This window comes from Caloenas nicobarica, chromosome 8 (genome assembly GCF_036013445.1).
Source record: "Caloenas nicobarica isolate bCalNic1 chromosome 8, bCalNic1.hap1, whole genome shotgun sequence".
In the NCBI taxonomy this organism is placed as follows: domain Eukaryota; kingdom Metazoa; phylum Chordata; class Aves; order Columbiformes; family Columbidae; genus Caloenas; species Caloenas nicobarica.
The window spans coordinates 13,228,768-13,468,532 of NC_088252.1; the positions used below are offsets into that span (position 1 = coordinate 13,228,768).

Genomic DNA, 239,765 nt, shown 5'->3' on the forward strand with positions numbered 1-239,765 from the left:
GATATCCTGGACTTCTCCGGAGGACACAGAGCAGAGCACATCACCATACTGGTTGCTTCTGAGGGCCTGAGTCTGCTTCTCACGTCATCAGCATGTAAGTCAGAAGTGGCTTCGGGTATATGAAAGCGGCAAAAAAGAGGTCATGTTGCATGACGCGTTGAGTCAGTTCAGTCAGACTGTTGGGAACGGCCTCTCTAGATGAAATGGCAGTAGAGCTACTTCTTGATAGAAAGGGATGATCAGAGTGGAACTGGTGAGATAATGTCTGCAACAATACCAGACAGGGAGGCCCCTAAAGCATTCCTGTGTGTGCACTTCCTTGTATGAGGGAATTAAATTCTTAAAAGTATGGATGTTTTTGTCATTATCAGTAATAAGAACATCATGATTACAAAGAAGCAGCACTAGCACCAATTACCAATTTAGCCTGTTCCTCTGTAATAAACGAGAGATACTTGATTTACAAACAAGCGAAAAAGAATTTTGCATCTATTCCCAAAACCACAATACCAACAGGATATTGTGAACAACAAGAGGAAACTCTCTGTTGAACTTGTACAGAAGGACAGTTGACTGAATAGTAATCTCAAACATGATATCTGTGTGTAAATCTGTTTTTTTCTATCCTAATTACGCAAGAACTATGAAGCTGGTTTGAAAACAGTCATTAGGTGGATAAGTTTATTCTGATGAATACAGGAAATTTTTCTTTTTGTTCTTTACAAGGTGTCTGTTTCCTCCCTCCAGACTGGCTTCTATACCATCCCTGATTTGACTTGATACATTAATGCATTTCTGCGGACAGAGAAGAGACTATTTTTGACCACAAAACTGTGATGGAGTTGGCAAAAACAGAGCTACCTTGAAAATGGAATGAGAGATCAGCAGTTAATCAGTAAGACTGGTGTCCAAAAGGATGAAAAGTATGAAATCAACATATATTGAAAATTAGGCTGTAGTTAAAGGAATATTTTCTCAAGCAGTGAGGGGCTGATTTTAACTCACGTCAGTTCCTTAGTACAATTACTGTACATGTCTGTAAATAAACTGTCACTGGTGCAGGCTATTTTAATCAGCAACCACATAGAAATAAATGCTCATCTTAAGTGAGGTTTGAGGAGACCGATTTAAATATCTTGTTGCCCAGAGTGAAGGCAGAGACTTAATTCTGGATATTTAATTCAGACAGCTAAACTGTGCTGCCAACACTGTGTACAAGTATGTAAACTTTTGGTTTCCCATGCTAACATACTGAAAGTGAGAAATGATAGTGCTGAAATCTGGAACCTGGCGTCAAACTAATGAGCTGTCACAGCACACCTGCATTAAAAATTGAAGTTTAAAGTATTGCATTAAAAAGGATGAACTCTGAGAGGCTGTGTAAAGGTTGTGTAATGATTAGATATTTATGCATCTATTGATACTCAGATCTAGTTTTATTTAATAAATAGTAAAAGCAGCAATTTTCTAATCGCTATTTTAAGAAATGTGGGCAGCTATTTTCTATGACTGTGTTGCACAACTGCATCTAGAGATTTTTACGTTACATCAGTTCCAGGCAGGGCAAGGAATAAAGAAATGGATAATCTCTTCAGAATTTTTCATATGCCTTGTACAGAAAATAGTGGATCAAGTGTTTTAAACAAAGGAAGAAAAGTTTGATTTCTTGCCGAGAGATTGAAACCTCTGGATCTCTTACCAAGTGAGTTTATTTTCCTGCCAACAAACAGCTTCCTCACCTTAAACAGCTTCTTCTTGTCTGCAGAACTTAGAGCAGTGAGGGAAATGGGTTCTGCAGAATGGCCATGCTGTAAGAACCCGCTCTGGTTAGCGCAGGGCCGATTCACATTCAAATTTGGGTATGGACCAGAAAACACACACAGTTCCAGGTGTGGGCTGTCCTCAGATGGTTCCTAACCAAATTTTACTTTTTTTTCTCTAAGTTCATAAAAGGTGCTGGTTTTGTGCATGTTGATCTCTTACTGCACAGAAATTATTTAACGGCCTTTGCTAGTGAATAAAATATGACCCTGATTTTCAAGATTCCGTATATTTTGTTCTTTTCAAAAAACGTTAGGATTTACCTGATTTAAGAAACTGAACTCCTTTGGAGTGAACTGAATGCATCAGTTCTGAAACTTGGCGTCCCTCGAAACTGGTAAGTTAGTTGTGACTGTGGTGCAGTTTACACTGTATCCTTAGTGTTTCTACTAGTGATTTCAGAGCAGTCTCTAAGCAGATGTGGAGCACAAATTCTGAGATATTTTGCAAATCTTTTTTCACTGAGAAAGAAAAGATGAAGATGTTTGGTAAAGTCTGAAGACAAAGGCTGGCCATGGATACCATACAACAAGGTTTTTAGTTTTATTATGCTAATAATAAAGAACAGACGTGTAATGAAATTATATTCTATGTAGCAATAGAGGATAAATCCTGCGCACCTCTTCAGCCTTTTGTCCCGTTTATATTTATGCAAGGCTAATTAATTGAGGGATAAATCAGCTACAGGTACCTGTTCAGTCCTTAGTTTAGAACTAAAATAGAGGGAAAGTTTTTAATTTGAGAATTATAAATCAAAACAATTATGGTAGTTTTTACTTGTGAGGGGAGGAAGTTGTAATTAGTGAGCTGTATTAGCAAACATTTTTCAGTTTTTGTCTGGATGGACACAGGGAATTTGTTAGTCTGAGATCCATGGAACAGCCTCTGCTCCAGACTATAAAGTGTTGTTCCGAAATGACCATGATCTTGACATTATCTGAAATATATAAACATTTTAAAATCAGTTTAAAACAGGATATACAGGGGGTTAAGTCTTCATTTTAATCAAGAATGGCAGCAAATGCATTAATTGTGTTTTGTTCCTGCAGTCTTCCGGTAAGGAAATAAATAGACTCATTCTGTAAAAGCTATTATTTTAAATGAACAATGATTTATTTTTGTTTTACAATAGTATGAGAGGAAATGCTGTTTAAATATTTTTTTTCCTTGCAAATACATTCTAGTTTATAGTAAACCAAGCGAACAATCCTCTATTAATTTGTTTTTTATATAGCTAGCAGACTGCAATTAATGCTTCTACCAGCAGAACTGATAAAGAAGAGAATGAAGAGATAAAGTTTCAGACTTTGACATATATCTTTGGGTCACCCAGGTAATATTGGACTGTATTGGAAAATATTTGGACTGTTCAGAAGAAATGAATTTCTTTTCCAACAATAACTGAAAAACACTTATGTAGCCTATAACCATAAAGCTAGAACTACACCACTAGCTTAACCCTGCATACTAAGCTAACTGCAATGAAATTTTGTGTACTCATCTCTAGAGCGATGGTTTACTTACCAGTTTCTCAGTTGCTAAGTGTACGATTTAAAGATTATCGCATGGCCCTTTCCATATCCTGTTTCTAGTGAAAACATAAATGGTTTTGTCAAGGGGCTTTTATTTCATTAAAGAAGCAAAGTGATGGGGAGGGAGCCACAGAAGGAGACACTTGAACAGCTTGAGGGCACAGTGTATGTGCTTAGTAGAACTCAATTAAAAAAATCTTATTTACAAGAGTCTCTGTGGTCACAGATGCTTATCTGTGAAATTCTAAGTGATACCCTAAAGATTTTTTGAAGACTGTTTTGCTGCTTCAAGTTCAGACAGCAGCGTTTTTATTTACTTTGTGCTTAATGTCAGCCCTTTTTAGAGCAAGAAGAAGTCATGAAAGAGAAAGTTAGGAAAAAAAATCAGCTATATGATAGGAAATGTCTTTAGGATTGCACATACACTTATGAAAAAACATAGTTCCTCTTTTCTTACTTGAGCAACAGCCATGAGCTCTAGTGAAGGAAAACTTCAGACTTCCAGATGCCAAAAGGATTTATTCTGAAATAAGTTGTTTAAAAACAAAATAAGAAGTGCACTGAACCCAGCACTACTTGACTCAAACTGCACACAGACTTAGAAAACTAATATGAAAGAATGAATTCTTTAATTAATAGGGATCTTAATCAGATAATTGTCTCTAGAAACTGATTTATTATGTATTATTTGACCCAAAAGAAGTGGAAATCAAATGTCTAGGAAACAGCAGAGTGTGAATGTCACAACGGGATTTTATCTTTGTGTGTATTACAGGAACCAAGTTAGAAAACAAGATTATTTCCCCCCCCCACCCCCCACCCCCGTTTACAATTCTAGCATTAAAACTGGGCAAAGTTTCGGTATCATTAACAATGGAGATCATATTTGACAATTCAGGACATTTAATTGTTGGGAATTTATTGCCTGGGTTTCGATTTTAAATGAGTCCTGCTGCATTTTTCCTGCTGCTAACCTCTGCTATTGAAGAACAACTCCAATAACAGAGGATGTACTCAGAAAAGAAAAAACTGCAGCTGAAGAATTATGGCTAAATTAATTTTGGGAATTAAACTTTCTCTTTTCAGGAATACATAATACATCTCACATATAATTTTAGCTGGTTGTTATATTTACATATAATTTTCACGTAGTGTGTAATAAATACTTGTATCTTTCAGCTGGCAGACCATATAGTCACCGAAGTCTTTAAAGCAGACCTACTGGGTCTTTTTTTTAAGTGAATGTGCTGAAAGAAACCAAAAGCTTCCTCTTGCTCAAGTGCAATGCTATTAACACACAAAACAGCAAACAAGAGCAAGAGAGTTCTTTTCAGGGAAAGCTGAGGCTTATCCATGGGGTCTGACTGAAAAGTTTGCAAATAACCTCCTGCCCAGCGTGCCTTACGAGTTGAATCCTTCTGCTCATTTTTTGCCTTTCATTTGGGCAACTTTCAGCAGCCTCCTAACCTGCAGGTAATTTCCACAGGTCCCCATTAGGTTCCTGTAGAAACACCGTTATTAGTGTGGGTCTGAGCCTTTGTTGTGCTGTAAGCAAAGCCTTCTGTTCTTGCAGCTCTCCTGCCTGCCCTTGCCCACCCTCCCCACGCTCTGCTCCAGAGCTGCGGCTCCAGAAAGGTCAGTGCTTCCCCAGCAGCTCCTCCTCCACACGGGCTGCAGCCAAAGTCAGGGAAAGGGCAGTCTACATCATTTGGAAAATATATACTTGTAGAACCTATGCATAAGCCAGAAACAAACTAGTAAAAGAAACACAAATCTTTCTCCCATCATTAAGTCTTCAGTGTTATTTTTCCACCTGCGTGTTAATCGCAGGATAAGAAATCTGCCTCAAATGTAATTAAAATGGAAATATGATGATAACAATAGTAGAATACTCACAGCTTTGTAAATAAATGCAAGAAATTCAAATTGCACAAAGATACAAACTTTTTCAAAGTTAATGGCTGAGTATTGCAAATTAGGTTTTGTGTCCTTCCACTATAGAAGTGGCACTAATCACAAAACCTGAATTCCCATTGGCTTCCCCCTAAATCCAGAATTTCTTAGGTCTGTTTAACAATTAATTACTAACTGTTCCTTATGCCACATAAAAAAATTCCTCCTCTCATCTAAATACAGAGTTTCCAATTTGTGGCTTGTCTCCCAGTTTACTCAAGACTATGTATATGTAGATCAGCATATGTCGATAGAGATGAACTGGGCTTGTATCTTGGTCATTTTAATTCTTGATTAAGTGAAGAGGCCTAGTTTAATATAAAAACTTGAAATCAAGCCTCCTTCTAAGAATATTTTAAATTACAAAATGCATATTTATGAGACATACACTATAGCTGCCCTACTTAGACTTCAATGTGGGTATTGGCATAATGACTTAGGATACTAACAAAAAAATCTGCTCTGACTGAGATCCTCTCAACCACTTGACAGTTACCAAAGGGGAGGGAACAGGTATAATCGTATTTCATGGTCAAATTTAAGGCAGACATGTAGTATTTATTTGAACACTGTTTTGGGCAATATATAATGGATTTGAGAAATTTGCTGTATAGCATACATTGTGCTAGGTATATTAATTCATTGCCTGCTGTCCTTTGAAACAGCTTATGCAAAGAACCACTTCCTCTTCAGTGACTTCAATGTTTTAAATGTGATTAACTCTCTATTTTTTTGCTATAGTTCACAGGGCAACAGCGGTCATTCCTCTAAAGTATTGGTTAATAACCTTTAATAACCTTCTTAATAACCTTTTTTCTATGTGCCAAATTTCAGTAGTCCAACTTGACATGAAGTGCAAAGACAGTAGCTTTACAGCAGCCTTAACACTATAGGAGTCTTCAGTGTGTTTAAATGCTAAGAACGCAGCACTAGTCTTCATAGAAATGTGAAGTACAGTTCCTTCATCAGCTTCATAAATCATCTTCCACACAGGGTAACCCCATTGTGATTTCTGCCAGAAATCACAACCAGATTTGCTCCTGAGAATGAGTGTAAGTACTTTGTTTTATTCATATTATGGAATTATTAAAAAAACAAACAACCAACCAAAAAACCACCAACCCCCACGAAACACAAACACACACAAACAAACAAAAAACCCCAAAACCTGTTTCTGGGGCCCCAAATTTATTAACAAATAGATGTCTTAGATATAATTGTACCTTTGGACTGAATGTTAGAATGTGCAATTATGATTGCACATATCTATGCAGATGAGCTTTTATTATAAACAGACTTATCTTTCTTCTGTTAGCAAACACTTCAGTAAATAAATAAAAAATGAAGATTGATGATACTATACTAACAAAGCACCCATTCCAATTAGAGCAGCAGAGAACTGCAATAAAAGGGATATAGAACATTTCAGTCTCTCTTTTATTACTCAGGGGTTTTTTTGTACTTTAATATTTTATTTTCTCATAGGCTCTATGATTATAACAGACTACATTTTGACATGGTGTTCTTTCGTGTTTTCAGTGGACTGAACCTTGTTCCTCTTAAATACTTCCATTCCTGTATGGGCACAGGGGAACAGCATGGGGAGAACGCACAGCAGTTTCTTATTATGTGAGCACTTAAGTGTGGATTTTTGTTGTTTTTATCTGCAGTATCAATCTGAAAAGAACTTTCCCTGAGCCACCGTGTATTTAAAAACTTGTATTTTACAATCATCTGGTAGTAACCACTGTTGCCCTTAAAGTATATTGAGATCAGTTAAATGTACTGGTTTAAGTACAGTTGTCTTTCACAGGATTGCATCTGGCAGTAGGATGTACAGTGAACATTTTTAGGTTGTATTATGATTAGGGAGCAATGGAAAGGGAGGCCTGTTGTGTATGCTTGTTCAAATGTAAGAGAAATCGGAAAATACAATTTTAAAATAATTTAAAACCTTTATTGGTTGCACTTCTGCAAAAAATGTGCCACTAGGAATGAAACCTAGAGGAGCCTCCAGAATCAAAAGAAATAGACATACGGATCCTGTGTAGCTCTGATCCTCTTTTATATTATTCCTATGGTATTTGTTTATAAAACTGTATTATAGTCTACAAAGTTTATCAACTGCTCTTTCAAAACCACAGATAGTTAAAAATCAACAAAAATCAGTTGTAAAGAGGTTACAATTTAGTTTAAAATTATTTAGTAATTTGCTGTAAGGGTAATATAATCTTTAAAAAATGCTGTAAAAAAGTCAGACCAAAAATAGAGTAATGGTGGAATTCCCACACATTCAGACTAGAAAAAAAATGCTGACTGTCATTTTCCATTTTCAAAAGTTCTTTTTTTCCCAACTTCCTCTTTCAAAATCATATAAATAAACAAATGGACTGCGTAACAAAAAGTCAATGTTATCTCAATTCGTGAGTCTTGTGACTTTGTGTGGGCATTCCACGATTGTCCTTACTATAGAGACCCTCCCTACGAATGCGTCTGTCAAGAACAGAGGGAAAAAACACTGAGCATCTTCAACATAATTTGTGGTTAACGAGAGATGAAGGTGTTTAGCCTTTTAACAAATCTAGCTCTCCTGGAGTGGCAGAAATATTCACCAAGAGTGAGTAAATGACTACAGATGAATGCATTAGTCAAGAGCTGTTCCTGTATACCAGCTGGTTAAATATTTTATTATTTCAGTTTGATGCCACCATCACCAAAGCGTATGTATGAATACACACTATTTGGATTAGGAAGTAAAATGAAACATACCCAAAACAAGTAGGCTACAATATATTTTTCAACAGTTAAGGGAGAACTACATGGCAATGGTTTATATAATACAGTGAACTTTCTGCTAGGCAGTACATAAATGCTAGCTTGCTGTAATTTTTTTTTTTTAGCTAATGTATGCTCAGAAGCACTAATAATAGGCCTTATGAGTCAGAAGCATTCATTAAGTAAACCACCAGAGTTTTAGAAACATAACAGTTGAGATCTAGTCTGTTTGAAGTGAACAAGTAAATTAATATGTTTTAAAAAATAGTGACCCTTCTAAAACCACTATGATAATATGCTTCTAAATATTTAAGATCCTTTATTCTGTGCAAAACCAGCATGTTAATTTCTGGATTAGCAAAAATGTCTTTCAAGGGCAAACTTGAACCCATGTTCTAGGTTTTGAAATGCATTTGGAATGCTTGACTCTCTGATGATGGTCCCAGGGGAAAATGGGTTCATCCCACCCGTGTTTGTTCACCGCAGAAGGCACAGTTTAGGCATAGCATTTGGTTTGCAATGAAGCGCTGCTTTTTACTTTAGTTATCCAGCTGGCTTGATAAGGGTACAATTAAAAAAAAATGATTTGTTCAAGTTCACTAAGGGAATCAGTGTCTTGACTGGGAAAACTGAAAATACTGGTTCCCATCACAGAATGATTTCTCAGTAGAATTTAAATAAATTAGAGGGGCAACCTATTGTATTTCACAGTCATCTGCACAAGCTACCAGCAACATATAGACTAAATTTACATCAGTAGGGAAATGTAGATGCAGAAGATGAATGAAAACAAATTAACACTTTCATGTGATAGATATATAAACAGACGTACTAGATATAGAACAGGAAAAGTTAAATGAAAATTTGTCTTCCAAAGCTATTTGTTTCTGTAGGCATGATTTTTAGGGGAAACGTTTGTCTGTATAATGAGTCCTTCCTGCTTGTCTTTAGTCATTTATTAACCAGCCTATATGAACTGTAATTCTAGGATTTTTCTAATTTACAGGTGTTAAAAGTTCTTTTTTTTCCCCCTTTTCTTAATTATCTTTTCCTTTTTCCATTTTTTAACAACCTAGAAATATGTCAGTGCTGTCATGAGACCATTGTGTTGGTATGATACCACTGCTTTTATCAACAAGATTAGATTACTGCAACAGACATTTGCCCGTTGCATGGATTGATTACCAATAAGAGTAATAAGTTGTCATCTGCTATGGTAACAGAAGGCAATGACATCTGCACATTGGCTCATAATCAGCATCACAAAATTTGGTGGTAAAGAAGTAGCGAAACGTAGCATTTTCTAATGTAGCTGCGGGGCAGGACATGGTGCTCCAGCAGGAACAGAGACTCCTGCAGTTGCTTCCTACCTTCTTCCTTCCAAATCCTACCTCGCTTCTCCAGGCCTTTCCTTCCCTCCAACACGATTTTTTCAACAGTTCTCTGTCTTTATAGACTCTTCATTTCAGCCTCAGTCTCCTGGCTCAGCCAGTGCTGGCTTTCTCCTTGGCTTGCTGCCCGAGTCCCCTGCTGAACTCAGGATGTGGTTCTGCCGATCTCGATGTGGGCTGCCGCTGAAAGGGGCAGTCCCGTTCCTCCCGCTCTCTGCCCTGGGAGCCGTCAGGGAACTAAACTTGGATTATATGATTCATTTTCTTTCAGTTCAGCTCTGAATCAGGTCATCATGGGGTAAAATGGACGCCAATGCTAAAAATCACAACCAGGGTTGGAGGGGACAGTGGAACAGGGAGAGGAGGGACCACCTCTTTCAGCAGCACTTGGCAATTAATGTGAGTTTCATCATTAGACTTCATTTTTGGCCCCAAGTTCCTCAACCTGCCTTTCCTGTTTGTCTTGCCCCTCTAGCCTCTCTTCCTAACGGGTTCCCATTTGCCCCTGTCCTGTCTGCTCCCTTCCCAGAGTTACCATCAACTGACGCCAGCCATCTCGCCCAGCTCCTTTTTCTGCCTCAGTCCTTGGATTATACTTCACTGGTCTCCTGTAGACAGACCTCGTCAGTAACAGTGCCTGAGGTCCCTCACTCAGTTGCTGTTTCCAAAGTATTAGTGCAAAATGGGAGAAAAATGCTTCAGCAATTAAGACAGATACCTTATTTCTATAAAGTCTTCTCAAACCAACTTTAATTAAGAAGCTCTTTTACTTGTCCGTGAAAAAATTTTGGAACTTAACTCTGACTGCATATATTGTAAAATGGATAACGATCCTAATAGTGATGAAGTGAATTTCCTACAAATTGAGCTCTCCTCACTTTGAGCCCTTTGTATTAAAAAAAAGCAGTGAAATAGTTTTCAACAATAGTTAGAGGCTCTTTTTCCTACTGTAAACAAATGCTGAATAACTGGGCAAAAGTCTCCTCTACGTAACGCAAGTCAACTCCCATTGACTTAACAGGAGTTGTCATGCTATATGTGAGTAGAATCGTGTCTCTGTGAATAAAGGAGTGTTTTTCAAGAGTGAGGGGGCTCTGCACAATGAATGCATTTTTACCAGCCCTTTCTGATTCATTGGCAAACTACCAAACACAAGAACTGTTTCTGTAGTCTTTCTACTCTCACAATGACAGACATTTTCTTTTTCATTTTTAGTGGGAAGTCTTTTGTATTTTTTTTTCTCATGAAAATGTGTGTATTATGCTTCTTGGTATTTTGTACAATGAAGTAGAAAGTATTTCTCAGTCATAATATTTTTGAAGTTGTTCCTTCCTGAGTTTGTCATGTGTTTTCTAATTCCGGTTTAAAACTTAGCTGAGGATAAAGAAGCAGATTTGGGTCTAACTTACGTGTACGTCTCTTGCAAATCAAAAGCTGCCTTGAAATGAGTCTGGGCAGACCCCTGTGGAAGTTACAGCAGCCCCAGGGAGCCATCCAAGTGATGCCAAAATTGTGTCTCGCTGTGGCCCACCCTAGACCCAAACTAGAAAAGAAGGGGGTGGCTTTCTAGTCATCAGGAATCCTTTAATAGGCCAAAGTGAAATTCCCTTTGGTAACACAAAATAAATTTAGCTTGTGCTAAAGGACTACAGTCTGTACTGTAAACTGTAGCAATCTTGCTCCCTGACATATTTTATTTTCTTCGCAGAGTTGCCCATGACAATTTCTAAAAAGAACATAGCAGGTATCTTTATACAATTAATACTTTAGAAATTTGGAATTTTTTGTGTTCTATGGTTTACCTTTTTATCATCATCATACATTATTTTCTTGATAGCGAGTCAAGGTGGTTTTCTTCCTCTTGTGCTTTGGAAAACACATATTACCGATTACACCATTACAAAGATCAGCCGTGTAGATAAAACTGCCTTCCTAGAGAAACAGGAAATTTTAAACTGAGGACCACTCCTAGTCTGTGAGGCAATGAGTCCAAACTGTAACAGTAGATGAGATACAGCGAGCCCAAACCTGACAGTCATCAGACATCCATACTCAGAACCACCAGTGTCACTCATTCATTTCTCTCTGTGGAATCCAACTAAGTATTTCTGTAACCATCTGACCAAAAATGGGCAAAATCCCTGTGGACAGCAGAGACAGTTGGACAGTGTCTGCAAGTACAGGATGGTGCTTCTGACCCAGAATGTTGCATCGCAGTGTTGTCTGATAGTTAGCAAAGTCTTGCTGCTTATCTGCACACAACTGGATTTCTTCCAAAGCTGAATTAAAACTTGTCTTTAAAACGTTTATCTAATCTCATGTTTAAAACCCAAGCAAAGGTGCACTGCTATCTCTCCCGATAGAAACTATTTAAATATTTAACTGCCCTTATGTCAACATCAAGTTTGTCTAGCTACAGCTTCCAGCAAATAGATACTATTGCCTTTGTCAGCGAGGTTGAAAAGGTTGTACTATCAAGATCTCTTTTCTATATTTAAGTACCTATTCAAAGTAATCCTGTCTCTTGTCATTTTTTTTCTTTCAGAAGCTGAATAAGCTGAAATGTGGAAGCTTTGTATTGTGAGTTAGTTGTTTTCTGCTCCCTGGATTACCTTTCAGTACTCTTTGATCTATCACTTATATTTCTATTTTCCTGCTAGTGTAAATATCAGAAGTGGGTGCAGGTTTTTTTGTAATGTTTCTTCACCAATGTGCGCAGAGAGATCTTCTTTCTAGCAGACAAGTTTTTATCCATGCTAGACTGCATTAATTGCTTTTGCCACAGCATTACCTGTGCTTTGCTGAACAAATGAGCACACCGATCTTTCTATCCTTTCTAAACTCTATCAGCAAAGACTTTATAAAACCACCTACACTGCTCACACACCTTCAGCTTAGGAATCAGCATCCTGAAGGATGCTGCAAGAAACACATCAACTCTTTGATGTCTTGCCACTGACAATTACATTTTGAAATGTCAGTGAGCCAGTTTTCAGTCCAGTTATTTCTGTATAAATCAGGTGGCTTGCATCAAAATGTCTTGTGGTGCTAAATCAGTAGCTTGGAGAAATCCAAGTTTAAAATGGAAGTGCAATTAGTTTTTATCAGCTGGACACTTAATTATTTTTAAAAATTGAGATGTTTGTTCCTACTCATGGCTCTGAGTGCACGAATAGGCCTTAGTTGCCTTGACCAGTCTGACTTGGCCCTTGCCCGCATTGCTCCGGACCTGGCAGTGCCAGAGGTGGGCTGGGCTCCAGCCCTGGCTGTGCCTGGCCACGGCCCTCCTGGTCCGCACCCCAACACCAGGGCTGATGTCCCAGCCTGGGCTCCGAGCTGGGCTCTTGTCTGCCCCCGCAGCAGCCCCAGGCCTGCCCCGTTCCCGGGCTGGGCGGTGGGGTGTGCCCTGCCTGGGAGGCCACGTCCTGGGGCACCCACCCCTGGGAGCCACTGACCTGTGCTGTGTCTGGCGCTGCCTTCACACAAGACAACGTAGGTGGGAAGGGCTGTAGGCTGGCAAACACTGCGCCGTGAAGGCAGCTAATTGTAGAGCAGATCTTGCTGTCGCCATTCGTTACTTTTTATTAACAACAACTGGAATATGGGTGGACCTTTCCATTATTTCACCCGGGATCAGTGCCTGGCTAACGGGTTTGTTTGTCCATGAGCCAAGAGACTTTGATTTTCAGTGGTGATGAGGATCCACCACTCCATCCAAGTCAGCCTGGGCTGCATGGGACCGCTGATGTTTAAAACGATCAATAGTTATTACAGTCAAACTGAGCCTCTGAACTCACTGGAGCGGAGCACAAAAAGATTCCTGTGTTTTATGACGAGCACACGGAACAGTTTCAGTGGTTGCTGGATAATACCAGTTCCTCTAATACTTTGGTTTACATTTTCTTTAATGTTTTAAAAATATGGATGTATTTAAATGTTGAAATCTCCTGGCATAATGTATGGTATGGTTATTCCTTAGAGGCAATCTGATTTTTTTAATCTGTATTCACTCCCCCAGTCTTTGTATCCAGTAAACTTTGATGTTATTGAATCAGTATGGCGCCCCATGCAAAAAGGTGGCTGTAGGCACATTTGCTGACATATTGCTCCTTAAGAGTGCAGCATACCTGTTGGAATAAACTGGGAAAAATAATTCAGCAAAGCAGTTGTAAGAACGGAATGACATTCAGTCTTTTGCTTGGTGACATTTAGAAGAAAAAAAAAGAAAAATGGTGATGGCTTACTTTTGGCCTGAAAAGGAATATATGAGCTGATTGGTGTGACACAGAGTAAGTAGTGAGCGGTGTTATTTTCTGTGGTTGTTTTACAGCAAATAGAATGATGTAGATGATGTACTGTAACAGAAGAGGCTATTGGAATCAGACATTCAGCAGGCAAATACGTTTATTCTATTTTATGCTTCACATTTACTGCTTTCTGGCATTAATAACACTGCAAACATCATAAAGATTTAAACTAACCATGGTGATAAATACTTAATTCCTCTGGTTCAATACATTTATTACATCGTTGCTCTTACATTTTTAACATGCAGTCTGTATTAGCTTTTTCACTCGGCTTCGGTCGCTGGCTTATTGACTGTTTTAAGAACGCCTTTGATGTAGTAGCTCTCCTGTTCCAGTTGAGTTTTTGCAAAATCTCTAATTGACATTCCATTATTTACGCTGGTTGAGCAATATATGAGGGCGAGCAGGTCGGAGCGGGCCCACAGCAGGGCGCTGGGCTGGCGGCGCGCACCGGGCACCGCTCCGTGGAAAGAGGGAGCTTAAGGAGTTAAGCTCCTGATCCACGCCAGAGTAAATGGAGTCTGTTCCGCTGCTGTCAGATGAGAGATGGAGAATGCTTTTTTTGTGCTATTCTTACTTTGACCTTTAGTGTGGTAGCAAAGGAGTTTTTGAGGTCTTGCGCTCAAAGAAGTTGCATTATCAATACACCTTCTATCGCATTTTTACACGTTGTGTGTTCTTTTACCAAGGGTTTCAGGATGGTGGCACAATTAAAGGAAGTTCTGAGATGGGAATTGCACTTGTTAACCTTTCCCTATTCTGGCATTTTTTAATACAGTTGTGCTTCAGTCACAGCTCCTGCAGAGCGGCGTGTCTCCCCCCACGCAGGCACGGCCAGGTACCGGTTCAATTCTCTGCATAAACAACGGCGTCACAAATAACCGGTTGCCGAGCTCGGAAGGGAAAAGCAGCACCGCTTCAGCACGGGCAGCCTGCCCACAGGAACCCGCGGGCCCTCCGGGCCGGCTGCGGCGCGACCCCGGCCGGAGCGGCCCGCGGGCCGGCGGAAGGCAGCGGGGCGGGGGGGGGGGGGCCGCAGGTGCCATTTAGGGCGCGATCCGCAGCGCGGCACGTCTCTCTGTCCAGAGATGGCCATGTCTCGCCGCCGCCGGCCGTAGCCGCCCGCTGCCGGCACGAAGCGGCTCAGGACCGCCGTCGGGGCGCCAGCGCCGCCCCCACCTCCGCCCTGTCCCCCCGCCCCGCCCCGCGGAGTGAGACCGGCGGGTCCCGCCGCCCCCGCGCGCCCCCGGCCCCCAACCGCCGCCGCACGCGGACCCGGCGCGGGCGCGAGGCAGGGCCGCGTGCCAGCGCGCAGCCGGGGCGCCGGCCGCCAGGGGGCAGGCGCGCGGCGGGCAGGGATTGGCTGGCGAGGGCGGAACGATGCCGGTGAGTCCCGCCCCGCGGCGCGGCGGTGGGGAGGGCCGGTCCTGGGAGGCTGGGCCCCCGCCCGCTCTCCCGCCGGGCGCCGCGGCGGCAGTTACTTAGCGGTTGGGAGCGGGCGCTCGCTGCGGCTTTCTCTGCCTGGGAGGCTCTGCCGCCGGGGTGCGCGACGCAGCCGCTTCTCGCCTCGCCATGTCCAAGGAAGCGAAGAAGCCCTTCCGCCAGAGCATGGCCGAGTGGCGGCAGTTCGTCTACAACCCCAACAGCGGAGAGTTCCTGGGGCGCACGGCTAAGAGCTGGGGTAAGCGCTGCCGGGGGAGGCGGGGGGCCGCCCCGGGCCGCCGGCGAAGGCGGGGGGCGGCACGAGGCCGAGCGCGGGGGGGCGGCAGCCGGAGGGCCTCCGCGGAGATGCGGGGCCGCCCCGGGCAGGTGAGGCGTCTCGCGAGGGCGCGGCGCACGCGCCTCGGTAACCGTTACAACCGCCGCCCGCCGGTCTAAAAATAGCGCCGGCCGTGACAGCGGGGGGGAGGGGGGCGGGGGCGCCTCCCGTAGCAGGTGGGGGTCGGGGGAGGAAGGGGAGTTTCTGCGAGCGCGTCCCGAGCTGACTCACCCTCCCGCCTCAGTACGCAAATGCAGCAAATTGGGCCCACAGGCTCCTCCTCCGCCTGGTCCGCGGAGGGACGGGGGGGCGGCGGGGGGACTCCGGGGCCGCCTCGGTGCGGCTGTGACGGGCTTCCGCCGTGGAGGTGTGGGGCCGGCTCCCGCGCCGCGCCTATCGCTCCCAGGCGATGGCAGCCCGCGTGCGTATCGGTGCCTCCAGCCCTCACCACCCCCCGCGCTCCGGCACGGCAGGAGATCGAGAATGAATGAGCGCGATTCGCCTCTGTACTTCCAAACGGTAGCTGCGGATCGGACACGGAAAGCAATAGCCAACCAACCAAACAAACCAAAACAGCCAAAAAACCTCCCCCACAAAACCTAAAGCCAACCAAAAAGTTTATGAGCACCAGTTCCGGATAGTCTACAAAAGAACGATCGTTGCATGTCATTGCACGTCATCGTGCTAAATTTGCTCCAACATAGGGCTTTTGGATCTTCTATTTTTCTTAAATGATGCTTTTAAATGAAGGTTCTCCAGTAGAGCTTGTGAAGGCAGTGTTTGTTTTCCTACTTTCAGGTAGTCTTCCCATTGCTTTCCTCTGAGCTGGAAAGCATGTTATCATAATCTTGTTGCTTCCAATAAAAATATTTGGATTTTCTGAGTATGTTTTCTCATATTAAACAGTTGTATAAATGCTTAATATTAGAATGTTTCTTCAGTCCTCATGGGACATATTTACTGACTTCAGAAAATGCAGCGTCTCCTCCCAAAACTTGGATGTAGTTGGAATACTTAATAGTTGTGCTTACAAAACCAACAAGAATCTCAGCGTGGCGTAAAGGAACAGGCCAATATATCCTTGGCCTTGACACAATCTCAATGAATACTAATGTTGAAATAGTGAGGAGGAGCCTTGAGCAGACTGTGCATGGGCGGTGCTTTCTTTGCGGTGCCAGTGTCTCCTGTCTGTCAAGAGAGGGCCCTAGCTCTGACTTGAGTTCTCCATTCAGATGGAAATAAGAGCTCGTGAGCTACTCTGCCAGTTGAATAGCAAGGGAGAGGAAATTTCCACTATGCTGTTGTCTAGTGATCTTTCTGTACAAGCAGGTTTCCTGAAGTGCGTGGGCTGGATGAACGGGTGTGTGGATTGCAGAAGTCTGACGGGGTCACCAATCCGACAAGTGCAAAGACTGTGGGCACTGTTAGAAATAGCTTGTAACTTTTTAAAGAAAGTGAAGTTGAAACAATGCTCTCTGTTTAAACTTATCATATTAGGATAAGTCACTTGCAATGTTGTTAGTCTGTGCTAGTCCAAGGCCAATAGATAACACTTGAAATTGATACGACTTAGTTAGCAATCGAGTTTCTACAGACAGCTCCCTTGACAAAATATGTTTTTCCATATTGAGAAAGTATGCATAGGCTTAGATAGCAGTTTGAATAATTTTACTTCATTAATAAATGTTTTTTTAAGTCATTCAGGTGATTGGTATGTGGTTAGTGCCATATACCTTTTCCTTAGCTTGGACATTAAGAGGTGACTGTTCAGCAACACTATACATTGTCAGTTTATTTTTTCATTAGTATTTATTTGTCCTGGCGTTTCATGATTAACACCTTGTGCTTCTTTAATTACGTATATTAAATAAATTATAGTCTTTGGCTGTTTTAGGGGGTGGTGTGTGCTTTCAGTGTGGTTTTTGTTTTCTAATTGCAGAACACTGATTGCCTAGCTCTGTTGGCACAGAAGAATACACAGGGTTTGGTCCCACTTCTGTCCCTGTGGTACTGATGAGGGCTTAGAGCAGGCTCACTGGCTGTTGCAACTTGCTTGTTGTCGGTCTCTCCTCTGAAAGGCAAGGTACGAGAAGAGAGCTCTGGTTGCCAGCAATGTGGTGTCTCCAGGGGCAGCCTGATAAGAATTCAGTTGGCTCTGATTCTTCTGTGCATATTTCTCATCTCAAGACAGCTTCCGCACAGAAATAAGAAAGAAGCAGTAAAGAAACCGTTAAATAATTATGCACAGTACTTGCATGTTTTGCCCTGTCTGAGGCAGTTCTGGTGGCTTATGTAAATTGTAACTGCAAGGCAGGGATTCTCTGTGAGTCTGAGTGCTATAGCATTGGAGTGCTCATCTTTATCTGCTATTTCTACACCAGGATTTGTAAAAAGGTCAAACACAAGCAGCTCCTATACTAATTTGTCATGTACAGGGGCATGTTCGCTGTTAGAGCTTGGTGAAGTGTTGCCTTTTACAGTTTGGCAAAAACCCTCTACTGAGTCTCCTCTTGCTGTAAAAAATGAGAGATTTGTACTTTACTTTTGCAGACTTGAGGGATAATTCAATATGAATCCTTCAAAAAAAAGAAAACCAAAACCCTTACAGTTTTAGTTATCTGGCATAATCATTTGTTGTATTAAAGAGACAGAAGATACTGGAAAAAACTGTTGATGATTGGAGTTGATGGTGTTCTCAGCAGCAAAATATGGGGAGCGCTAATAGTCCTAGCTGAGGTGATGGGAAGGAGGATCAGCCTTGGGGTTCCACACAGGGTGTACTCAGTAGGGCAAAAAAAGGAGAACCTGGCAGACTGCCATGTGAGGCCTTCCTTTAAGTACAATGGAGATCAGCATCTGTCTCTGTAATGGCAAGGTGCTGTGCCCGCCTAGAACTATAGCAAGAACTGAGTGAGATCATCGGGAAAGTATGGTAATAGGATGCTCACTATACACTCAGATGTGTGCATAATCTTACAATACAGACAGTAAACTCTTTTTACACAAGGTTACAGCAAAATAATTTGTGCAAAAAAAAATAGGCAATATACTACCTAGCAGCACTTCATTTATGGTCACACTAGATATCATGTCAAGCCTATTTAAGCCTTTCTGTAAAGCTAGTTTTGTCAAGGTGTTCGAAGTAGAGGTGGCATTGTCTTGAAGTACATGGAAATTCGGACCTACTGAATTCTTTTGAATTCTTAGCTGTGTCCTTCAGTCCAACAAACCATAAAGACAGCATTTCATTTTCATTGTTGCAGGTATAATAGTTACTTCCATGTCTATTTTGAGAGTGTTTTTATTGATATTTGTATATATCTACCTGTGTATTACATATAGGTAGAACTGCCAATCCAGTTTATGCCAGATTGGCATACTTTTTATCACTTCTGCCATGGAAAGTTTGGAAAGCTTGTATTCGTCATGGAAATGATGGCCAGGTATGTGATACCTTGCATTCACCAGAGTCAGAAATTCTAATTTACATAAGGGAGAGGTGTTTTGATATGTGCAAATGAACTCCAGTTAGCCATGGCACCAACATGTTGGTTTAGAAGTAGCAGTTTTTTGCTTTTCAAAGTGGTTAGGATATTAAGGGGATTTGGTACTGCGATGACCTGAATTTAAACAAACAAAACCAAAACAACAAACAGACAAAAATAAACAATAAAAACAGACAAAAAGTCCAAACCAACCAACTGGGAAAACTGTAATGCAGAATTTTGGTTTTGACGTTTTTCCTTGTGTGACACCTTTTGGTGTCAAAGGCTGAGGGGCTCAAAGAGTTTAGTGTAGCAAGATGTTCTGCACTGATTGAATTCAGTTGCATGTTAGGTGTGGCAGCTGTACTTTCCTTGCAGTAAATGTGGAGAATAGATTTCCAGTGTTACTTGGGTACATCTTGTTTCCTGACAAGAAATCCAGCATTATGTGAAGTTATTTTGGCAGAGCTTCTTGACAGGTTATGGCTTGTTCACTGCAATTATCTTAGGATAATTAATACTAATAGACTCACGAAGAACAGCTTAAGCAGTTTGGGGCCGTTGGATCTTGCAGTGGGGGTTTTCGTTGTTTGTTTTTCCCTCGTTTTCATGTGGGAAAGTAGCACAAATGGGGCAATTTAGTCGAGTGGTCAGCGTTCTGCAGTGCATATACGAGCTGTATTAGAATAAAGATTAAAGATAACCTGTGTATGTGTGTGTGCAGGCTTTGCTGGACTCGGAGAGGTTAGTGGCGTTTCAGGGCTGCGCATAGAAAGTCTGTCCAGCCTTGTTACTGCCGCAGCCCCGCCGGGTATGATGTTGCTGGGAGGGGACTGGTTGACACTGCAGTCTCCACCAGGGAGTCGATGACTGTGTTTTAGACATTGGGGTCCCTCTCATTTTCCCTGGTATGGACACTCCCTCTGGGCGCGAGGGTTCCCCAGGGACTGCCTATGCGTAGCAGTTCTGTCCTGCTGCAGCTCTTAGCAGGGGAGGGGGACCCCAGCAGCCCCCTTCCTCGCTCGAGTAGAGAGGCTGGGTGGGTGGGTAGGTACCATGGCCTCGGCTGAGGGGGCAGGGGAGCAGAGCTGCAGCAGGCATGGCTCAGCTCTTCAGGGGGCTTCAAAATGGGCTCCAAGGCCAGGAGTGCAGATGTTGCAGTGGTATTGGCCCAAAGCAGTACTACGCTTAGGGCTGTGTCTGCTTAGACATGCACCACCATGGCGCTGTTATGCCCATCAGTAATAAACTAGTGGCCAGGGATTTTTTATATATATACATATATATACACAATTTTTTTTAACCTGGTGAAGGTAGTCATAATCTTTCGGAAATGAAAATACAGATGTATTCTGAAACAGCTCAACGGAAAAGTTTTCCCTGACTTTTCTTGCTTTTATGCTAATTACCACAGAAGATGCTTGTCTTATCTTAAATGCCAAACTTTTTTTCTGTTCCATTGGAACTGATTGATGAATGTCTTGGTCACTTGGTGGAAAGCGTACTTTTTAGACAAATTGATGAAAGTGTATTCAGTAATTGATTACTTGTAGAGATCAAAATGAGAACTGACCAAAGATTTTGCAAGGGAGTTTTTTTTGTTTGATTGGGTTTGTGATACTCAAAATACATTGGGTATTAATCAAAAGATAATTGCTCTGTTTTGGACCCAGTTAAAGCAATTGTAAGCTTATAGGTAAAGTGCCAAATACAGATGCAACTTCCATAATAGCTTTTGTTGATTAAGATTTCCACTATTTGTTTTTATATGCCCTTTTCAGCTTCTAAATAGCCTTAGAAATAGTTCATAACAGATGCCTAGCTGTCTTGTTCACTATAGAGTAAGCTTGTTCATGTGTTTATGTACTTTGCTGCTTAACTTCTAAACACTGTGTTGTATCGTACATCTCAGTGGTTCCCAAATGTATTTTAAGTAGCTGATCACTTTCGGATAATTGCAGATTGGTAAGTAAACTTCTCAACATGTAAAACTGAAAACTAAAATCAACCCAAAATTCAGTAGCATTCAGCTGATTGCTGCAGAAAACATATGGTAAAGATAATTTGGGAACCACATCATTATTTTAATAGAGGTACATTGAATTCTTTCAGGAGAAGCAATACAGGTGCTTACATCTTTAGCAGTCACAGAATACTGGGGGTTGCAGTACACTAGAAAATATTTCAGTGCAAAATGCAAGCATAGTTTCTGGGACAGGAGCCAGGGATTAGGCTTCCTTCTGTCATCTTCAGTGGACAGCAATCATCACTGGGGTTCAGTCATTTTTGTGTTTCATTTTTCCTTTTCTATGGAAGGGTTAAAAATACTGCACATTGTTCTCTCATGTAACCAGGCGTCAGTGGTAGAATGTTGTGTAATGGTTTTGATGTGCTTTTCTTGACGTGAGTTATATCTCTTTGACTTCCTGATAGCAGCCTTGTAGCTAGAATATTTTATAAAAATTGGATTTGTGTCATCGTTTGTTTATGCTTTTGAATTAGAAAGGTTTTGAAGATGGCTGTCTGTGCAAGTGTCTGAATTCCTCCGTACTTGTATAGCTCCCATTCTTTTTGACAATGTATATGCATGTGTCCTTAAGTGTCAGCTGCTCAAAGTTCACACACTGCAGCTGATCGGAGCCTCTATCATCTCTAGTGTGAGATTTTCAACTTTGGCCTGTCTGTTACCTTTTCTTTCCAGTAAAGGACTGATCTATGTATCTGGAGTGCATGTCTGTGTATGCATAATGAAAAAGGGGGTGGGGGGAGACCAGGGGAAGAATAAAAACAGTCACAGTAAGTTTTCAAGCTATTAAGTAGTGTTCTCACTTAGCAATCTGTTGCAGCAAAGTGATGGCGAGGTCCAGTGTTGTCACAGGCTGTTTCTTCAGGTCTGGAGGAGCTCTTCCTCAAGGAATTGGCAAGTTGAAGCCAGTAACATCTGTGTAATTGGCGAATTCCAGGAATGTTGCTGGGTCCCGGGGATAGGCTAGTAAAGCGGATGGATGTGTTAGGCAAAGATTTTTGATAAGTCTGAATAGAAGGCTTGATTTGTTTTCAAAAATATGCAGCAGAGGCATTTTCACCTTGAGAAGTCTCTTGTAACAAGATGTACATGTGAATGAATGCTCTGTGTGGAGTTTTCTCGAATGTCAACTATGTTATTAAAGAACCAATTGCTTCCTACCAGTTCTGCATCCAGTGTAATAATTTTATCTTTTCACTCGGTTCTTTTATCTTCCCTGCAACCTCTTCATTTCCATAGACAAAACTGGTACACCCCTAAACAAGTGAAACTATTTTTTTTTTCTAATGGACTGCTTAGTCATCTTTATCAGCTTTCCTGTGTAGCCCAAACAGTGGTTTTTAATGCTTCTCTCTTAAAAATAGAGATGCCAAAATACCTTGTAAATTTTAAGAGCCAGAAAGTACGAAGAAAATGTTTTTCCATGCATTATTCTGCACTGTGCAGTATGTATGTGTGCTAAAGGCATATCGATTTATAACTACAATTAGGAATGGCAAGGAATTAGAGGTGGAGACCAAAACCAAAGATGGTATTGCTTGTTTCCCATTTTGATTTTCAAAATGAGTAATTGAATTAGCTGAAATCAAAATAGTAACTTTAGCTTTTTCTTTACAGGTTTGATCTTCCTATTCTATCTGGTATTTTATGGCTTCCTAGCAGCACTCTTCACATTCACAATGTGGGTTATGCTTCAAACACTGAGCAGTGATATACCAAAATATCGTGACCGGATTTCTAGTCCAGGTAACAGTGTATTTATTTTTTCATAAACCTCTGTCGGGTTTAACAGCAAAGTTTCATTTGAGAGTTTGTTTGAAGCATGAAGTGCATATGGAAAACTGGTTATTATTCAGTTACTTACAGGTTTCAAAGGTGAAACTTGATGTGAGACACATTACATACATTTATAGCATAAATTCAGTCAGTAGCTTTTTGTGTGTATGTGCTAACTTCTGCTGCTTTTTCTCTAAGCTCTTTTCAGTTGAATTTGTCATGTATGTAGACAGCAATTTCACCTGCACATCCACACAGCTTGCTGTTGTAGAAGTGGGATTGTAGTTTAATAAAATTGCTTTAAAGATACTACAAACCAGTTCTCTTGGAAGGCCACCTGTGCTTAGTATTTGATACTTGGAAGAAAGTACAGGAGGGCTGTACTACGAGGGTGATCTGTTTAAGAGCAGGTCTATGACATGAAGGTGTTTCCAGAGTTTTCGTTATAGTATTAGATAGCTTTCAACTGACATGGAATGTCTGTGGGTTCCAGAGGTTGTTGACCTATTATATGGGGATCCACTGAAGAGACAAGGTTCCATTTTATGATGATGCTAAGTCCACGTAACATGTAGCTGCCACTAAAAGTGCTTCCTGGCACTACTGCTTCCTTTGTATACTTGCCTATGCAGTCCCACTGTTGACTGGTTCAAGGAGCTATATATGACAGAAGAAAAAAACTGCATAAATAAAAATGAATAATCAAGTGGTTGGTTTTTTTTTCCTCTCCTTTTTAAAAAAATTTTTTTAGAATTTTTTTTTTTAGATTTGTTGAAATATATAGCAAAAATCTGACATATTTTCTTATATCTCAATATTGGAAAAAGATGATGAATTTTCACTCTGAAAGATTTAAGATGCTTCTGCATACTTTAGGTACACCAAAGAGATTAGTGTTTTCTAGTTACTGGTTCTGGAGAATGTGCAAGGATTTGATTTGTATATGCAGCTTAGATGGTTGGGCCACACAAAAATTTGATATCTCAAATTTTATAATAACTTGGCTTAGGGACCAAATTTATGTTTAAACCACAACAAAATTAAATGGCTATGCAATATTAAAATTTTCGTGGAAGTTAGACAACATAACTTTTAAAAATACTTTTTCCTTTTTTTGATCTCCAGACTCTTAAAATTAACCAGCATCTTTCAGCTGCATCAACACTCAAGATAATACAGTAATCTAGTTATCTTTGTGTCAGCAAGTTGCAATTGGGCCAATGTGATAAATCCTCTGGATTCTGGAAATAATTTGTTTTGATGTAGTGTTCAGGCCTTCTCTAACAGGTGTCCTCTTCATATAAGGGATTCTTGAGGATTTATGCTGTTTTTTCAAGTTAAGAATGGGTTGAATGCTGGAAGAAATAATAATAATAATAAAGACCTGCTTAGTTAAAAAAAAAAATAATAAAAAAGGAGGTGGCTTAGTTGACTGTTTCTCCTCATTTCCTTTGTGGTGGTCAGAACCTTGGTAGTGGATGGAGCTGGGAGTAGCTGAGACTTAATACTGGACTTCAGTGACATTTTTTCTTTTGTGCCTCTTGCAGTTCAGGGTATTAATTTTCCTTTGGTTTGAAATGTCATAACGGATGCTTGTTTAAAAAAGTATGTATGCCACAATTAGTTTTTAATTTAAGAACTCATATAGCATTTCTGACTGAATTAAAGACATCGTTCTTAAAATATTATTCATACATATAAGTTAATAAAGTTGCCTATTTCTGTTTTAATGTTTCTGTTTAACTCTGTCGTTTTTCACTTGCAGTGAAACATGTCATGTTCCTGGCTGTAAAACCTTAAATTATAAAAAAAATTCTACACACAAAACCTGGATGGCGTAGGTCAAAGGTTTTACTCTTGTGTTACACATACTTGGAACTTTCATAGTTGATTTTTTTTGTAATTGATATTTGACTTGCATTGTACACTGGGATATAATGATGTCAATCAAATCCAGATGATTTAAACCCCTCTTTAAAAAAATCCCACTTGGAATTATAGGATAATGTGATCTCTGTTACAATCCTAGATGTGATCTTATGTTGAGGCTTCTAATTCTGTTGCTCTAGAAGAGCCCACATCCTGCATCTCTTACAGTCTATGTATCAGTCCTTCCAAGAGCTTTTTCTCTAAAATTTACACCATAGTCTCTAGGCAGACGGTGATCCACTGGAACTGGAGCAGTCCCTTCCTCTTAGGATATTTTTGAAGTTTCCCTGAAGCAATAAATCTCTTCAAATTATTGTTTCATTCATTGATGACTAGTTTAGTTACTTCGTCATATTCCTTTGAAAAACAGCATCTAAGTCCTTCATTTATGGTATAATTCTATAGATAATAACAATCTCTTCTGCCCCAAGATTCCTTAGTGTGTAAAGCCCCTTTCAGCCCTGCTACTAATTATCTTATATTTTGTTGAATCCCAGTTCAGTGTGGAGGCCAGAAGATGACTGTAATGGTGCAAAGTAATTTGCAGCCAAAAATGGTATTTGTAGTTTTATATGGACTCTCAGTCATTAAGGCGTTTAGTTGGGGCTTGCCTGGAAAGAATTTAACTGCTGCTAATGCAGAAAGGAGAATTTATGATTTGGAATCCTACAAAAATGTAGAGTAAAAAAAGCATTAAATTATGTCTCTATACCTTTGTTATTTCCCAATTTAAAGTGTTTGTAATAATTTCTGCCTTCAGATGAGAAACTTGGTCATCTATAGGTGAATCTTTAGTAGACCTGGGCTCCTTAATTGCACTTTATGTATGCTTTCCAGAAGCTTACTGTGATTAACTACAGGAATCTATTAAGAATCCAACATTATGACAACTTACCTGACTTTAGCTGCCCACTGTAGTCTTATCTTCATAAATTTTTACTTTGTATAAAGAGGGCCTAATTTTATTTTTTAATTTTGGGAGATGAGTTTTGTTTTCTGCCTTCAATTTTATTCATTTGGGAATCTAGTTTTAGTGGGTTTTGCCAGACGATAGGAAACTACAATGCATCATCCTAGGCTGATACAATTATTAACAGTTGCCACTGTAATTGCATCTTCTCCTCTTATGCCAAATTTGGTGTTGATCAAACCATTTTAACATTCTAATTTAGAAGAAAACTAATCTGATTTTTAAAAAGGTGTTTGTTGTTGTTTTTCTTTTTTCTTTTTTTTTTTTTTCTTCCAAGGAACTGCAGCGTCAGTTCTCAGCTGTACTTGAAGAGACAGATGCATAGACACTCATCTGTGAATCACAACTGCAGGGTTTTTATCTGGTCTAATTATTTAAATTAAATAAGAGTTACATTAAGGTACTGTGAATAAAGCAATCAATCATACACCTTTTTCTGAACAAATTTAATTTCTTCTGCCGTATCTGGTGGTGTAGTGCTGTTTCATCTGCTGCTGAAGCTGTGATGAGTAGTAGTAGCATTAGCTGTCTGTGTTAGTGGCAGCTCCTGATGGTACAAGGCTGTGTGTATTACAGCCAAAGTACCTTTTGCTTTCATCTGTTACAAACAAATCCCTAAGATACAACTCTGTACCTTTCTTTACCCATATCCTGGGAAGAAGGACAGTTGACCTTTATCAAGGGTCCAAATTCCATATCAGTGTCTGTTTTTCATCCTTCAACACAAAGATTAATACAATCATAGCTTCACTCTATGTTGCCTAAAGTTTTGAAGCGCAGCTCTAGCTGGAGGTTTTCTGGGTATAGTTTGGGGTATTTTTTCAATTATTTTTTAAGTTTAAGTTGTTGAATATGGAAAATGGGAAGTAAATCAGTAAAATACTTTCATTGAAAGTGATTGGGGTGCTGATTTTGCTATTCTTAATCAGTTTGGTTTGGTTTGTGAACTGCAGTTGTATGTTGGATTGAATTCAAGTATTAATTCATGTCATGTTGATTTTGATAACTGACTTCAAACACAAACTGCCTTCCAGTACTGTAGAATATAGGGGTAACATCGATGTTTCTTTACAGATTGGTATTTATGGATATGTTTTTTGACTAGGTTAGAGTGGTGTCAGGAAGAGAAGTTCGTTTAGGTCTTTACTTGCACTTTTTCTTTTTAAGGACTTATGATATCACCAAAGCCGGACAGTGCACTGGAATTTTCCTTCAACAGGAGCGATGCCCAGTCTTATGCAGAATATGTTTCTACACTTAGAAAATTTCTTGAATGTAAGTAAGTTACTTAAAACTGCCCAAGTAATTCAGGAGTCTTAATGCTGAGTGCATTAGTTTCCTTCTTTGCTTGTAGTTACCAGTTGCTAATGAAAACTGATGCAAGTTCAGGCTTGCTCTAGACATGTGTGTTATTAAAGTATATACTTTACAGGAAAAGGTGAGTATCAATACTTGTATTGGACAGGGAGCCTGAGTATGAGGTATGATGGAGTACACAATGGAGAGTTTTGGGTCCGAGTCCAATGTTTTGTTGTTGAAATGCTACAAGATGTAGAAATTATATATGCCAAAAGAATTCAGTGTAAAATTACATAGGTCACGTATTTGGAGGCTAAGTTTATCAAGACTTAACTGATCAGGGTTTCATCTAAATGACTTGGTAACTCAGCGAGAATTATTTGGTCTTAAGAACTTAAGCATTTTCCTGTTCAAAAAATGAGGCACACAAACATTAAATTAATTGCAGCTTATTATTTTCACCCTGATACACAGTAGTTAGGGGCAGAAATATTAAAGCACTGAATTTAGAACGTGGAGTAAAGGTAACACAGGACAAGACTGAAGGATGGCAAAATCACTGGTTTAAGTCATACATTATTTTATATATGTGCCTGTATGTATACTTAATCTAGAAATACAGATGTCAATTTAAAATATTAGTAAGTTTAACTCCTCAAAAGTTGTAAGTCAGAATTGAGGAGGTGCTGTAAAATCTCAGCTGTGTGCGTGGGTTGCTTTGTTAGCTACACAAGCTGTACTTGAATTTATCTGGATTCGTAGCTTTGGTGCCTACTAAAAGCTTCTATGAGCAGGCTTTTCTTTCAGAGCTGTGCCCAGGGTTCCTGGGAGGAATACTGCATTTCATGATTACCCGCCTCTCCTGCAGTTCAGTGGGTTTTGGACTCTGGCATTGAGCATGAACTTTAATTAATTACCCTTTTTCCATTTCCCTTTGTTTATGCTTAGCTGAGGGCGGGACATAAGGGAGGGGAACAAAACCACAGGACATGTTAAATAGGAATAGATAATCTGTGTACTTGAGAAGCATGAGAAAGTGAGAAACAACTTGTAATGTTAGTGTAATACCAGTTATACTGCCTGATGCAAATGTAGAGACAATTTAATACTAGTCGTTGAAATTCTTCGAAGTTTTCCTGTGTGTTCATAAAAAAACATGTGGAAAGGGAAAACTGGTTTGGTTTCCAAGTAAAAACTTGATTGTTTATATTTTAACACATTATTAATATAGAATACATAATTAGTTTATGTACAGAAATTAATGTAGTTGTGGTTATTGATGCAATTTGAAAAGCAGGACAATATTATTTCTTTTTTAATACTCTTTATTCTTCCATTCAAGTACAGTGCCACTTTGAAAAAGTGGTTTAAGGTGGATATGAGAGAAATACTGGTCTGAGAATAGTCCTTTGAGAAAACTCCTATACAAGTTAACAACTGTAAATTAGACATCTATATAGACTTATGCAGTTTTTGACTACTTGTATGCTTTATACCATTGATTTACAAGCTATTTGTGTTTCATAGCATACGATGATTCAAAGCAATCCCAGAACATAAACTGTACACCAGGAAGGATTTTTGATCAGAATGATGTTGCTGTTAAAAAGGCATGTCGTTTTAACCTCTCTGAGCTTGGACAGTGCTCTGGAAAGGAAGATAAGACCTTTGGATACTCTAAAGGAACTCCCTGCGTGCTTGTGAAAATGAACAGAGTATGTGCTTACTTATTTTTTTAATTCTTAGTATAAGTGTTCCCAGCTACTACTTTATGAAATATGACTGTAGAAAAGGACTGAAATACCTGTTCAGTTTGCTTCTCAAGACATTTGCATTTCTGGAATAGTGTAATTAACCAAAATGTCTAACAATTCACGTGGTTCAGAGGGTAAAATGAAGTGAGCTTTTTGAGCATTCTAATGCTTAGGAAAATTGGCTTTGATTACTCGCATCAAAATATCTGAAAACCCTGTTTTAAGGAGTACGCCGCTCTTCGGTTTTGCTTACTATTCTGTGTAACAGATTCTAAAACACTGTGCAGGTAAAGCGTGTTTTACTTCATGTGTGCATTCCAGAAATGTAATTAGAATGTCATGCATTCGGTAATTCCTAAACTGCGTAAGGTGATGAAAACTTTACAGAATGAATAAGTATTTGACTTCTCAGTGATGTTACACATTATTTGAACTACAAACTGGTTTGACTCATTAATGTTACATGCGGAATGTAAAATAAGAAAAGAGTCCTTTCTGTGGCTGTTGTAACTATTTGAGCTTTGACTTAACAATGCTTTAAATATTAGTGGTTTCATATAAATATTCAAATATTCAAATATTTATGGTTTCATATAAAAACGACACTAGATAGATTTGCTCCCTATATGAGCTCTGTCTTACTTAAGTGGGGGAAAAGTTCAAATTCAGTGTGTAAAACTGGAAGGGGGAAGAAAGCCTATAAATGTTTTACCTTTCTCTCCTTCAGATAATTGGATTAAAGCCTGAAGGAGAACCACATATACAGTGTGCATCTAAGGTCAGTTCTGAATGTAAGAAATAAGTGTGTAGTTAATTTGCCTTGTGATTAGGATGAAAAGTGAAGTAATATACTGTATCAGAACGTTTATTTCACTCTCTTCCTTTCTTGTTAGACTTTTTACTTTTTTTTTTCCTTGTTTTCATCTACTGTATGTCTAGTTTAGTGTTAGTGTATTTAATTTTTCAGTATACTTATAATTTTTTATTGCTGTTCTTTCATCTTTTGATGTATTTGAGCTACCTGACTTGCCTTAGACTCAAGGAAAATGCATACATGTAATTTTTGGTCATGTTTATTTATTTATTGAGTTGTGTTTTGTTTTCCCATTTCATAACCTATATTTTTATTTTTTTCTCCATGCTGCAACTGCACCTTAGACAATTTTATAAATGATGGGTAAGACACAGTGTGGAAACTAATGTTACTGTGCAAGTAAAAATTGCCTTCAAATCAAGTATAAACTACTTACAATAACAGCTAATCTATGCATATTTGTTGTGTACCGGTAGATTTAAACAGAGCGTTTTATGGCAACTGTAACAATTACTTTGACCTCTGCATATTTTTCCTAGACTGCTTGGGGAGCAGCGGAAGCCTTGATAAGTCAGTTGCTTAAGCAAGGGATGGAGTCTTGGTTTTTAGTTTGAGGTGACTGATAAAAATGTAGGCTGGGAAATTTCAGTAATTAACAAGACAAATACTGTAAGAGATCCTGCCTTCATCCTGGGTACCTGTGGTAGGCATAAATTTTAATACTTGATTTTTTAGAAGTCTTTGAGAGTTTTGCTCGCTCCATGACAGTCTGTTGCAAGTAAGGGTGATACCTTCTCTTATTTGAGACTCATTTATTTGTGTCCATGCTTAAAAAAATGTTGTTCTGTTGGAGAAATTATTTGTTTCTTTAGAATAAAGCAATTAAGTTCCTTCTACTTTTCCTAGTACTCTTTCTTCTTTGACTTCTCTAGTTTATCATTTTTTGTATTGTGGTGTCCCAAACCGGACAGAAGCTTGCCTCTGGCTGCAGATTGTTAATGACAGATTTTTTCCCTCTGTCATCACATTAGAAGTAATAATGTCTCTAGAGGTGAATTTGCCATTCGTCTTTATTTTAATCGTTTTACTACTTAGGTCTTTTGGCTGTTTCCCAGTGCGTATTTCTATATGTGATTTCTTGAGGTTCAGAGCTTTCAATTTCTTATTGTTCTTTTTGGCTCCCCCTCTGTAATTTTTCATGATCATTTTAATGGGATCAAGTTCTCTGAAGTGTTTTGAATTACTGCCGGCTTGGTGCCATCAGTGAATGAACTGAGTCATTATTGAAAACACTGAATAGGGTCCAGGACAGTCATCTTCATTTCTACCTGAATGCCTTGTGAGGTGTTGAGAACTAATGTTGAAGTGATTTATAAAATACTGATGGTAGTCCTATTTTATGATGATTGTATTTCTTCAGCTTTCTTATGTGGATGCTTTATGAGAGTGGTCAAAGCTATCCTTAGCAAATCACAGATGATGCTTTTTCTTGCCCTTTTAGGTAATTTTGCTAGAAGAAGAATGTTTGATAATAACTTGGTGGATCATAGTGTGGTTTTTTGCTATTTTTTTACCCTTTGAGATACTTAAATTGTATTGTATGTTATGGTATGTATTTTCTTGCATCCTCTTTAAGTACACAGTACTGCTTTTTACCATATCCAGTTAGAATTTGTCTGATCTGCACAAGTATGGTGTTCTTAAATGTTAAGATGATTAATCTTAGTAGTTTTTCAGTGACTTCCAGGGAAGATATTTGTCAGGCTTTGCACTTTAAATGCATCTATTTTGTCTTAAGTTAGCCTATTCTTGCCCTACCTCATACTGATTTACCTGTTTAGGAAAGCTTAAGTATTGGTAACAGTTAATTCTTCTCTGTTGACAACGAAGCAGCAGCAGCAACAATTTTCATTTTCTCCTTTTGTCTATGCTTCATTCTTACAGAACTTCTTTCTGTTATGCCCCTTGCTTATTGAAACTCATACTTTCAAGGATTACGCTGTTCTTTGTGTCAGCTTATGAGGCCTTGTCTCCAATTCCATTTTTATTTCTTTGAATCTTTAGGATATGCGTGCTCTGTAATGGTCTCTTCCTCTTCTGTAGTGGATAAGGTGAATGCTTACCTGGCTTTTCTGAATCTTATTGATGCAAGGATGTGAATTGTGACCCTCTCGTGTGCACACTGGAAAGGTGCAGAAGGATAGCCAATAGGCTTTTGCGTGTTTTGCAGACAAATTTATCATCTGCCACCATATTGGAATGTTCCCTAAATAGTAGCTCATAACAGAAGTTGAAGTGTAGTGGTCATTTGTACTTCTCTATTACTTCTCTTATTCAGGGTGTTTACCTGGTTTTTAACTGACATGTTCTGTTGCATGGGGTTTTTTTGTTTGTTTGCTTTTTCTTCTTTGTTGCTATCAGCAATTGTGGATTGAAAGAATTCAGGGTGTACTGCAAAGTTTAATCCAGGTGACACACATTTCTGAAAATAAACCCTGTGCTGGATATTAGCTTTGTAGAATACATGAGCATATTTGTGTAGTTCGTAGCACAAATGCAACTCACTAGTAATTTTAGATTTTATATGAGAAGTATTTCATCTTTGTCACTCGGATGCTAATTTTGCTTAAAAGGTGATATAATTGCACAGAGCAGAAATCCGATCATGTTCACTTCATTATAGAGCAGACCTTTTTTAATCCTGTAGATTTGCTGTCTACCAATTTTTCTTTCCCCTTCGTCTGTGTTTTTAAATATTTGTTGTTCTCGATAGTTAGAATTTTACATATATTGAGAGCAATTTGGATAAATGTCTGCCTGGACTTAACACAATCTGACTTTTAAATAGAGGTGGTTTTTTTGTTTTTTTTTTTTAAATTAGAGGACAAGTCTCTCAAATACAAAATAAGTTTAATAGCTTCTGTCTGCGCATCCTTCCAGTCTTTGCCACCTGGAACGTCATTTAAGTTTTTCACTTGGAAATTTATATTCTTCAAGCATTCTACTGTGAGGTGATTCTTCTTTCTCCCTGCACATGTTCTATGGGCTTTTTTTTAAATGGAGAAATTTTAGATAGATGTGTGATTTCAAAGTCAGCATGCTTAATAGTTGGGGATGCTTTCCCCTTTGCCCTCACATGGCGGTAACTGTCATCACTGAAGTTTCTGTGGATTAGGGAAGTGTTTGCAGTGTCAGACACTAGTTACAGCTGGTTCTTCCTCACGCACCCTGGAGGAACTGACCTGTCTTGAGGATCTTCACAAAGAGAAACAAGCCAAAAAAGGTTTGTGTTTCCAAGAAGTTTGAAGATCAACATTTTAGGTATTTAGTTTGGGGCTGAAGGTGCACAATTTCATGTGTGCTGGAACATCTTGCAGCAGTGTTCTTTCAAGTTAAAACTGCCATTACTGAAAACTGTAGATGTAGATTTGATGTGTGATTTTTTTTTTTTTTTTTTGAGCCACAGAAAAGAAAAATAGCCTTAATTCAAAAATACTAATTCAAAAAAATATTTCTGCTGACGTGACTTTTTATTAGGTATTGCTTTCTAGTTTGCAAGGATGAAGAATGGCTGTATGAATGACAGTACGTGCCTTGCTGTTGTCAACTTACTCAGCATCTGAGTTACCTCGCTTTTTATGGCAGAAATCTGAGATGTTTTACAGTTTCTACTAATGGATACTGCTCTTTATCTTGTGCAAGGATACCATTTCTTCTTTTCAAATGGTTACAGCCAGTCTTGCCCAAGTTATTTCCTTGGGCCTTTGTAGACTGTTTTAACATCTGCAAAATTATTCTTTCTGAGAAACGGTCTTAATGAAGACCCAGTAAGTGAGGTGGAAGTCTGTCTGTCCAGCTAAGTGGTTTGATTTTTAGATTTGCTGACCACCTGCAAATCTTTGTGGAAATTGTAAATGGTAAACAGAAAAAGTGATGCTCACAGGCTGATTCTTGAAGCTCTTCAGCAAGTGCAGTTTGTTTAGGTGTAGCTTGTTTTAAAAAGTTGTGTAGGCATGTTAATTGGGATTAATTAATTATTAAAGAAAACCCCAGACCCTACAGCAGTTGCATGACACAGGCAGTTGCATGTCCCAGAATCTCTCTGCTGTTGCATTGATAGCCTAATGCATATATATTTATGACTGCGTGCATGACTTCTGTTTAGTTGCTCCAGAAAACTCTACTCCTATTTATCTTTCCTATGTTATTCTGGTTTTTTTAACCATTATTTCAGAAATATATTTGAAATATGAGTATTTTCAGCTGCACGAGCTTTGAGTAAAATAAAGAATATCGGTGAAAAGCAACACATTTCTACTTAGTAATTAAATTTTCTAGCTCGAGGTCCAAAATACTTAATAAACATATATTGAAAAACTGCAATAATTTAGACTGCAGAGGAACAAGAATGTGGCCATTCCTAAACAACATATTGTATGTTCTTTTGAGGGGGTGAGGAGAAGGTATTCTCGGGCTGTGGTTTATTCTTTAGTATGTTTTGATCTTTGTGTTCCATTTTTGCTTAGTTCTGTTACTGCAATTGGCTTCTGAACTTTGTAGTGTATCTTTTTCAAATTGCAGCTGTTGTGTATGGTAGTATAGAAAAAACAACAAAAGCTACTAATAAACTTTGAACTTGTGAGTTACACCAAGCCAGCAGTGATGTTCTGAAGATACACTTACCATTTTGGGGAGAGTGTTTTAGTGACATTTCCCTTTAGCATGGTGGTATGTTTACCTTATTGCAGAAAGTTATGCTAAATGTGGGCATTTCCTTCTGTTTTGAACTTGTGGTAATTTTCCATACTTTGAGATATACAATCCTGAGGAATATTGTGTATAGGGAGGTGAGTCTGTGTATCGCTATGCTGACAGCCTGTGTCTGGGACAACTCAATCATGTATACATATTTTGTATATCTTACAGATTGGGTGTCTCCTTAGTCAGAATTTTGTCAGCAACTTTGTAGGTAGCTGCTTCTTATTACAAGACTTGGGATTATAGGGCAAAGTCTAGCGATATGGCACGCATATGTATATTGTTCCTCTAAGGTGCGGATGGCACACAGAAACTCTAGTAACATCACCGTTTTAAATTTGGGTTTCCCTTTAGGTAGCCTGTATTCCAAGGCTAGCTGAACAAATGTTGTGAACGGTACACCACTGCAGGCAGGGGCTATAGTTCCTTGTGAAGGGTTGTATTGTTCCGAATTTGAGAGGCTTAAAAACCTGGCTTTAAACAGAAATTCATCTTTAACTTAAAGATGTGCTGTTGCTTCACCAACTATACAGGCTTGCTTGTGGATACATGGGATTTTAGCTTATATAGAAGAGATTTTTTTTGGTGGTTGTTAAATTATTCATTGCAATTGAATATCCTCTTCCCCCCTCTCCTTTGACTAGTAAGGGAAATGTGAAGCCAAGCTGTCTTGACTTGATTACTAATTTAAATACTATTGGTAATAATCTTTACTGTAGCAGATGTGTGTAGCATGTAACTGTTTGTCAAAAATAAATCTGTTTTGGAAGGTATTCTGTAAGTTTGTAGCTCAGTTGCCTTTTTTTAGGGATCTTGCACTTTATCGTTGGGTTGTAATTCTAATTTTGTATTCAGTTTTATCAAGCAGGTGTTAACTTTTAATTTTGTTGCTATCTCCAATCACAGGAAGAAGGCAGGGTTGAGATAAATTATTTTCCTCCTGAAGGCCTGATTGACTTAATGTACTTTCCATACTATGGGAAAAGCTTGCATGTAAGTATGCTTTTATGATGGTCTTCATTTTGAAAATGGTTTGTTTCTGTTTGCAGTTCCTAATATCAGATTGATTTTGAAGTTTGAACTTTGTAATGAAGTACTCATGAGGAGTATTACACTGCAGAAATTTCACAGTGCTTGATGAGATTAGAGATGTGCTTTACTAGACATAAGGAAATAAACTGGGCATTGTCGTAATGAAGAAGAGGCCGTATGCTAGCAGTATTAAGGGCACCTGCTACTTTTTGGTTGCTGATATCTTTTGGAATTTTTTGAATGCAGGGAAAGGGAGGAAAAGTAAACTGGTTCTTTGGATTACAATACAGTTTGTAATAGTTAATCCTGGGGGTTTATGTATAGTTTAATTCATGACAGTGTTGTTGATTATATTCCTTTGTGGCTCTATGGTCATGTTTTCTATTTGTTCTATTTTATGAAGAAGCACTTCAAGTTTTTATAGCAGATAGATATAGGGGTTTTTACCTTTTTTTCTTTGTTTTTCTTTTCTTGCGCCATCTATCCTCATTGTATTCTAACATAAATGTTATCTAATTGAAGAACACTTAAGTTTTGGTGTTCTTTTTTTTAAAAAGCTCATTACTTTATGGACACAGAATATGTAGAGTTAAAACTCCAATCTATTTTCAAACTCGAATTTAATATTTTTTTTTGCATCAACTTGTGATAACTACACAGGGAAAATCTGTACCTTCTATCAAATATAAAATCACATTGCCTCTCATTGACCAAGTTATTTAGTCTAATAAACATCTTCACTGTTCACCACTGAAGATAGAAGTACTTTTTAAACATATAAATGTATAAGATCTATAGTATACTGCAGTGGTGGTTTGTAATTTCCCCAGAGTGATTTTTGTACTAAATTATTTGTTTCTCAGTTTTTTTTCCATACTTACTTGCAGCAGTTCGCATAACCTTTTTTTATCCTTTCAAGGCTTTTACTAATGAGGAAGGAGTTTGTTGTTCTTCAACATTTGGTTTCATGTTTCCTATGGGTAGTTTTGTGTTTTCCATTTTGTTGCAGACTTTTTGAATTGGTAAACCGTCCATTTTCTTAGACATATAAAATTAGAGAAAGGCTCAACCTGTGCCTCCAACAGGCAGAGTCAGTACGTACTCTATCCCCTTCTTGGAATGAAAGAATAGGTCAAGAGAGCACTGCTTCCCTAAGAAATGCAGGGTACAGCATCAGTAGACCTGGAGATGTCAGGAGGTAGTTTGTACCAAAGACGGGATTAAGAACTTTCCTGACAAATTTCCTGTCTTGCTGCTGTACTGACAGAAAAGGAAGGATTATTGGATTAATGAAATCAGGCAAAACTCAGTGCTATTCCTTGCTTGACGTGGGTGGTTAAGAAAAAGCCTCACTTCTTTAGTTTTTGGTTCAATGTCCTTTCATGTTCACTTTGTTGTGTGGAATAGGGGCTGTGGTTTGAAGAATTCTTGCTTATGTGATGCTCAGTTCTCATAACATTAGTATATTGTGAAAAAGAGTTGTGAGAGGCTGAGGTATTTGACTAGTTCTCAAGAGACTGGATTGATTTCTTGGCTATACAACAGAATTTTTATATTACAGCAGTGTGGAATTGTTGAATTACTTTATTCTGTAAAGGAGTTAAGAGGGCTCAACTAATCTTGCTGCTCTTGTGCTAAAACAGGAGCCATAAAAGTACTAATATCTACAGTTTCACGGGCCAGAATGGTTATTTGCTTGTTGCTGCTCAGTACAATGCACCCAACTCTCTTAACTTGGGGAATGTTACCTTTTTTAGGTCATCTGTAGTGCTTAATGAGGATGCTGATTCTCTTCTCCCCTCCCCTCAGATGTTATATTGAGAAAAAGTCCGTTCTGGTATCATGTGTCTTCAAAGACAGAAGTTTGTTTACCTATTTGGAAAATGATGGCAATGACACGACTTCTTTGAGGAAACACAGGATTTTTATTTCTGATTTTTAGAAAACTCAAATGTGGTAGCACCCTAACAACTGGAGAATTTTGAGGGTGCCTGACCTAGCTGCATTCATCCCTCCTGGTTTGAAGTTTATAGGCGCACAGGAGAATTTCTGATCTAGGAAAATCACCATCTAAGGAAAGTAGTTACTTCAGTCTAGTTCTTACCAGTACTCTACATTAAAGATTTTAGCACATCAGCTTTCATGCCATCATTCTTTGTAAATGAGACTTTAAGTATTCTGTAGTGCTTTCTTTGGCAGAGAAGTAGAGAAGGTAGCCTAAAAATAACAGAATTGTATTAAGGAGTCTCTTAATGAGAAAAAAGCATCTAGCCCAAAATTTTGTTCAATTAAAATTTAAGGCTTATACTTACATAATACTGTTGTTTTCATATTTAGTCCACTGGCTAATATGAATTTTCACCAAGAAAATAAGTAATTTTGGTTAATTGGCAGTCAGCAGTATTAACCTAAAAACTGTAAAAAAATTACAGAAATACTTTATGAATACTGGATGAAATGCTGCTTTAGCAGGGTGTAATAAATAAGCTCTTATTTAATTCATAGGCGCTGTACAAGAGAATTCAAGTTCCTAATTGAATTGGACTTGAGAAATAATATTGGGTTGACAAAAGGAAAATTAATTCTGCATTCATTCTTAAATTTTAATTTTTGTTACAGGGAATAGAGTCAAGAATTGTAATTGTTCCACCAAATATGATTCACCAGGATACTGTCAGAATGTTCAAGGAAAGGTTTCTGTATAAAGCTATCAACCAGATAACATATTTTAGAATAGATTGTTGCTGAACAAGTAAATGGGATAGGTGGAAGGGAAGCTAGTTTACTAGTATTTGTTGAATAATGCTTTTTGGCAAAAACCCACTTAAATTAGCAGTTTAAAAACCAGAACAAAACAAACAGAAGAGACAATGGAGTGGATAGGAAAGAAGAATATAATTTCAGAGTCTGTTTCAAGCAGAGATTTCTAGAAGAATTGGACCCAATATAATAGAAAGGGCTAAAGTCATGTGCCTCTTGAAGATACTGTGTGTGACTTTAATTATGTTGCATGTATTAGTTAAGAAATAGTATGGAGAATGCATACCTGACTATCTGACTTGGGAAAAAAAGAAAGTCTTACCTGAGTCAGATGGGGCTTTGGAAGTTGGGGTTCTTAATTAGCTTTTTTCTTAACTGTTCTGATGGATGAAATGTTAATTTAAATGCTAACTTACTCTGATATCTCAAACATTTTCCTCATCTTTCTGTTTACTAGGCTCACTATTTACAGCCTCTAGTGGCTGTTCAACTAGCAATTAACTCCAACAGTACCAAAGAAGAAATAGCAATTGAGTGTAAGATCCTGGGCTCACCTAATTTAAAAAATGAAGATGATCGTGACAAGTTTCTGGGACGAATTGCCTTCAAAGTTCAGATGACTGAATAGCAGGAGTAAAACATTCTCCTCAAAGTAAATATTGTGTTGTCTGTTTTGTATCAGCTGGACCTGCCATTCTAGGATATGAGACCACCTTGGAGGATGTTAAGGTGGTTTATGGCGTTCAGGGTAGCATAATAATATGCTTCCAAATCGTATGTTTAAAATCCCTCAAGATAAATGCCTATCCTGCTTCTGCCTGCCCCGTTGGAACAGTGTACAGACTATAGTTATGTCATAGGGACCTGTAAATAGCTGTTTTCAAACACATTATAATGGTGACCTTTGTCCTGCTCTAAAATGTGGTTTTATCCCCCAAGTGAGTGTCTCAAGCTTAATGTGCTGTGCTATGTAAATATTGTATTGATTTAACACTGGTTTAACTGTCATATCTCAATGCTGACACAGTTATAGGGATAAATAATAAATGGTACCTGATTGACATAGTGATTCTTTTGTAAGAGTAAACACCTCCAACGTAAATTGTGTGTATGGGAGTGGGTGGGTGGATGGATGGCTGTGTGGAGATGCCTTAAATTGTAGACTGGATGGCGTGGGAGAATTCAAATGGATTTTAAGACTTAGTATGGATTTCTGAAAGTAAGTTCTCAACTAGTACTTTCTTGTGCTTGTCACTGTGCAAGTATTGTGTACATGTAATACTTGGTATAAAGTTTGGTATTCTAGCTGAGGAATTGAATCTTTCTTCGTGTTGTTAATTGCTTGCAATACGTGGAGCACAAATAAAATCTAAACAATATTTTAAAAAAATTAGTTCAGAAATATCAATATACAACAATTTAAATTGTTTAGGGTTGTGTAACTGAGCTGCTTGAAAGAAACAGCCTCACTTATTGTGTGAATAGGCTTTCGTTTTCCAATTAAAACATCTCCTGGAGAACCTGTTAAAAAAAAAAAAAAAAAAGATAAAAGGATTGTCCTGATTAAACATTCCTGTTTAATTTATATAATCTGTTTCATTGCATCATTTTAACATGCTTCATGTCTTTGTCTGCTCTTTCATCTTGGATATTCTGTGTATTTTCTTATCATCCATGTAGAAAATTGGTGTCATCAACTGCTTTATAGAAATATCCTATTGACTTGGAGTGGATTACTTGCAGTTTAAGTATTTTTATTAATCCAGTTGCTAAAATGACTACAAGTAGACTGGTTTATATGTGACTGCTACTTGCATTAAACCAAGTTGGCCCATTGTATTGGGTTATAACTTCTGCAGTCCTGCTGACATGGAGTTTATATTGCTCTTCGCCAGGATTTTTGTTTGGTTTGGGTTTTTTTTGTTTGGTTGTTTTGGTTTTTGTTTTTAGCGCATGATCCACATTCTGGTATCTTCTCAATATTAAAGACCACAGCAAATCAGCATTTGTGTAAATACACATTGTTCTGCTCGTTAGGCCTAAATTTGTTAGTTAACATGCTTTTGTGCCTAATTCTTATATTGTTTTTTAATATTTTATTTAAACAAGTTAATCGAATGATTACTAAAATTCAAGATCCAGTCTTAATGCCCTTAATGCCCCTTAATGCTTTGAAAATATTTGAGGCCAGTCTAAGCCACATCAGTGCAAAATTTCAACAAGCATGCAAGCTCACACTGGTGCACAGTTGGAGGAAGCTGCTCCTAATGGGACTTAAACAGTGTGTTGAACCTCATTAAAAATAGATTTATACTGATCTGCTACCACTCAGCATGCTTTTTTGTTGTTGTCTACAAAAGAAAAATTGTTGTTCCTTACAATATGCAATGGGTACTTTTGTAATAATAGCATGCATTAATACTGAATAAGAATATTCTTTCAAAATATTCCATTACTAATGTTTTAAATCATGCACTTTTAGAGCTGGGATACCTGGGTTCTTGAAGATACGACTAATTGCTTCTCTGTATCTTAATACTGCCTGAAAGTATTTTAATAGTCCTGAGGGAACTTAAAGTGTAGATGTTGCATCTGAAAATGAAAAGGACTAGCTTCATGTAAAAAAATTTCACGTTTGTGTTCACTTAGGAATAGTAAGAAGTTCTGGAGAAACACTTCAGTTTTCAAATGAGCTGATTTTTGCAACGATTTCTCTTTCGACTTATCTATATAGACAAAGCATGAAATGGCAACTCTTCACCAGCACTTTTCAGACAGGTAGAACTCAATAAACTCCTGTTCTCCTTAGATTTTGTAGAAGTGTGGTTTTTTTAATTTAATCACATAGGGATTTTCAGTTGCGGGGGGGGGCAGGGAGAAAACTTGAAAGGGTTTAGCTATCAAAATTAGCATGCAAAATGTATGCGGGTAATGAGTCTGGTGTTAAACTATTGAATTAAACTGAACTCTTTCCTTGTTTTTATTTCTGTGTCTTAAGCATTTCAGTAAGTAAATGATCTAGCAGTTATTTATAAATAGGTGTATTGACTATTAGGACGTGATAAAATTATTTTCTTTATGTGAAATTTACAGTAAAGGTTCCTTGGACTTAATTTTAAATTATGATTAAAGATTAAATTTACTAGCTCTTTACCAGAAACCTGAAATGTTTTAACTTTTATACTGGTAAATACTTCATTTGTCTTATTAATTTGTCTTATTGGATAACTTTTAGTGCCTTTGAGTTTGGAACAAGGACTTTTAAACATTGTGGAATTACCAGAGGTTGCAGATGTTGCTTCATACCACCATGAAAACCTACTCATATCCAATTCAGCTGAGGTACCTCCTTCTCTTTGCCAGAGCCCCTGCCCCGCTGCCACCCCACACATGAACATACACACAGGGTTAATAGGACTGTTAAGACAAAATTAGCTGAAGGGTTTATTTACACTGATCATGCAGTATGTAAGGTGGTCCCTTGAGATCAGGTGACATTTAGCACTGACCTGCAATTGCTTACTGCTGGGCACCATGCTGCTTCTAGGACAGTAGTAATAAAAACAAAGGCAGCCTTTCCTTTTGTACTGAAATGTCTTCGGTAGCACCCAAGCAGTACAGAGAGAAAGAAAAAGTCTGAATGCAAGTGTAAAGTAAAAGGAAGAGTTGTAGACTAAAGGAGTTGTGAATCTGTACAAAGACAAGAGCTGGAGGGTTGTGGTTTGTTTTTTTATCCTCTGCACCCTGCCTCCCTCTCAGTATGGGATTTGGAAAGGAAAAATATGTTTCTCTGCACCAAGCCCTGCTGACTGGTTTCCTACAGTGTTTTAAATGCAATATTCTCAGAAACCTGGCACTGAACCTGAAATTTTCCTATTTCAGGATTTTTTTTCTGCCTCTCTGTGAAGCTTATTCATCATAACTTTTGGATTATATGAGGCAAATAGAGCTTGAAGCTGACCATGAAGTTTTGCATACTTAAACATACAGAGAGTACACTTTGGTTGTCTTACAAAATGAGATGGGTTTCCTGTGATGGAGAAAAATATCTTAATTTATAATTTAAAGCTGAACTGAAAAATACTAAATTTATCTACTAAGAGTATGTGGGCAGCTCTGAGTATAGATTTCCAAACTTCAAAATAATTGAAGCTTCAATCTTAAGTTTATCTTCTTGCAATTATTCAGAGGTGTGACTTCCCTACTAGTGAAACATTGATCTTCTTGCTAGTTAGGCACTTGATTAAAACATGTTAGCATTCATGCTGAATCTACCGTAAAATTACTGAACCCTGGTAATGAATTTATGTTAATATGTTTCTAGTCAGTATACTTGAAAACTAGTGCTTTTTCTCTTATAGAAGAAATCGTTCTGTTTAAATACCATCTACCATGAAAAATCTTTAATTTATATGTATAGGGGTTTTTTTGGCATTGTATTAATAGAACACTGAAGGCATAAGTGTGTTGAGAAACAACAGTTCAGTTTTGCCCGTAGGTCAGATCTAGCTATGTACCTGTTGAGAGTAGAAGAAACTTCACCTACAACAGGTAGAACTCTAGTCTCCCTTTGCTACTGGTTGTTGCAAACTTGGAAGTGCTCTGAGGCCACTGTGCTTTCTACCTGTTCCTTTTGAAGAATATCCCTCTTTATTGGAAGCTTTACTTGTATTAGCTATGCTGGGGGGATAAAGAGTTGAAGTAACTTTTAACCTCAGCTGTTTCACATAATGAGTCTTTATCCTGATGGTTGTTTGGTTACAGGTGTTGGGCTACATGCCAAGAAATGTGACTCCTCTTTTACCTTAGAACTTACCTGACTATGAAGTGAATGTTGCTTTAGACAAAGATCCTGTTGTAGAGACTTGATTTTACAGTAGTTCAGTTGCCATTCTGTTAAAATACATGCAGTAAATGTCATTGTCTTGTTAGTACAGAGTTCCTCTATAGGATACTTTCTACAGTTTTTCTTCCTGTCTAAATGAGAGGGAGGAAAATCAGAGGAAAGATAAGCTGAAGATGCAGGTTATTGCGATTTGAAGCCTGTTAGTTTGGTGACTGTGATTCTTAATGCAAAATCAGTGCAACAGTAGAGTGATCAGAAGCTTGCATATCACTGTGTAGTTTGTTTGGATCAAACAGCTCTAATAATTCATGACTAAAAGTAAAACTTTTTTTGTCTCGGGCAAGCAACTAAAGAGGCCAATAGTGGGAATTTCAAAGTTACGTTCGCTAGCGTGCACTTAAATCTTTTTATGTGATGCAACTCTGAACAGTGAGTATTGCAGGTAGCTGTGGAAGCAGCGCCTCATTTTGATTTTGCGTTAACTGAAGGGAACTGCTAAGAGTTTAATCTGCGTTAGGCAACAGTTCCTTAAAAGGGCTGATAGGTATCAAAGTATTTGAAACAAAAAATGTAATCCCATGGTCAATTTTAGAAAGTATATTTACGTGTGTGTAGTATGTGTTAGAGAGGATTATAATCTCTTGAATTGGCTTTACAGCTGTATGGAATAAAAATGTGTCCTTCCAGTACCTAAATATTTTGTGACTTGTGAGCATATTAATGCTACTTCTATTTTTCTGACACAAGAGAGCCCCTACAGTGGTAACTCCTCCAGGGTTTATTGTCCCTAACAAGGTATCTCTTAAACCTGCTGTGGCTGTAGATTCTAACTTCAGAAACTGCCACTTCACTCCTAATTACAAATGGGAGAGGTGCACTTACTTAACACCTTAAGTAGTTTAATGGCTGTTACTTAGTACCAAGTTGTTTGAACTTTTTAAGTGTTCTTGTGAATGAGAAGAAGCATAATGCATCAGAGCTTGGGTGAGTTTTAGTGTAAGGAATGGTTTTTGGTTAACTCCTGACTTCTTTTTGTTCCTTTTGGCTTTTAGGGAGAGGTTAGCTTAGAATTAGTAAAGAATCTGTAATTCTCTGTTTCTCTCGAAATGTGTTTGGGTTTAGAAGTTGCTTAATTTAAACATTACTTATAAGTGGTAGTAAATTTCAGCCCGATTTGTTTAAATGTTCATTTAAAACCAATCCACAGATAAGAGTAGACTAAGATTTGTAACCTTAAGAAAAGTTGCACAAGTGGCTCTGCCTTCTTTTGAGGTAGTAGGTGTAGTAGCAGCTCATTATTTTGTCCTCTGGTTCCCTACAAATCCCTGAGCAAACTGCTCAATAATGCATTGAGCTATTCAGTTAAAGCGAACTATAGCCACAGGTGTAAAGTTAGGAGCTTTGTGAGACTTTTCCCCTGGTCCCCCACCCTCAGCATTTCAGGTGACTAAAGCCCAGCATAATGAGCCCATAAAGTACAGAGAACATCAGCTGCTAAAGAAAGTGAAATGAAATTGTTGATCCAAATCAGATTCTTGACTTGGTAAGAAAACAAGAGAAAACAAATCTACCTCTGAAAAGGTAAAGCTGAATTCAGATAAATTTCTCCAGGTGGTTGGGAGCATCTTGGTTACTTCACTTAATGTTTTATGTATATGTCTTTTCAGTGAACGGTGCATGGATGTACATGTTGCATGCTGAGAGCAAGTACTGTCTCCTGATACTGAACTGGAGGAGTTTGTGGTCGTGTTGACAAGACTTGCAGGTTCATTGTAGCGTGGTCTCATCGTTAGGCTTTCGACCCTTGTGCTGTGGAAGAGAAAGGAGGTTGTGTGGCAGAAGAATGTAAGTTTTGAAAGAGGGGAAATGTTCCTATAGGTAGTTCCCTCAGTCTAGATTGGTAGCTCTGTATGCTTGCGGACTGAGGAGACCTTTTTCCGAAAGGTAACACAGTAGCTCTTAACAAAAGGAGGGAGGATGTGATGTGGACTGGTTGGGAACTGGGTGGGGACAGGGAAGGTTTGTAATGCTTCTGTGGGTTGGGTAGTAACTTCCCTGTTGGGTATGAGAAGCTTCTTGAAGCTGTTAAGAGACTGTTGGGAAGGTCTGAAGTGAATTATATGCAAACCAATAGCATTATGGATAGGAGAAAAGTTTAAAAGGTAAAATATAACCTGGTGGTGTTTTGTTTTTTTTTAAGAACTATATGATCAAATATTAGGCTCTTTAATAGCCTTTTTGTGTAATGTACCAGGTAGTTTAGAAAATGATATAGAAAAAAAATATAGGAAAACTTGAGACAACTTATAAGACAAAAGGAATATATTTTTCACAGTGTAAATTCCAGCCAGAACAGGACAGATCTAGACTTCTATCACTTAAACAATTTTCAAATGAAAGATGACAGTGAAGCTGATAGGCATAGAAAGGTTTGCAGTGAGGTTCGAGGTGATGTGTTAACCTACAGGTGAAGTCTGGAACACTTCTTAATTTTATTGGTTATCTTAAAGGATACAAAACCAGAACACAGTGAAGAACAACCTTCATTACATAAAACCCCTTTAATGTGACACAGAAGTAATTGACCCCAAATCAAGAGTATGCCAAAATGCCTGTAGTTTTAAGGGTTTACTTGTAGTACTAATATCCTCACTTAAAGCCAAGGCATTTCAGAAAAATAGTCTTAATAGAAGAAAGATCATTAGGGGCACTGTAATAGTAAGGTACAAATTATACTGGAATGGCAGGGCAGGAGTGATAACTATGTATTAAAGAAACAAGGACTTAATTATTTCTGCATGGGAAAAGTGCTATAGGGTTAAATTAGTCATCAGTTACCAGGATTGTATGGTATCAAGTACAGGAGATTTTAATATCAAAATAATAATCTAGGTCTGTATAGATTTTTAACCTGAGAGAGCACTATTCCATTAATGTGGGATATAGAATGACCAAAGAAGACAGAGGAGGTGATAAAACCTCTAGGTCAGAATAGGGAGTTGTTTTGACCAGTGACACACAAACCACACATACTGGTATACAAGTCAGATGATGGTGTGTACTGTGTTTGCTTCAGCCATGCTGAAAACTTTCTTGATGTCTTAATAACAGCACGAGGGGAGGACAAAAAAAACCCAAAACCTTTCCAGGATTGTTCTGAAAAGAAGGTGCTCTGTAGATCTTGAACTTAGTTTGCGGTGACAAGCATCTGAGGGCACACTCAAATAACTGTGGTCGACACCTTAACCAGAGTACAAATTTGAAAGGTACACACTGTGGAATGTGTCTTGTAACTTTTAAAATCACTGTTTCTGAGTCCTGTTTCTCATGTGGGAGAAGGAAGATGAAGGGATAATCATCCCAGTTTTTTCTTGCTGCTTCCCCTCCTGTTCAAAGATAAGTTCTGATGAATAGTGGGAATACTTCTATTTGCTATCTTCTTGCCTTTAGTAGTTGTGTTTAGCTCCCCAGCTAATAGGTGTGGTCATGGATCTGGATGCTCCTAATGGTTTGACAAATATCTTGAAAATCAAAGTCTGTTTTTCTTTGCCACCTGTATTTTAGTGGATCAATGTATTTTTCTAAAGACTTGCTTCCTGCTGCAGTGTAACACAGTCAAGCAGAAAGCTGCTGCAGTGGATCTCGTGTTTCCAAGTGCCCCAATACGTTAAAGTAGGTCGAAAATTGCATAAGATGCCATTACTGGAAACTGCTGTAGGCTGACTTGCATATAGAACCTCAGCTGTGCAACTAGCAAATGCACTCTGACAAACAGAAATGCAGCCATGACTTAAAACACAGCAAGATAGCTCTCTGAAATCTCCCTAGGACATGAATGGCTGTTGGAATCATGAGATGTCTTTGCCCCTTGAGTTCATGTTCCTGCTGTCTGCTGAGCTGGGGTCGCCTGCCTGCACTTGTCAGAGGTTTCGCATTGTTTGTGTCTGCAGGGAGCTCAGGCACAAGGCTCCTTAACTCGTTCTGGATCACAAAATATGTATTCTGTATTTTGCTGCTTACCAAGCTCCTCCTAAGAACAAACATACATAGCACAGTGAAAATCATGCAAAGTTAAAAACATATAATAGCTCTTCTGCTGACTGAAGAGCTGCTGGTGGTTAGTAATGAGCAATGGCAGTTTGTGGAGACAAGTGCAGAAGTCTCTGCAGTTTGTGCACATGGGAGCAGCCATTGCTCTTCAGTCGAACACTGATGTGCCCTGTGGAGCACTGAGCAGAGCCCGGTGCTTGTGTTTGCCCTCCTTTGAAGCACTGTTTAATACCTTCAGCACAGAGGGGAAACACATGCCTAGGTATCCAATTTATTTAGTATTTTACCTTCTTTATAGAGTTACAAAAACTCGGAGTAGGAAAAAAATAATTCTGGAAATAGGTACTGTTGCCTTCAAGAGCTCATCGGTGTGTATTCTTTTTGTGGCGTGTGTCCGTCCTGTACCCATGAAGCTGGGCTGCCTTGGTTAGCCGTGGCTCTTGGCCCACTCTGTTCCCGTGCCCTTGTACCTCTTCACCACATCGGGCAGCACTGAGAACAGAGTGTGGGCTACTTACCTTCAGGGGTTGTATGTTTTAAGAGTCTGAGCACTGGTGAGGGCAGTCTTCTGGTTTGGTGGTTTTTTTCTTTTTTGTTTGTTTGGTTTTTTTTTCTTCTTACGACTGATATTTTCATATCTTTTTCTAACACAAGTTTAACTGGTTGAATAGAAACAAAAAACCCCTCCCAATTTGTGGGATTATATCCATTAGCAATCAGAACGGGCATATTTGGCTGTAATTATTTTAATGCAGTATATTTGCTTTAACTGTGAACAGTTTATTAGTTGTAAAATATACCATTTGATGGATGCGTTTTTCCAAAAATTTGAAATAGGTGTACTCCTCTGAATGAATTAATGAGACCTATGTCTGAGTCTGGCAAGAATTCTTTGGACTCTGCAATTATTTATGAAAAATCTGTGGCAACCAGTACTGCTTTATTTCCCACAACTGTTGCAGGTCTGGTGATATACCCCTATTGTTGTCATGCCAATCACACATTTCCTATATTTAATTAGATAAATAGATGGCTCAGTAGCAGTCAGGAACACACACAATCACACAGTTACACGGGCTGGAAGGGTCCTCAGTTAAGGTACAAACCTGATCAGGTGTCTGCCGGGGGAAAAGCTTCTGCCGGTCATTTGCTGCTCAAAGACCAACAGATCTGATAAATGCTCTGATATAGCTGACTCAGTCATTTGGCGATGGCCCTAGACAGGATAGATCTATCCCATTCAATCTTAATTTAATAGTCTTGCTATACTGCCTGACGTCAGAAAACTGTAGGTAGGATCTCGGCAGAACATGAATAAAGTTTGTAAGCCTAGAATGTTTCCAACTTGCCTTTAGTCATGCTGATGAGATTATGATAAAATATCAAAGGTGAGAAGGTTCCAAAGTAATAACAACAATGAAAATCCTGGGCTTTCCAGGGGCTTACATCAGAAGGGCTAGCCTGACTGCCAACAGCTGTACTCATCTACATCTCATACAAAGTTATCTTGTTAGAGATACGTGTAGCAGCTTCTTCTAGAATTTGGTTAATTTACTAGTAATAATGTTTAATTACTTTGTTATGGTAATGTGAAATGTTATCTTAGTGTTAAGATGATTAGAACTAAAAATAATAAAAAAAAAGAGGTCTCCCTCAAAGGCTGTTTTGCAAGCACTGGATCTTTTCCCATCTTGAAGTTTTTGTCTGCAGATTCTCCAGAGCTGCTTGTATTTTTTGAGTCTGCAATGTATTTAAAACAGTTAAGGTTTTTCACTTTGAGGTTCACTGCCTATTAGATCTAAGTGTTTAGCTGAATCACTTATTTTTTTCCCCAATTAATACCATGTAGATTTGACACATTTCATATTAATGTATTCTGTCATAATTATTCTGTATTACTCTGAATTTTGAAGTAACGATCCTTCTTCCTCATGGTGAGAGGCCCTGAATTTCATAAATACTGTCAGGGAGTCCATATAGGGACCAGTCCCAGGCACTGCTGCAGAAGGCTTTCAAAGGAGAATAGGTTAAAGCATCTATTGGAAACCCTGGATTTTGACCACTTTTTGTTAATTGTTTTAAAATAAAAATAGAGTCTTCCTCCCCATCAGTGCCAGCTGAAATCACCTGGTGAAAGACACACCTGACAAGTCATCTTGCACTGATCTCTGTGTGAGGGGGGATCTGCTGTTGCAGGCTGCTGTGAACCAGCAGGTTTAAGGGGTTCGGTGGGGTGACAAGGTGTTTCCAGTCAAGCTTTGCTAATTCCAAATTCTTCAAAAATATAGAATGTTTGTAAAATGGTTGATTTAGCTTTTATTTGCCTTCTGGTTCGGAGTCTGTTTAAATCCCATATAAGGAGGGTTCTATGCAAGTAAGACTTGTTACTGCAGAGCTGAGTCACAATTGTGCTCAGCTGTGGCAGTGCTGGCGCTCCCCCCAGGCAGCCTCGCCGGCACTTCGAGAGACGAGAGACCGCGCTGCAGCCTCCTCCGCTGCTCCTTTGTCTTCACTCTGAAAAATGTAAAAAAATACATGTTAAACCCACCGTTGGCTGGAAACACCCGGTGCAATGTAATGGCACCTGACCCTCTCTTAACGCTTCCAAAGTTGGCTTTTCGCGCTCATTTCCCAGAAAGCACTGTCGCATTTTGAGTTTTTGCTCTGCCCGGCCGGGCTGGGACAACGAGCCACCTTGGTCACCCGGAGGGGCTGAGCAGGTCCAGCCTGTGTGTGTCTGGTAGAGCTGTAAAGAGGAGGAGGCGGTCAGTCCGTGGTTCCAGGCGCTGCGTTTCCACCGTATTCTCTGCGGGTGTGGGGGAAGACGTGCAAAGCAAGTGATAACGCAGGCACGAAAACTCGAAATGTGACTGTGCTTTCTGGGAAATGAGCGCAAAAAGCCAACTTCGGAAGGCTTGAGAGACGGTCAGGTGCCGTTACATTGCACCGGGTGTTTGCAGTGTGATGCAGATGTCCTGCCTGCCGTAGGTCAGCAGCCTGTTCTGCCTTTGTGTCTGTTTATGGTCCCAGTCAGTCTGCAGAGCTCTGGGGCAGCGGGCGCTGTGAAGAGCAGACTGAGCTGGTGAGCACGTACCACTGAAACACCCGCAAAGCACGGAGAACCAAAGACACGATATACCCTAAAGAAAGGGATGCAGCTTTTGGAGAGGAGAATAATATGGTTGGCGTGGTCGTAAGTTGTTCTGTGACAGTAGATTTAAAGCACAAGAACTGTCCGTTAACAAAATACATGAACATGCAAACCCCTCTTTTTCTGATACTTAACTAAGGAGTGGCCTTAAAACATGCTGGCAACAGTGGAAGCTCCACTTTTATTATTACAACCCTTACCTTTATCCCAGAGCAGCTTTCTGTAGGGTACAACATGGGCAATTGCAGTGTGTGAGGTGGCTGTGGTGAGTTCGCACCCGGCCTCACCTTCCAGGAACTTGTTCTTGTCCGTGCCCTCAGCCTAGTCCTGTTACAGAGAGCTCCGAGTGCTGTCTAATCTCATTCTGGAAGGCCAGAGGCTTAAATTTTATGCAGGTAAATGCTACGACATTTTCCCATCATTTGTGTGGTTTACTCATTTGAAATGTTTTTTAATTCCTACGTGTGCCAAGAAATCTGTCTTTGTGGTGCTTATTTATTAAAAATAACTTGTTTATGCCAGCAGCGGCTGGAAAGATGTAGCCTGCTGGTTTTTACGTACTATGGTGTTAAACAGGAATTTTATTTAATATTTGAAAAATAATGTACAATTAATGCTGATAGATTAATTATGTGTAATATTTGTGTATTGCCATTGCTGCATAACCTGGACTTTAATGTCATGATGATGAAAACCTGGGTTAGCACAGGTCATTTGAACCAAAGGAGTATTGGTCTCATGGTTTCATGTATTGTAAAACAGTGGTGCTTAGATAATTTTGCCATTTTGTAGCTCTGTCTGCTGCCTTATGCTGGAACAATATGAACCCTTCTGCTTGCCAGGGCTTCTTCCTTTGGATGTCATCTCATTGTTGCAGGTTTTTATGTCACTGCCTGCTCAGCCATGCCAGGGACAATGGTTTTCAGTTGTGGTTCATGGATCTGTGAGTTCTCTGCATGACTGGTGAGGGATTCTCGCAGTGTCCAAGATCAAGCCTGCAATCCGTTGTCTGGGTGGCAGCTGTTAGGAACTCGCAGGCAGGAATGCAGACCCTTCAGCAACTTGGTTTTTTCGGTATGACAGACTTGTCTTAGCCATTGTGACAGAAGCACTCTTTATCCTGTGAAATATGTAGGAATGGTTTGTGTTTTGTTACCCTTGAACGGTGGTTTCAGCAAGGGGACAGTCCCAGTGGTTTTTGAGGTTTTTGAGCCCTTGAAATGATCTACAGTAGGAACAATGGAATAGCAATTTGGTACTAAGTAGGAGCGGAGGAGCAGGGACGCGCAGCTCCGGCGCAGGGCAGGCGCGCAGCAGCGCAGCTCAGCCGTGCTCGGGAGCAACCCGCACGAGTCACACGCAGACGGGGCGTCACTCGTGACAGTGGACTTCCACAATGAAGTATTGTGCAGATTTATCTCCTATCCTACACTTGGGCTTGAGACAAAGTTTAATGAATAATAAACCTACACAAATTTTGTGGTTTTCTGGTTTCCCTGAATGTTTTGAGGTCTTTTTGCTTTCTAAGAGAATGTCTGTAATTCAGCAAAATAGAATTTTAAAGGCTATTTTTTTAACCAAGGAAAAGATTTCTTGTTGTCTTAATGTTTCTGGTGTTATTCTTAGCACAGAGCACCTCAATGCTGCAGCAGTTACCATTGCTTGATTTCTTTTTTTAGAAAACATACACAGTTATGTGAAGAAAAATATAGACGTTTGTATGATGCTGTCATACTGGAGAGTCAAAGAAATTCTAACCAAAAGCATTTGTAATTTCAGAGGGAGCTATTTTCAGACTTCTCTGTTCTTAAGAGAACCATGTCAAGAACTTCTTCCTTAGAAGAAAAATAGTAACAGGGCTGTATGCTTTATCATTTTCTCAGTCTCTATGTTGGGTTCCTGGGGAGGAGATCCCCAGGTGGAAACACAGCACAAAGAAACAAAGCAACTTAAACCAAAACCCTGTCCTTTTAAATTCTTTAGAGGAGAGTATTTATTCCAACCAGTTTCAGCATAGTTCAATATTGCAGAATCCTTCTGGTAGCAATTTATGTAGCACTGACACAAAAGGAGGTACAGATTTTTAACTTTTATTTTTTTTTTTAAATAAGCAATGTCCTTATTACTGAGATAAAGACTGTAGCCTCTCATTCCTTCAGTTGTGTTTCTTGCCCATAAAAAAACCACTTAATGAGGTTTTAGACAGTTATCTGGGGCTAACTAGAATGTGCCCAATCTATTAATGAAAACGCCTTCCCAAATACGCCAATGCATTTTAAATGAAAGGGGTCTGTGCTAGAGTTTCTATTTATTACACAAGAAATAATTTACAGTTCTCCAGGTGGTTTCCTATTGTCTTTTAACCTTTGCTTACAGCTGGTTTGAGATGAAAAATATTTAGTCATGTGTCTTCTGTGCATGTGGGGAAAAACAAGCACTGTGAAATTACTTGGTATTTTTATATTTCATAGAGTTGGAAAACCAACACAGATGATGAAGAGGGACTGTATTTAATGCTTCCATAGTTCTTATTGTTTGGATTCTTGCTACCGAAACATGGGAAGGAGGTTGGAAGGCTGTAAGTTCAGAGCTCATCGGTGTTTGCACGGTGTCCACAGGCCAGGGGGGTTAGCACAGGACAGCAGGGAGGCACAGAGGAGACCCCGTGAGCTCCCTCCTCACAGACTTGACTGCTCAGTAGAAGGACATCACACTTCTAAGGAAATGGAATGAGAAAGCCTGTGTAAAACATGCGTTCGATTCAATGTGACATCATTCTGAGGCCTTCTCTTAGGTGTAGTCTGAGTGCATGTCTTGCTGAGATAGAGACAATAAGATTCCTAAACATTTTGTGAGTTATTGTGTCAAAATGTAACCAGTTCAGAAGTCCAGCATCTTTCCCTGGATAATGCTGTAGTAACTTTCTCAGAGTGGCAAACTAACAAATGAGGCTGCAATTGCTAGATTTTTATATTTATTTTCAAAACACCAAAGGATGCAATATTTCCTGGACATTAAATCAAAAAGTAGGAGAGTCTGTTGTTCGATTTTTTTATGAGGTACATATACCATCAACATTAACCCTCAGCAACTTTTTTTCCACAGTGTTTTTTGCAAAAACAAGCCCAATCCTGTTGCCTTGAAATTCTTTTATTCAGTTCTTCTACAGTTACGTTTTACATGCCTGTTCACAGACAGCTGGATGTTTTTCTCCCAAGCGGACATAGTTTTCACTTCAGTCAGAGCTGTTTGCTCCCCACCCCCGTTTTGCAATGTACAATTCACACTTGCAGCATTTTCAGTAAACATAGGATCAATTGAGTATACAGAAATAGCTTCTTCTATAAAATTTCCATTAAAAAAATAACAAGTTTTTATTTACAAAGTGTTTGCTACTTCAAAGTAATATTTCCTATTGGTTCAAATATACTATTTGCGAATGCCAGTGTTCCTATTAGGAAGGTAAAACTTTGTATATATATTTTTCTTTATACCTTTGTCAGTGTTTAACGCACATATAATACTACCACATTCTTTTTTACACTACTCCTAGCCATGTACAATGTGGTAGTAGAAATTAACACTATTTGATCAGGACAAAAAAAATCAGCGTAGCTTAATAGCAGTCTTTCTGCAAAAATAAAACTTTAGTTTATAATTTAAAGGTATCTGGAAAGCAATCTATGGAGAACTCAGGAATATGCAGGAAGTTGTTTAAAAGATGAATGGGCAACTTTGACGTTCCCAAAGACATGGGAGTTAAGCAGAAGGGAGAAAAATTTCTGCCAAAGTGTTTGTGTGACACTTTATGCCAATACATATGTTGGGGGAGGGGAGAATAAGAGTGGATTAAAAAATTAATTAAAACTTCAAATCCCATATAGTTAGCATCCTCATAAAATGGATTTGTCAGTGCTTATTTTCTTCCCACCTACCACATTTACAAACCCTCCTTTGAGTTCAGCATTGAACGAGGTCATAAAAATAGCTTTCTCCATGTTCTTTAAAAAAAAAAAAAAAGTCTCCATTAATTTAAAAGTTAATGGACCTTCAAGTGGTTCCTGCATTTTAAATAGAAAAAGGAAGTGTCTCCACAACTTGCTTCCATGCAGAATATAGATTTTTAAAAGTGCTACTGTGGCGGGGGGACAGATGGACGGATGGAGCTGCCGTCTTATCGCACACTGCACGTTGCGGTGGCTCTGTAACGTGGGTTGTGCACGTCAGCGTTAGCTCAGTGCTAGGGGGTCGAGCTATTGCCAGAGCAGAAAGAAGTGCCAGCGGATGTGCAGCGGGTACAAACGGTGCCGGCGCCTGCCGGCACTTACTGCAGACAGCGCGGGGGATACGATACGCACAAGGGCTGGGGCCGGGGTCCCAGGGTGCTATTTGCAGCCAGGAGCTGAGGAATGAGGATGAACTCATACTCAAGTTCTTACAGGTTAGTTCAAACTAGGATTAATTTTTTCACAGTAGGTGCTTGTGAGATGCAGTGTCGTAACATTTGCATATATTCTCTGAAGTATTTTTCATATATACAGCCTGGCTTTAGAGACCAGGGAATGTGCCAGAAACTTGTGTGATGGGTTGTGATTCAGCTGGTGTTTTTTGAGGGAAATTCTGGGAGATCCACTTAATCTCTCATTAGTGTAACCAAAGCTACTAATTGTTAAATTTACGTTAGGGATTTAACAAAACCATCAGAAAAAATGGAGACCAATTTTGTGGACTTACTTTTTTCTGGTCAATGTTTTAACATTTGTGGCTGTTCAGAATAATTGTATGTGACCTAAAAATGTCAATGGGAAGGGCTATGGATATGTGGTGATTTTTTCCTCTAGAACTGCCTCGGTCTTATGGGTGGTGCCATTGCTGCTTCATGGAAGGCATAAGAACCAGACAGTGCTAGGGATTCATTTCTGTTTCAGCCTGGATAATAAGAATAGGCTAAAAAGAAGTCACACTTAGAGACCTATTTTGTCTCAGAAAAAGATTCCTATATACTGCATAGATGAATTTGATTTATATATACAACTGAAGTTTTACATAGCTGCATCCTGCTGTCCCCTGGTGTTGATATATCTAAACTGCCTAGGCCTGGAGAGCACTGAGTGTTTAAGAATGGCATTTAGAGGAGTCAGCAGATGAAATAGTTGCCACTTATTCTAGCCAATACTAAGAGCTGCACATCTGGGCTGCTGGGAGGTTGCTGCATCTGCTTGGAATTATGGCCTTCTTACAGAGACACAGAGCCTGCTGCTCTTATTGGAGAAAGGAAAAAAATTAAGTTATTCATTTGCTCCATATTGTTCCTAAGTGGGGGGCTTTCTCCCGGGATTTGGATGGTTAGATGTTTCTTCTGCACAATTTTGTACAAGGATTTGTTGTGTCCTGCAGCTTAGGTGGATATCCTAAATGTTGGATTCTTGGGTACTGTCAAAAAAGATGTAAGCAGAAAGAAAACATTTTGGTTTTGCCTGATCTTTGGGGTAGGCCAGACAAGGTGTGAGCATTAAAGATGTATAATGAATATGCACTCTCTGAGCAGCTGCGATAAACAGCGCCTTCAGTCGTTACTGTCAGACTGCTTTTATGAGCATTTCCTCACCTAACTGTCAGCACCAGCTGATTCGGGAACTTGGTTAAGTCTAAGGAATGAGAGTTTCAGGAATTTTCACGGTATCAGGATTTGGTTATATGAACACCTGCCAGCAAAAAAAAAATAAGTATTTAGAGCTGTTAACATGCTTGCAAGAGTAGATGTGTGATAATCAGAAATTACAAATGATTTATTAGCATATTGCCTCTAGACATAAGTCAGAATTCAAGAAGTAGCATCTTTTAAAAAAAAACCAAACTCCACAAACAGACCAACAGTCCTTAGCCTCCTCCCTGGTCATCAGTAATGCTGCAACAGGCACCGTTTCCCAGGGCTGAAGGTTTAGACACCTTCAGCTGTACAATATACCAGGCCTTGGAGTAACTCAACTGCAGCATTTATTTCTATAAAACTAATTAAGCTTGTAGTAAAGCAGAAGGATGTCACCTCGAAGTATGACTATTACTAGAACTTTTTAAATAAAAACTTTAAAAAGCTCATATAGCCTTTTCTCAGCTGCTTTATATCTGGTTATTTAAAATACTTATGTCCCTGAGAGAGTCTTGTAATGAAAAGATATAAACTAGGTGGGTTGGTCAGAAAATAGCTTGTTTTGTTTGTTTACTATATACCATAGCCTGTGGTTACTAGCTTTGTTTTTAAATGAATCCAACCCCCAAATGTCTTTAACTGACCGAAAGGAAAGTCTTCTCAATAAACTGCCTGGATTATTTTCAGCTGAACAGAGCCAGTTAATTATAAAAATTAGTATTTCCCAGTGTTCAAATGTGATTAAGTTTCAGCTGTGTGCTTGAATTAAAACGGTGGATATGGTCAGAAGAATGAGCACTTGACGTTTAAAACCTTACCTGTAGAACGCTAAATTCAAGCATTTTATGTATGAACTTGTGGTTGGTTGGTTTGGTCGTCTTCTTAAAAATTAAAATGTGGTTATTAGGCCTTTTTACATACTGTTACTTCAGGCTGACTTAGCTGATCAGCACAAGTCTTTCTGTGGGTATTCTGTGTACTCAGGAATTTCCAGCAGCTCAAAAGGATTTGGAGCATTTTTAAGCTATAGTTCAAACTAACCAAAACCCTCAGCCAAAATAGAACTATCTACAGTGTGGCATGTACTAGGTTTAATGAAGTTGGTTAAAATCCTGCCTTCAGTTAAACTGGTATTAGTTTTTAAATATATACACTTTCTTAGATTGGGTGGATTATTGCCATTAATTCCAGTGTTGAAATGAGAAGACTGGCACACCTTAATACAATTTTAAAAACCAAAATCCACAAACATTATGTCAGATTTCCACAAAATAGAAAAATGCTGTCTCCCACTCAGATTTTTTTTTTGTCTAGTTTGTGGTGCTGATGAGTTTTTTCCAAGTCAAATTTAGATTTTTCAAGCGCTATAAAGTAAGTCCAGAAATAAAGCTGTTTACTGCAATCTATGTAGAGCATTTACATGCTCAGAAACATGACATGCATGTAAATGTGAACTTTGTCTTATAAGAAGAGATACCATCTAGTACCGGTTGCTACTTGTTTCATACCAATGGATGTTGAGTGTTGCACGAGACAGGAGGGGCTGATGGTAACTGAATAGAAAATGGGAAAACCAGTCATGCTGCTGACCGTTTAATTCCAGCAAGTACCTGCTGCTGGCTCCCAGAGGGAGAGCAGCCCTCCCACACACCTGCCATTAGCTTAGGGGGAGCTGTGTGGTTGCTTAATATTCTCAATCCCTTTGTTGCTCATAGTTGGTGAGAGCTCAATTCAGATGCAACAGCTGCATTTTGTGAGGTCTTACATGTACCTGTTGGTTTTGTGTTTTGGTTGGTGGTTTTTTTTTAATATGTCAGCTAAGATCAACAAGAGTGATTGAAAGGCTTGCCTGAGATCATACACAAGTGACTATGGCTGGTTAAGGTGTAAAATTCTCCTGGTTCCCATAATTTAGTGTAACCACAAGACCACAGTGCTTTAGTTGCAGTTCATTCTTAACTGGAACTTGGCACAAAGAATCCCAAGGAAATAATTTCCTTTTGAAGTATCTTTGAAATGTTCTAACTTGTTTTGTCCTTTGTATTCAACTTCATAGTTTCAGAAAAATAATTTTTAAAGAGTTAGTTCAACTGTCTAAATAAATGTTATGTGCTCCTAGATTATTATTTATGTTAAAAGATGATAGTTTGAAGTTTGCCAACAAGCAAGTAGTTGTGTAATCTGCTGCTTTGAAGGACATGGATATCAATGGAAGGAAGATATCACTGAATATCTCCCTCCTGTAAAGCAGAAGGTACACTGACTGCTAATAAAAAGCATTTTTCTTTTTACATAGATCTTGAGTGGGAAATGTGAAGAAAGTATAAAGTTAAATGTGCCCCTAATGTGGTGGGGAGGGGGAAATAATAACTTTAGAAAATGTTCCCCTCTTTAAGAGTTCCTTACGATCCTGCATGTATCAGGTATCTTTGATCTGCCTTCTCCAATAAATGCTGACCAAAAGTTTTTAAGAAAACAATGGGTTTTTAAGAATAAAAGCAATTATCTGTTTGAATGAAATGTCATTTATGAAGCTGACAATTCCATAGTAGTATGCCTGCGGTATCTGTTACCTTCTCCTCCTCTTATTTCACAAGTAAGCCACGTCAATCAAGTGCATTGACTCAGCAAGCATATTATTTATTATTTTGTATTTGTAAAGCTTTTCTTCCTGTAGAGGTAGTGTTACAGATTTGGTTGAAGTGAGGTGGTGTAAATCCCTTAGACTGGTGTTGCCTGTGAGCTGTGAGCACAGGACAGTCTTAACAGTCTTGCCCAGAGGGTGAGTAACACGGTAGGCATGTAAGAATTCTTTTAATTTGTGCATTTGCAACTTGTTTGTGTAAGATAGGTCTACTTGCTCAGTCAAGAGCTGTACCTAAATAATGGTGCTGCCCTGTCTCTCAAATGCAGGAGTTCCAACTATCTGTAAAAAGTTTCTAAATTTTTAATGCAAACACGCAGGCGTGCTTGTACGCTCCTCACGGTTTTACCTGTCCTATCTGCAGCCAGGCGTGTGCCAACTCCTGTGCGACAGCCAGGGAGCTTTTCAGCTGGAGCCTCAGTTTACCTCATTAGCTCAGGCTTGCTGCCTGAGTGCAGGTTTGTCTGTACAACAGCACGTGGACTTACCCCACGCTGCGCTGGAGTAACGGCCACAGGACCCCCAGGGATACATTGCTCAAGCAAATGTATTACATGCTGCCTGATCTCATACCTAAATAACAGAGCCAACATCATGGAGCTCTGAGAGCGAACACACTGGTACTCAGCAGCAGGTCAACTATTTACATGCAGTATAAAAACTAAAAAGAAGTATCACTATTTTAAACTAGATTTACCTAATTAAAAATAGTTAACTTCGAGACTAGGTATTTACTTCAAGACTAGTTAAAATACTGAATGTTAGAACACCATGGGAAGAGTACAGTGTATTTTGCTTTGGTTTTGGTTTTTTTTGTTTTTTTTTCAAAGGTCTTTATGATTGGATGTGACGTTAACTACAGAACACGGAACCTCCTGTTGCAAGTCTAATTTAACGCTTCAAATGGGATTCACGTTGTGTGGTTTTCACCACAAATTATTTTAAGAAGTGGTTTGATACTACTATTTTTCAAAGGCACATCAAGGTGAGTGCCACAGGGGATCATTTTAAGCAAGTTAGTTTATCATAATCCAAGCTGACAAGAATGCAAAACATGAAATTATGGGTTGTTGAAATTTAATTTTTTTCGTAAGAACCTCAACCTATGACTTTGAGAGTTATGTGACCTGCCCACCCTAAATTTGAAAATGCTGCTTGAAAACATGCTGCCTGAGATCCTTAACATAAAGGCCTTCTTAAAAAAAACACAACACATGCTATAAAATCAAAGGGATTACAGAGTTAGAACAGTAAAGGAGGAGCTATACTGGATACACTATAATATAGAAATACAATTTTTGAACTTTTTTTCCTTGAAAAAAGCTGGTGCAGAGAATACTGCTGTTTTTATCCTGACAGTTTAATAATGGCTAAGTATAATCATTTATAATAAATTAGATCTGCAGTATAAATGAACTTATGAACCTTTCAAGAGACATACCTAGTGTTTTAGAGTATCTAAAATGGATTTAAACTATTTCAAGATTCATTTAATCACTTGCAATTTATATTACTTTAAGAATCTTCTATACAGCAAGTTGAACAGAAAAAAGCAAACATTCTAACAGCCCCTTTTCCCTAGAACAATTTTCATATAAGATAGTTTTAAATAGCTATTTTAGCACATTCACGTGTGCTCTCTCCCCCTTTTTCTAAAGGTAGCACAGCCAAAAGACAATGCAAGAATTGGCATTTGTTGACTGACTCTGTTTTCTTCACCATCTGGTAAAGATAAGGGGAAGACAGACTTGAGACAGAATGTCCCAAAATGGAAAATGTGAACTTGATGTTTACTTTGCCCAGTCTCCAGGGACTTTGTTCTTTTCCTTGGTTATAGCTGATAGAAACCCACTTTGCACTGTGTCTGCATGTCGCTCTGTGTTCAGTTACAAAAAGTTTTCAGTTTCAGCTGTGGATGAATCTGCTTTGAAGCTTCCATTTTGCTTTACTGAACACAGTGGAAACCAAGGCAAGAAACTTAAGTAAAATCCGAACAGGAACTCCTGTTCAGAATATTTATGAGCAGCATTTTGTATATTCCATTTTCTACTGTCCTTATTCTGGGGAGGAAGAATCCTCATCTTCATCCTCTTCATCTTCATCATTGAATGAGCATGGAGTTTCTCCCCGTGACTCAGAGTAGCGTGATGCTGCGCTGCTGGACTGTTGACTGCTAGGGGCAAGAATCTGCCCGATTGCTAAGGCCACTTCAGCATCCAAACACAACCCTGGATTCTCACTATCAAAACAACAGAAATGTCGAAGTTTAGAGGATTTCTCAGGAAGTTTTAAGCTTTCTTTTTGGCCTCAGCTTTTCCTTTAGTTACATAAATGCTACTAACAAGGAAAAATCCAAAAGCTTCACATTTAACACAGCTAATAGTTATGAAAACTGCTAAAATATTGGAAAGTTGCATAAAGGTTATTGCGTGGCTTTTTTTTTTTTGGTACTAGTAGAATTGCTCAAGCTGAAGAAAGCTTAAAGAATAAAACCATCACACTTTTGTCAATACATGGAAATGTTTGGAATATTAAATTAAGCTATTAAATGCCATGAGGAAGAATCCGTTCCAGAATAACCCCTCCTTCCATTTTTTTAAGGTACATGTAACCTCCAAGCAACATATGGTTGTTGAGGGATTTTTTTTGATTGGGTTTTTGGTGGTGGTGGTTGGTTGCTGGTTAGTTTTTAATTTAAAATTATTATTAGACTCTGTGGACTAAACATCTTTCATGAAAGCTTAAGCAGTAGTGCATTTAGACACTGAACAGTCTTTTGTAGTCTTCCAAAGTATTATACTGTCAGGCTTTTTCCACATGTAATTACCTATTTGTAGTTCATGCCCAGGCCGGAATTTAAGGTTAATCAGAAAAACTCTTTTAATAAGAAAGGCTTGGAAGTGATTCTATTCTTTTGAAACACAGATACAAAATAGCTAGTGTGTTCAAAATTCAAAGCATATTGATTTGACCTTTCAAATATAATTATCAAGGAAGACAGAATAAGAGACTTTTTAAAAATCAAAAATCAACAATAATAGAAAACATCTCATTTCCTGCATGTAAACAGTATGAAATAGTGATGTTACTGAAAGTACCACAAGCATATGTTGCTTTCTTTGAATAAAAAAAAAATTTTATTTACCTTGATTTAGCATCCGAAGTGCCTCCTGCTACCTCTAACTGTGAAACTGCTTGTGCTGAACTTGAAAGTAACCCTTGGTTAATCCATGAAAATCCTGCAGACATATCTAGAAGACACCATAATTGTATTTACGATAGTTACTTCATTTTTTCTTCCTTCTACAATCTTAAACTTTGCATTCTCTTGACAGCGTACTGCCTAGCACAGGGACTGTTTTAAGGAGGTTGTCACAGCCACGTAAATTGGCTCTTTGTCCATGGGGATTCACAGGGTACTTTGTTTTGTGCTGTGGAGACTTGTTAGCAGAAGCTTTGGAACACAGCACAAACCACTAATAACTGGCAGCTTTAGGGTGATCTGTGAGGCTGGAATAGACAAGAATAGTTGAATATGGACATAGCTGGATGGCTTTCATTAAGATTGCCCTAAATGCAGGTTTGTTTTTACAGAGAACATGTTCTGACAGTCTCCAGTCTTCACAGGAGGAGGCCAAACCGTGTGGAATATCTGTGTTGTACTTACGTTAATGAAGTGGATTAGAGAGGTATCAGTGTTGTTTCCTGGTCTTTTGAAGGAATGTACCTGTATGCACATGCTTAATATTCCAGAAGAATAACAAGTCACTGCTAGTAATCTTGCATTTTATTAACATTTTGGGATAATAGGTTTTTTTTTTGAAGAGCAAGGTAAAGTATGGATTTTATGCATAAGGCAGAAAGAAGGTTCATAGATGCATATCCCTGCTTTATACTTTAGTTGCCCTACATTTCTAAATTTTATTTTCCAGTGGGCTCTGAGGAGCCAGGGAAAAGAGGAAGTTTGTGAAAGATGGGGAGTTTAAGAAGCCATTTGCTGTCTGGAAAGGAATGTCAAAATAGAAGTCTGCCTACAATGAGAAGCCTTACTACTTCTAGCAGAGCAGATAAATTACTAACAGCTACACGTAGGAACCAGGGACAACAGCTTGGAAAAAACTTCCAAAGGTGGTACAGTCCAATCTAAGAGTGGCATCCTTGTTATGAACTAGACATTTCTTTCAGTAGATAGACTTGGTAGAGATTTGTACTTTACATGAGAAGGCTGTAAAGGAATACCTGCACTAGCCTTGAGTCATTAATGCACAAGTAGAAGTGCTGCACAGGATTACTGATGATAGCTGAACGAGCTCATTCATTCAATTGATACTCTTATCTCTTCAGTTCTAACTCCAGCCCACTTTCCAGTCCAGGCTTATTATGCAGGTACATCACAGAGCACTTCTTCATGCAGGGACGAATAACAAGTGGTGTAATCTGGAGGTCCTAAACTGCATCACTTTCTCTGCCCACTGCCCTAGTGGGATACACACAAGTGGGATGGTGTTACCGCAACTATTAGTGCCCCAGAACTTTTATTTCCTGCTTTTTCTCATCTGTAGTCTCCTTTCTAGGAGTGAAGACTCAGCTGACGAAGGCAGGACTTGGTTTTGCATTAAATACCGGACATACAGATGCATGGCTTAAAAGGCACAGGATGTTACTTTGGATATGGTTCTACAAGAGTTTATGCTTATCGCAATCAGTTCCATATTTCTTTTTGTCCTCCTCTACACTTGAACTATTCCAGTTTGAGTCCTTAGCTAGATAGTTCTACACGCTAAATTGTCAGAAACTCATCTGCCAGATAAAAAGCCTGCAGTTTTGTACCCTGAACCAGCTCATTAAGAGGGCAGAGGAAAGTAACTGTGTCAAAATGAAGAAATGGGTAGCAATGTGTAATTAGGAGTATGACCCTGGGATGCCATCTTAATCTGGTGCTTAGAAATAACATTGCTCTTTCCATGGTAAGAGCTGGCAAGTCTTGTGGTTGCAGTGCAGTCTGTTGTATGTCTATCATTTTTTCTGAATTACTGATTTAGCTAAAGCAACACTTTAAGGTTAACTTTTACTATAAGTTATAGTTAAGCTGCTGTGTTCTCCTGCTCCCTTTTGGGAAACAAGATCAAATCATGTCAGTTTTAGAAGTCTGCATCAATTATGAGAGTCAAGCAACAGAAAAACGTGTTACAAACATCATTTAAGATAGATATAATATTTTTGTTTATGGTGTTAATATGAAATACTAAGGTATTTAAAATGTACTAATTTCAGTGAATGTAACTAAATTCTGATTTATATCCAGCAGTGTTTTGACATCATAAATGTTAAGCAACTGTTTCATTCTTAATTCCCTCACATAGTAAAATCAAGAATACAAACCAACATGTTCAGCTTCCTGATTACTTAACTATATTTTTCTTACCAGAACAAAATATCATTTTTAATATAAACCCTGCATTTAAAATATCCTGAAGATTAAATGTTGCCAACAGAAGAGAGTTAACTTTAGGAAAATTTTTTAAAAATTAAGTCAAATATTTGAAGTTTCCAACCTCCCTGTGTGAAAGACACAGTTTTATACTACTGTAATTTAAACAAGACCAAAGCCTAGTTAGTAGAGAAGTCAGGGCAACAGCTTTGTTCCCACTTCCCTCAAAAATGAAGGTCTGTATTCAGTAATCCATTGGGTAACACTTCCTTTACAAATGAAGCCCCTCCAGAAACTTGAAAAATCTTGGGCTAATTTTAAGCTTTGTGTCGAGCAAGAAGGATGCAGTCTGACAATAACTAAAGCAAGTGATTATAAATTTTAGCAGCTCTAGTCCAATGATGCAACACTGAGGGAGATCTAGGTTTGAATCTATTTAAGTGTGACCTGGTTAAACAATGAGCATAGGGGAGGTAGAAGCCTCTGCATGGGACATCCATTTTGGAACTCTTTGGAGCCTCTTGCGTTATACAGAGCAGCTCAGTTCTCAGATGGCACCTGCTGGCCCTGTGTTTTATCCAACCATCTTTGTTTTACATGTGAAGTCAGTGCGGAAATTACACTGGAGAGCTCACCACCCACAGACTGAGAGTACACTGAGCGCGTGTCTACACAGACACAGATGTGGAGAATTCCTAGCAGAGCTCACCCTACCTCAGGCAAAGTAACATGTGAATGCAGCTGGGTCACCTGTGGATTACACTCAACCAGTTCAAGATGCTCTTTTTCTTTCCTTTTCTTCCCTAACTTGGGAAGAGCTGCCTTCTTCCAGTTTGCTCCTCCACACATCTGCAGTTATTAAAAATTAATACTAACCCATGAAAATCTGTTCTTAGTGTCAATTTAGTTATTTAAGAAATAATTTCTTCATAAAGCAGCTCCCTCAGAAGTTTGTTGTTATAAATCAGTGTTAATTAAGTTTACACGACAACCGTGATAGTTCTTCCAAAACTAACTGTAAAATAACTCATTTTTGTACCAACCCTACTAGCGCTCATACATTTCAAATGTTACACACCTATGTAAGTTAGTATCATTAAATTTGTTCTGTTAACTAATGTTATGGATTTGATCAGGAACAATATTTAAAAGTCTCCTCTAACTTACCTGTGATGTAGCCTTCTAAAGCTTTTGGCACCAGTGATTTTGCAGTTCTTAGGTCCTCAGCTGAACATTTGCCTGCCTCAAGCCCAAAGGACATTCCCATCCTCTTCAGCACCTCACTGTCATCGTGAATCTCAAAAGTGTTGTCGAAATTAAAGAGGTATTCGAATCTGCATGTAAAAAGTCAAAGTGAGATGGTTTTGAAAAGAGCACAACTATGCTTTTTTTGCCTATTTTTCTTTTTTTTTTTTTTTTTGGTATGCACTGAGGTTATTGTCTAGATTATTCGTTATCTGTGAAAAGTCCTCAAGCAAAAAAAAAATCAACTGCTTTTCCTCTTCTGTTTGTGTGACTGGCATGCCTACAGGGTTTAAAATGGCACTTTCTCAATTAAAGTAACTTCACCACTGCAGGAAGAAAGTCTAAAATTTTCTACCTCATTTAACAGATTCAAAGGGGAAGAGGGAGGCCTTACTAAACAGTAACCTTCTCTTGTACTAAATCCAATACTTTTAAAGGTTACCTGCAGCCCTGTCACCAAAATAACTATTTTGTTTTTCCTTCTTTTACATTCCACTTTCTGTTCTAATGTGCATCACTCCTCCTGTGAACTGACCTATTTACCTTGGTAGAACTTGGCTTTTTTGCATGCAGCTAGCAATGCAGTCTGTTCAGAGTCCTGTATGTTCGTGACCTACCGTTCCTGCTGCAGGACTCTCAAAATGTGTTTCATTGCATATAAAAATTGAAATAGTGACATAAACTTAATATAGCTTTACCAAGGCATCTAGACTGGCCTTATGCTATGATCACAGGCCATTCAAAGCCAGGACAGCACTAGTCTAGGGATTACAATATAAAGCCAGTTCTCAGTACCTCATTGACCTCTACTGACAAAACCTCTATCTCTGGAAAAGCAACCCATCCATGAAGTACGATCTTTAAAAGATAACTCACTGGTGGGGCTTCCATTAGCTCTCCAAGGTCATGTCACGTGGATTTTCTTGATAGGCTTTTTTAATACTGATTTTTTTTTTATACCTGATCCAGTAAGTTTGGAAAAGTTACTTCTTTTGTACCTATAGAGAAAATTTTCATCTAGAAATCTACATGCTTTGTACTAGGTGTAATTGTCAACAATGAATTTAATCTAGATTTTCTGCTCTTGCAGGTACTACTTTCTCTGAGGGTACAAGGGTCTACTTCCTACACATTTCTTCTAATGTACAGCATTGTATCTCCAATGGCAAAATCATCTGCATTTCCTGTTAGAACAGAGATGTTCTAATTTCTGATACATCTATTGCGTCTGAATGTGTGTTTAAAACTAGGTATTCTGTTTCCTTTACTTTTCTTTCTTAAGACCTACAACATTTATATAGAAGCACCATATACACTAAATTAATTTTTTCTGTTCAGGTTCCTCATCTTTTCAACATAATTTTTAACTTCTTCATTTTTCTCTGAAGACTGTACTTTTCTTTACTCCAACTTCAGAAATGTCATTCCCAGTATGCTGCTTGGCACTCTCTGCCTTCTCAAACTCTAAACAAAACTTGCCCAATAACCTCTTTGTTTCACACATGAGAAATTTCATTCTGTTTTGGCTGAATAAAGCCTGTTCTTGCATAGGAAAAAACTTAGAAGACACAAACTTATGTTCCTCATGACGCTAAATCCCTCTGATATGTACCTTTTTTTTTTCCAAGCAAGTATTTTGTTTTGGAAGATCCTCTGTAAATATAATTTTGAGTGGCTGTAAGCTTATCTGTTCACGAGACTTTCTAACATCACCTGCTGTTGCATCACAGATACTGACCAATCAATGGTTTATATAACTGTTTTTTAGAAGAAAGGCAAATGGAAGCCCATTACAACAGTGAGTTATTAACTGAGGTTGAAAGCAACTGAAGGGCAAGCACTCCAGTTGACCAGTGATGGGATTAGGCAGTGCAAATACTCTCCAACATACTAGAGAATCTGAATTCTCCAAACTGAGTAACCACTTTTGCCAGCTGCCTTATTTAGCAGATGCATGTACCAGTGGTTTAAACACTAGCAGTTCCTGGCACTGTTTATCTGCATGCTGCTGCTGCCACTAATCAGTTGCACAAGTAATAACCGCAGTGGAAAGCTTGTTTAATTTGGGTTGTACACTTAATGATCTCCAGATGACAGTAATACTGAAGCTCAGTTATATAAACTGAAATATCAACAACTTAAATAATTTTGGTGTGCTTATTTCTAGTAGTAGTGTTTTCTTACAATTTGAGATCGTAGAAGCATGTTACACTTCTCTAGATCCCAAATGCCAGTTTAATCTCTGACAACTTCAAAGCAGCAGTTCTGAGGTTTCAGTATGAAATTGTCCAACTTCTTAAATACTTCAAACCTAAATATAGAGCACTGTTTAAAAATGCAGTAAAAACTATATAGGATGCCAATAGAAGAAGAGTATAGTTAAGCCGAATCAATACTGATCCTAAAGTTCCCAACTTGCTGAACTGCAGTGCTGATGGGAATGTTCAAAAGTTTTGTCACAGAATGTATTTGAATTCAGTCTAATTTGCTACAAAAATTCAACTTTTAATAGTATTGCTTTTTTCCATGTTGGTGCTTAGCTTACTGCAGAGTGTCTATTTTTGCTGTATGCTAATTGACCTGAACTCCAGTATGGGATTTGTATGCCACAGAGTGAAATCTGTATAATCTACAGCATTAAAGCAAAGCCAGCTATTTTCAGCTAATAAACTAGTTGTGATCCGATAAACAGTTAACATAACAGTGCCTCATACTTTTAGCCATATTTTCACAGGATGAAGAACGCAAGCACCCAGAAGTACCTAAGTGGAAGATTAAGATAAGAGTGCAATTATAGCAATTTGCTTGCAAAGACAAGATTTCAAATTTCTAAATAATATCCTTCCTTTCTTTCCTTCTAAGAGCTAGGTACAACCTTTTTGCTATTAAAAGACACTTTCAAAGTTGTTATCACCTCTAGGATGTTACTTTTGTGTCACATGAATCACCTTGTATTTCTGAGTAAATACATTTATGGCATATGAGGAATAAGAATTCAGAAGCACTGGCACACGGCTTTATTAAAAGTTAGTGCTGTCCTAGTATCTAACTTGATTCAGTTATTTCTTCTGTGCAGTAAATGCTCTTTGAAATGTCAGTCTCAAGTACCTTTTACAACAGTGGAAGGCAGCCTGTTTTAACTAGTGGCTGTAAAGCAATTTTGATAAACTTATTCCTATTACTACTGCAGTTGCATTAAACATCAAAAAAACCAAAACCAACACCCACCTGAAGTCACAGTAGCAAAATTAAACACATAATTACTTTTAGTAAACTAGAGAAACTTATCTCATTTGTTCAAAGAAAAATTCCAGGCCACAAAAGAAATAGAATTCTAAAAATTGGTTCCATAAATACTCACTTATCACTTGATATGCTGCAGTCTATAACTGTTCTTTTGCTAGTGTTGACTATTAAGAAAGGCAGCTGTATTGTTGAGTTCAAAGCTGGAGGGCCTTGATTTTGTTGTTCGTTTTGCTGATTTCTTTGTACCAAATTTTTGAATGCTATTTGCTGTAGAAAGAAAGAACGATTACTGACAATAAAAGACACCAATGTTTCGAGCAAGTGGAACTTCATAACTCTTATTTACCAACTCTCAATACCTCCAGTAATTTTCTGTCAAAAAGTAAGTTGTGGCCTGACTTCCTCTTTGCACTAGTGAAGCTCACCAGAAACAGGAGTTAAACACAAACTTAAAAGAAATTTTCCATTAAGAACTACTTAGAGAAGGTAACTCTGCAGGGACTTGGAGTCAACGAAAGGGACTCATGAGTTAGTTGCTCCCATTCCTACTAACATTGACCAAGCTTCAGCAGACACCCACAGCACCTGGTGGCATGCAGATGCAGCATGCTATTTGACAATAGGTAAAAATGAACCAGAAAGTGAGGGTAAGAGGTCCCCCTACTAGAATCTAGAAAGGTCACCAGTGTGAAACCTTTCTCCCTAGTATATCACAGCTGCTAAACAAATCTAGAAAGAACTTCAGAAGTTCTAACATGTCGAATTTGCACTTGATGATTTCTATTATAAAAATAATTAAAATTCAATATACCTGCAGCAGCAGTTCTTGTAGTTGGGCTCGCTTCTGTTTTATCCTTTCAATCCGCTTCTGTTTTTCTATCTTAAAAAATAAATGTAAATGCATCAAGATAATTACCTAGTTACCTTGTATGTTCCACTGTGCCAAACTGCACAGGCTTTAGAGCTACACCAGTGTGCTAGCACCAGTACAGAACTCCATGCTTGCTTTGTAAATGGTGGTGAATTCCGTGGCATGGTAAGTAAATAGAACAAGTCTTTTTGGCCCTACCGATTTGCCATATATTTTATTATTTTTCAAACAGACTAATTGCATATTCACGTGAGTTTCTCCATAAAACAGGTCTGGCAAACTGTAATTTATTCCTTTGTCAGAAATTTTAACTTCAGTGAAGAAGCAATTAGTACAAGAGACTGTATTATTTGCTCGCCGATTCCTCTTTTGTATTGTGCGCTGAGTGCTGATTAGCACCAAACTAAACAGTTGCTTGAGGGGCTGCTTTGGGTTGTGTGGTTGGTGTTGGTTTTGTGGATGTTTTTTTGTTTGTGTGGGGTTTTTGTTTGGTTTGTTTTTCCCCCTTCCTGCCCTCCACTCTTTGGAATGTTGCATGTCCCTTCCACTGTTCTCCTAGCTGTAAGCTACCAGACATAAATGTGTGGAGACTGGGCTCAGGATCAGCACCTGCATCTTTCCAGTGACCTCCACTTTTTGTTTGGACTATTCATTGAGACTCAAACTTACAAGATTTCAGCAACAAAAAGGGGGTAGACGCAACATTTTGTACATGAGCACAGAATCAGTTCTTGCAACAGTGTTGTTAATGCCAGTTTAGGGGGCAAAGCTGTCTTCAACCTAAGTCTGCAGTGTCTGGGACAGCAACAGTACTGTCAGTAGGTGCCTACTGACACTGCAGATGCAACCAACCAACAGGATTTTAAATAATGTTCTGGGGCAACACTAAAGAATTGGACAGTAGTCCTAATGTTTAAAAGGTATTTTTTCCTCATCATCCTCCTGGTGCCAGCACTGTATCAGTGTTAAAATTTTAAAAATCAGTTTTAAAATTTTAAACTCTTATAATTCCCCTTTCATTCAACCACTGAAACTAAATGATGCAGTCTTTTAAAACTTAGCTGGCCTAAACCCCCCTATTTTATTTACAATGTGGCTTTGTGGTGGTTCCCCCCACACACACACACTTCAATGTTTAAAATGCTTCCTTCAGAGCACAGTAGATGACTTTTTTTGCTGGGCCAAATATGTAACTCTTAAAACCAATAAACAGTACAGATATAATTTAGACATGGCTTCTACATAACAAGGTTTTTGTACTGATTTCTCATTTTTGTACTGGTAATCTTACTATAGAATTACACTGTAAGAAGAGTTGGTACTTTATACAGCTTTAAAAGCAAAATGAATTTTGATTTTGAAACCATGAAAATGCAGCTTTATTTTCTATTCTCTTCTATTACGTCATATGAAGCAACATTTTAAAGAAATATGCCTGGCTTCCATTTTGTGCATATGTAATTTAAGCCTGAAACAGTGAACTGCCTATGATCATTGTCGATGACACAATGAAATTCAAGTTCCGTATTTGTAACAATAACCTATACTGAAGACAATGCATTCACATGAATGCATATGAAATTTATCCATAATTTTTTAAAAAAAAGAATCCTGGAGTATCGTGATTGAACATATGCTTACTCCTTGGGTGGATGTATTTTCGAAGTTGCTGTAATGGACAAGGATAGTAAAAGCTTTTTTTTACCACATCTAGAAAGAGAATTGATGTAAATGAACCTGCACAAAAAAATTATTCTGTGCTTGAGAGGCCTCCCACCCACCTTTTGAGATATTTACTGTCACGATTATCACAAATGTAATACATATTAAGATGTATTTACAGTCATTACAGCACTCTGCAGTAAATACAGTAACTTGTGCTTTTTATTTATAGAGCATTTGGCCTGAAGGACAAACATTTGTGCACATAAATTCTGGCATCCCTGCAAAAACACAGTAACTCTTAGCCTGCTGGAAAAACAATGGAAATAACCAATGAGTTAAACTTCATTTTCCCCTGCCAGTTCATAACTATTATTTGACATCCTAGCAGGAATTATTTTTCAATTTAATTTCCTTTGAATGGCATTTCCAAGTACAGATGTAAATAGAAAATTGGTCTGCTTTCAAATGTATACCATTTTGTAAGCATAACTGCAACCATAAATTATTTTGATTTTCTTCTGGTTAATTCAGGCTACTACAGACTTTAATCTTAAAAATAATCCCTGAATTGATGAATGTCCATTTTGGAAGGTAAACAGGCTTTTTTTTAACTTCATGTAATGTATGCTAAATAGAACTGAACTAAGCATATATAAACATATCCTTTCAGTTTATTCAAATATCAAAAGTTGTATTTTCATAGTATGCAAGAATCAAAACCAATCAGGTTCAAATTGAGAAAAAACCCTGTTCTGAAGTAGAGCAGCCCCAGTACCACAACCTGTGACCTGTACAGAATTTCCCACCTACTTCACTTTACCTCTAGATTCTGACATTCCTGAGCAGAGTTTGTAGGAAGGCCGATCCATCTGATTTCCTTCTTCTCCTTTGAAATTATGTTCATTGCCATCAGGACATTAAGGGCATCATAAACTCTCCGTCTAATATTTTTCTGATCATAAGCCTGCTAAGAAAACAACGGAGCATTAATTACCACAAAAGAATTCAAAGAGGAAAAAAACCCCACAGAGCACATCCTTCATAGATATGTAGAAGATAAAAAGCCAAAGTTGCGGTTCAAGTCGGTGGCGTTAAACATTGTGCCCTCACCTGTGCTGCTACCTGGGCACCACCTGAACATATCTGGTTGCACATGGAAGCTTTGGGTCTGCCTGAAGCCTCGGTACAGCAAATTCCCTCCATGGCACGTCTGTTACAGTTGAAAAGCCTGACAAGACCACATATGGTGGGTACAAGAGTAGCCTTTTTTAAAAGATAATTATTTTCACAGACTTCTCTATTTTGTGTATAATTTAGAGGGAGTTCAATTCTTCATTTTAATTCTATATTTTTAAATTTCAAAGAGTAAGTCTTTATATCTGGGTAGTACTTAAGTAAGTGAAGGGAAGTATGGAGTGTGGCAGGACAGCGCAGAAACCGGAGGGACAGAATTCCATGATAAACCAGACAATTTTGTAATGGTATAACAAATTTCAACACATATTTGCTTACCGAATCTGTAGCTGGGTGGCTATTAGAATTTGTGAATTCTGATACCAGCTCATCAGCAACTTCATTGTATGAAGTCGTTCCTTTGCGTTGAACTTTTTCACATACTTTCATTGAAAAATGCCTCAGACCTTTCCCATTTTTATCTCCTTTTTTGCTTCTCTTACTGGAAGGAGAAAAGCAATTATTTTAATACACTGAATGTTAATAAACTACTTTGTTCCACAGCAAAATGTCTACCTTTTGCAACAAGAATCAGGACTCGTGACACTATGTACTACCTAAATGAAAAATAAAACCATTCTGCTTTTTTGAATCAGTTTCTTGATTTTTACAAGTTGGTAAAACAGTACACTGGAGCCCCTTCCCCTTTGCTACTGGGCAGATGCTTAAAAAACCCTGGATTTTTAATTGATCTCTAGGTAGTTTCACAAAAGAGCAACCAAAAAAAAGAGGTGGAAATCTCACAGGGTGTTTCTGTGCCTGGAAGCCAGATTTCCAGGGAACTCTCATGTTTGTGCTTCAAACAGAAAGACTCAGACATCCCTATTTACAACACAGCAGAAGGTACCTTAATTCTCCTAACCACCAAGTTTAATATCTGTGTCATCATATAGTTAAGACTGAGAGTAAGTACATATTCACTAGTTTTTATGGTGCCAGAGTTAATAACTGGCAAGTGTCAGGGTTATTTTCCATTCACTTTCTTCCTCCAGAAAAGCAAGAGCTTAGATAATGGCAATGGAAAAAACCAGGAACAATTTCTTTTATCACACAAGCTAGAATTGGATGCATACTTCAACAGAAGCCTTTAAAAAGCTTAGCTCTGTGGGTTTTTTGGTTTTGGGTTTTTTGTTTGTTGTTTGTGGTTTTTTTGTTTGTTTGTTTTTTAAAATTACTGTTTTACAAGTTGGTTTGATAACATATTTCAGGGAGATCGATAATGTTACAGAAAAAGGCCTAGTTCTGTCAACAAGCTAAGGAAAACATTAAAATACAAAAATGCTTTTCAAAATTTTGAATGTATTTAAGAAAACTGAACACTGGAAAGAAAGACAGAAGAAAAGTAAGAGTGGAAAGGAGCACCAGAAGATCTAAAAGAAACACCACCATTTCTAATTCCTACGTAGTTATTCAATGTGAGTAACTCCTCATAGGTAAACAAATAAAACCACCTTGAATGCATTCAAAGAAATTTTGGAAGCAAAGGAAAAGAACATCTGTTTACAAGTATTTGTCACACAGAAAAGCAGAACAATCCTGTTTCTGAAGATGTATTTGTTTTTCACAGCTCCCACTCATCTGTAACAGCAAATGCATTTTTCGGGAAGTAATAAAGAGTAATAAATTATAACTACAAGGAATAACATACAAGATAGCTTTTATGTAGAGGAGTGAAAACTGCTGAAAGTGGGAACTGGAGGCCCATCTCTCTGAAGGGCAGATCTGAAGAAGTAAAACAGGTATGACCATTCAATAATACTCACCTTTCTGAAAAGTCTGATTCTATAAATTCTCGAGTCCGCTTTCTGTCTCTAAGAAAAGACAATTCAAACTTAGATTAAAATAACATTATATATCCAGACCAAAAAAAAAGAATGTATTTGGGGCATAGCTGGGTACTAATGCTTGCTGTTACATGTTTACCGAAAGGAGAAAATAGCGTGCACACACAGCTTGACAAACTTGCAGAGAAGGTGGTTCAAACTTTGGAGGTTATCTGAACTCACTGCCAGACAAGTTCTATTCTCAATTTTACCATGCTTTGCATGTGTGATTTTAGGGAAGTCATTTCATCTGGAACTATAGAAAGTGCTGATGTGAGCTAAATAACCAAATCCCATCAAAAAGGAGGAATTTTTCAAAGGAGCTCAGCATCTATTTAAAATTCCTCCATGTGGAAGAAAAATGCCTTTAAACAGCACATAAGATATATCCTATGTTTTCAGGACGTTGAATGTTTTCCTGTCTTTAAACAAAAACCACTAAACACGTTCACATTAGAGCTGATGCATACAGAGCTGAAGAGAGATACTCTGAAGAAGCAGTTGACATGAACTTCACATAGGAGTAGCAGTCACCAGTCATTGCTGGGTTCTGTATTGGTCTGTTTATTAGCTGCAGCAAGCAGACTTCAGAAGTTGCATTCCAAACTTGTCTTTTATTCTTGCAGTCAATACAATGTACATTGCTTGAGAGCCATCGGTAAATTACTTCACGTTGTTACCCTGCAGTTTCAAAACCAGGGTTCACAGCAGATACTTATGCAGCTAAAAACCTGACGTTATGAAGGGAGCTGAACAAAACCGATGGATTTGTCGATCTGTGCCGTGCAAGCGGCATATGTTTGCTTGGGCAATTGGCAGCTCTCGGCAGCAGCAGGGGATCTGTGACTCTGTCCATGGTCCTTACCGGCTCGAGCTGCACCGCGGGGGTCTGAACACAGCTGCAGGGGCTGTCCCAGCAGTGAGGGGACAGCTGGCTGTCCCCGCTCAGCATGCCAGGCTGGCACAGGTTGTATGGAGCCCTGTGAATGAACATGCTCTTGTCTCGTTTGATTTTGGAAACAATGTGGAATCGGCGAAGACGAGTAAATGACGGGTGAAGCAAGGAGTATGGACTTGCAGTCCTCTGGAACTGTTTTCAGCAAGGGTTTGCCGCTTCAGTTCAGCAATATCACAGACCCTTCCTCACCTCTGATCTTCAGATGATAATATGAGCTATTGTATAGACTTCTGCAGGGATCAACACTGATCAGCCAGTCTGGAGAACATCTTGCTCCTTTTTATCAGCAAAACAAGTTAGTCTCATTGGAAATACTTTGCCTAGAGTTTTGCCAGTATACAAACAGAGAGATGGTGCTTCTCCTTGATGGGTGGTTGATGCAGTGCAACTACACTTCTCTCCAGGAATCTCCATCACCTGGGTTTGGATGAAGCTTAAGAAGGCGAATGGGCTTTGATTCTCTGGTGTAGCAAGATGTGAACAGACACTATAGCTTTTGCCTCCTCTGGGCACTGAAAGAACTTCTGCCTGGCCTCCACATTTCACAAAATTTGCAGAAACAAGGTAATATTTGACATCTCCTTTTTCAAATAAAATCAGAACTAAGTGGATTCAAAAGGTATTTGAGGAGATAAACACATAATCAGCAAAAAAACCTACTCTATGGTGGGAATATAGTGACTGGGAAGTACAAGCCTATGACAGTCCTTGCTTACAGCACAGAATGAAGAAAGTCAAGGTATAAACATTATACTCCCATTTCTGCCATTTCCTATATGCTCCATTTTCCCATCTCTAAAGCTAGAGGTACTAATGACATTGATCACCTTTTTAGAAAAATTCACACAGATACAGAAACAAATTACTTTTTAATTTTCAGAGGCAAAGCACTACATCTGTCTTGAGATAGCTCAGCAGTACTGGTATTAAAAAAAATAATGAAATACTGTAAAGACCAGATTTCCTTAGAAGAGATCAAGATAGTCATGTTACCCTGGAGTACCTCAGAACCCCATGAAAACTTGTTGCTACTGTAAAATACAATAATAAAAATACAACATTTATTACATTTTAAATTTTCCATAAGAGATTTATTCTTAAATGCCTCTTGAAATGTTTTTGACAGTCTCTACCCTGTTGGCACCCACTGATATGCTCAACAGCAAAGCTACTTGGATATACCATGAGCTTATGCAAAAAAATAAAGGCTGCTTTTAACAGGACTCATGAATTTGTGACTCTCCATTTTCACAAAAAACCAGTTACTGCCATCAAACAAAATTAAAACAGATAGTGAAGTGACTGGTGCTTGTACTTCTGCGTTCACGTGCTCCAGACATCAAAAATGCATAACAGGCTAGAGAGCATACTCCTTTTAGTTGTGCAAGAACTGGAAGCTGTAAGCCAACATATAGATACAACAGTGTAAATAAGGGAAAAAAATCAGAACAGATCCTCATCTTTAAATAAAACAAAAATCTTACCCTGGGACCCAGCCAGAAGCTTCCGTTATGTGTGTCTGTGTGACCATTGTTGAAGTTGGGTTATACGGGCTCCCAATCAGAACACTCCCTGAATTGGTCAGTCTTTGTGATGTGCTTATGATCTATGAAATTTAGAAATAAAAACCACAGCTCTCTTAAGAAAACAGAAGTTACCACAGCCCAAAATTCATATTAAGCATGATACTGAGAAAAAAATAACAGTTCTGTACCAGATGCAAGTTGCAGTCAAAATACACACAAGAGATGTCATCAGAAGATCTTCATACATTAAAGTAAGTACAATGCTGTGAATTTTTCTACTTTTTGTACCATATTACTGTATTATTCATAGGGACAAGATCTAGAAAAACAGAAATAATTACTAGGTATGGCAGATAGGATCTGTTTCTGTATCCATCTAATTGTTTCTTTGAGAGAGTAGGGTCTAAGCAATTTCTTGATCACTATAATCAATAAAGCCTGCTTTCCAATAGATTTGTCTCTTGCAGTTGTCTGTCTTTGGCACCAAAGGCAAAATACTCCCTACGTTTCTAGCATTCACAAGATCTCAAGGCATTCCGGCAAACTAATAGTACAACATTGTACCTAGGGAGTTAAATGTAAAGTCTGCACATTACAGACAGAATTTACATTTATTCAAACCTGGTGAAATTCTATGGATGGTTGTTACCACTAAGACATTTGGTCTCAACTTTAAATCACATCTAAGTTCATTCTTTAAAGTAGGTCCCCTGAGGAACTTAGTATTTAAAAATGAAACAGTATTAATTAGTTAATCATTAAAATAAAACACAAGTTAAATTATTTTGATTTCAGTATAGCAAGATTCAAACCAAAGCTTCTTGGACAATGCTTTTAACTCATGTACGTTATTTTGCCCCCTTTTTTATTTTTTTTTTAACATTGTTTCACTTTACTCCATTCGTTAGTGACATTTTGAGTACCTACTGTATTAGACTTCATAGTTTCTTCTACAATTTAACACCCAACACCCATGTAAGTATAGGGTAGATACTTCATTTGGTATCCATCGATATTGTATAAACAAGTAGAAAAAATGCTGTCTGAAGAATTTCCCATTGCCTTAGCTCTGCTGAGCATTATTTCACATCCCTCCCGAAACCACACTCTGATGACATGTATGTATTTTTATCTTAAAGACATAAATTTATCTTATTTATTTTTGCAGCTGGATAGCCTAACAGAAACAAGTGAAAACGGAAATTTAGGAAAACCAAAACACAGGTACAAGTTAGATATTTTCTGGTTGATACTGAAGAAGAAAAAGATCCCTGGCTGGTTGCTCTACACACACCATGCAGGCACAGGAAAGGTATCGACTTCCATCAACTTACTGCTACATTGGCTAAAAGTCAGAAACATTTTGTGACAGAATGATTAATTTTTAAAAGCTTAAGTTCAGCACTGATGTATGTGAGAATCAGTAATGCGATATTTCAATTAAACATCAATCCAGCAACTTTTTATATCCATTCCTTGCAACACTATACATAACATTTATTTGCAATATGCATACGATTCTGCCAGCATATGGTAGACACATGTCAGGGAGAAAAGATTTTAAACATTTTGCATGCTGAAACGGTATTTCGCCATATTCCTCCCTCCCTGAGGTTTCACAGTGCTCTAAATCACACATTAAAAGAGTATTTTGTGTTCAATCTCATAATTTTCTTGTGACAACCATAGTAACAAACCGAGGTGGCACAATCAGTTGGGGTGTTTCCGGAGCAGCCTGTCCCATGTCCTCTGTCCCCTGGTGCCACCTAGTGGGGTCAGGCCCGGCCGCCGCTCCCCAGACCGACCCCTGCACCCGCACAGCAGCCCCTGCTGTCACAGCTGCACGTTCGGGGCTGCAGGGACACAGATGTCACGGCTGAACAAATCAGTGGGCTTTTTTGTGTCACTTTTACATTTACTATCGAATGTTTGCTTTCACTAGAAGTCTTACACTGAGTGTTCACAAAGGACTAATTCCATCTTAACAGCAAACATTTTTCACAGAATCACAGAATGTTAGGGATTGGAAGGGACCTCGAAAGATCATCTAGTCCAATTCCCCTGCCAGGGCAGGAACACCCAGGTGAGGTTACACAGGAAGGCGTCCAGGCAGGTTTTGAATGTCTCCAGAGAAGGAGACTCCACAACCTCCCTGGGCAGCCTGTTCCAGTGTCTGTCACCCTCACTGAGAAGTTTCTTCTCAAATTTAAGTGGAACCTCTTGTGTTCCAGCTTGAACCCATTACCCCTTGTCTTACTGTTGGCTGTCACCGAGAAGAGCCTGGCTCCATCCTTGTGACACCCACCCTTTATATATTTATAAACATTGATGGGGTCACCCCTCAGTCTCCTCTTCTCCAAGCTAAAGAGCCCCAGCTCCCTCAGCCTTTCCTCATAAGGGAGATGCTCCACTCCCTTCATCATCTTTGTGGCCCTGCGCTGGACTCTCTCCAGCAGTTCCCTGTCCTTCTTGAACTGAGGGGCCCAGAACTGGACACAATATTCCAGATGAGGTCTCACCAGTGTGCCCGAAGTAATCACATAAATGCAGTGCATAGCATAGACCAGAAAAATAAAACCTCATCCTAATTTAGCAAATAGAGCAGCTGTAGGATGTGTTAAATCCTTGTAATTAAGCAGGAACATTTTATCAGTAATACTTAATGCTGTCAAATTTACACCTACAGACTGAATCTAAAGCAACTGTAACAAACACCCGTGCACAGGAGCAGCTGGGGCAGCTGGGGCAGCAAGCGGCAAGTTCCCAGCACTGCTCACAACTTTATCGGGTGTGCCTATCGCATCAGCAGGAAGTGCCACAGCTAGTTACAACTTAGCATTAGCAAAGTTACAAAACTTACCATTTGGGGTCCAACATTCACATTGACTGGTCCTAGGGTTTTTGGCAAAATCTTAGTTGGGGAGTTGGTGCTGGAAACTGGTAATGTGATTATTGAAATATTACCTAAAAAGAGCAGTAAAAAGAGAGTTTTAAATTACTGCCTTAGTAACCTATGAATAACGCTTTGGCTAATTCTCACATAATTTCAACATTTTGGAATCAGGTTAGCTTTTATCTTGTGCAAACAACACTCTCACATAACAGCCTCCTGACTTTTTAGCAGACATCACAAGGACACCTCACAAAACTACACCTTCATTAGTTTACCTTTAAAATTACATGTTAGTATTTTATTTCCAGAAACAATTTCTTCTTGCCTAAGACAAAGAAAAAGAACACACGGCCTGCCATAACTCAGCATTAAAAATTAAAATTAGTCAGCATACGAATCCTACTTATATCTTCAGAGTCTTAACCATTCCTCATCTGACTATCCCGAAGTATTCTACAAACACCAGTGAAGTAAGCGTATCACAGCCCATCACTGAGCAGATGGACTAAATGACATCTTTACAGCTTTAGCTAAAGTAACTGAGCAGGACACTGGACATCAAGATAAAGGCAGCCATCCCAGCATGTTCTCATCCCAAGATGTTCACCATTTTTGTGATCCTGGATTGCTTACTGATCTAACTCACCCTCTGAGAGCCTCACGAATGCTGCTCCTCATCCTCTATTCCACATCTTATCTTGTGGCTTTGACTATTCAGACTTAATGTCTTAATCAAAACTGTCACACAGCACTACCACTAGCCCACGAGTGTTCAAAGTGGTGCACCCAAGCCACTCAAAGTGGTGAACACACTGATCTATGGACAGTGTGGCAGCAGCAGCTCCTGTTTCTATGACACTTTCAAAGCAAGAGAGCTGGGAATCAATCAGTCAAATGCCTCCGCCCATTTATTCAAAATGGGGAATAACAGTGGTGGGTCTGGAGGCAGAATCTGGAGGCAAATATAAGGAAGAGCCACCACTGCCTCACAGTGCAGTCATCTTGGGCCTAGCTGTGCTCATGAGCCGTCAGGACAAGGACTGGCTCCTGAAGAGCTGCTGATGCTCTCCAACACTAGCCGACAGAAACCGGAGGCATCTGAGGTGACAGGTTCCTTCAGAAGAGCCCAGAGTTCACCCCTGCCCTGCTCTCCTACCACAGGACCTGGCCAACACCCAGCCCAGCCCAGATGGCCCCAGGCTGACTCAGGGGTGTCTGACATCTCTGTTCCCTGGTCTTTTCCCATATAACCTGTTCTTCTCCACTGCCCACTTTTCTCTTCTCAGGTGGTCCTGAACTGTGGTGTTTTTTTATTTTAGTACACCTATATTATGCCATGAGGTAACTGGAAAATCAAATTCAGTGTAATGTCTCTGTAATACAAAGCAAAAGCAATGCAATTGAGAAAAAAAGAATACTTAAAGGATCTTCTGTAACTACAGAAGTAGAAAAGATGTAGACATATGCAAAGAGATATGAGAAATATTTACAAGTTGAGACAAGGATGTTCTAACATTCTGTGCAAATTCCTTTGGCATCTGAGTAACACTAGTACTTAACATTAATTTTTCAAAAGGCAGATCTGTATCTGAGAACATCTTCAGAAGAAGCTTGCTGCTTCTTTATTAAATAAATTGAATAATTTATTCAGTTACCTAACTCATCCAGAAAAAAAGAACTTATAACATCTAAAAACTGGTAACCCACCTCCCCCAATAAATCCTCGCTCTATTAGGAAACACTTTTTGCAAGGTAGTGCCAGAGTGCACAAGACAACAGTAATTCGTGATTTACATACACTGTGTTCACGTTTTGAGCTCAAAATAGCTCTCAAAACTGGCCAGTTACTTGTCAATTTTACTTCTGCCACAGGATTTTGCCCAGGATTTTCTAAACTGTGCTGGCGTATTCTCATCAAAACCTAGTCTCCCCTGTCATTGCAGGCTGTTGTCATCAGTGATGTTCCTGTCACTTCCCAGTACTGCTGTAGAATTTTTCCTCTTTTCTGCTGCACCTGCAACTTTTGACCCCCTTTTCTCTGAGATCAGCTCTCAAGCTATCTCTTTGTCCCTTTTCTTACCAGAGAAAAGAAAGAAATTACTTTCTCTGGTGCCAACAACATAAGGTCACAGGCAGTGAAATTCAGATATGTCAGCACTTGGCTTACAGTTCTCTTACCAGAGAGCCACCTCACCGAGTCGTCCCCAGCGACACCTCCTGGCCCGAGGCAGCGTCACACCACGTTTCTCAGTGCCAGATGGAGACGTGTCAGACCGACTGTGCCGCACACTTAGCACTGCTGCTGCACAGTCAAGTGTACGTGTCTGCCCACTGTCCCACAACAATTGCTGTGCACACTGTTTGTTCCTTTCTCAACACATGACATGTAGATTGTAATCTATTTGCACTGGGCAACAGTTTTTAACATAGATATGTATTTGTATAGACATGCACACACACGCACACTCTGAAAACTGTAGCTTAAGAATACAATACCCATGGCCAAAGCCACACACAACCGCCAGATTCATTGTAGCAGCCCTGGAAAAAACACTAATTAAGAGCTACTGCTGCACTGTGCCTTCATTTAAAAGGCTTCCTAGATAAATGTACACAGTCACCAATAGGGCAACTTCAGTAAATACAAGGTTGTTCAAATTACTTGATCTTGTTTTTAAAAAGACAGTCACTTCCATATGGTATGTTTAAAAGTCTTTCTGGCTACAGTTACTGTCAGTAAAGGAGATCCTCATATTCTAATCCCTACACAAATCTCCATTTGGCAGCAGCAGTGTCAAAACAATCTTAAGAGTTGATTAAGTTTTCAAATAAACACTTCCCTGCCCTCGTCCTTCCTTTTAAATTTCTTTATGGGTAAATACACATATGTGAATGTGTCAACTTTTAAGCACAGATAGGATGGAAAGGGACCTGTTTCTTTTTGAGTGAGGTCTCTCTCATCCATTGTGGACAGAAGAGCAACCATTTTTTTCCACAATAAGAGGCCATTTTGTTTGTTTGTCAACAGTTGAAAAAATTGTAAACAAAAAGTTTTATCAATTACAAATAAAACATTCCCTCTCTCCTGTTTGTTTCTTTTCAAAAATAGTGTCATAGTCCAGATACTCATGTGACCTCAACTGCTCCAAATATTGAATGGTGGAAACACCACCTTCCCATTTCTCTTCACAGCAAACATGACAGTTGGTTCTATTAGTTGCTGCAAAAAGTTAATGCATTTCCAAACAGCTCACATCGGCACCCCAATCTGAAGAGACACATTTTGCGGTCAGAGTCACCGCCCTCCTTGAAACAGAGAAGTCCAACTTCCAAGAGCATCCCATCCTGCAGCCCTCGCCCCAGGGCAGCCGGGTCCGAGGGACACAGCTGTCACGGACAGACCTGGTGCTGGCCAGGACCCGTCCCAGCGCAATGAGAACATCACCACAAACCCAACTACAACTGGCTCAGAGAGCGGGCACTTGTTTGCTCAGACGACTAGCTGTATGTTACACCAATTTTTTGAGGTTAGTGCACCTTTGTTTGCTGAAGAACTAGTAATTTCTAATGTTTTGATGGCAAGGTAGTATTACAAAACAGCAAGCACCAACAGGAACAATCTCTTCAAGTCTTATTTATAAAACAGCATAGAAAAAGCAGGAGGAGGAAGTAGATGTCACATTGTTAGTAGATCACCTAAAAAATATTCAACAGATTTCTGTGTTCAAAAAGCAGTGTTCAAACTAATTATTTATACTTTATCATACAGCAGTTGTAAAGGCTTTAAACATGATCAGATTCCAAGTCTTAATAACACCCATAATTTGGGGACAAAAAAAGATTACACTATTTCACTGAAAACCAGCAGTGTGTACAGTGATAAGCTGAGCACAATGAGACCCGTCAGCCTCCTAGTCACGGTAATCTTACTGCATGGATGAAAAAGGTCAGCAGAGATGGATCAGACTAGAATGATTTGTATAATAATACTCAATTCTTATATAATGTTTCTCAGCAGTACTTTTAAAGCACAAAGGAGGTCAGCGTCATTATTCCCATTTTACCAATGGAAAATTGAGCACATGGGAAAGAAACCCGCTTACAGCTCTCAGAGAGAGGCTTTGACTGCAATATATATAAAACTGCCACAAACTGAGCATGCTCTTCACTGATGCAAATTCAAAATAAAAATCTGTCAGTGGACATATATATGTTTCTCTTAGAACAAAATCACTTTTCTTCTACATGAATTATTTTTCCATCCCTCAGTCACCACTGTTGTTGCTTCTCATGGAGAAAAAACAGCGATGCTCTTCTTTCATATTTAGAAAAAAATGAACACTACATAACTAATATTCTTTCTGGCATTTGCAAAAATAGTTGTACTTGCACACAGAGAGAAGAATTCAATTTAAATGATGTTCAGCTTCAGGCAGTCACAAAACAAAGTTATTCATGTTCATGTACTTGTATGCTTACATGCACACAGTAACTAACCATCTTTACAAGACTAACTTTAAATTGTTAACTTCACACAGACAGCATGGACTCCTATACAAATATGAAGCTAAAGAAGTTTTAGCGACTTTTTTTGTTCTTGTATAACCAAATCTGTTAGGTCTGCAGCTTAGTTGCAAAGATATTCAGAAAAAATGTAAATTGGGGAATCTATAGAATCTGTCACAGCTGGTTTGAAGGAAACCATGGCTGATGGGAAGCACAGACCAACCAGCTGGGGTCATACAAAATGTGTACGTCAATAAAACAAGTCTTTCGATTTTTAGACAAAACACCAGGGAAGTGTTGGTAATTCGGATTTCATATTCAGAGCTCTGAAAGATAGTCCACATTTTTTAAAGTGTATCAACGAACAGCCATTTTAAATAAAACAGCCTACACGTGATGGTAATGGATGGTAAAAAACCCAGTTCAGAGTTGTGAAATACCAGAAGTCCACTAGGATATTTTGCAATAACATGTGATGTTTCCTCTGGCTCTTCTATTACACTAAAACATGAATTGATCTCCAAGATCAGGACACAATATTATAAAAGCACATAGAAAAACTGAATTATTAACATGCTATTAATATGCATATATTTTCTCGCTACATTTCTTCATTTGTTTATTGCACAAACTTAGTAGGCTATAAACCTAACTTTTAAAATTCCATAAGGTCTGTAGAAGCACATATATATCTAGAAATATATGAAATCAGAGATCTGTAGAAAAGAAAAAACCAAAATGGAGCAGATGATATTTCAGTGTACTTCAGGCTTATACTGACCAAGTACATTTTCAGTCTTCTACTGTTCATTTTGAGACAAATGTATAGGAGTTAACAGCTGTACGAATCTCAAAGTACCACGTGTGGACCTATCAATAACCTATTGATTCTGTTGTCTTGGTCATTTTAGCAGATCTCTTCAAGCACACAATGAACTCTCAAGCGATCATCAGGCCTTGAGCGGGAGCCCCCTAAGGCCCTGGTCAGATATTAAGCATACTGACACTAAAACTGGTTTGTGCAGACCTCATGACCAGTGCTCATTCCCACCCACAAGCCAGCACAGCTATATGGCTATGCAGTGAACCTGCCTTCTTTTCCTTTGGCGAGGGGGAACAGTGGGTATTTTTTGGCTCAGTCTGTTCCTGGGTCCAGTGAGCTGCTCAACCATCTGCACAGCTGTGCTGGCACTGAGCACAGGGCAATGTTTAGAAGTAGCTGTGAGGTGGCCAGAGCCAACTTAACTGCAACTGCTGCCAGAAGACGTTTATCAAAGCAAGCAGAAGATTACATCACAAGGAAAGGCAACAGTGTAGGTACACGGCAGTCCTGTGTATTGAGAAGTTTCTAAACCGCCAGTCCTACCAGGACTTAGTAAAAATTATGTACTGCATATAAAAAGACATACTGAAAGAAAGTTCACTGTGAAGTTGTATTAAAAGTTAAGATTCCCACCCAAAGCAATTTGGATTGCCATTTGATCTGATTAAGGAATACTCCCTCATGGAGCCTGGTGCAAGACTGGTGGTCTAGGGCTGGACTCCCTTTTCCCTCCACAGCAATGAGCAGAGAACACCACGTAAATTCACAGAATTTAAGAATATAGTAATAAAAAAAATAATAACTAAGGACAGTGCAATTCACCAAAACTGTTGTGCTAGTCCACATTATACATTTTAAAACGAGAATCAAATACGTTACTCATAGTCAACCAGTTAAAAACTATAGCTTCTTTCTTCCACACCCTGTTAACTAATAACTGTCAGCTCACTGTCCACAGGCAGAAGTGGATCAGTACCCAGTGTCTTCACTCAGATACAGACAGACTGAGTCAGCCAGTAGAATTTGTTTAGGAGGCAGAGTGGTTAACTTGTGAAATAAACTCCTTTTTTTACACACAAGTATTCCCCATGAAAAATAACAAAATAAGGTTTCAGAAACTTTTATAACTTTTTTTTTTACAGGCATTTACAAATTTACAGTTAAATTTTCAGTCATTATCGATTGAAAATTAAGCTGATGGTCCAGGTGACTTCTCTGTGTATTTAATTCATCTGATTTACTTTTGGGAATACCCCTTACTTGCAGGTCATGTACATCAAGTACTTTTAAACTAAGATAAAGCATGCCAAAACAAGACCTTGGAAACAGTTTAATTAAAAATGCAACCTATCAAATACAAGTTAATCCTTACTAGACTTTTTTCCATTTATATCAGATGTATTATTCCTCATTCCTACCAGCAGCTATGATTTTTGAAAGAAACAACCTTGTTACAGGAGATGTCTTGGTTTTTTTTGAGAAACTAATTCTCATTGGGAGTTTTCTGGCTCAAAGTCTGTTAAGAATTTTCTTCCAAAAAACCAAGCCTTCCTGATCATTTGTACTGATTTTGCTGTTGTTTTTGTTGTAACTGTAATAATTCTGATCAAACTCCAACTTCTCAAGTTTATGAAAAACATCAACTCATACCTAAAAACCACCTCCCAACCTAAACAAACTATTCTTAGTAAAATACATACTTAACAGGCGAAGTTACAAGAATCTGTACACGGAACAGTTGGGAGGGACCTCTGGATGTCATCTTGTCCAACCTACCTGCTCAAGCAGGGCCAGCCAGAGCAGGCTGCTCAGAACCAGGTCCAGATGGCTTTTGAATATCTCCAAGGATGGAGACTCCACAGTCTCCCTGGGCAACCTGTATCAGCGGTCAGTCACTCTCACAGTAAAAAAAACATTTCCTGATGTTCAGAGAAAACCTCCTGTATTTCAGACTCTGTCCCTTCCCTCTGGGCACCACTAAAAAGCCCCTGGCTCCATCCTCTATGCACCTTCCCTTCAGGTATTTATATACATTGGTAAGTTCCCCCCTGAGCCTTCTCTTCTTCAGACAACACTCCTGGCTCTCTCAGCCTTTCCTGTGAGAGATGTTCCAGTCCCTTCATGATCTTAACGGCCTTTGGCTGGACCCTCTCCACGAGGTCTGTGTCTCTTAGGACACAGCACCCTGGGGCCTCACCAGGGCTGAGTGGCAGGGCAGACTCACGCTTGTCCTCCTGTTGGACACTCCTCCCTGTGCAGCCAGGGCACCATTAGAGCCCATCGCTGGCTCATGGTCATTTCGCTCCCCACCAGCACCCTCAGGTCCCTTTCCGCAGAGCCGGTCACCGCAGCCTGCACTGGTGCAGGGGCCGTCACGCTCAGTGATGAATTTCTCCAGCCTGCAGAGGTTCCCCCGGACGGCAGCACAACCTTCTGCCGCACCACGCACAACCTGCGCATTTCAGCTGCCTGTTTGCTATAACGCTGTCCAGACCGCCTGCTCCCCAGCCGGCTGGCCCGCTGCACTCCCGGGCACTCACACGGGCTCAGCCCGGCCGGGCTGTGGGGGGTGCCCGTGGGAGCCGGGGGCAGCGTGTGGCGGGACAGGCGGGAGCGATCGCGAGCCCACAGGGCAGCCCCGGGCAGCACGTGCGCACAGTCCCAAACCTGCCCGAACGAAGCCTCTTTTTGTCCACCTGTGCAGTTGTAAATATTGTCATTCACGCTGATATTCCTAAATTCAGACAGACAATTTTAATTCTGCCAGTCCCACACCACACTACGACCAAGGCAGCAGCACCTGGAAACAGAGTGAGTTGAAATTTGCTCAAGCTACAGAATTTCAAGAAAAGAAATGTCAGTACCTCATGGGAGCGAAGCCAAGGCACAAACCCCACAGCAGCAACACTGCTTGGTGCTAGGGACAGGGTGCTTTACCAGAGCAGGAGCTGTACGGCTGCAGCTGGGCGGTCCCGTTCTGCCCTCTCTTGGGTGGGCAACAATGGCCCCTCTGCCCCAGCCCACCACACCTCAGCTTGTTCTGCACAACTGCACAGATCAGGTAGAAATCTTTTAAATCTGCAGTTGCTCTCAAATTTGGAGTTCTCTACATATGTCATTTTGTTCAAAGGAATCTTCAGGACACACTGTCCCTTCACCTGGCACCGCAGAAGGTAACAAATTAACTCATTTCAAGTGTGTTGGAGTGCTCACCTGATGGCACTACATCTCACTGAATTTACAGCTGAGACGTAGCTGCGGCTTTGACTACTAAAATGATTTTGCAAGTAATGTCTGATTGCAAACCTTGATTATATTACAAGGCTTCATACCTAGGCATCTCCAACATTCAGCAGATCAGGTAGCTTTGAGACTACTCCTTAACCTGGAAAGGAGCACTCAAAGCCGCAGACATCCATGTGGATGCACAGAGGGCAGGTGAGGTGGCTTTATGGGACAAGTGACCAAGTGGCAAAACAGATGTGACCTCTACTTGGAAGCAGCAGGAAAAGATTTGATTTTCCATTTCTGTGATATATATGAATAAGATTACAAAATTGCAAGTGTTTAATTTATTGACTGGGATTCTCTCCCAGATGAAATTTTAAATTCTCCTGATTACAGGTGCAACTTTTCAACATGAACGCTACAGTGTGTCTGATTTAATTCATTCACAGCTTGAAACAATCACCCCAAAACCACACCTGAACTGTCACCATCTAACACATTCACAAACCTAATTATACCCGTTTGAGAACTAACTCGAACTATTGTACTTAATGTTAACAGAATGGGGCAACTCCACAAAGGCATCTTGCCACTTAAACCAGGATTATGCCTAAATAATGGAGTGCCTTAGCTGTTGTCAAGTAACTTTATTAGGCACCAAAGTTCTGTCTACACCAAGGAGTGTGTCAGTCTTGTTAGCAAGAGATACACCAGGAGTTTCTGCAAACACGGACAAGCCCTGATAACACTTCAGAAGAATACTTGCGTAACAGATACGCACAGGTCTGTCCCCAACGCTAAGAACAGCAACAATCATCTCTGTTCTCCAAAATATGAGAGGAAGCCTCCCTTTTGCATCCAGTAACCCAAGAGTATTCATTCACTAAAGAATGAGAACCAGGGCCAGTTTTTTTCTGTCTGGGAGAATTAAAATGCAGGTCTCCTACCGGAATAATTTTAATCACTAGTCTGTACTTTCAGATAAGGAAAGGAAGCATAGTCAGCCCAGCTTGCCACAGCTGAACAATTTCAACTCTAACAATAAGAATCTACCATGTCAAAGACTGAGTGAGAATGTAAATGAAAATGACTTTCAGAAAGGAGATATCCAGACTGTTCTGTGTGGACTACTTAAAATATTGTACCCGATGACCGTCCTTGCAGCACGTGGTCCCTGGCATTAGATGAGTAGCCTGGCCATTAGTCAAGAGCCATCCACGTGTGGCATTCCCTCCCAGATCCTATGAGTATTCATTTCAAGCAGAAGAAACAAGCTCCAAATGGAGATGCTTTAGCCAAAAAACCCTGCTACCTATGAGTTAAAGGCAACGAATGTAGGAAAGTAAATTGTCTGGTGAATGGGAATTGTTCGCTGAACAAAGTGAACAAAGTGAACAACATTCTGAGTTAATGCTCTGCTGAGCACTGTGATATTTTTTCTAGGCACACCTAGAAAGAAAAATCTAGTTCCCTTCAGAATTAGGTAGTAAGTCTTTTTATGAGGAATACAAATTGGCATGTATGTGCTTTAGATTCTGCAATCATCACATTTAAAAGATGAAATTCCTTAGTAAATCTGTATTGCATTTAGATACACTGGGTACTACAAATGCTTCTTTTTCCCAGCCATCATCTATACAAGGAATAAAAAAAATACTGAAAGTATTCTAAAAAGCCTGAATCAAAAAAAGCTACAGCAAGAAAGCCACAGCATTCACTAACAAGGACAGGAAACAAACAAGCAATAAGAAAACCGAACCCACAAATAAACCAAACAACCTGTCAACCTACTTAGGAACGGTAATTCAGATTTAAAAATCTGCAGAAGTGACACAGCAGTACTTTAAGACTTACAGATTAGATAGCAAGACCTAAGTGAGCATTAACGTAATATCCAAAGGTAATAGTGCATGGACACTACAGATCGTAGTGGGAAAGACAAATGGAGTCTGATCAAAAGCACGCTCCAACAGCAGCAACAGAGTCACTGCTCCAGAAGGTTCAGGGGAGAAACTTGGTGAGAAAAGAGATTTTGAAAGTTAAGCCTGTGAATGGCAAAAAAGCAGAGAAAGTAATTTTAGAGTACAAGGGCCAAGTGATTAACCATTTTGTTTATGCATTTTTAGTGTGAAAAAGCCAGAAAATTTCCCCTATGTAACTATATCCAGTGATGCTAATTTTACAGAATGAGACTGCAGGTATATGAGTACAGAAAGAGCAACAGCTGATTTGTTAAGTGTTTCAAGGCATTCTCCCACAGTTTGAAACAGCATCCTCAAAGATCCAGGCTGCACTCTGCTGTTATTAGGCAAAGTGGCAGAGCAGTGGGTTTACCTAGAACAGCCCAGCATTTTTCAAAATTAAACCCAGTAAAACCACAATTACACAACAGATTTCATAGTATAATAAAAGATCAGAGTTCATTTAAAAAAAGGAATGCGAAGAAGGAAAGCAAAATGTCTTAATGTATGCTCCTTTTCTATGTATACAAATAGAATCCTCTTACCTTTTGTTGGACTCTGGTTCTGATCTATAAATCCTTTCAAGTCTCCATTTGTGGAAGTCACACCAACCTGAACAAAACATTTTTGAAGTCTTAAAATATGATAAAACTTTCTGTGTTTTTAGTATGCAACTAACAGTATTATGAAAGTAATCTGTTCTGCATTTCTGAAACATCATAATCCTACGGATAGTAGAGTCTAACAAGAGCATGAGATTCAAAGCAAAGGATCTAAGACAAACTCTAATTTTAACTAAGTTCTTACCTAAAAAACCCCTAAATATTCTGATAGTGTTCTACACATGACCCAGGCAGGACATTCTGGATATTACAGTGTAAGCCATTGTCCCCTCCAAGTCAAACAGAGCAGCTGCCACCAATAACACAACAGAAATCTGCCTGATGTTCAGTATTCTCAGTACTAAGCTACACAGCCTACAGGTCTGAGGAGATGTCACTATTGATGCATTTTAAATACATTCCCTAGTCTTCAGAGATAACCTGATTTACCCTGAGGGTAAATTACCAGAGACATGCAGAACTTAAATCATACACAGAATGGTGCATCTCAGATTTTGGCATGTACACAAAGCACAGGAAGGTAGAGTTTGTATAGAAAAAGGTAAGACCACTGTTCCTGGACGAGGGAGGGAAGAGACGGCAAATCCCTCAGATCCCAGCTGAGCAGGGACAGGCTCAGCAACAGCCAGCAACGAGAAGGCATTCTGCAGTTTCAGGGCATTACACTTGCACCACCTTGGTAACCTCTGATCAACCACGCATTTTGTTTTGCTTCCAAGATGGAAGATGTGATAAGCACTGAGGGACTGAGCTCTGCAGTAGGCAATTAAACCAAATAATACAAAATCTCTTTTTAAAATATAAAATTTGAGTACTTCTGTAAATAATTGGGACAAAGGCTTCAGGTATCCAAGTTAAGAAAAACCAATCATTCAATCCAGAATCAAATATTTGCCTTATTTTACAAATGTATGTAGTAATAAGGGAACATATGCTAGGGCTGCTTGTAGAATTTTAGTCATATCAAATTAGGGAATCATTTGACGGCAGGCAAATTAAATGGTAGGAACAAAACACTAAAATAAACTGTTCAAGAACAACAACAAAAACCCTATTAGAAGCATTCAACCACTTGGTTCCCCTAGAAAGCTTGTATTCAGCAAGAAATTTTTGAAGGGGAAAATCTGTGCACAGCATTGTGACAGACTCTTTTGAAAATACTTCCATTAAGATTTTTTTCACCATCAGGAGCAACATAATTGTTGCTGCACTACCCTGATCATAAATAACTGCCTAAATGAGCTAAGTTATGTGCTTCTGTAAACAAGCCCCTATAAATGCTCAATTTAGTTCATCAATTTATGTCAAACGTTGTCTGTATCTGACTTGCTCTTTCCTGTCAGACCCAACAACCAAGTGCTTTGGTTGTTGTAGACAGAAGTTGCTTCTGAAAGAGAGCAAGTCTCTCATATTTTCCTCTCTGTTTTCTGTTTTCCCCCCGCAGGTGGCAGCGGTGCAGAGGCAATGCAGCAGGGCTGGGGAGGACATCAATGGGAACGCCTGGATTTGAGCAGAGGAAAAAGGAAGAAGACATGAAAACACACGCAGAACGTCTCCTATCACGTTTTGGTAGCAGGTCCATATGGAAAACAGCAGCATTCTAGTATTCTTCCCCCCAGGTGCCTGGGCAGCAAGGGAAGCTCATGTGGTAAGAGGCCACTGTGATTCCTTACACTGAAAATGTATTCTTGAGCAGATCTTTAAAACAGAGGTTGGAAAGGTTAGTAAATTGCATAGCATATAGCGTTGAAAGGGCATTACAACTGCAAAGTCAAGAGGAAGAGCCAGCACTCTTGCATCATACTACTGCTGCCTTTGCACAATAAGTAACAGTATCAACTTCTTCCTAGGACCCTCGCCTCTGCAAGAAATAGAAGAACACAAATAGAAAATAACTTCAATTCAGAGAAGGAACAGGGGAGCCACAGCAATAAATATCAAGTGTTAGATATAAGTGCCTTAACTCATTACAAGAGAAAGGATAAGAATTATGATTCCCATGAACATCTTCAAAGACAGCACTGCAATTTGTTCACAACTGAACCTTCAGCTCCTTCATTTCCCTATTGATTCGTATCGGTGCTTCAATTAAACACCGAAGATTATGTGTATATATATATGCATTGTCAGCTGACAGTGACTCTCCAGCCATTATGAAAATTCAAACACTTACATTTAATTCTCTGAAAAATTTAGATTATTTAACTTTTCAGTATTTAAGGAAATGTACAGAAGTACTTGAGTTCTTTTTTGTGTGTGTGTGTGTGTGTATCTTTTATTTCGGTGATCCAAATGAAGCAAAACTACAGCAGAATTTTAGTTTGCATAGAGATATGTATTTTCATGATGATGGTCCAAGTAACACATCTATAAAACACATCCAATGAACAGGAGTACTTCTCTCAGTTTTGTAATCTTTGTATCTAAGTTTAGAAGAGCTTGAAAACAAACTTGAATTTCATGAGAACTTAAACGAGAAGTGTGGCAGTTCTAAAGGAATTTGTTTCTCTTACAGAAGAATGATCATAAACAAACTCTCAGAAAAAGCAAAGTGTGATGCAAAATCACAATACTGCAGCAGAATGAGAACTTTACAGTATTCTATTTTGATGTCAGAGAGGTGTACATGTTTGATGAAAAGATATGTGCCCTTTAAGAGTTTCTCAGATGTCCAAATTGCAGTATTTTAAAGTTCCCTTTCCTTACTCTGCATATCACTAAAATATTTCAGACAGTATAGCAGACAAACACTAATCTCACATTTAAAACAGAAACCCATAAACATATGCTATATCCTGGAAGTTGGCAAATTCAGAAGTGTTCCTGGGCCTTCTAACAGCAACAGAAAACACTAGGGCTGACACTATCAGCCAAAGTGTGCCGTTTTGAATAACTAAGGTTGGGAAATCCTAAAAAAGTGCTACAAATAAAGACAGAAAGTATATGACCACCCTTGTTCTTACACTGTTATTTATTTTGCAAATCCTTTGAACAAGTATACTTAACAAACATGAAAACCAAGTTCTACTTTCATCTGCACCACAGTAATTGGTTTTTTTAAAAATAAACCCATAAACATTAGCTAAATGACTATGTTTGCATAGTTTAATGTGCAAATTTTCAAAGCATGCATACCAATAAAATATTTATTCTGTAAAATAACTACAACCTTGAGTTAAACAAGAAAAAAAATGTATTTCTATACTCACAAGAGTAAGTTGCCCTGACTGAATGTCATATGTCTGTCCTTGGAAGTTTTCAAAACCCAAAGCCCCGAGCAGCCCAAAACGAAGCACCAAGAAAGTGGGCTCTGAATTCAAATTCAGTGTCAAAGAGCTTTACGCAAAGCACCAAGGTAGACGGCCTCCTGAGATCCCTTCCAACCTATGTCACTCTATGACTCTATCACACAACACTCCATGGATTTTATTTGCATTGGTATTTATCCTTTGACTGCATTGAACAAAAGGTCAAAACCACAAACGATTTGGATTTGTGCAGCTGTTCCACATACATCAGTAGAATTACCTATTTATACTGCAGTTGAACATGGCCTATGAAATAAATAAGTCAAAGGGCTTTGCATATATACATCAATTTATTTTCTGGGTTGGTCAGCTTGAATCAACAGTCAGACATAAGACATCTGAAAGCCTTACCTGGAACTACACACCAAATGAAACTATTAGTAAAGCCAACAGAAAAGAAATTTCCGAGACTTGAAAATTAATTTAACCAAACTATGCCCTTGGCATCAATCTAACCAAATATGCACAAAGGCTTTTGTAGTTACTGAACAGAGAGCCATCCTAGGGTTACCAGCATTTTTATTCTGGAGTACTTCTTTAGCCATGTTGGTTCCTAAACCTGTTCAGGTTTAATTAGACTGCAGGATGCCCTATGAGAGGCAGCCAACAGGTAAACTGCACAGGGCCCAAAGTCACTCACTGACCACCGAGCTTAATCAGAACTGTTCTCTCTACAAATTGTGTACCTCAGGAAGCATAGCTAATTAGGCAAAAAATTAAGGTCAGGATGTTAGACATTTCATAAGCTTTCTCAGAACTCAAAACAGGAGAGTCAAATATAGATCCTCTAGACACCACGCTACAGGCTTGTTAATGCAGGAGATGAACAAACAGGAAAGCACTCAGTCTTCTAGAAGCCAAGAATATACCAACATTAGTAAAGAAATATGCTGCCTTTCTGTTCTTTCTTGAGTTCTGAGACTCAAACTCAGTAGAAGGACTTTACTCTGGTGTGAAGGTGAGATGCTTCAAAAATACGAGAAGCTACTTGATAAGTCTGGAGCGATGTTAGAGGAATCACAGAATATCTTGAGTTGGAAGGGATCCACAAGGATCAGAAAGGAAACAGCATAAAGCATTGCCCCAGTTATCAACCCGACCTACAGCTGAGTAAACTCCACATCCGTAAAGAGTTTCTAATCAGTTTAAATTTACCAAAATACTGCAGAACAGGATGGGATATGCATTTGCGGTATACAAAAATTGGAAAAGATTTCTGAATTTCTTCTATGGAAGAAATGGACAAATAGAAGAAATCAAACACAAAGACCTTCAAATTCTGAAAGACAGAGGTGACTGATAGCATTCCAATATCAAAAGTAATACATGTTGTAGAATTATACTTACATTTTTTGCCGTCATGTCAGACAATGTTGCTTTAAATTCCGTAAAACCATAAGATACTCCTTTTCATCTTCACAGAATCTTTAAAATGAACATCCTGTAAGAAAGTTAATAAAAGATTGTAGTTAAAATACAATTTCAGTTACCTCTCTATCTGAAACCTTGCATTTCCAGAGGGCAGATTTTTTTTTTCCACTTTTTGATAAAATCAATCACCACAATAGTCAGGTTCTGCACAGATACTAGAAATGTATATTCTTGGAATAGGCAGAGATGTAATTTTAATTAACCTTTACACAAGGCCAAACTTTCTATGATCTAGTTGAAGATGTCCCTGCTCACTGCAGTGGGGGGTGGACTAGATGACCTTTGAAGGTCTCTTCCAAGCCAATCTATTCTATGATTCTATAAACTTACATAGAGGCCTACCTATATTAAAGAGCTAGCAAAGCGTGTCATGCCATTACTAAAGTCTTGTAATTAAAACCATGCAATTATTTGCATCTAATGCAGATTAACTCTAAAATCTCAAAGCAAATTCATTTTCTACATCATGTCTTTAGCCTCCAACAACAGAGAAAGCTGCTAATTCAATCTCTGCAGACATCCAAAGATCTTGATAAAAAGTAGGAAATGCAGTGATGCAATGATTTTTACTGGATTAATATTTGCTGTGTATAAACTATGAAATGCACCCAGGAAAAAATGTTGCAGTTCAAACTCATATTTTTAATATTTCCAGGCCTTTTATTATTGCCATGTAATTAGAACTATTATATTAGAATTCCAGGAAAAGACAAACACCTTGGTATATACTGAAAAATACAAAATGACTTCTTTTTAAAATCAAAGCTTCCAGAAAACAGAAGAAAACAACTTACAAATCAATGCTGGCAACACAAACCATTTTAAAGACAGAATTAACTTGACAAGGCATTTAAGTAGTTCAAAAGTACTTTACAAGCACTACTTGCTGTTAATAAATGGACTAGAGAAGACATCTAAATTGCACTTGGATATATAAGAGAGGGAGAGCTGCTCACACTTTCAAGTGTGGAATCAGTTCAGCAAAATCTTTTGGAAGATGCGTGAATTAGTTACCAAATATGAGTCACAACCATTTACAGCAGAACTCACAAACTACAAAAGTAGGGTGCAATTCATGCTTTTTCCACTGTATTTTAACCTACACAAAGTTTGAGAATGGCCAGTGTCTTCACCTCCCTTCTAGAAAAGTGCCAAAAAATGTTTCAGTAGTGTGTGTAGCTAATGGGGAACTCTACCATCACTACACTAGTGGACAATCCAGAAGAATTTTAAATTCTAGGATGTTTCAATAGATTTCTTGGTTATTCAGATGTATTAATTAAACTCTTATTAGAGCTAGTGGAAAAACATCTTATTCAACTTAGAGGTGTTCTTCATCTCCTGTTCAATGAGCTGTGTTTATCTTCTTTTATGCCTCAGTTTATTGCAGTCATAATTAAGCAGTTACTCCAGCATGTGGAGGACGCTACGCAATTCTGCCTGGTAAGACCTTCTCTCACAAAAACTTGTATGTTTTAGTTTCACAACAAAACATCCAAGAAAATAAGAAGCATTTTTATCTGCCTTCAGAGAGGATACTACAAAGAGATATCTATTTACACCCTGGGGGAAAGGGGCTACTGGATCTGTGTAGCAATCCTGAAACCTGAAGAAGAGCCACAGAAAAGCCATAAAGCTACAGTGGTCATGACATGGAGCAAATACTGAAACTTGCATTGGGTCTGAAAACTATGATCTATGTGCCTTCTCTTTTTCCACCTTCCTCCTCCTCCCACACAAACTCTCCAAACACATCCTCTGGAGCTCTGGACAAAATTCATGATGCAGTCTGACCTCCCTCTCTTGCTTTAAGAGGTTTTACAAGTAATTTACTCAAATACAACATAGTTAAGAACACATTTGCTAAGCAGTTTTAACCTGTTTACAGATAAGCAAACTAGTTTCATCTTTGACAAGTGCTTTGCTGTCAAGTTTAGTGATCCAGAAGCTATTGTCCATAAACCATCAGAGTCCTTTGCCACAATGCTCTTCAGCCAGTTCGAACAGTTGGTATTCTTCCAGCTTTATGAACACATTTTGTCAAGCTCAAGAAGCCAGACTTTGTGACCCCACCATCTGCCATGACCTCTTGTCAGGTTCAGACAAAAGAACCTACACAGATGGCCTCAAAATGGAGATTCTCTTCATTCCCAATTGCTGTTTGACAGCTTGCACCACACAGATACAGAAACATAAACCTCAACCTTTTTGTTCTTTAGCTGGTTTCTACTGAAATGAAGCTGCATAAAGACAGGTTTAGAGCCCGAAGCACGAGATGCAAAGATTGCTTTATCGGAACTAAGGTAGTCTCTTCATAACCTAAGCCTTGGTTTATAATCCACTCCCACAATTTTGCCTTTTGGTCAAATACTGTACAGTACAGTGAGACAACTGAACCATCTGACTTTGTAAACTTTGAGCTGTAGTTTCTTCTAGAACATATGTTGCTAATCACTTATGCCAATGACATTCAAAAGCCAGTTCAGGCATTAAATTTACAAAAGCCCAGATAAGCAAGCTCTAGTTACAACAAAACAGTACAAGAGTGTTTATCCTTACCTATTCTCATTCTAGGTTAAAACCCAGATATATTCTGAACTTTCTATGATACTGAAGCTGAATCCCAGTACAAGAAACAATGCAAAACAGAAAACAATTATCTGCAGAAAAATGTCATATTCCTTCATAGGTTTATTTTCTATGGTCCAAAGTATTATTTTTAAATTATCCCTTTAAGATACATATACTGACTAAAACCTAATAGTAAAAAAGAATAAAGCCCCATACCATAACAGTCTATTTTCTGTCCCTGAAAATTAAGCTTTACCCAACTTATCTTGGTTTTCTTCAGCTTTCTCAAATTCTTATCGTACTTCACGTATCAAACCTTAAGGCAGACCAGCACCACACAAAGATTCTCCCACTTCCACTTCACAACAGAAAGTGTCATTAAGGCAGGTATTACATCAGTATCAAACATCTACAAAATAAAACCACTATTAGACAGTCACCTAAACTGTTATGACGAAAAGTCTTCATGGAACACAGAAAAAAATGTAGACATATTTTAGTATACCAGAATGATTTTTATCATCACCAAGGAGTGGTTTTTTCATTTACTTGATCAGGAGTTGTGCAAAGTGAAAATTATTCCAAGTAAGTGGGTCAGATAAGAGGAAAGGAAGTGTCATCAATTTCAAGAAAAAGAAACCTGTGTAATGCCAGCCTTTCCACCAGAAACTAGTTTATATTCTTCAGACACCTCTCCATAATACTAACTTTAAAGCCACGGTACTACAAGGCTGATTTCAGAAGACAGCAGTCACAAAAAGATTCCTTATTAATCAGTACAAGCTCAGTTTTAAGCCACTAATTTATGTACAGCATCTACACGGATTAGACCACCTGTTACACATATGTTGCTTCATTGTGTCTCAGTATTCAGGCCAGTATAATTTCAAAATTACGAAGTACTTATCAGAAATCCACCTGCTCCCAATAAGTGTTTCCCCATCTTGTTCCTAAAAAAACATTTCAATATCCAACTCCTTTTTGAAGCAATTGAGATTAAAAGGGCCAATTTTAGTGAAAATATCTGTATGTACTAGTCAGATTAATTTATTGGTACCCCAAGAAACAGAAATACAACTTTGTTATCAAATATCTGAAATTTAAATTACAGATTTTGCATCTCTATAAGATTCCACTGATTTGTCAACTTTTTTTTTTCCTGAGCCCTCTCCAGATGACTTACTCCCAGTTTTATCAGTTATTTATGTATACAAGAAGTAAACTTGGCCTACAAACTGCATAAGACAGGAATACCCATGTCCATATAACATCCAGCTTGTCACTTAATGAAGAACTCCAAAAGCCAACCAAGGGGTATATTCAACGAGTCTGACACACAGAATGGGAAATAAGTCACCATCTTCAGCTACCAAACAGTAATTTTTATTTTGAATATAATATTAGAAAGTAGCTCTTAGGAAACATTTGAAAGGAACTCTCACCACGATGTGCATGATGAAGGTCTTGCAGGTACTACAGCTTTTTTTTCCAGTTTTTACTGTGAACAACTATATGCCTTCGCGAAAGCCCTAGTAGATAATAGACAACGTGATGAGAGAAACCGAAGAAGAAAATCTAAGTGACTTGACTGCTAAATGATAGTGGGAGTTTTAAACAAAATTTCAAAAGCTTCATCATTTACTGTTTTTTACATGACTTAAAACACTGCAACTTATGAATCCAAAGTACAGAAGTTTTCACCGCTACATGACACAAAACCAAAATGAGCATGACTGCTCTAAACCAAGATGAAAATGGAAGATATAACTACCTGAACCTAATTTGAAAGGCTGTAGGTTGGGGGAACCGGGTGACACACAGGAAATCAGAAGGAACAAAACCAAATAAGTACCTACAATTGACCAGGTTCTCCTAGGTTGCTGTGATTGTGCAGAATGCCAATGTATCATCAGAAAAAAATAACCGGCACCTCCTGACAACAGCAGTAATTATGACTCAAGTTTACACTAAAAAAATCCTGGAAAAACAGATAAGGCCTATATGCAAGCTCAATTAGTATAAACTATAGCACTTAAACTATATAAGGAACAACCAACATTTAGTGCCGTTTGCTAAAAGCACATCAGGGGAAATGTCCCTTTGAGAACCTCATGCAGCATATATTGAGGCAACAAAGGAATTGGATCCCTTTCAATACTCTTGGATTTTATCCCAAACGCTACATCCCCATTACTCCCACTACTTACTATGTTTACTCTCACTGTTGTACATATTATGACTACTAAAAGCACTGTTGATGGAGACTACTGAATATCTTGAATCTCTGGGGATGAAAACAGGTCTGAGTGGATGTACAAGTGACAAGAACACACAACACAGGAATAAAATCCAAAGCTGTAATCAAACTCTACCCGAGATGAAAGTGCCCAAAGTCTCCATCAGGTTAACACCACTGTTGAGCCTCAAGTTCTCCTGCTTGTCCAGTCCTGACAGTGCCAAGACCCAAACCCCATCAACCTGGAACTATATATTCCTCCCTCAAGACACTCTGTTTCTTAGACACACTCTGAGACAAGCCCAATGTCACAAAACTACTAGCAGTAAACTACATGTCTAAGAATAGGAGCAGCACTCCTGGCTTATTCCAAAATCAGTGAGGTAAAGCATGTCCCTTATTGCTCAAATACAGAGGATGTTACATTAAACACGTGGAATAATTCCCAAGCACTTGAACCTTTGAAGGCTCTTTTAATTCCCCAAACCAGCTCACTGTCATTCAAGATGAAGTATGTAGGGCTTGACATCAGAACAGTGGATAACATTCATGCAGCACTTTAAAAAGTATGATCTAAAAATTCTGTTTAAGTTTTATAGACAACTTTTATCAGGACAGATACATTTGGAATTAACAGAAATTTAACTGCAGATCTTTTAAGTAGACAATTTATTCTATAAACTCATCTTTTGTTCTCTAACTAGGTTTCTAGCCCGGGGGTTTTTCCATAGCTGATGACTGTACAGGGCACAACATTTAAGAGTCTACTGCTTCAGTGGAAAGAGGCAGGTACGACTTTCCTTTCAGAGTAAAGAGCACGCTGTATTTTCACAAACATATTTTTGCCTTAAGAAATTTCATTTTAGCAGTGGATTGGCATTTGAAAAAAATTTAGTGATCTATATGGATGAATTTAAAATATCTTGGTAAGACAGTCTTTGTGCATTGCCAATTATACATTAGCTCCTCTTTCAACTAAGCTCAGCTGAAAAGAGCATATTTTTGACTACTGAAACTTCAAGCAAGCTTCTTGCTACTGTCAGCTCATATACTGTATGATACATCAGAGAAAGCTCTAGATATTAATCTGGTCTTGTAATGAGTTTTAATTTTGAGATTTTAAAATTTCCAGAGTATCAGTACATTGACAAATATACAGAACAGTTTAATCGTCCTGCCGAGATACATTTTTGTCTACACCCTGCGGCTGAAAGGATCTTAACATCCAGTGAACTGAAGATAATTTTATGTTTGTATTTAATTAAAGATCACCAAGTTATACAGGGATAAGGAACTTGATGATGTAACTATTTCCTTCATTTTTCTTATAATTTGCTAGAAGCTTTTTTCTAGTTTAAAGCCATTATTAACTCTACTCTTGTATGGATTGAAGATTATGACAGTATTCACTGAACAGTAAAGGTTACAAAAAATTTCATATTTCTTTAGCTATAATTCAGTACAAAGGCAAAAAGGGATTTTTCTAGAGATGCACAAGCTCTAAAGTACTGATTACAGCACACGAAATTACCTAACGGGTACAATTCCATGAAACAAGTTGCACTGATGTAAGATCCTACCTCTGCTATCATTGTTAAGAGAGATCTTCCACTTTTCCCTTACTTCTATTTTCCACTCCTTCCCATTTCTACCTAACCCCCTTGGTGAGCCAGTTTAGTTCTAATACTGTCAGAATAGCAACAATGGGGCTAAAAGGAGGAATAAGAAACTCCTCCAAATGCTGCAACCCACTGACAGCACAGATGACCACCTAGGGCTGTGCACAGGACAGCACCAACCCTTCAGATTTAGCAAGCTGTTTGATCAGTTCAGTCTGATTTGCAGAACCACATAATGACTTGGTTTTTGAAAAAAAAAGAAAAAATTACAATCTTTTGAAAATTTACTCATGAGTTGAAATCTGACAAAAGGTTGGATATGGTTTGTATGTATGAAGACTACTCTATACTTTTGAAGAGTTCACCGGAGGGTGTGCATGCTCCAAAAATCCATGAGGAAGAAGTGGGCTATTTTGTGTTCAGATCACAGCTTTACCAATTTCTCACACAGCAAGAAGCAGGATGAACAATTCAGTTTTGACAGACAGCAGAGGCCTGTTGGTATAAAGAATCAACACACAGCTTAAAATTTTATCAGTTGTATGGATGAAGTTGTTGATTTTTAAAAATGGTTTAAATGTATTTGCAATTGTAAGGTGAATTTTAAATAAAGTGAAGCTCACAACAACTGGATTGCACATTTAAGAGAACAAAAATGTATTTCTCCAGTCTCAAGGTCAAGTTTATAATGAAGGGGAAAGTTACATCTTTCCTTACAATAAATGGAGAGCCCATGCATGCAAAGGTTTTTGATTTCACTCTGGGAATATAAGATCACTTTCACTTGCAGTTCCTAATCTCATTCATAATTAGTGGTCATGTTACCAACATACTTTCTATTACAGGTCAATTGCAGTAATTCTAGTAATTACAACTATTGCTCATGTGGGAAAGGTTTAATACTTGGATGACTGTTATGGTTCACAAGTGACTTTTAGTATGTTAGTGCTTTGGCATTCACAAGCCTTAATGAGCAAATACTGATATATTTGCTTTAAGACTTTTAATTCCCACAAATATCTTTATAATAGCTGCTACCAAGTTGAAAATACAGCTATACAACTTCACAAAAAGTTCATAGCCTTAAAGACAGCGTTTCCCTGTAGCACCCTGCCAATTTCATTCTGAACATATGACCTTATTTTTCTTGATCTTTTCCACTTACATCTTGGGCTGAAATCCCCAATAACAACTCAGTGAATGAAAATGGTCACTTATTCACACAGAACACACCTGCTAACACCTACCATGGGGAAATAGATTATGAGTTCCTATCAAAGCAACCTTTTCGTGCACCCTGACAGATGATAGAGTCACTCGACAGAGGGTTAGTAAGGGACTCTGTTGAACAAAAGAACTAAAGAGGTTGTAAGGCAGAACTGAATCATTTGCTATTCCCGCCCAAACTGAAACAAACCTGGCAGCAACAGGAACCTGACGAAACAGGAGAAACCTGACTTGCCAAACAGGGGAGCATGCCCTAACTTCCACAGAAAAAAAAAAAAAGCTGCAAGACCAGACTTACATTCACAAACGGTCTAAAGAAGTTAAAAAAAACCATTACGTTTGGGACACAGGCACTCCATTCACTGTTGGGAAAGAATCAGCTATCTAGGAACAGGAGAAGCATAATCTCAACCACCATCACTGCTTCCTCTTACTACTGTTTGTGTAAAACCTGATCACCAGGGCATGTCCCACTGATTGAAATAATGTAAAACCAGTCAAAAGAAAAGGAACATTGCCTTTATAAAATGGATTATTTCTAGAAGCTACGTTAACTATTTAGAAGTTTTGTGAAAAACCTGGCTGTTTATGTCTATAAAATAACTTCAGGACTCTAAACCAGGAAGATCACAGTGCCATGACAATTCTGCCTTCAAAGATACCTCTAAAGAAGCCCCCTCTGCAATTCATGCTTAAGCGATTTGGAAGTTAACAATATCAAGTTGTCTTCTACCTCTCTTTTAAACGTTGTCACCAACTCAGAAAAAATGAAATTGTGCCAACACCAGGACTGCTGCAGTTCACAACCAAGCATACTAACAAAAACAAATGCTAATCTTTTTCCAGCTTAGTTGCAGTCTCTATTGTGACAGCCAGTACTAAATGTGAGCTGGATAAAGCACTATTTTCTCAGCAAGTTAGTGCTGCAAAAATCTAAAAGTTTGTATATGTTTCAGTAAAGACAAATATTCTCTAAAGTGGCTTCAGTAGGCTGCAGATCTTGGAAAGTGTGTTCTGAAAGGCAAAGAATTTCTTCAATGGTACTAAGTGAATAGCTAGATCTAGGAGAAGTTATTTCCAAATATCACACCTTTTCGTTTAATTACTATTCCGTGTTTCAGTAGAAATATTATATTCTAGAAAGTTGCGCTTTTGTTACAGATTCCGCTAATACATATATTAGAATACACATTGTTAGCATGTATTATAATATATAGTAGTCTGGTAAACTGAACTATCATAGGCATACAGTTTGATTCGCTTAGACTGATTTTTATGCCATTCATATTGGAAAGTATAAAAGTAAACTTAAACAGCCTGTAAAGACCTCTATTGGAAACTATCAGTGCATAAAGAAAACCAGACAAAGCAGAAAAAAAGTTCCATTAATGAAACTATAAGATCACTTACTACTGCCCCACCCTCTGGCAAAAGAGCCATAGTCTAGAAATCAAAAAACGGGAGGAAAAAATAATTAATTTCATCTTACTACTGGACGTTACAAAAAACGCGCGACAAATCAAACCAGGAGGTTGTAAAACTGTCACTCCCTACTGCATCTGCACCTTTTTACAGTATTCCCTAGCATATACCTGGTCTTTCAGATCCCGCAACAAGCATTTATACTATCAGCTTTGACATAATATGTGTGCTATTACCACACCAAGATGTTTGGCCCCTACAGTAGTGTCCAACGTATACAAGGGCAGATAAAGATCAAGAATTCTGCTGTAGTATTGACATCCCTTGCAAACAGCACTGTGCCTTTTGCCCAGCTGAATTGTCTGGCCTGTCACCTTTACACTGGGTAGCTGCTCTCAGGATGCTGTACTGAAAACTGTACTTTATCACTTTGAACAGCAAGGTTGCCAGTCAGAACCCTCTGCAGCAATAAAGAGCATTGCTATCAGTGGTGCATGTTTTCTGTAAAATTAATTACATCAATATAGTACAAGTCAAATGGTTTCGTTTCTTTTTGTTGTGTTATAACAGTGATTTCTGTGCAAACAGGAAGTGGTTAAAAGAAAGCCCAATGATTTGACAGTGAAATAAGATCACTCTTAAATTCACCCATGAGACAATCTCGCTAATATTTAATAATTTTCAGTTCTTTCGTTAGTATAGAACTAAATCATTTGACTCCTTCCGCTTTCAGAGGCACTAGGCCCACTTCACAACAAGAAAGTTTTCAAAGGAGAAAAATTTGTCCTTTTTTAACTCTTACGACCACCTCTCCTGCCAAGTCTTTTCTAGAACGCAAACTTCTCCTTACTCTTTCATGTTTCTTCAAAGTGCTGTAGTTAGCACCCAATAAGCTATTTTGAACAGAAGTTCCTGAAATTCAGTACTTCACTATGTACAAAGCATCTTTGAGTACACATGGCACTGGCACAAATATGGGCTGTGAAATACAGTTCTGCATTTGTTCTATAACACTGGTCATCTGTCATGTATACAAATAATACATTTTGTGTATAAACCAGGATATAGTATATTCAAATTAACTAAAATTTATTTGGGATGGGTAAAGAAATGGAGAAAAAATTATTCATTTCTCTTTTAATAGCATCATTTTGTACTAGCATAAAATTATTTTTAATCAAAGATTATACCAAGTTGCAATTAGTTACAACATCACACAAGCTCCAATGTTTTGTCAGTAAAATTAAGCTACAGCGGTGATAGTAGTTGAAAAAAAAAAATCTATCAGCTGTTAAAAGTATTAATGAAGTAAAGAAAATAAGTGATTTCCAAATGATGAATACTAACCAAGTAATTTTTTAAAAACTTGACACAGTATATCAATCTAAACTATTCACTTTATCTGTCAATCAAAAATTTACAAAGAAAATGAAAACCAAATTCCTTTCCAGAGAGGCAAACAGCACAAGCTCTGATACATGGCTCAGCATCCCGCCTTTACTCAACGAGGGAGCACGCTTTTGGATGCGGTTTTCTTCCACCTTTCAGGGATGTTTCCTTATTCCGTATTTCCTCCTATTGTTTGTATTCTCAGTTCGAAAGACAGTGTTTATACTTGGATTCACCTCTGCCGTTAAACCCTTTTACGGCTGGAAGCCAGGTAAGGCCTGTAACTCCAAGGGTGCAGGAAGAGGCATTCCATTAAGTTTTGTTGTTGTTGCTGTCGGACGAACCCTCCCCCGGTGAAGCCGTGAGTCACAGCCCCCACGCTCCGAAGTCGCAGCCGCCCTGTGCGCGGCCGCCAGCCTGCCGGCCCCTTCCTGAACTTTACCTCCCGCCCCAGCCCCGCCGCGCCAGCAGCCAGGGCCGCCCCCCCGCACGCCCGCGGCGGCGCCGGTTCAGGCCCGGCGCGCTCCCCACAATGGAGGAGCGGGTGGCCGGCGGCGCGCAGGGCGGCTGTCACCCGCCAGCCGGGCACGCCGCCGCGCCGCGGCCGCCGCAGGTGTCAGGCACCGGCTCGGCTCCCTCCCGGGGCGCGGGAGGCGCCCGCAGCCGCCGCCGCATTCCCCGCCCGCCCCGCGTGCGGCACGGCGAGGGCGGGGGGCGGCGACGCACCCGAGTCGCCGGACGGCGCGGGGGCGGCGGGGGCCGGCCGCTAAACGCCGCTGGGTGCGCGGCGGGGAAAGCGGCGCCCCGGCCCGCCGGGAAGAAAGGCGCTGCCCCTTCCTCACGGTCCCGCGGCGCCCGCCCCCTCCCCCCGGGTCCCCGCTCACCTGCGAGCCCGGCAGCGGCGAGGAAAGAGGGCGAGGGAGGGCGGCAGCGCAGGCCGGGCCTAGAGAGCGGCGCTGAGGCGACGCGACGGCGACGGTCCCTCGGCAGGCGCGCGGCAGGGAGCCAGCCGCTCCGCCCGGCCCCGCGCGCCGACGACGCCTCTCGGCCGGGCCGGCGCCGCGCACCCGCCGCTCGCGAGGAGGCCCCGGAGACGGGAGCCCACCAGGGCCAGTCCGCGAGCCCCGGCGCGTGGCGGCGCGAGCCGTCGCCGCGCCCCCGGCTCGGCAGCCGCCGCCACCCCCCGCACCCGGCCCCGCTCGCCGCCTCGCGCCGCCGCCGCGCCGCGCTCTGCCCGAGTCCTTCTCCCCCGCACAAGCTTGGCGGCGTCTGGCAACCAGGGGCGCCCATTGGCCGCCGCGTCGCGTGAGGTCAGGCGCCCTCCCCGCGCTATTGGCTCGATCCCGTGTGTGTACACACGCCGCCCGCCAATCCGCGGGGCGACGGCGAGGGGGGCGGGGCGGAAGGGCGTGGCTGGCCCAGACGAGAGGCCGCCGCGCTCCGGTGCGGCCCGCCGGGCAGCGGGTGGGGCCGAGGGCCAGGGCGGCCGCCCGGTGCGGGCGGGGAGCGGGGACGGGCCCCTGCGCGCGGGTTCGCGCCCGGCGACAGCTCCAGCTGACCGTACCTGCCTTCCGGGCGGACTGAGGCGGGGCGGTGCAGGTCGGTGTGAGACAGCGGTGCTGGTGTTTATATACACGCAGCGGCGCCGCGGTGTCTGCGGCCACGGGCCTCGCCGGGCTCTGTCCCGCTTATCTGAGAGGAGCTGGCGCGGCTGGGTCCTGGGGATGCAAAGTTCAGCCGCGCCGCGGGTTCGGCCGCCTCAGGTACCAACATCCCTCCCGGGGCGCGGGGAACCGGCTGCAGGACCAGCGGCGGGGCCGGGGGCACCGCACCCTGCTCGGCAAACCCCGGACCTGCTGTAACCAGCGCGCCCTGCAGCAGCTCCGCACCGTCCTGCCGGGAAACAAAGGAGCTCTTGGCAAACAAAGAGACGGGGTTAGCGGGGAGCAGGTGCCGCGCTGCTTCCCCCCGTCGCTGCCCCGCGGAGCTGCCGCTGCTCGCAGGAGGGGGTGCTGGATACAGCCCCGAGAAACCGAGCCCGAGCTGTAGGTATTAGAGATTTAACAAGTATTTGCTTTCAGCATTTCCTCTTTGAAAAACTGATTTAAACAAAGCAGGATTAAATATTCTTATAGAGACGATATGAAAAGAAAACACTCCTGAGACTAAAAAAAAAAAAAAAAAAAAAAAAGGCAATAGTTCCATTCAAGCAACAATGCAACGTTTGTTAGTCTTTCTCTGGTCCACAGGCATGTATCGAAGGTGCACTGTAACCCATTTTTCAGTTTTCTAAAACACAAAGTCACCTTATTGCCACTGAGCAAAACAAGGTTTATGTGAATGCAGAAACACATTTTAGAAACCTCTAGACCATACATAGAGTAGACCAAACATGTTAAAACTACTAAAACCCATGTAACTACTCCTACATTTACAGAGTCCTAAACTTACATTTGGCCCTTTGAAGGCAACCGTGAGGCTGACGTGGCCCCCGGTGAAAATGAGTTTGACACCGCTACTCTAGAAAGACATTTGATGCTATCTCCTTTACTAAAAATGGAAACAAACATCAAAAACAGGTGTTGAACCTGTAAAATACAGTTCTTAAATGAAGGACTAGGGCAAAAATTAGCAAGCAAGAACTTTATGTTTACTTCAGTGGGATACCTCACCACTGAAAATTACCGCGTGCCCAGGAATTTGCTGACTTTGTGGTTTTAGTTTCTCTTCATACAAAAAGTACCTTCATCACATGCAACAAGACCTTTACAAATATTTGCAGTGTTATGTAAGATACCTTCAAGAAAGCATTTTAAATAAAGCAAACTATTGTGTATTCTCTTGGAGAGCCCTCTCAACAGGTACAATCACAACAGGCAACTGAAGCGTGCCCTGACAGAGGCACCGGAGGCATGTGCTGCCTTAGGAAAGGAAGCAAAACAGAAGCAAAGCAGGTTGGCTGGTTTATTGCATTATTCAGTACATTAGCTTGCACTGAGCTAAACAAATACTTGAACTCAAACCCAGCCTCAGTAAAGGCACTTAGGCTTCAAATATCTTTTTTTGTTCATTCATTTATTTACTCTTGTCCAAGAAACACTGCTGAAGTCAGAAATAATAACTGATTATGAACATGAAAAATAGGCATTTTAGCCATTAAGGATAGAAACAGAGAAAGATCACTGTTGTAGTTTCCATTTGCTTTCAACAGCAAACTGCAGAATGAGATGACTATAGCTATATACCAGTCAGCTGCTGCAAGGATCAGTTTGCATGAGGGTAAGTATGCTACTTCTGCAACATTGTAAACTAATACATGGTCTTTCAGAACTTACATAAATCCCAAACTTATCCCAGAATGAGGGCCAAACTGAAGAACATCTTGGAGTTGTATTATTAGACATGCTAAGGCATGTGTTCAGCGGCTACTTACAGTAAAACCTGCACTGCACAAAGTTCTCATGTCTCCCTCTGGAACGGTCAGTTGTGTCCCAGCCTTACAACAAGGTCTTGCTCCATCTGGCTGGTCAGATCCCTTTCAGATCCCTCACCTTGCCTGTTTATGACATGTTACTTCTCAACCTTGGCTAGTTGCATTGCTTTCTTGCTAGCAGGCAACTGTAGCTGTGCTGACCTACACAAGCACTAACCCAAACCAGCACCCCCCCGCCACTCCCCCCATCTTTTCTCCTGCTGAACTTGCCCCTACTCCCTATAAAACCTTGAACTAAAATGCTGTCCAACTTCTGGATCAGCGCACTACCACACTCCCTGATTCAACCTGCAGTACTGACATACCTGTTTGTTTGAAGAGGGGATCACAACCTTGTCCGTACTTTTTGGCTTGGACCAATAAACACAAAACCCCCACTATTCCATGCTGCACTGACTGGCAAGAAATGGTTGATACCTTTTTCCACAAGATCGCTGTTCAACTGGTGAGGCTCTGTGCTGTGCCCTGAGCCTGGAAATGGGGGGACTAGTTTAAGGATCTTGCTGCAGAGATGATACCAAAAAGAAGCTAGCTGGCTGAAACAGCAACTCGGTTTTTCCTTTTTCACCTTCTGACAGGAAAGCACGTACAAATGCTCTTGCTAAAAACAGATGAGAGTGACTGAATTAATTTTCATAAAATTAGCTGTTACAGGAGAGGAGAAAGCACTGCTTAAAAGAACACAGTACCAAAAAATCTTGGCAAAGTTCATTAAAGTGAGATTTTAAACATAGCTGACTCCATTCTTTTTTTAGTTATGTAAGAACACACACAGGTTGTCAGCTCAGTATTTTCAACTATCTGAAGACTATTTTATCTGCCCTTTCTCTTGCATGCAGTAATTAATCCAGTAGTAGTGTGAATCCTGTCAATACAGGGATTTTTCATGCTATGTAGTCTCTATGTATATAGAGGACTATATGTTGTTCTGAATGATAGAACTGTCAAAGTGGGATGAAATTACTGTTGGCACCCTGTGTATCTGGGAAGGCAGGATGCCCAGAGATCATTAACACTTCTCTCAACTGAATTTCCAACCTTCACGTGCCCGATGAGGTGCATTACTACCCAATCCTATGTAAAACGTTCACAGTCTCAACATGTTGTACCTCCTAAAAAGATAAAACTACAAACTAGTTAATATTTACAATTTTTGTATTGTTACCTCTACTATCAAACTCAGTGGATAGCAAATGTAAAATTCCATACACTTTTCAAACTGATAAAAACCACTCCTGAGGCAAAAACCTAAGTAAAAATGGTAGAAGTAAAAGCTGTCATATTTTAAACAGAAGTATGAGTGAGGATCTACAACGGCCTTAATGCCCTTCTGTATAACAAAAACCTGCGACAGCAAAGCACCTGTAAAAGTATATCTAACCACTTAAAATTCATTTCAAATTCATTATGTATTAACAGGTATCACTTTAAGATATCAGCACATTAAATATTTCCTGGGAAGTTACAATCAATATTTCTCATAACAGATAAGCAAAAGAGGCTTATTGATCAGCAACCAAATTTCTTCAAGATGTCTATTAGTCTGTTCAGTCTTTGGGCAACTACACATCACAAGCTGTAGCAAATGCTCTCATCTCCACAGGCTGTTCCATCTTGGTAAAGACACCCGGTTTGTTTGAGAAACTCACTACTTTGAACCTCACCGTGATAGAACAAACAACTTGGCAGATAATTTGAAGGGCTCGGTGGTAAATATAGTGAGGCCTTTTGGCATCCTTAATTTGCAGCGGAATTTCTCTTCTGTAGATTTGAGGCTAGTGGAAGGAAAACAGGTTGAAGTTCTTGCTTTAAATTAAGCTGTGACAGTGGTAAACAGTTGTCCAGAATAGGTCCTCTGGGACACTACCTGGAGCAAGAGGACTATACAATGTCTCGGTTATCCTCTATCCTTCTAGCTGCGCTATGGCCTGGATGAAAATCACCACTGTGTAAAGGTGCAGCATAAAGCATGTGGCTGAGTTACCTTCAGCGAAGTGATTTGAACGGAATCGAGATTCAGCTCCCTTTAGAGCTTCATCTGGGAGCACCACAGGAATCCTAATCAAACCCGGCAAAACCACAAAACTGAGTGAACAGAAGCCAAGGAGCCTTCATCAAGAGGGTAACAGCAGACATTATCCCTAGGCAGACTTCAAAGTGAACTTCAGTGAGAACAAAGTGTAGAATACCAGCGACTGAGGCCACAAACTTCTGCTCAAAGTGCCAGACTCAAAGCCTTCCTGTTTGGCCTAGTGTTATAGAAGCTTCTTTACCAGTGAGGTTGAGATGACAGAGAAAGTCACAAGCTGACCACAGAGGTTGAAGTAAAGCAACTGTTCCATGTATCCTGTAACTACAGGTTCTTACCTTACAGCTGGAGGAGTGGAGAGAACCTCATCAATGGACTTTATATTAGTCTTGGCACCTGGAAAGCCATGTTTTATGGTCCAAAAAGAAAAACCAAAAGTATCTATAGAGCTATCAACAATATAGACCATACAGTCTGCCATATTACTAGAAATCAGCAAACAAACCTGTTTCCAGACTTCAGGATTCCCATGAAAGTAGGTTTAGGAGAAAATGGTCTCTGCAACTTGAAAAATACCCAGAGAAAAAAAAACGTGCCACAATATAGCACAGGTCGAAGGACAGGAAGTGGCAGAAGAATAAGAAAACCAGTACATAAAGCTAAGTGAGACAGGCAAATGAGGTCTAGATTGAAGAACACAGCTAGAGTAGATGCTCCAACTCACGGTAGATAACTGTGAAAGAAATGGAAGGAACGGCGTATGATTTGGCCTTCCGTGTTTCAGCATGAGAAAAAGTGAATTATAGTTCTTTGGCCCTCCTCAATAACGTTAAATCTATAAACATGTCTTGTCTCCAGTGTCTGGGGAACACAATCACCCATAGCTTGAATTTGATATTATTCTGAAATGAAAATGTTAATTTTACATTTTTGAAACTGATTTACACACACTCCTGAGAAAATTACAATTTAAGATAAGTGATAAACAAATACATAAGAATAATTAACTACACATTTATTTAATTATAATTTCTTTAAAAATATAGAAGTAATTCATAGCTTCAAAAATAGACTTTTGACCCCCTTTTAGCTGCTAATAATAGGATTTAACAATGGGCTTGAAAATACTAATGTTACAGATTTTTACAAGTAAGATAGAATACTTGTAACTACTTTTAATGTCTTTGTATTAGGCACGTCAGATAATATAGCTTTTTGATCTTTATAAAATTAAAAAAAAAAAGAGCTACAAACTAGATAGGAACCATCAGCTACCAAAATCCTGGATTTTTTTTTTTTTATGGAGTATTAAAAGCCTACTTGCTTTTGTATTTCATCTTAATTTAGTGCACAAACACATGATCACACAGCTGGGTCAAATGCTTCCTTAGAAAGTCGACCAAAAGGTGGTAACAGGCTACTAATAACAAAATATCTTTGTAGACAATCAAGTTCATCACAACCCCCTCCCCAACAATCATTTTACTTTTCTTAGAAATGCCTAGGGAGGTATATGTGCCTTTTACTCTTCCTTAATGATTAACGTACCAAAAATTTTAAAGATCAGAAGGGACATGAGTTCCTCAGTAGAAAACCCATTAGAAGAAAACAGTCCCCATCTCCAGTACATGGCAGGATTCAAGCAGCTGGGCTACCCAAAGGAGGTCACCGAAGGGACACAACCGCTGCAGCTGGACTATAGCTGTCACAGGGACGGTACGAAGGTTCGCTGTGGTGTGGTAAGCAGTCTGGCAGCAGGAGGGTAACTGAAGTACCGTATAACTTTATATATACACCATCACAGATTTCAGTTATGGCTTTTACGGTCCTGTTAAGGTCAAGATTATAAATATGAATTAAAAAAAAAATTCTTCTATAACTAAAATGCCAATTTCTACCAGCGGAGGGAGCACTTCATTGCTTGTAGCCAGGTATCCATAGCAGGTTTGTATTCCTCAGAGTCCTTCTGGGGCTCAAAAACAGCTTCTATTCGCCTTAGCTTCTTTAGTTGTTCTTTGTCAGACCAAAATCCTATAAACAGAAAGTTCATTCTCAATCTCAACTGCAAATATGTTATTTTTGAGTTGTTTTATTTTATTTCCAAGGAATCCAAAGCAGAAACACAGTAAGAACTCATGACAGCTTTTCTTTACTCGACCAACAACTTTCTCAGAGGGAAGCATATTTTTAACATGTGAAACTCTTTTCCATTAGCATCCACTTTTTTGGAATCCTGACAGCAGCACATCTGCTGAACTGGGACCGTTTCCAAGGAACAGCTCTGCTACACTGACATCCCCTCAGGTTTCATCCACACTGAGCTTTCGGCTGCAGGTCCCTCCCAACAAAGAAGCACCACAGAAACGAAAACTTAGTAGTAGTTGCTTTCTAGTGTCTTAAAAACCACATAAATGGCAGAAAACACTGGTGTTACGTATTGAGATTAATGTGTGCTATTGAATCATTCTTTTCTATCAAGGGCTGCAGCTTTCTTATAGTTCTAATTGCTGAGTAAGTCGTACCTCAGTATATAGTTTTTATCTTACAGTTATTTATGTATCAAAATAATTGAATGAATTTAATATCCACCTACAAAATATACTTCCATTCAGCAAAACCATTGCCAGTTTGTAGTTTTAAGTCTGGTTAACTATATACAATTCTTTGTGAATAGAGCCGCATTTTTTCCCTGTTAATAATTTATTTTTCACTTCCATTGTGAAAACCCTAAAGAATAAAGACTCGGTTCACAGATGAGAGGGCACAGCTTCAGTACGAGCGGCAGGCTGCACTTTAGCACAGCAGTTTGTTACATGATCCATCCGTACCGGGCACCGTTCCAGGCACTGCAAACATGGGAGGGGATGCAGTGCCCAGGTCAAGAAAGAGGGAGGCTCACCTCTTTCTTCTCCAGCAGTATATCCTTCTAAATGTAAATTAATCTTACAAACACATATGCAGATACTTTTCACATTAAACTCATTGTCACTATTCATTTATGTAACACCAACCAAGCATGCAACTGCTCAGTGAAGTAGGACATTGTGTTAGAAATACAAATAAGGTCCTTCATTTGGTTTATGTATGACTATCATCTGTTTCTTTGGTACATCAAATACAAGTACATGAGTACAAAGGACTATACAGAGAAACATAAACACTACTTACCCTGGATTCCCACAAAAATGGCTAAAGTTTTGGGAGTTTTTACAATTATTTGAAGTTATGAACTTTTTTTCTGATTTCTTTTTCCTTTATTCACAAACATGCATTATGAAGGGAAAAACAAAACCCTTTGAATGCATACATACCTGAAGCAAGGCCTGCTAGAAAAGCTGCACCAAGACTAGACATGTCTGCATTTGCAGGTTTTTCTATTTTCTTATTAATTAAATCTGAAGTCATCTGCATGACAAAACTATTATTACTGACACCTCCATCAGCTCTATAGTGAGAAGGGAAGAAAAAGTAATTAAAAAAAAAAGTGTTTAGTTCAAATGCTTATCGCTAAGATTTCAGAAAACAACTTCTGGGGTTTTACACCTATGCATAAATCTTCCTGTCACTCATGCACAAATGCATTTCCATTTCATGGGCAAATTTAGATGCCAGCACAAGGTGCCTATAAACTGGGGGCAGAATGGTAGACAGACACAGGCCAGACACATTATCAAAATATGTGAAAGCTCTGTCTTCTAAAACTACATCAACCTGGTTGAAATGTTGGGGTTTAGAACAGAACCTTTACATGGTTATCACCACAACATGACAAGAGTCAAACCCATTACATTAAATGAACCATTTCAAGTGTTCTCAGACCTAGAAAATACTTCTTTCATTACTACCAAATTTTTGTAGTAGTTAGTTAAAATACTTCACAGTTGCTTCTTTTTATGAGGAGGATGAGAACGAGGCTTCCGTCTATTTTCCCAATTACATTCACGAAGACCCTTTTAATGGATAAAACTAGAACTTATCAATGCTGATCTTTAATCATCTGAGAATGATCACTAGTGGTGCAAAGTAATCACTCTTGCAAACAAAAACCAACTATAATAGAAAGCAATTTTGAGTTGTCATCGACTGGTTCGTTATGCTGTTGCACTCCAACAGCAGCCAGCTACAGAGCTGTTGTTCTATCAACTGTGGTGCAGGAAAGACATCTACTGTTTATTCTTAGTATAGAAAGTGTTGGGTAATAAAACTTAACAGTTGCTTACAAATCTTCATTTACGCCAGCTGAAATCTCCTCTGCGACATTATGCCTCAGAAGAATTTAGCATAAAGGTTTTGGCTGTTTTTGAAAGTAAAATCAGGAGACACTGCCTGATCAGTGATGGTACAGAGTTTTGCTTCTTTGTACATACAGTTAAGAAGGGTTACCACCTCCATGCTATGGCATAAAAACCTTTAACTGGCAAGCTCACTTTCTTAATGCCAGTGACATGCATTTCCCTTCGTCTGTAAAAATAAGACAACCTACAACACAGGACACGAGGATTAAAATTGAGGGTTCCTTCTCTGTGCTTTCCTTGATGGTGTTGAGATAAGCGAAGAAAAGTAACAGGAATGTAGAGGGCTAATGAAAACAACCTTGCAGGAGCCAGAGACCAAGAAGAAAGGAAAGATACAGGACAAGAGACAAAAAGAGAATGAACATATTTATGGGATAAAAACAATGACAAAAAATATCAAAGGTAATGGAGAGATACTAAAGATGTGTGGACAAAAGCATGAGAGAGCAGTTAACAACCCTACTGGAAAAGCCATTAAGCATATTTCAGTATCTTCTAATGCTTAATCCAGAAGCTGAATTCCTACCGATCGTAGTTAACTATCACAGCCAGTATATGAAACAGAAATTTCATATTCATGAGTAAAACAGAACACAATCACACAATTTAAAGTTTACATTACAAGGTAAATGGGTCCAGAATTCTCGTGTTCCCTAAGCAGTACCTCCACACTTCCCATTTTTCAGTTTGCAGTCTTAATACGATTTCTCAAATTTTGGATGCAATTTTCTATGTAAAAAAGCTTCCTAAGGAATCAAAGATTCCAATACTTCTCATCTTTTCCTCGTCATTAAAACCCCGAGCCTGAAAGTTCCTCATCTTTGCCTACTCTGTTCCAGTACCTGATGTAAGACAGAAACTTTTACCTCCCCCCACTTTGTACTGTCATTTTTCTTCCACTACTCGAAAGTCTGATTTCTCAATGTGCCCACCAGTCTAAATCCTTTGCATGGGCATCAGGAAAAAAGCCAGAAGAGGGACAGGAACACTCTCCTCTCTGTTCTTGACCATGGTATCACGGTGACCCCTGTCTGCCAAGAGAAATTTTGGAGAGCCTTCTCAGTGTGAGAAACACATAATTCAGCTAAATTTTTCCAACACTTTGTGAAAAGTGTATTCTAGGGATCACAGTTACCTCACTAAATTTCATTTGCCTCTTTAAAGACTGAAGCAAACCCAACATATTCACAATTGAATTGGAAAAATACTCTTCCTCTTTCCTTCATGAATAGATCCAGTTTTAACTAATGTCTTCACAGAATCACGCCAGTTGAAGAGACCCTCAGGGTCACTGAGTCCAACCATAACCTAACCTAACTCTAGCACTAAACCATGTCCCTAAGAACCTCATCCAAATGCCTTTTAAACCCCTCCAGGGATGGTGATTCCACCACTTCCCTGGGCAGCCTGTTCTAATGCCTGACAACCCTTTCCATGAAGAGTTTTTTCCTAATATCCAACCTAAACCTCCCCTGGTGCAACTTGAGGCCATTTCCTCTTGTTCTATCACTTGCTACTTGGGAGAAGAGACCAACCCCCTCCATGCTACAACCTCCTTTCAGGTAGTTGTAGACAGCAATAAGGTCTCCCCTCAGCCTCCTAAAATATTCAAATATATTCAAAATATTCAGTCTGCAAAAAACTCAGCACAAAATATTTCAGTATGAAAGAATGATAGTAAAGGGTAGAACAACATTTTTGCTGTATGCACTCCAGTGCTACCTGAAAACATGAATTTGCTTTTTTGAAAAAAAAAAAAAGAGCAATTAATTACTTACCTATGGACAATCACCAATGCCAATGATTTAATTAATAACTGACCATTCCATGGGTAGTCTCTACTGCCACTTCTAAAGTTACATTAACATTTGACTTGGTAGTCATATATTTCTTAGCAGCAGAATTTTTACAGTAAAATAAAATACATAATAAAGTTCACACCTATTTAAATCAAATTCCCATGTATTGAAGTTAAAAGTTACATAGAACTTACCGAATACTTCGAAGGGGAATGCGTACGTCCTTCACAATGATATCATAAAGCTGTTTGTTTCTTCAAAAAAAAAAAAAGTTGAATTAAGTATTATATATTCCATAAAGTGTTTCCAGTATCTACACAGTCAGAAAATAAAATAGAAGGCAAAAAATGCCTCAGTTGTGTGAGAACTGCTGCATTAGCTAACAAGTTTCCAAACTGCATAAATAAAGAAAAATGCTGGAAGTGGTCTTTGTTATACATCATTACAAAGGCACAAGCACGGCTAAATCACAGCCCATTCTACAGCAAGTCCCTGTAGAAGGTACGTTTATTCCCACCTGAAAGTGATGATGCGTTTCTATAGATATGATGGAGTTGTTAATGAAACAAGTGGTTTAGAATGAGGAAAGGAGACTGACAGTGTTCATCAGAGTTCATCCAGCTGTTCTTTAAAGAGAACCTCCAAAGGCTGTAAGTTTGATTTGTTCTGAAACCATTTCATTTAATAGGAGAAAATCTAAACACAAAGGATCTCTACCCTTCTCTAGTCAGGTATTTGAATGGAATGAGTTTCTTAACATGCCTGTTTTCAACAGGTCTATGCTTCAGTTCAGGAATTATTGCATCTCATGTTTCTGTTACAGTGCAGAAAAAAAATGTTGTCCATTCACATCTTTAAAGATGTTTAAGATGCCTATTACCACGTTTTACAACACACCAAAAATTCAGACTTAAGCCAAAGAACTAACATAAAACTTTCAGCTTCAGGGATAATTTAAACAGAGCTGGACTGGGCTACAGCTTCTGACAAAACACTGTCAGGACAGTAAGGACAAACTTTAAACAAAAAACATGCAGAAAACAATATAATTTAAAAACTCTTATATCATTACTTAATTAAAAATGAGCTAATAAATACACGAGTTTATTTGTAAAGTGTGAAAAGAAAAAAAGGGAAGCAGCTAAAACTCCTTTTAAATGTAACAGTAATGGATTACTACATTTTATATTTTACAAACTGCAGAAGTCTATGCATCCATTTAGCACTGCTGATCAAAATAAAAGTAACTGTAGGAAAATAAAAGCAAGACAGTTAACTTAGTAGTACCTGAAAGCTACAGATTCCAATATAGCTCGTACAAGATGGTTTCTGGTAGTAGAAGGTTTCAGCCCCATGAAAGAGGCACATAAATATGGGTCATTCACAGAAACCTGCAGAAAAGATTTCACCGTGAGTTCAGTGGATTGTATTTGTAGGATTTTGAGAAAGGAGTCAAAGAGTAAGAAAAAAAATAACTTACGACAATTACAGGCAGCATAATGAAAGAAGAAAATTGAAAACAGTATGTAAGAGGTATATAGTGTTATTTTAGCTAACTCAGTGAACACTTTAAATAGCTTTTTTCAACAGATAAAAGGTTTAAGTGACTTCTTCCAAATTTGACATACTAAAAACCAGTAATCTGCACGACTTCTCTTTAAAATACATATAGTGTACACTTTAGGTGTGTAGGACAGGGCACACTGGTATTGCTGTTCTCTAGGAAGATTTCACACACGCACTTTTTTCTTTTTTTAAACACTTCTGAACTGCTGAAAGACGAACTGAGTTTTAAAAGTAACACTGAAAAGGATGGTCACACTTTGTTAGTTTATACTACAGCCTGTTTCCAGTGATGCTGTTAAAGAGTTCAACTAAAATTCTAACGATCACTAAGTTGTCTTCTTTTTTCAGGAGAGTTGGAGGATTGACTGATAATCTCCACTCCTTCGATGAACTTTATCACAAAATATTAGTTTGCTGGCCCATACCCGGTTTGTGACAATGCTAAATCTTATTTTCATAGTAGACAGTAATTTTTAAATTGAAACAATCCTGTTCAGTTGTGTTGTGCTAAATATAAATTATGCGACACTTACCAGAAGTTTGAATTTCATGCTTATAGAATACATACACACATATTTAAAAATTAAGAAACTGCTAACGTATGTAAAAAATACCCCAACCAAACCCCCCCACAACAAAACCCAACAAGAACACATATGGATAGGCACAGACAGCCAAAAGGAAAAACTGGCATTTTGCAAAAGTTCCTAAATAGAAGAAACTTAAAAGAAAATATTGCATTTTTTTCCATGTATAACTACCTTTCCCATTCTAAGAATTGAACTACTTGTCCATCCCAGTAGCACAATAAGGATCCACGGCTTCCAAATTTGCAGATTTTCATATAAAGGATAATAAACTAAAAAGTGCAGACTCATATTCTACGTAAGGGTATCCTGAAAGAATCAATCATAAAGAAAAAGAGAAAAAAGTAGCAGTGCATAATATCTGCATGCACTCCAGTGAAGAGTCCTAAGTTTTTGCTGTTACTACCCATCACAGCAAATTAACCCTGGAAACCCCTATTTCTAGCAGAATAAGAGGAAAAGTGATTGAAACACATATTAACTCAACTTTAAATACACTTTCACAATGATGCTCCTCTCAGCACGCTGCATGACAGCAGTGGAATTCGCTAAGAAACAAACTTGTTCTTATTGCCTTAATATGGACAAGTACAGAAACATTTCACTCTGTGTAGGAAATGAACACGTAGGCTTCAAAAGAACCCTCCCCAACCACTATCATTTTGAGGTCTAAGAAACACGACCGTACAATCAATTTGTGTTACCACCCGGCCATGAAGCTAAGCAGACACCTTATAGTCCCAGGAATGTTCAGCTCTGTTCATGTCCCTTTTCACACTGTTTACTCCACTCAGTTTCTAAACTGACACGGATTGCGTTACTGTGTTCCACTGAAATACGCAGGGCTTTTCAATAGCAAAGAAATTCAGATTGGTGGATACTATTAGGTAACTAGATGTCACAGTTAAAGAGAAATCCATTCAGTTTTCTAAATACAGATTCTAAATTTAGACTGGGAATATTAGAATTGGGTGAAAAAAGATTGAATCAATGTTTACCAAGAAGCCAGCTGAGGTTCCTTCTGGAGACAGTGTCAAGAAAGCAAGGGGGAGACAAACCCGCAAAGCAAAACAAAAACCAACCAACCAAAAGAGAAGTTTTACCAACATCTGTAGAACTTGAATATTAATAGGTTTAAGGGTTCAAAAAAGATTCAGACTAACATTTGTCTACCTCAGGATTCCTGTTTGCAAATATTGAAATTTGGTGTGGCTCAACATTTGCTTATTCACAGAAGAATTACTCACAGTAAATGCTAAATGAAAGCATCTCTGCATAATCAAGTTTTATACCCTTAAAAATATACGTAAATGATTAGGTCGGCTGTTTGAGAGAAGGTAGCTGAGCTACCTGCAGAAGAAATGAAATTTTTCTTTGCTTTGTTCCATTAACACACAGGACTTCCACAAAGGTAAGGTTAAAGATGTTAAGTTTCTTTAGGAAAAAAACACTAGTCCTGGAAACAATCAAACCAAGTATGGTAGACCAACAAAGATCAAAATTAAATGTACTTTTGGACCCACACAGAGACATGAGCTGTCACAAACGTCCTGTGTAGCTCTAAAATATATGTATTCAAACTAACACATTCCTATCTAAGACTTCTAAGAGAAAAGAGAAGACAGTGATTTTTGAGCAAAACCCAGAATACTGTTTTCATCTTAAGGGTTCTTCTTTGTTTGCTAGATCCACAGAGCTGATTAAGGGAGTGCAGCATCTCCCGTATGAGGAAAGGCTGAGGGAGCTGGGGCTCTTGAGCTTGGAGAAGAGGAGACTGAGGGGAGACCTCATGAATGGTTATAAATATGTCAAGGGTGAGTGTCACGAGGATGGAGCCAGGCTCTTCTCGGTGACAACTAATGATATAGGACAAGGGGCAATGGGTACAAACTGGAACACAGGAGGTTCCACTTAAATGTGAGAAGAAACTTCTTCTCAGTGAGGGTGACAGACACTGGAACAGGCTGCCCAGGGCGGGTGTGGAGTCTCCTTCTCTGGAGTCATTCAAAACCCACCTGGACACCTTCCTGTGTAACCTCATCTGGGTGTTCCTGCTCCGGCGGGGGGATTGGACTGGATGATCTTTTGAGGTCCCTTCCAATCCCTGACATTCTGTGATTCTGTTTGGGCAGTACAGTGGCACCTGACAGGTTCACACATCAGCTGTCTATACATCGAAGAACCAGCAGATGACAGACATTACTCAACTCCCAGAGCACAGCAACAGCTTTCCCTTCATCTTGCCTGGTCCACCCATCCAATACAGTTTATAATGCCAATATTCTAAATGACAAGTTGAAGACCAGGGCTACAGCACAGAGTCTCTCCTGGACAGCAACACTGATTAGCAAGACAAACTTTTGTGGAGACGTTGGGTATTTTTATGTTGACAAACCAAAAAACGTAGAAACAACTATGCTGCTGAAAGTGGGCTTTTAGTCGGATTGTCTCATACTGCTTAGGAAAGTGGCATAAGTAGATAAAGTTTTCAGGCTCAGCACAGTCCCCAAGCGAGCAATGGCTACATTAGCAAAACTTGCTTATTTTCATTCTGTATGAAGGTTTGTCCAAGAGCTCTGACTTGAAGCTCTGTCATACTTTGTGGCAACAAATTCGAAACTATTATTACCAACTGTCAAACATATACTGGAAGCAACTGCTTTGTAGCTGAACAGGCAGTGTGTCAGCTCCTTTGCTATCAAAATTTGCCATTTAATGTAATGTATTCACTGGAACTCCCATCAATTCTAATCTAGACTAATATGCTAGACTGAACTGCGGTATCAATATCATCCTTGTCGCTGCCTCTGCAAAGGGACAGGAATTCACAGCTGTAATGAAACTCAAGAGGGATCACGAATCAGAGGTGGAAAGGACAGACATGAGGATACATAAGTCTCTCGCATAAATGGAAAGTGAGCAGGAAGAACCCAGAGCTTGTGACCCAGAGGGGATCGAGTAATTGCGGGAAGTTCCTCAAATAGAGAGGAAGGTAAAAGCAAGGTACTGGGAAACCGAGGGGATAAAGTGGAGAACAAATACCACGAGCTCCTTACGACACACATTGTGCTCAGCAACAAGGCACAAACTTTAAAATAAAGGGAAAAATCTAATACAGACTGAAATCTGCATATCAAAGAAGTGTCTAAATATTACTATCTATGCCTTTTGTAACACCAGGACTTGGCAGTCTTGCTCATATTTAAGTATTGGTTAATTGCAATCTACATCTTGAAAACAGGCAGAATAAAATGAATTATTTCAGAACAGCAATTAGAAGTATTGTCTCAATGAAGGCTTTGTGTGAGGCAGAAAAGCTATGGGATCGGTTTTCGTCTCTGCAGGAACTGCCCGAGCTACTGTGGGCAAGTCATTTAGTTTATCTGTCCCTCACGTCTCCATCTGAAAAATGGAAGTAATTTTCTTGTTTCACGGGGTTTTTCTCATGGGAGGGATGGTGTTTAAGCATTCTCATGTGACAATGAGCTTCTAATATTGTGGTGCTGGGACAGAGAATAAGAACCTGAGTAGTACAGAATGAATCATAGGATACCAGGTTGGAAGAGACTATAAGGATCACCTGGTCCAACCTTTCTTGGCAAAAGCAACATCTAGACAAGATAGCCCAGCTGTGGGAAGATGAAAATTACTACATTTAATGTGTAAAGGTTAAAATTTTAACTGGGTTATTAAAAATATATTCTCAATTATATCAATAATAATAATTTTACCTGAAAACCTGGAACAAAACAAACGCCTTGAGAATCAACAACACTCCGTGCCATTTTTTCTGTTTCATCTACATTGGTGAAAAGATCTGTAAAGATGCATAAGTCATATGCTTTTATTATTCACTTCAATTTCTTCATGTATTATTAAGAGACAAAAATCTAGAGTTAGACTATTTCCTTGTATAATATTCTTAAACTATATATTCCAAGGGAAATAATCACTTCTGTATTTCATGGCTATCAGTCACATTAAAAAAAGTCCTATTCAGAGGAAGACTAAATTCAAAAGGATTCTCTCATCTCCGTTATGCTATAGCCTTTTAATCTTTGCATCTTGTAAGAGGTCATTAGCTTTCCAAATAGACATGAAAATTGAGAACACTAACAGTGGCACCTTATGTATGCTAAAACCCTAGATTTCCAAAACAAAAAAACCTGGTTTTCTCCCCAAAGATGTTGTTATTGTCAGCCCAAGCACCAAATGACTACAGAGATAGTCCTTAATACCCATCATATTTTCTCAGCACCCTTAATATTTTTACAAGTGACTGAGGTCCTAATATCACCTGTTTGATAGACGCTACTTTAATTCTTTGTCTAGCCGGATGTCTCCTTTCACAACTCTATTGAGATCCCTCTTTAGCTTGTTCTTTACCCACATGTAGTTCTTGTACTAACATCCATCTGCTGTAGTTTTAACTGATCATGTCCTTATGTTGCCACATAATATATTTTTACAGAAGACTAGAGGTCTGCTGTAAATGAGAGCTATTGCCTTTTCTTGTCTGAAAAAGAAAATTTTCCTATCAAAGATAAATTAGATTAATCTAGCTCAACTTATCTTTGAAAAACCCATCTTGGTAACTTACCAGGAGTTTCAATTTACCTTTGTAACCTTCATAAATTTCTTCGAAAGCTTCGGATTCTATTGTGCCCAGACTAATAAGCCTATATCATATCTTTTCCTTCTTGTTTTATTTGCTATTACTGAACTATATATAGTACCTCTATGTCATGACAGAAAATGAAAAAAGTAAGGTTTACTTCACCTTGAAATTCCACATACTATTTTTTCAAAATTCTTGGAAGTGATCTGATCCCACTAAAAGAAGCCCATTAAACTAAGTGTGGAAATTCCTATTTCCAAACTTTTACCACTATTCTACATCTCATCCTCATCCAGGTTGAGTCTCACCATCCTTACTAAGGCTGTTAGTTTACCTTGTGTTTTGGCCCAATTCCCTCTGTAGAGCAGAAGTTTTACCCTTCTCTTTATTTGTAAAGCTGATAAAAGTTTCTGAATTCTGCTTATCTGAAATCATATTTCCAGTAAATATAGGTCTTGCTTATGAGAGAGTTTATAGTGGCGTGCCTATTTTTTTATCCCCCTCTAAAATTTCCCTAATTTTTGCCTGTGGTAACAACTATAGGTCATATCCATTTCACTACTGGCTGGCTAAAAAATCCCTTATACTATTCCTCTGCATATACCAACAATATCCATTTTAAGTATGGATAAGTTCTATATAGATATGTATCCATTTTAAATATGGAATTTGAAGTAGCAAGCTTATATATGTACCACTGATACTTTCATCTGCAGCACTGAACTGTGTGTTGAATTGAGTTACTGCCTCAGAAGACCAGTGGCTGTTATCCTCTAGGCTCAGATGAAGACATGAGAACCAATCTGAGTCACACCTAATCCTTAAGGGCACATACGTGAGCGGTATATGCACATATGCATCAGAAGTCGACAACTTCAAGAAATTTGGAATTTTGTGGTCAGCTACACTTCAGGAAGACCCTTCCTAGACAACCTAAAGTTTGAGGCAGTAATTCCTTTTTCTGCACCATAGTAAAGGTGTACTAAATTTATAAGTAAGCAAAGTAAATAGTTCATTAGAACACTCAGGAAAGCTATCCTACAAACAATCAGTGGTTTTGGACATCAACTACCACAGAGCTAGTATTTTTCTTAGTCTTTTATTAATCTGGAAAGCAAATCTTGTCATTACATAGTAGTCACAGTCCAAAGGCACATCACTTCTATGTGAAGCAACATACACACCACTGTTACTTTCGGAAATAAAGTTCTTCACTTTATTTTCATGTAACTCAAATCTGTTGTTAATTCTGAGAGGTACAGCTAGAGATCTCTCGGAAGCATTAAAACAACAGTTTGTGGAATATTGGATTTACAACCACTCTACCTAGACTGAATCAGTAGTCAATTTCTATGTTTCTCCTCAACTGAAAACAAAAGTTCAAATACCCTAAACCAGCACATCTGTAACTTTACACAGGTCTCCTTTACACTATTTCTATTCAAGTCTGGATAACAGGTTAAAAAAAAAAAAAAAAAAAGAAGGCACCTGGAAGTTTGTCATGCTCAAGAGAAAGCAAGTGAGGAATAAAATGTTTCAGGAAAATAAAAGCCTACACAGGTACGAGGGTCTGAGAGGCAGAGTCTGATGAGGAGATGATTGTGAGAACCAGACTCCCCGCGGTAAACGCACTGGACAGAGAACTCACTAACGAGACAAAACATTTTCCGCTGTCCAAAACATGTAGTCTAGTTTCTTCAATTATGGATAACAAAACCAAGCCAAATAACATAACCAAAGTACTATAAAACAGTTTCTTGAAAGTAGTAATATATTTTACCTTCTATAAAATTAAAAAATTACTTACTTATATCCTGAGCCCATTTTATGGCAGTGCCAACATCTGACATACAGCCTTCAGTTAAGTAAACAACTTCTTCCCCAATCTTCCAACCAATCAGTGGATACAGACCTTAATTATTTTCCATGAAACAAAACACTTAGTTAAATTAAATGTTTCCAGACAATAAACCAAATTAAAGAGTAGTTTTTATTCAATTCCTTTGCAGAATTCGAGCTAAAATGTGTTACTGATAGAGTAACATTAATCATTAAAAATATTTGGCAACATACTTTGTCTATAACTGCTAAAGATTAGCACTTCTAAGCTTCAGACAGTTGGATTTGCAGGAAGTTATGATTGATTTCCACCAAATAGTTCTGGCTTTGCAGTGACTCAAAAAATTAACGACTCCGAAATTTTTTGTTTTCGTCATCTCTCAGAAGAAAGGCAGAAATGCATACGGCAAACATTGTTAGTTGATTTGATAACACAGTACAGCATCTTTCAAAGAGCTGTCTGCCTGAAGATACTATTACATCAGAAATAAACAGTGAACAATGAAGATAAACCTGACAATTTGTTTTCCTCTTTGCCCCCCCGCCAAATACGTTGAAACGTTGACAAAGAGAAGAGAAACATACTACTTGAAATCGTCAGTGCGAACCCAAAGACCTTCTTGTCTGATATCTGTATTAGTAAGGACGTAACACAAAAGTCCTGCAGAATTCTGCTTGTATGCTAAAGCAAAAAGACTTTGTTGTCTAGCTGAATAGAACATGTTCTCCAGCACTGCAGCTGGACAAACAGTTTTCAGGCCACTCGATAAGAACCTAAGCATTCAGTGGCCACTGCAATAAAAACTTCACCCAACCCAAGTACTGTAACTGCTGGAGTGAAGAAAGCACCCAGACCTTGTGCGCAGGACTCGGAGATCATGAGTAACGCAGCTAAAGTAAATGACTCCCAGTCATTTACCAGAAAAGCATCAGAAGGATCCAAGGATAATCTCTACTTTCTAAAGGTGACTTTGCTCATACACAAGTGTCTCTCACTGAATCATTTCCAGTTCGCTTGCCTGTGTCCAAAAGAGTGGCACAGTAATACCAGTGCAATTGCAGAAACTGGTTTACTGCTGCAGGCACTCTGGTGCTTACAAGGAAAAACAATTAGCAGTACCTGCTTAGATTAAAGTTTTGTCTCTTGAAAGGAAAAGGTGATATGTATATCTGCAGACCTTTGGTGCAGGTCTCCCTTATAATCTTTATTTTGTACCAAAGGTGAAGCTGCAAAGCAGCAAGACCAAACAATGCATTGAGGCAAAAGTCCTAGAGAAGGACAGCTAACTAGGGACAGAGAAAGCCGTCAGGTGGCCTTCCTGAAGATGCTCACACCAGAATCGCTGGTAATGTAAGATCATCTGCCTCCAGAGAATGGATCAACACGACGCTTGGCCATGACCACAGTTACTAAGATCTACCAGACTACCAGAGAGGTAGGTTTAAAATCTACACAACATGTTTCCATCATTGAATTGTGAGAAGTGCTTTCTCAAAGGAACTATTTATTTTTAAACTGTCATATATAGCAACTAAATGTAGATCAGAAACTAGACCAGCAGCTAATTAATAGCTTGCTCAAGGATACTGTAGGGATTCACCTTGCAGTCTTAAATACATATATCAGCTTTAAAGACTGAACACATTACATTTCATGCCCAGGGCACTGAGAAAGCTAGGCAACTAACTTGCCCTACTAATCATACCACACGATAGCCAAAGAACACAGAGAAAATAATTTTAACATAAAAACCAGCCTGAAGCAGTAAAAGTTTCACAGCACAGCCTTAAAGATTTCAACTCCTATCAGGTCACAATAGCCATATATTTTTTTAAAAAGAAAACAAAATGGAAAAACCTCACAGCATGTTTTTGCTATTATGTTTCCACAGATTACATACATTTGATTCCCTAAGTAAAAATATCACCACAATGACATCATTAATTAGCCTAAATGCATTTGAATTCATAGGGAACTCAATGTCCCTGCTATTCAGTTCTGACACATCTCCTGTATTTGCCAAGCTCCTTCCTGACTTTAGCTGGTAAAAGTCTCCTTGGGACACCACTGTCCTCCTCCCCAGCCCCATCCTCCCATTTTAAATTGCGGGCTTCCTGAAATTAGTAACCATGGAAAAATATGACAGAAGGGACTGTGCAAGCAAATTTACTTCAGTATCATCTGTTGTTTTCTTGACAAATGGCAATCTATGACAAACTAACATGATTGACAGACCACAAATGTTCAAAACAACAAAGTTTTAAACACTAGAAACACATTGGGGAGCCCATTTCTGGTATTTTAAAAGAAAACTAATAATTGCTAATCCTGCACTACCTCACTGCAGGTACTTCAAAACATAGGGCTCAAGAGGAGGAAATTACAGTGATCCACTGGAACATTTTGATCTGAGAAGCCAGAGGATCAATCCCTTTTTTCCCTATTCCTGTACTGCATAATACTACTATCAAGAAGAACAGGTGAAAGAAAAAAAAGGAGGGATCCAAGTAGTAGACATAATTATTAGTGATGTTACTTAAATTCTCTTCTTTAGAGGCATATTTCAGTTTAACAAAGATCTACATATTTCTAATTAAAACTTTCCACAGCTCTGAAAACACTTGCAAGCTGTTTTCCTACAACTGAAGACACAAGAAAAGCATAACCCTTTTTATTTCTTTTTGTTCCCTTATCATTAACAGCTGTCAAGTAAAGTGAAATACTCTACAAGTAAAATTTCACTAGCTTACCTCTCCGTGATGCAAAGAGACGCTCTCCAGTATTCACATTCCAGAAACCACCTGTTCCCATGGTGAGTTTGGCATCTCCTGGGTGAAAGCAGCATTCTCCAAACACAGCTGACTGCTGGTCAGCCACCTGCCGCACCAACAAACACACAACTCAGCTGCCAACCACCAGCCTACAATCCTGCTGCATTTTAGAATATCAACGCAAACAGAGTTCTTAATACAAGTGACCATTCAGAAAGGAACTGAGCATTAAGAGAGGATTCTCATACAATTTCTCAAGTATCTGCAGATCATTTCGACAGACAGATTTATCATTAGAATCAAATCACACCAGGTTTGGACACAATGTGAATGCCCGTAGTATTGCTTGCAAGACTAAAAAACATGTTATGGAAACAAAATAAATATTTTCTGGTTTAGTATTTCATAAGGATAAACAGGGCAATTGCAATGCCAAGGAGCAGAACAGAATAGCTTGGCTTGAATTCCTCTTCCCCCAAAGAGAAGTTGAAGTTTTGAGGTCTCACCTTCATTTTTCCCCTGCTGCTCCTCCTGTACCAAATTATTCCATGCTTAATTTTTCAACAATGACAACGGTTATTAAGTGTATTTATTTATGCTTGTGCCTTGGTAAAAAAGTAAATTTCCAGAGAAATTGAGTCTACACGTCTTTAAAAATAGCAAGGGAAATTGATGTTAGATAGATGACTTTTTCCATATAGCTCAATTCCAGCAGGTTTTTCTACAAGTCATCGCTTTACAAAAATAATGGGTTTTTCTTATCCAAATCCTAACTACTGAGGTGAGAACATGTTATTCTCCATTATTTTTAGCGAAAAAAAAGAAATAAAAGGCACCACAAGTGGACCTATTAACAAATACTCTTACATTTGTGTAGAGTCTTACTGAAGTCAAGCCAGGACGGACCCCACTGCACAACTTTATACAGAACAACGGATTTTCGGCCAGAGAGAGAGAGACATCAGCACAGCCCGGAGCAGAACCCAGCTCTGCTCAGTCCTCCATTCAGTGCTTCATCATTCGGACATCTGACCTTCATGGACCTCGGCCTCTAGAAAACCCTTCCCGTTCCTCTCTCCTCCTCTCCCCCTAAGGTCATAAACTGAGTTTTTGGAGAAAAATTGAACAACCAGTTCTACCGTAGTTAAGCCACAGAAAAGGTATAGAGAATACTCTCTAAACAAGCAAGTATTAAATCAAAGCTATATAAACAGAATACAGGTACAAATGGACAGATTTAAGTAGCAAAAATATTTTCACTCACCATTGCCATTATTGGAATAGGTGCCCCAAATATTTCAGAGTCAGCTGATCCAAAGTTGAAGCTTAAAACAAATGTTATGGAGAAACATCATAACACTAAAGTGACCCTTTTGTTAAAATGAAATCTAGACATATAAGGCCCAAGTCTGCATCACATACAAAAGGAAATGCTACCAATTTATTTTAAAGAAAGCATTAGAACTATCACTTTCAGAAACACTGAAGGTTTTGAATGTAGAGTTAAAAAGGTAAATCTGTATATATTTTTTTTGTGTATCTATTTATTACTTTGTGCAGATTATTTAGTATTTTTCGAAAGGCCATTAATTTAGCAGGTATCATATTCTTTTAAATATTCTTTCATAGTTACCTTGTGTCTTTCACTGGAGGATAAATAGATGTTGGAATGGAAAGCAAGCTACACAAAGTGGGGTTCCAACATTTCTGAAATAATACGGAAAAAGTAAAAATGTCAGCAACTCTCTCATAAATATGACATGTAGCAACAACATTTTGTGGAATAGCACATACCGTATAGGGTTCAAAAATGCCTGTAGCACTGGCATTTGAGTAATCTGTAGCATACACAGAACCTACCACAGAAAAAAAGAACGAAGTAAGATTTTAGATATCCAGATGTTTAAACATACTTTTTCTTTAAACATCTCTTGAGATATAAAACTGAGTGTCTATAGGAAAAGTCATAATGAGACAATCGAGCACACAAACTTTACCTGCTGCTCACTATAATGTGTATATATCAACTACCTTATTTTACCCTCATGAAACTGGCTAGAGGAGAGTTGGTGCTTTTGACACTATGTACAACACTGACTACATCACTGTCAATCATAACCCATCCAATTGCTCAGGCATTGGCCCACAGGACAGACACTTGTGATTCTTCCACATTTGTAACAATTCTTTGTTCTTTCCCCCTCCCCGGTACTTTTCTTCAACCAAGGCCAATTAGTTCTGGTAGTCCTCTTTAAATCTTAAATGCTTAAAAGGTTGATTACACTAAATAGTTATTTCCCTTTCTGAATACCTTTCCAGGCAGGCCCAAAGAATAATTAATTCAGAAGTTTAGTGGGTTTTTTGTTTGTTTGTAGGTGTTTGTGGATTTTTTGGTTGTGGTTGTTTGTTTTGTAAACAGTAAATATACTACAATATTCATCAATTATTAAAAAAGCACAAATTGTCAAAGAAGTCTTTGAATTCTAGTAAATATCAATGACAGTCATGAATGTCATTAACCAGATTCCAATATATTTTATTAATATTTAAGAGGAAATGTAACGTTCACCTTTAGTCAATCTATAGAGTAACCATGTGTCAACTGTTCCAAAGCAGCAGTTGTTTTTTTTTGCAGCTTCTTCAGCCTAAGAACAAATTTACATTAAAAAAAAAGTATTTACAACTGGGTACAATACAAGGAATGTATTTCCTGATTCCTTCTTTCATTTTCTTCATGGTTAATGATAATGCCCCCAGAAAATAAGTCTGTGATTGACAACGTTTCTTCTAAAATAGGGTGAGTCGGCTTTATAAGTAACGTTATCCTACGGTTCATGCTCCTAAAAGAGGATAAGCACAGTTTCTTACAGTTGCTGCTAAAGAAAGAAAAGCAATTAATCTTCTACTAGAATGGCATCAGAGACTTTAAGAAGGGAAACTTTGTAGTCACAATTATTACAGTGCTGAAGGAGTGGTGAGAAAACAAGGTCCTGCACACTGCGCTTAAATAAAAAACTAACAGAAATAGAAGAAATCGGTGTATTTTTAAACATGTGCTTGACAAAATAGAGACACATCATTTTCTGGTTTATGTAATCTGTGAAGAGTTCAAAATATTATTTTCCTTGGGATTTTGTTCTCCTTTAAAATGGGAAATTCAGGTTTCACCTAATTACTATTAACCGATGCTGTGAATAACTACAGAATTCAGAAGAACACACAAACCAGTTCACTCAAAACATGACTGAATATATTACTCGCTGTAATGAAGAGCTTTGAAATTTTGAGCTTCTTGGTTTGATAGTCACATATTTTAAGTATCAGTGCCTGAAAAAATGTGGAAGAACGTTCATCTCACACTGAAAGCTCAGCAGCTGCATAACTTTCAATTCTATAACCCTCCAAATTCACACCTTACATTTTCAACAGGTTCAACCAAAACACGCCAGTAAAAAATTCCACTTGACCTTCTCAACAGTTAGTTTTGTGGCACAAAACATCAGATAAAATTCAAAAGATTTTGGGGGTTCTTTACACAGAGTAGAAAAATCAATTATAACCATTTTCTTCAAAAATAACTTGAAAATTAACATAGAAAATAAGATGACTGAAGTTAGAAATACAATTGGAAGAAACAAGACAATTGGTAAGGATTAGAGCAAAAAATAGAAAAAAAATATTTGTTAAATAGCTCATTAGCCCATTAGATTATTACAGCATAACTTATTTTACATGTAGTTTCGAATTTACACTACAACAAAAGGCAAAATAAATTGCAGTGTTTGATTGCTCAGCACGACATTATTTGTGAAACTGTAAACACTGGAATAATGCTGAGTGGAAAGATAAGAGTGCCAGTTGAAAATAAATACAATTGCCATGCAAAACTGGAGTGCAAACAACCTTAAAACAAAGTACAATTACAAACTGTGTAATTATATGAAGTGAAGTAAGGTGTGGGAATAGCAAGAAGGGCGGTTCCAGCCACCTGGATGATAAAGGAAGATCAATACTAACATGACCATCCAGACAGTCAAAGAAGAAATAATACTAACATAATTAAATCACAGCAATTAGTCACAATATAAAGGGCCTTGGACAGGTTGTTCTGAAGTATCTTTTTCATAATTGTAAGGAGTGATAGCACAGGCTCATGGTATCTCGGGCTGGAAAACCGCCCTCAAGTATATGTGACGTGTGAATGTTGTTGGGGCTGGTCTTTGAATGAGTGGGAACGTGACTAAACAGACACAAGTCGGGTGTGTTTGGAATAACAATTACTGAAAAAACATCCTGTCTAACCTCTTAGTCCAGGCCCGTATCTGTAAACCTATAATTGTGAATGGTTAATAAAGAGGCCCTCAGCCTGGCTCAGCGCTCCCTCCTCAACACGACCTCTGCCTGTGTGTGCATCTTTGTCTGTGTCCCTGTGTGCATCGCTCCTCATCGCCGCAGTAACGTGATTTGACTGTTTCTTATGCATGAAGAAAACTTATTACTACATGTTTTGAGAACCAGAGGAAAAACTTGTACAAACATGAGCAGATATTAAAGTACACAGGCTTTGAACATTAACATGGATGAAAGTCTTTCATTCTGGTTCTTCTGAGAAAAACAACAAGCAAGACAAAACTGAAGAGGTTACAACCAACCTAAGTCACTAGCCGTTATTATGACTTAAGAAAGGTATTACTTTTCCCTTTCCAACTTACCTCATATATGTTTTTAAAGACCCATGACAACTTCATAGAAGCTTGTTGTGTTGAAAAAGTAAGAACACTTGGTGCCAAATATCGATCATTCCCAGTCAAAAAATGAAGTATTGTAAAAATAACATGGACTACCTGTTTCAAAAGAAAACAGTTATCTAATTTTTAATCTCTCCCTTTAAAGGTTTCTGATCAATTATCTTTAAAGGATGACAATACAAATGAGAGCTGCTGACAGGAGATTAGATTCAGAAAGGTAAAATTCTGTTAGGGAATCTTTACACAGGATTTCACCAGGCAGCCTTCCCACAACAAATACCACAGGAAAGAGCAGCTGCACGAAGCAAGTCTCTTTTCCTGGCTTCTGCTGGCAAATTGAGAGAGACAGCTCAGCATTACGAGGGCAAGTCACCTATACGAGTCCAATGCCTAACCTGATTGACAGCATTATGGTTACTCCAGTGCAAGCTATCCTGCAGTAAACAGGCTTAATCATGTTAATAGATTAACTAAAGTTTAATAATTAATCAAGTTTTCATTCACAAAAGAAATCAGTGGCAAACCAAAGAATTTAACTTCTTACTGGGTGTGTGCTAGGCGGTTTCCACTTACAGGAAAAATAACTTGTTTTCCCACTTAGAGCAAACCTTTCTCTTCTAAAGGTATGAAGCACAAGCCACGAGCAGCATAAGTGTACCTTCTGTACATAATCTGAGCAAAGAGTACATTAAAAAAACATGGGCAAAACCCACTGCCAATGAAAAACTGCCTACGTCCAAAAAAATAAGCTGTAGCAGTGTTAACATGCAACATTTTAATATATAATAAAGAGACTAAAAAGTAAAAAAACGCATGCTAGATCTACAGGTATCTTTTCCCATAATTAATTACCTTCGGGCCATCAGTGCCACATTTTTTCCTGGTACTATTTTCCATGTTGATCTTGCTCAGTTAAATGTTTTTAGGTCACAGTATATCATAGTAACATGTTAACAGGACACTTGCAGTATTTCATATATTGCCCTACTCCCTATAAAAATGAAAAAGTTCCAATATGTCCAAGCAGTACTTAGCGCAGCACAGTATTACCTTCAGCAGAAGGGACTTATTCCAGGAATTCACAAGTTCAGCACTTCTTGAGTCTTGCCAACTTATGAAATTATGAAAAGGTTTCCCTGTCCTCCTGAAAAACAGTATTTGAACATTCCCATTTAAAACTACAGAACATACACTGCCCCCAAAATTCAACATCATTCACCATTTCTAGTCAGGACATTTAACACTAGGTCGATTCCTAAAATAAGTGCGTGTCCTCCTGATGGATTTGAGGAATTACTAATAGGCACGCAGAGATTTTGGGTGTGAGGCTTCTCACCAGAATTACAAAAGAAAAGTATGTCTTCATGTCTTCCAAAGTACTAAGAACAAAACAAGGAGGACACACACCACTTATAAACCATTCTGAACTGCTATAAGGTACGGCTGTGCAAACATAAGAGAACACGAGTGACTGACACTTGTTGCTTTCAGGTTGTGACTTAACTGAGTTCAACATTTCTTTCCACAGCTTGCTTCCATACAGTCCATGAATACAAATTCATTTTAAACGACACACAATATACATACTTGTGCCATGTAATGAAAGTTGCTCTCTGTGTTGAGATGCCAAGACCAGCAATTTGCCTCATGTGAAGTCCCGCCACTAAAAAACAAACCATATGCACAAAAAAGCATTTATTTGAAGAAACAAACAAAACTACAACTTTTCCAATATAACTATAAAACCTATGGAATATTAAAAAAATAATAATTTAAGAGAATATAAACCTCTACAGACTGGCCAACTAAGTGACTAGAGCTGTGAAATACCAGAGAACTCCAAGTTCTCTGAGTACTTCAAATTCAGATGTATAAAAAAAAAAAATGTACATTTGGGTATACACCAATTTTGCTGTTAAACTTCACCTACAAATAACTGCTGCAGAACACTTTTTTTAGTATTTGTAACTGTAAATAGTTAAATATGTCCACAGCTATTTTCAAAGCAGCTCTGGTTAGCTTCCCAAGTAATTCCATACATGCTTTCAGAAGTGAAATTATGTGGAAAAAAAAAAAAATCTATTAAGAAATGTCACCTAAATGATAGACTACCTATTTCGTCCAAAGCACTGTTATTCTGAAGGGCTCTCAATCCCACTATTTGAACAAATCACAGGTTAAGTAGGTTCTTCTCATACATGTTCTTACATTAACTTTCATGTGCAAAGTTACTCATTTGCATAAGGATATTCTGCAGCCTACAACTGCCAGCCTCTGAGTGACGATTACTGAAGGGGTTTCACAAAGGGCACGCCTTGTTCTGCCAACCTTGACATGCTTCTGCACCTTCTCTTAGCCTGGTCCTCGCATGCACGCAGGCAGTGCCATCGAGGCCCTCAATCAGCCGAAAATTAAATCTGTGCTTTTGCAAGGCCACCTGCTCCAGCTGCCCGCACAAGTGCTGCTGGTAGCGGTAGCGTACAGGAGGAGGACTGGGGAGCAGGTGGCTTGACAACAGCGATATTTCTTTTTCAGTAGCAGCTGGGTCTGAACTGAAGGCAAGACCATGCCAGTTCTACCTCAGCTCATTAGTGGCACGTGTTACTCCTCCCCATCTCCACAACCTACGTGCTCCCACCACTTTCCCTGTGTCAACCATCATGCTCTCTAAACCCCTACGTGAGCAGATCTAACTTCCATTAAAGAGAAAAGCAAAACAGAAAACACGGACGACCTTCAGCTAAGCTGTCTCCTGGAAGGACTGAACTAGTTCCAGAGTGAGAGAAGGCTGGGGCCACACAGCCAGGTGCAGTGTTCCACCCTGAGGTAGTACTGAACTACCTCAGCTTATCCACCTGTGCATGGAATCCCACGTTTTAGCTCCACAAACCCTGTAAACTGAAGTGCTCCTATACCTTCTTTCTGCTTCCAGACAGCTATTCCTGCCCATTACCACACCCTCCCTTGCGCTGGCACAAATACTCATGAAGCTCTGCTCACGTAAACAACCAGCTGCACAGTGATTTGTCTCAGGAAACTGCTCTGGACTTGAAACCCTGCGGAAAGGAGGGTGGAACTGCATCTTTTGACAGCAGTGTGGGCTCACATTACGCAACCACTTAAAAAATGACTTGCCAACAGTGCACACAGCTTGGCCACAAGAAAAAGCTTCCCATTTTAAAACTAGCTGAAAAATCTTGCTTCCTGATTCGCCCTACAGAGTGGGAGCGGAGGAAGCTAGTTAGGTATTTAGGGGATGAGGCGGCATTGCTATTCTTGTGACAGAACAGTTGTGGCTGCTGAGAAAACAAGAGCCCAAAATAATCAGCTGCAGCTTACAACTTGTAATGGTTCCTGTCCCCTAGGCTGCCTTCCAAAGGAAGAGACCAGAGCACCTTTGCCTTGATCCAAGCTTGGAGGCAGAGCAGCACTTGGAGACCAAATTGCAAGAGGGGTTGAGCAGAAGGAACTTCAGGCGCTGTATGAAAGGGTATGACGCACACACATGTGACAAGGAGGCTGAGGCACTGTGACAATATGAGCTGGCATGCAGCTGACAGGTCCAAGGCATTAGCATGGCACAGAAGGTGATCCATGCGGCATGGCAGAATGCTGGAGCTGGTATAACGGGAAAAACGTGGGAGTTGTAGAGAGTAAGTGCATGGTTAGAGCAGCATCCAGAAAAGTGAGTTGGGGGGAATCAGAAGTTTGGGAGAACAGGGAGTTGTTCGTGTTTAGTGCACATAGTGAATATTAGGAAATTTTAGGCTAAAGTACAAACACAAACCAACAAGAATACAGAAATCGGATGGTAAGAACTGTTTGCAGTTTGAATGGGGAAAGCAGGAGTATCAGGTTGTAATTAAGCAAGCGTAACTATGCAGCATGCTGCTTCCACCCTCTCCTACAATCACATACACACACAAGTGGCAGTAGAACAATGGGGCACTGCAGGAGCAAACAAGCCTACTCTGTTCGTAGAGAGGCATCTGGAGGAAGGGAGACAGGCACTAGGGAAGGATACATACACAAAACACTGGAACAAGGCTGTCACTGACGTGTACATTGACTAAGCACCTTGCCTCTGGTTCCACTCCAATCCTAACCTGACCCCACTGAAAGAAGTAATTTAAGTGTCCTATTTACATAATGACTCAAGAGGCCTCAAAGCATGTTGTAGACTTGTGCTCAGCGACGAATTTTCAGTACTTTAAAAAAATAAATAAAATGAACATTATTATCTAATTAACTAACCTCAGTAATTTTGACAAAAAATGAATTAACTTCTCCAACTTTTATAATGCATTACCTTGTACAGCCTCTTTTATTACACCAACGAACTGACTCCATAGCACTTCAGGATCTAATTCAACCCAGCCAGGACGAGGATAAATCGATTCCACCTGTCCACAAAAATACACAGCGTTGTTATGATCCCTAGTTCACAGAAACCAGCATGCTTGCGAAGGTTTGTGCAAATACATTTGCGCAGCACAGGCCTGGGTGCACCCCACGATGGGATCTAGCGAGAGGGAGGGCCAGCTCCACTGACCAGCTCCTTCCATCTCTGAAAATCAATCACATTTCTTAAACTTCCCCTTGCTGCAGCCTTTTTGCTATAGTAGCTGACAATAATAAAAAAATAGTTCTGTAGATCGTCTTTGATTCCAAAATCCCGAGCTGTGTAAAGCAAAAGCAGCCTGCAACCCGCGTTTGAAAGCTCACGCTTTCCCACCCGGCGCTGTTACGCAATGGGACGTGTGTAAGTGCAAGTTCTACCCAAGTCTCGGCCACACGCTACCAACAAAGGCTGTTTTGTTTGAAGAGGGATCCGTGGACAAGCGACTAAAGCAAAAGGAACAGGGGCGGGCGGGCGGAGCGATCGCTGAGAGGTGCCGGGGGTGCAATGGCGGTGTCCCGGGGGGTGCAATGGCGGTGTCCCCGGGGGTGCAATGGCGGTGTCCCCGGGGGGCTCCGGCCGGACCGGGGTTCCACCTCCCCCGGGCCGGTCTCAGGCCCCAGGGGAAGCCGTCCCGTCCGCACCCGGCTCGGGGTGCCCGGAGAAGCCAAGCGGGGTGAGCGCTGCCCACGCCGAGCCCCGACCCGCGCCCCGCCTGGGCAACCGGCCGCCTCCCGGGAGCCCGCGGGGGAGGGACCCGGCGGCCCGCAGGCCAAAGCCGCCGTCGCTCGGGGGAGAGCGGGCTCGCTCGGTCCCGCCCGCGGGCAACAGCCCGTGAGGCAAATGCCGCCCGGCGCTGCCCTCGCCCGCCGCCCTCGCCCGGGAAGGGCCCGGCCCAGCCCGCCCGTGAGGTGAGGGCACCGCCCGCTCCCCCGCCGCGGATTCACCTTCCGGCAGCTGGAGCCTCTGACCGCGGCCGCCCGGTCATAGACGTGGCATTTCAGCACCGTGCTGCCCACGTCCACCCCCACCACGTACCGCGCGGGGGGGGCGCCGCTCTCCTGCCGCTCGCACGGCATCGCCCGCCGCGGCCCGGCGCTGGGAGCGCGGAGGGCGCGCGGGACGCGCCCGCCCGCCCGCGAACCGCCGCCCCGCCGCGGGGCGGGCGCCCGGCCGGCCTATGGGCGCGGGCGGCGCGGGGCGGGAGGCGGGTCACGCCAGCGCGGCGCCGCCAGGCTGACAGGTGGCGCCCGCGGCTGCAGGGACGGAGCGCAGCGCGGGGCGGGCAGCGGGCGGCGGGCAGCGGGCGGCGCGGCTCTCGGCCCGTCCCGCGGCCCCGCGGGCTCCGCACCTTGTCAGCGGGGCCGGGGCCCCGGCAGCGGGGTCCCACGCACTGACCAGCACCCCCAAAACAAGCCCCATATTTAGTCTGTGCAGACTCTAGATGAATTTACCAAATGCACGTGAAAGGCTTTTAATTGGACACCACATATTAAAAGGTTTCTAAAAGGCAGGATTCAGCCAGCACCCCTGGGTGCTAGTACTGACCCTAAGGGAAGGCGCTGCCCGAACCCGTTCCTGCCACGGCCACACCACAGCGAAAACGCTGCGTGGTAAACAACTGCACAAATTATCTGTAATTATAGGATACCACATTTAAAATTACTATTGGAACAGAGTTAGTGGCAGAAATGTTCCCGTACTGTCCTTAGATGGGTGGTGGTTTTAAAACAGGAACAACCTGAAATATTCTCAGTTAAGCAATAAAGTTCAGAATGCTCAACCCCAAACTAGTATCAGTACAATTTAGTTTTAACTCTAAATTAATTAGAAGAATTAGTAAGTTTTAACTAATTTAATTAGAGCAGGAAAAGCAAAAAATACACAGAACATATTTTCCCTTTGCTCTTCTGCTTGCCCCCTCACAAAAAGTTGCACTATGAACAACAAAAGGATATTACGTGGGATGACACTCTTACGGTACTGGATCTTCAAACCAGGAACACCAAAGGCAGCGAAAGCCACGTGAGGAGCAGCAGCTCCCACCTCGCCTGGGCAGCTGTAGAGGTCACTGGGACAAAGGTTCAGATCACCGGGAACTGAAGGCACACCAAACAGAAAGGCAAGAAAGAGCTGCTTCACCTCTCCTCCCTAAGGAACGACTCATTAAAAAGTCTTAATCTCTTTGATATTCTCTTTGACTATAATTTGACAAGTTATAATCTCTTATAGATGTATGTCAGACATACCAAGTACTTCATATCTCATGAAGGCTATTTTTCTTCAAACTAATTGAATTATTCTGGTAGTTTCAGGAAACAGTAATTATTTAGAACTCCTGAAGAAAGCTCCCTAAATAAGATTCAACATGTGTAACTGGTATAAAAGGCTAAAACCTCTCCAAACATTCAAAAACTAGGAAGCCTTAAGTAAAATTGGGAAAATGCATCTAGACATCCCGTCATGTTTTTACAGTATCAAAACAGGTAGGGCCCATCTCACCGCAAGATGAAGCAAAAGTTCAAAAAGAAAATGAAGGTGCAGGTGACTTTTTTCTTTTACAAGCTCTTAATGTAACAAATACACACCCCGCTGATGCACTGCATGGCATGAAAGTGACCATAAGCCAATTTCTTCATTCAAATCTTAAGCTCTGTTTAATATGCTAATAAGAACTTAGATGCATCATGAAAAGGAACACCCTGTATACATCAAAAAAGATAACATGAACCAACTTGCATAGTTGCAGTCCATACATAATCTCAGGTATATAGCATGTATTGGAATTGCTCAATTTATGAGAGGCTTATGAAACGCAAATTTTATATTATTGTTCTGTTTGCATTGTGATAAAAACAATGCCATAAAGGAGGCAACAGGTTTTCAGACACACATGGCTTGTCCATATGTGACTTATCTGGCATTAGCTTATGTTATTTTGTCATAAATAATACCATCCCCACACAGGCACTCTGTCTATCCAGAACCTCTGTCGCTCTCAGAGAAAAATCTTACTACCAGCATGGGTAAAAGCCCACAATAAACAGCCTCCTCTGGCGCAGCACTGCTGATCACAAGCCTGTGTAACTTTTACTAACCGCCCCAGGCTTCCTGCCGCAGCAAGAGCATGCGGGTGTCAGTGCCCCTGTTCGGAGGGCAGAGAATTCACACACCTGGGGTCACGTACCAATTCCCGCAGCAGCTGCGTCCTGTACTTCTGCATCTTCTCTGCTGAAATCCTCCACTTATATGGTCTCTGCAAAGCACGACTGGTCTTACCTTTTACTGGACTATCAAACCACATGAAGGAGTGGAGGCACTCCAGGGGCCTGTCCAGTGCTGTAGCAAAGGAAAGAGTTACTAAATAAAACCAACCTTGCAAGTGGCAGAACATCAGGCACAAGAAGGTCCTCCATCACTGCAGCATTTTCTAGCACCAGATTATTCATTAAGATTTCCAAATTATTAATTAAAACTGTATTTGGAATGGGTAACTTATTTTTTCTTTTAAATAGAGGTATTGTCAGCTGCATTTCTGTTGTGCGACTGATCCATAGGAGTCATTTCGTGCAGCCCAGGCTTCCAGTATGAATCAAAACCTGCCATTGCAGCACTACAGTGCTAACAGGATTCCAGCTACTGGAATCTAGGAGAGCAAGACCCAAAACTTGTAATGCATGTTTTTTCCTTTAACTTCCCTTCCTTAGCTGTCTTTTGTCAAGATGCATCTACCTTTCTACTGCCTCATCAAACTCCTATTTACTGGTTTTTTAGCTCTACAACTTTAACAATTTTTAACATTACAAAAGCATTGACCTCAAGGTCCTCAGTCAGTTTGCATTTAAATAAGAGCCCACTAATTTCTATTGTTCCATTTGGCTGGTGCAGCCCACATACAACATCCATTAAGCCCTGCCTGGAAACTTAACAAACAACCCAAAATTTTGGCAAATTTTGCTGCAATAATTTACCATATGACCATTCTCAGCAGTTCCTCCTGTATACCTGCCAGAATTTACCACTCTCCTTGATGTCAACAGATAGAACCACATACAATGACATCAGTTAATCTAGCATGCCAGCTTTGTGGGTGATTTGAGTTTTAGGTAGTGATGGGATGTTTCTCAGGCAGTTCCACTCTCGCTAAATCATGCCGCCCTCACACGGCAAACTGTCGTAGCAACACAGCTGTTCTTGTGGCTCCCCAGAGAACTATCGGGCTGAAAAATAACACGGGGGAAAGAGTTTCAATCAGATTAATTCCTTGATATGGTTCATAATGTGGCGATACAAACAGTTTGGTATGATCCAGTGGAAACAAACAGTAAGAGACTGGCTAAGCCAGCATTTTCCCTAGAAAATTACCCATCAAAACTGTGCCCACATCCATGAGGTTTTGCACTGTGTCTGGGGCGTGAGCGGTCCTTCCTTTCTGCCAGCTCTGCGACAGAAGTAACCTTTGACAGAGAACGAGGTGGACTTCAGGACAATCAAGTTTTAAGCCAAGAAGTTATCTACCAAAGCAAATGAAGTGAAAACTGGTGTACTTATTCAGCTAATGTTTAGTTGCCCATGCTTTTAACCCATCCTAAGTAATATCTATATTTGGAGATGTGCAATGTGTATATATGAGATAACGTCCATCATCCTCTGGTGTTTCTTAAGGAATTATGATGTGGACTAAAAATAACAGACAACTATGAACAACTTTGAGGAAATAAGAGGTGAAGTCCCATTTCTGTGTGTATATATGCATGTGTGTATACATGTGATGAACAGTCACTTGTACCTACAAAATCCAGGGCTGAACAGCTCTTTAAAAGAACATTGATTTCAAAGTCTGGAAATTCACAGGAAAAAAAAAAAATCTAGAAATAAAGAGAGGAAAATGGTCATCAATGAAGCTTAAGTAGAAGAACAAGAGAATGGATATACTAGAGGCTAAAGGGATGATAAAGCACTTAAAAAACTATTGTTTCAATAAGATATGAGGACTTTTTTTAAAGGGAATTAAAAAAAGAAAGCAAGAGGAAGGAAACAGAAAAAAATTAACACAGAAAAATCTAGAAAAAGAACTAATCATCTCCATACAGGCTCAGTAAACTCAGAGGTTCCAGCAGCCTGCACTGCTCTCCACTTACTCTGCTGGGTTAGGCTGTATTGTCTTTCAAAGCAGAAATGAAACAGGAAATTTGTAAATTACAGAAAAATAAGAGTAAATACCCCATCAAAAATTGGCAGCAATAAGGAACTGTTGTTGGAACCACAGATTGTTTTGTTAATAAACAACAGCTACTTACCTCATGATATCCAATTCTTCAAAATATGTATCAGTTACAGTCTCAATATTCATGGGTCCTCATGCACCTGAATTTGGATTCTTTTGGCCAAGAGTGTGTATTCAGACTGCCCTTATGCCCTTGGTGTCACTGTGTCCCCTTTCCAGAGACAGAAAGAGAAGAACATAACTGTCTCTCAGTAGTAAGGAAGGCTGATTATGGAATACATATGGAGGTCACATCTCAAATAAAAAGAATAAAGAGATCTCTTACTGTAAGTAACCATTCCTCCTTTGAGATTCCTCACTCTCAGGGGTCATCTATTATAGTAGTTCAGATGAATTAAACTAAATTGAACAGAAGTCACTTAATTTTTGAATGGGAGTGTCCATGCAAGATTTCTTACGCACAAGCTGATATATTTTAAGGTCATTCCTTTTCTTAATTTGTTTTAGGGGATGAGGAAATCTAATTATGAAGTGTAATTTGCCATTTGTCTCTTGAAGAAATTCAAACACATTACACTTGTTTTAGTGCAGTTTGTCATTATGCTTCACTCAGAAGCCTCCTTACAAATGAGGTAACTATTCTTACTCTAGCAAGAATCTCAGCACAATGTTTTGCTCCAGGTGCAGAAAAAGGGTGTCAAATATTTCCAGGCGCTCACGGCTCCTCCTGCTTTTCAGCCATCAGCTGGTTTTGGACCTTGTTAAGAACCTCTAGGAATGAACTTGCTGGAAAGTAATCTTACTGCCTGTTCTATAGCTTTTTTTTTTTTCTCCTTAAATATCTAGAGGGTGACAGAAGCCAAAGAAATTTTGGAAGATCAATATCTAGTTAAATGCTTTTCAATGGCAAGGTGACCAACAGCCTTTTTATTTGGCTTAATGATTTGGCTTAATGAGATTTAATTTATATCTTAAAATCTTGGTTTGGAGCATACAGAAGTTCCCATGTAGTATGTGGTAATAAAACAGTGAAAATAAGTAATGTTTCTTGTTTCAATATTTAATCCAAGCAGACACAGACACAATTTATAAAATTATTCTATTGCATTAAAGTTTTATATAGCGTTTAACTTTCGTGAATGTTTTTCCTTCAGTGTATCATATATTCATATTTTAAAATATAATTGCACAATTCTTTGTGCAACTACATGCTAAAAATCTGCAAATGCACACTTAACACTAAACAGCACAAAAAATACATTCTGTATCCATTCATATGCAAATTTAAAACATTTCACTTGGCAGATAAACAATGGAAAATTATTTAAAAAAAATCAGAAACTACAAAAATGCACACATAAAAGTCTTCCCTTTTGGATTTTTAGTAAAATACTGCTCTGTATAAGATCTAATGAAAAACCTCCAGTGCTTACAAAATACTTTATATCTATGAGAAAAACAAAGGCTTAAATTTATATCTGTATGAATCAAACATAATCATCTTGTTGAAGTATAAAACTGAAATAATAGGGGGCATGGCATAGGTCAATGCAGATGTCACATCTACCAGGACATGTAAAACTGTAATTAACTGGGCACCAGGCAGTCAGTATCATAGAATATTTAAAATTAAAAATCAAGGACTAATACAATACGCAGTAGCTACAGAATAAAGTGTTTAACCAGCTGTGTATACTAAATATAGCAATTCTCCTTGAAGAGGGAGAGGAAGTCTTAGTCTGAAGAAATTAGTAACAAAAACTGCTGTGTTTAACGGTGTTAAGAGCATAGTGTCCTTCATAACTTTGTCCCTAAAAAATATGCATAAATTGGCTATCCAGATATGTCAAAATTATGTGATGCAAGAATCTAACATCATCTCATCACCACCACAGGGATTTCTAAACAGATCTTTTCTCTGATGATCAGATAATTCATATAGGATATAGGGGACGAACATCTGTGTCTCATAACTAAATTTCACATAAACACTTCTAAAATATTTGCCTGTCAGCATCGTGTCAGTCTCATGTTGCTTATAGCAATAAATCACCAAAATGCACAACTTTCCCTTCCCGGAATATGGCTTCAAACCCTCTTGAGACTAGATGGCTCTAAAGAGAACAAAACCAATGTATTTTAAGACTGTATATAGACTATTCTACAAGGTTCGTGATACTAGGTAAAATGAAATAAAATTTCTTAACCTTGTTTTTACTTCTCTGACCTTTTTATAGGGCTTGCTGTTATCCTTCAGATACTGTTTGAGGCAACAACTGTTTTGGAAAAATCAATGTAGAAAAATCCTATAACATAGTAACAATGTGAAACTTGGTACTACACCAAGAAATGGAGGCAAAGTCTACAAACTTGCAGATCCAACATTAAACCTGTTTGGAGACAACAAAATTAATCACTAAAGTATGCTTTATTTCTAAGCTTTCCAGGCCTTAGAGGAAAAATATTTCTTCTGGAACAAATTAGAATAAAGAAGAAAAATTAAATTTAATCAACAGCAGTAAACAGGACCAATTGAGGCTTCAAATTTTCTTGTAGACTGAAGATTTCTTATTAATGTCAATAAAAATGGTACATGTGGGTTAAAAATAGTACAGAGACCTTTGAGCCTTCTTTCTTTCCTATATGAACTAAGAATGATGGAGTTACTTCCTTTACGACATAGCTGCCTCCAAAAAGACAAGTCGACTTTTTGTCTGAATATTCTTATGGAACCAGCAGTCACAGTTCCTGATAATTTAATTTTGCTACATGAAAGTTCTATCACAAAACTAAAAAGTTAATATTAAAAGACACTAGCAACAAAAAATAACCTACCATAGAGAAGCTTTCAGGGTGCAGAGTATTAGCAGGAGAAATGGACTCCAAGTAAATAAACGTAACTTTGACAGCCATACTACACAAATGGACATCTTTAAACTCTGGCCACTTTTATAATTCAGAAAAAAAAAAAAAAAGAAGTCAGTGTATCACTAGCATTTAAGGAGGCTATGCAGATCTGTAGTAGATATCTATGTTATTTTATCATCAGAAAACAATGAAATTGATAATGCCGCTAGATTTAAAAAAATTAAATGTACTTTACCTAAGAGGTCTCTACTTTGCACATTTTTTTTTATTCAATATATCCTATAAATTAAGCTCCTGGAACAGATTCTGCATCAGCAACCACTTTTTGCCACTCTACTACTAGAGATACAATAATACCTATATTTTGAAAGTTGTAAAGTTGTTGCCCTCTGGTATAAACCCTAGCAGTTCCTAGTTAAAGTGAATTCGGCAGTTCCACTGTAGTTGAGTTTTAGTCACACTGATTCAACTCAGAAGGACCTGGAGAGCCAATATAAAAGCTACATTTAAATAGTTTTTCCTTTCTGTCTCATCACACTATTTAAAAATAAGCTGGAATACAAAACGTCATACTAAGCAATGTTAGATGCCCAACTTATTACCGCTCCATATCCCTCCCAAAAAGCACAGCAATTCTGAATTAAGGTTGCCACTGTTATTGCTGCTTACCCGGTACAGTCCGTAAGCCACTGTTTAAGAAACCTAGGCACACTGGATGGCATGGGAACCTTAACTCAGCATTTCCTGGCTTTTGCTGATTTAAGTCAAAATAATTAAGTTTTAACATAATTTTGATAGTTTTCATAACAAACTGAAAATAATAACAAATAAAATGTTTTTCATTCTATATTATACTTAAAGTGGCTGGTCTTTTTAATAGAGCTTTCTGATTTTTTTAAATGGTAGAACATAACAGTGGGGGAAGAGTTAAAGATAAAATACACCTAGCTACCATATTTATTCTGAAGATTTTGGTGCGCCAAAATTGACAGCCAGCTTTCTTGGCTTTCGCTTGCTGGAAGTGTTTGGTGTTGATTTGTTATGAGGAACGCTTGGAGTAGCCACATTGTCTTGAAATGAAACAGTGGATTGAGCAGCTTGAGGAGATTTTAAAGGAGCTGAAGAACTATCTCGCTGAATGTGGTCAGAAGACACTGGCTGTTCATTCTTTAGTGGTGCAGCTTGAGGGGAACTCTGAAACTCCTTGAGCTCAAAGTTTTTCTTGCTAGCAGCCCTTTTTTTAGTTACCTTTAAATTAAATAAATATTATTTAACAGAATGCATTCTCAAAAAACTGTAAATATTCCACTTTTAGAAAACATGCATACAATTTTTTACAATAATTTTCTAATACTAAATAGTGCTTCACAGTGGGGGTGTTGCTGCATTCATCCCATAGGCACATTTTTTACAAAACTAGAATATGAAGACAAACCTGCCAATCTTACCTGCAGAGGTATAAACTGGTTGTGAGAACCGACTGGTATAGCTCCCGCAAGAGACACATTTCCTGGATAGGGGCCAGGATAATAATGTTTAGGCACCGGAGTTCCCCAGGACACTGGACCAAACACGTGAGATGATGGAGGCATTATATTAGCTGTGAAAATAAGTAACTTTTAGCTCTTTTTTCCTCAAAAAGAGGATACCAACTCTCCAAGACCCCAAAAGTACCCCAGCCACGTGTCTGCATGTTCTCTTTCCAATAAGGCCTCATAGTCTTCGTATTTACTTGAAAATAGGTAAGTATTTATTTATCATCAAAAAAATCCCAGAAAAGCAATTCTGCTGTTACAGAATTACACCTAGATGACAGCAGAGTTGAGAGCACTACGTCATGGCAGCTGCATTTCACAGCGCACATAGCTTGGGATCTTCGCATCCTTAGCTGAGTGAACTGTATTAGCAGGAGGTTGCAAGTTCAGGCCATCCTTTTGAAACAAGCCAACAAAACAGTAACCCTGGGGAAAAGAGATGCAGCAGCTGCTGTATGAGTCACTAGGATGCTACAGTGGTGCTGGCTCACTAATTACTAGCTGTGAATGTGAGCTTTAGTAGAATGAAAAAATAGATAGGAACCAGAAACATCACCAGGATTTTTAGCAATTTTTGGGTGGTTACTTAAAACACTAACGTTTGGCAGTGTTTCTCAGTGAAAGTTGTTTACAAACAAATAAAACCACTAATGCATGGATAACCATTAGCTATACAGGGTCGGGGGGAAATCCATGTAGAAAATAAAATAAGAGATTTCTTACAAATTCTGGACTGGACCTTTTCAGCTTTGAACTATTGTTTCAAAGGAAAAAAAAACCCAAACAACAACAAGACACCAACACACACACAAAACTGCAACCAAAAAACCCAACTAAGACTGAAAGGACAAATACATTCTTGAGGAAAAGAAACAGTTCTTTGTATTGAATTGATTTGCATACCGATGAGAAGAGGTTCATGAACTGTTTTCAAAGCAGTTCAGACATACAACTACATGCATGAAGAACAAAAATGGGGCTTTCTGGAAGGCATTCATTTTCATATAAAGAACTATTACAATGATAGGATATCATGACAATATCTGAAATGTGCACTAGTCAAATACTTACCGGGGGGTTGTGCAAATACAGGAGGAATGGACCCAGGTGGTACAGGAACTCCCAGCGGCTGATAATTTGGAAACACTGGGGGAGGCGGAGGCAAAGGGAAGTTTACTCCTATAGAACCCTAGGAAGAGGGGAAGGGAGGATTTACAAACAGACGTGATGCAACAGAGACAAAGATTTTAAAAGATTCTTTGCATACTCACCAAACGCTGTAAAGCAAAAAGTGCAGCTTTCTCCTTTGCTTCAGCTTCAGAATGACACTGTGGTCCATGAACCAACAAACCATTTGATAATTTTATGTGACAGACTGTCATGGTCTAGAAAAATGAGATAAGGTTTTTGAGAGAATCTGTATTGCTGGCAAACTGTGAGATGGAAATAGTGCCTTTGTTTGTTTGGAAAAAAGGTAACAAAAGGAGCTAAGGTTTATTTTTAGATGGATTTCAGTGCCCAGACCAAGTGTTTAATATAAGACAGTTGAAACAAAGTTGAGAAATTTAACTTTTGCAGATAAAGGTTTTTACCTGTGGTGTTTTTAGGAAAGAGAAATCTGGTTGTGACATTCCAAGAAGAGAACAAATACGAGAAAGTTCAGAAACAGTAGACGGTGCAGGCTGTGGACAAGGGAAAGGGTGACCTCCTGTTTCCACTGCTGGTGTGTTCTGGGGGCCTCCAGTGCTATGAGGCTTGTTCATATAAGCAGCTGCCAAAAAAAAAAAAAAAGAAAAAAGCAAGTGGTATCACAAACATTTTGTGCACTGAAAAGATAGCAACTTTGTTATTAGAAGAACAAAAAGCATTATTTGATTTTTTTCTGGTATTTTCATATTTGATTAACAAAAATCGGGAGACTCTATATAACGAGATTTTTAGATCTGAATAAAGAAGCAGAACTGAAGAAGAGAGACATTTTATTACAATATCTTGAAAATAAGTACTATACTGTTAGCTATGTTCTAAAATGTCACTACAACGTGAAACTCTGAACTATGAGCTGATGTCTAAACATACCCATTTTTTTTGTTTGTCTATATTGCAAGGCAGCTCCATGGCAATCCTGTCTACTAGGGGGAGCAGGAACATCATTAACTTGAGATTTCACTTCGTTCTTCGTTTCCAGGTCAGAGCCATCTATCTTCAAAATCTCTTTGAGCATCTGTGTTCCTTTCTTTAAAAATAAAATAAACCATTCAGGGACATCAGGGCATTCAGATAACACTACCTTCTTTCTTAACTCTGAATTCTTAATTGGTAACAAAATCTGAATTTTTGTCTTCCTGTCAGTTACATTTTATCAAAGCACAGATAACAACATCTTAGCATAAACAAACGTGTTTGTTAATTTTCTTTGAGAATAGCTAAAGAAAACCTCATCAATATGTTTAAAAGGCAGTATGAGGTTTCATGGAGTTTCTTTAAATAGAAGCATTGATGCTAAGATAGCAGACACTAAATTGCAATGTAATGATTACTGCAGTATACAGACCATAGCAAATGATTGTGGTGACAGATGTTCTTCATTTGTAGCTCTTGCTTCCTTGGAATAAGTCTGCACTTCGTTTTCTTTGGAAATTTTCAAAGCAGCTAGAAGGCTTTCAAGTTCATTGTCCTTCTTAAAACAAATTTTAAAAAAGTATATCAGCTTAGCATATTACAAGCAGATGCAAAAGGAAGGGTATATTAGTTTGAGGTTAATTTCATGCTCATTCAGGATAGTTTTAGCTTAGGCAAATCACAGTCATATCTGCTCAGAGTATGAACAGATATCCAGAGACCACATCAAGTTTTGCATACTGAAAAGATGCAAGTATCGATCAACAGAGAATTGATTTAAAGAATGATCAAGGTTATACCGGTTTGCCTTGTATCTGTTACAAATTCGCACACAAGTGACCAGGAATAATTGGAGCAGAAGAGCCCAAGGAATTCAACTATCTAGATCCTACCTTTCCACCTGTACAGGGACCATCAACTGCAGCTTTCTGACTTGCAGGCATGTTGGGACTTTCATTCCTCTTCAAAAGTTTGACATTGTACTTATTCACACCTGCAAAATTCTGAAATAAACTGCAGCATTTATTATTGAATACTAATACTCCATTACTCATTATAACACACTCATATTAGAAATGCATCTGCCAATAGCTTTCACAAGCTAATATTCTTAGAAGATTTCAGCTTACTGAAAACTCAGCATTTGTGTCCTCCCATTACAGCATAGCTTTCAGAGTCTGAGAGGAATAGGAAAATCATTTGGTATCATCATTATACATCTTAAGCACTTTCTCTCATTTACTGTCTATAAAATCTCTAGGGAAAAAAAAAGTTCTCCAAAATAAAATTTGCCTAGTAAAAGAATCAGCTAACATGCCAGTTAAAGAGAAACCTGTAAAATGATGCATCAGAGTAAGTGAAAAGAAAAAAAATACATTTACTCAGTACAGAAGAAATTACCTGTTTGTTTGATACTTTGTTAAGTGGCTGACTTTCACCTCTTGTGACTTTGGAATCTTCTTTAACTACAAGAGAATGCAATCTTTTGAAATGCTTTAAAACACCTTAATAATAATCAAGACTCAAAAAAAATTCATAGCTCCATACAAGCACACAGCGTTGCATTAATTTGATGGTTGCATCAAGTGTTTAATTCATACTTCATATGCTGTTGTATGCTTTTCTTGTAGGATAAAATGAAGTATATGCAATTATAGATCTAATTTTATATTCTACAAATATGATAATAAGCAAATTTTCAAAGCCAAGTTGTGGGGTTATTTTGATTGTTTTTATATCGGATGGGTGGGAAGTCAACATAAGGCAGAACAGCCTGATTAAAAGGTTCAGGATTAAGTGTGGAATAACCTAATATGCACACCATGGACATTATTTGACAATATAACTATAAGATACTCTGTCAATAACTACAAAAATCTCAATAGGCATTTCAATGAAGATCAGACAAAGCAGGTAGTCCTCCTAAACAAAGTTTCTAAGGATAGTACTTACATTTTTTATATGGCTCCTGTTTTCTCTGCTGACCTTTACAGCTGCCGTCATTGAATCCTGGCTTATAGAACTGACTGCCAGTTCCCAGCTTGATTTCCTGAGGTAGAAATGCACCCTAGAATTTCAAACATCAAACCTTAACCAGAAAACCAGGTATCTATCATTTACATAGTAGTTCTGTACAATTAACTTTTTCCAGAGCTATGGGTACCCTGTGTAAGAACACTTTCATCCAGAGGATTTATTTGTAACAGTAACTAGAAACCTTTCTCATGTGACCAACTGATGTATAAAATTAATTACCTTCAGATTTTGAACCCAGGAATCTGTTTATGTACTAACCTTCTCATGCATGTTCTGCTGAATGTGGTGAGACTTCCCAGAACTTTGCAATGATTGCCATATGCTGCAGAATTCATCTTCTTGCTTACTCTGTGCCTGACAAAATAAGAAACAACACCCCCCAACAAACGCAGCAGCTATAAACTCAACTTTTGAACAGCTAATCATATACAAAGACATTCTGAAAATCTTCAAGTTTGAAAGTGCTCAGATGACAGAAATTTTCATGCTGACGCAGTAGAACTTGCAGGTATTTAATTTATGAAACAGGTCATTGTGGTGGATTGCATTTATATAACAACTTTTCCTAAGAATCACTATTAAACTGAAACGAGCTTCATTTGTTTTGACATTGGTTTTGTTCTTAACTGAAGTTATGAACATAGGAAAAATCACTGAGTATAATTAAATTCTGATAGTAATTCAAAATGGTTTCAAAAGCATGCTCTCATACTGGTAGTATTCTTAAATTTTATTATTAATGCCTTATTTGTAAGGCCTTATCAATCAGGTTCAGTTACTTCATAACACTGTATGTTACCACAGAACTGAAGCCCAGCTATGCAAAAAACACTTCTGAAAATCTAGAATCTAAACAAGGGTAACACGGGATATTACACTCATTCAAGAACTGCGACAAGTTCTGCTCTAGTCTGTATCCGGACTAAAAATATCTGATGTACTAAAACAAAGCTCTCTCTTAATCATGAGAAAAGGAAACCTACTCTAAACAGGCGGCCAAAATAACTATTGAGACATTTGGGTCCAATACTAAATGAATCAGAACACTCACTCTATTTTTCTGATTGCCACTCAGAAATGATCCTTTCTGGGGTAAGTTAGAGTTGCCCTGATTTTCAGCCCTGAGATTGTAATGCTGTCTTCCGTTCAGTTGCTAAATAGTAGAGAGAAAAAAAAAAAAAATCAGAAGTGTCTCATGGCCTTAGATTTTCTTTTGGAAAGCAGTTTTTCTTGTATAGACTTAGAAAACATGAGACAATTCTTCTCAAACACACCTACAGCAACATGAAGTTACCCATTAAGCTAATTTCCTTTGAAGAAGTCACTTATAAAAAAATAACGTTTAATTAAACCAATGAGAGTCCCGATTCACCTGTAATTTTTCCTCCTTTACTGTATTTTCAAACAAAGTAAATCATAACCGAGAAGCAAAATTGACACAGAAATCACGACTTCTATATCTGAGCACGGACAAACGTGGCCTACAGGGAGCACTACTTAGAACAGAGCTTTAAGGAAATAATTGCATCTCTGATCAAACAATTCATTGACACCAAATGTGGTGTCACTGCTCTGAACTAAATATTTGTCTCTTGGAAATGCAACTGGAGCTACTCAAAGCAAAACAACTGTCAATAAGGAACTTGATTATTGATTATTACTGGATTAATTCATTCCTCCGAGATAAGGATTATCCTACTTTGCATCAATGAAGATAAGAATCACAGTCATAATTCAGCTTCCAGGAAAAACATTTTTGTACAAACAAAATAAAAGTCTTACTTGAGTAGGAACAAAAAGGGAGCGAGGAGAATGGTTGAGGCCTCCCAGATGCACCTTTTGTGAGCATACAGATGACTGATCAGATGTATATGAACTGTAGTTATTCGCAGCTGGCTGAGGTTTAACTATGGCTGTCAGTTTTTGATTCCCCATTTCTGACCGACTACCATGAGACAGGTTAATTAAGGCACTTGATGGCAGACGATAACCTCTGGCAGGTGAGCATCTTAAGAAAAGTGAATGACACAGTTATTTCATGTAGTTTAATTGGTCACATTTCAATATATCTGACTTAACAACACTCTTGCCTCTATGCCAGGAGATAATGACTCTACTTTGAACAGCAGAGGCTGAAAACTGTATCTGATATTGAAATCTAGTACCATTACACACAGTGTTAACCCCCTTGTGCTCTCCTTGGCCCCTGGCCGTCAAAACCACAAAACAGTCATTACTACTACCCTGAGTTTATATTGTGCCTTTCAGTGCTGAGCTCAAAGAAATTTTAAAGATGGGTGAATTGTTACAGCATAGTTCTGCAGTAAATATTCATGTAAAAAATTAAGAACCAGGAAAGAATATTATTTTGTTTTCTGAGATGAAAACTGAAGCCAGTAGCAGAATTCTAGATGGAAGTTAGGCAGCATTTAGTGAGTTTTATATCTTCCTTTATGATTCTGAATACTGAAGATTATCTGTGTTACTGGACATGTTCTTGCAATGGATAGGATTGTGTTATGCTTGCTGAATGCAGGGAACAGGTAAGATTCTCTTCTAATTTCTGTCATAAAAAACTTAATCTATCTAAGGACAACAGTGAAATGAAGCCTGCTGGGTAAATTAGTGCACTTCGAAGTTTACCTGCTTACTTAAATACAGAAGAGTTATCACACTTTTTAAAACAAAGGCATTAACCATGCCTGCACCTCCTGATAAGCAGTTTAGGTTTTTAACGGTGGTTAGAATTTAGTGCCTAAGTAACAATTATTGATAGTTTAGAGTCTCTCCTTCAAAAGATGCGATGTTTACTTTTTTTTTTCATCTATAGGTTAAAAAACATACTGATAACCTGTTTTCTACATATTTGATTTAGAAAGAGATTTGGATCTAGTGCTTTACTCTGCTGGTTCATATTTGCTTTCTAGAAACCAGAAGCTTCTAAACATGTAAAAAAGCCTAAAGAGCATTTCCAAAATATAACATGCTTCATAAAAATTATCCCTACTCAAAGAGAAAAAACACACAAAAGAAATAAAAACTGTTGAGAAACAAAGTTTTAAAAAGGGGCATTAAAAATACTTGACCAAACCAATGGCAACAATTTCATGCCATCTATACCAACAGCATGAAATTACTATGAAACCCCCTGCACAAACCTTATAGTTAGGCCTCCAAGGAATTCTTCATCAAACAAAACTTCGAAGAGCACATCTGTTTCTCTACTGGCTGTAGAAAACAAAGTCAAATATCATCCTATGTATGTAATAGTAGCTGTTTTCATCTAAATTATATAAATATCTATATTAGTTATGCAATAAATAATGAAAAGACCAAATCCTAACTCATTAGCAACAACAACCACCTTTATTCCTTAAATGAGTAGTTTCATTAACAGCAATTTGGAAATCCTCCTCGAAGTCATATATGGCTGTCCTTTTAGATATACTTTCAACAGAAATGTACCATGCATAACAACTTATCAACCTGCATTAATAGAACTGCTATTTATAGCGGCATGTCACAGTTGTCAGAAACTGCCAGAAAAGAGATGCAAGTCATCTTCACATTCAGGCAGTTGGAAACCAACAGCATTAACACTACCTTGTTGCACAATGATGGACTAATACTCCTTTAAAATTACACGAGTATACAATCACTACGGAGAAAAGAACACCTCTTTAAAAAAGCTGCACTCAAGTCTAGTCTACTCAAGATTCTCTTGGATGCAAACTGAATGAGAAAGCAACTACTTAAATGCCAGGTAAAAAAATAATTCCTGTTACTGGATCTCAAACTGCTACACCTAATGTGATGTAGTAAATCCTTTTGTTTACCTGGAATAGATTTATGGATAATCTTCTTGTCAAAGGAGGTATAAATCCATGCCATATAACTGAACTAGAGTATCACAGAGTAAAAACCAAATTCCAAATAAAACAATTTGAGACAAAAAAATATTTGTTAAAACTTTCAATGTAACTATTAAGGCTAATACTTGTTTTTATATCTATTTCTCTTAACTTTGCCCATATCTTCCCATAACTTCATTTTGTTCCTTGTTTGCAGCCTGTGTTCTCTGTCTGATTTTTCTGCCTTCTTCATATGAAGAAGGAAAAAAGGCTAAGTAATTTTGTATTCGAAGTACAGCTGTGAAACACATGAAATGAAAATAGCATGCCTGCAGGTTTAATTCAAAAAAAGTAAATACCTCATTAGTGCCTTCAAGTTGCATATGCTCCATAGGTGAGAAATTTCTGTGCATTCACAACCATTATACAAAACACTTTTCTGAAGCCTGCTTTCACATCACTAGCTGTGGGGTTCTTTAGCTATAATGCTACAAGTATGAAGAAAATATTACCTCCTTTAATTCCTATAATGGTACCTCGAAGACCAACTGGAACGGAAAAGTTCTCTCTCACATTGACAACACGGTCAAACAGCCTATACTCTGCATCTCGGTCTGGAACAACCCCATTCTGTTGTTCTAATGGCTGGCAATAATCAAAAGACTGTGTTAATGTTTGCAAAGAAATAGAGATTACAATCACGATGCTTTTATAACAATATTTGAAACACACTATAAAGCAAACTTTCTGAAAAGAAAATTGTTTAATAACGTAGAACCTTCCCTCCCCAGACACAAAGCAAACTTTCATTTTTTTTCTTGCAACTCTTAACTGCTCGACAAACAGCAGCGCTCTGCATGACCCAAGCAGACCAAGGGGATCACGACAAAATAAAACCATCAAGTGTAACCTGCCTGTATCAGTAACACAGGTACCTGTGAAATACCAGGTAAGATAAGCCATTGGTCATATGTCAAGAACTGAACAAAAAGCAAAACAGGGAAGAAGAGACAAATGGGAAGTACTTTTTATTTTGCCTTTGTTACATAGCCAATAAGAACTGTAGAAGTGGGAAGAACAGAAGGTAGAGAAGAACTGAAAAAGTCAGTATAATACATGATGGAGTTCAGTCAGTAGAAATTCCTCTTAGAGACAGACTACCATTTTCAAATTGATTTTCCAGAAGGCATCATAAACTTTTTTTCCATCAATACTGTCATAAAATTTCACTCTGAAAGTTGGTAAATCTTGGTAGAATAAATAGGATCTGGACAACTTAACTTTAAAAAAAAAAAAAAAAAAATCACTTTTCACATCACTTACTCTGTACAGCAAATGGGGTTTCACAGTTACTCGCACCTTCTTGTTGCTCTTTCTCTGCTAAAGGAAAGGAATAGAAAGTCATTACAAACTAGTGTAGGAACCAACACTGGATTTCAGGTACAACAAAACACCTGAAAAGATAAAGTAGTACTCTTTTGTTTATTTTAGAGAAAGGTAAACTGCTTTCAGGAAGTCTTTAGGATGACTAAGTCCAGTCTTTAAAACATGACTGATTTCTTACCAAAGCTTTTGCATTGTTTGGTTAATTCCAGAATTCACACCAATTTTATTACATGTCCTTGCAAGTAATTTCAAAGAAACCAGACTATTATTTCATGTGGCTTTGCCTTTAGTTTTTGCTTTAGTAATTTCCTTAGCCCTTTTTTTGATCTGTGGCCTTCAGAAAACAATTAATTTTCCTCAGACCAAAAAGAAACTGCAAGGCGAGAACAACTCGATCACACTTAGAAACAGCACTTCAGTAGTTGAGAATAGATACTGACACCTGTTCCTTTCTGAAATCACCAAAAGGTGGAGGTTCAGAGCATGGCCTAATGCTGCTGAATCACCTCAAAAATAGTCAGTTAAAAAGATTAATAATGAGCTGGGACAATTCATGTTATAAATTCAGATATTACATTACATTCTGTATTCTTTTTCTTTAAAATGACGGTCTTCTAATTCAAGAAATTGGAAAATAATGAACAGCTGCTTTTTGGTTCATCCCCGCCCACCATGATGTCAAGCTGCATACCTTGCATTTCTCTATTTCTTCTTCGATTTTCTCAACAATGGCTGCATCCAAAATTTGCAAGTCACAAGATGAGCGAGACAAAGCAGACACAGGATGTGCCTTTAACCAGGCAACAATTTCTTGAACTTTCTCAGCTCTAAATAAAAGACAACATAAACTATAACTTTTAACTGCACAAACTAAGCATTTTACCCCAATTTAATCAGCCAAGTATTACCATATAGGCACAATGCTTGTATACACTCATAAAGTAACAAAATTTAAAGAGTTCTGTATGAGTTGACTATAGAGGTTAAAAAAAAAAATCTCTAAATTCTGTACATTATTTTTCAAATTCAAAGTTGTGACTCTTCACAACTATGCTTACTGAAAGTAATTTTAAAAGCAAGAATTATGAAGTAGCCATCAAAAATCAGATTTCTCATTTACTGGACTTGAAATAAGAGTCTGACAGACACTTGGACTGCACAACTGGAATGTAAACATTCCGATAATATTTTGAGTCATCTCTGAACATGCTACTCAAGGAACAGCAAAGCATCAGTTACATAGCAGCCACTATATGATCACCACCAATTTAACAATGTTGTCAGCTTTTATTCTACTTATTCTAGAAAAAAATAAAGGAGAAAGATGGCTTACCCATTCTCATCTTCTCCAGGCCAAATGTCATCTTCATAGAAGATATCTTCCTGGCTGTTCTTGGCTATATAAGTAAATAGTTCAGGGACCCTAAAAAATGAAAAAAAAAAAACCCACCAAAAAACAAAAACGGAAGACAACTTTAGTTTCACATCAGCACACACGACAAAAAAGCCTCATCAAAACAAACTCTGATGAGCTTCAAAATTTTTGGAGCCCACAGATTATTTTTTACTTAATCTAGTGTCATGCTGTTCATTTGTCAAGGTTAAGCTGCTGACAAAATTACTCTATCCTAAAATATGCTTCTCCTTGGAAGGAGAGACTGCTGGAAAGAGAATATTGGAATAAAAGAAATTCCATCAAGCAGTCTCCAAAAGTAAACTCAGCCGTTTTTCAGAAGATCTGTGTCCAGAGGACAAAACCCAAAGACTGATGCAAAGGTGGATAATTTGGATGAAGTTCATATCAAATATTTACCTTTCTAAATACTCGGCAAGTAGTTGTTCTACCGCAGAAGAATACATCCATTCATTTCCAACTTTCTTAGTATAGCCAGGAACTTCTTCATTTTTCTTATTGAACTTCAAGTTTAGCCCCACATTTGCTCTGTGATCTCCATGAGGACTGGAAATAAGAAAAAGTTTATTAACTTGCAATAACGTATATGTGTGTGTGTACATACATTAAAAAACATGTGAACATACATCCTCAGCCTTAAACCACAGAAAAATTAAATTCATTGTATTGGTTACTTGTTAACACCGTGACAGCTGTAAATACTGCAGGACATCAGCTGTGCTATGGTCGCTGTCCACATGCATGCACACACCTTATTGCAAACAAGGGTAGGGAATATTTTACCCTTCTTCCTTAATTGAGATCTAATCTACCTGGTATCTACCAAGATGTAGAAGGATGTCCCTGAAAAATCAGTGGGGAATAAATGTACATGTTAAATCACAAGAAGATGCTAGTGAACTGTACCAGGAAACCACAATTCTGACATTCACAGAACTATAGGGATTTACTTCCTTGTAGATTTTAGGCAGTTTTAGCCTTCGCCGGTTCTTAAAAATGTTACAGGTACAATTATTATCCCTTTATACTAACACTAACGGTAAGTACAATGAAATTAGATCCCGATTCCACTTTTTATTCTCAGTGTGGCAAAGTCAGTCCAAACTCCTGCTTCAATTCTGCAAATAGCTAACCAGGAAAGTCAATTTATGTATTTTTACAATACTAAAACCAACAGAACAACTCTCCAGTAAACAAAAATTAAAAATATGTTTAAGATAAGAGAGAAAAACACCACATATGAATTGAATTTACAGCTTCACATCACAAAACAGTTATACACTTGGTAAGAACAGCACTTAAACATAGCAGAAATTCTGTAGAGATGCATTAGAAGCTTCTCCACAGGCAAAATTCACAGAGAAAACTTACTTTTTCTTTGATCCTCTTCCAATGAAGATACTCCCTGTAAATCTGGAGACAAGATATCCACTTACTCCAAGACGGCTGGCCAAAATATATGCAGGATTGTATTTCACAGAATATTTCTTTAAAACAAACAAACAAAAAATAATGGCAATTCTCAAAAGATTTTTATACAAACGGCAAATGAATAATATGGAAGCACCCCTTAAGGACATTTACCATCACGAAATATATTTGGGACATTGTTTAAGCTTTTACTAGAAAACCAGAAGCACTTACATGCTGGTTCTGTATTAAAGGATCAAGCTGGGGTTCACATGGAATATTGAAAACTACACGAATTCTACCTTCTGTGATCACATCACGTGAGTCTTGAACCTTGGAGAGAAACACACTACATTAAAAACGTTATTTAAAAACAGCGGTCTTTTGATACTAGACCTCATAGTTTAGCATTTTGCTGCAGTTGGCACAGAGATACTTTGGGATTAATCATCTTGCCTTGACCTGTACACTGCTTCCTCATAGAGGCGATCAAACAGTATTAAATCAGAGGAATCCATAACTGAAAATAGTCCAAAATGGGCACTCTGTATTGCAAATTCTCTCAAATACTTAGTAAAAATAAATCTGCATTCAAGCTATGCTACCTTTTTCTTGTTATGCCAGCAACAGTGATAGCGAAAGCAGAACAACTCCCTCGTCCTCCAACTAAACCATCAGGGAATCTTTAAAATTCTGGCTAGGAAATCACCACTGCTGCCACACAACACCTTCGATTATTTTAGGCTTGTGAATAAAGAAATCTAGGGGAAAAATATATGACATTATTGGAACTAACTTCTCCCATGCAGCCATAGTAAGGAGATCCCAGCATAAAGGCTGTAATTCCAGGAGGAAACAAGTCATCCAGAGTTTTGATGTTTGAAAATCGAGAGTCAAAGGCTTTGATATCCTACATGAAAAAGACAAATTTGATAATGTTAAATATCAGTCAGTTCCAGTAGAATAATTAAAAAGTTTATATAAATAGATACTTATTCTAAAACATCATCCGAGTCTGAAATAATTCATCGAAGACAAAGAAGTTAATGCCATATTGCTAATGTTGTTACATAAGCAACCATGCTACCCTGTAGAGCACCACTACTGTACTTCATTCCAAATATCACCAGTAAAAAGATGACAAAAGCCATTTATTCAGTAAGATCTCGAAACTGTGCACCATGGCCCCAAATTTTGTGACAAAATACTTCTCTAAGCACATTACGATTTTTATACAATAAATTACATTACACACAATAAATTACTTTAAGATGCTATTTTTGTTCACTCTTTTGTTTTAAAGGAGCAGACGCTCCTTCCTCCGTGCACTCCCCCACCTCAATGAAGTAAGGAGTTGTGTGCAAGAAGACATTGAACTTCTGTATTTACCTTGACAACAGTTTGGTAAACAAAAGGAAGAACTTGTTTGGACCACTGCTTCTCCAAGTAAACTTCTCCATTTTGCTTTAGTTGATATCTATTACCAGTGAGTAACTGAGCATATACAACTATTGATGTTTCATGAATAATTATTCCTTTTCTTCTCTGGTACCTGAATACAAAGTAGAACATTTAGTTTGATTACAATAAATGGAACTGAACCAAGAGGGTGGAATTAATTTCTTGAAAACAAAAACAAAACACAAACTAAACTCTATCCAAAAGGATTCTAATACTTTGTTTCCTGTTTTATAAAAAATACCTACAATAAATGAATTAATCAATTGAGCACCCATTGTTGCACAGCCATCGCTACATAGTGTGTTAAGTGTGTTAAACACATTTTACCTTTACAGTGGAAAGGGTTAGGGGTAATTAAGGCAGTTAGCTCAAATGACAGATAATAAAATGGCAAGACACTGTAACTCAGTTGAGTTCCACTGGGCACCCACACTCTAGGAGAGGAAGAGCTGTATTCAAATTTAGCAATGCTAAGCTATTGAAGTTGTAACTTGATACTGCATGACTCCATTCTATATACTTCCTACAACTGAAGATTACTAAGATCAGAACAGAAAATCGAGTAGGAGAGTAAATACTCATTCACTTGAGAGTTCTTTTGCAACAGCATCTAACTTTAAATACTTACGGACTAACTCCATATATTCTGAAATTTCAACATAAGCTCTTTGAGGTTGGTTTGTGGGCCCTTTATTATCCTTTTTAGATTTTTAATTCCAGCAGACTCATTAACCTTCGTGATCAAGTATGTAGCAGTTCTTCTCTGCTACTTAGGTCTGTGATACAGCAACCAAACATAGCTCAGCTAAAAAATGCAAAGCTACACTTTCATTTTCAAAGTTACTTACTGCTCTGAAATGCCTTGAACTTCTTTTACCCACGTGCTTTGCTCCTTATCTCCAACGTATGCCACTTTGGTTGGGGGCACTGCATTTCCCATGTAAAGCTTCTGTGTGCCATGTGGTTCTTCCAAATAAAACCTTGAGAATATTATGACAGGTATTAATTTAACCAAGTAAGATTAATCGAGACATAATCAACTGTGAGTAAAACTTAAAATAGTTAGAAATTGCTTGTTAAGGACATGGAAAACTTTCAACATAGTTTTCTCTACCCCTTTCACAACAGGACACACAGCATATTTTTTATTAAAAATATCAGTGCGTGTGCTGAAAGGAAGACTTTATAGAAATGTTATCTTTTACACGCTTCTGGGTGGATTTCTGTGCGTGCATTTTTCCCTCAAAGTTAAGAATGAGCTCTGCCAAGCTTCTCCATCTGTAGCAAATACTGAAGGACTAAACTTAGAGATAACCAAACCTCTGAACAATGTTAAACAAAGGTTATTCCATCACGCAGCCTGTGATACGTTTGGACTATTTGCTGTTCTCAAGCATTACAATACAATCAAAACTTTCGTACAGTCAAATAAAAACAACAAACAACTATCTAATGAAATATCTCTTACTTAGTTTCTCCATCTGACACAGCAACAACTCTGGCTTCTTCGAGGTGCGGCCAGTTAACAAAAACACGCTTTCCAAGTACTGAACTGGCAACATTTTCTACCATCTGAAAAAACCCCAGAAGTTACTATAAGTAATTGTTTAACATATGAAAAAACTTTTCTTAAAATATTTTCAAACTGTTTTTGCAATAAAAACTATTCTAGTTAAAGAATAGCTTTTCTTGCAAAAAACGCTCATTTAAACTTGAGTTATATTTCGATACATATTTTTAAATAGTTTTTAAAAACTCTACATATATAATTTAAAAATAACTATTCAATACATTTCACTATTCTTTTTAAAGAAATGCTTAGGGTTTAATTTTTTAAAATTTTTTTCAGTACTACTCTATAAATGTTTTTCTTCTGTAATACAATATTGAGAAAACGTAAATAACCAACATTTCACCTGACTATTTAATACATTCACTATTTTTAGGACACGTCTTTTTGTCTGTTTTGTTTGTTTGTTGGGGTTTTTTTTGTTAAAAACAGAATGCTTACCTGTTCTTTTGAGTTCTTATCAGCTATGATTTCTAACATCATGTTTTCTCCATGGCTGCTTTGCTGAAACACTTGTACGCCACTTTTTCTAAGATAGAACTGGGTAAAAACAAAACAGCATATAAAACTTACTTGAACTCTTTCATAGGTACGTATTAAATACAACTAAAAATGTCCGAAGAAATAAATCTTTTACCTTATGTTTAATGTGCTTTAAAGTAGGAAATCCACAAAAATACAATGCGCTCTTGTTGATTTTAGTTATCTTATTGTGCGTTATTTCTACGTGCCAAGCATCCAAAGGTATTGTTTTATATCTAAAAATTAAGTTGCACAACATTTACTCACACAGATTGACCTTTGGCTCTAGAAACTCTCATTACTCATTCAAATGCTCATTAATTGACAAACCCTTTGACTTCCCTGTACGGTGGCAATTAATTTAAGCCAGTTGGAATCTATACAAGGGACTATAAAACGTCATGCTACTGCTACAAAGAGACTACTCATTACGAAAAAAGACAAAACTTCAAGCCATGGTATGTCTCACTATTTTAATTCATTGTTATTATCAAAATCTAAACTAGTAATGGCTCCATATGGTATCATTTGTCTTCACAACTATTCATTCTTCACTGAGTGTAATCCTGTAGCAAGCATTCCTCCTCTAGTTCGCTTTGACTACTATTAAGGTTATGTTTCCATTTAATCTTGTAGCCTGAGCCTGCGTTAAATAAAGCTGGCTACTTTCAGTGAGAGGAAAGTGAAAACCACACTTGTGTTCAACACTCTGCACTGGATCGAAAGGCTTACATCCTTTTAGAAGTGGTCTGGAATTAGCGTGATGATGAATCACCACCATTATCAGATATTTGTACCAGTCTTTCATCCTCTGTGTCATAAAAAGTTTAGTAATTCTCTAGAGTGTTCTTGCTGACTTAGGCATTGGTTCGTCTGTTTTGCAAATTAACATTTGAAGAAAAGGGACAGATACTCTTAGCATGCCACCCACAGCAAGTAACGTCTAGTTCAACATTTTACATTTTTCAGTGAATATTTGACATATACAAGCTTTAGTTAAAATGCCAATAAAGGTATTCTAATTACTTTTAGTCTACTCTAAAATAGTCACACCAGTGTTACCTCGTATGACATCTTTCTATTGCAGGGAATTTCTCTGGCCATGGTGACATGTACTGGAACTCTGCATCTTTGTCATACCAGTACATTAAGCAAGCACTGTGAGTATTTCTTTGTTTCTCCTCTTCTTTTAGGCACTTATTACAGGATTCCATGGCCTGCAGCAGTCGTTTCTAAATTTTAGAGAAATTAGCATACGTGAACATGGCAACGAAAACTGGCACAGAAACATCTACACTGTGAAAGTGGATACCTGCACTTTTCTGATTAATGTGTTAGTTTTTTAATTGTAGCCTCCCCTTCTTCATGTCCCAGCTCTCTGATAAAAATAGGACAATTACAATAGAATGGCTTTGGAGAATAAAGATTGCTCTTTTGCAAATATGTTTCCAAAAGGTTAGCCGTATTTTGCCTTTTACATTTAACATACAAAGAAATATTGAAAATATTTTAGATGTTATAAAATTCTGCAAAATAACTACTGAAAAAGCTTCAAAACCTTATGGCTCATTCAAGCAGCAACTGCTGTCTTTTGTGAGAAGAAGTAGTCCTGCCAACCTTCCACTGCAAACTATAGAAACAATTGATAGGCACATGTCACCACCTGTATGTATTTTAACATCTAATCTGCATTTTTACTTCCAACCACTCTTTGATGTACCCAACTGTAATCCGATAAGAGATATTACAACAACATATATAGCACTGCTTCCTATATGCAAAAGGAAAATATTACTATTTTATTCTTCTCCATTAATGTTTTACTGTTCAATTTGTACTTAAAGGCTTGTACCAATTACTGGTGTTCATGTGAAGAGATTTTCAGTAAAAGGATTTTTTTTTAAATAAGTGTTTATTTTACCTACAGACCTTCTGTATTTTTGTATATATATAGGAAAAGATTTTTCTCAAAGAATCTGAAACTAAATATTTGAATAGCTGATTAAAAACATGAACAAACAACAAGAAGTCCACATCCCTTACTTAAGACTTCTGCTTGTGGTAACCTAAACTAGCCTTGCTCCCCAGGCAGCAAACATTTATATCTTCCTATGGTCTTATCAAGCGTTAAACTTCTATCTAATTGCCTATCTAACTGCTGATGAATTAAGAAGTTTAGCAGATTTGTTAGGAAGCTTTCACAGGCAGCAGACATTGAAGGAACTTACCTCATCAATAAATGGGATTAATACCACAGCTTCCCATTCTTGCTGTTTTCCATTTAGGTCAGTTTTAAAATCTGGGGGATAATATTCTATAATAGGAGAGTCTTGACTAATCATCAAATGCTATGAAAATACAATAGAGGAATTAAACAATGTAACAGACAATTTAGCACTAATTCTAGGAAGAGGCAGAGGAAGGCCGGTATTAAAACTAATCCAGGGCTGAACAGGAATTCAACATTTAACTGTCCTAGTCTGAAATTGCTTAGCAAATGCAAACATTTGTATTTATTACTAACTTCACAACATACTAAGAACATTAAGAAGTATTTAACCATAGACCTAAAATTTAGAGGTAGATTAAAACTAAGAGGACATGCAAAAATATCAAGAAGAAAGTTACATCGACGTAAAGCAGACAACCAGTAAGCAATAGATAAATGCAATTTAATTCTAAATCCTACCTGGTAGCATTTAGGTAGCAAATCTTTGCTAGCTGCTGGAAGTACAGCAAGAAGCTGTTCAAATGGCATGAAAGGCTTTCCCAGTTCGAATTTGATTTTGAGTTCACCAATGTTGCGAATATCTGACAGATAAGGTGCATAATGATAAGGATAATACCTGCAGGGAAAAAAACCCTCGTAAATTACTTGACTTAATTATAGCACAGCAATGTTCACAGATCAAAACCAAACAGAACTACATTCAACTACATTCAACACTCCCGGCATACGAGGTGAAATATCACTCCATCTTTAAGCAATTTCTCATTTTTCTTACCAGCTCCACGATTGAACTCCATGGTAATAATAATGCAAAATCCATTGTATTGCCTGGACATAACACTCAGCTTGATCTGCCAAGAAGTCACTTAAAAGAAAGACACTTATTAGTTCTTCTCATTTTCACTGGTATATAAAAATTACTTAGCACTTTGTACATAGGAATGAAGATAGAGCATTTTGGGAACCTAATAAGACCATAGTTTTCTAGATTCATTTAATACTAATAGATTTTTTCTCTCTCTGGTCCTCAAATAATTATTACAGAAAACTTGACTTTCAGCTTTTCTTGCATTAGCCAAAAGCATCACTGCTGCAGTACACTGTCATGTGTTCTCTGCTTTTGACATGGATGAATACTCTGTCTTGTTTCAGACATATGCAAAGACCTGTCTTTGGTGTTTTTGTTTTTGTTTTGTTGTTGTTGTTGGTTGGTTGGGTTTTTTTAAAAATAAAAAAAATAGAAAGCATACACTTACTCAGAAACTACTTCTACACCCATTTTAGTCATGTAGTAAGTTCTTTTGTATTGCCTAAACTCTGTTTCAAACAGATCATCATCTTCTGGTTCATCTTCCAATACAGCTGAAAAAGCAGTCATGGGGAAAAAAAAAAAAAAAAAAGATTAACATTCACTTCTCTGCTACAATAGGTTTGAAGACATTCAGCTTTGACTAAATGCCTTAACTTTGCTCCTCAATTCAGTTATAGATGCTCATACCTTCCTTGCACTGAAAATAACATGAAACAATCAAACAAAATCTTTATCCAGAAAAAGTCTGGAAACCCATTTTATAGTCCAATTAAAAGAACAGAGAAGAGAATGTAAGCCACCAGAAAAAAATTTAAGAAAACATTAAAATAAAATTTAATCTTTTTCCAGCAACATCATCTTATATCCTGGAGTAATATGCATACATTTTTGACATTAAATTTCAAAACATGAGCAAAGACATGAATGAGTTTAAAAACATGACCGACACAACCAAAAACCTCAACACCATATAAAACTCTGTTCACTTGTCCTCACCTGTATAATAAAATATCTAGACATACAATTATCAAAAAAGTAATGTTGAAGATTTACTCATTCATTCCTTTAAATCATCATGGAAATACTGATCAGGTAAGAGGCACTTCAAAAGCTTTAGCCCCATTCCCTCTCACCACAAGCCAGTGATGTGCAGTTCCATCTCCCAATAGCCCACTCCCTAACTCTTTCATTTATATTAGGGTCATCTCTGACATGAAATTCTTACAGATCTTCCAAATCTACACACAAATTAACAAAGAGTTTTTATTATATGTATATGAAAAAATTATTTGCACTTACTTTTAGGGGTCACTTCACCTTCGTTTTTTTCTAAAGCAGCCAAACATATAGAATTTTCCTGAGCCTATTAAATTAATAGTTCAGATAAAGTAAAAATACAGAATAATATTCACATACCTCATTCACATTCATATAATCTGCAACTCAAAATGCTATAATCAAGATGTATACATACTCTTTAGTATAAAACCCACTACATTTCCTTCTCTTGTAATTGCCTTGGGAAATTGATTTTATTCATACAGATCAGACAAAGGAGCAGTCTCAAATAAAACCTCAACCGCCTTTAAAATATACCTGAATATTTGTTTTCCAAAATACAACTATTTCCAAAACTGTGCAGTACACATTTAAGCACTTTTTCCTACATCATGCATTGTGCTACAGCACCAGTATGCGGTCAAATTTTTCATCAGTAAATTTTTCAGTGTTCAAATTCCTTTTGTGGGAAGGATACAAGAAACTGTGTTTTAGAGAGTCGAACAAGCCAAACATTCACTTCATTCTCACACTACGCAGTGTCTTTTGTGTACAGCACTGAGTAGCTTTCAATAAGCAGATCATGAAGCTGGCCCTCTGCCCCTGTACCTGGGATATGCAAGCTCCTGACTGTCACTGCCATTCAAAGGATCAGCCAAGCTGGCTAGCTAACACTACACAGCTGTGGCAAATAAGAAAACAACCGCAAATAAAGCATACCTTATTAAAGCAAGAGCTAACATCTTGTTCTTACAAACCACAAACTGCACTAAAGAACAGGATAACGATATACAGCGACAGATTAAACTTGAAGGAATTTCCTGCCACTACTCTACACTCCGCTGAAGGTGTATATTGAAGAACAGCCAGTGGGGGGTAGTGGGGAACATGGCAGCGGGGGAGAGTCAAGATACAGAGAAAGGTGCTGTTCCTTATTAATTAGTTCTATCTAGAATTGCATGTTTAATAACTAACCCGAGATAGCTCACACCAATGAAATTATTTATCTATTCATTGTGAAACAGCTGGCCAATACCAAGACATGCATGACTGATCTATCAACGTATCTGACATGTATAAAACTTCTAGCAGGCTATGTATTGACAAGTAAAATTACAAAGTACAGCAAGTTTGACCACAACTCACCCAGAAGTAGGTTTTGCTGTTGTTGAGGAAGAGGTAAATTGACATGAAACACTGTTACAGGTTTACAAGATTTCAAAAATTACGAGAACCTAACCTTGCCTTAACCATTTCATCACGCACAACCAGCAATGCATACAGGCAATTCCTCAAATGGTACATTTTGTTATCTCTTTTGATCTCAAGAAAATCTCAAAACAAAGGTTTATGCCATTTAATTTTTCTAAGATCAAATTCTTTATTTTCAAAAATTAACATGCTTATTTACAAAATTGCATATGTAAAACACTAACCTTTTGTTTCTTTTGTTTATTTTTTCTGGCTTCCTCTGCTGCAATACCAGCTGCCTCGTTGAGGTATTTATTGCCTACTTTACTTTCAAACCATTTGAGGTCTACAAAGACTTCACTGAAGTGTTCACGATCAAACTGTGCAGAAAGATCAAAGTAAGTTTAGAAATATTTGAAGGATGTCAAATTTAGCGTGCTAAATGGACAATGCCTTTTTAGTATGTGTATTACATTATATCTAGAGTCATTCGTACATAAACATTTTGTCCTAGAGCTACAACTAATAGATTAATGTTATATATTTCTAAGAAAAAATATTTCTAACACATACACAAGCCATATTTTGTTTTCTTTCAGTAATGCAGCAAGGGGTAACAAAAAGAGTTAGATAACTTTCACACTTCACTATCGACTCCAGAAGTAGTAGAATTATATAGGGTCTGGGTAATGTAGTCTTGTGCCACACGCTCAACACTTCTATGGTTCTACCCAAGAACCAGAAGACAGTGCTGAAGCAGGGACAGCACATGAACTCACTCCTTCCGAGTTCAGCAGAAGGCTGAGACCTTTCCATCTCTATATGGCTTAACCCTCTTCTCACCTCTAGGCTGGATTACTGCAGTAGCACTTAACAGGATTGCCGCCTGTACCCCAGTTAGCTCCTGAAGAATACTGATGCCTGCCTCTGAAAAATGTTTCTTTGCTCTTTACCAATAATCTTCATAAAAAACCTGCAAAAAAATCTTGCTCTCCAAGATCTTCAGCCACAGCTTACCCCACAAGAAACTGACCAGCAGGGGAAGCAAAGAATATTGATTGTTGCCTGCAGCACACGCTTGCCCAGTACTGCTGCTCAGTGTTCAGTGAGAACTGAGGATCAGGATTCTACTGATGAGATCTCTATGCTAAAGCACAGATCAAATGATTCCGTCTTTTTCCTCTTATGTTACAGTAAGATCAGACAAAAACTGATTGGATCCCATCAGTTACTTTAAAAACAGCTGACTGAACCACTTGTAAAACAGTCATTTAATAGTTCATTAAAAATACAGCATGGTGTATTTCAGGGCAGTATATTGAGGTTATATTCGACAGACTACACCGTTCTACACAATTCAATTTCAAAATTACTTACATCTGACAGTTTTGTGAGATATTTCTCAAAGCGTTTTAAATTCAGATGCCCATTTTCATTTATGTAACCTATTGGGAAAATAAAGTACGTTTTTTAAATTAGTAATTTTAAAATTTTAATTTAAATGCTCCATAGATAATAGAATGGAATCTTGCTGGCTGCCTACAGAACATATACTAAATGCTAAACATTCTAACATAACTAAAATAATCAATAAGCATTAATGCAGGAAAGTTAGTATTTCTGCTTTAGACAACTGAACTTGGCGTTCTTACCTCCCAGTTCTGGCAAGATAGCCATGTATGTTCTATAAAGTAGCGGCAGTGCATCATGATTAATGTGTAAATGAGGTAGATGAGGAATAAAATCATTTCCTACAAGGAAACCCATTAAGATCCAATCATCTATTATCCTTTCAATATCATATTCAAAGGAAATCTTGTCCTGGGGGGGAAAAACAAAACAAAAAAACAACACAAAACCACACAGGAGTATAATTTTTATTACCATGTTTGCATAATAAGACCTCACACATTTTTTCAGTCACACCTCCATTAGAACTTACTTTTACTGGTGAAAATTCATAATCAATATATTCTCTCATCAGTGATAAGTGCAGTAAATGAAATGTGGTTTCCTCTGGTGCACATGCTCTGTAAATTATTCAAAACATTAAATTAATTATTTATAAACACACTTTCAGCATGAATATTTAATAAGTCCAAGGTTACCTAAAAGCAAGTAATCTTATTAAGATTATATCTTTGCAGAAGAAATAATGTATAAACATTTCTTTGAATCTATTTTAGGATTCATCTGGTTTGAGTCTATAAAATTCTGTAGTAGCATCTTCTAAACAAATGTGACTGCACCATAGGGAAAACAGCTAGCTTAGAGAAAGCAGGGCAGCTTGGTGGAGATCCATGTTGCATCAACTATTTTCTAAGTAATTATCCCATTGTCGAAAAAAGAGACAATGCAACTTTGCGCCAAACCAAATAAATCTTAAGGTACTGTAGAACTAGCCTGAGTACACAGAGAGTACACAGATTCATGTGTAAACTGGCTGGGTTACATTTGCAGTCATTCAAAATGCTTCTTGTAAGAAAATAATACGCTCAACTTGAAAATATGTTCCATATGTATTACCTATAGCTTCAACACAGCACCAAAAAAATGACAAACCTACTGTTTGGTTATGGCATAAATTAGTCAACATCTCTTCTGCCTTCTCTTCCCCTCTTCACTAAGATTACTTAAGACCCAAGCCAACATTAGGCCAAAATCAGTCAATACCTACACCAAAAGATTAATCAGCTAAAGACTGATGTATTTTAAATTTGTAAATGACCATTTCAACTTGTAGATACTGTAACTAGCTGGGACCACCTCCAGCGACAAACCAGCATAAACACCCAGTATTCACCCAGACATAGTAGATTTTTGCCAAAATCCTCTGAGGAAGATGTGGGTGCTACACAAGCTTGTACAAAGATCATTAAGACAAACTCTGAACTACACTTGGCTGCACAGATCTTCAGACCAAATTTTGTCATTTTTAAAATGTAATTTTCATATTGGCAAATCCAGGTTGATGCTCTAAGACCCTAGAGACATTGTGCCACTTATTCTTCATTGCACTGGACTTGAAAATCCTGATAAAACAAACACTTTACCTCAATCAAGATATTGCTGACAGATATTAATTTGTATGTATTTTTAGTATTTTCAAATTTCCAACTGTAATTACTCATAAAAGTGACAATATTGACAGAAGGTAATTCCTGTAACTTCCGACAGTAAATTCCTGTAATGAGCAATATTATCCTGAAATTACAGGAGTCAAATATGGAACAATGCTTGAGGGAAAAAAGAAAAAAGACACCTTGCCTTTTGATTTCGTACTTTATTTAATCCCTCAAAAGGCCATCAAACTTTATTTTATATTTCAGAATTTTTTTTTTAAAAGGGAAAAACGACTTTTCTTTGATTAGACTTAAGGTCTTTTAAAAACATTACAACGTTACATGCCAACATTATTGACAGAATAAGTACTAGTGAAATGTTGACTTGGAAGACTATGAAAAGAATACTTACTTTTGATGTTTATCATATTGTCCTTGGCAATAAAAACATTTTTTATTAGCAAAAATTATGCATTTATCTAAACATTTACATGACTTATCACTGTATTATCCAAAATCCCTTCTGTATCAAAAAAAGCCTATTTCTCTCTCTCTCCTATCTTCTCCCTATATCCACCAAATCTATGCTTAAGATCCTTCAAAGGAGGAACCTAGACACAGAACAAACCTGGCCACAGTAAGAGTTATAAAATTATTTTTTCTATTACTTCAAAACAGCTCCATGTACATGCACAGTTCTGGAACAAATTGCCTTTTTCTGACTATAGCCCACAGGATAGTTCAAATGGGCAAATCCATAATAAGAGCTTCCAATCAGGCACTATGAGATTGTTTTAGTAATTATTCTAGTAATTTCCTTAAATGTACAAAACCTGAGTTATAAATACATTTTTAAAAGTCAATACCTGCATAAGGCAATTATGAGAACAATGTCAAGAGAGCCTGGGCTGCTCCACTCATAATATGAAGGAAGAAGCACAACACATCAAAGCTCTAAGGATTTTTTTTTAAATCAACTGTCCCGACAACATACATTTTTCCTGTGTAAACTAATTCAAATGCACAATTTAACAAGTTGATTTCTCTAATTTTGTGTACTAACATAAAAATAAGCTAAGATTTTATTAATTTAGTATACAATCAATAAAAACTGTTTTAGTGACCCAGTATATTTTTGATTTAATTTCATCACATATAAAGAATAATGTTAAATCATTTCACCTTTGAGACTTTTTACCACCAAATCTGACTTCTTCTCTTAAGAGTGCAAAGTGTGCCTCATGACTCGTTAATCCCAGCATAATCTGTTATAAAGAGATATTAGAAAGGTCTTACTTCATTATTTTTTTTAAAAACTGTTACACAAGATTCAATCTGTATAAAGAAATGTTGCTGTTGTGTTTCATTACAAATTCAAAAGTTAGCAGGAATACAAAATTACATTATTGTTTAATAACATTTTTAAACCCTGTGTGCTTAGGAAGACATCAGTCATGCACACTTTATAAACCTGTGTTGTTTGTTTTATTTTAACTGCACATACCAAGTCAGCATCTAAGCCATAGAGACAATGTCTTGTGTTTGGATCATGATGGGGCTTTGCTTTTTCTGATCTGATGAACTCCATAATTTTATGCTCACCTTCCCCTGGAGTCTGCACAAATAAAACCAAAATCCATCAATAAGTATTTTTCTGTAAGATAGAAAATTATTTAAAATAAATATTAACAAAATACAATAACCTCATGGCCTGATAAGTAGACTGTTACTCCTTGCCAGGATTTGTCTGTGGAAATCTTCATATTTACAAAATATTTAAGATGTTCATGCAATCTGGCCATGAATTCCGTTCCTGAAAACAGAAATCTAAGTTAAACACAAAGCTTTTCACTAGATGTTCAAATTGCATTTACATCTCAAAAGTATTAAAGAAAAAAAGTAAAAATTTTGCAAGACATGAGGGGGACAGCTGGTTCCCCTCCCGCCGCAAAGAGGTTTCATTTTTTCCATAGCAATCTAAAAAACTTTTAGAATGAGACGATATTCCAATCCCACTAAAACTTATTAAAACTTGTGTTCCCAACTTACTCGAGCCTTTATCAACTCTGTCCTCCAATTAAATAAAATGCCTTAGGATAGGAAAAAAGTACCAAAACATAGGTGCAAAAACATAAATCCAAACACTTCAATGTAAATAACAAATTATCTTACCTGGTGTAATACAGTTGGAGTCAAATCTGGCTTCTGTAGGGAGAGTTTCTCCCTTTTCTAATGCCTTTTTAATTTTGTCCTCTGCCTCTTTTGCTGATCTAAACCAAAACATGGTTGGAGAGAAGGAGTAGAGAAAGATTCATTTTATTCAAATGTTAATATCCTAAGTACATCTTTACTGACAAAATACATATAGTTGATTTTTAAAAGAGTGTTCAAAAAAGGGGGAAGGGGGAAGGAAGAGAGAACTTTAACTCCTGAACAGAGTTTGAACTTGTATCTCATATAACTGGAAGGCTTAAAACTAGCTTGCTTTTTTTTTTTCCCCTAGCGATGATGATAATCTGTCATTACTCAGATACAGTTAATAGTTAGATTACCAAGATTATCATTCAATGGCTGATCACAATGAAAGCAAATTAATGTTGAAAAATGTTGAAGTAACAGGAACACTCAGGATCTAAACATCTGAAAATGCTATTTCGGAACAATAAAGGTAACATAGTTAAACACAGCAGCAAGTTTGGAATACCAACAGGGTAGGAGGGGCGAACTAACTTTTTTGTGGTCACTAGTAATGGAGAAACAAACAAATATCTTAAGCCTTTTCACCCAGACAAAGAGAAACCACCAATGTCTTAGATTTTTGTCCTTCGCTCAATTCTACTCCAATTTTCTATTTAGAACTCTTTCTTAATCTTTTCCTCTCATCCTCCTTTTTCTCTTAAAAATAAAAAAAAAACCACACCAAACCAAACCCCGGTAACTTGAAAATATTTTGTCTTATCCCTTTCCCCCAGTTTGTTTCTGCTGTATTTCACTCACCATGTATACCATCTGACCACTGGCTTTCTCTCCTTACAGCAGTCTTTAAAGAAGCTTCCGCATCCATCTCCCAAAACATGAAAATAATTCTTAGCACTTTGAAATCTACTTGCAGCTCTGTATTTGAGCTAGGATGCTAACTGGTATCAACAGGAAACCAGAGTTTCATTAGAAACTGCATTTCTTCTATGACTGTCAAAGACCGTTCCATTATAGTTTCCAAAAAGGCGTATCTAGAATTAGCATTCACAAATACTAAAGGCTCTCGCAGGTTATGAAGTCATTCGAGATACCTGTAAAAGCTCCGCTGCAGATTTATTTCACAGAAAATTTCATAGGAAAAAAGCTCCTCCCGCCTCCAAGTCCCACATACACAAAGAAAAATCTAAGTAACGAGCAAACTTTCCCTTTTGGAATCCTGATTTTACGTATTAATATTTTACACTCATTTAACTAAAAATTAAAGCTACTGTCAAAGACAGGACCACTCATATTTTCCTTTTCATTGCATACATTTAGGTAAATATTTTTTTAAAGTGTTTACTATCCTAAAGGCAGAGCAAGAACAAATATTCTCACCTAAAACGTCTCCCACGCTGCTGATTCATTTTTGCTCTTGGAGCTACTCCATCAACTGCCATGAAGAAAACCTTCCTTGGTTTAATAATACGAAACAGTACTTCCAAATAGTGAAAAATATCAGCAAAAATCTTATCTTCTGAGATTCTGAAGTGAACATCATCATCATTTGGATGTGAACACTGATGTATAATGCCATTCATGTCCAGGTACAAGTTGTCAAATTCTGGAATCTACAAAAGCCACAGTTAGTACCCATTGGTGACAGCTGAAGCAGTGCAATCACTGCCCCAGGAGCGGCTGAGAGTAACGACCCCTGGAAAGGAGCTGGGGTGGGAAGAGCTCCCTGGAACCCGCTGCACACCAACGGGCCAACCGCATCTTGACTGCTTACGGGTTTGTCTGTGCTTGCAATCCGCTATTATGATTTTCCCAGTGAAGTCAGCGGAACAGATACCTGTCCTATCCTGACTGTTTCTGGTATCTGAGGTCTTCTGTCCCCTGTGCTCAGCCAATCTTCTACATTGTATAAGGGAAAAGTAAATAAAGTTACGCTATTCGGGAAAAGATTTTTTTTTAATGTATATAACCCACTCATTTTACTGATTCAATCTGGTATAGCTGCACCATAAACAACAAAAAACTACAAAGCGGAGTACGCAGTTTCCAACAATATTTGAAAAGCAAAACCAGCTGAAGAGCTTTAGGGCTCTCCCCTGTTAAGGAGTTTCTGCCATGCCCACTGCACGCTGCCTCCTCAGCCACGCTAAGAGCCACCTGTGGGTCTAGAGAGTGGCAATTACCAGCAAAAGCAGTAGAATTATCAATAATAACATAAATTTCTTTCCCACACTTTCTAAACATGTTTTTTTCTGTCTAGTTCTCTGTCCTGATAACAGCCTTATCTGTAGCAGTCCAGCTCTCTTTTAAAGAAAAATCCCTCCCCTGAATGTACACAAGCAACATACAGAGCATAAGCACCGTCAAACAGATGAATCAAAGGGTCCGTTATCTACCTTCTTGTAACCAAAAACCACCAAACTTGCACGAGAGCAATTTGCAATAAACGAATCTATTCTTTAATCCACCAATAAGACTGCTCATAAAAACCCTCCTGTCACTGCAACTGGAAAAAGGCACTGCTACGTTTTCATGATTTTCTGCAGCATTGCTGCTGACAAATCTTCACATAATTTTCAAAGGCATGTTGTTGGACGTGTATTTATCATCCAGACACAAAAGAAACATAGCTCTGTTTCAGGAAGAGGAACAAGGAAGAGAAGAAACAAGGGGCAGGATCCAGAAGGATCTCCATTCACCTGCAATAACTAGTCTTCTGCTGTGCCTAATGATCTTCAGTACAGTTAAATTCAGTAACTAAACTGCTCTCAACATGCACAGACACCACATCATCCACACAGGCACCGTTTTCAGATAAGAAGAGAGTGAGGCATTGCACAGGCAGCATTCTAAAGAGATGAAAACTAAAGCTTTTATATGGAAGTAGCATATGTAAGGAAAACAGATGACCTTTTAAGAAGCACGGCTATAATATGATTTTAAAATAATGATGTTTTTTACATAGGAACTGCCTTTTATTCTGGGTAGTTTTTCCATAGTAGCAAACAACAATCCTATTCTAGATGCTGTATGTGTCAGTCTATATATTCAAGTGGTCTGGCAGAGAAAAGGAAGAATGGAGATATATGCTACTGCTGAAACTTAATATCACAGATAATAATCTAGACATTTTCCTTCTTCTTTTATACAGAATAAGTATTCCACCTAAGCCAAGAACATCATCTAATCTTTAGAAATACTAACTGGAGAACGACATTAGCATACTTAAGGCTGAGTTGTGCTTTTGGTTTCTCTTCAGAGCTCTAACAGCCTCTTTCAGAAAGCACCCCAGGTCCTACGCCCTGCTGCCATCCCCCCGGTCAGAACAGGCACAGGCTGACTGCCCAGCCTGCCACAGCTCACGCTTCTTCAACAGTTTAAAGCTGCCAGAAACCGCAGCGAGCAGCCCTGCCTTTTAACAGAAGAGCTGAAAAGCCAGCGTATGCTGCTGCTGCCTTGCCACACAGACAGTGTAAGACACGGTTGAGAAATCCAGCAAATCATAAGCAAAGACCTAAGCTTTGAAAATTACTTTGAAACTAGAAAAACAGGTCAAACGTTCAGGCTGGGAATTACTTGAGCAAGGCATCTTAGATATATTGATTGAGCAGCTATTTGACCTTTAAAAAAAAACGCTTAGGAAAAAAGTTTTAACACTCAAACACGCCTTCAGTCATCACCCAACTCAGAACATCCTCATTCAGACTATAAAACCACATCCACAATAGCAGTTGAAAACGATAATGAAAAGTTAAGAACTTGTGTCTAACAGGTCCCAAACATGATTTCTTTGTAAACAAGACTTTTTGCCTGACTGCTAAAAGCGTTATTTGCAGCTTTCCTTTTTCAGGCTTTAACATACTTCTCAGTTTTGCAACTAACGCACACTGTCCAACACACGCAACAACAAGGAAACGTAGCAGAGCTGTCAAACCTGCCCCTCGTCGTTCCTGTGCGCTGGCCGTCAGCAGCTGGAACTTTCCTGAACCCAGTAACCGGGAACTCCGACCCGCCGGTCCCCGGTGGGGGCGAAGGGCCGCCCGGTGCCGGGGAAGCTCCGCGGGCTTTGGGGGCACCGTGGCCGGGAAAACAAGCGAACGGAGCCGGAACCGCCACGGCTGAGGCGGCGCTCCGGGCCGGCACCGCCCGGGAGCAGCGCGGCACTCACGGCGGCCTCGGCTCGGGGACTGAGGCTTTCGGGGGGGGCTCCGAAAGCTTCTCCCGCTCCCCAGCGGCCGCACGCCGCCATCCCGCCACTTTGGTCCGCTTCGAGCCGCAGGTCCCGCCGAGGCGCAGCCGCCCGCCCTGGGCCGACCCGCGTCTCCGCCAGCGGGCCTCCGCTCCGGCTCGGCCCCACCAGCCCGGCCCGGAGAGGCCCGGCCCCGCGCCCCGCCGAGGGGCCGCTCAGGACCCCCCTGCTCCGCGGAGAACGGCCCCTGGCAGGCAGCGGCGCCTCGCTCCCGGCTCACCTGATGCTCCTTCAGCACCTGGCTGAGGCAGGGGTACCTCTCCGAGATCCACCGGTAGAACTTGGGGACCCCCATGGCCACCGCTCCCCGGCGCCCTCGCCGCCCCGCCGGACCCAAACAACCCCGCGCCGCGCTCCGCCCTCCTTCCGGCGCGCAGCGCTGACAGCCGCGCCGACCACAGAGAGCGGCGGACAGAGCGGCGCTGCCGGCGCGGGGCGGGGCGGGGCTGGCTCCTCCGGCAGCGGCGGAACCGCCGGCCCGGCCGCGTCCGGCCCAGCAGCGCCCGGGCGGCCGCCGGTGACGATTAAACCGTGAGGTGTCGCTTCTCGCCCTCCCCCCTGCCGGCTCCCACGGGAGCTCCCGGGACGCGGCCTGGAATGCGGAGCTGCCGCAGCGGGGCCTGGTGCCGCAGGTCGCGGTGCGGAACTCTGATGGAACAATAAAGCCCGTGAAAGCTCACGTAACCCCGGTACTGCCACACACTGCAAAGATCATGGCAGAATCTAAAGATCTTACTTGGAAAAATATTCAGGTTTATGAGACAGTGACAGCGCTTTTGGAAGATTATCCACTAGTTCCGCAGAGAAACAAAACCACTATAAACAACTGTAAATTCAATATTTAAATTTACTCTCCAGTGTCCACAGTTCAGCTGAACTAACACTTGAGTCTCATGACATGACATTACTGTGATCGAAAACTCATGGCATTGCCCCTCAGAATCACAGAAACAAAAATACTGTACAAAAATTCCAATTATATCCCATTGTAGGGTGAAAGGGTATAATTTTCCCCATGTCCCCCCTCATTTCCCTACCCTTTGAATGCTTAGGGAGGCATTACTCTAAGTTAGTATATGCCTTCTGGACATATTTACTCTACTCTTGTCCATGTCAAAACACTTTTCCTGAAATGGAGCCTGAAAAACACTCACTGTAGCCACAGGTTTACAAGAGAGGAAGGAGGGAGCCTGTCCAGAACCTTTTTTAAAATGTGTGTCAAAGTCACTGACACAATTCCCTGCCTGCGGCACGGGTCACAGCCGCACTGCCAGGGTCCCCTAACTGGCCACGCTGTGTCATTTCCTTCAGAAGGGTGTCAGCACAGCAGGAAACAGTTTCAGAACGTTTTAACACTTCACCAGTTTCTGCATGGTGAGATTTAAGATCCCAAATGCTTTTCTAAACATAACCAAGCCATGTGGAAGAAAGTCAAAGGAAACCAAAATTCGAGATCTACTACTGAAAAGAAATATTAATTATTTTTAGAAAGCCCTTCTGAACTATGAGTAGCAAAAGTTGAAAGAACCACTTTACATCATATCAGTATAAAACTTCAATGTCAGATTTTCTAATCTACAAGTAGACTGAGTGAGAAAAATCTTTACAAAAATATACAGTACCTTACAGAGTGCATTCTTTCAAAAGTTTTTCATATATGTCTATAAGGAACTTGCAGAAACTTGCACAGTCTAATTTTTAAGTAGTTCCTATGTACTGCCTTCTATATGTATACAAAATATAAGTCATAACACCTTACACGTCTGCAAGTGTATTCATAGCATACTTGCAAGTAAATTGTACATTTTACATAGACTTTGGGTTGATGATAAGGCTGTTCTGATGCTTACAATCACAAATCAACAGAAGTAACCAGTTATCACTGATTAATCCCTTCTCAAGAATACTATAGCTACATCACTTGTGAATGGTATCGTTCCAAAGTGAACAAATTTCACATATACGGAGCCCAGCCCATATACATCTGGCAGAGCAGGTTGTCGTCACTTGCTTCTTGAATGAGGTAATGAACGTGCCCTTCAATAGATAAGGGTAAGCCTTTTATTCTGTTTCTAGTCTTAATGACACCTTGCAGCCGTTGCTCTATATCAAGGACGTGGGTTTTGGCCTAGTAACAAAAAATGGAGGAAAAAAAAAAATTGTGTTACTATCCATGAACTTCCACTTCTTAAAATGAGAAAGTATTTATTAGCACATGTTTGACATCTATATGCTAGTTTAAAACAAAACCCAAATGTCTACACCACTTACTTTGAAAACAAAGGATACTCACTTTTAAAAATAATTCTTTAAAGTGGACAGATTATTGGTCAAGTTATAACTTTTGCTTTACATTTTTACAGATAAAATTTTTGGAGAAGAGTGAAAAAGCTATCCAAATATATTTGAAAACATTAAAATGCTTTATATTTCATACAATCGCTTTCAAATAAATGCAATTTTTTCCCAGCCTTTTTCTTGGAATTCTGGGTAAAATTAAAGAATGTACCTAGTCTGTAAATTTTAGACCGAAATTATGAGCAACTGAAAATGAAGAAGTCTAATAACAGGTTATGCTGAGCAACTCAAAAAGAGAATAGCTAGTTCATACCAATTACACTCAGACATTTTCTTTGAAAGCTCAAGCATAACATTGGCACCTATCCAGAAAAAACAGTTAACATCTACAGCTCTCCGGGTGGTCCTGTAACTAAAAGAAAGGTTATGTAGGCACAGCGTGGTTAGTAATTGTTTGAAGACCAGGAGATTCTCTGTGCTCAAACAGCTCAGCCACATTCTTTGTTAAAATACAGCTACAGTACTGTAGTTTGCCCTTATCCCCAACTGCTGTGTTTATCACTGCCTTGTTAAGTTTCATCTGCTATTACACATAATTATTAAGAGAGAAATCAGAATTTTTGCGAAGAGGAAAGAGCATAAATACTACATTTTGTGCAAGCTGTATTCTAGATGAACAATCAAGTATTTATCAGCAGCTACAAAAGAAACAGTACATATGAAATCCTTTTTAACCAATTTTAAACAAATTTTTTAAAATTTAACCAAATTTTTAAACCAAATTTTAACCAAGTATTCCTTGACATGTAACAAGGCACACATTTATTCAGTAATAAATATCCACTCATGAAAAGCACAAAAATATGCATGGAAAGGACTCCAGATGTTACCATCACTGTAAGTCTGGAGCACTGTGCAACAGTCAGAGTGAGGGGAAGCAGGAGCTTCCTCTCTCCTACTGACTGCTTCTGTTGATCTTGTCCTTCATTTAATAGCACTACTAAGAGAGTATCAGGCTCTGTTTTGTTTGGTTCTTTAGTAGATAAATTATATTTTCTATCAATAAAAATAGTCTCTTTATGGATAAAAATTATGAACACAAATAATCAAGAAGAAACAACCAGAGGAATATTTAAATGAAACAAAAAACCAAGAAAGTTAAGGTTTCAATCAGAAAATACAGAACTTGCAACCAGAATGGACACTTGAATATCTTATGCTATGCTTGTTTTCAACTAACCTTTTCATTGACAACTTCTCCAGTTTCGTTCACCTGTGCTTTTGTATTCCCTTTAACAGGCTTACTCCATTCCACAAGAGGATCATGGAGAAAAGTCTTTAAGACACTAAATAAATTAAAAATAAAAAAAAGGGTAAGATACATATATTATATGTAATTTTCAAACCAAGAACACTGACAGGAGTCTAAAGTTAGCACTGAATATTTATATTGTTTTATATTTAGCTGCATGTCATGGTAAGACTGAGCTGCATGACAGGCATGTGCTGGAACTGGTGTATTCGTCAGCAGTTACTGTTTCAGATGTTTACACTACAGAGAACCTTTCCAGAGTTTGTAGCAAAACTAGTTGCAGTACCTCATTAGGGGCTCCCTTTGGTCTCGCATGAGTCTCATTGTGACTTCACAAGCTCTTCGGAAGAGGCCTTCTGTTCCCATTGGACCCATTCCATTAACCATGTTGTGAGTGAGACGAAAAGGAACAATTTCTGGAACTTCAAAAGTTTCTCCCTTTATATTAAAAAAGAAGAGTATAGCTTAAGCATTTTAAGCATTATTAAGGGGTAACATTTGCATTATTTTTAGGTTTTTTCACCATCTTTGTCAGTGGCAGTTTTCTAGCTGATAAGAGATGTTTGCTCACATCACAGTCCTTCTCAGCTGGTAAAGAGAAATTACAGTGAATAAAGGATACCAACATCCAAATAACCTTTTTCCCTGTTTTACTACACTAATACAGGGTATAAAACTTTGTACTAAATATATATAGCTGCTCTGTAGTCTCACACAAAAGGCTAACTAATATGCAAGTTACCTTAAAAACTTTTTTATTTTTAAAATAAGGGTTATGCAGGGCAATTTAGGCTTACTAAAAAGAAAGCGGGAGAAATAAACTACCAATATCTTTGCCTCACTTATCTGAATTAAAGAGAGCACGTTTCACACCAAAAGCATCTTTCAACAGAAACACCAAAACTCAAAATCCCACTCTGGCCACAATTTCTGCTGTTCATTTTTACAGAACCACTGGATTTTTTTGTGCTGAATTTGTGTAAAAAACCAAATAAACTCTTCACAGCAGAACTCCAAATGCAGTAACTGCAGCTTTGTTTGGAGGGTGGCAGTGGAGAGAGAAGAGTCACAAAATACAAACACACAAAAATTTGGGCTATTTTTCAGTGTATCCAAATGAGCTCATCTGATACTGGCTAAATCAAAAAGCTCGCTTTCATTGCTGCAGCGTACAGAACAATCACGTGCTCTTTACATACCCTAGTCCGTTTGTTTGATATAAATAAGAAGCAAAGTGAGAGACAGAACAGTAGATATGTTAAAGTAAAAAGTGGGGAAAACACCACAAGACGACAACAGAAATTTATAACTTACAGGCACATAAAACAAAGAGCAAGTTCAGGAGTGGCACTTCTCACCTTATTGAAAAGGCAGTTGAAATCCACATGCACACATTCACCAGTCAGAGAATCAAACAGGATGTTCTCACCATGACGGTCTCCTAGACCGAGTATGTAACCAACCATGGACATAACTGCCACAGAGCGACAATAGGCTGACCTACTGTTGTACCTGCGGAAATAAGAATCAGATATGTCGAAGTCACTTCCTTGGGTTATCTGTCTTTTTTCAGTAGTATCATTAATGTTTAGTGAAATACACCAAGGAGATATTCCTGAGCTAGCCCAACCCCAGCCACTCACCAGGAAGTAGGATCAGGAAACGTTCTAAGGAACCATTCATGAAAGAGAGGAGGGTGACGAGGCAGAAGGACTTCTTTGAACATTTTCAGCTTTTCAGACAAAGGTGCTGACTTTGGAAGCATATGCTGACGCAATTCTTTTCCAGTCATATAGATACCTGTAATAGACTCCTCAATTAGGCTAGGAAAAAAACCCCAAATATAAAGCCTTATACATACTATTACAGTGTTGTATTTTAGAGAAGACAACCACCTGCATAAAGTTGAAATAAATGAACGAATGGAAAATAACCCATAGAACATGGTGGTGGTCGTGGGTTACTGGAAGGTAAATAACAAATCATAATGTTAACTGAAAGAGAAACAAAAAACCCCACCCTCACAGAGCCATGCATTATATTCAGCTGAGATGTTTGGAGTCCCAGACTCCCAGATGTCTGCATACATCCAGATAAAGTGTGAAATTTCCTCCCAAAATGTTATTGCACTGACCAGGAAGTTGCTTTGTTAACAAGAAATTCAAAAGCAATCCTATCTTTTCCCTGGAAAGTTGCTGTACCCTCAACCTTGATTCAATTATAAATTATCTTAATCATCTCACACAAATGTAACAGAAATGAAAAAACAACAGATCAGATCTTTCTATTATTCAGTGCTGCACATACATTCCCATGCTGTTGCACTGCTGCTGAAATTATTTACATCATTGTATAAAAGAATGCATTAAGAGGATTGTGTTATCAGTTCTCGTAAGGAACTTGTTTATTGCAAACACCAATTGTCTTTCATTTAAAAGTCTACCACACATATAAATAATTATATATTACGGATATATAATTATATATCGCATATAATTATATATTGCAGATAGTTAAAAATACAAGTGATTGCATCTTCCTAGAATTTAGTCTTTGCTGTTTGTCTCATTTAATAATAAAGATACAACGCCTTTAAAAAAAATAAAATACGACTATAGTCTAATATATTTCTTTACCTTTCTCCTTGTAAAGTTTTATCAGGATATTTCTTAAACCAGCAGTATTGTTCACCCATTCAATTATGCCACATTCGTCATTTAATGGAATAACTGCATAGGTTCGAATATGGAGTTCTCGCCTACGTGACTCCGCATCTTTTCTTAAGCACTATTCACAAAAGAATAACAAGATTAACAGAAAACATAGATATGATCAAAATGTATCAATAACATTAACCATTATATCTATTTTCCAATCACAAGATTTGAAGTTCTAAATTTTAAGCTTTGCTGTCTGCAGTAGGTCAAATGCAAGCAAAATGCTCATCTGTTCTCCAAGGTAAATTTAAAAAGATAATTTTGCAATAAAATTGTCAAACTCCATAACTTGTACCTGGCTTAAATCCCTTAAAAGCAGTATTTGAAATAAGTGTTTTAATGTTTCAGAGATGCTATCATTTGCTTTAACCTCATGGAAGACATAGTACCTTAACCTTAACCATATTGCCAAGTAGTAAAACATAACTAAAATACTTAGTATGGCAACACTTTTATTATGAAAACATGAATTTACCTATTTCTCATAAAAATATAAGAAAATACTGAATAAGAAATATGAAGCATGACAGCAGAAAGTTTGCAGTTATTTATTTACTGTAAATAATCTTTCCTGCATATTTTTGCTGGAATAAGCGATTGTTTTGGCAAAATGTTCTATTTTATTGTTGTTTTCACAAGTCTGTAAGAAGTTACATATTATCAATTGCTATTGATTTCTGCTGAAATAAGATATATCGCAACAGTTTACTTTTTTCCAGTAAGCTTTATCTCAAGGTAAGGGTGTGGGGGGGTTTTTTTTGTTAGACAGTTCAGCATTTTGCTCTTGTCAATAAATAAAATGCATCTGATTGTCTAACTCATCAAACCTTATTAATAAGGGAGTTGAATTCCATGAGCCGACAGTCTTTCCTTAGATCATCTTTTGGCTTACACATCATAATGTAAGATTTCCCATCTGAACCTTTCAAGGTGATCTTTTTTGGCTTTTGAAGTGAGGCAAGAATTTCCACCTAAGGAAAAAAAATAATTCTTTATTAACACTTGTATCATATCATACAAATTTAAGTGTCTTACTGTAAAAAAAACCCACAACATTGCAACCAATCACATTAGCACTTCCCCGGTGCTACAACATATTAACCTCAGGCCAAAACTTTATCTAAGTACCAAGAGACCACACATCTGTCTCAGGTTGTTATGACAGAAGCCACTCAGTTTCCATGAAAGTAATTATGAAGTTTCCTACTCACTCCATTCCTAGGGAATCAAGACACATTTGCAGCTACATCTGTTGACATGAACTTTAAAATGAGGTGACAACTAGAGGCTCACCGTATCGTCAAAGCCTGCAATGTAGGCCCAGCATCCAGGGAAAGGGTCATGGTTGGTGTGTGTTCCCGGAACTGAAGGAAGAGTTGGTATCATTACAGATTGTAAGGGAATGAGAATTTCACTAAAAGTTTGCTCTTCCACTAATCTCTTAAGTGTTTTGAAATGAATATTCATGCTTAATGTTAAGTTGTTTCCATCAACCTTGAAAAAAAAAATTGTTCAAAAGTTAGCAATATTACTGCTATTTCACATTAACTAATAAATATAACAGAATCATAAATGCTTATAGTAATAAGAAAAATGGCAATTTATATTTCAAATTAAATGGGAGTGGCCACAAGTAAATACATCTGGCCTTTATGGCACATGTATTTTTCACTCTGAATGTAAATACAGAATAATGAAATAATTTGTTTCATTTTACCTTTATTATAAAGTTAATTTGTTCATGAAACACAACCAGCCTGTTCTTATAATAAAACTCTGTGAAAGTTACTGCGCAAGAACCACACATGAAAGCACAAACCAATGGAAAGCCCGTACACTGTGAAGAGTACCACTATGTACTGAAATATTTTGCAATGTGCTCAATTTAGAGATATTTTCTACTTTTTTGGATTATTTTTGTTAAGAAAAAAAATAATTTATGAGCTAATGTAGTTTCTTTTAAATTGCAGTAACGTAATGAATTGGCTAATAAAAGCTACCAGAAGCAGCTTTCGTATAACATTTTTGAATAATCCTATTAGGTGCATTAATTTGTTTATTCTTGTAAGTACCGGTTTGTTGCATAGTTCCAACAGCTTATCTGTAAGGCGTGTTGCATCTCCAATAAATTTTCCTAGAGATTCCTCCATGTGAATAGCTTTGTTCAGAATTTCCTTACATCTATTGACACGCATAGGGTAAGAGGACTGAAAAAAACAAAAGGAAAGTTAAAATTTATTAAACAAGTCTAATCAATTCAAGAATCTTAAGAAAAAAATGCAACAAACACAGTAATGGCTATATTGTTTTCTCTACTTATTGCTTGTCATATATAATATCTGGACAAGCATGTTCTCCAACTGAAATCTGGTACCTGAACAAGTACTAAAGTGGTACGGTTGGGGTGTTCGTATGTGTGTGGGAGGTTACTTTCTGAAATCTTTCTTGGGAGTCCCATAACATAAATGCCAATATTCAAGAATATGCCAGTGTATCCTGAATGTTATTTCACCAGCCTTAAAGAAATAGCATGCACCATGCTTTCCAGTTTGCTTTGGAATGACCTTACTACCAGGTAAGTATTAGGACAAAGTGGTATTATCCCTCTCATTTTAATCAAGGCACAGAGCTGATTCTCTGATTATAAAACTGGAAGTACTATTACAATTACTAAACCAAACAAAATCTGTTTTCCACCACTACCTAATTCATCAGCTATTTGTTATACAAAACTTCCTTTCCTAATACATCATACAAGTCAGGATATGTGTTAGCATTCCAATTTGGTACATTTAAACTGTAAAATCTGAACTTTAGACTGCAATAAAATATTTTGCAGTGATGGCATTGATAACCTGTTCCACAGTACCGTATCATAGCAAATGAAACTCTCAATTCCTTCTTATCACCTTAAAGTAAAATAGCTTATGTTCACATTTATCTCTGATGAAAACAGTTTTACAAATCTAATAAAGATGTAGCTATACGTGATAAGGTACCTTGGACACAGCAGTCATCATCCACATTGCTTGCTGTGGATAAGCTAAAAACACTTTAGCGACAATCACCATCAGAACTGCGAAGACTTCATCATGAGAATGGCAGATTCGGGAGATTAACTGAGAAAAAGCTGTCAGAAACTGGTAAGGTGCCAGGTGATTTGTGTGCTCCGTAATCACCTTATTTATTTTAGCTAAGTCATTTTTCATTTGAACACGTTCTGAACGACTTGCTGAAAAACACAAGATGACAAGATTATGTTCCTTTTTTTCCCATTGCAAATGAAAAGTCATTTCAATCAAGCCTACAAAAACATTTTTGTTGGTAATTTTCATAAGCCAAAAAACTCAAGGATAAGGAAAGGCTTCTACTGTAAGGTTCTTTTTAACATAATAGTATACATATTAAGTCACTGCATGTTAACTAAATGGAATAACGGGCAATAAACAAACATAGACAACAGGAACAGACAATAGTGGAAAAGCTCTCACTATGCTCTTAAAATTAAACATTTATTGTTCCTCCTACATTTATACAGTCCTAAAATTACATGCAGCCCTTTGAAGGCAACCACAAGGCTGATGTGGCCCCTGGTGAAAATGAGTTTGACACCCCTGCTCTAAAGTGATGCAATAGCATAAAACAAAAACATTCTATATATTTCCCTGGTAAAAGGATTCCAATGTTTAGTGGAGAGGATGCAAAAAAAGTCTTTACAAAGGATGAAATTAGTATGTCTGCTCCTATCTCCATCCCTGCATCTGAGGACCCAGCATGAGTAGCATATCAAAAACGGAGGAAGCAGCATCTGACGTGCCTGCAGCCAAATTTGGTTGACCTAAGCATACAGAACCAGGTCAAGATCAAGGAGCCACAACTCTCTGCTTCACTCTAGACCTGCAAGCAATATTTGCGATTTTCACTTGTACAAAAATCTCCCACCCAAACCACATCTATGGTAGTAGCTTCACACACCCCAATGCTGCCCACAGGATTCTTTCTTCCCCCCATTTAAATGTCAGTAAAATTCCTTCAACAACTGGAACCAAGATGAATTGGAAAAAAGCCCCAAAGCCTAACGCTTTACTGTAGCAAGCGTATACAAAACCACTACTCATTACTCATGAGGCAACTTAGAAGAGGTGACAGGTAGCATGCAAGGATCTTCCTCAAATCTCTTTATCGACTTAAGTTACCTGAGGATCAATGCTATCTCATTATATGTTTTTTAAAAAAGTTCTAGAGGGTTTAATTAAAATAATACTCTCCTGCATATTAACATCCTGTAATTTAAAAGACTAATAGTACTTTCTTGTCTCCATGTGATCTTAAGTCTAAACAAAGAACTGTAAATATACTTTTGAATATATAACTGAAAGGGCCATGAAGTATGACATGGGAAGTATGTACTGGGAAAAAATGTTCCACCTTTATCACATTCATATGCTTTTGCTCCGAAGTCCAGCCACAAAGACAGCATTCTTGGCATTGACTGATAGATGAATTGGTTTCCATACTGGAGAGACCTGTGATTACATGTTTAAATCACAGCATGTTAATGATTTGTATTAGAAGCATTACAAAGTTTACCTCCTCAATTGTTTCACATTCTGGACTTCAGAAATTTATGTTCAGCATTTTAATACATCTGCAAAAACTAAAAGCTTACTAACATACAGAGGTTTTGTTTTCATTAATCACAACTGCAGATGAAATCATTAACTATCTTACACAAGACACAGACAACACTTGCTTAGGCAGAAGTAAAAGTAACTAGGTATGAAAACAAAAGGAAGCATCCAGTATTTTGTTTTACAATACTGCATATAATTTGAGTCAGTCTGAAATGTTGAAAGACAATATATTCTTATATTTTTTTTTTCAGTATAATAGCCATCCTTCTACAGAAACTAAGGAAAGTTCCCCTCGTGTCTAACCTCCCAAAATGGTGAACTATGTATCTAATCAGATCTCCTTGTTTTTCCATCTTGTTGTCAGTTACCATCGGCATTAGTTTATCGTAGTATTTAGCAAGATAAAAATGTCCATCTTCCCATTCTGGCAAGAAAACTGTAACATCCTGCAAAAAAATCAACAAGAAAGGATGGTAAAAGAAAAAAAAAAAAATCTCAAGAAGCAACTTTGTAACTCCAAAATTTTAATTTTGTGCCAAGATAAATGCCTGTACAAATCAGAAGTCTGCTCTTAAAATACCTTTTGGATTTGGACACAGCAAGATAATTTAAGAGAAGATGATATGGGATACCTCAACTAGGAAAAATTTTAGTTTAATTAAAAACATTATAATCAAGTTCCTAATCCTGGTAACTCAATACTGAGTTTCTCTCAGGTTTTTGAAAAGTGAAACAGCAGGACGGTTTTCACATCTCTCTTTTCCTTCTAAAAGCATGATGTTTAAAAGAATAACAAAAAATGGTGTGACATATATTAGAAAAGAAATAACTTAGCAAGTGGCATATCTATTCTCTAATAACACTGGCTTGTTTCCAGTGCCAATATTTAGAAAGTAGAGAATTCTAAGTGTTAGCATTTTAATATAATCCATCAAAATTCCATGAGTTTCCGCTATTTCAACCTTCCTTGATTTGATACATCCATCAGATCCATTACATCCATAAATGACTGTTACAGAAGTATTTTAATTAGTAAGACAGTATTAACTGTATCAAATGCCAAAACTTGGATAGGAGACATACTGCTTTTAAGGAAGCACAGAGATCTGTGTCTACGTTAGGAGGCAATATTAATCAATGCCAAAACAGTATTTCAGAGGCATAACAAGATGAAGCAGTGTAATGCTGTATTGTTGAAGAAAAACATACCAGTTGCCTCTTTTCCTAGTTCTTCAGTGACTGGCAGCATATTTAAAGCATAGATAGAAGTCACTACCAGAGAGAGAAGTAACACTGCAGACCAGCACAATGTGTCACCAAGTTATCTCACTATTTAGAGTAGCCCACATTTTAGTGAGGAATTCTAATTTGTGCGTGCATAAGAAAAAAGCCATGCTCCTGTAATTTTTTTTCTTTTTTTACTTTAGAAGAGCTATATTAGGTATTCTTAGCTCCCACCATTGGGACCTGTAGACTTCTCTGTATCGATGTGTTATATTAAAGCTCATTCAGACAGTTACATCTTTACAAGAAGAACTACTTCCCTCCTACGCATTGATACAACGTTTAATCCCATTGATGTTATCCTTGGTTGACATCATCCGTAGCATAAGAATAGCTTACTTAAGGGATATATTATTATTATTATTACTATTATTATTAAAAACTACTGTATTGTTAACACCACTAAATCAAATTACCTTATACTTTTTCATAACTGCATTGCTTTCAAAGTTAGCAGTTTCTTCCATAAATCTGCCCACTAGCAGCATTGCCCGGCCATGGATGAGCTGATTGCTGGTATTGCACGGTGCTTTATTTTCAGGGAAACATAAATCAACCCCCTTCTGGAGAACAATGAGTGCTTGATGAACCTCACCCTAAGGGAAAGTGGAAAACATTTTATATACTTCAAATAAGAGAGATGTAAAACTTCCACCTTACAGTTATTATTAAGGCAAAGCTTTGTCCCTGGGCGTGTTCTAGACCATTCTGGCTGTGGTCACTGAATATTACTGACTTCAAATCCTTCTTATATTCCCTTGTTATCTCAGCATTGTTGTCCCTTTAGGTTTGCCGCAATAATTGCTTCCATATTTGCAGCCTACCTCTATCAGTTAAAAGAATACAAATTAAGGGAAGGTCTACTATTAAGATAATTTAAATTTGCCTGTGCTGCTTTGACAGAGACAGGTAATCCACCAGCTTTATACACACCTGCCAGAAAAGTGAATGGATACAGAAAAGGTCTGACTAGCAGTTGGAGGTGAAAACTTCCTGTGGCTCCACCACAATCAGAACGTCTTAATAGTTTCAGCTGACATATTTTGTTCTCCATACACTGATTAAGTGCCTTTTTTTCTTGAAGAAAACTAACAATTATTTTCTTGCATGTAAGAAAGTTTTATTTTTATTTCCTTTACCTTAGACCAGAGCCACTTTGCTCTTTCTACATAAAGTTCTGAGAGCGCAGATTCCCCGGCATTCAGAAGAGCATTATAGGCAGTCTGGTGATGACCAGCTTTTCTTGCAACTCTGGCGCTCTGGAGCCAACATTGACCAAGCAGCTCACTGTAATCCTGGCTGCAGAGATACAATACCATTTCCTCAATAAGCTACATACTATGTAGTGATCACTTAAAATTATTCATAATAGATCTGTTCACCTTTTTTCAATTTGCTAGAAACAAATACTCTTTCCCCATTTTTCCCCTTACTTTTCCTACAGACATCGGTTCTACCTTCTATTTGGAAGGTACATAATATTGGAGAGGACTGCTTTTGTCCACAAGATAAATTTCCATAGAGTTTTGTCTTCTCTCTTCTAACAGGCATATGGAAAACCAGGATAGCAATGAGAATACAACACAGACAGACAAGAAATAATCATGTTCTCACCTTTTACTGAGACTAAGCAAAGCCCTTCTCAGTGCTAAAATGGGTTCTTTGGCTCTATAAGAGTTCTGGGTCATTTCAATACGAGCACACCAATTCAGAGAATCTCTTCCGTGATCACCAGCTGGTTGCTGAAACATTGGTCCAATACTATGTTCCAACTCGCACAGCATATGCAACCTGTGTTGGCAAAATCAAGGCAAATATTGTTGAAAATTAGTTGCTGTTTGAGATACATACAAGTTTTACGTAGCTTTTGCCATTTTCTTTCTAAAAGCTGGATATGTAAGTAATTCCAAATAGCATGACTTCTTTTAAAAGCAAAAATGCAGCAAAATCAAGCACACAAAATCAAGGAATTTGTAAACTGATTAGTCATTTTCTCACGATCCCTTTGCCAAGCTGCTGAACACAGACAATGAAGATCACTTGGAGAGGAAGTCAATCTTCAGTAATACTTTTTCTATCCTTTCTTTTAGCAATAATTCTTAAAATGTCTAATATTATCAACAAATAACATTTTAAAGGCAATATACTGTTACTTAAACACCTTCTTTATTGTAAAGTTAGTCCATTTATTTAAAACTATGACTATTATTAGCTGTCACTGTAAAGCTGCAAAGCTGAGAGCTTGTAACCACCTAAGTTCTTATTGACAGAATCTAAGTGTAGTGGGTATATCTGACAGAGAAACACTGACTGCCCAAAGGCTTCTGAATAGCCCAGATCAATGGCTAAATCTAACTATTTGGAAACACTTCTGTCTCAATACTCAAGCTCCACTTAAAACACTGAAAAAATTACCAACGCAAAATAGAATGAGGAAGTAATTAAGAAATATATACTTCAACTGGCTAGTTTCAGGCACTATCTTGCCATCACGATGCATTTACAGTGCAGAAGTATTAAGGCCCTTTCACTAAAATAAGGCTACTCACTTCTTAGTCTACTACAGCCAGCTGCAAATTTTATTAAAAAAAGTGAAACTACTGAATGGCATGGGGTTTCAATTTTTACTGCTTTTTGTTGATATAAGAAGGGAATGCTTTTAGGCCACTGTACAAACTAAAAGCAATGCTCTTAAGTTAATGGACTTACTGGCCTATATGTACTACTTCAAGCACACAATTATTGATTTTTATTGCCTGATGTTTACATAAACTTGCTGATTTTGAAACACTATATCCAACAGTTTTATTATTAACATTTTTCATGGGGGATAAATATAAATTCCAAAAAACCCGAAAGTTTCCAGTTGAGTAAGTATATAAAAAAATACAAATAAAAAAAAAAAAGGCGACAGAAAATGCAGATCAGTACCATTTACTGTGGAAACTGAAAATTAATACTGCTGCATACTTGATTATGTGATTTTTGGATTTCAAAATAGCGACATGAAAATCAGAAACCTGATAATGTGTTCGTATCCTCGCTGATAGGATCCTCTTTCAAAGCTCGCTGCTGAAAGGGGTACAATCTGTTCTGCTCGAACAACCTTGAGTGTTTCATAAAAAGCTGCTTCATTTTTCTTCTTGGCTGATAATAATAAATGTCCTAGTCTGACACTCCAAGTAGTGGACTTCACATCTTCGGGGAGAAAAAAAAAAAAAAGACTTTCAAACTCTGTTCCTTTAAGCAGCTTAATCTGAACATGCTAATGTGTCTTAACATACTACTGGGAGAAAAAAGTTTCTCTCAGAACTAATTAATAGAATTATAGAAATACTGTCTAATTCCACCCCAAAATCCACCTCCCAAACAACTCCAGAAGAAACTTCGCCTTACATTCACCTGAAATTTCTACTCAAAGACTAAATAGTTTATAATCAAATACATTTACAAGACTAAAAAAATTACAATAGCTGCCCCTTGATTCAAGATGATTAGACTAAAACATACACTTGTTCAGAAATGCAAGGAAGTATTCATATTTTGGTATCATGATAACTTACCTGAAGCCAAATAATTTTCCAGTAAATCCCATCGTGACAGTTTCCAGGCTGCTTCCACTCTGTAAGTGTTCAATTCAGAAATCCATTCAGACCTAGTAAAAGAAAATGAAGGCAATAAAAGCTTGTGCTGCAGTCAATTTTTTTCCCTTCCCCCACCCCCTAGTATGTCAGTTCTGCGTTATATTAGCAAACATCCTTTATATGAAACTTCTCTTACTTGAAAAGAAGCACGGTAAGCTTGATTCTAATAAAATTCAGTAAAAAAACCAATAGGCATTGAAAAAAATAATAGCTGTACAACATGGTTCCACAAATTAAATTTCCAAGCAGTGTATTTAACTTCTATGGCACATTTTAAAAGTTATCATCTTCCATTCCATTTATGCTACTAGGCTACAGAATACCTATGGAACAAGTAACATGCAAGACAATGAAATATTCTATTTAATAAATTAAAGCACGGATCAACACTGTAAACAGTGCAGACAAGAGCACTGACATTTTGGCAGGTCTTGAAATTAATTTATAGACAAAGCACTTAAAGTTTTCTAGCTTCACATGCTTACTGGATATGCTTGATAAGCCTCAAATGCTTGATAAGCCTCAAATGCTTGATAATGCACAAAAATGGCATCTGAGACACAGGTGCAACACAAGAGCTTCAAATCACTCAAATAAACATTGTATTAGATGGTTATAGTACCTGTTCGCAAGCACTCCATTGACCTGAGTAATTACAGTAGATAACTGACCAAGGCCTAACATGGACTTCACTACACCATGATAATGAATAATCTAGAAACAAGGAAAACAAAACAATGAAAAAAAAAATCCATACATCAATGAAATTCATGGCAGTCTGAAGGAGGAGATTTGCATGCCTATTACAATATGAAAAGGCATGAACAATTGCACCATAAGTGAAATGAACATTCAAAATTAAAAAGAAATAAATCTATGATTACCAAATAACTTAAATCACCATAGGCCATTTTTGAAATGTGCCTCACCACAATGTGATTTGATGTTAATTTATTAATATCCATATTGGAGCTGTGAATAAAAATTTGATTTAAAGAAATGAACAGCAACAAGGAAAAAGTCACAGGAAGGAAATAACCCCCACACCCAAAGCAATTTCACTCTTCGTAAAAATATTTTCCATACTCTGGGAATGAAGTAGGGCCATCAAAACTCTCTATTTACCATACCTGTTATCAGCTGTGCTAGATAACCTCTGCTTCGTAGAGAAGTGAAAGAAAAACCACAGGGATATCCTAGCCTGGGAAACTTTTTACCAATTTCCACTGGAAAACTATTTCAAATACAGAAAGGGTAATACATATCTTCAACTTTCTTTTTGCATGTATCACCACATCTCTGGATATTCACTTTGGCATATGAAAAGCATGATAGTTTTCCAGTACTGCTCAGTTTTGCAGTGCCTTATTTGTTCCAAATAAAGAAAGGGATATGGGAATGGAAGACAAATAACTATGTTTTCTTTAATCATTTTCCAATTGCTCTTATATTATGAACACTTTCCCTGGAAGTCAATAATCGAAAATAGTAAGTCTGAATGATTTTGAATAAAGCTGTGGTAACTTGTTTTAATAGTCCTCATGGCATGTATCAGTACTGGTTGACACTTAAGCAATCCAATTCCAGGCCTTCCCAAGCAACGGCTGAACTGTACTTGCTAAGCTGTCCTCACAAAAACCTGGACATAAGCATCCAACTACTAACCCAAGCCTACAAATTACAGTATAAACCCAGTAAGAGATTTGTTTCAGTTCATAAGACACTTCCAGTAGCAATAATTATTCAGAAACTGCCACAGTAAACTCTTATGTTTCCATTTTACTTAAATATTCTGAGGAAGTATTTTTGGCTTAGTCTTGTGTTCACTGAGAAGATTTTTAAAAATTCTTATATATATTTTTAAAAATATGTAAGGAATTTGTCTTGTATTTACCTGGTCAGGTTCCAGTTGGATAGCCCTATCGTAACAGGCTGTCGCATCTCTTAACAAGCCAATACTTTCATGTTCAAGAATCTGTTCTTTGAGAGATGGTTCTGCTTTCCGAATTGCACTCACCCCAGCTACTCCATCTGGCTCATGCATAGCAGCATACAATTTCTATATTCAAACAGAATTGGAACTGGACATTAAAAAGAACTTCCAGACAACAAGAAGATATTTGATATATAACATGCTCAGAATCATACATCTTGAAAATGGAGAACAAGCTACTCAGTAGGACTTCTGGCATTAAGCTTGCATGGAAAATGTCAGTTTTGCTGGGCTGCCTCCAAAGCTGAGCCCTACTTTTGCTTAGCGTACCATTATACTCATGATCTCATACTATAGAAAGAATAAGAAAGAATAACACATCAAGCAACTGGAAACAATCTGTATAAAGGGCAAAATAAATATCCTCTTATTACATGATAAAGTTGTATAATATGAAGCTGCAGATTACTTAAGGTGGAAAAGCAATATCCTATTTTTTTCAAATTTGAAACATCACTGAGGAATATAAACCATAAGGAACCACAAACAGGTTCATCCCACAGGTTAAAATACTACTTGGAAATTATTTAAATCGTTTTCAACACTATCAGCATTAGCTCTTTCTCTGCTTTAGAATAAACCACTTAGCTTTTCTTCAAGTATGTTTTGGCTCTTTGGGTTTTTTTTGTTATTAGAGTTGGCTATGTTTTCTCTGACAAAAGGCAGAGTTAACTAAAAGCGATAAATGCTATACTTCCAACAAAACCACATTTAACTATTTTTGGGATTTTACAATCTTGTATCATACACTAGAAAGCCACTCCTTCCTTTTCATGTAAGAAGCATACCAATCAAGGGCAAGTACTAAACACTGCTGAAAAACTAAAACACTTGTATCCAACGGCAACAGCCTGACTACATCTTTTTTCTTCCCATCTCAAAGAAGAATTTGACAAAGCTTTACTCATCTATGCCTATTTTCATTTTAAAATAAAACAAATAAAACCCAAAAAGAACTTAGAACCTGAAGAAATCCAAGATGCTCCTGAATATTTTGTTTCTTCTCTGTGATGAATGATTCAAAGTGCATCACAGCCCTTGTGTAAGCCTTGGAGCGAAAGGAAGCCACAGCCAGCGTATCCTGAGGTATGAGGTCTAGAAAACGTGTCACATTTTGATACTCTTCATGGTCCTCACTTGATGCTATATTAAAAAAAAAAGTTTGTCCATTGAAGTTTCATTTATAAGAATTACCTTATGCATCAAAATTCAGTTAATTCATTTCACAACTTAGTGAGATAATCTGATTATTTTAAGAACATATTTTTCTCTTCTGTCAACAATAATTTACTTAAAACACTCCTGGTGAACTTGCTACATCTTGCAAGACAGCACAAAATACGTTAAACTGAACCTGTAGAAAACTAGCAAGAAATTAGCATTTCATTTTTTAAATTTTGAATCTGTATTTCTTACAATAGGCATTCAAAACAGTGGATTTGGGGGGGGTCGAAATCACAATATGATAGTAAGAAATCATAAAGTGGACTAATATATTACAGTAATAATGCATTCTTAAATGGTCATAATGTGAAGTGACAAATCTAAATACTTATTTGAAGAATGTAAATGTCACTTGAAATAAAATAAGCATCACTCACTTTTTAGATCACCTCTGCCTTTGCTAGACTTGCCAGTGTTTTTCTCGGCAATAAGCATTTGAAACTTATGTCTAGCCCACTGAGTGAGATGATCAAGCATGGAGAACACAGTCTGCATGCTCAGCTGACTGAGATCAGATGCACTGTCTTCAGGTCTCCTAGTAGACTGGTCATCGTGTTTCAGAACAGCCATAATCTCCACATAAACCTATACAAACATTAGTATGATAAAAGACAGAACTGTCATGAAGGCATCAAAATAGTAGGAAACAGCAAATAACATGAAAATCAAACTAAAATACTAGATATTTTAATTGTATATTTTAGTAATTTGGGGCTTATTTGCAAGCTCTGTTTGTTCCACGATTTTAAGAGGAAGAAATGGCAAACGAAGTAGCAGTTGTTGTCAGGAGATTCCATACAGGGAGAGAGCTTTTGAAAAGCAAACCTTGGATTCAGAATAACCATCACAATTACTGGAATTTTAGGTTTCAAAACACAATGAATGCTATTGCACTTCTGCTGTAAATACTTCAAGTATTATATTGAAGCAAATACTTCAAGGTCTGATAAAAGTCAAGTTATCTACTGGCTACCAGATCACAGATCTAATTTTTGCTTATATTTAAGTAAATACCATGCAAAGACCTGCTTCCTGTTTTGGTCAACAGAATATGAGATAACACACATAACAGACACTTATTGTGGATGTACTTGTCCACACAAGAAAAATCATCACACACCTCTACACATCCACAATGTTTAAACACAGATATCTCAGCTGCAGAATTTCAAATTAATAGAATGTAAGTTATATTTTTCAGTCTCCTCAACTTCTGCTAAAGCAAACTGAAGCAAAGCAGACTGGATGGTTCTTTCCTATTCCTGCTTTGCTACAAGACATCTATGAATAATGCTCTGCATGAATCTTGTAGCTAAATAGTTTTTCCACTTAAACTGTAAGTGTATGCAAGGGATAGAAAAAAATAGGGGTCTGAATTCTTGGAAGTATACGATTTCAATCTACTCCTTGTTTGTGTTGCACTCTCTTTCTTTGCACCACTCCAGCTCTTGATGTTACTGCAAGCTTAATTAACTGCATAATATCTTGTCCTTAGACCCTACTGAAGCAATACACGGAAGTCCACAGAAAAGCGGTTCAACACAAAGTTGTACGAGTTAAAAAAAAAAAAAAGGTCAGAAAATTTATATTATTAATAGATGAAAAGGAGTTTAACACCTATACCATTTTTCATGCAGCTCTACAGTAAATCTGCAGAGCTGAACAGCTCTTAGGAAGAACAGCCGCTCAGCATTCCTATGGAGAACGCTAACTTTTATACATCTTACCTCTTGTTGATCCTCTTGACTGCATCCCAACAGAACATAGACAAGGATGTGTGGAAGCAGATAAATTGTCACTTTATAGTCATTCTTCATCATAATAGTGCAGCAATCAAAAACTTTTCTGGCAAGATCATGTCGTACCTATAGAAAAATATTTCCAGGAAAAGCACCATTAGAAAGTGCAAATGCCTGAACAATTAATATGTTTCTTTTAGTTGACAAATACAAATTCAATTCCATCAAATAATTTTAAGATGCTTGGCTCCTACAGAAGGTTCATCAGACTTAAACTGCCAGATGGCAGCTACCATTACATGTATCAATTGCTGATACCACAAAAAGACCGGCAAGCATTGCTCACATGTTCCACTTTTCCAAATGAACTTGCACTGCCCATAGAAAAAACCTTAAGGCCAAGAGTCTACTACCACATCAGCCTCTCTTCTGCCCTTAAAAGCTGGCAAAAAGTAGGAAATTTTGAAGACATTCAATTCTTCTCTGTCTGAAATATAAAAAGGAAAATGTAGCTAACTGAGCTGGTGTGATTAAACTCACTTCTTAAAGTGGTTGATTTGGAAGTGAAATTTTCAGTGGGTCACTTACATGTTAGAAAAGGAAAAGGAAAAAAGAGACAAATACTTTTTATGTGCTGGGACTGTGAAGCTATGCGGACATATGAAAGCAATCCTTCAGAAATTGAGAGGGCAAATTTGAGGTTTTCCAGAAGCATTTCAGATACTCTTCAGCAGCATTTGTCAAGTACCTTCAGCTGTACAAGAGTCTCCAGACAAGAGCAAACTTGTGACACTTTTGGCTCTGACACCACCTGTGAAGGTGAGCCAGGAAGCAACAATGCTGGGACAGGTACACGGTCCTTAGGTATGTGCTTTCACAGGCCTCTACAGAACAAGCATATTCCCCCATCTGTCCCTGACTTTCAAAAACCAAAATGTAGTTCAAGAACTGTGTCAAGAACTATACCAATATAGACAGCAGATTTATTCTCTTACCTTTGTTATAAGATAACCTGCCCAAGTTGCTGACCACTCTGCAAAATTATCACCTAATTTGCTTAAGTAAATTGGCTTCTTCATCTTAGACCAATTTACAGCCTTTTGATAACTCTTGTACCTGCAATTTAAAAATATTCTTTCAATAAAACTAACTTTAAATGAAAAAAACCAAACAATAGCACATCATTAATTATAAAGTGCCCTAACTGGAATCATACTAGGTTTAATCTTCTGAATCAGAAGTCAACAAATTTTACTCTAAAGCTTCTTAAAATGCAACATGAAATACAAACAACGTAACATGTTACCACAATTCCTAAATACACTTTGAATTGCTGTTCAAATCAGCTTGAGTACTATCTTTTTGACAGGAAAAACCCATAACGTATATGAAAGCCAAGAAATGCCAAAATGTTCTGGTTTTTTTTCTAAAATGGTAAAACTTAACACAGATAAACGTGACGGTCTTCCTGAGGAAATAGAGAGGAAACATTGTTGATTATTTCAAACCAAGGTGCATACATAATTTGAAGTTTTCTTCACATTATTTTTTTCATTAAGTCATCAAAAATAAAAGGCAAATTAAAACCTATTGAGCTCCTCCTACTTCTATAAAGGGTAGCAGTAAAAGGGTATTAACGGATAAACTAAAATGCTAGTGAGAATTTGTACAGAGGAAAGAAAACAGAAATAAAAGCTTCAAAACATCATATAAGACAGACAATGCTCTAGGGACAAAAACGCAGATCTGGAAAAGTATGAGCTCAGACTTTTACTCTTGATTTACAGAGAATTACATTCAAAAAATCCTAATTCAGCTTTATGTAGAAAGACCTTATCTGAATTTTGTATATACATGTATCACTCTTCACAAAAGAGTAACAATCACAAAAGCAAAGGAAGTTATTGCTAGCCTGGAGAAAAAAAAGTTTTTAAAGCTGTTGGTGTCATATACCGTGTATTTAAGTGAGGTTCCAAGATCTCCTGCACGTGCTCAGGAAACCTCCTCCACAGCCTGGAGCCTGGGCAGTCAGTGTTTGTCTCTCTACAGTCATAGATAGACAACAGCTCCTGAAAAGGTATGGTTTACATGACCAAGTTCGCACTGAAAACATTTCATGACCATGGTAGTAACAAAAACTGGCTTATCACAAAGTAATGAGATAGAAATTACAGAATATTTAATTCAGAAATTGTAACTGCAAAACTTTCATCCAACTTCCTTAATCCTCTATTACTAGGCAGCGTTGGATTTTCTCCAGTTGGTGTTTGGACCACGTTATCCTGTATTCTTCATATCTGCCAATAAACCAGGACTAGAAGTTAGTCTGATTCCTCCTTGTGCACATGCTAATGAAATTCTACTATTCCACTGACTACATGGGGACACTTATTTTCTCCTGGAGCAAAGAATTGCCCTGATAAGATATTAAACAACAACAGAGTTGGCAAACTAGCACAAAAGACTAGAGTCTGAAAGTAAGGATAGGCTCACTTTCAGTTGCTTCATAATAGTGTAAGCAGAAACACTCTTAAGAATTTTTACTGCTTTTAATTTTTGGCTATACAGAACCTGCACCATTTCTAAGTCAGTCTCAGGATTACTGCATGAATCACTATGTATGGACTGTTACTTACCTCTGAAGCATCAGAGCTCTCCTAAATTATCATGACACAAAAGCAAAGAAATCTTTATTTATTTGATAACTCCCCAGAATTCCAAGTGAGCACTGAGTTAAAAAAAAAAAAAAAAAAAAATCACTACCCTCAATATCCTTTTACCTTGTAATTTAAAGCTGTCCAGGATGAAGCTTCAAATACTTAAAACATGTACTTAAAAATGTACACTTATATTGCATAATTCTACATTCAGTGTGATAGGAAACAATTTGTGAAGAAGAAGTAGGATCTAATCACGTATCTTACCTGAATTGCATATGCTGCAGAATCCTGAGCACGAACATTATCAGCATAAGCAAGGAATGCTCTGGTCAGTTCCATTAATAACCCATAGGCAAAATTTGGATCCTCGACACCAGCCTCAATTACAAACAGGACACCAGTTTTATTAAAACAGAGTAATAGCTGTATCTTTACCCTCCAAATGATCACTTTGAAGCCTGACTCTAAACTGCTTTAAATAAGAAAGTAAGCATAGACTTTCGAAGCATCTAAAGGTAAGAGGTTCCCTAATCCCAAGTACTTTAAAAAAACCCTTAATGCTAAACAAAACACTATAGCAACACTTCTTACCACGAATGTAAAATGCTTTCCTTGAGTTTCACTTGCTGAAAAATCCAGCCTGCCAGGATCTATGGCTCCCAGTTCACCTAAACATTCTCCACAAAGCAGTCGGGCTTGAGAATTTGCATCCTGGCAGCCGATGAGAAGCACAGTTACCAACTGGGAGATGACTGGCTCCACAGTTTCACTGTCTGTTACATACTTTATCAATTTTTCCTAGGAAGTTGAAAAATAAATATGAGTATGATACGTCTATGGTAAATATTCTTGGAAATTTTCCATCTGTAACTCACTGTTACTTCATATTTCATTTATCCATGACTTTAGGTTAGTGATTCAAATACTGCCATTTTGTAACTATAGCTCAGTTGCCCTAAATTGCTTGTTACCCTAGGAAGGACTAAACAAATGAACAAGAATGAGGGACTTGGACCTTCATTAATAATGCTGCCATGGACAATATTGTATTTCATTATCAGACACCTCTCTACTAGCTTCTTTCCTTGTCTTATCAAGAACCTCTCTTCTTTTCTACATTAATCTTTTTCACTTATCTCTCCCTTTTCTTCATGTGTTCTGATACTTCCACTCAATTTCTTTCATGCAGCTGTTCTCATACCTTCTGGTTTTACTGCCATTTGTATCCTTATTACTTCCCATTTGTTGGTCTTTTCTTCACCCCCTGACCCTGCCAAGCCCAGGGCATCAAATCCTTTCATCAATGCCCATAATTTTAATTGGATTTCCCTTCTTTTTCATTTTGGCCCAGCTTTTATTCACCACTTCCACACTGAGTACAAATGCAGAAATAAAATTCTCTTAATAATGTGAAGATGTTTCTCATTATGTTTAATGAAAATTGAAACCACAGCCAACACGAAGAGAAAATAGTTCCACAACTTGTGGAAATAATTAAGTTTGATTTTCCTCAATTATTTTCTAGTCTTCTAACTAAGCAAGACATGCTGAGATTTTGCTGACCCAAGCTGCAAGAATTACTAAATTGGCCAGCAATATGTATAAGGAGTGTTTGTTCTTTTAGGTAGGTTTTTAAAAAACTTCTGACTGAAAAGTGCCCTACAATCTTATAGCTACTAAGAGGACAGATGCTTTGGTTTGGTTTTTTTTTTAATAGATCACATACACCTTTTTGGGCTAATAACCACAGAGATTTATAAAGCAGTATCTTAGAAAATTGTAATGCCTATAAAATTTATTTGAATATGATAAATGCATTCAAATTTTTGAGAGTGGGAGGCAAAAAAGGAAGAGAAAAAGAAATCAAAGGTGTGAGGTGGTCACATAGATCTTAATTCTTTCAGATATTACACACAAAAAAGGTGGCTTTAATGTATTAGTCTCCTGATGCAAAAGCCACACATGTTCTAACAGAGAACAAGCCCACACAATAGATTGTGGAAATGGATTTCTTAGATACATCTTTCCTAGATACATCTTTCCTCAGAAAGAGAGAAGAAATATACCACTAGCTGTGCTGAATCAGCATCACACAGATTAGGAAGATTTGAAAGTCCTCTCGCAAGCAGACATGATGAAAAAGAATCCCTTCGCCCCACTACATGAAGAAATGGCTAGCTTAATAAATTGAGGAGAATAACACAGTTCATGTGAACACCCAGTAACGGTAGGGAGTTTTAGATTACTGGTCCAGATGCTACTTTGATTTATTTTTAATTCTAGTGAAAGAGGTTTTCTATACCTGATTTCTATATAACGTTTCTTTCAGGCTGGTAAGTGCATGAATACGAACATCCACATTCTCATGCTGAATAGCTCTCATAGACAGCTGCAGTGTTGTCTGCAAGTCAGTGCTTTTGGAGGATTCCTGAACAAGACATGACATAAGAAGGTCAAGTTAACAGGAACACATTTAAGCAGCATCTCAAAGAGCACAAGTGAGAACACATACAATCAACTCCCTTTCTGCCTACATTCTCACCTACAAGCTTATACCACTGTCTTCCTGTCTATTTTTTAAAAATGTTTTCCTCAAAAAGGTGCTATATTTACACTTTTGTATAAATATGATTGTCTAAATAAAAATGATTAAATCAGAAGCAAATGCTTTGCTTTGAGCACCTCATTATCTAAAATCAAATCAATTTTTACTCGTTACCTTATTGCCACTAAATAATTGCTGCTTCCCATCTATTCCCTAACCATTCTGAAGGCAAGCAAAAGAAATAGACCACTGACTACTCCTAAAAATAGACAAACTGTTACCTTCAGAGAGAATATGGAAGAGGGTGCAAATTAAAAGTATCTTATCTTGTAACACATTGCCATAGATAATAGTGCTGACATTTAATCTTATAATCTCTCCAGTCTCAACGCTGAAACTTCAGCGTTCAGAAGATGCTTCAGAAACAAGCATGTTAAATGTGAGCCTATTTCACTCCTAAGAAAAAATCAGAACCTGCTTCAAGGTATTCCTGCGATACACAAATCGTGTTTTGTTGTGGAGGCAGATAAATACTACTTCCGCTTAAAAAACCACTTCACATGTTTTCTTCACTTGTCATTAATTCATTTGATGCACTAAAAATAAACAAATAAATAAAAGAAGCTGTACTTTTCTGTATTCCTGAAGGACGACTTGAATTTCTTTTAGTTCTGGAAGGTCAGGCAGAAAATATATTTCATGTAAAAAGTCTCGTACTGCGTCCCTAATAGGTACAAAAAATATTGCAAAGAACATAACAAACATTACTTGGATCAGAAAAATCTTAAAAACCCATCACAAGAAAGCAGTGAAATGTAATGACTAGAAGAACAAAGGCTTGAAAAGCAGGAAAAAAAGTTAAGTAAATTCAATTTTTTAAAAATCTAATTAAGTACATGTATTAAACAATGTTTCTCTTATTACTCAACTAAACCACAGGTATTTCTCCTCTATACTTTAAATTACTTTATCTTTTAAAGAGAGTTCTGTCTAAAAGTTTCAAAGTTGCCATTCACTTCTATCGGGTTTGCCTCCCCTTATTTTGGATACTGGCCAAAGGGTGAGAATAATCCCATTTGATGTAAGTCCAGTTCCAGTCCTCCTCACAAGAAAAGACGCAAGCAAAAAAAAAAAAAAAAAAAAAGAATTCTGTGATCCTAACATGAGGAAATCTCTTTCAATTTTGCTATTACAGGCATCTACAAGAATCTCATTATTCCTACTGTCACCTTTGATTTTCAACACTGTTGGTAAGCTTCAGTGCAAGAAAAATGAACACCCAACAAAAATAATCAAGGTACAAACTATCACCATTCCTTTAAAAAAAAAAGCATAATTTTAATCTACAAAACATAAGATGAAAAAGAATTAAGACTCAACATTGTCTTCGAAAAGGTTAAGTCACAAAATCTAAGTCTCTGGTATGAGACAATTTTATTTTCAGTTGGCGTGACCACTTGTGAAGAGGATGTATGAAATCTTGCTCAAGATTCAGTTCTGTGCACTTCCTAATTATAACTCTAGTTATTGAAAGAAACAAAGAACTAATTTCTTCCCTATTTCCAACTCTGTACGCTTCCCTCTAGCTTAAAGCAAATGTTTGCAATCGTTGCTATTCTGTTTGTGTGCCCTCTAAGGGAGGGCATTTTCCACACTAGCAGAAAAAACACAGAAATCTGAAAAACTGTCAGGGCAAAGAGTCTGAATGGGTTGTAACTTGGCCATACCGTCATATACTTTTTTATAAGGACAATATAAAAACACCTTTTCAGATGAGGCTATCACCTGTCAAACTTCAAAATCTCATTGCAATTTAGAGAAGTGGGACTTTTACAGAACAATATACTACTTAGCAGAAAAACAAGTGTTCTTATCTCAGTGCTGGACAACTTTAATTTAGGGTTATCCCCATTCCTATTACAGGGTTTAATCCATATAACTGATAACATTTTGTACGGTACCTGTTCTCAACTATAAGAAAGTAAAATACTGCTGTAGTTTCCTTTGGTTGGATATGTATAAGGGGCAATAATGCCACTATCACATGACTAAGCAAGGAGCCAAGGTATGAGTGATCCAGACTTCGAACAAAACAATCCCAGGCTCTAAACAAGAAAAGACAACAAAACAATCATAATCGGGGATTCTTCTCATCATAAAGACATTTTAGGTGAATCATGAGAAGCATTTAAAGTTTTTTCAGCTCTGTAGTTTAGATTATTGTCTAGAACAAAACAGTGTATTCAAGGACAGAAATGGCACATATGTCACTGTATGGGGATACTATCGGTTCACCTGCAACACAGTCCTGGAAAGTCATCCTTGTATCTTAGAGCTGTTCTCAGTGTAGTCATCATCTTCACTCTTACTGAACTGATGTGTTTGGAACCCATGAGCTTCATTAAAGACATAAGACTATTTAAAGCCTGGACATAGAGAAAAGTCATTTTAGTGTATTAGGTGCTCAGCAAAACATAGAAGCCATGGTTTTTTTTTTTTTTTTTTAAAAAAAAAAAAAAAAGTCAGGCTACCCTGGCTTCAGAAATCATACCCTATAAGACAGCAAATGCAGTTTGATATTTCAATAAAGAATTTGGAGGTTACAGATCCCCTTTTATTCTCTTTCTCTAATGACAGGATTGTAACAAGAGTCATTATTCAGGTTGTTCACAGATTGATGAGGAAAGAACTGTGGACACCAAAGAAGTTAATGGTTACAAAAGTCTGTTATAAGGCATGATTTACTATATGTCCAAAGTTTTAGAAGCTGAAAATCTGGGATTTGAAAACATAGAGAAAATAAGCTTGCATTAAAAACCCCAAAACAAGCCCCACCACAACAAAAACCCAACCTCTAACCACACCAACAACAGAATTGACATAGAGCTTCTGGCAGAAGTGGTTGGTCAGCTTCAGGGAACAGGTAATAACTCAGCTGTCAATGGGACTGACGAAAGAACATAGGAATAATACAGAGATGCAGAAAAAGCAGGAGATATTTCAGTCACAGTAACACTGTACCAAACAAGGTAATACAATGTCCAGCATGACAGATCAGTAGCACAGGAAGAAACCCGAGCTTGAGGAAAGGTCACGGAGAGGGAAACTCGCCAAGAACAAAAAAGAACAAGACAAGATAGAAACAATAGCAGGTGCAGCAGAAGAAATGCTACACAAATGAAGACACTCAGAAAGCATGAAGACATGGGGCTATGAAAATGAGAGCATCTCAGTGTGATTATCTGAGAAGCAAAAAGCTTGAGAGAACCCCAGAGAAAATGCAGTCTGTCAATGTAAAGGATATATATATTCTAGGGCTGAAGAATTCCCTACAGAAGTCATCAGCACTACCTCTATGAGGTGGCTAAATGCCCTGTCTTGTGGCTAGAAGCACCGCCACAGCAGAGGTGTGAGCTCCAATTTCTCTAAATGCTCTCTACTGTAAAGCTGAAAGGAGCTGTTCCGTGAGAAGGAAAACCAATAGCACCCAGTTTCTCTTGGATGTGCGTCTTGTTTTCTTTAGCTTTGCCCTTAGTGCCCCTGTAAGCCCCGTTCCCTGCAATAACTCCAGTTTTCTCCCATATTCTCTCATCCTCCCCTTTGTTTCACACACATAAAACATACTCTTGGATTCCTCCTCTATAATTACTGGTTGAGTGCCTTGTTACATATACCATGTTTGACTGAAATATGTACATTATTTGACCATTAGAGAAACAAAAACTTCCAAGCTTACACAGAAGTCCTAACAACAGTGACACCAACAGTTTTCAAGAATCATGTGGGAAGCTTAATATCTTTGAAACTTCAGTTACAGTTGCACAATTACATAATTAAGTCTGGAATGTGAAAATATCCCTTGCTTATTTTAAAATTAAGTTTACGCACCATTTTTTTATCCTCAATGCCCACACTGGAACTCAGTAACTGCATGTTAAAAAAAGCCAAGATACCAAGCAATTTAGGTTGCAGATAATCAGCCTGTGAAGGGGAGAGGGAAGGAGAAGAAAAATAAAAGTTAAAAGCAAATAATTTTACTCTTTACACATTCCTAAGCTTAATAAATTAAAAAGCAACTACGAAATGCTAATTCTGAAAGACAGGTGAGAAGCATCCCAAATATATACACTGCTTCTTAAAAAAATATCAGTGTTAATGAAAGACATTCCCACTGGGCTGAAGGGTTTTTTGTTTAAGTAAGATTTGGGAGCTTGTGTGTTTGTGTATGTGGGAGGTTGGTTTGTTTGTTTGGTGGGGGTTTTTTTGGTTGTTTGTATTTTGTTTCGGTTTTGGGGTGTGGGGGGGTGTGTGTTTGTTTTTAGTGCATACTTGGTACGTATCTCCCTATTACAGGAACACTTAGTATGAAACGTCAGACTTTCCTCTACTTTTTGCCTCGAATAAGTGATGTTCAGAGAATGTCAAGTTGTCCTCACTCTCAGGCGGGAGAAAAAAATAATTGAACAAAACTGAACATAAATATTTTTATGTCCTTACCATTTGTTCAGGTGATGTTATTTCTCTAGGTCCCTGATAAGGATCATCATGAGATGCAAATGAAGCCAATATTGACAAACCATTGAAGACCTGTTGATAGTGTTCTCCTATACGCAGCAATAATTCATTATGCAGTCCTTGGTAGTCCTGTCTCAGCAAGCTGCCCAGCTCTATCTCAGTCTCATTCTGTAATCAAATAGCAAACAAAGTCTTCATTTCATAACAATGAAATTAGTACACAGAGAGACAGTAGGCTTTAGACTCTGATTTACCATGGAAATCAAAGAAAAAGCTTCCCATCAGCTCAAGGTTAGATAAACTAAGTTATCAGAGTTTTTAAGTTCATAAAATATCTTACAACAGTTCCTCAGAGCCAACAGAAAAGATTACAAATAATAGCAAAAAGAAACTTCTCCATATACAATTTCCCTATCTATGCTTTGCAAGACTCAAAGAAAGCAGAAAGCTCATTATTCGTCAATTGCTGCTCCTAATCTGCATGTGTAATAGAGCAAATGCCAATTTACCTTGAGGTAATGAAGCGCCCGCTCAAGCTCATCCTTGGAGCACGAACAGACCAAATGCGAGAAGATGTATTTGAAGTTATTGATTAAAATCTCTCTTCGGTTTACATTCAGCTGTTTTGCTATGGTTCGAATAAGTGTGGAGGCTGCAGGACTAGCCTTGGCTGCAAGGTCAGGAAGCAAAACTTGTAGGGTCCGCTGATAAATTAAGAACAAGACTTAATGGAAAAAACAAACAAATAAACAAACAAACAAAACCTCTCCAGAAACCCAGGGTTCAGCTTTGTTCCATTCGTGTCAGTGCAACAATACACATCTCTGGTCATATATATAACCACAGGTATGAATAAAGAACAACTTTAATGAAATAGAAATACCTAGTAAAAATGCAGATAAAATAAAAATAATTACTTAAGGGGGTGCTTCATCTAATTAATACTGAGAAACATGCAAACAAAAAGTGAGGTACTGTTTTCTGTGTCTATCCAGATTCACCCCCCAAAAAAATTTAAAATAAAAACAAACAAACACACACACAAACAAAAAACCCCCACAACACCAGCATCCCAACCACCTACCAGTCAACTAGAACACTGCTTACTCAGTTGTACATTTCCCATCTACCAACAAGCAAATCACAAACATGAGTATAGACCTACTTAGGCTTCAAGTAAAACAGATACCTAACCAGATCAAGAAGAGATGTATCCGCAGAACAACAGCTTTCTTCATTTGAAACAAGAAAGTAGATACTATGCAAAAATCACACCTTACAAAGAATCACTCAAAGTGCACTAAATCATCAATGTAGATATACTCAAGCAGTACTCTGGACCTTAGTTCATCATCTGTCATACTTGAATTAGCACTGTAGCGATCACTGTAACTCCTTGATAAAACTGTTCCTCTATATTTGAGCTCCCAGTTGCAGCAATCCCGAAGTATACTATCTTAAAATAAACGACAGAAACTAGAGAAAATAGATTCAGATCCGTGAAATTCACAGAAAATTGTGGACCAAAATAGAAATCCACAAGCGCACACACACACACAAAAATCTAAAGTAAAAAGGACTGACCAACTTACTGAGAGAAAGCGATTTAGATCTGGAAAATCAAACACATTGGCAACCTCAGATAACATGTCCAGAGCCATTTCTCTCTGGTGGGCAGCTGTTTGTTTCTGTAGCTCATTACCCTGGCACAGAGCACTTGATACTGCCATCTGGCTGGAGTGCAGGGATTCCACTAGAAACTAAGCATTAAGAAATACATAGTTAGTATTATTTTCCTCTTTTTCACTCCCTAAAAATAAACACAAGGGTTTTGCTTCTCTTCCTATGAATCTGTTTTTCTTTCTCATTTGTCATTTATTGCACACAGATCTATGATTTTTTGCAATAGAACTGGATTATCTTCCACTTAATAATCGCATTTAATTTTGCAACCCTGGATTCGGACATTACATTATTAAAAAAATATGCAAAATTAGAAAAGTCTGCTTTTGATAATTTTCTTTTAAACAGAACTTCTGTCTTTAGGTACTGGTTATAACAAAAAAACAAATCAATCACGTCAGTATTATGCCAGGAAAATGTTGACTTCAGTTACAATTTTAAATCATAGCCTCTTGCGGCAATGGTACCACATAATGGAAAAAACAATATAGTTCCTGTATTTCAGAATGACAGCATCTAGGGGGGAGAGGAAAAAAAAACCAAACCAAACCAAACCAAAAACACGCACACACCACCACACACACTGTTGAGAAGACCATGATGAAGTCAAAGATCTTCCATTCCTTCCTGAATGTTTGTAAGGGGTTTGTGTTGTTTTGTTTTAAATCACCTCTTTCTTGTCCTCTGAGATTTCACCTTATAGAACACTGTAATTTTCACCTTTAATACCATTTTCAAAATACACAAAAGGAACCTGAAAGTATGCCTTTCTAAACTGACAGATAGGCTTTCTTACCTGACAGATAGGCTTCTTGTACTGACTGAAAAATGCTTGCAGTTTTATGGACTTAGCAGCCGCCAAGGATCGAATTTCTGTGTATGCTGCTCCAGCCACAGAAGCTGACTTGGACAACAAACAGTGTAGCAAATGCAAGAGGGCGAATGGTACCAAATCCCCTTTTGATGCCCTTAGAAAGTAAGCAGAAGAAAAAGAATCAAAAAGGAAAAAAGAACCATTGCATTAATAAAAGGACTTAAGAATATACAATTATCATAATGCAAAATTACTCATAATTGTATTTGCATAGCTTAGCTGTACTTCCTATGACAGGGCAGAAGAAAATGAGGAATATGAATCAACAGCGTAGTGCAGTTGCAAAGGACTCTCCACAAAGGCTGACCTTGAAATAAGTAATTTAATCTTACATTTACACTTGAACAAAAAGTTACTTCGCATTGCAAACTGACACTACTTTGCAATTTTCAAGATACTATCAAAAATACCTTCCAATATCTCCTGTTGTGAGAATCAAGGTATCTTTAAGCTCGTTATTTCTTGATATTTTGGCCTTTGTATAGGCTTCTTTCATTCTTGAAACAAACAGCTGGAACACATGAAAATTAAAAAAAAAAAAATCATGTTAGAGTGTTTTACATTACTGAAACAAAAACCATGGTTAAGTTAGGAATAACAACCAAAAAATAAATATGATTTCACCTCTTTTATGAATCCTTCTTCAGAGTCTAAGGATTCTAGTATGTTCTTTATGCGGTCACTGAAAGCCACTCTTACGTCTTTGTCTGGATCTTCCATTAGATTTAATAAAGACCCAACAAGAATCTTCACACTGGACTCATCAGTGTTAAAATCCAGATGTTTGCAAAGATGAGGTATATTTTCTATAAATGCTGGGTGGCATGGGTTGAAGGAAGAAAGGAAAGATTTTTTTAATGCTTTAAAAAAATATATTGAAATGCACAAAACAGTGATGCAAATAAGCCATAAAGCACTTCACATTGTTTTGTTTTTAATCAAAAGAGTAAATATTTTCAAGCCAGACAAGCTACTTAAAACTCAGATTTTATCAAGTATTGTATTTGTAGATATAGCCAGAGACCAAAATTAAGCCAAGGTAGTTTAAGAAGAATATCAATGACAACATCAAACATTAGCAGTGACACCAAGCAAAATACAACATTTCAAGCATTATTATGGCTATTAAAAAAAAGGAACGGAGAAAGGTACAGAAGTAGTGACTTAGTACCTCATACAGAAGCACAAAATGCCAAAAAAGGCAAAGTAACATACCTAGCTTTACTGAACTGGATACTTCGTTCTCAAGGAGAATAAGAAATGGCTTGAAAACACAGGCTTGCACAGAACAAGTTTTTTCATGAGCAGAAGTCACAGTAAGGCTGCTACATAAAATATCATGGGTAACACGCTTAATAGCAGAGTCTGCTAAGGAAGGTCGCACACTGAATGTACCAGCAAGACAGCAAGATAATTTCCCAACTACAGCAGCACAAGCCTCCTTCACTAGCTCAGACTCATCTTTGATTTGATTTCTGAAATGGAAACAAATATAAAACCACTTTAATAGATCATTTACATAGACATTTGTGTTTCTACTTTGTTTTCTTTAACTATACTGAAAGTACTATTAGGAAAACTTAAGGATCTGTCTCACTAAATTATCTTTTTCCTTTTCAGATTATCCTCAACTTCTGTGAAATGTTTGAAGTAACGATGGGCATGGCGAGTCTGGCATGTTATAAAGAAGCTGAAGACTAGACTCAATACGACAGAAGACACCAAGATGAATATAAAAAAGGCAGGGAAACTGGATAGATTTTAAGAGACATACAGACAAATATAATGTAAATTTAACCGACAAAGATATCTTCTTTCCCCTCCTTAGTTTAAATGTGTTAATGAGAAATGGAGTCTTCAACTAGCAAAGTAACTTGTATACTGACATGGTAAGTGAACATTATTCTATCAAACAAACATTGCCACTTACACCTATCCTGTTGATATCTTACAATTTCTGAAATTGAGATCTAGCAAATTCTAGTTGAAACAGAAATATAAGCAGAAAAATAAGTATTTAATACATTTCTTATTCGTGTGTTTTTCTTCTTGCATGAAGACAGAAAAGCAGCATTAATACATACAAAAGAGATTTGGGAATCGTACTGCAGGACTGCACATTTGATGGATGAAGCAGGAGAGAGAATCCTTTAATACAAGCAGCTCGAATTACTTCATGGGGACTTTGTAATGCCCAATGATAAATGGATTTTCTCCAATCCAGACAAATCTTTCTTGGGAAGAGAGACAGAAGGAACGCACATTGTGACTGAGTTTGGAGTGCTGAAGAGAAAAAAAAAAAAACAAACAAAAAACCCAAATAAAGCAGATAATTACTTGATTTAAACTGTTAACATCATCAATCATCATAAGAGGGCAAAGAAAATAATTTCACTTTAGAACAATCATTCCAGAGAGATATTAGGTTTTACATACTTTAGCATACTTACAGAAACTCTTTGCAGTTTTTTGACTCAAAGCTAGAGGATCAAATCCAAAAGCAGATGGCTTAAAAGAAGAATCATCAGAATGGCTGTAAATCCAGGGCAGAGACAGTAATCCACATAAGTTATGAAGAATCTGATCACTCAGTGGAATTTTCACTACAGGGAAAAAATAACACCAATAAAAAGAAAACGAACAAACAAACTTTATATTTATACAGCTCTGTACAGTTTATAAAACAAATGCACATTTTTTCTATCAGATCACTATCACTATTCCCACATGCTGATCTCCTACATTTTAGACATATAATAAAAAAATGATATAGTGTTGCATCAAAATAATCTAAAAATTTCATTAAACAGTTGACAGCATGTAATACATAAGCAGCAGGATTAACACAACTTCAGTATCTCTGGATTTGTGTGAAGACTCAGGTGGATTTTGGGATGGCAAGTAAGCTGAACTCATAGCAACACTTCAGTCTTAGTAGAGTCTGACCTCCATCCTGTTAGCTACTTTAAAAACAAACATGCAAATACTTAATATTTTTGGTATACTTCCTGCCTGCCACATTTGCTGATGCTGGTCAGATGCTCTGAAATCTTTGAGTGAAACAGACAGTAAGACACACTGCCTCTGTATTTTAAAAAGAAAAAACTGCTAAAACTTGATTTCTTAGACATATCCACTATCCCCATGTATTCTCTTGTTCAGATAAAATCAATAGAAGTACAAAAACTAGTAAATCATGTTCAAAAAGGAAAGCAAAGGAAGCTCTCTAATCAGAGAGGAATGCTCTCTTTTTTATTTAACCTTTTTTGTACAGGAATTGCAGTTCTAACACAAGATCCATAATTTCAGTACCTCTACCCCAACAGACCAATTTAGTCAGATGCATTCCTAATTTATAAATTCAATAAGAGACACACTAGTTTAAAGGATTTCTCACCTTGTGCATACAGCAAAGCATCAAAGATTTTCACTATTCTGTCAATCACTTGTTCTAAATTAACAATCTGTGTAGCAGCCTCTAACAGGTTTCTGCAGACTTTCACTACTCTTGTGATAAAATCAGAGGAAATCCATGTGAACTGTATGTTCACCACTGCATCTGAGGAGCTCAGAGTATTCTTACACGTGTCAGAGTTACATGGATGAGTTACTTTGTGATCTATACTGTTAAAACAGAAATCATACGATCAGTGCAACAGACTATAAACATTTAATATTGCTTCTAAGCAAAGTTACTATGAAAATGTACTACTTCAAAACATACAGGATTTACCCAATATTTGTTCCAATATATGGACAAGTATTAAAGTAATCTACACAAACCATAATAACAGTTACAAGAAACTACTGGCCTCATGATTTCACCATGGTGCCTTTACCTGGTAGAATTTGTTGGGGGAGAACAATGAACTATGCACAAAGCAGCTAGTTGCAGAATTACAGCAATCCCTTCTACAGTCTGAAGAATATCTGCTGTCAGAATTTCTTTCTCAAGGACAAATATTAAGGAGGCAGCTTTCTTTGAGATGGTATTCCATAGAGTGCTCTTCGATTTCATGTTTACAGGACTAAATCTGTAATTTGACCATATTAATTATTTTCCAACACATACTTTTTTTTTCAGAAAAGATAAATCATCACAGTAAAAACAGAGCTAATCCATATTGGATACAGGATTACAAAAAAACCAAATGAAGCTTTAGTTTAAATGTACACTTTGGGAGAACATGACACTAACTCTGAAGTTAAGCATGATGCTATAATCAGCCAGACTAACTTGATTGCTTTCTACAATGAGACGGGTGGCTCTGTGGATAAAATGAGAGCTGCTTATTCAGAGGACCTCAACTGGCTGGAAATCTGACTGACAAGAACCTCCTGAAGGTCAACAGAGACACATGAAAAGTCCTGCAGCTGCACAAAAAATCCCATGCAACAGAACAGGCTGACAGCTGACTGGCTAGCAAGCAGCTTTGGAGAAAATGACTCAGCGGACTTACGGAAAAGTTGAATGTAAGAGCAGTGTTGCAAAGGTTAACTACATACTGGGTTGTATTATCAAGAGTGAAGGCTGATTGTGAGCCCACACCTGGAGAACACCATGCTGGAGCCAGTTTTGAGTGCTCAAATACAAGAAAGAGATCAACATGCTGGAACAAGTCCAAGATAATCAGGGAGCTGAAGCACAGCACAAGCTGAAGCTCAGAGAACTGGCTTTGCTCACCTGAGAACAACCTGACTTAACTAGACCTGCTTTAAGCACATCCAGTGCAACAGCATAGCCACATACGATTCTGTCATTCTACATGTATTCTCTCCACTTTTCTGTTTCAGTGTGTAAAAATGAGTTGCATTGAACATATTAAACATACAGCCTCTTTAACTAAACTTCGGCTTAAAAATCATCTGTGGATTCTGATCCTTCAAAATATCATTTAGATATTTTCCTAGAAGATCTTTTAATGTGGCTGTTATGATGCAACTGCGTCAAAAAAGTTGTCAGTTGTTATTATCCACTAGCCGAATTACTATAAAAGTAGTTATCGAGTAAGCATCATACATTACTGGTGTAGGCGATTTCTTTGGATGCTTTGTTGCTAGGCTTAGTCGTTGTCTTTTTGGCGGAACTTCATCACTGCTGCTGCTCCACCCATCAGTGTCAGAAGTATCTGGCTGGTTCTGATGAAGCTCCTGAAGAATTTCTTCTGTTTGTGTTTTTAATGCTGTATAAAGTGGGCTCACTAGATACTGGAACAGACAAACCACAGAGGCACCATGACATATGCTATGCCTTCCTTCTCAAAGACATGATATTATTGTTTCTGACTTAAAATATAAAATTTCAAAATATTATGGTAACAAAGTTCTTAAAAACCTTTATGTTCAAAAATCTGAACTACAAGATGAAAACTCTCATAAGCAATGAAGTTTCCTGTGCTCCTACCAGCGACAATGCAGCTTGTACTGCTGTTTCCTGGTTCTTGCCACAATACCTTGCTACCAAAGCCATCAAGACAGACAAAGTTTAAGAGACAACAGATATGATACACATATGGGTGTACAGGGTAGAGGGAACACTCAGCATATCAGCACCTCATTATTAACATTTCATTATCATTTTAAACTAAAAGCACATAGATTTAGATTAGACATAAGGAAGACATTTTTTACACAAGGGTGATGAAACGCTGGCCCAAGGTTGACCGGAGAGGTGGTAGATGCCCCATCCCTAGAAACATTCAAGGCCAGGCTGGATGGGGCTGTGAACAACCTGACCTAGTTGAAGATGTCCTTGCTCACGGCAGGGGCTTGGACTAAATGACCTTTAAGGGTAATGGGCAGGAACAACCCCAGGTTCCAGTATAGGTTGGGAAATGACCTATTAAGAGAGCAGTGTAGGGGAAAGGGACCTGGGGGTCCTGGTGGACAGCAGGATGACCATGAGCCAGCACTGTGCCCTTGCGGCCAAGAAGGCCAATGGCATCCTGGGGTGTATTAGAAGCGGAGTAGTTAGTAGGTCGAGAGAGGTTCTCCTTCCCCTCTACTCTGCCCTGGTGAGACCTCATCTGGAATATTGTGTCCAGTTCTGGGCCCCTCAGTTCAAGAAGGACAGGGAACTGCTGGAGAGAGTCCAGCGCAGGGCCACGAAGATGATTAAGGGAGTGGAGCATCTCCCTTATGAGGAAAGGCTGAGGGAGCTGGGGCTCTTTAGCTTGGAGAAGAGGAGACTGAGGGGTGGCCCCATCAATGTTTATAAATATATAAAGGGTGGGTGTCACAAGGATGGAGCCAGGCTCTTCTCGGTGACAACCAACAGTAAGACAAGGGGTAATGGGTTCAAGCTGGAACACAAGAGGTTCCACTTAAATTTGAGAAGAAACTTCTTCACATTGAGGGTGATGGAACACTGGAACAGGCTGCCCCGGGAGGTTGTGGAGTCTCTTCCTCTGGAGGTATTCAAAACCCACCTGGACGCCTTCGTGTGTAACCTCATCTAGGTGTTCCTGCTCTGGCAGGGGGATTGGACTAGATGATCTTTTGGGGTCCCTTCCAATCCCTAACATTCTGTGATTCCGTGATTCTTCCAACCCAAACTATTCTATGATTCTATTTTAATTCAAACCTTTCTGTCTGCCTGTCTCAAACAAATATGACTAAAAGCATATGGTTAGAAAGTAGGAGCAGCTCAGATGAGGGGAAATTACTTGTAAAGTTGCCCTTACATGAGTGTACTTTACCCTCATTTTATACTATGATTATAGACAGACCCTTGTGCCTGCATAGCTTCTCAAGTTTAATATATCTAAAAAACAGAGTCCAGCTACATCCATCTAAAGAAATCTGACCACTACAAATATGTGAAATAGTTGAGAAACAAGGAGTATCAACTGAATTATGCAACTGAAGCCAGTATTTTCTACATTTTCTTCTTTGCACAGATATAGGATTTTGTACATGATCTAGTCACGTGATAAACACAGTTTTTAAAGTTAACCTACCTCTTGTTCTTCCTGAGTTCCAAGCACACTCACAAAAATGCCACATATGGTGCTGATATGGACTTTTCTTACTTGTAAGGCAGATTCATAGCCAGCTGGAACAAACTCCAGAAAATACTGCAGTATATGGCAAAAAGCAGCTTTCAGCTTTTCAGACTGAAGACACCTAAACACATCACCTTCAAACAATGCACAGAGCTTCTCTAGTAGCATATTCAAGTAGACAGGTTCAATATTTTTGTAAGAATCTGCTTCAAAAGGCAACAATGTCCTCACCAACAGTAAGAGTGGTTCTCCAAAGAGTTCTGATTCTTCAGTATCCATTTCAAGTGCTGACTGGAGAATTCCAAAAAAGACTGTAAAGAAAACACTGGCCAGCTGGTCCGGAGGTCCTCCTAAATTAATTAATTTTACTAAAAACTTCACTGCCAAAGCTTTAACTTTTGGACTGCCATACTCCAACAGGGAGCAGCCTATCCCCCAGAGAACAGTATCTTGTCTTACAAAAAACACATCTGCAACAATATCTGTCAGAACAGACATTAATATAACTTCCAAACATTCTAGATAGGGCATACCCATCAGCTGTAATGGTGCTAATCTTAAATATCCCACGTTGTCACTTGTATTGCTTGAAAATCTCTTTACAGTCACTGGCCAGAGCAGTACATCTCCCCAGAGATGCTTTTGTGCATCTCTTTCATGCAGGAAGATTAAGTCTTGGAAAAGCTGTAGCAAGTCTTTTGTTAGTACTTCAAAAATGGAGCAACTCTTCATTTTAAACAGAAAAAGTAAAGAGCAAATAACATCACAAATGTTCTTGTGCAACGTGTTGCAGTTTGGAGTTGCGGCAATTCGGAGAAGCCTTGTTATGATCCAGTTACTAAATTCTAGGACAATAAAAAAGAAAAAGTAAACAGAAAATTATTAAGATAAAAAGCAAAACCTCCTATTAAGAGCAGGTTGCTCATCAGTAAAACAAAAGAAAACTCCTTGAGATAAATGAATGTAGGCTTAGTAAACAGAGAGCCTCTACTGGCACACTTCTTCAGCAGATCTTATTGAAAAAGAGGAAAAAGGGTGGGGAGAGGGGAGTGCACACAGGAGGGGAAAAAAAAAAAGAAAGAAAAAAGATATTTTACACTGGGTAGTTCCAGACATTTTCCTCAGGCAATGAATATGTGTACAGGGTATCTCATCAACATGAGCAGGGTAATATCATTAACCAATGGTGATAATGGTAATAAGGTCAAACTCTGTCCTGTTAAATTTCCATTATCACAAGTGCAAAACTATTCACAACACTAAAGGTCTATCATAATATTCACCTGCTTATAAATACGTAACACTGAACTTACAAATTTGCCTTTTTCCCATTTTTGTTATTTTGTATGATCCCACTGTCAGAAAATTTAAATCCTGAAAATATTAAGCTTCAACATAAACATTTTTCAACAAACTCACCAATACAACTGCATTCAGTTTCCTCCTGATTTCCATGCACATTTACAAACATAAGTGGGGAAGATTTCACGATGTATTGAATAAAATCAAGCAACATTACAGAACTTGGCTGTGAATCTGATTTCTTAATCAGTTCCAAAGCAACTTTAAAAAAAAAGAGAGACATTTCTGAATTAGCATTGCAATAAATCAACCTCTCAAATTTTGTTCACACCTAAACAGAAAGAAGAAATTCATTACATAAAATACTATGAGATGGTATTACACCTGCATAATTATCAATTGCTTTATTCATCAATGAAGATGATTTTGTGCATATCTGAATTGTAAATTCTCTATGTGACATGAAACTGTATGAATATACATTACTCAGCTTAAATATGATTAACAGTACAGGCATTAACATTTAGTTAGTATATCTAACCGTTTGAGTGAAGAAGAGCAAGTAGTTAACACGTTAGGTTTTAATCACAGAATTTTCCCTAGGTTTATGATCTTGGTAGAAAAAAACCTGTAAGAATTGTTCTAAATCTCCAAGAAATATAAGCTATAAAATGGTAAATTCAGCTTACTGAATCAGGAAATTTAGCAAAATACTAAACATATCTAATGCTGCTGTGTAGCTTCATTGAAACAGGCATTTGAATCACATCAGATTTATCCAAATTCCACATAGTTAGCACACGAAGGAAACTATCAGATAGCAGTTAACCAGAAAAGTTACACGGTAATGATAAAATACAACACTTATTTATTCAAAAGCAGTATCTAAAGCAGATTAGCTTTTTGTTTTTATACTCTTCCCTTCCAGGACTATAAGAGAATTAACAGATACTTAAATTGATCAATTCACTACACAAAAGATCAGTCTTCCTGAGACAGCCACATGAAATTATACCTTGGAATCAGTAAGTTACCCTTACTATGATTCTTCTTGGTGCAAATGTACAGATAACTACAAACGATAATTTTGTAGTGTATGTTACCAAAATGTTATTAAAGTTAAATATTATTAAAGTACTGTGATTTAAAGGAATACTAAAATAAGGCTTTATCAGAATTCTAAAATCAAAAAAAAGGCTGTTTACATCAAAGTATTTCAATTCTGAAAGACCCTGTGAGTATCAAGACTTGCAAGCTGTATTACTCAATGAACGATCACGTTACACGATCCTCCTGATTTTCGATGTTCTAAGCTTTTATATTCATATAACCCTGCACTGCATTTCCTCCTCCCCCCTCTTTTTTTAATTTAAGTTACTTCACATCATAATAGCAAATACTTCATTATGGCAGTTATTGAAAAATAACTCATAAATGGTATTGTATTTGACTACTAAATCTTTGTGGAAATGAGAGTTGTAACTTTTTTTTGGCAGGAATTACTTAACTCATAAAGCAGATAATCATTTCAAAAGAACGGATGTAATACTTACCAACATCTACATCTGTAAGAATTCTGTCAATGAACTGGCAAAGTATTTGTCTTGGTTTCTGCACAACGGTATTGTACTCTTCTGGACTAGCACTAAAATTTAAAGCACATTATTTTGACATTATCTATTTTAAAATACAAAATAAATATTCAAAGTCTATCTCAACAACATGTTAAACACTGATTTTTTTTTCCCTTCCAGAAGCCTTCAAAAACAAATACAAATTGATTTCCTATTTTAGTGACCAGCATAGTGCCTATTCCTCTTTCTCTTTATTCTTCAGCTGTACAGAGTTTTATGAAGTGCTGAAGATCGTTTAATTTTGTTACACATTTATGTTTGAAATATATTAAATCCACATCTGGCTGATTAAGGGATTTATCCACATGCTACTACCAAGCAATAAATCAGCTTTGGTGCCAAGTAAAATAAAATTAAGAACCCATTTGACTTTTGGAACCAATCGAAATGACTCAACTAATTAACCACCAATACCCTGGCTAAGAAGTGTCAATATCAACTGCTCAGGTAACTAAAACAGCAGCTACCTCTTGTCAGGTCAAATCTTCAACACACAATTGTACCTCCGTGTCAACTACCTGCCTACCACAAAACAAAGCTGCAGTCTTGATGCTGCCATTAAAACTTGAGAGCCAAACGTTTTCAAGGCCTTTTAACTCTCGGTGAAACCACACCACGAATACGAGGGGCGTCCCCAGGACAAGCCAACACGCCTCTCCCATCAGGTTCGACCAGCAGCGACCGTGAAGGAGACAACGAGCAACCCCGGCAGGTGGGGGGCGGCCAGGGCGAGGGGAGGGCGCAGGCCCAGCCCCCAGACCTCGCGCAGCGGTGGGGAAAGAACCTACTTTTCCACCTCTCCACGCTACACGCGGATGCCGAGGCCGGCCATGCTTGCCCCTGGACACCCCACCTGGCTTGGTCCGTCCTACCTGGCCAGCTCCCGCAGCGCGGGGATCACGGAGGCCATCTCCAGGCCCTGCTCCGCCATGGCTCCCGCTTTGAAACGGGCCGCGCGCCGCCGAGGCGGGAACTGCGTGACGGCGTCCGGCAGGACCCAAAACTCCCCCGGCGTCGAAAGGGCGGCTGCGCGCCCCGCGGCGCGGCGGAAGTTTAACCGCTTCGTCACCAGACGGGAGCGCGGGCACGGCGGCTCAGTGCCGAGTTTCCAATGGGCTCCCCGCTACAGCGCGGCGTACGGACAGCTAACAACGGCCCGAGCGAGCAGCTGCCGGGACCGCCAGGCGGGGTCCGGCCACGGCGGGCGCCTCGGCGGAGGACGGACCGCGGGTCCTCGAGACTCGCAGCGCACAGCGCGGGAGGGAAATGCCACCGTCCGGAGAGTGACTTAAAGCAGCGCGGGGAGAGGCCCCGGTCTGAGGGGCGCCGGGGAGGAAACGTCGGTGCTGGCTGAGAACCCCCCGCTAGAGCGCTCCCTGCAGCTCGCAGCTGCCCCGGGCCCGCCACGGCGGGCTCTCCTCAGTACCCCGGCGCATTGCCGCCCCGCGGGCAGGGCGCAGCCCCGCGCTTGGCCTCCGAGTGCCCAGGTGTGGGACGAGTCCCTCAGGCCGCAGAGAACGGCCCCCAGCGACCCTCGGCCCGCCCCTGCCGCCTTGCCATTGGCTGCCGGCGCTGCCCGTCTGCCCGCCCGCCGGCAGCAGGTGGCCGTGGGCCGGGGCGGGCGCCGCGCGCCGCGGGAGGTGGCGGGCGGGCAGGTACGGAGCGGGACAGCGGGACGCGGGTGGCCGGTTCTCGGTGTCACCTCTTCACCGACCGAGCCCGGGGGGAGGCGGGTGGAAGGAGCGAGCCGGGCACGCTCGGCGGCGGGAGGACGCGTTCTGGCAGGTGTGGGGGCTCCGCGCCCACCGGCCCAGCGCTCCTCCCGGTAGGTAGCGGTGAGAGGCGTACTTAATATTTAAAGTATTGCTGTCTGTTGTTTGTTTGGTTGGGGTTTTTTTTAACTTTTAGCCTACGTTGCGTTTTGTTTATGTTCCTTTGAGGGAGTGAGCACGCTTAAATGCATGAAGTACGAAAGGTTTTGAGGAAAAACCCGAAGGGCACCCCAACCCCGCGCAGTGCGTGGGGCCGAGGGCGGGAGGCGCCGGTCAGCGTAACCCTGGGACCCGGCCCGTGGGCTCTGCAGGAGCAGCAGGTCTGCGAGACTTCGAAGGGTAAAAGGGTAAAATAAGAGAGTTTATGTATAAGTAGGGATAGCAGGGAGACTGTGTCAGGGGAAATGCAATTCTGAGCTTTGTTTTTCTCGTTAGGAGATACAGCTCTTTCTGCATTTGTTTATGAACTTAGTGTTGTTTCTGGGCTGAAATAAAATCCTCTTGGAGGCTTCTAATTCTGTTGTGTGTTTCCACTATGTGAGGGCTATGTGTCTTGCATGTAAAACAGTCCACAAAGTGGGTGCATGTGTGTTTTTCAATTACTGATTAATTTCTGATGGATGCTTTCTGTAGAACCTATTACTAATTTTTTTATTCATAGATTTATTTTTTTGTCTTGTAAAATATGTGTATGCCATTCCATTAAAAATTCTGCTGAACTTTCAAAGGTTGCTAACATGGGAAGGATGTGGAATACTTTGAGAAATTTTACAAAACGTAACTGGGTTTTATCTTTGTTTTTCAACACATTGCAATGTTTTCTACCAGCCGACTTTAAAATATTTGTCTTTCAAGAGTCATTCCTAAAGAGAAAGCAGAAACCACGTAGCTTTGTGTTTTGTGGAGTAGAACTGTAATGGTCCAGGAAGACCAAGTATGTCTTGGTTTTTTTTTTTATGAGTGTTATTCTGAACACAAAATTTTCTGCACAGTTTCAATACAAAAAATCTATTTATTGTGAAAACTATTTTCTGAGTGTAAGCTTCCAAGCCTGAGACAACAATCGCACCAAGAAAGGTGTCAATTATACTACCTGCTAATTTGATGTGGAGTTAAAATTCCTATATTATCCCTGATAAGAAAGAGAACAAGATATTTCTTGGGATCTTGAGAGGGTTTGAGCAGGCTATATTATTATTTAGCTTTCAATCCTAAGAAATAGGAGCAATTTATTTAATCATTGGGTGATTTTGGTGGTGGTGGTAAAGCATAAGTGGGGTATGCAAATTGCTTTGGGGGGGCGGGGGGCGGGGAGGAAGAGAAGTGCTTTTGCCTGTAAGTCTCCTGAGTTAACAGTGAGATCCTATTAATATAGGTATTGTAGAAGTGCTTCCATCTGTCATAGGTAGAATGCTATACAAATTTGTGGTGCAGTTTCTTTAAGCATTTACCAAGCATGGAATTCAGGCTTTTTTTCCTCTTCTCTAATAAGTACTTATAGCAGTTCAGTAAAGAGAGATCTGCTCCCTATCCTTCACTGAGAGTGAGGTACTCTTAATTATCCCCTTCATTCTTCCTTATCCCGTTATTTTATACTTTTATGTCTCTTGACCCTCAGGAGAAGGAGCAGGTGTATTATCATCCAGCTGGAGAGAGTGACTCACTACTAATGAAAATAGTGTGCTTTTACATCATTCTATATTTTCCAATGCAGAATTCATATTAGCAAAATGAGTCTTAGGTGTGTAGAGCTCGCCAATCGCAGACAGAACTCACGGACAAATTCATTCAGATAGGTAGAGCCAACTATCAAATCCGGTGCATGTGGCAGTACCAAGATTTCTGCCGAAGCTGACATTACTTCCTCCCCTCTCCCCAGACGTGGGCAATCCTCTCACTTTATAGTTGTGTGATTCTTCCACACCCAGGTCTCCATCTTCTTTGGGTTTCGTTGCTTCTTTACCACTCGCCTCTGCAGGTCAGTGTACTTATTTTAAGAGACTGTGTGACTTTGCCTTGGACCAGCAGGCTCCAGAGCACAAGAACATGTTAATTGCACTTTTATGCCCTCTGTTGTTTAATTCTGAGGTAGAATTACTGTTCCTCTTGGGGCTCATCCACTTTGTGGAGATACGTGAATGTTACCCAATGCAGTTAGCGTGACTGCAGTTAAATCTCAGCTCTCTCTTGCAGGTAGATACAAGTGACTGTGCTAAGATATTTAAACACACATGTGTATTCCTTGATGCTTTCGTGAACTGTGAAATATGAACCTTACACAGGCTGATGTGGTGTTCAGAGGAAATGCAGCCAAGATGGTGCACAGGGGTCCCCTGAACTGTACTAAGTAGTTTCATGTAGTATCAAGGTGTACTTACAGCTTATCATTTGCATGGTTGCCATAATAACACTCGATAGTCTGTATGATTACTTGAGGACTGATTTCCATATATAGTCATGAAAGTAGTTGCCTGACCTTTGAATGCATTGCATTGTTCCCGTACACCATAAAAACCTGTGTTCCGGTATGCTCTGTTTTTATCTGTGCATGTGTTGCTTACCAAAATTGGCTGGAGTGAAAGAGCACAGATTTAAAAAAAAAAAAAAAAAAAGTGAAGAATCGAAACAGGTGGTAAATGGTGGTAAGGACCACAGGCAAGCCATCAGCCTAGGAGAGGAATGTTTACATTCAACTACTAAGCAAAAACTAAAAGGTAAAAGAGGAAAAAAGTGAGGAAAGGAAATATAAAACATTAAAATCTGCTTTTCTCATGTCTTGTCTTTCTATATGTAATCCAGACAAGTCCTAGTCCTGCAAGCATTTATCCACATTTTTTCTATTAATAAACCTGCTTAAATGCTCAAGACTGCTGGCTACTGATGATGTAAAATTAAACATTTGAGTAATGTGGAAAGATAGCATGTTAGATTATATATTCTTTTGCAACCTGGCATTATTATTTATACAGCAGCAATGACTCTTTTTTGCTTATCTACAACTACTACTATTCAAGAGTTGACCATATATATATTTTTGTTACTTGTTTCTTGCTTTCTGGTATTTCTAGGAAAGTAGTGCTCTTGAGGCTAGTAGCTATGGAGGAAACTTGCAGAAATGTATTTACTACCAGGATCAGTGTTATAATGTCAAGACTTGTTGAGTTGATAATTTTTGGATGAGAGTAAAATGCCTGGAATATAGTTCCCTAAGGCAAAAATTTCAGGATCTCAAATGCTAATTTTAAAAATAGAAAAAATCCAGAACTAAAGAATAATGCAATTGTCATAAGGATTTATTGGGAGAAATTTTTCCGTGGTTTAATTTGCTCTTGAAACTACAGGGGTTTTGTGGGGGTTTTTTTGTTTGGTGTTTTGTTTATTTGGTTTAAAAAAAACAGCGATGCTTTATTCAAACTGCAAAACTCTGTACTGGTCATGCTAGGAGAAAATTGTGCAGTGTTTAATTAAAAATGTAATTTTAAACCATATTTGAAAGTTCTGGCTGTTGTAATTGCATAGGTTCTTTTATTGAAGTATTTCTTCAATGAAAATCTGAATAACTGTACTAGCTACGATTTTCGCAGTGGAAAATTGTTGTTTTCTGGCAGAGATTTAGTGTGAGGAGAAATAATTTTCCATCTTGTTCTGTGTTGTGTTCTGGTTAAGACTAAAATAGAATCATAGAATCATTTCAGTTGGAAGAGACCCTCAGGATCATATAGTCCAACTAGAATTTATGTACGGGAATATTGACAGAAGTTCTGCTAAATGTCAGCTTTTCTCATTTCGTGGCTTACTGTAGAAACCAACACAATGGAGGAGGGAAAAAGGAGATTCACGGGCTTTGCTGGTTTACCCTTTTTTTTTTTAAGTAGTCAAATAAATTAAACCTACATATGTTGGAACAGTATTTATTATCTCTTGGAGGAGCATATGTTCCTTGGTGAGTATTTTCCCAGTACTTGGAGGTTTTGCTACTCTGTGAGGATTGTGTCAATGGAATGGACATCACCTTAACAGCACGTAATATGGGAATTCCTGAACTAGAAAAGATTGTACCAGTACCCTAATATTTAACGCTTCACATCAAGTATGTGTGTAACATTTAGTTGCCACCCTTCTTATTGCGGTGATTGCTTAAATAATCTTATCATTCACCACAATGTATGAAATACTTCATATCTGTGATTAACCGTTGCCATAAAAACTCCAAAAATCACTAGATCTACATAAATGGGTTAAATAAATGTGGAACAGGAGTACAAGCAAGCAAAAGGATCTGATTCTAGCAAGCAAGTTTATGACTGGAGAAGGCTCCACTGTGCTGTGCCAGACAATAAGGAAACACTAAATTGTAAATGTAGTGCTGGGAAAAGGTACCTCGCTGAGCAACTGCAAATGCGTTTGAATGTGAAGCCCAGGCTGTGAGCTCTTCTGACTGAGATGTTTTCTCATTAGCACGTTTCAGTCTTGACACTCACTGAGCAGTTGACCAGTGGTCATGTTGTGGTGTGCAAAGGGATATTAATGATCAAAATGATAACTGACATTAGTCAGATCAAGTTCAATATGGGTTGGGAGTTCCAGGTTACTAATAAAAACAGTTCTGCATTACAGTCATGTACTGTCTCTATTAAGGGATTTTTAAGCACCACTGTTGCTGCACCTTTAAACAAGGGCTGCAAAATGAGGCTGACTTTTCTATTCTCTAGTGCATTATGTTTGTGATAAGATTACTAATTACATTATTTCAGCTTTCATTCAGCTGGTTAGATGTAGGAAATACTGAATGTCAGTCATTGCCTTTGTTTTAGAACTTCTAAATGTAAGTTACTTGATGAATTTTTAGATTTTTTTTTTGTGGGAGTGTGTGCTTGCTTAATGCTATGTCATACAGGTGTCCAAAGAGAATAAAGGCAGAACAGCACAATAGCTCATCAGTGAGACTGGTACTGCTAGGCCTCGGAAATAAATTATGCATAAGGGAGATTGTGTGCTTCTACATGCATGCTTCTGGTGAGAAGAGGATTATCAACCCGCTTTCAGGGCTCTCTTGCAGATGTTTCCTTAATAATAATAGGCACTAGCAAAAAAAATTAATGCTGGATCCAGCATTGCCCAGTTTAATTCACTTAGTGAATTCATCTTTTCATCTTGTTAATAATTGTTGGTAGAATGGACTGATTAAAAACATTGACATGTAGAAAAGCTGAAATATTGGGCTGCACATTATCAGCAAGATTATATTTACTTGAATGCTAATTTAAAGGATTTGTCTCAGTGTGAGCTTCTGGAGCTAGCTGTTTCTTTTCAAACCAAATGTTCCCTCATAGGGTTTTTGTTTTCCAAATTTTTTATAGTCTGGAATGTTGTTGTCTTGCTTATTTATCAAGTTCCACATCTCTCTTTTCCCCATTTTGTTTCCACATGTCCTACCATTTCTCTTTGCACTGGTTTATCCCCTTATGACAGAGGGAAACTAGATTCTGTTCTTTCATATCCTAAAGGTAGGTCAACATAAAGTAGTATTAAATTCTCCTTTTCCATTGAGCTAAGTATTTCACTTCTGCAATGTGTCTAGTCTTGCCCAACTTCATTTATAGAATCAAGATATATTCCGTTGAAACTAGTGTGGATTTTGCCAGTGATATAGCTGGCATCAGGACTTGACTCTGATTCTAAATCTGTTCTTTTTCCCTTAGGTAACATGATGTATTCAGTGACAGAAAAAAATCATAACTGAATATAAAGATATATTTTGCTTTACTCATCATCACATATATCAGCCACTTAATTGTATGGGGTGGAATATTTTTCACATCCCAAAGTAGCAAAATGTTATAGCACATAAATAAATTTAAATCTTATAAATAATTCCATGGATTTAAAATAGTTAGTTATCATATGCCTAGAGTTGCATCCACAGGTAACTACTTCGCTAATTCAAGGCCTATTGGACAAATCCTTCTAAAGCTGATACCTTGTTCATCTTAATCATTGGTTTTTATATATCTTTGATCTTTCCAAAGGGATTTTATTATTCTGGTATTACTGTCTGTCTCCAGACAAAATTTCCAAAATCTTTGAGGCCATCCATTCTGCCTGAAACCCAAAGTCCCAGTTGGCTTCTTCAGCATGGGCAAGTTGGTTTGGTCATGTCCTCCCAAAGCCGCTCCCAAGAGAGGCTTGACAGGGACATGAGACTCGTTGGTTGTCATGCCACAGCAAATCCCTACTTCTGGCAGTCTGCGGTGTGTTTGTTTTCACAAGGTGGCTTGCGTTCCGGAGTGGCAGCCCTCCTGTTGTGGTGAAAGACAGCTACTGGGTCAGTCATGCTGGGCTTTTTAATGAAGTTCTGTCTGATAGACTGAGTGCCTTGGGGAAAGCAGAAATTATTATGTGATCTATGGAAATAGATGCATGTATTTCTGTTGCGTTCCAAAGTTTCTGCCTGCTTTTCATCCTGAAATAATTTTTGTGGTGATTAATCTATGCGACAAACTCTTCTGCCATATAGTTTATTCTTTAAGCTACCATTCTGTTTTTTACCAAGTAAACTAAGATCAAGGCATTTAAACTCAATAGGATTAATCCATATCAGTCCTTCTCAACCAAATAAGCATATGTTGGATGAGTAATTGGGTACTGCTATAGTCTGTGTGCTAAGAAGTGCTTCATTAAGCTGTCAGTTCAGGTGTATTGCTGTCAGCTGGACTCCTCAGCCAGGAGACACGCCAGTCAGACTGGGAAAGCTTGTCCCTCATGCTTGATGCACAGTGTTCACTTGCTGATTGATAGTGATAGCACAATAAGTATTTCTGTGCCATGCTTAGAAATTTAAAAATAGGGATTTATATATGGATGTTTAATGCTCAGGAGCATTAACTTTGGAGACCTGGAAGTACAAGTTATTTTTCATTAATTGTCACTGTACAAAAAGACAGTAAACAATGTGACAGGGTTATTCAGGTTTTGTGAAGGTCATTGGAAGGAGGATGAGCCCCTTTGTGCAAACTTGTAGCTAACTTAAAATCCCAAGTGTTTGCTTATTTAGTTAAAATGCTACGTGAAATAAAATATATATCTTGTAAGATTTCCTCCAGAGACGTTTTGCTGTCATAAAAGAGCTGATTTATCAAAAAGCTGATTTATCTGATAGTTGATCATAGTTGATCATTTTCTTATGAAAGAGGCAGATTTTAGCTACATGATTTCATTTGCTGAACACATGGAAGCTTGCTCTCAAAGTCCTAACAAGCGTTAGGACTTACAAGTGGTGTAAGAGATAATAACATTTTATGTTGAAAGTGTCATGGTTTGGAAACACTTTGGACTGTTATGTGGCAGTTTTGGAAGACTGTAGCAGTTAATGCAGGCTATGAGAGCAAACAGTTGTCACATTACTGTGAGACATTGTAAGACGGCTAACACAAAGCAAATATAAATACATATTAAATTTAAGAATACTCAGAATTCATGTTTAAGCAAAAAGACTCCTTACGAAGGTAATCTGCATGACCAATTTACAGGATTTTTCTGTGTAGTAAGTATTGTGCCATATAATTACTAGACTGTAGATAACTGTGTAAGCGTATCTTCTCACTTTATGGGACTGTAAGTCATTATTTTTAAAGCAACAAGTAATTTTTTTAAAGTATCATTTTTAGTTTTGTAAGGGTTGTTATTAGCCTAGCACTACTTTGTAAGATGAATGTTTTTATGATACTTGAAAAAAAGGAAACAAGATTTCTAGTTAAAAAAATAATGCGCGTCTTTATTCGTTGTTTCACGTCGTTTCAATGTATGATTTAAATGTTTAAAGATGTCTGCTTATGTTGCCAGCTCAAATTATGTTTATAAAGCTTTTTTAAATTTTGATTTCTGTTTTTTTGTAAGAAAGACAGTAAAGTTTCCACCTAAGCATCAGAAACAAGTTTATATTCTTAAAAGAAAACTATCTCCTCATCGTTTGAATCCTAAGGCTAAGGTTTTGAAAAATTTAATTACAAAAAAAATATGCTGAGAAATTTCTTTTTCCTCTTCAAAATGTGATTAAAAATGACAGTTGGCAGCAACAACTGTAGATGTTTTCTTCTGGCCTAATTATTAAGAACTACAGTAGCAGCAAATTAATTTCATGTGTGCCCCAGATAGTCTCCTAGGGTAGCGGCTACAAACAACGCTCTATTTAGATTTAGTTATTCAGATACACCAGTCTGCTCCTTTTACCCTCAGCACTTCAGCAACCAGAGCTCCTTAGGGCTGTGAACTGGCACAGGGGCAGCGTTTGCGCATCTGTGGACTCTGCACAGACTGCAGGGGTTTGAAATGCTGCCAGTTGCTTTTGCCATGTACTGTAGAAGACCCTCCTTTTTCCTCTAGCTTGACCAATGAAAAAAGAAAAACAAAAATAACCTATGAATTTTCCATGACAGAAAATCCTGGCTTGCTTGTAGTATAGTAGCTGATCAGTCTAATCTTCTAATAATCTTTTGAACCATGTAGAGTTGAATGAGGAATTAGCAGGTGACAGGAGGCCATACTGCCATCTAATAACTAGCAAAAACTGAAAAATACTGTGGCAATGCACATCTATTTAGAACTATTTAGTAATTGAAATTAACTGAAATATGAAGAGTATGTGGATGTAAATTAAATTGTTGAAGGCAGGAGAATGAATGTGCATTTCTATTGTTACTCTTAATCTTCACATGATTAACTTCTGGGGTGACCTCAAAACTAAGTTCATTAGTAAGAGCCTGTGGCTCCCTGCTAGGGTTTTAGTATTTGTAGCAGCCTGTGGTTTACTACTTCAGACTACCAGTGAGCCGGCATATGGAAAGATAAAGGCAGGAGTTTTCTGGAGCGTTGCAGTTGCACTGTTTTAAGTTCTCCCTGCCCCTCTGCCTCTTTGGCTCTTTGTTCACCGATAGCTTTGTTCAGAGTTTTGCTTTTTGAGTTATGTGCTAACTGAATGTTATTTTCACACTTGGAGAAGAGAAAAATGGTTCATAATGTTCTAGCTGGCATAAAAAAAAGATATTTTTCTGAAGTCTTGAGTGCCATAGAAGGATAAATTCCTTAGCAAGGAACACTGAGTACAGTATGTCCTACCTCTCAAGCAGCACCGAATCTGGAAGAAATAGAGGCTTGGGACAAAAACTGAGAGCCTAGCAAAAGATATTGTAAAAGTATTGGTGATATTGTAACAGGTTAAACAAATAAAGGTGAGTACACTTTGATTGTAGTAGATGGAATGCAAAATCCAGCAAACTCTGAAAAATTGTGAAGCATGTAATGTGAAATTGTAATTTGCTAACAGGAGCAGCAGAATTTTGTCTGTGAAATTGGTAATAATAATAATTGCTATGCTAGAAGCTGGTAGATAGTGAAAAACTGTGCTATTTGTTGTGGTTTAATGTTTCTGATTACTTTTGTTTCCTTACTATGAATTCTCATGCAAGTCCTTCAATAGCATTATCACTTCTAGAAACATACTATTTAAATTGTCATTTAGAGTCAGATCAGAAGATGGTGAGTCAGTGACTTCCACAATATCATCACTTCTCATAATTTGACTGAGTTTTCCATGAAAATTGAAGATGCTCTCAGAAGTCAGTTTGAGAAATTATGTTAGGAAAGCTTGAAAAGTTACTCTGAGAATAACGTGAAGTATCTGAAAACAGAAGGCAGATGTCATCTTGTGTGAGTAATTTTAAAACCCTGTGACACTTCCTTTGTTTTAGTTGGTTAGAGTATGACTTGTGATTGCCTTTTGAAGAATTTGGGTTATGACTTTTGCTTCTGGTTAACTTTTCTGTTTAGTAATTAACTATTGGTGCTATAGTTTAATAAAGAATTACAAGAATAATTAAAGCATAACCCCTAGTTGTGAATCCTATTTGTAGATTACCAGGACACCCAGAAAGCCCCTCTGTCAAATGGGGGTCCTGTCGACACTTTTGCTGTGTGCACAAAATTCTTTTTGATCCGAATCATAGAATCACAGAATGTCCTGAGTTGGAAGGGACCCACAAGGATCATCGAGTCCAGCTCCTGTCCCTGCACATGACAACCCCACAGTTCACACCATGTGTCTGAGGCTGTTGTCCAGTCTCTTCTTGAACACTGTCAGGCTTGGGGCCAAATGTTTCAATAAGAATTTCAGGATTTGTTTCCTAATTAAGATATATATCAGAGAATATTTATATGGGAACTTCCTATTAAAATAATGCAACTTTTGTTATTGTAGTTGCATGCTAACAAAAGCTGTATGTGCATAAACCTAGACAGAGGAAGAAAGACATTAAGTATCATTTGCTGGTGTGTCTTTTAACTCCCTTTTGCTCTTGTAAACTTGATATGTAATGTCAGCCTAGGCACAGAAGAATGGTTTGAGAGTGGAGTCCCTGAATGAACTTGCTTTTATGAGTGTAGCCTTTCCATTTATATTTTATTGTGGTTTGCTTTAATGAAATGTCACTGAGAAACCAAGTTCGGACTTCAAAGAAAATTCTATTCAGAGCAGTGACTGGTAAATAAATCAAACTGATTTTATGACAAACTGTTTCCTAGTTTCTTATCAGATTTTCTATATGTTCATGATAGACTCTTCACATCTAGTATGTGTTTGCTTTTTAAAACTGCTATGATGGTTTGACCTTAGCAGGAATTGGTCTTGCCACAATTTCTGGGTCTGGCACCCTGTGCTATGGTGGCTGTGATGTTGGCTCAGCTTGTATTTTTTCTTTGCTTTTGGTGGCAGCATCTGAAGCACCAGCTTCCAGTGCTAATTGGAAAGCATGATTCCTGCCAGTTCTGGCCATCCAGAGACAGTGCCTTTGCCTGGTCCCTGGGTGGTGCATTCAGAAGTGACGCACGAGCAAAGACTTTCATGTGGGTAAAGATGGTAAGTATGGGGACAAGGTCAGTAAGGCAAAGGTAGCCTTGCAGGATAGGAAGAGAACTTGCAGAAGTTCTCTGGGAAGGAGTGTTTAGCACATCTGTGTATGGGGAAGTCAAGTGAGGAGTCAGCACAAGATGTAAGTTTCGGTATAATGAACTGATTTTTTCGAGTGTATCAAATGATCCATCCAGAGGGCAAATGATATTACTGGTGAGAGGAGATAAGAAAAGGTCATATAAAATGAAACAGTATATTAAGTTGATTGAGCTTGTTTAAGGAAGATAAAACTGGTTTCCCTTCAAGGCTCAGTCAAATGCTTCCTGGACCAGTGTAAACATTATGGTGTTTACACTTGTAAAGAAGTTTTTTCCACCAAGTCACCTTAATCTGTCCTGAGCCCTGTCCTAACTGTTAATACCTTGCTAATTAATTTGAATACAGCTCTGAAATAATGGATTATGTGAATACAGACATTGCCACGTGTAAAATGGAAAAGCAAGATTTTTGCTTCCAGGACAACACCTTTAAATGTTTCATTTATATTAAAAAAACGAACTGCAGATTTTTGGATTAAAAAAATGAGATGGTGGGGTTGCTTCAGTTCTGTTACCGTTATTATTTTGAGTTATAGTGGGCAGGCTTGGTAGTGTTCTTGAGCTAAGGAAAACATGTTAATGCTTAATTTGAATAGATTTTTTCATTGCAAATACATGTGACTTTAATTGTGAATAGAGGCAGACCTGATTGTAACTATGTGATCTATGTGAAGCACAGAGGTGAAAAAGGGTCTCTTAAGTGTAAGCCACGCAGCTCTCAAAAATGGGCTGCAAGGTTCATGAGTTTTGTACCAAGACTTGTGAATTTCCTTTGTGGGCACTAGTTGTAACTGTACTAGTAAAACATAAAAATTATTCCAGGCGCTGGACAGTATGGTGGAAGCTAAAGCAACAGTAAAATGATTTACATTGGGAACGTTAATACTACACCCACAAAGATCACATCTGTTACAATCCTAGTGGTTTCTACAAATGTACAATTTCTAATATGCCAGAGGAGACACTTGTTTGAGGGTTTACTCAACAAAGGGAAGGTCTTCTGCATGATGTTGTGTCTCCTGAGGGAATTCCCTCGTCCCACTTCTCCTGCCACTGTTTTTGCCTGTTCTTTCCCGTGTGCCATTCGTGGCATGCAGATTTTGTTGTTTTGGGTTTTTTTGCTAGGTGGAAGAGTTTCTTATTGTAAAATCAGAATGTTGGTGGGTATGTCCATGACTTTCCACATGTATAGTGAACTATGGAACTGAGAACTTGAGGAACCCTTCTGTTTACACTAATACTTGCATTCCTATAGCAGCGCTGAACTGAGAGCTGCTTCTGTCTCTCTTGGAATGAGTATCATTGCATTTGCATTGTACTTGAGTTATTTGTTTTTAAAGTTTTTCACTAGTTTCTTTATGGTGTGATTATTAGAGATGCTGAAAATCCACAAATTGAGCTGACTGCAGCTGAAGTTGCTGGAATACAACTGAAAAACTTAAGAACTCTGGTACCTTTGCTGTGGTAATATCTGATCAGGTACATTGCGAGCCTCTGAAGGATGGTCTGTACCTGAATGCAGAGGTAACTAATCTCATTTCAACCAATTGCAAGGCTCGATTAGGGTGTTTCAGAGCTGAATTGCTATAGCTTGGTGGCACAACTTGCTGGCTTCAGAAGTCACCCAGGCATTTAAACTCTGTGCCTTTAGCTCTGTCCTTAAGCTGTTGGCCAGACAGTAGTAGGCTCAAACTTCTTTAAAGGGCATAACAGAACCATCTTTTTCTATTGTAGATTATAGGAACTCTAGTCTTGTTTATTCTATTTCATTTCTATGAGACAATAAGCTTATTTTATTCACAAGTTCTGAAAACACTTTTTAGTGGAAACAGTCTGTTATCAGTGGACAGTTGGTATGTTTCTGTTAAACATTAAGTCCTTATGCCTTTTGTGTTCTTTTTTCCTGCTTAAATACTTATGTTGTTGAGGAACAAAACAAATATTTAAAATATTTGAAATTGATCATGAAGGATGTTGAGATAACATTGAAGGTAATTAAGACTTATGGTCTGAGTGTATTCAGGTTCCTACTGTGCTTTCGTTTTCCATATGTGTCTGCACTGCTCTTGACAGACCTTGGATACCATGTGTGTGCTGTTATTTCACTGTCACCAAGGCAAAGGTCATGCATAATACAACCAAGAGCAAGTGCAACTTCAGCAGATTCACTGTATCCAAGCTTTACTTTGGATCTTTGAATTTAACCATGTTGGAGATTCTGTAGGGAAACATTTTTGTGTCCCTTAATTTGTCACTTTTTATGGCACAACTGCTCTGCATTTTATATTGTATACTTTGATTCTGTACTCCCTCATTTATGGAAAAGCTAATATTTTATATTCAAATTACATAAAATATGCAGCTAGTTCAGAATACCTAATCTTGAAGTTTACATCAAGTAAAATGTAAAGCCCATCTAAAAACCGGGATGATTTTCCTTCAGATTAAGAGATTTAATTGTTTTAGCAGACAATCTGATTTTGTATTCTGAAAAACAGTGTTGTCTCTTATCAAAAGAAAATTCTTGTTTCTGTATTTCCAATATTGATTTTCCTGGTATTCTCAAGTCCTAAAGAAAAGCTACTTGTTGCATGGAAGCAGATTTTTGCATTTCTTTTTTATCTGGAAATGGTGTGCTAACAGGTAGGGAGCCCAGGACATGCCATATTGCAGAGATACACAAATGTAAATTCCTTGCTGTTCTGTGTTTCCTGCAAAAGTGACCTAACCACAACTAGTGTGTTACAAACGACTGAAAATGCAGTTAGAAAGCAGTAACTCATGCACACAGCTCCGAAGGGCTAGTGGATTGACTAGTATCCCCTCAGGATCCCAGGTTCACAGAGAATGTTGCTATTTCAGATTTGGTCTTGATGAGATGCTCACCAATACCACAGCTTGTTGTATTAAAGCAAAGGAGACAAGGAGCAGTGGCCTGTCATCTGTTGTGGGACGTGGCAGACTAGAGTTCACTCCCCTGCGTTCCCTGTGGTCTTTGGAACCCAAGGGAAGGTGCCCTGCCTTCTCTTGCCTGCAAGGAGCAATTGCAGAGGGGAATTCATGTGTATCACCTGCTGTTGTAAACTGCAGCGTGGTCAGTGCAAATGAAACTGAAGAATGCAGCCTCAAATAAATGCTGGCACAACAGATCCAAGCAAGAATTTTTTGAGTTTTATGGATCAGGTGACATCTGGGTTAATGTTGGATGAGCAGGCATCACTTTGCCTGTGGGTATCAGGTAGACAGACTTCATATCCCTGTTCCAGAACAGGGGCTAAAACACTCCCAGCTCTGTGCTGGAGGCAGGTGAAACTTGTAGAACTCTTAGAAAAATAATTAATTAACCAAACCAGAACAGGTCACACCTGGTCTGAGATGATCAGTTTGGGCAAATTCAGCCAAAAGTGTTGATGCAGCTGAACTGTAAGCAGATTGTTTTGCAGAATGTTTCAGGAAAGGTACTTTGATGAACTCTGCATGCAATAGCTCCTTTTTTTTTTTTTTTTTCAAAATTGCTTTCCTAGAAATGGTTCTTCTGGTATAGGCAAGGTTTCCGTTGATGTTTTTTATTAGGAGTGCTGAATGTAACAATACAAGGCACAAGCAGTCTGAGATCCTTTTGAATGATGCATGTGAAGGAAACTACGTGAAACCGATACTGTTGATGAATTTGCATGGCTATTCTGTGTACCCAGCAGCCAAAGGATACTGAAGGCATTTTGTTTGGGTGAAAAGGTATCTTTCTGAAGTTAACACGTATCTGCTTTATAATAGAATTGCTCTTCATCCTGACTTAAGCCTCATGAAATTGTTCTGTACTTATACCACAGTAAGTAAAGTCAGATCAGACTCATGACCAATCTAACAATTAGGTAGCTCAGCTTATTGTTTTACTGTTTATTCTTGAGTCAACCATGTTTAGCTTAAAGGCATAGCGGAAAATGTTGATTTTATTATTCACCAGAGTTAATGTGCTATGTTGAATAAATTCCTATTAATAATTAACTTCAGTGTAAGTCTTCTTACATAAGATGCATATTTCATGGCCAAAAAATTTGTCACTCTGGCTGGTTTGATAGTCTTCCTCAAGCAAAGATCAGTGCATACAGTTTTGGAAGAAGTTAAAAAAAAAAAAAAATCAATCTCAAATTGTACCTTATTCACTGTGTAATGCTGTACATAGAAGACTGAGGAAAAATCCATGGATTATCAGTTTATATGTTGAAGTGTAACACTTCTACATTGTTATCCTCTCACTTCTATTCATTAAATACTTTTGATGGTGATAGATGTATCCAGCCATGTTTATAAGGCTAGGCCGAGAAACGGACTGACTCTTTCAGGTAGTGAAGCTTCAGACAGACTGTATGGTACTTAAAGAACTTTCCACTTCCTGCTTCTCTGTTAATAACTGTACCTGTTACCATAATTATACTCTGCCTCTGCTTTCAAAAATTAGCAGTGTGCTTCATCAATTGCAATATCTTTTGTATTTTTTTTAAATATATACAGATATATGTATTTATATAGCTAATTAGTTTTACCTTTCACTGCTCTCCTGTTTTAAAGATTTGCAAGCATCCTGTTTGCTTCGTTAGGAGTGGATCTGGTTTTGTATCTTCTGTCTTTATAAGACCCAGTGGTCATCGTTCTTTAGGTGTATCAGATTCTTTCTGTGTTCAGAGGACTGTTCTGCAATCAAACCTTCTTTCACTTTGGATAACATGAAGTGTAATTCTCTCCTATTTATGTCTCCTGCAGCTTTTTCTCCGATATCGGGAAGATAAGCTATCTTTCTATAATAATCAAAGTTATAAAGTCACTGAACCCTCTTGATTATTCATTTTGTCATGCAGGTTAACTCTCTTATTGTGACAAGTCTTTTATTCTCCACTGCTCTTTTGTGACAGGCCACCAGTGAAACACCTGGAATAATTTGTCCTTTCACATTGTTTAAAGTATTGGTTTAGTTGGTCCCTAATCGTCTTTATTCTTGGGAGTCACGAGTAATCCTGGCATAAGTAAAAAGATCTTTCAGTGTAAGCTGGGGTATGGGGGGACCAAAAAAAAACCCAAAACACACACACAAACAAAATCAAACCAGTGTATGTGTATTTTCTCTTGCTCTAAATTTTTATAATATGCAAGTATTTTCACTGATGTTTAATTAGCATTTCCCCAGTTAAATAAAGCAGCATTTTTCTTTTCTCTCCTGGCTGACTGAAGGGAACATCTGATGCATATCTTGGTTTAAAGTTCCTTTTGTATATCTTATAATCTTATAATGCATTATTTTCTCACTGAGACAGGGCAGAACTACTAGTTTAATCTGGCAAGAGCTTAAAAGAGCCTAACGGTGCATGAAAGCGACCCTGTTCCACCACAATGGCTTAAAGAATCCCAGATGAACTAACATGGGAACACTACAGGTTGAACTATAGGGTTTGCGGGAGTTTTTGTGCATTAAAATCTATAGCAGTTTGATTCAAAGCCCAATGAGAAAAGCAGAGTTTTAATATTTTGTGATACTAATAACCAGCTGATGATTGACATGAAAGTGGTAATTCTTCTGCACACCTGTATTTGCAAATTATGTTAGCTTGGTTGTCATTGGAAACAATAGATTTAAGGATGATGTAGCGATGGGGT

The 239,765-nt window shown here is 38.4% G+C and overlaps 5 protein-coding genes across 12 annotated transcripts; 1 reads left to right on the forward strand and 4 right to left on the reverse strand.

The window, feature by feature from the left end:
• The first annotated feature begins 15,169 nt into the window (after positions 1-15,169).
• On the forward strand, positions 15,170-40,951 carry ATP1B3 (ATPase Na+/K+ transporting subunit beta 3). The gene is made up of 7 exons (XM_065640159.1): positions 15,170-15,460; positions 22,667-22,795; positions 26,892-26,999; positions 28,551-28,738; positions 29,505-29,555; positions 35,256-35,342; positions 38,599-40,951. The coding sequence occupies exons 1-7, from the start codon at positions 15,352-15,354 to the stop codon at positions 38,767-38,769; spliced, it is 843 nt and encodes a 280-aa protein (XP_065496231.1). The 5' UTR covers positions 15,170-15,351; the 3' UTR covers positions 38,770-40,951.
• A 12,277-nt stretch (positions 40,952-53,228) lies between these two features.
• On the reverse strand, positions 53,229-106,678 carry TFDP2 (transcription factor Dp-2). Of its 2 annotated transcripts, XM_065640149.1 has the most exons (13): positions 106,602-106,678; positions 95,170-95,263; positions 90,437-90,503; positions 79,341-79,444; positions 76,439-76,560; positions 73,937-73,984; positions 72,453-72,615; positions 71,761-71,907; positions 69,216-69,284; positions 68,520-68,671; positions 65,081-65,247; positions 61,628-61,733; positions 53,229-60,721 (listed from the first exon to the last, which is right to left on the reverse strand). In XM_065640149.1, the coding sequence occupies exons 2-13, from the start codon at positions 95,182-95,184 to the stop codon at positions 60,538-60,540; spliced, it is 1,344 nt and encodes a 447-aa protein (XP_065496221.1). In that variant the 5' UTR covers positions 95,185-95,263; positions 106,602-106,678; the 3' UTR covers positions 53,229-60,537. The 2 variants fall into 2 exon arrangements, with proteins under 2 accessions (XP_065496221.1, XP_065496222.1); XM_065640150.1 differs by lacking the exon at positions 106,602-106,678 and having other exon boundaries at positions 71,761-71,904; positions 95,170-95,258.
• Positions 106,679-109,410: 2,732 nt separating this feature from the next.
• Positions 109,411-139,020, reverse strand: GK5 (glycerol kinase 5). The gene is made up of 16 exons (XM_065640478.1): positions 138,810-139,020; positions 137,773-137,866; positions 135,051-135,126; positions 134,514-134,607; positions 133,428-133,559; positions 131,285-131,360; positions 130,510-130,571; positions 130,349-130,422; positions 129,980-130,040; positions 128,695-128,821; positions 125,912-126,016; positions 123,218-123,303; positions 118,621-118,724; positions 117,528-117,587; positions 114,551-114,684; positions 109,411-113,270 (listed from the first exon to the last, which is right to left on the reverse strand). Exons 1-16 carry the CDS (start codon positions 138,939-138,941, stop codon positions 113,134-113,136), a joined length of 1,554 nt encoding a protein of 517 aa, XP_065496550.1. The 5' UTR covers positions 138,942-139,020; the 3' UTR covers positions 109,411-113,133.
• Positions 139,021-142,886: 3,866 nt separating this feature from the next.
• On the reverse strand, positions 142,887-178,636 carry XRN1 (5'-3' exoribonuclease 1). Of its 7 annotated transcripts, XM_065640472.1 has the most exons (44): positions 178,502-178,636; positions 175,413-175,645; positions 174,009-174,106; positions 173,540-173,649; positions 173,341-173,451; positions 173,019-173,101; positions 170,717-170,804; positions 170,427-170,595; positions 170,152-170,219; positions 169,020-169,154; positions 167,605-167,668; positions 166,751-166,856; positions 166,270-166,359; positions 165,954-166,110; positions 165,493-165,612; positions 164,327-164,496; positions 163,380-163,500; positions 163,184-163,282; positions 162,641-162,744; positions 162,021-162,152; positions 161,101-161,263; positions 160,508-160,621; positions 159,946-160,044; positions 159,673-159,788; positions 158,701-158,847; positions 158,221-158,310; positions 157,579-157,714; positions 156,825-156,881; positions 156,014-156,146; positions 154,809-154,878; positions 153,433-153,658; positions 152,702-152,803; positions 151,909-152,004; positions 151,567-151,681; positions 151,015-151,079; positions 150,507-150,617; positions 150,047-150,172; positions 149,572-149,728; positions 149,085-149,263; positions 148,764-148,877; positions 148,564-148,681; positions 147,406-147,557; positions 146,910-147,205; positions 144,195-146,035 (listed from the first exon to the last, which is right to left on the reverse strand). In XM_065640472.1, the coding sequence occupies exons 1-43, from the start codon at positions 178,574-178,576 to the stop codon at positions 146,915-146,917; spliced, it is 5,310 nt and encodes a 1,769-aa protein (XP_065496544.1). In that variant the 5' UTR covers positions 178,577-178,636; the 3' UTR covers positions 144,195-146,035; positions 146,910-146,914. The 7 variants fall into 7 exon arrangements, with proteins under 7 accessions (XP_065496548.1, XP_065496544.1, XP_065496545.1 ...); XM_065640476.1 differs by lacking the exons at positions 144,195-146,035; positions 146,910-147,205 and adding an exon at positions 142,887-143,330; XM_065640473.1 differs by having other exon boundaries at positions 144,195-147,205; positions 150,047-150,169.
• Positions 178,637-179,728: 1,092 nt separating this feature from the next.
• ATR (ATR serine/threonine kinase) lies at positions 179,729-222,274 on the reverse strand. The gene is made up of 47 exons (XM_065640224.1): positions 222,216-222,274; positions 221,263-221,354; positions 219,827-219,970; positions 218,363-219,252; positions 216,424-216,611; positions 215,243-215,437; positions 214,801-215,027; positions 213,854-214,006; positions 213,488-213,686; positions 212,619-212,878; positions 212,028-212,218; positions 211,814-211,914; positions 211,326-211,497; positions 210,439-210,606; positions 209,356-209,550; positions 208,829-209,014; positions 208,220-208,312; positions 206,627-206,757; positions 206,293-206,436; positions 204,962-205,055; positions 204,089-204,214; positions 202,378-202,584; positions 202,051-202,164; positions 201,080-201,195; positions 200,122-200,242; positions 199,115-199,252; positions 197,765-197,972; positions 197,128-197,306; positions 196,065-196,229; positions 194,793-194,884; positions 194,090-194,181; positions 193,547-193,724; positions 192,141-192,317; positions 191,666-191,825; positions 190,943-191,122; positions 189,546-189,688; positions 189,037-189,134; positions 187,608-187,840; positions 186,681-186,815; positions 185,902-186,102; positions 185,436-185,579; positions 184,528-184,678; positions 183,535-183,691; positions 183,250-183,403; positions 182,178-182,329; positions 181,820-181,925; positions 179,729-180,409 (listed from the first exon to the last, which is right to left on the reverse strand). Exons 1-47 carry the CDS (start codon positions 222,272-222,274, stop codon positions 180,236-180,238), a joined length of 7,983 nt encoding a protein of 2,660 aa, XP_065496296.1. The 3' UTR covers positions 179,729-180,235.
• Between the last annotated feature and the right edge of the window lie 17,491 nt (positions 222,275-239,765).

Excerpts from the sequence above, each read along its gene's own strand:
- TFDP2 (XM_065640149.1), bottom strand. Across the intron at positions 79,445-90,436 it reads GAACCAGAGTCCAACAAAAG|GTAATATTTCAATAATCACA; the intron begins GTAAGAGGATTC and ends TGCTCTTTTTAG. Across the intron at positions 68,672-69,215 it reads TACAAGAACTGCTGCTGCAG|CAAATAGCATTCAAAAATTT; the intron begins GTATATTGAATT and ends TTCTTTCTACAG.
- XRN1 (XM_065640472.1), bottom strand. The coding sequence starts at position 178,576 with ATGGGGGTCCCCAAGTTCTACCGGTGGATCTCGGAGAGGTACCCCTGC. Across the intron at positions 175,646-178,501 it reads AGGTGCTGAAGGAGCATCAG|ATTCCAGAATTTGACAACTT; the intron begins GTGAGCCGGGAG and ends TGGCTTTTGTAG. Across the intron at positions 147,558-148,563 it reads TGTATTTGCACAACCCCCCG|CTAATATAATGCCTCCATCA; the intron begins GTAAGTATTTGA and ends TTATTTTCACAG.
- ATP1B3 (XM_065640159.1), top strand. The coding sequence starts at position 15,352 with ATGTCCAAGGAAGCGAAGAAGCCCTTCCGCCAGAGCATGGCCGAGTGG. Across the intron at positions 27,000-28,550 it reads ACTTAGAAAATTTCTTGAAT|CATACGATGATTCAAAGCAA; the intron begins GTAAGTAAGTTA and ends TGTGTTTCATAG. Across the intron at positions 28,739-29,504 it reads TGCTTGTGAAAATGAACAGA|ATAATTGGATTAAAGCCTGA; the intron begins GTATGTGCTTAC and ends TCTCTCCTTCAG.
- GK5 (XM_065640478.1), bottom strand. The coding sequence starts at position 138,941 with ATGCCGTGCGAGCGGCAGGAGAGCGGCGCCCCCCCCGCGCGGTACGTG. Across the intron at positions 130,423-130,509 it reads GCATTTTTGAACCCTATACG|AAATGTTGGAACCCCACTTT; the intron begins GTATGTGCTATT and ends GTATTATTTCAG. Across the intron at positions 118,725-123,217 it reads GTTTTGTTCCAGGTTTTCAG|GTTTCTGTGAATGACCCATA; the intron begins GTAAAATTATTA and ends TCTTTTCTGCAG.
- ATR (XM_065640224.1), bottom strand. The coding sequence starts at position 222,274 with ATGGCGGAGCAGGGCCTGGAGATGGCCTCCGTGATCCCCGCGCTGCGG. Across the intron at positions 202,165-202,377 it reads GAAAGCATTTTACATTCGTG|GCTGGTGTCGAGGATCCAAA; the intron begins GTAAGAAGTGTT and ends TTTGTAATTGAG. Across the intron at positions 182,330-183,249 it reads TCAACTGCCTTTTCAATAAG|GGAGAAACTTTTGAAGTTCC; the intron begins GTGAGAAGTGCC and ends TTTAATATAAAG.